Raw genomic sequence first — 286,488 nt, forward strand, 5'->3', positions numbered from 1 at the left:
AGGGGGGGATCACTCTGTCGAATTGAAATGAAAGTAAGAATCAGCCTGAGGACACTGCTGTCACTCTCTGTGTGTGTATGTGTCGATGCTGCTGTCACTTTACATTGGGAGTGTGTGTGTGTGTGTGTTTACTGTCAGCAGTGATGTATTGACAGCTGTGAGAATTTGATTACACTAAAGAGCTGGAAGGAAGAAAACACAATAACATGAGCTCAATTAACTCCTCCTCTAGTTTCACTGGTCTTTCTTTCTTTCTTTCTTTCTTTCTTTCTTTCTTTCTTTCTTTCTTTCTTTCTTTCTTTCTTTCTTTCTGTCGGTCTGTCTGTCTGTCTTTCTTTAGCTGGTTTATCTGAGATGCTTATATTTCTTCTCAACGCTTTGCAAAGAAATAGAGATGTTCCGAAGCGACTCATTTGTCGTCCAAAGGTAAAAAAACACTCAGAAACCAGAAATCTGAACACAGTTTAATGAAGCAAAACCAAGAAGCAACCTCTGGTCTAAAAATATAGCTCTTTTCTCTGTCGGCTCACACTGGGGGGGGCGATTTTTTTCTAACGTGGCAATGTCAAAGATATTGAGATTATGAGTCTTCTAATGAGAGGCACAGCTGATTTGATTGACAGGCGGGAACACTGTAGCTGTTGGCTAGGAGTCTCAAAGCCCGCCTGTTTATGTCACACTCGCTCAACAGAAGCAATATGGCTGCCGCCGCCGATTGGCCTCAAAACAGCACTTCAGAAACAGTGCTTCAGAAACAAATGGGTGACATCACAGATACTTTGTCCGTATTTTATACAGTCTATGGTGTATGATCCACTTGTGATTTTTGTCAGCACTTCCGTTTACTGCTGACACACATGGACACCTTTATGAGCTGGAGTTTACTGAGGAAAAGATGGTTTAATGCATCAGAGGAAAAAAGGAGAAACTTCAGAGCTAAACTGGAGAGCAGGAGAGATTCCCACGTTACCTGGTGTTGCAGGTGTGTAAACTGTGAGCAAATGTTTACAGTTTACACACAATGAACCGAGAAAACTTCTTGCTGTCACAAGTAAGACTTAACAACAGTCCCTCTAGTTTAGACCTTCCCGCTCCCGTTAATTTTTCTATCCTGTACTGTCCCAATCACGCTATTAATAGCAAATTTGACTCCCATCCCGTGGGATTCCCAAAAAAATGTCAGCCTCTACTTTGTACGTACTATCAGCTCGTATTCAGAGATGTTCGCAAAGAAAAGAAGTCACTGTTTGACTTTTTGCTGACGTGTGTCTCTGATGATTTTAGTTAAACAGAGCATGCTAAAAAGATTTGTGTCCCTCCTAATAGCGGTGTGAACTGTGTATTTCTGTGCGTGCGCTCTCTTTCTCTCTCTGTCACACACATATATACTCCTGTCCTCCTCCTCCTTCACTTCTTCTTCTCCTCCTGTATTTATTACTGAGTGTTCAGTCGTTTCTGCTCCTGAATGGCAGCTGGCTGACAGGGGCATTTGGACACCTGGCTCCACACACATGAACACACATTGCTGCAGGCTGGTTCCTACTAATGGAGAGCAAAAACTGCATGATCTGTAGATTTTCCTCACTGAGAGAAGAGGCAGCTCCCACTTAATCTGACCGCTGCATGGCACACAACTCTGACTCCTCATTATTAATTATCAACAGAATAATTTCATCCAAATAACAACATGGAGTGAAATCCTGCTCTCTAAAACTACCTGTAGGAACATTTCCAGAATCAGCGCTCCCACTGATGTCCTCACTGCCGGACAAACACCAAGACAACAAGGTGTACTTGTGAAATAGTAGCAGTTCAGTGTAGTCGTTCCTGCTGAATGAGGGGGGATAGTGGGTGGGTTGGTGTGGAGTCTCAGGATGCGGGATATGAAGGCGGGTGAAGCAGCCATGATGACAGAGTTTACATTTAATTTGATGCGATGTGTGGACAGATGGATGTGCAGACATCCTCTTTGTTCTCGTCTTGAAAATGATTTGCCTCCTTCAATCTCGGATGGAGGATTCACTACGGTGTGTAACGGATATAAGTGTCATCACCTTTCCGACTCACTTGCTGTTAGGGGTGTAACGATTCATCTACTACATCGATGTATCGATTTATATTCCTATGATCCGACTACATCAATCTGTGCTCGGCAAGTTGGCCTTCCGGACGACATATATCGATCTAACATCGTTTTAAAAGGTAATAAATCGATTGTATCGATACTAGGAAATAACGCATTGGATTTAAGCACGGCAGACTTTATATGGATGTGTTTTTTGGACTTTTAATTATAAAGACGTTAATCGTTGCTCCATTCAGGCTGCCTGTCTGTGATCGTCATTGCCACGCGCCAGCAGACAACAAAACATAGTATGGCGGATGGCAGAGGAAAAGCCGGCCAGCGAGAAATTATAAAGCAACCCTTGCGGTCCAGCATGTGGAATCACTTTGGCTTTTGCAAAGACGGAGATGTTCTGTTGTAGAATGTTTATCTGTTTGTAGGATATGTCAAGGTCAAGCAAAGTACCACGGCAACACAACAAATCAATCCAACCACCCACCAAGGCACCATGGGATTTCACACAACGCTGGCCGTTCAGGCACCTCTTGCAGCATTCCGCTGCAGCAGCAGCGCAAGGTACATCAGCTTTGCAGAAGCCTCAGGCCTCGCAGCATGTTTAGTCACAGACTAGGCCAAAACTCGACTTGGGCCAAAAACATCACGGCAACAACAGGAATCTAGGACTGTCCAGTATCAAGGTATTTATTTCACAGTCACACTGGCCTGAATTTTTGGCAAAGAAGTTATTGAATCCATTTGAAGTCACTGAATCGTTTCGGATTGTATCGTTCTAAATGAACCAATATCGTCTTTAATCGTATCGGCAACCACAAATTGTCATACGAATCAAATCGTTGTTAAAAAGAATCGTTACACCCCTACATGCCGTACATTTTCCTGAACAGTTACTGCTGTTTGCGTTCACACATGCAGCCAAAACTGAAAATTTTAAGAAGGTTTTAGCAGTTAAGTGCGTACATGAATAATGCTTAAATCACCTCAGGTAAAAATGTTCTGTAAACTTTTTCTGTTTACGTTTTTCATCGGCTTATGTTGGGAAATATCAGCTAAAAGCAATCATTTTAGCTAATATATTAGCTCTGCTCATAATGCAGTGTCTAACCTCAGAGACAGGTGGTTAAGCAAATTATAACAGCATCAGGTGAGCGATACCTTGATGGGATTCTAATTTGCATAACCACCTGCTGCTATTGCGCTGATTGCAGGACAGGATGTTGTTCCACCTTTCCCTATCAGAGATGGTTGGGGTCCAGTAGCTCCTCAGGCTGCTCTCACATCTGTGCCCACTAACTGTCATTATTTCCCCACTCTCAAGACCAGCCTGAAACCACACTAACGTTTTTACCACAGTGTCAACAGGCAGAGGGGGAATGAGATGGACTACTTTATGAGGAGTGATTTGACATGACATGTGATCAGGTTGTTTCTGGTGTTGCTTTTGCAGTTTAGAATTAATCACTGTTCTATTTGCCTTTAATCAGTCCCAAAATTCTATTCTGCATTGGTGTGTTCCATTCTATTCCATTCCATTCCATTCTATTCTCATTCATGCTGATTGATTTGATGTGATCAGGTCGTCTCAAGCATCGAATAATTCTAATGTTTTTAGGGGGAACTTGACAGACTACTTCCTGTGGATTACATTTATGTGAAGTGTGTGTCCCTGGTGTCACTTGTATTGTTGAGAATTCTATTCTGTTTTTATTTGGCTTTGCTCAGTCAGAAGCATTCCATTCTATTCTCCTTCTGATATGTTCCATTCCGTTCTAACAGTTTTACCATAGACTGTATTATAAATGGATGTAGTATCCATGACATCACCTACCTGTTCCTGAGAGTTGTTTTGAAGCTAATCGTCAATGGGTGCCATATTGGAAATGCTGAACACCACCAAACGTCTATGCTAGTGTGAGGTAAAGAGGCAAGCCTTTAGCCTTTTCGCTAACAGCTACAGTGTTCCCGCCTGTCAATCAAGTCAGCCATGTCATTATTTGGGCAAAACTAGAACGTTTAATACCTTCTAAATACTGCGTTTTAAAAAAATGTCACCCCCATACAGTGTGTGCCAATAGAGAAATTAGCTACTCAGATCTAAACCACTTTTTGAACCAGGCTCTAAACATGTGTATTTCTGCTGTAAAGATCGTCTTCTTTGAATCAGTTTGTTTGTGGATTCTGGTGTTTCTGCCGCCAGCCTCAAGTGGACGCTCGATGAATTGCAGTTTATAGCACTTCTGCATGGGCTTCATATTTTAAGACCGGACTGTGCCGCTTCCGTTTTACCAATCAACAGGCAGAGGGGGAATGTGATGGACTTATTTCTGTGGATTGATTTGATTTGACGTGTGATCAAGTTGCCTCTGGTGTCTCTTTGTTGTTGAGAGCTAATCAATGTTGTTATGAGGTTTTGCTGCCAAGCTTTCCTGTCACAGGTGAGGCATGTAGAGTATACGTGGCGGTGTTTAGTACCCATGACCATTAATCTTCTTACTCTCTGTTGCCGTCTTGAGGCGGTCGTCTCCTCATATGAAGCAGTCAGCAAACCCCTAAAGGTCCTCAGGTCTGATCTTGCACATCCTCAAAGAACTCTTAATCTGCTCCTTATAGCACTTTTCAGCCCTCCAGCTGAGCACTGACCAGGATGCAGCCTTACAGCACTCTGCAGGAAAGCTGACTCGGAGCATCCTAATCACATCCTCGGCTCCTGCAGCATCACAGCCTCCATACCTCCAACACGTACACATTTTTATATCAGTCACTGAGAAGATAACTGGTTTCACTCTCTGAGCATACCTACACACACACCCTTTCCGAGGGCCAGATTACGAACATGCACATTTTATTACTTTGTAAGACCTCATTTTGCTTTACGTAATAAACAGAAAGATTCCACCTCAGTGATATTTAAGAGGGAAGTGATACAGGGATGATGATGTCAGATATTTAAAGTGTACAGTAAGAAAGACGATCCTTAACTCTGCAGTTTTACTGTATATGTAAGAGTGTGTGTTCACGATATCCTGCACAACCACTTTGTCATCTTTGATTCCTGTTGCCATGGTTACTGCTCTGGTTGGTGTAGAGAAATCCCCCAAATTATATATCCCCTTTTTTGCAGCTCAACACTTTTTATGACCTGCGGAAAGAGTTAGAAAGAGGATTTTTATAACCCCTCTCTGTCCTCTCTCTCTCTCTTATTTATTGCATTACAAATTTGGTTCAAACTGATTCCAAACAAATATTTTAATTATTAAAGGTCACTTATGTGTTTTAATAAAGGGGTAAGCAGTTTGTCAGTGATAATTTCATTAACGAAATTATGACGATAAATGTTTGTCAACAACTCACTTTTTCACGACGAAAACAAGACTATGACGAGCTAAAGTGCATCACCAATAATAAAAACTCTGACGAACATGTTTTGATTTTGTTGACGAGATGAAAACTTTAGTGGCAGACTGTCGGACATTAAAGGTGACATATCATGCAGAATCGCCTTTTAATGGTTCTCTACCTGAAATATGTTTCCCTGGCATGTCTACAAACCCCCAGAGAATGAAAAAAATCCATTCTGCCCCTGTTCTGATTTCTACACCTTTCTGTTAATGTGTGTGAAACGAGCCGTTTCAGACTTCCGTGTTTTTGTTACGTCACAACAATATCCGGTCTATCACGGAGTCAGAGCTCGGAGCTTGTTCAGCCCATAGACTGTATAAAATACAACTCAACTCCTCCTCTGTTTTTCATTCCCTGCTCACATGTGTGCTAACAAGGAGCTTAGGAGGGAGGCATGCTAGTTGTAGGCTGTCTTAATAAACACAAAGGTCGGTTTTACTCCCCACGTCTGCAGATTTGAAGATCTAGTGGATGATTTTTATTTATCATGGATAAGTGCTAGCGCTAGTTAGCATAGCCACATAGCTACATGCTCGTAGCTGTGTACCAAGACACACGTCTACATATTGACAAATAAAACAACAAGAAACACTAAATCTGTGACCAATCGTTCAGAAAGGTCCTGCTGCAGGCGCCTCTCCGTCAGGATCAGATTCTGGATCGAATTCAGAGGGTTGAAGTAACGCGGGTCTGTTAGCAGCCGTGAATATTCAGCCAACATGTAAACATTAGATCAATGTGCTGGTGAGCCGAGGCACATCCACTTCCTGAGGGGGCGTGGTCAGAGAGAAAACCGACTGTTCTGAGGAGGACTGAAGAAGAAGGCATTTCAGGCATGCCAAAATCTGATGTCAAAGTGTTTTTTTGAGCATACATTTTAAAGACATGTTTTGGGGACCTCTTAGACCAATATATATTGATGAAAAAAGCGTGATATGTCACCTTTAAGAATCCATGTCTTCCCCCGCTGTGTGTCTAATCTTTAGAAATAATAGTGATGCATTCTAGTGACAGACTGAGTTATTATCTGAGGGGCGCAGTGTTAGCTTGGACACTATCTACAGCAGGTGTGCTTTATGAACCAGCTCTCTCCGCCTCCATGCATCTGTCTCATCTAAATTGAGGATTTTTACCCCTGGTGTGCGTTAGTGACGAAGACACAACTGGGGGACGTCTGTTTAATATTTGAGGTTTGCTGTTTTTGCCGCTATTACCGTAATAAGCTCTGCATCTAGAGCTTGATTCGTTCCAGTTTGGTGATACATCAGACACATTCAGTAAGTATTGATCAACTCCTTGTTGAAAGATGCAAAAGCATTTCAGAGTGCAGTGAACTGACTGTCTGTCCAGTGCGCCTGTCACTGCAGGTACATTCAAGGAATGTCGTAAGGGGCTGAAAAGACTAAAATGTGATTAAAACTAACAGATGAGACAACGGCTGCAGAGAGGCAGAGATCACAAGATGCATCATATCTGAGAAAGTCTTGAGGACCAAAAACACTAATTAAAAATAATTGAGATGCAATAATAATATTTGCTACAAGCTAGAGTTCGAGTAAGGGCTCATTTATTTGTGTTCAGATCATATGCAGAGTGAAAATATGCCATCCAGGTATGATGGCAGAAAAGAAAAAAAGCAAAGGTGAAGGGTACGCACATCAGAACAACGACAAACTAAACTATTTTTTTAATTCCTGGGTCCATAAAACAAAAACAAAACCCCCCAGAAAAACTGCATCCCCCAGAGTAGCACCCATTCATTTGTTTCAGGAGAGTCTCAGTTTCAATGCAGATACTAAGTTACACAGGGCCTTGCTCGGGCTTACTTCAGCGGCATGAACCTGAATAATCCAATGATAATGATTTGAAAAGAAATGTTTGAAATTTTGCAGAAATAACATCATGATTGCAGATTTGAATTTAAGGCATCAACGACTTCCAGCCAAGACTTCTTTTTGCATGCACTTCATTGTTTAAAGTCTGATTAGCAATGTGTAAAGCCACTGTGTGTTCAGATCGAAAGAAAAGTGAAATTTTCCCCTCCAGATGTCTGCAAAAAAGGCATCATTTCTTTATTCATGACATCCCAGAGAAGTGTGGTGAGTCTCTGGTTCACTGTATATAGAATTACATAGAGGCTTTACTCTGGCTTACTGAAGCGATATGAACCTGAAAGAAGATCAGATTTTCTGGTGATTTGACGTAATTAATGGTTTGAAAGTTTGCTGAAATAACAACATCTTGTTGCCAATTTGTAGTTTAACTATCAATGACTCTCAGCCATGACTTCCTTCCCTATGCGCTTCATTGCTTACAGTCCAATTAACAACGTGTAAAGCCACCTTGTGTTAGATCAAAAGACAAGTGAAATTCTACCCTCAAGATATGTCTGCCAAAGTAGGCATTAATTCTTGGTTCACTACATCCCCCTTGAAGTGCCAATTCATCTGTTTGTGATGAGTCTCAGTTTCACTGTGAACAGTGTGTTCCGCAAAGGCTTCACTCTGGCTTCCTTCAGAGGTATGAACCTGAAACAGAAACTAATGTTCTTGTGATTTTCTTGTAATTAACGGGTCTTAAGTTTTCTGAAACAACAACAATATCATGATGGAGGTTGGTCAAAGTCAAAAGTCAGGTCTAACACGAACATCTAACTTCAGAAGTGTGATCAAGTAACTAAAATATAATGAGTTAACGTTAAGTTAAAGGTTCCAATATTCGCTTTTCAAATTAATGTTTAGAATCAGAATCAGCTTTATTGGCCTGGTATGCTTGAACACACAATGATTTTGACTTAGGTAAACTGTGCTCTCTTTGTACAAGGCATAAGAATAAGGCATACAAATAAAAATAATAACAATAACCTTAGCTATAAATACAAAAGAACAACAAATAGGCATGACTAATATGTACAGGCTAAAATAATATGATAAAAGTGCAGTGGTGAGTTGCAGAGGTAATTTTTACATTTAAAAAAATAGTAGTTAAATAATACAAAAAATAGAAATATGGAATTCTGCTTGGACAATTGTTGCATTGTGTATTTACATGTATATTTACAGAGAGTATTAATCTGACAGGTATGACACTGTTATGGTTTAGTGTTCATCAGAGTGACAGCCTGGGGGAAGAAACTGTTCTTATGGCGGGTTGTTTTGGCGCACAGTGATCTGTAGCGCCTGCCGGAGGGGAGGAGTTTGAAGAAGTTATATAAAGTTCATATAAAAGTGAGGCAGATAATAAATGTTTAATGTATTAACTCTGAAATGCACATAGTGTCTGTGTGACCTGTCATTTATGCCACATGTTTCAAATTTCCATCTCGCGGCTGGCTTCTATTTATTTTTTGTGATTGGAAAATTTAAAACAACAGGGCGATTATTTAGTTTGTTCATCAATTTGAAAAGGGTTTTTAGTAGCTACATTCAGTCTTTCCTATAAGGTTGGTCAAATTTGGTATATTTGTCAACCCCATGGCAAAAAGTTCTGCCTGTTTATTAGACTCTCAGTCAGATTTAAAGCTCTCCTATAAAAACACTCTCTCAGCACAGTGTTGTCCCTGGTGAAGCTGAAGCCGCTACGCTGTATGCCAGTGGGAAGGTCCGACACCCAGGACTTTAAATAGAAACCTGCCATTGGGAAACCAACGGCTGTGAGTCTGATATAACTCAGCTCCTGTTCTTTGTCTGTCCGTCCGTCTGAGTGAGAATTCAACTGTACTAAGCAAACACAGACTTCACGTTTGGTTTCGACACAAAACAGTTTGTTGTGAGCAGATAAACAACCGCAGAAGGAGGACAAATGCCGGCTGCGTCTACTGGTGCTACCTATTTCTTCAAAAAATCTTGGTTGTGATGATAACTTTTCTGGTGATTTGATTTGTTGCATTAAAGCTGAATCTGAAATTAAAACTAAAATAGCAATCCAGTTATACTCTGAAGCAGGGAAAAACATCCACACCAGTGACACCATTTTTACTGTATTGTCAGCTTGTTGTGGCTGCACTTGTTCTTCTTCTCTGTATAAAATGGTGCATCGCAAGCCCCCACCTATCCTGATATGTAGACTTGTTAATAAGTAAATGAAAACAACTTTTAGTGTTGTTTTTATGGGATAAAATTGTGTTATTGGAACTAATAAGAGTAATAAGATACTCTCCTTATCAGCCGGTAATTCACTGGCCTGATTTATGTCATACATCCCCCGTATTCATCATGTTTTCCTCCAAATATATCACAAGAATCCTAAAACTTAAGACACACAGTGTTGGAGAAAATGTATGGCCCTCTTCTGGAGACCAAAGTGAAACTAAAAACAAAACCGTGACGATTGCGGCTTTAATGAGCCACAGAAAGCTGCTGAGGAATGAAAATTAAAACTGAGCCGCTGGAGACTTTATGTGGGCCACGTGGAGTATGTGCAGCCTAATCTAATTACACACAAAGAGGTGTGTAGGAGAGCAGTGTATTGTGCGAGCTGCCTGAGGAAGAGGAGGGGGGTTTCTCTTTCTGTCGGTGAGTCTGGGTGATAAATATAGGTTCTCCAGGACACTATTATTCCCTGATGAACAAAAGATGCCTGCTTACTAGAATGGATACACATCTATAGGATCTATGAAACACTGATTGGTTTCCGTTCTGACAAACAACAGTTTGTTTTCCCGCAGTTAATCAGAGGCGGAGATGGATGAATGGACTGATGGCTGAAAGGGGCGTATAGAAATCCAATCCAGTTAATAGGCCATTGTTGAGTGTTGTGCTGCTGTGTGCAGAACGTTTTTTAGAAGGGGGGAGGTTTGTATACCTGTGTGCTTGTGTGTGTGTGTGTGTGTGTGTGGGGGAACATTACTGTTTGTTGCTGACTTCAGGATTTAGACTCCTCCCCTCCTTTTATCTGCGTCTGTTTGGTTCTCTCTCTTTTTACAGTATTGAATTCCTCTGCTCATGCTTTTCTTTTCTAAGTCTCTTCTTCTTTCAAGCTCTAAATTTAAAATATGACCATAAAAGGCTCCTATGTGAGATAACAGAGGCCCAGGTTGGCCTCGATGTTAAGTCATGGGCCCCATGTACAGAGGCTGTAGCTCCGCCACAATCAGTCGCTGGCTCAACTCCTATCCATGCCCTTTTGCTGCATGTCTTCCCTGCTCTCTCCTCCACACATTGCCCATCTCTCTTCAACTTTCCTATCCTATAAATAAAGTTAAAATGCCTGAATATGCTTATATACACACACATATATATATATATATACAAAAGTGAGATAAGTGCATGTCACGACAACAAGTACGTTGGCCCTGATAGCCAACTGCACAAAAATGTCATGACTGTAAAAATATGTTACATTAACAATAAAAAATGTAATCTAATGCAAAAATGAAAATAAAATTTGTCTTATGAAACACAAAAACATTTCAACTCTAAATATTGTCATTGCAGACACTTGATGATGAACAAGTAGTACTTGTTGAAAAATGCTTGTAATGTTGTCATGCCTGAATGCAAAAAAGTGTACACTAGAGGCTGACTCCAAAAGCTGAAGAATCCTGGTTGAGCCCATATTAAAACATTTATTTTCTTTTAATTATTATTGGTATTTTTTTTTTACTTTTTTTAAGACTCAGCCAACACAAAATAACAATGCAGCCATTAGACTCAAAATATTTCATAAAAAAAGGCCATAGTTTCAAAGAGAAAAGTAAAAAAAAGAAATTGAAATGAATAAGTAAATATATACAAAAATAACTTATTATATCGAAATAAAATTTAAATAAATATAGTTATAATAATGAGTAAAAATCATTTAATAAATAAATACTATAATAATAAAACACATAATAGAAATAGAAATAGATGCAATAAACTTTAAAGAAAAATAAATAAATACAACAAAATAATAATAGTGTATTGTTTATCATAAATCAGTCCATCAGAAAGTCAACTAAAAAAGAAACAAAACAACAGGTGCCCACCTCATCTAGAAAACATTAGTTTGTAACAGTAATCTCCATATGGAAAATGTCCTTCATTTTAAAATGTCCATTTTTACGGCAGACACAGTTTACAGACTGGTACTAAAAACTGTTTTGTTTCTACACCTCATTTTTGTATTCTAAACAACTTTCAGTTTAAAATATATATATAATATTGTTTACAATAATGTTTCAATGGCATAATTCAGGCATGGCTGTTTGGAAAAACAGGTTGGCTCGTGGTTGCGTTTGCCAAGCAGCTAAAGGCCGAACCTCAAGATTGATATCACTGACACTTAGTCCATGTTTCATGCAGCCAGGTCCCGATCAAGGTATCGGAAAATTCAATTTCCCTACCTCACTGAACGTCGCTGTTTGACCTGCTTTCTTCAATTTTCAGAAGTTACATCAGAGAAGCAGAATGGAAGAGCGTCTTCAGAGTATCAGCTCTTACAGTTTTTCTATTGCATAATGACACAACCTGTGGTATTTAAGGTATTTCATTCTGCATCAAAGTTGGGAATGTACCGACAATCTCTGCTGTCCATCGGATAATTTTATCTTGCAAATGTACGCCTCAATTAACACTTTTCCTCTCAGATTTTTTGCAGTTTCTTTAAAGAGAAATGTTTACAGTGTGATGTTAGATTGCTCTGTTAGCAGAGCTTGTATCTACAGACAGAAGCAGAGTTTACTCACAGCTCATTCCCCATATTCCCAAGGAACAAAGTGAGGATGCAAAATATTGACTTTTGTTTTGAACTTCTGTAACATTGATAAAACTTTCTGCTGTTCTGACCACAGAGTTGAGTTTGCTGCTCCCTCATCTCTCTAAACAGTTTATTGGAAACGTCCACCCCCTCCCAGAGAAACCGCACACTGTGTATCATGTCAGAATGATGAAGCAAGCCTGGAAATAATAATGTCTTAACCTGATTATTAGACTAAATTTAATTTGCAAGTTATAAAGAAGATAAATTAAAATATGAGAGCCATCCTTCAGAGCCTGGAGTAGGTGGTCAGATCAGGTATCATTCATCTCAGTGAAACATTCTGGAGGAATGATCCAATAAATCAAGTGACTCTGAAACCTTTAGAAACACTTCAACAACTGCTGTTCAATTTTATGGTTTTTCTATCTTTGGAAACAAAGTCAAGAATGGAGCTGTTTGAGTGTTTTGGGATTAATTTATTTTCGGGTCATTGACTTAAAAATAATCAAGTCAAGTCCGACAATGGTTGAGGCAAGTCCAAAGCCAATCAAGCCTGGGTCAGGTCTCAGGACACCTGAGCCAATCTCTTTCTAAAACCAATTTTAAAAATGATGACGTTCTGGTTACTCAGCTGTGTTAGATACTTGATCCTGATTGGTTGAAACCCCATAACAACTATAATTAAGGGACAGCCTGATCACATATGCCATATCAAATAAATCCAAAGAAAGTAGTCCCTCACATTCCCACTCTGCCTGTTGACACTGTGGTAAAAAACATTGGAATGGAATGGAACAGATCAAAGCAGAATATAATGTTCTGGTTGATCAAAGCCAAATAAGAGCTGTGATTAATTATAGACAGCAGCAGTGACACCAGTGAAACCTGATCACATGTTATATGAAATCAATCCACACAAAGTAGTCTCTCACATTCCCCCTCTGCCTGTTGACACTGTGGTAAAACATGTTATTGTTCTCAGGCTGGTCTTGAGAAGTCAAAGAGAAGAAGGAGAGCTGAATGAGGAAAGAAATATCAACATCAATATTCCTGCAGAAGTCCCGTTCACCTCGTCTAACTTTACCCTCAATGGAAGTGTTCACTTTAATGTGTGGTCCATAAGCTAACCTTTCTCACAGCTGCACGAACGTGTTCAGCTTTCATCCTGATGTAGGTGGCTGTAAGGTCGACTAATGACATATTTGCAATCCTCACATTCACCTGCAATCATCAACCCTCTTCCTCTGGCCACTCAGCAGTTAACCACTTTTCATCATCTCTATTGGACCTAAGTTAAAGATCAGCTATGTTTACTCCTGTTGTCTCAAAACCCAATAGTATAGGGTCCTGCGGCTGCTCCTGGTTGCACAAACTTGATCGTCTGACGGCGTTCAAGTCACGCTGATTTTGTTATTTTTTAGCTGTATAAGCTAAAAAACCAAGACACAAAGCATCAGGTTCCTGCTCACCCTGTCAGGTTTCTTATTTGCATAATCACCCACTCACTTTACGTTATCCCTTACTTAGATGTATTTAAAGCGAAATTGACAAAAATGTCCTTGGCCTTGATGATTCTTGGTCATGTGTCACACAACTTTTGCAAGCGTTCTAGCCTCACGTGAAGGTGGTCTGAGATGCATCTCTGGCGGTTTTCAACAGATGAGTCCAAGTTCGATCATGCCGACTTCACAAATCACATTTCAAAGTGCTTGAAAAGCAACGCAAAATAACATCTGATCCAGAAGAAAGGAAGTGGATCAGAACCATTGGAGCAGAAATGTGAAATGCAGATCAACAGTGTGACTGTTTGAGGTTTGGATGACTGATCTCCATTTCTGATGTCTGGAGAAAGAAAGCGTTGAGTCGTCGGTCAGAGTCCGATGAACTTTGTCTGAATCTTGGGGTCAGGTTTCTGTTAATCCCTCCAAAGATATGATCCGAGATGTTTTCCTGATTTGAATCAGAAAAGCCAGCAGACTGGATTATGACTTCTCACCCTTCAGGAAACAGAGTTTAAAAAATGGTTTTGATTGCATAAATTGAAACTGCATTTATTCAAACATTAAAGTACTGATACCCTTGGGCGTGTTGAAACCTTAACACCAGTCTAATCTGGGATCTGTTAGAGGAATGAAATTAAAAGGAGCTTTTAGGTACTGACTGCATTCAAAAGAGACGCACACCAGCCGATGAAACTACTACATATGCATGAAATTGCCCCATGGAGGAAATACTTTAACATTTACATTTAAAGCTACTCAAGGGGGAGTGTGAGGGGTGAGTTGAGCTCTGTTTGGGTGTGCAGGAGGGTGGAACTCCCTGGAGGTGGATTTGGCAGCAATTAAGCCGATCCACTCAGAGAAAGAGCGTGTCTGAGCGTTAATTCCTCCTTGTAGTCTCTGAATTTAAAAGTTTACCTCAAAGGGGCTCCATGGTCAAGAAGAGTCAAAACTTTCTACCACTTCATTAGAGGAGGGAAGACAGATCCTGTTAGTGCTGATGGAGCTGCCAGTGACGGGAGAAGATGAGGGAGAGGAAGAGGAGGAGGATGAAGCTTTTGCAATAATGAGGCCAAGTAAGCAAACATAACTTCAGCCAAAATATGTCTGCATCATCACTGCCTTATTAAAGATCGCTTCTGGGAGACAGAAGATTCTGAAGGTCTGCAAACTACAAACAAAGGCTATCCATGAGAAGTAGAAGAAAAGTTTGAGGACTGGAGGAAGAAGAGGAGAGGTAGGCAGACAGGAGAGCCACCAAATGTCCTCTGGCGGACAAATTTCATCCTCGCCTCCTCTCATTTGCAGGAGGACAGGCGTGGAGAATACAGTTGAGAATCCCAGGAAGGTGGGCGTTAAATTGTCAAGTGTAGCCGCATTTGGAGACGTGTCAGAAACTGAGCTCAACTTAACTTTGTGTAAAAGTTTTGACAAATGGAGCGCCAGGTGTTTGGTCCTCTGACTCCTCTGCAATAAAAAAACCTGCTCGTCTGATTCCAGTGGTACATCGAGGTGACATCTACCTGCCTCCTCCTGCGACCTCCGTGGTGGCAAAGCTCCTCTCTCTAAATGTATCCCTAAAATATTAATCACTAGGAAGCTCTGAAAGCTGCAAGCAGAGCTAAACCAAACTAGTTTACACTGCATAAAAGTATCTGTACTCATGTTCTCACACTCGAAGGGGAGTCTGTTTATATGACGGTGATTTACTGCATGTGGTTCTGGTATATTTATGGGCCAAACTGAGACAATCCTTCTCTGAGAGTTTAATGAACCCTGGATGTTGCACTTTCTATTTGTCTCCCTGACTGGAAACGCTCCAGAAGTGAACCCTGGAAGAAATAAATCAGAACTATGAAGCTCAGGATGAATCAAAGGGGAACAAAACCAGTTTGATTTCTCTTATACACCAATTTATCTTTTCTTTCCTACAACTAAATATCAGCTCTTTTCTGCTCTTTATTCAGTTTTCCTCTGCATTCTAACCTAAAATGATCATGTGAGATTTAGTGGTTTGCAAACTTTCACCTATGATATTATGATAGTAACAAAAGCTCTTTTTACTTAGGAACATGATGCTACGTTACAAGCTCTAAATCACTTTCAGACACGCACATTCTTCAGTGGTTGCTGGATCCAAAACGAAACATGCAGCAAAAAGAAAAACAAGAAGACGTGCACACCAGGACGCTCCTGTTGAAGGGTTTATAACAAAGTGATATTTATTCAGCTATGTTGAGTCATGCGAACGTCCGTAGATTTTTAAGATAGCGTCTCGCAACTGTTTTGGCGAATCTAAGGAAGAGCATGTTGGCTTGAAATGTCACTTTTCATGATGGTATGTTAACCACGTCTTAACTACAGATTGTATAAACCCTGATCAGCTTTTTTGAATAGGTGTGTGATACAAGCGGCAACCTCTGGTCTTAAAATATGAAGCTGATGCAGAAGTGTTCAAAACTACAGTTCCTTGAGTGACTACTAGAGGCTGGCTCCAAAACCCCTGAAAGCCAAATACACACCCATTCTAAACAAGCAAATCTTTACAGCAGAAATAAACATGTTTACAGCCTAGTTACAAAGACAGTTCAGGTCTGAATATCTAATTTCTCTACACTGTACAGGGGGAGATTTTTTTTTATAACTGCTGGAGGTGAGTTTTCCTGAATTTTTCCTGCTGTGTTCTCACATCAGCTCCCCAATTGTTTTATGATCAGGGTCATGTTACACTCAGACCAGCACTTTACACACTTAACAACATTTTCTTTTCTTTCATCAGGTCTGCTTTTGGACAAACTGAGTTACCAAGGCCTTTTCTATGGTGGCTAACAAGGACAGAGGATCTGCAACAGTCCAGCTTCATTTAGAGAAACATGCTACAAATGCTGAAATGATTCAGAATGTCAAAACAACATCACAATGCTGAAAATAAAAGCATAGGAATTGTGAAAGATACAAATGAAAACTTGAGATAACACAAAGTGTGATAAAAAACAAAGTCTGAGCCCTGTAGGATGATTACATGGAGACCATTTAATATCCACAAACATCAGAAGTAGCAGGTATTTGTCATGATACAATCTAATCGCAGGTAAGTGGAGTCACATCAGTCTGCAGGTCAGGTTGGTCTCAGACGTCGATGAAGCATTCAGATACTCAGTGTTCGTCCTGTTTTGCTTCCTCATCCCCTTCTCATCCTGTGATTCATTTGCAAATGAAAACTTGTAAGAAACCCATTTAAGGGTTTAGGTAATGAGGTTTCTTCATCAGTAATCTAGCTTTGTGGATGTGGTTATTTTTAGTCGCTAATCCAAAAGATGAAAGCTGATTTCCTGCTTATACGAACGTTTCTAAAATCAGGTTAGCGCCCAAACAGGAGAGGATTCAGCTTTAACACCGGACCTTTACTGCGACGTGCTCAATGGACTTTGGAGCGTCTGTAAAGATCTCAGAACAGTTAATCCCTCGTCTTCTTCTGTCCCCACCTTTCCATTTCACATCTTTGCCTTTTTTCACTTTTCATTTCATCCTCACCACTGTAGGTAAAGAGTGAAGCTGACAGGCGTGCAGGGATTTTTAACGTTTCCCTCTTCTGTGTCCTCACAGATGACAGCTGTTATTACGCGGTGAACAATAATGCAATAGTCAGCGCTCCTGAACGGAGCTTAATATAGCTGCTGTTTTCACTGTCACCTCAATGGGGGGAGGAGGAAGAGAAGGAAGGAGACAAGGGGAGGAGGATGTGATGTGACAGGAGCCAGCAGGATGAATTATAGTGAAAGAAAAGAGAAGGGATGAAGAAGGAGATGAATGATGTGGTGAGTTTACACCCTGTTGGTGTAATTGAATTAAGATTAAATCAGTAATTTTAACAGGAGGATAATCTCCAGGAAGTGTCAAAATACAGCGCTGCCTGCTTCAATAAAACAATGAATCTAATCCAGACAGATCTCACTGACACATGGTGGAAAATCTTTTTGTGTCACTCCACACCACACTGTTGCAAAAAGTCTCGGCCATTTAATACATTTCTTTTAGACCAAGTTGGGTCAGATGTTTGTTCCTCGCAAGAACAGCTACCGGTCAATCAAAGCTTGGAGAATTAGGTTGTCGTCTTTGAGCAAAGTGAGCCAGAAACCTTACAACTCCCAAACAGCGTGACCTTTCTTTGATTAAAGAAAACGCCATCTCAGCTTTCATGCCAGCAGAATTAGTACATCACTCACTGCTGACTGGTTAGACACAACAAAACAGACGAATGAGCCCCCCTCTCTGCAAGAAATTGGCTAACATAAGCTTTAAGTGTCTAAGTGTGAGTGTTCCACTTCTTACACTACTATTGTGGTGCTTCATTTTGCAGAGTCAAGATGTCTAAGGTTAGAGGCAAACTTGCTAACTGCTGTTGGTTCCAGAAACAAAACACGTCTTTATTCCATCCCAGTAATGGATGAGCAGAGACAACAGCAGTTGCTTTTTATTCCAACAATTTTATAACAACAATATACCAGCTAGAGTTGCTTCTACAATGAGGGCTAACACTCAAGTTTTAACCAAGTGGCAACCTCCGGTCTCAAACGATGAAGCCAATGCGGAAGTGTTATAAACTGCAATACATCGAGAATCTGCTTGAGGCTGGCTGCAGAAACACCGGGAACCACATAGACATGACTGGGAAAAAGACGATCTTTGCAGCATTAATAAACATGTTTACAGCCTGGTTCAAAAAACGGCTTGGCTCGACGGAGCTAATCTCTCTATCAGCACACACTGTGCGGGGGTGAATTTTTTTTTACGTGAAGGTTCAGAAGATATTAAGATTACCAGTTTGCCCAAATAAGGACATGACTAACGTGACTCCCGGTCGGGAACACATAGCTGTTGGCTAGGAGGCTCACACTACGTGGCACTCTGCCTGGTTGAGTTCCGCATTTCCAATATGGCTGCCGCGGAACAGATGGGTGATGTCACGGATACTACGTCCATATTTTTACAGTCTATGGTTTTAACATTCGACTCAGAGACATGCTGTTGCAACAGTTGCCTCCTGTTTGGGGTCAGAGACTGGATCGCTCGCCATGTTTGCTTTGGTGTTTTTCCACCTCTGCATTCGTATACAACGGTCTGCATGAGCCATCTTACGTGAACTTGGGGACCTGGATTTTAGGACCAAACATAAAAACAAGATGGCTGTAATGATCCCTGTAGCCTCCAGGGGGCGTTACCACATTATAAAGAAGTTAGCAGTTTGTGCTCGTTACTCAGTGTGTGTGTGTGTGTGTGTGTTTGTGTGTGTGTGTGTGTTTTATAGTGTGTTAGAGGTCTGTAAAGGAACTCCTGACAGGTGCGTGTTTGTGTTCCTGCAGGTGAATTGCTTAGAGGGATGCTGACACTTCTGTTCCAGCAAAAAGCTCTGAGGCATCTGTATTCTCTCTCTCTCTCTCTCTCTCTCTCTCTCTCTATCTCTCTCTCTCTCTCACACACACACACACACACACACATACACACACACACAGACAGAGGCAAAAATACACACATCTGTCAGGAAAGCTGTTTCGTGTGAATCTATCATCTGAGCAAAAACACACACCTCTTACTACACACACTTAAAAAACGTGCGTGTGTGTGAAACATTGTTAATGGAGAACAGTGTTGAATGTGAAAGTGCCTCTGGACAGGTGTGACTGTGCACAGAGGCATCATGGGAGCTTGAGGAGCAGTATGAGAGAGGAAGGGAACGGACAGAGCGGTAAATAAAATGACTGGAACAGAGAGAGAGGGAGAGAAAGAAAGAAAAGGAGGGGAGGAAGTGTGTACTACAGTCAAGGTAGCAAAGACTGCTTCAAGTTCAGTTTGACATTCAAATTGTATTTTAATAAAAGTTCATCTGCAAGTCAGTCCACTTAAAGAGCGGTAAATAGAAGTAATGTAAATAATATATATGGTATTACTCATGGTTATTGAGAGTTCAGTGACTCTTGTGTAAGTGTTTGTAGCATTTCCTCCCATCGTTCCTCCTCTACTCTAATGTATTTGGGGTCAGAGTCTGGATCAGATGTTCTTCTGGAGTGCTCTACACCAGTCTCCTTGAGCCGTCTTTAACAGATATGGCAGGTCTCTGTTACCATTACATTGGGATTCGCAGGCTGAAAACTTTGGGAACACCTGCTGTATTTTACATTTCAATACTACTTCTGTTTCCACCACGATATACAGTATACACCTTTCTAAAATTCACTCTTTGGAATAACTGGATGGTCTTTTCATTTGCTACCAGTGACCACTACCACTTCACTCCTGTTAATGTTCTAATGTCAGTCCAGCCATAGATCTTAACTTCTCTCTCCCATATGGTCCCCTTGATTATGACCTGGAACAATTCTCAAAGACTTTTGTGATAGAACCAGCAGCTGCCTCTTTTCCCCCTTAATACTGAAGTCAAGAGCAGAGCTCGAGTGATTGTACATAGTTACACAGCGGAATCCAGGGCAGTGAAGGGAAATAAAACAAAGGCAAAAAAGGCAGTGAGAGAGGATTAAAGCAAAAGCAAGAATAAAAGAGAGAAAGAAGAAAGGCTGAGAAGTGAGGGGGTGGAACAGAAGAGAGAGAGAGAGCAGGATAGTAAATGGGCAGAGAAACAGAGAAAACATATGAGAACAAAGCTGTGTGTGAGTGTGTGATGATCAGATTTTGAGGCTCAGCTGAGCAGAAGGTCTGCAGCCTTCTTTGTTCCTTTCACAGTCATGATGCTTTAAAGGCACAGCGGGGATCTCAGAGAACAGTGATTTGGCATCCGGATTAAATCTTAAAAACAGGGAAGTTAACAAACATTTCATCTAAGATTCAACCTTTAAAGAAAATATTTATGATTTCAACAGCATGGCTCTATGACATGTAAACTTCAAGAAGAGCATGGCAGACCAATCAGTTAGGCGAAATTTAAAATTCTGTTTAAACTGTGAGGAAATAAGTTGCTTTGGAACATCCCTGATCGACAAAAAAAAATTTGCGTTTAAATTTCCTAGCTTTCTAAAATGTGTCAGAAATAATCAATCTAACCTCTATTCAACATTGTAAAAGCAGTTTTCTTCTTCTCTTGAAGACAGACCAAAAAACTGTATAAAATATGAACGAAGGGATCTGTGATGTCACCCATCTGTGTCTGAAGCGCTGTTTTGAGGCAAATCGTCGGTGGGAGCCATACTGCTGCTGTCGAGCGATTGTGACGTAAAGAGGCGGGCTTTGAGCCTCCTAGCCAACAGCTACAGTGTTCCCGCCTGTCAATCAAGTCAGCTGTGCCTCTAATTGGAAGACTCATAATCACAATATCTTCAAAATTGGCACGTTAAAAAAAAATTCATCCCCCGTACAGTGTGTGTCGATCGAGAAATTAGCTATCCAGACTACACTCGTCTTTTGTACCAGACTGTAAACATGTTTATTTCTGCTGTAAAGATCGACTTTTTGGATTGGTGTGTATGTGGTTTCCGGTGTTGGGCAAGTTACTTCTAAAATGTAATAGTTGCCCTCGTGTATGAAATGCGCTATACAAATAAAGCTGCCTTGCCTTGCCTAATACATTGTATATTACGATTTACTGTCATTTGAAAGTAATTAGTTACATTACAATATTAACGGGGGGGGGGGGGGGGGGGGGGGACCAAGAAATACAGGGTTTATTTAACAACATATCTAAGGGGGTGAAATTCAGGAGTTCATAACACCTAAGTAAGCCAGTGTGAAGCCTCTATGGAACTTACTGTTTACAGTGAAACTGAGACCTAACAGAAACAGACAAAACTGTGCTTCTGCAGGGGATGTGATGAACTGAGAATTAGCAGTGTTTATATTCAGACATACCTGACAGGGGAATCTTACGTTCATCACGTTTCAGTATGCCAGAGCTAAGCCTCTGTGGAACTGACTATTACAGTGAAACTGAGACTCACCTCTAACAGATGAACAGATGCTCCTCTGGACGAAGTATCAATCCAGTAAATGGCATTGTTTTTTTCAGACACCTGAGGAGGATTGAATTTCTTGAGTACACTATGTGTAAGTAAGCTTGAGTGACCCCTCTGTGGAACTTACTATGAACAGTGAAACTGAGACTCATGTGAAACAGATGAAAAGGCGCTTCTGCAGGGGATATGATGAACCAATAAATAGCAATGTTTATCTTCAGACTTATCTGGAGGGGTGATTTTCACTAAAATTGACAAACACTAGTTACTAATTAGACTGTCTCTTATCTGTAATTCTCTAATCTGATGCCTTTCTGAAGAACTTTGATCCCTTTATACTCAATCCAAAATCTGATTAGATAACTTATTGTTACTGACTAATCTAAAGAAATCTCATCTTACTTAATCCAACCCTGTTTCTTCCACTAAACATAATCATTTTAAATTTTTCCCTTCGTCTGATACCGTTCTTACCAGGGAGTTGCAACATCACTAACAGGCTTTGTAATTGCCTCCAGAGTTACCATGGCAATTAATGAGCAGCACCTGACAGTGAACTGTGACATACACACACAAACACACACACACACACACACACACACACACACACACACACACACACACACACACACACACACACGTCTAATGATCAGTTATCTCAAGTTATCTGCTTTGTAATCACTGCCATTAACTCTAATTTCATTTTATTAATATTTTCACTCCTCCTCCTCATTTCCTTCATCCCCACTTTCTTCAAAGTGATGAGTCTAAGAGAAGATAAGACCAAGAGCACACACACATGAACACACATGTGTACACACACGCCTGTCAGTCCTGCTGGGTGTTATTAACCCTCATTAGCCGTTTCTCTCAGATATTAATGACACCATCTAGCGACTAACACTCCCTGCCGAGCATGCTCAGCGTGAGAGAGCGAGTGTGTGTATGTGAGTGAAAAAGTGTCAGAGGAAGACGAGAGGTTAGGGAGGAAGACGAGAGGTTAGGGATGAAGAGGGGGCAGCAAACAGAAGGAGAAACATAGATAAACCAGAGAAAGAGAGACTGAATGTGAATTAAAAAACTTAATTATAATCCTGATTATTCGTCAGTTTAGTGTTGGATGTTTTCATCTTAAAGAGTAATTAAGTGTATGAATTATTTAGTTTTTACGCATTAGCAGTCTAGCAAAGAACATTCAGTTGGAAAGCTTTGTAAATGCAAAACAATTTATTGACAAATGGTTCAAAGAAAACATATCAAATGTTTGTGTTTTGAGTTGTGAGCTGGTAACAAGTCGGGTGGTCCCTCTCCTCTTTAAACGGAGCACACAGCGTTCATGATTTCCAAAAAGAATGTCAGATTTTGATCCATCAGACCACAGGACAGATTTCAACTTCCCCTCAGTCCTCTTAAACGGGCTCAGTTTCCAAAGAAGTCTATGGTGTTTCTGGATCATGTTTGTATATGTTGTCCTCTTTGCGTGATTCAGTTTTAACCTGCATGTGTGGATGCAGTGATGAACTGTGTTCACAGACTATTGTTCTTGAAGTGATGTTGAGCCCATGCGGTGATTTCCACTACAGAGTCACGTCTGTTTTAATGTGGTGACTTCCACTATGGAGTCATGTCTGTTTTAATGCAGTGATATCCACTGAAGAGTCATAGGATTTTTAGCCCTTGGAGTGTTGGAACAGAGCTAAAGCTGCAATTTTTTTTTGCTGGAATTTTCTTGCAAACCAGTACTGGATGGTATAAAGAATACAATACATTTTTTTATTTACATATTCTCTTTAAAAGGTAAATATTTTGAAGAGCCTGGGCTGCTAATGAATGCACACAGACTGGGTCAGTTCAGGAGCTCCAGGATTGGCCAGGAGCCCTGCAGAAGTGTCCCCCAGCTGTGAGGCCCCCAGGCTGGCAGCTGACACTGAGAGCAGCCCCCGCCTGACACCCTGGCTCTCTGCATCTTAAAGTGAAATGAGGCAACAGAGGAAACAGAGAGGCAGAGATGGAGAAGGAGGATGATAATCTGGTGGAGAATAATACAATAATCATTTAAACTAAATGTTTCCTTCCAAAACCTTCCTTTGACAAAAACACAAAATATAACAGTTATAACACAGACACTTATTGTCTTCTCATTTTGCAGATTAATTTCTGTTAATTCTGTTAAGAGCAAGAGTTTCATGAGCTAGAGACACTGTTGAAGAATGCTTTGAGTGGAAGAAATGCTCTGATGCTTAAAATGCCTTTTAGCTACTGATAACAGATTAAAGTGTCTCCAAATGTCTGCAGTCTGGAACAACATCTATGACAGATTCATGTCTCCAAGTCATATTTTTGTACATTTAGGGCACCAGAGACATGCAACCGAATGCAATGTTAGTTTAATGGCTGTATATGAATAAATTAAATATGAATAAGTTGTGAGTTTAGTTTCATAAAATGCTTAATCGTGAGTACAAGAAGTGTAAGATGACAGATGAAAGAGGTACTCTACCTGCACCCCAAAAAAAGTTTAGCTGAAAAAAAAAAAGTCTGAACACGTTAATTTGGCGTTCACACCAAATGTGAGTAAAGTCAGCGCGAGGAATTACATGTAAAGTCAATGCAAAGACACGAGAAATGGAATGGAGTGAATGGTGTTTCATTCTCAATTTGTATAACGCTCTACTCACTACAGGGAATCATTCACGCCGCGATAGCCAATCAGCATGCAGTTCCTTCGCTGACGTATGATGTGACGTACGGATCCGCAGAGGTTATTCATCATTCTCCAGCTTCCCTGAACTCTGACTACCTTGTTATGGGATCAGGAATAAACAGGAGCTCACTGTGAGGAAAGAGAGTGAGGAGGTCAGATTATTGGTAAGTTGTGAAAAACTTCTGTCACTTGATTCACTGCCATCGGTTGTGCTCTGAAGTTAGCACTGCCCCCTTATGCATAATCAGCTTCCCCATGTAATGTAGTCGAGCTCAACCTTGTTTAGTGACAAAAGACTGCAGTGGCGTTGTAGGTGGAAACCACGCCTCCTCGTGCAAAATTTGGGTCTTTGGGTACACGTGAATGGAGCAAGTTAATCCTATGAATAAAGTGATTGACATGAAACATTGAGGCATGTGTATGCACAAATTATGTGCATTTGGTGTGAACCATAGACTGTTTAAATAATGGACGTAGTATCCGTGATGTCACCCATCTGTTCCTGAACGCTGTTTTGAAGCCAATCGTCAGCAAGAGCCATATTAGTTATGCGGAACTCAACCAGTCATAGTGTGATGTAAAGAGGCGGGGTTATGAGCCTCCTAGCCAACAGCTATGTGTTCCCGCCTGTCAGTCAAGTCAGTCATGTCAGTCATGTCATTATTTGGGCAAAAACTTGCAATGTTAATATCTTCTGACCAGTTGTGTTACAAAAAAATTCACCCCGTAAAGTGTGTGCCGATAGAGAAATTAGCTGCGTAGAGCCAAGCGATTTTTGAACCAGGCTGTAAACATGTTTATTTCTGCTGTTAAGATCGTCTTCTATGAAAGGGTGTGTGTATGTGGTCTCCGGTGTTTCTGCAGCCAGCCTCAAGCGGATTCTCGATGAATTGCAGTTTATAACACTTCTGCATGGGCTTCATATTTGGAGGTTGTCGCTTGGTGTGAACGCGACATTAGCCTTAGAAGGGCTGATTTTTCTCTTTCAAAACACTTCCCAGTTCACCCCTCTGCTCTCTCTTTTCGTAATTCTGTAGCATTGAAGCTGAATGCTGACACTGTTACTCAGTTACTCTTTCCTTTGCCTCTTCCAGTCTCTCTTTGGAACACGTATTTTCACCTCTAACTGCATTTCAGGTTCCATATCTTTTCCTAAAAGTAATTTTTCAACCACATCTTACAGCAGTACGCTTTCAAATGTAGTTAGGGGGTAAAAATGTGGCAATGACAGTACCACAGGTCCACCAAACTGTCTTGTCTGCCAGTTCGAGGAGTTGGATTTTAAGAGTGTGACAGCAGGAAGCTAAAAGCTGTCAGTTAGCATTTCAACATACTGACCCAAGCAAACAAACAGTGCTAATAATAAAATAAGCTCCTCAAAAGGTCTCCTTAATTGTGCATATTAAGAGGGTATTGAGATAAGAAACATCTGACCATGAGATGACGCGAATAATGACAGTGATGTAACGTAGTTATTCACAGCTGGATAACAGCGATGGTTTAGACAATTGCAGACATGCTGGAAGCTCGGTGATAGACTGGATGGATGGCGGCCAGCATTTCGTCTCAGTGCCTTTGATTCGCCTTCCTCCTGCAGGCGTAGTCACTTGTGGCGCCCCCCTGACCTTTGACACCACAGGATTGGCAACGTGGAAGTGTGAAACTGGTCACGATAAAGGAAGGGAGACACTGTAGGTGTGTGTGTGCGTGTGTGTGTGTGTGGACGTGCGGCCATGCCAAAGTCTTTCATGTGCTCCTGAACATGCTGCAGATCAGTGAAGCATTAACGGAGAAACATGCTTACATGGTACATCACACACATACACTCTCTCACCATACGAATACACACGCAGTCATGGATTAGTAACTACACACGCACACACACACACACACACACACACACACAAAATGTATACAGTTGCATGTGCAAGGGTGTACAACACTCCTGCTGTAAATCTGTGCAGTAGTAAATGATGCTTAAGGAGAGGACACTCGGTCTAGAGGATGATTACGAAGCATGAATCAGTCATATATATATACAGTATGTTTGTGTGTCTAATGTGTGTGTGTGTGTGTGTGTGTGTGTGTGTGTGTGTGTAGGTGTGTGTGTGTGTGTGTGTGTGTGGGTGTTTGAGGTTTTCAGGACTTGTGACTCCACTGGACTCATGTGGAGCATTAACTGCTTTTGGATTCAGAGCAAGGACTCAGACTTGTGTAGTGATTATTTTGGTGAGACCCTTATGATTTATTCGAACACGCGAGTTCACACGCATGTGCTTCCACCAAAGACTTTATAGAAAGCGCCTAAATGATGTCACCCACTGGTTTCTGAATTGAAGTTTGAAGCCAAGTGATGTTGGTCGCCATATTTGTAGAGCTAATGCATCCTTACATCAACTTCAGACTGGATGCATGTTGGCTACACGCCGGCTACCGTGCGTGATAGCTTCGGCTCGAGCTGTCAGGGCATTCACAGTGAATTTACCCAAAATAAGGCCATATACTATCTGTTATTGAAGGAAAATACCCTGTCAGAGGGAGAGAGAGAGAGAGAGAGAGAGAGAGAGGAGAGAGAGAGAGAGAGAGAGAGAGAGAGATGGTATAGGTCATATCTTCCATAATCTGTTGATAATTGATCAGTTAAATGATGTACTTTAAGTAATCATGGCTCTGTTTTATGTACCTTGTTTTTGAGGTAATATAACAGTTTTGTGGGTTGGACTTTTCAGGAGACGCACCTGTTACATTGAACAACATGTGCTTATTTCACAGACAGACACCAGCTGAGCAGAGAGAGGGGCAGAAGGGTACAGCCACAGAGGGGAGATTGCACATGATGAAATATTTCTGTAAACCAGAGACTTGGGATCATGACGGACAGGCTGATGATAATATTATGATAATCTTTATTTATAAAGCACTTTTCATAATCTGCATTACTAAGTTCTTTAAAATCCATCAAAAGAACAATTGTAAAATCATCAACATTTTAAAGGGCTCATCCAGCTAGTGCAGAACCATTACTATTAAAAAGAAATCAATACATGTAAATAAATGCATAAATTTAAATAAATTTAAATAATACATTAATTTAAATATAATCATTTCAAAAAAGATAAAAACAGGACCCTGTGCAAGATACTTCTGATCTAATAATTCAGGAAAGGCTCTCCAATAATAGTTATTCTTAAGAAATGACTTAAACTATTGCAAAGAATCATCCAACATATTTCCCCATGCAGATAATTCCACTGCTCTTGGGCCCGGACCGAAAACGCCTTGTCCCCCCTTATTTTTTTTAGAAAGAAGATAAAAATGACCGGAGGCTCACCAGTTAAGAAGCTGAAAATGTATTCATTATATTCTTTAGCGCTCATTCTCTGGAGAGCAGGAATATACACAGTACCTCGGACACTTAATTCATGAGGCCTCATTTAGACTGAGGATGAAGCCATGATGTAGATCCACTCTGAGCTCTGTGTCAGTGCTGGTCTGAGGTCAGCGTGTGAAGAGGAGATTAACAATCAGGGCATATTTATTGAACATTATGGTCAGCTCCTATTAACCTCAGTGTTAAGACAACTCCTGGAGGACAGAGCTTGGTGCTGCTACGTCAGGAAACGCTGCTGAACTGCCGACCCCTCACCTCCATGCATGAGAGATATAATCCCATATGTACTTAGAAGGCTGGGTTCTATTTCCTTTTTTAAAGTGTGGCTAAATGAGGTACTTATCAATAGTGACAATGTATTTTGATAGGGTAAACAACAAACAAAGCTTGTTTTTGCGATTTAACACACTGCCATAAAATGTACATTGAAAGCCTCATGTGTCAAATCCTCTCGAATGTGTGTGTGCCTGTGTCCCAGTAGTATAAAAGGTGCTGCTGTCAGCTGCCGTTTCTGCTCCTCTGATAATGTATTTGACCCTGTGGAACGTGTGTACGTGTGCGTGTGGATAAGAAAAGGCTAAAAGCAAATTCACACCTCTGCAATGTGAATCCGAGGTGTGAAGGTGGAAACATTTGTACATGATGATGACCTGGTGAGAAAATGGGCACACTGTAATTGTGACAACAGCTGCTATGAGACCTACTGTATCCTGATAATAAATAAAAACAACCACATCAGTTTTAAAGTGAGCATCATGACGGAAATCACAACCTGTATTTTTCACTGTAAGCACACATTTCTTTTTTTAGTAAGTGTTGAGTGTTTATTATCTAGTTTCTTGAATGTAGTTTGATGCACACTCACAAAATCAAAGTAAACCGAGTTGTTTGTCTGCAGTTCAGCAGAATCAGCAGGGAGCAGTCTGACTCACACAAAGTGGAAGCAATATCATTAATGATCGTCTATAAAACAACAGGAATTGCACAGAGTATTGTTAAAATATTATGCAGGAGATATTTCCGCGAGACGGTCCTCGGAATGTTTCATGAAATATTTAGAGCACCAAAACGGTCAAACTTCATGTTACAATGTCAGTACAATAAAAAGCGCGAGAAGTGAGGAGACCCTCATTTATACATAGGGTGTGAAATGTTTCATTCCTAGGTGGGGGTTGCAGGTTTAAAAAGCCGTCTATATATTCACTGAATCTACTCTGACTCCGTTAAAAGATTTTTCTCTAAGGCTCAGCAGTGATTTTTTTCATTATTTAGGTTGGGTGTTTCTTACTATTTATTCGTACCACTTCATGGACCTAGTCTTGAGGACGTCACCCATTGGTTGTCGCTATACTGGAGTACTGTCTCCAAATAACTTCTGGCTATTCTAGAAACCAGCAGAGAGGTTGAGTTGAGATCATAGCCTAGCCGCCTCCTGGCAAACGCCTACGCCCCCAAACTGTCTCATTTTGCCTAACTCTGTGATGTTAAATAACAACATTTGATGAGTCATACGTTTTTATTCCAATGGTGTCTTAGCTTTTGGTGTCAGCCTCAAGTGAACAATTCAGGTACTGCAGTTTTTGCACTTCCACATTGGCTTCATTTCAACACCAGAGGTTGCTGTTTGGTTTTTGGTCACAAATCTAGATGTTGACTTGGAGATGGTATCTGGTAAACTCAGCAGCCTTTTTCCTTGGGGACTATGAATGTCCACACAAAGTTTTGAACCATAGCTGTAGATATTTCACTAACTTATTAGAGTTAATTACAGGGTAACACCAGTTTTGGGCTTCATTGTCTTTTGTCAACCATTAAATGAACAATATCTGAGAGTCAATGCCAATTTTTGGAGACTGGTGTAAGACCGTATCATGCTCTGTTCATCATTTACACTCTGACTTTCTACTCGGCTGAGGACCCCGGGGTACGACCAGGCACATATTGGGGAGGAGATCAGATATGTACTGGGGTTGCAAGTCCAGAGCTTGCTTTAAAAGTTAACAGTAAAATATTAAATAAATTCAACAATGTATCCGGAGCCAGTGGAGGGAAGCTAAAACAGGAGTGATTTAGTCTCTCTTTAGTTCTGGCGAGGGGTTGGTCTTATGCGTTTTGGACGAGCTGTAACTTGTGCATACTATGATTTTTAACATGTATACAGTAGGTTACAGTAGTCCAAACGGGAGGAGACAAAGCATGTATGACTGTCTCAAGGTATTTTCTAGATTAAAAATACTTAATAGTTAATTTTGGAGTCTCTTATGCTGCATTAAACAAGTCTGCACAACTAGGTTGACATGCTGGTTCAGACTGAGGTTCTTGTCAAAGATAACACCCTAAATGTATCTATATGCAGACGACTGTGTGAGGAATTCACAAAATGCCAAAATGATAAGTGATTGAAAGTGGGACCAAAATTCAAAGTAGGGAAATACCTTCACAGGTAATTATTCTATCTTAAAGCATTTATGTTTGACTAATCCTTCATGGTGTGATTCAAGTTTTAGGGGCCGTGAACTTTAGCCTCCTGATTCTGCTGTTAAGAAACCCAGTCCATCTATTTCACTGACTCTGTCCGTCCTTCTGTCAGAGCAGGTTTCAGGTTTAAGTCTCATTTGTTCAGTGTCGCAGGTTTCTGCCCGCAGTCTGTCAGTAACCAGCAGGCTCTCTGCAGCGGCACAGTCTGACTGACAGCTAAAAACTACCCTAACTCAAATGAAGAGGTTTGACAGAACTCAGAGAGACAGAGAGGCTCATATCAACATTTCACTGCTGCTGTTTGAATGTTTGTTTATGACGTTCAAGTTCAGCCCAGACACCAGAAGTGGAGTTTTTTTTAAGCCTTAATTAAGCAGGACGGCCTTTGACCGTGACGTCTCTTTTTGAAGGGACCAACTAGAGTCGCTGCACTTGATTGATGTGTGATGCAAACTAAGAAGTACAGAGCTTTCAAGTGCAGATAGAAGAAGTGAAAAAGAGAGGAAGACACTGAATAAATAATATAGTTATTGCCCCCAAGAGACTTAAGATGTCAGCTGTAGTTTAATGTAATAACAGGTACATTTTGCTTTCCCCACAGATGTATTCTTTTCCTCTTTACGAGCATTCAGGCCAAATTTTTTGCTTGATCTTTAATTCATTATCAAATAAAAAATCAGGTGTCACCATGGTCAGTTTAGTCTGCCCGGGACTAGCACCAGGTCCACACCCTTGAATGCTGCCTGGTTCTCTACGCACCCCTGTGCATGGGTACTCACCCTTGTCTCTTGTTTCAGGCCCCTCATGTTACCCCCTCCCCTGATTACCCCAATGTTCATTACCTGTGTCTCATTGTTTCATTTTAACAGTTTGCACAGTTGAGATAGTTCCAACGTAACCCTAAGTTGACAACCAAATTCTTACACTTATCTCTTAGTAGGTGTGAAGTCCCTCGTAGAATACTGGTTTGCTATGGTATGGAGGAGGGGGAGCCTACAGAGGGTTTTTTCCAGCTGTTCAACGTTGGTGAAGCGTTACCCATTAGAGAGCCCTTTGGAAAAGTATGATGACGTAATTTGACACACTCGTTTTCCTGGCCTTCAACCAATATGTCAAGTTGCCATCCCGGCCTGAGCAACTGAACCTAAACCAACAGAAGGTTGACCAGCCTGCCGACCTCCCTGACATACTGTTGCTGTGTGGATGGCACCAACATCAGAATTAAAAGACCTGAGGACAACCGAAGGACTTGTCAACAGGATGATTACCATTCCATCAACATGCAGATCGTGTGTGATGCTGATCTTCTTGGCTATGGGCAAAGCATGTCCCCTTAAAAAAGTAGACATCACGGTCATACTAGTTAAGATGGATCTTAATCTTGTGGTGGCAACCAACAATGACAGAACTACAAACTAAGTTTGAACGTATGGTTCAGTGAAGACTTAAAACCCTTACTTAAACAATTTATGCAGAGGTGGTGCAACAGGTCACAGTTCAGTATGTTGGACCTTGCCTTTTGCCTGGTGATTGTCTTGGGTTGACTTGCTTGGATGCTGCCTCCATGACCTGACCCTGGATAAGTGGATGAATGGATGAATCAATCAGGTCTCTACTGAACCACTGTGGGATAATAACATACAATAACCAAAACAGACTTTATATAAACATGGATGTAGTCTCAGTGACATCTCTAATTAGTTTCTGAAGAGGTGTTATGAAGCCCAAAAATGGTGGCTTCCATATTGGAAATGCTGACTGCAACTTACCTTTGTTAAACCACAACACAGACAAAGAGGTGGAGCTAAGGTGGCTTTAGCCTCCTGGGACAGCTGCACTTGACCACCTTTTTGTAACCCCAGCTGCGCCCCAAATGCATGTATAAATCTTACGCTTTGAATATCTTTACAGATGCATTATGCAAAATGAATCCCTGTAAAGTGTGTACCAACAGATAAAATGAGCTACTTACCTGAAACTGTTTTCAAACCAGGCTGGAAACATGTTTATTTTGCTTTGGAAAGAGGCTATTTAACGGGGACACCTTGTCTTTTGCTGCCAAGTGACCACTTGAGGAACTGCACTCATTTGCACCTCAATATTTTGCCGTTAACACCAGAGGTCGCAGCTTGACTGAACACTAAACTTGCCAAGGGAACCAAAATTAACAGACCTCGCTAATTTCATTTTCAGGAAAAGCAGAAAATGTTAACCAACAATCATGACTTTCATACAAACTTGAGAAATGATTCACAGTTAACTTTAGAACAAAATGCAAGAGGCTTAAGCAGAAACTTAAATAACACTAACTCAGGCTGTTGTTTCTCAGCATATTTAATTACCCCATAATGGAGTGCGATCAGCAGATGATTCGCGAGGAACAGACGTCCACTTTAATTATCAGTTTCAGCACAAACAGCACAGGAGGTCTGCTCACCGACTCGACTGCCCCTGCTGTTTGTGTTCCTGGACATCAGGCTGATATCTACAGACAGCGAGAGGAGAAACTAAAGAGAGCAGAGTCTGCACACTATTTCATTCACCTCAGGAGGTTAGTTTAGAAAACCATACCCCTTCATTCTTAAACTGTGAACAGGCTGCAGTGTTATTCTGTGTACGGTAAAACATTTATACCACAGTTTATAGAACTGATGTGACTTAAGACAGCAGATGAAGATGCCAGTCATCCAAAAGAACATGCACAACTAATTTGTCAAAGGCTGAAACCGATGCAACATATGACATCTGTGTTTGAAGAATGAAAGAAGAACCAGGAGCCAAGAGAAAGTCATCAAAGTGAATCTCACAGTAGTAACCCCCGTTTGTTCCCTCATACTAATTTGGTGCGCCAGTTTCTTCTTGTGTCGTGTAGGACAGTTTTAGACGTAATATTTCAGCTGCAAAGTGGACAGCATGGAGATGATACAAATGATTACATGATTTAAAGTGACATCATTTTATATCTCACTTCTCTGATGTTAGTTTCTCTTGAAGTATGATGTCTGATAGGCACAACCATTACTATTTGTCATACGTAAAATCATACATGTAGACGTTTACTCTCCTTTCTTGATCAGCTCAGTGGTCAGTAGGTGGAGTTATTTTACTTAGTGTTAACATCAGATGCGAATAAATCATTTGCTCACTTTAATTGTATGTATGTGAACGCCAGAGTGTTCTGTGTGTCTGTCACAAATTACCAGATAATCCAACCTCACCTGTCACTTTCCTCAAAGTGAGTTCCTGATTATTCCTGATCCCATAAAAAATAAAATCAGGTGAGGTCATAGGGTTCAGGGTAGCCGCATAGAAATATTATCAATTTGTCCTTATTATCACGCCTGTCTGTTCTTAACATCACACGTCAGCGGAGGATCTCCATACCAATTGGCCATCACAGCACGAATGATTGCTATACTTTTTTAACACTTGTGAAAAAAGCAAATGATACGAGTAGAGTGTTGAATATGTCTTGAAATTGCACCATTTGTTTAATTCATGCTGCCCAATTCGTGGTCATTCGTGCCATCCGACAAGAACTTTCGTCTTTACATTAATTCACATCACGGGAATGATTTTATTCACTTTTGGTGTGAACACAACATTATCCTGAACTTGACCTACCCCAGAGCAGCTTTGGAGTTCAGCCTGAAGTTACCTTGAATATCACAAACCCTGCTTCGTAGTGTGCAGGGGGTACACTATGAAGCAGGCACATTTAGTCAGCTTGAAATGACTGTTGGCCCTAATTTTCAACATGAATATGCTAATAAAAAATGACATATGGTCACTTGAGGGGGCATGTCCACTAAGGTGTTTTTTTTTTTTGTGATGGCAGAGCCCACGCCTGCTTTTAACCAGTGTTTACTAAGTTACCAAAGTTGTCAACAGCATTTCATCGAGAAACTGTAAAAATATTTGTTAGAAATCGTGTCATAGCATTAGCAGCAGCTCAAGATATAGAAATTGTATCCCAAGAAAAACGCGTGGTGACTTTCTCCTTCGTTCGGACCTCCACTATTGCTGTTAAAAAGATGATAGGAGAAGCCTCGCTGATTCTGATTGGTCGGTGATCAAGAAGTGACATTATGAGTGTGGTGGTGTTCCAAAAGTTGAACTTCATTCGACAGAGATGCTGCTGCGTTAAAAATCAGCTGAGGATGCTGAGCACCTGAAAACGCAAAATTATTTTTACAGGGCTGCCAGCACAAAAAACCAAAACAATACCTGCATTAGCATGTTTTAATATTTGTTTTTGTTTATTTTTCTATACTGCTCCATTAGCTGCAGCTGACATACTACGCTTAGGACTGTGAAACAGCTAATTGGACCCAAATGCAGGACACAGGAGGACGGTAAAATTCAAACTATGTTTAATCAAAGCCACAGTACACGGAAGTCAAACAATCAGGCAGAGGTGTCCGAAAACCATACGGCAACAGGCTTTGACACTGGTCAAAACACTCACAAGGAAAAGGCTGACTCAAGACTCCAAGTCAACCTGTATTTATGTATTTAGGTTCCTCATATTCTTCCCTACTCTCCCAAACTTTGCCCTGACATCTTCCTAAGTCACTTGTTCACACGTGGTCTCACACGCGTGAAGTCTTCCCTATTGACTGAGGGAGGGGTGAGTCTCCGGAGGCAGGACATGACATCAAAATCATATGTGGAGGCTGCCAGAGTAATGTTTACAACAGGATGGAGGACAAACCAGCAGAGAACTACACTTGATGACAGGTCAGTCAAGACTACTCTCGTCAAAATCATTATTTATATGTAATAAGTTACGTTTGGCGGTATGGCTCTGTTCTGGGAGCTCCATGCCCTTCCACGTGTCTAAGTGGAATGCCAAGCCTGAGGTGGGAGAGCACACTTCTCCTTCATGTGCATTAGTGATGGAATTCCGGCTCTTTTTAGAGAGCTGGTTCTTTTGGCTCGGCTCACTACAAAGAGCCGGCTCTTTCGGCTCCCAAGTGGCTCCTCAGATTTTTTCTTGTTGAATGACTGTATACCTAAAATAATGTTAAATTATATGTCAAATGAATTACTAATTGTAAAAAAACATACATTATATCAAATGTTTATCATTTTAAAAGGCTTTATTTATATACTCAACATGGAGCAGAGTTCAACAGAAATTAAATTATAAAGTACAAAAATGAAGACTCATCTCAATTAGACAAAAAGGTCCAATCTCTGATTGTATGTTTATTATTTATAAGCTTTAAACACGGTCATTAACCGCAGGTTCCCTTTACTGTCTTTATTCTTCACTATTGCACTGATGGATAAACAGTTCTAATGTCCTGACCTGGATGACTGAGATCCTTCACAGACAGTCTATGTGCCTTTGCAGGTTTTTGTGGACCCCTGATTGATGACACTTTCACCTTGCACAGTCTACACTCTGCCTTCAACAGTCTATGCCATTGAACAGTGTAGTTTACTGTTTCCTGCAGTCACTCGTTTTCTCACCTTTCAGTGCGTTCTCTCTATCGCGCACGTTCTCCCTCTCGTCTCCCTCCTGTTGGTGTGCGGTGTTGTGTGTGTCTGTAACCCCTCCGCTCCCCGTTCTGCTCAATGTAGACACATGATTGGTCAAGACGCCACTATGTCTTGACCAATTACGTGAGGCTTCAACAGAAAAGACGAGAAAAAAAAAAAAAACGGCTCCCAATCAAGAGCTGGCTCCCATCGTTCACTTCAAAGAGCCGGCTCTTAGAGCCGGATTGTTCGCGACCGACAAATCACTAATGTGCAACATGAAACACCATGGCAGGGAGAGCAGCAGCAAAGACCCCCCGGGGTACCATTTTGCTTTTTGCCAATTGGATGCATAGATGTAATCAGCTGATGGTCTAGCGTTGTTCAGGAGTGTAATGCATGTTTTTGATTGGTCCCATAAGGCTGACTCAGCCCCTTTAATGTGTACAAGTAGATTAAACTGATCTCTGTCTTCTCATCTATCTCCAGGGATGACTGAGAACAAAACGACTAAAACATTTACAGTATAGTGACAGCTGCCTTTATAAACTACACCACTCAGTGACTGTGTGTAGGTGTGTGTGTCTCTGTGAGTGTGTGTTTTGGCAGAAGCTTGGTCCTGTCTCCAGAGTGTGTGTAAATGGGGCAATTACCCTGGCCTGCTCCTGAAACACTGGATACACATAACACAAGTATTCAGCACATCATAGAGTGTGTGTGTTATTGTGTGTACATGCATGTGTAATAGTATGAGCAGCTGCCAAATTGTTTGTGTGTCCTACTCATTTATTGTATTTCTTGGCAGTGTGTGTATGTTTTGGCAAAAAGATGCATGGCTGTGTTTGTGTGTGAGTCAGAGAACAGAAGGGGGTTTGTCCATCAGCTGTTTATTCTGCTGATGTCTTCAGTTTTTCATAATGAATAAACCTGGAGGATAGACACATTGTGAAGGTAGCTACTTAATCTGTCTATCAAGTTAAAGTCCCAGCGGTAAAATGATTTGTAACATCAAAATAAACACTCTGCCACTGCTGTTGAAATACTGTTTTAAAAAACCAACAAAACTCTAAAAGCTGTTTACTGCTGCTAAAAAAAAAAAAAGCTTGTGGAACATTTCCCAAATTAATGAGGTTAATAATCAACTAGTTAGTCACATGACTGGATATAAAAAGGACACTCCAGAGAGGTGAGTCTCTCAGAAGGAAAGAAGGTTCACCACTCTGTGAGAGACTGTGAGAGCAAATTGTTCAACAGTTTCAGAATAATGTTCCTCAGAATAACATGACAAAGAGTTAGTGGATTTCATTGTCTACAGTACATAAGATTCAGAGGATCTGGAGACACCTCGTACAAAAGGGACAAGGACCAAAACCAGGACTGGATGGACCTGATCTTCAGGCGCTCAGGCAACACTGCATTAAAAACAGACATGACTCTGTAGTGGAAGTCCCTGCATTAAAAACAGACATGTCTCTGTAGTGGAAATCCCTGCATTAATAACAGACATGAGTCTGTGGTGGAAATCACTGCACGGACTCAATTTCACGTAAAAAACATTGTCAGTAAATACAGTTTATCACTGCATCCACACATGCTGGTTAAATCTGAACCATTGCAAAGAGGAATCCATATGAACAAGATCCAGAAACTGAAAACCTCTGCTCTAAAAGAGAAAGGGACCACTCGGTTTGTTATCAGCTCACAGTACAAAGCCTGCAACCCTGATGATATTAGGATCATAAGTGTCCATGACATGGATAGCTTACACAGCTATGAAGTCTCCATTAATGCCTGAAAAATATGTACTGGTTTAGGAGCAACCTATGCTGCCATATGTTCTTATTAGACTGGACCAGATGTTTGAGTGAAAGTTAAAAGTTCCTTCTAAGACAGAAGGTTAAAGGTGTCACAAAATTTGAATACTCAGGTCCCTACAAACAATACAGCTGTTCCTCTGCTCAGTTTACATATACGGTCACATAAACTTGTGTTCCCTCATAACCTTGACTGTCACCTCCCAAAATAAAACATTTGGATCTATTTTAACGAAGCACGGCCTCTTTAATCAGGAACAAAACCTTTAAACAACCAAACAAATCTGCTGTCCGTCTTTCAAACAGCGGCCTCGTTTCCAGACGTCTCTTCTCCCGCAGAGCGTTTGACGATCACTCACACACTCGCACATAGACACCACACTCGCACATAGACACACAGGCGCCAAACACAGGGAGCTGAAGGTTTTCAGATGTCTAAATCAAGCTCTATTTCAAAGGGTCTTTTTTCTAAAATAAGAGAAGCTGAGCAGCTCTCAGGTGCTGCGGCTCCGTGGACTGAAAACTCTTCAGGGGAAGATACAGAAGTGCCTCCAGAGAGTCCACCATCTGTGATTGCGGGTGTGCCTGTGAATGGGACAAGTGTTTTTCATGATCTGAAGATTAAAGAGTGTATACATTTGCTGTTGAACAACATCTGGTTGTTTTGTTCAGTGCCATACTAGCCATTACTGTACGATGAATCACTGGTTTATCTTATAGGCTGTGTAGATAATACACTTAGCTTCTGTGACGCCAACCTTTTGGTTTCTTGAATGCACAAATGAAACCTGTTTGACATTTGGCTGACAATATTTAGCGAGGAGGATTGAGCTGGAAGGAGTGAGGGGTTGGCAACAAATGATCAACCTGAACTTTAAACACTCTTGGCTACTTCGTTAGCCGGTGAAGAGGAGCTAGTTTGCCCCAGTGTTTCTTCTCGCCCTTTTTTCCCACCGACTGTTTTGAGCAGCGCTTGCAGCGTGATAGCTGCAGTACAGGTTAATTTTTATGTTGTAGTTCATGCAAACAAATTCAAGATTCATGAAATCTTGAAAACAGAAGGCTTGCCTATTTTGACCATGAGTCTTGCAGGGTCTTTTCTACATCTGCATAACATTTATTAAGGTGCAGTGCGAATATTTGCAGCGTTTATCCCTCAAAGATCTCACTATCTTGCGTGCTCTCTCGTTTTTGTTGTGCCCTGATGAACAAAGACAAGATTAATTGATTGGACAACCATTGGAGGATTTTCGCATGGTGCATGTTGGTAACCAGTCTGTTTTATACAGTCTACGGTAAGAAGCCTGCACATGGGCATGGAAGAAGGAGACAACTGAGGACACATATTTTATATTAACACTAAACACAAGACTAAGTCCATGGTTCCCTGTGAAAACAGAGCGCCTGTGGATGCAAGGTGATAGGAAAAAAAAACTACTACTTGACAAGACACCTTGACAATGACATATGATTGATGACATGAATAGATTTATGTTCACACGACTCAGCTTTTTTCGACAAGACAGCACAACTCGACAGAACACTTACTCCTTAGGTCCCTGAAGTACGTTGCCCCAGAAGGGCAAAACACAACAACATGTCAGAAAAACACAATGATATTACAGAAAACACGACTACAATAAAGAAAACACAACAACATTTCACAACATGTTGCCTATCCTCAACACCACAGGGCTTCTTCGGTGGGCTCTCTTCTGGAAGTCTTTTTCCTCCCGCCATTTGGATTTTGTACTTCAAAAGCACTGTTCAAACTACACTGTGAGGAATGTGTTTTATTTCCATCTTCCATTGACTGGTCATGTCAGGGATTTGAAAGGACCCTTGCATTGAAAGGGCCTATCCATCACACCACAGAGCTACTTAGCAGTGCATGCTTTTTTTATATTTCATTCCACCATTTTGTTGACGTAGTTCAAAAGCTCAACAACATTGTGTGGAAACTGTTTCTTTTCCATCTTACATTTGAAGCTCTAAGTGAGATTTTAACCCAGAATCACCAGACTGTAAGGCAGCAGCCCTAACCACCACACCACAGAACTGCTTGCCAGTGCCTGCTATTTTTGGGTCTTTTCATTTTACCACTTTGTTGTACGAGTTCAAAAACACAACTGGACCATATTGTGAGGAAACTGATCTTTTCCATCTTACATTTGAAGCCCTTAGTGGGATTTGAACCCACAACCATCAGACTGAAAGGCAGAGGCCCTTTCCATAACACCATGGGGCTGCTCAGATGTAGGTCCTTATGTAGGTCTGTGCATTCCACAATTTGGATATTATACTTCTAAAGCACAGTTCAAACTATAGTACGAGGAAAGTTGTTCTCTGCTGGAATTTGAACCCAGGACCCTTGTGTTGAAAGGCAGCAGGCCTGTCCATATTTCCTCTGTTTGTCTCTCTAGGTTTTTGCATTTATATCTGAATGGTACATAAAAAACACAGGATTTGAACCCTTAACTATATCATGCCTTACACAACCTTGCACCACGCAGTACCAACCACCTCACCACAGCCCTGCCTGGCAGTGCTTATCTAACTGAGATTTAGGGGTTTTCATTTAAACATTTTATTGGGATACTTTAAAAGCACGAGTGTGACAGTGTGAAAAAAATGTTCCTCACATGGAAAGACTCAGTCCAGGATGTGAACCAAGAATTATTTTGTAGAAGATTGTCCATGCTAATCACCACACAATTGACATGCCTGTAATGATCAGAGTTCTTTCCCTAAACTAATCAGAAAGAATACCATCCTGTTACTGTTCCTAAAGTCATCAGAGTACATGTTATTGGAGTACTCTCCAAAAAGCATTCAGAGTACTTGCACAAAATAATTTGTGCTCACGAAAAATCTGATTTATGGCTATTTAAGACTTTTACAAACCGTGACTCATTTAGTAAAGATGAACATAACTGGGTTAACTGTGGCTCAATGTAGTGACTGAGGAGTTTGTGTTGTTGAAATATGATTTAGTGGTATATGGCCTAGCGGTCTAAGTGCCCCACATACAGAGGCTAGTCCTCGTCGCAGAGGCTGCAACCATTACTGCATGTCTTCCCCCACTCTCTGCTCCCCACATGTCCTGTCTCTCTACAGATGTCCTATCAATAAAAGGCAACTTAAAAAATATAGCTTAAAAAAAGAAACATGATTTATTAAGGCAGTCATATTTTAAACTTACAAGGAAGGAGTTTTTTTTTTCTAATTTTGCAGTCAAGGTTCTTTTCTTTTAAACCACATCCCTGAAAATGGGGAGAGATAATCACGAGAATGAAGGAGTGATGTTTCCTCTGCAGCAGCTGAAGGTAAAGGAGAGAAGTTTTCGTGTGTAGATATAGAAGCGTTTGTTAAATATTCTAAATCGAGTGTTTAAACAAAGCGTGGTTCTTCAAGGCTGTGTAGCTTCTTCAGACAAACGTGTGACGTGTGATATTCGCCTTGATAAAACAGACCTGACTTAAAAAGCAAAGGCTAATGTCATTAAAGTTATTGTCCCCAAAGACTGTGTCACTACTAATTTCACTAATTTTCCCAGAAAAAAAAATGTCTCCCAGACTTTCAGAGCCCGCCTTCATCTGTTAGAGGGGCGACTGTCGACCATGATTAATCCACACATCTCTGCTTTCAGGGCGAATGAGATCTGCCGCAGAATTTTGGCTTTTAACAAAATTACAGAGGGTTGTGTAACCATGGCGGTGGTTTCTCTAGTGGAAGATTTGTGTTGATGAATAATTTATTTTTACGGTTGTTTCTCGAACATGCAGCATGTCTGCAAAGCTCTGAGGGAACACAGGCAACAATGTCACACACTAATTTTAATATTTCTCTCCTTTTCTACCAAAATCCAAACAGAGGAATTGTGGTTGAAGAGTGTTTTGTGGAGCATAAAAGGCGACTAATGGCTTGGTAGAGCCTCTCAGAGCAGCTCTTAGTCACTACAGTCGCTTCATGCGTCACAAAAATCAACAAGAAGAAGAGGAAAAGCAAAGCTGCACTGATTAAAAAGAGAAAAAAAAGTCATAAAAGGACCAAGACGTAGAAAGAAGCAGATATTGAAGTTATAAGTGAGACAGAAAGTGTGAAAGAAATATAAAGACAACTCTGTGGGTTGTTTTTCCATTTCAGAGTGATGAAGACAGTCCAAACAAAAGAGAAGGAGAGCAGAGAGGAGGGAGACAGATGGGAGGATGAAAGACAAACAGATAAAAAAAAACAAAAGAGGAACAAAGGAAGAGCTGAAGCAGTGGAGTGGAAGACGTGTGCAGCAGAAGGTTCAGATAAACAGACAGTTCGAAGCAGGTTAATGAGGCGACATTAAACAGAATGACAGAGTGAGGAGGATAATTAACACGTTTAAAGGCTGACCTGAGATCTGCAGGTAGAGCTCAGACACATTACACAACAAACACACTCATGGAGTCAGATTACATTAAATTTTAATAAGGCTCCATATATCGTAAACATCTTTGAGCTGTTGTTGTTTTCCCAAGAAGAGGTGAGAATGTGTTTTGTGTTTGTGGTCCAAGCGACCGTGTTTTACTGAACAGCAAGTTTTATAATAAGTTTCCGTATTCATGAGGTCTGCTTCATTTTTTTCCTTTCTTTCGGAGTGAGAAGACGAGCTCGAGCTACAGACACAACATCAGTACTTTCAAATATCATAACAATAATAAACTTATTTGAAAAGAAAGTTTTGTTCAATGATGCAGTCCATAGTTTGAATAGTTGAAGACAAAGTGAGGAGTCTTCATGTTGTGTGATTCTGGTGACTCCTTTGGATGATGACTGCAGCACATCGTCCGCTGTCTTAAAGATGTGGCTCTTTCCAAAGCGTGCAGATCTTCTTTTTAACACTACTTTTCTATATTCAAGACCACTTTTAAAAGGATGCAGAGTGATGGTAATGCATTGATTTGTAGATGCTAGGAATGTTAAACGACAAGGTTTTTAAACGCGACATTGTAACAGTAATTGTAATTGTTGTAATACTGTTGCAATACCAGATAGCACCACAAGGTGGTGCCACATTTCTGTGTTGGTCTGATTATGCAGAGAAGTTGCTACCCTCCGAGATCACAGATATTACCTTCAGACAGAGTGAGGACTCTCATTTCATTCAGTGACAAGTTGGTGTAACCTCTGCCTATTTTCAATCTATCATGTATGATAAATTAATTTAGCGCCGTGGAGTCCTGGCGCTATAAGGTTGACTGTTAAATTCAGCTGCAGTGTGGAGATCCACACTCTATCGCCTGATGCTACTTACTATCTTGGGTCGATTGCTACCTGCTAAGACCGCTAGCTCTCTCCACCTACACCAGCTGTGGTACAACATGATTGTCCATAGTTAACTTGTGATTAATCACACATTTTCTATCTCTTCTAAATATATTTCAAAGCGATATTTTTCAAGTTTTTAATACTCTCATCTTTATGGAGTGGAAAAATATGCACTCTTTATACCAATGTATGTTTATTATTTCTGCAACAATTCAAAACGATGACAAACTGTCCAGAAAACTCTCCAGAATAACCTCAAAGGTGCTGCATGATCCAAAAACATGCTGAAAGCTTTACATGGCAAACCTAACAACCAACAAGCTACAACAAGAGGGCACACTGACCTGAATGCAACTCTACTAAGTAATACTAACACAATGTAGATTCCAACTGTATACCAGTAAAGGTTAACTAAACATTAAAGATCATCCCCGGGATCCTAAACACGTAAAGCAAATAATCTCAAATGGGGGAAAATAAAGCCACGCTGGATAGTTTGCAACGGAGACACCTGGAGGATGAGGGCTCTGCATCAACTGTGTGCTTCACTTCAAGTGGTGTTTGAGACTCAACGTAGTCTGGTGGACACTCAGTTCACATTGACAGAAAATGCAAGTGTTTTTGGTTTGTAGATAGAACCATGTAGCTGGTTTTTGAAGCTGATGTTGCCATTCAAAAGAACCAGTTTCTTTATCCATTTCTGCTTGGAGAGGTTTGTTTTAGCTTGCCCACCTGCAGCAGGTATGGGGTGGGCTGAGGGTCATAATCCCAGAGCGTTGATGCATTAATTGCAGAGCAAAAAAATGTAGTGGCGTCAAAAGAAATTTGTTAACACGCTGTTATCACAACATTTACAGGCGTTTTCAAAATCTGTATTTGAATTTCCTGAAAATAATAGTTTAAGTTTGAAAACTGTTGTTCAATCAAAACAAATATGATTGCAGTAACATGAATGTTTGAATTTCTTGATTAAAAATGTATTTTGCAGTTCTTTGTCCTGATCACTGCTGAGGCTCCTTTGTGCCACATCAATCATTGTCAGTGTGCCATGACCTCTGACACTTAACCTCATTGTTCCTGCTCTTTGCCACTACCGTGAACCGAGATAATTGTGAATAACAGCTGACAATGCAAGATATAATATTTGATTTATTGAGTCACTCAACAACACTAACAAAGACAAAAAAAGACAGATGATATAACTACATTTTTATTTTAAACGTACAAGATGCCCTGCAAATTGTATTACTGTTCTCTGGTGTTGTTTGCCTGCAATGCAATTAGCCATTGTGCATCTATTTGGAGCTGAATCAGCCTCTTTCTTTGCAAACAAGCAAGAAGCGTCTAATTCAAAAACACTGCTGCTAAAAACTACTTACAGTTAGAGTGAAATTCACTCTGATGATGAGTGTGTTTATCTGCACAAGCTGCTTTTGCTGGCTCGCTTTAAGTGGAAGTTTTGTTACAAACTGTGAAACTTGTATTTGTCTGTCATTAACATAAAACACTATAAACGGGTAAGAACTATATGTAGACAGACTTTAGCTCTGTCATAATGAGAGGGCGCAGCATAGAGAGGAGATGCTAACTCCACAATCAGATGCAAAACAGCTGCAAACTGCACCAAGCTGCTTTAAAGGCGTTTTTTGTGATTTAATAACATTTGTGCATTTTTCTTTGTAGATTGGACTTTAAGACTGAGCTCAAGACTGCAATCTTTTCTTTGCCAAAGGTATAGCGTCAAATCACAATAAACGTTATCTCAAGAGGCTTTTATAAACATAGCAGGTCTAGACCGCTTTATGTCAAATTATGAACAGAGACCCAACACCAAGACAGGGTAAGACTCAGTCTTACCCCACTTTAATCCACCATCAACTTCTTGATTTGTAAAGTAACTTAGTTGTAAGTCGAATGAGAAGAAGACACTCAAGTACAGTAGATGCAAATGATATATATACTTGAGTACAGTTAAGCAAATTTTCTGCAACAATACATATTTCCGTCATGAGTTGGTGGAGAGTCAAACCAGTCTCTCACTACTTGATCACAATATTTCTCAACATTTAGCGTCCCTGAATGCAGCGTACAGTTGTCACTGTCCCTCCCTCTTTCTTATATGTCGGAATCTTCCCTATATATTTGTGTTGTGAGTGTTTGTGTTTGTGTTCTGCGCTTTGATCATTTTCTCATTTTAAAAATTGTGGAGGCAACTGTGACGGATGTTCATGAAAGAACTTTACTGATTCTGACAATGACTTGATTTTGAAAGGTTCCTGACTTCAAGATTCTTGATTGTTGTTGAGTAGAGTAGGGAAAGTGGAAGATGCACAGTTAATCTCCCAGTGAATGTTGAATAGTATCTGTGCTATAGAAGAAGCTAAAGGATAAAGTTGCCTTTATTAAGTACAGGGATCTGTTAATGTTGTGATTGATTAACTTTCTCCTGCTTCTTCAAACAAACTGAACTCTAATGTTTTAAAACCTCAGACCATGCTCATCTCTGATTCTCTTCATTCTTCCTCCTCCTCCAGATGAAAGCAGCGCTCACTGGCTAAAAGATACACCAGCATATAAAATAAAGATGTGGAAAGTTCAAGTTGAGAGAACTTAGTGGTGTAGTATTAGCCGACTTGTTGCAAATTATTCATCACATTATGGGATGATTTATTGATGTGCCGGCCGGGAGAGGAGGAGGAGGGAGGACGAGTTTTAAAAATAGGGAGGGCTGTCCTTGCATGTTCCTGTTTTTATTATTCATACAAAAGGCCAAAATGGACGAGTACTGTGTGCACTTTCCCTAAAGATCACGGCAGGCTGGAGAATGATCATGACATTATGTTCTTATTTAATTTGAGTTTGTGTCATGGGGATGATGTATAGTGAATGGGTGGTTATGCAAATAGAACTGACAAGGTGAGCAGGACTTTGTGAGCCACCTGCTAATTACCCCCCTACCATCTGAAGACAAAGCAACATATTCCCTCGTCATCCAAACAGAAAATTACGTTCTGACCAACCAACTAGTCTAAGGGTCAGAGAACAGTCAGAGAACAGTCAAAACTCAGCGCAATGCATTTAGCACAGCTAAACAATGTTAAATCGCAGAGTGTGTCTAACACTTGCAGATCTAGCACCTCGAGCCTTCAGTCCTCCTTGCAGGTTAACGTCCACATGCCTGTGCTGGCTCCTCATTGTTCTGGTGGAGTGCTTATATGTCAGTTTAACAAGACACAACCTACATACAACTTTATTTCCATTTACTAGATCAATATACTGACAAACCACGCAGCGCTACAAGATGACATCTGTCACCTGTGCTTGTTTACATCCAGGTGGTAGACCTTTATAACAGTACGGCAATAATGTAGCACTACCAAGCTACAGCTCCGGCTAGTGGCAGGTAGCAATGCTTATACATAATATAATGAGAATTTCAGGCCTACAGTAAAAAAAAAAACTTTTCATAACTTGATTCACCAACTAGCAATTCTAGTGTCAACTAGTGATGGGGATAGAATTAAATGCCTCAGCTAACTAAGGCATTCCTACTACTAACTGTCATTATTTTCCAACTCTCAAGACCAGCCTGAGACAGACATTAACGCTTTTCCACTGTGTCAACAGGCAGAGGGGGAATGTGATGGACTACTTTCAGTGGACTGATTTGATTTAATTTATGTGATCAGATTGTCTAAAGCATCACCTCTGATGTTGAGAATTAATCACAGCTGTTATGGGCCTTTGATCAATCAGAAGCATTCTATTCTTTAATGTTTTAATCTGTTCCATATTCTGTTCAGTTTTGATCAATAGTTTGTTTGCATATGACGTTGTTTCTGTTGCGTGGCAGTGGTGCAAAATGCGGATGGGGTTCAGGAAGTGATTTGCAGCAGTCGGCACAGAAACATGACACACAAGAAAAATGCCTAAGGTTTGCGTTTTTTACAGTTTCCCTAACTGATGAAACAGAGTTTTTATCGTTTCCCAAAGGTAGTGGTTCACAAGGGGGAAAATGCAAAAAACTCTCAGAAAAACAGTTGAAACAGTGGATAGCAAACCTTCGTTTATGGTCCGGAGGAGCAGAATCAGATTATGCCAGTGTGTGTGGTGAACACTTTGTCCAGGGTAAGTTAAAGTAATATAAGAGCGCTGTATATATGTCTATGTTTAAGTAGCTAACTCTTTCCATACTTTGTAATGTTATGTTTTTCCCATCTTTGTTCTGCTGGAGTATTTAACCATTAACGACAAACAATAGGTTGTAATTGGTAATGCTAGTCAGAAAGTTATTATTTTACTTGCTGCAAACTACCGTTGACTGGAGCGTTTAGAGCGGTTAACCTGCGGTAAGTCAACAAACGTTAGTGTTGATAGCATTGTGGCTAGGAGGACAATTCATATGGAAATTAATTGAAAAATACTCACCCTGGCGATAACGACAGTCGTTGCTGAGCACCTTGATACCTAGGTCGTGAACCCAACCGCTCGAAGAAATTGTGAGCCTCGAGGCTTTTGAAGGCCTTCATTTGCTCAGTGATATAAAATGAAGTCTGGAGGACGAGGTAGTTAGTGATGTCTACAGCAGACACATTCAGAAATAAGCTCAGTTAAAAAATCAGAAGGCCTCATGAGAGAAGGATCTCTTCCAACATAATCCAGAATTTTCTGTGGGTATAGCTGTCTTATTACGGTGTCTAGAGCAGCACAGTACGGGCTTTCCTTGTTTGCGTCCATTCGGAAATTTACTTCCTGACCCCCATTTCAATTCCACATGTCACTGGCATCACGTGATTGCAAACAACCTATTCTGTTCCATTCCAGTCTCACTCACTTTATGTTTCTTTGTGGTATCTTTGCCGCTCTTTGTATACATGTTGCCTTATTCAGTCTCTTTGTATTTCATGTTGGACACTTTCTCTTCTTTATTATATGACTGTGTTTTTGTAGTTTATTTGTTCTTCTTGTAGTCTCTTTGAAGTCATTCAGTGTCTTTTAAACGCACATCATTGTGGGGTGTTACCTTGTTTCTGTCCATGATGTTTAAGTTTCAATTTGTAGTTTCATTGTGTATCTTAGTTTCTTAAGACACCTATTTTGTCCCTGTGTAGTAATTTACATTTTCTTTGTGACTTTATATCTCTTCTTGGTTTTGTGTCTTATTTTGGACACTTGTGAATAGTTTTGTTTGTTTTGCATTCATTGGTTCTGTTTTATCTCTTTGTGATCCCCCGTTGTCTGCTTTGTAATGACTTTGTACGCTCATCAAGTTGTTCTTTATGCTGATACTGTTAGTGTCCTAATGTGGTAGCTTTTTGTATTTTTGTTGATTTTTCCGGGAGACTTTGCAGCAATTTTTTTACCACTATAATTTTTGTTTCTTTTATCTCTCGACAGTTCTTTGTTATTTTGTTGTTCCTCCTTCTTCATTTCTTTTATGTCATTTGTGTCTCTTTGTGGTATTGTTGATTGTGTTTGAGTCCCTTTCTCTAACTTTCCAACAAGAAATGTTAACAGGCACAAACAGATGTGGCATCCTGAGTGATCCCTGATCTATGGAGTCTCTTTTAAGTAGTCCATATCCACGCTCACAGCAGATTAAATCACCGTTCCCTGTTTGTCCGCCGTTGGGTACAAGGTGAGCTGTGCCGCTGTAGAAATGTTCCTTTAACATGTGGAGGACTTTGCGTGGGCTGAAGCACGCAGGCACTCACGGCTGATTAGGCTTTCAAAGTGCGCGGAGCTGCACTCTCGGGGCCCCTTCGTCCATTAGGCCCTGAGGAGTTAAATCAGGCGTGCGCCCGGCTGCTCTGCTTACCTCATGTTAAAACAACAGACAATTGTAACAGACCTCATGAATATGCAACGCTGTACAAAACTTCATTAAGGTTTGTCTTATTCTAAAGATGGAGGAAAATCACTCTAAGGACCTGTAATGACTCATGTGTTAGTCTGCTCACACCTGCATGAGTTTTTGTTTGTGAAACTACAAACTCCTCATCTAATTGGTTCTGCGCATTAATTAAACACAATTAGTTTCCTTGAAAGCACTTAATGACGGCCGGGCAAATGTTGTGGTTTTAAAATCAAGAATGATTCAGAACAGGAAAAACAATGGGATGATTAATATTTAAATGTGCTCTTAGTTTGTGAGCATTTGTTTCAACATAATTTTAACCCAAAATACAGCATCATTTACCTCACAAATAAATAATGGAACTCATTGTTTTGATTGTTTAAAAGTCGCAAACCCAAAGGGGGCTGGTCAACATGGACTCACAAGAGACTATGTTACAACGGAAGTGTTTTGATGGTTCCATTAATGATATTTTTTGGCTGTTTACAACAAGTCCTCATCGTCTTTTAAGTAACGCTTTGAATAAATGCAAAAAACATCACAAATTCAGCCTTGGACCGGTGCAGCCGTATGCAGAGGTGGAAAAACACCAAAACAAACATGGCGAGTGCCCGAGAAGAACCTGCACCAGTACGCTACACATAAGACCCAGAACCTGACCCTAAACTAGAGAAGGCAACTAAGTGTTGCAGCCAAGCTGCAACCTCCAGCCGCAAGACTTGAAGCCAATGCGGAATTGTTAAAAAATGCAGTTTCTCGAGTGTCCACTTGAGGCTGGCTCCGGAAGTACTGGAAGCCACATACACACCAATTAAAAAAAGCCGATCTTTACAGCAGATTAAACACATTAACAGCCTGGTTAAAAAACGAGTGTAGTCTGGATAACTACTTTCTCGATCGGCACACAGTGTACGGGGGTGAACTTTTTCATAACACTGCAATTTCAAAGATATCAAGATTACAAGTTTTCCATTAAGAGAGGAACAGCTGACTTGACTGACAGGCGGGAACACTGTAGCTGTTGGCTCGGAGGCTTAAAGCTCACCTCTTTACCTCACACTAGCTATACAGAAGTTAGGTTGAGTTCAGCATTTCCAATATGGTTCCCGCCGACGATTGGCTTCAAAACAGTGCTTCAGAAAAAGATGGATGACGTCACTGATACCACGTCCATTATTTATACAGTCTATGATCAGTACACTACACATAAGACCCAGAACTGGATCTTAACAAAAGAAGTCAACCATCAAAGTGTTGCAGCAGGGGTTACAACAGCATGTTCGTGATAGTCCTACTTTCTTGCCTTTCGTGTGGTTGGCTTTTGTTGTCGAAGCGAAGTGGTTAACATGCAGGTGATACTTAACCTGGTGGTAGTTCCCCTGTAAGATCACAGACTCAACTGACATACGCCACTTCTCCCTTTCCTGTATGCAACTGATCCTTATGACATTGATACAAACAAGGCATTTTAATTACAGATATTTAATGTTTTTGTTATTGATACTTGAGAAGAAAGTCTGAGAAAGTGGTAGTACTTCAAAACAAGCACCTCTAAACTTTGCTGAAGTTTTTACATTCTTTCTGTGGTACTGAGAGCCCACAGAGAGACTCTTAAATCTGTGTAATGCGTTTGTACCAACCATAGACTGTATGAAATATGGACGTAGTATCCGTGACGTCACCCATCTGTTTCTGAAGAGCTGTTTTGAGACCAATCGGCAGCGGCAGCCATATTGCTTCTGTTGAGCCAGTGTGACGTAAAGAGGCGGAGTTTGAGCCTCCTAGCCAACAGCTGCAGTGTCCCCACAGGCAGCTGTGCCTCTCATTGGAAGACTAGTAATCTCAATATCTTCGAAATTGCCGCGTTAGAAAAAATTCACCACCCTCACAGTGAGAGGACATCAAGGAAATTAGCTATTCAGACTACACTCATCTTTTGTACCAGGCTGTAAACATGTTTATTTCTGCTGTAAAGATCGTCTTTTTCCCATTCATGTGTATGTGACTTCCGGTACTTCCGGAGCCAGCCTCAGGCGTATCCTCAATGAACTGCAGGTTTTAACACTTCCACATTGGACAATATTTTTAGACTGGAGGTTGCTGCTTGGTACCAACTCAACATAATGCAGATGAGAGACACCAGAGAAGAAACAGCTTGACAAACTCTCTACAAAAGACAAAATGCTGAATTTGTTCAGGGCTAAGTTTAGTGTGACGAGTGCTTTTTTTTGAGAGAGTACAAAGTTCCCTCTCCCTCAGTACTCAGATTGAGTTGAACTTTTTGAAGCAAACTTACTCACTTACAGTCGAGCAGCAGGTTAGCAGCAGGTGATCGATGCACGGAGCTGAAAACTGATGAGATATGAAGAAATGTAGAGTTGTTAAAAACTGTGGCGCTTTATTAAAAGGATCACCTGCTGTTCTCAAACACTCTTTCTTTCTTTATCATGCTCCTCTCATCCCTCAGCCTCTCTGAGTCATTTCACACTTCACTCAGGATGCTTAAAGAAACATAGAGATCAGCCTTTCAGCGTCCTCTGCATAAAGTCCCTGTAGGATTAGGGCATGGGTTACAGGACTCATGGCTTCTCACCATGACTCCAGACTAATGATGCATTTACGTTTTGAATTATTTGAAGCAATGTTAATGCTTTAGCTGCAGCACACGTCAGTGACCTGCAGCAGAGGAACGTTTCATCATTTTCTGCACAAACGTGAAGGCTTATGGTGACTGAACATGGCTCTTACTCTAAATATTGAGAATGGCGTCAGTTCAGGCAGGCCATGAAGCAAGCTACAGAACACCAGTTCATTAAATCTATGCATCCAATCAGCAAACAGCATAATTTTTGTTCTATTTAAACTGCTTCAGCCTGACTTCTCTTCACCTCCACCCCAGGCCTTCCTTTCTGCTGTGTCTGATTTTACTAGTGTCATATGTATTGTCACTGATGCTCGCTCTGTTCTGTACCCTGGAGGTCTTTGGTGCTGCTCTCCCTACCTTGGCTTTTCATGTAGACAGATGAAAGACAGGGGAGGTGTGCTCTCCCTGCATCAGTCTTTGGCATTCCACGTAGGCACCTGGAATGGCAGGGAGCTCCCAGAACAGAGCCATACCACTAAATAAAACTTACTGCATGAAAATAACAAACTCTTTTGACAAGAGGGGTCCTGACTGAACTAGTTGTTGCCAGGGATGGTGGTTCAGTCCACCACTTTCAACCTGACTTAAATCTAAACTGATCTCTTGACGGATGTATGGGTTCTCAAGAGGATGCTGCCTGAGATTATCAACTAACCAGCTCAGGATCTGTTGTTTGGAAGAGCTGTTCCAAAATGGGGGTCGTTTTCCTCCATGGCTCGGATCGAATGGAAACACCAAGAAGAGGTGCCGGGCGGGTGTGTCCTTTAAAATTGTCCTGATAGGATGGCTGAGCATGTCGTTAACGGAACCCAGAAAACATAGTACCAAATGAATGTACAGTATGTCACTATTATGAAACATTGAAGAGGTTTATCCAACATTGTACCATTATATGTATGTAAGTATGTAAGTATGTATGTATGTATGTATGTATGTATGTATGTATGTATGTATGTATGTATGTATGTATGTATGTATGTATGTATGTATGTATTAATTATAAAACAGATCAGCATTAAAACAGATGCAAGTTTAAATGATCATTTGAGATGAAAATAGATCTCCAGCCCTCTGGCTCTCTGTGTCCTACACACCATGATGCTCTGTCTCTACCCGGGTTTGTTCTCTGATTTTTCAGTTTACACATGCGATCATTACTCAGGCTCTCTGTATGACTCTGTAGATTTGTGTGTTTGTCAGCGGAGAATCTTCGTCTGACGGCTCCCCTTTCGTTACAGCAGAGCTTCGAGATTTGCATGACTTTAATCCTCCCCCATTGTCGGGCTGGAATTCAATCTGTCGAGCAGCTTTTTGTACGAAGTGAAGTCAAAGCCACAGCGGTGAATCCCTCCAAGCTTTTCCTCTTCTGCAATTCAATTTGATGTCCTAATGATCGCCCTCCCTTCTCTATACTGAGAACTGGAGGGGAGCGCGGCTCCCCCACATTGAACCTAATTTCCAGGTGCTGCCACGCTGAGATGGATTTCCATGTTGTGAGTCAGATGTATCTCTGAGAAGAGCTCTCGCTGAGTTTCTAAACTCATTTTGTTTGTAGTGTTTGTGTGGTGTTGAACCAGAAGAGGAGAATTAACATCTTCTGTTGTTCTGTTGTCACAATCGTACACTCCTGAAACCCCAGGAAGAACAATTCATCCCAATCCCCACTGAAAGGTTCATGAACTACAACCCCAATTCCAAAAAAATCAAATGTTTATAAAACAGATTAACAGATTATTTTCCCAAGTCATTAAAACCCAACATTTCATTGAAAATAGTACAAAGAGATCTTCTCAAATGTTGAAACTGAAACATTTAAAGAAAAATATCTGCTAATTTTAAATTTGAAGCAGCCACACAGGATGAGAGAGAGGGAGTAAGACCACCCCTGGAGTCAGTGTTTTCATTTTAACTTAACCTTGTCTTTCAGCTGCGTTTCCCAGCTGTACATCCGAATTGCTGCACGCCCACTCCAACTTCTGCTGCAGATTAAAACAAGGCCAGCCGCTGTTGTTTATCAGCCAGCCTGATACATAACACGATACTGTTTCTATTTTTGTTGTAAGTCTGCACATTCTTTTGTGTAGTGGTTGAATGAGTTGCTGTGTTTCCTGGGCTCCTTTCAGCAGCAGCTGAGCGGAGCTGAAAGGACGAATAGACTTGAACCTGTCGGTCTGTTCAGGGGCTGAAAAGAGTTTTCCCGAAGGAGGGAAATGATTACTTTAAACACATGTTCCTGATGGATTATAATCTTGTATTAGATGAACACTTTTAGAAACAGCTGTTGATGTGATGACAAGACGTTCAGGACACAAAAAGTGATCGATTGTCGTTGTTTGTGGATCCTCCTGAAGCTGAATGTTGTCTAACGAACAACAACAACAACATGATCTGATGTCTTTGTTTCTGTCTGAGCTGAAGAGCCACAGCTGTCAGCTCAGATAAACACACACACACACACACACACACACACACACACACACACACACACACACACACACACACACACTCAGTCCTGTATGATGGATTGTGTTTATGTGTGTACTGACTGTGTTATTGCTGATTTTAGTTAGTCCTGAGATCCTTGATGAACACACATGTTTATATATTTATATGACCATCTCATTCTTTAGCATCTAACAACAGCTCAACAAGGAAGCAGAATTACGAGAGACCATGTATCTAATTTTACGAATTTATGGCAGGCATATCCTTCTTCTGACGGGCTGATCCTGTATTTGTTTATCTGTGGGAACAGCCATCTTTCTGAGCCTAAAAGTGACGTGTTTGCCAATAATGGTGCTGTCCATGGTGCTGAAATAGCACACATTTTTGTAAAAGCACCCTTTCTTGAAGCTGTAACAACTAAAAAGTTAGCCGACAAGGCTAATCATTCTGCAACAGGCTAAACGATCTTTATTAGTACTACTTATTCAGAGATAATGCAAAAGTCAAAATAAGTGCAATAAGGGAAAGTGCTGCAAATAAAAAGTAAGTAAATAAATACAGCAGATACCAAAATATCAAACAAATTCATTAATTATGAGTCTGCTAGTACTCACAAACGTCATGCTAGCATTATGCAGTTGTACCTAGCCTTCTCTTCCTCGCCCTGCAATACCGAACGTGTCTGATTGGTAGATTACCTGCAGTGTTTTTATTCTGCCCGCCGACCACAATAACATCACACACATCTGTGAATCACTTAATTTCTCTTTCTTTCATTAGTTTTTATTTGTTCTATCTTTTTTGTAAGTGTGTGTTCTTTTCAAAAGAAGAAGCTTTGACTCACTTGATTTAGCAGCTTGTAACAGTAGTCCTCTCAGTCCACCACAAATGCGTATATCCTTGTGTTACGGTTTTAAAAATGACCCTGTAAATTGGAGACCTTCAGCTGAACGTGTCAGTGTTTGTGGAGTTTACACAGCTGTTGAAACACAGAGGGAGTTCCTGGGAATTAATATTTAATGATCCTTTAAAGATGTTTATGAGGGATGCATCCGGCTGAAAGTCTCCAGTTAACAGGGTCACGGTTTAAACCAAAAGACCGGCCGATCTGTGCCACGGCTTTTTGAGTTAAAAAGGATTTTAAAGCCGTGTTAAAACATCTTTGCTACTCCCACTTATCTCCTCTCACGTGTTGATTCAGTGAATCCATCTGTGATGAAATATAGCACTATCTAAAACAGCGCAAGCTGAGTCTCTTCATGCTAACAGGCTAACTGTTATGTTGCTCATAGTGATACCTGCCTGTTTGTCTGCTTCTATGGTGTCATCTGTGATGAATGGCATTTGTATTTGTTTTACTGCCCCCTACTGGTCTGGTGGTGTAGTGCCCCGAGACTCTTGGTCGAAATGCACCTTTAGTCTCTGTGTTTCCTGCATCCATGCCTGTTCATTGTGCTTATGACATGTGATGTGAATTCCTGTCTTCCAGTGTCCCAGTGTTTTTTGTTCCCTGGATTTAGTTTGGAGTAAGTTTGTTTTATATCTTTTATAGTTTATTAAATTATCTTATTTTTGAACCTGCACCTGGGTCCTCCCCCTCCTTTCTACATCTGTGAACATGAGGACCTCATGGCAGTGATTGGTTGTTGTTTTACTAAGTTTACTCCGGCTATAGATAACAGAGTTTTTTCACTCTTTCACCAGTATAACAAAAAGCGTATCTCAACAAGGCTACCAATCCAACCTTTATGTGACGACTCTCAGTTAGCTGCGCAGCTAACGGTGCTATTAACAGACTGTGCTAGCTGAATACAAAGTGTCTGTTAGCTACAGAGCTCAGTTAGCCCAGCTAATATAATTCTGATGTTACTCCCTGTAGTTATGCTACACCATATTCTTATCTTAACATTGAAAGCTGTTGAGTTTAAGTAAAGTTTGACCTTGCTTTTTAGGAATGCAAGACATATTAGCCTCACAATAACGATATTAAAGGATTAGTTATTATTCTGAAGATGCACTGTTATCTGATAAAAACAACTAAAAAAAATTGAGTTCATTAACTTTTTAACAAGCCTACATGTTCTGACAGTTCCTAGATGTGTGCAATCTGCCTGTGCATACAGAGAAGAAGAAAAAGCACAGCAGCAACAAACTGATAAGAGAGTAAAATGGCTTAACCGGTGTGGATGTTTTTCCCTGATTTAGAGATAACATGATTGCTCTTTTGCAAAATGTGCAGCATTATTCAGAGAGGAGGAAAAAAGTCCTCTCGTTTAAAGTCTTTAGGTTACTGAAAAAGTCGTCATCGCAACAAAGATGTATGAAGAAATAAGTAGAAGAGTGGATTCAAAGGGCTTCTTAGAACTACAGAGAGTTTATCACAAATGACCCAGAGCTAAAGTCATTAATGTTAAACTCAGTGAATGTACAGCCACGTGTTACCTTCTTAGCAACCATGATTTTTTTGGTAGTCCATCAGAAGCAAAACTGACTTTATGCCAACATAAACAACATCAAAGACTTTTTAAATACTTCTTTTTTTTCTTACAAAACTCATTAATGTAGTTAGTTATTCTTAGCTAATTAAAGGAACTCAAAAAGTTTTATTCTGCAGTGTTTATTTTTGTCTGTTTTTCTTCTGTTATGTGAGCTTCTACGTGCTCCCCTCTTCATATGACATAATTGAGTCTTATCTTGGTTTTAAAGTCTATGTATTCGAGTTACACCACAGAGAGAGATTAGAGGAAAAGCTCGGTCCACTGAGTCTGATGTCTGTTTTTTCAGCGTCACAAAGGTGTCTCTCTTTTAATCTGGCTTAGACTTAACTTTCTCTGTGCTGACCGTGGTCTCCAGGCTTTTTCAAGGCAGCTTTTACTTTAAGACGGACTGTGTTTGTTGACCTGTCTTCATGATATGCTCCCCTGCTGTCCAGGTACAGGTTAACCTTTGTGACAGGCCGGTGCCTCAGGTAACACTACCTGGTTCCTCTTAAGTCTAAATTCTTTACCGCTGCAGAATCCGCTTCTCTAAACAGACTTAGTGAGTTTCCTCATTTCTTTCAAAATTCATAGTCATCTTTTATCCTATAACTGGGTTATATATTTTGCGTCCAGGGGGCAGCTGCAGGCTCCGCCTCCCAAGCGTTTGAGCTGGTAGTGATGATGGGGATTGTACCGGTGACCTTTTGGTTGCCGGTTTCTCTCTGCACCCCACAGGCCTCTGTCTCACTCAGAGTTCTCCTGCAGATCTGAGGATTAAAACACTCCTCCCTGCAGCTGCCTGACTCCCTGCCAGCTCTGTACAACCACCAACCCAGCGTGAGCACCAGTGTGTGTGTGTGTGTGTGTGTGTGATAGAGAGAGAGAGAGAGAGAGTGTGTGAGTGTGTGTGTTCTTGGCTAAGTCGCAGCACCCCTCTCTGTATTTATTTGTGGCCCAGTAAATGTGCAAATCATCAGCGTACTACTTCCACCCTGTACAACACAACACAACACACACACACACACACACACACACACACACACACACACAGAGCTCCAAATGAGTTTAAAAACCATCAAATGGCTTCAAAGTGCTGCACTGTTTCCATGACAACTGTCATAAAAAGGCAATTAGAAAGTGATTTAAAGGCTGATTGGACGCTAATGGTTTGACAAGAGAGAACAGATAACTGCCGCTTCAGAGAGACGGAGGAGATAATCTGTGTGTGTGTGTGTGTGTGTGTGTGTGTGTGTGTGTGTGTGTTTCAGCACCATAAAGACTCTTTAACGCCTCTAACATGAACAGTTTGTCAGTTCATCTGCGGCTCACATTAGGCGTTAAACGTGCACATCAAAGTGATGAGAGACGTGTTTAGATCCTTTAGTGAAGGATTGGCGCTAATACCAAACTTTGAAATAACTCCATGATTAGTGAAGTGCTGCATTTAAACCCTTAAGTTACAGAAAGCCGATATGAAACAGAACTTTATCAACCCAAAATAACTTCAATGTGTCTTTATTTATTCTAAATAAAGCAGGAAATATGAGCCTCAAACAAGTAGCATATAAAACCTGCGGTGGATAATAAAATATAAAGTGCATGATGGTTAAATGCATAGGCACTGGGACAAAAATGTAATAGCAATTGAGTACCAATATGCTAAGTGATCACAGACAGCCCAGCCCTAAATCCTCCATGCTTTCTGGTCTCTGTGACTCTGAATGAAGCAGCCGTGAATGCCAAATTCCACCAAATCCATGTCCAGTCCGTCTCCGATCCGTCACAGCACCTTATCTGATTTCTATTCTCCTCTCTGTTGTGTTCCGGCTGCGTATCTGATCCGGTACGCTGTAGCCCTCCAGATAAGATATGCAAGACTTCAATTTTTGCCGGATGCCCGAGCACGACTCATAAATCTACACAGAGCAGATTGAGTGGGACAAGAAGTCGGGCACCAAAACAAAATGAAAACATCTGGTTAATTTTCAGAATAAAACACTCTGTGTTATCATCGGATCGTAATTCACTGAACTTCAACAACAAACAGTCATGATGAGCGGAGCCAGGCCTGGAGTCAACAGGTCAGAGGACCATGAAGACAACATAAATGAGGAGAGGAGGAGGAGAATCCTTGATTCAGTAATTACGGTGGGAAAACCGTCACATGACTCCAGCTGTCCGGCGGTCCTGAACACGGATCTGGTGGAAGTCCCAGGTGAGAAGTTAGGCCAATGTAGAAGTGCCAAAAACTGCAGTTCCTCGAGTGTCTACTTAAGGCTGGCTCCTGAAGTACTGGAAACCACATACACACTCATTAAAAAAACACCTTTACAGCAGAAATAAACATGTTTACAGCCTGGTTCAAAAAACAGCTTTGGTCTGAATAGTTCATTCCTCGATTGGCTCACACTGTACAGGGGGTCACGTTGACACACGATTCATAAGGATTGATTGAGGCGCAGCATAAGGCTGGATGTTAAAGTTCCCACTCATCGAGGAAGAAGTGGTTCACCGTCTCTTTGATATTAACTGACTGGCTAATCGTTGATCCAGACCTTCAGTGCAGAGAGGCCGACTTGCTGCTGAGGTCTGCCCAGGTAGAGTGCCTGTATGGCAGACACCCTTCCCAGGAGGTGCCCCTGTCTGCCCATGATCATACACGGTCTCAGAAAATGGAAATAGCCTGGCCATTTTTTATTTCTGTCTCCCAGTAATTGTATTTTTTTTCTTTACTAATTAAAACTTGAGCATTTTGAAAATGTTGCTCATATTTTATTGGCCATGAATATGAGAAAGGCCTTGTATTTCAGTTTGAACTTTTGTATCTTCAAATTAAAAGACAGATATTCACTCGTTTCAATCTTTATAGCCTGTTTCTGAGAGAAAAACCAAGAACCATAATATACAAGGACCGAAATTGCACACGGGGTCTGAGCAGCTGCCAGATGAGATGATTCTGACCTGAGTTTTGAAATTATTCATGTTTATTACAGCAATACTGGTGCATGCTGATATGGTCTTACTGTTTTAGACCAGGAGACTTGAACAGCAATAACCAAAGCATGACATGGTATTGAGTAATTTGTTATAAAATGACAGTATTCTTGTTAACAGCTCCATCTGTATGCCTCCTGATGGTTAGGGGAGTTTGCTTTGGGTGTAACGCTTGAGTTGAATTTTTTATTCAGATACGATACATGAAGAGGAAAAATTCTGGACATCACTCGTTTGTATATGGCTCTGGTCCATCCTGTCATGATGTATATTCAGGCAGTTACTCAGACATGAGATCGATTGATATAATGTGCACATCACTTAAGTATTTACTTCTATACAGTCTAACAGAGCAGCAGCTAACGTAGAACACAGGCAAAGGAATCACAAAGCATGTTGACCCAGATATCTGCATAATAACGCAGAAATACCATCAAAGAAGACGTTTTTTTTTCCAAGAGTGCCCTGAAGAGTTAATTTAAAACCTTTCAGTTACAGCTTCAGATCCTCCCGGAGCAAAAACAGTGAGTTTCCTGAGGTGTAGAAAAATCTAACTCCACCCTTTTCTCATGTGAATGATGAGGACTGTCTCAGTAACATGCCTTTGAGCCAGGCAGGCATCATCTCCAGCCAATTATCATCTTGCTGTCTGCAGAAACACCAGGCTGTTTGATCCTGAATGACAGCTGCAGCTCTGTTTCATCCGTACTGCATCTTTTATTTCTGCTGCTCTTAACAATCAAACTCTCAGTGCATGGACACCCAGCAGATTTCAGAGGCCTCTTTTCTTCAGAGGAGAGGTGATTGATAATTGTTTCTGCTTTTATGTTTGCAGGCAAAACCCTCTGGAGCTTTTAGCGGGAATAACATGACAACAAGGAGAACCGACGGAACAAAAATAACATTTACTCTGAAGCAGTTATCAGATGGACACAGGACTTTAACCTTTAGACTGGCCCACCCTGAAAGATTTCTAAAAATGTAATGGACGTTCGAAACGTGAGTCCACGCTCTCTGAACTGGACATCCAAACATGGCGGACCACAGGATGGTTGACAAGTTAGTGTTGCTAGCTGTTTAGCTACCTGGTTCATCCGTTATCAAAGTGATTTCTGTTGTGTTAGCTTGATTGTTGTGCAGTAACAAGCGGTAAACTCCATCTTACAATATGAAGCCCATGCGGAAGTGCTAATAACTGCAGTTCATCGAGTGTCCACTAGAGGTTGGCTACTGAAGTACCGGAAACCACATAGGCTACACACCCATTCCAAAAAGGTGATCTATACAGCTATCAACAATAATTAACATGTTTACAGCCTGGTTTTTAAAAAAGGTTTAGGTCTGGAAAGCTGTACGGGGAGTTTTTATAAAACTCTGTATTTCTGGAGATATTAAACTTACAAGTTTTGCCAATATAAGGACATGGCTGACTTGATTGACAGGTGGGCACCCTTTAGCTGTTAGCAAGGAGGCTTAAAGCCTGCCTCTTTGCCTCATAATAGTTTGGACAAAGTTAGGTTGTGTTCAGCGTTTCCAATATGGCACCCGCTGACGATTGGCTTCAAAACAGTGCTTCAAGAACAGATGGATGACGTCACAGATACTGCATCCATTTGTTATACAGTCTATGTGCAGGACAGGTTATGTAATGTGGCGCTCACACCAAATGCTAGTACTGGCTTAATATGCGTGTATATGAATGCCAGAATGTTTCCTGCTCACTTGCTTAATTCCCACGAATAACTCTCTACATAACTCCATTCCAGTCTGTTGTCATCTAACAAGGTTGAGCTCGACTGCATTGAATGGTGAAGCCGGTTATGCTAAAGGGGGCAGTGCTAACTTGCTAGTACTTAAGGAGGAATAAACCTCCGCCGGTTCATACGTCACATTATACGTCACCAGAGCATCTGAATGCTGATTGGCTATCGTGGCGCAAATAATTAGCTGGAGTTCTGATTTTGATCTGAATGCAACACTCGACTTGTGCTGTTGCCACAAATCAACAAGTTGGTCCTCATACACCCAACTTTATGCTTCATGTTTACTATTCTCACCATGGCTACATTTGTTGTGCTTCCTTCTTAATATTTACGATTTCAAAACAGGCATCCACAACCTTCCTAGTTTTGATGACTTGTGTTGGAAGTGGGCCCAAAATCATCTTGATAATCTTGCAGCACATGCTCTTTACATGAGTATTTTTAGTTCTTGCAGATTCATCTTCAACTTCTCTCTGTTATTTTCTTATGGAAACCAAAAGGAGAGAAAGGGAGGAACAAAACAATGGAAGGAAAGTGGACTAAAAAGGAAGGATTAGGTCACACCATGTCGAGGTCACAAGGCTGAAGTTCATTTAAAGGAGACAAGACAAGATTTAAAAAAGGAGGTACACAGAAGGGTCCTCACTCAACCTCCTTCCTTCGCTCCTTCAGCTTCAGATCCTCTCCTGCAGTGAAATCAGATTAACTCATTTTGCAGTAATGTGTTCAGAGTAAATGTGACGTGTTATTTCTGGACTTGCAGCACTCCACAAAGTGCCTTTTGTCTTAAGTGCTTTCGTTAAAACTGCTTTGGTAAACAACTCGGGCTGACGAGAAGGAGGATGAGGAGGAAGGAGCTGGGGCTGAATCTGCGACCTGCAGGAACACGAAGCACGGTGGCCCACTGATGCTTTCTGACAGCTTTAATGCAAAGACTTCATAAATAAAGCAGTGCAGGGTGCTGGAAACGTCCTGCTTTTCTCAGGATTTTGACTTCATAGCTTAAAGGACCAGTCCACACAGATGTGAAAACTTTGTTGTTTAATTAAAGGAGGTTAACAAAGTTTAAATGAGAATTTCTTTCCACTTATTTCTCATTGAAAGACTTTGAGAGAGATATTGTTGCCTGGTTGAGACTGCCCACTCTGACCCGAGGAGAAGTAGAGAGAGTTGAGAATTTGATTGAATAAAGATAATTTGATGAAGGTTCACGACTCCAGAGAATCAAGTATGTTGCCAAATTGATTGAGGAATTGATAATCCGACATTTTTGAAACACTGTCAGGAAAGAAAAACACATCTTGCATCCTGTTGGAGTAAAAGTTTAATAATCAGAGGGCGTCGCTTCCTAATCTGCGTCCGCTTTCTGCTTCGACAGCTCTTATTCCTTAGCGTATACCATAAAGTGTTTGTGGTTGTATGTTTCTTTGCTTACATTTTAATTGTTTCTATTGACTCATAAGACTTTGTGCGCAGCCTTTGGGTCCAAGTTTGAATTCTCAACATGGACAAGCAGTTTCGAACGTGGCTGTGATAAATGCTTGATTCTGATTGGTCAATGCCATTGGTGATGCCAGACACAACCTGATCACAAGTCATATCAAATCAATCTGCAGAGAGGAGAATAATGGAACGGAATGGAACAGATCAAAGCAGACCAGAATCGAATAGATCAAAGCAGACCAAAATGGAACAGATCAAAGCAGACCAAAATGGAAAGGATCAAAACAGAACAGAATGGAAAAGATCAAAGCAGAGCAGAATGGATCAAATCAAAGCAGAACAGAATGGAATACATGAAGCAGAATAGAATAGAACAGATCAAAGCAGACCAAAATGGAAAGGATCAAAACAGAATAGAATAGAACAGATCAAAGCAGCGCAGAATGGATCACATCAAAGCATAACAGAATAGAAAAGATCAAAGCGGAATAGAATAGAACAGATCAAAGCAGAACAGAATGGTACTTATCAAAGCAGAATAGAATAGAACAGATGAAAGCAGAATAGAATAGAATAGAACAGATCAAAGCAGAATAGAATAGAACAGAATGGAACAGATGTAGAACAGAGTAGAACTGATCAAAGTAGAATAGAACAGATCAAAGCAGACCAAAGTGGAAAAGATCAAAGCAGAACAGAATGGAACAAATGAAAGCGGAATACAATAGAACTGATCAAAGCAGAACAGAATGGAACAGATCAAAATAGAATAGAATTGAACAGATCAAAGCAGTAGAAAATGGAACAGATCAAAGAAGAACAGAATGGAACAGGTCAAAGCAGAATAGAATTGAATGCTTCTGATTGATCAAAGCCCCATAACAGATTTGATTAATTCTCAATATCAGAAGTGAAACTTGAGACAACCTGATCAGTCCACAAAAAATTGTCCATCACATTCCCCCTCTGCCTGTTGACACTGTGGTAAAGATGTTACTGTGGTCTCAGGCTGGTCTTGAGAGTGGGGAAATAATGTCAGTTTGCGAGCACAGATGTGAGAGCAGCCTGAAAAGCTACCCGACCCCAACCATCTCTGATAGAGAAAAGTGTAGCAACATCCTGTCCCTCAATCCAGGCAATGTCAGCAGAGCTGGTGAGAGCATCTCCAATAAACTGATCTCTACAAAGTCACTTAAACACAGAAGAGGTAGAGATAACAGTAGCAATGTCCAAAGCTGAGGTATTTGCCTTACGTTTAAAGGTGAGTCAACGTTAAAGAGAAGAAGGAGAGCTGAATGAGGACAGAAGTATCAACATCAATACTCCTGCAGAAGTCCTGTTCAACTCATTTAATGTTACCTTGAATGGAAATGTTCATTTTAATGTGGATTACAACTAATAAAATTATCAGGTTAGACCTGGACCCTGAATTAAAATATTAAGTTTAATGTTGGTTGTTCAACAAAGCTGTTTGAATAAATAAGTGTACTGTGTCTTTCACTGTTGCTGGGCAAGGAGCAGGATAATGTAAAGTAAAGGGGTGGTTAAACATATAAGAATCCCAACAGGGTGAGCGATGACCTCTTACCGTAAAAAAAACACCTCTATTTCTCTTTGTAAAAATACCAAATATGAAAAGTGATCTTATTCACCTCATGTGCCATAAATTTAAAACAAGTGCCAAATCAACACAAACCAAAAGTTCCTCTCAGAAGCTTTCATGATGTCTTATTTCACAAAGTGACTATGAAAAGCTTCTTGACACATTCAGAATGTGATGAACTTGATAAAATAATAATCACAGCCCAACAATCTGTGTTCATTTCACTGATAAATTAAAGTTACAGCTCCGACATCAGACTGTGAACACACTGAGAGCTTATTATAATACATGATCCATGTTTTAAGTCGTGTGTTTGTTCTTTTACTATGTTTTCAAGCTTTTGCTGATCTGTTGGTCATTTTCTGTCCGTAAAGAAATAAAGAACCAGGATATTTTATGAACTGATTTTCCCTAGTACGTAAATAGAAGGTATTTTATTGAACCGATAATTCATGTTTCCAATTCTTCTTTGATTAACATTTCAATTTTTAACAGACATTTACATTTTAGATACAGTTCATTTATAGAATACACAAAACATAACATATAACTGTAACATCAGATAACATAAAGAGCACACACACACACACACACACACACACACACACACACACACATACACACACACACACACACACACACACACACACACACACACACACACACACACACACACACACACACAGACCCAGCAGGCTGTGTGTATGTTTTATTCATACATGACCGATCATGGACTCACATGCTGCGGTCGTCTGAACTCTCAGCAGCAGCTTCGAGCAAACAGGAAGCTGCAGAGCTGAACGGAAACTCACCTTTATTTAATCATGAAAGGAGAGTTAAAACAGGACAAGCAGGTGGTCTCTCACAGAGTTTAGCTTCTGACCAAGCATCCTACAAACACACTCTTTCAACCAGGTTCATGAGGAAGCCACCTGGCATGGCTTTCCAGCAGTCTTGAAGGAGTTTGAGGCGTTTGATCAAAGTCCTGTTGAAAAACAAATGATGGTCCCACTAGAAGCAAATTAGGTCGAGATGGTGTTTTATTGTGACATTGAGCATATATGCCATTTTCATACATGACTTCCTGCCCAGGATGATATCAATCTGATATTCTATTAACAGCTCTGCCTGACACATGCTGGTGTAACCGGTGGGAATCTGCGTTGTGTTTTTTTCAAGTTGACTGACAGATGACCAACACCATGATCTCGCTACTCTGCATTTATTCTGTTAATCTGTTAATCAGCTAGACAAGAACCTCTGAGTTTATAAAGTATGCAGCCCGCCTCCGCTCCTCTCCCCCAGGGATAACATACAAAAGGGCCGTAACAAGCATAAACATTACATTCACATAAAAGATATAAAACACAATAATCAAACATGTTCATCAAACAGACAAGAACCTCTGAGTTTATAAAGTATGCAGCCCACCTCCGCTCCTGCACAGATAAAAGCACATTTTATCAGCACGTTTCTGAAGCGCTGTTTTGGTTTTCGGTACTTCCGGAGCCAACCTCAAGTGGATACTCAATGAACTGCAGTTTTTAACACTTCCGCATTGGCTTCAATTTTCGCAGCCAGATGTTGCCGCTTAGTACTACCTCACAAACACCAGTGTTTCCCAACTTGTGAATGAGGACAGTTCAATAGCAAGGACCACGCCACACAGGGAGATAAGTTTGAAAATATAATGATTTATTGTGTGTCGTGTAGCCCAACAGAAGGAGACTCAGGATGGGGGGTTAAGTCTGGGCGTCATCCTGCCGGAGCGGATCTTGACCCAAGGCTGTACCTGGAATTAGACAAGGGCATAGAAGAAGCCAACACAAGTTGAGAAGTAAGGGATAAGGGTAATTGAAGCAGAGTAAGGTGAGGGAGTGTGGGTTGAAGAGTAACAGACGAACAGTTTGAGTAGGCTGGCTATGTTTAAGTAGGCTTGTCAGGTGATTGAGGGTGTGGTTTAGGCGTGGTCCCACTCCCGAATTTAAGTTAACACCTTAACTTCATCCAGTGGTGAAGATGCTGTGACTGGGGGCTGAGCAGAAAATTGCTTCTTATTTATCAGTTTCGTCACATTTTCTTCACTGGAGCTCTCACTTTTCACTTCATCTCTCTCTATTATTCACTATCAGCAGCTTCTGGTTGTAAATAAGAGTGTATACCTGTTTGTTTTGGTGCTTTTTTCCAAAAAAAACCCAATATTGCATCATTATAAAGCGTGTGGTATTTAAAATTGTGAAAGTGAATAAGAATCTGACAACCTTAAAGGAATATTTAAGTGTTTTTGAAGTGGGGTTGTATGAGTAACATGCCCCTATAAGTGTACTAGCAACAATGGATGCTAGTTAGCTCGGCCCCATTAATGAGAAACAGCACGCAAGCTAGGCTACAAACCTGCCACGTAATTTATCTAAATTAGAGAAATTCCAACCCAAGCACTCATTTCGGTCTACGCTCCACTGAGAAATTATCAGCACTTTACTCATGTTTGTGACAGGTGAGACTGGGGAGAGTAGAGGGTTTGCGTGTGTGTATGCGTGCATGTGCGGCGAAAGGTGGAGGGGGAGACAGAACAACAAAGCTACAACATCAGCAGGGAACACACACTTCCTGTTCACATGTATGATTTAAGCTGAGAGGAGGGTCTGAGCGCAGAGCTTTGTGAACCTGCTTTAACGCATTACATACACTCTGCATGTAAAATAGTGCTGTGTGGGCACAATGCACTCATCTTTTATTCATCCCTCCATCATCATGTATGGAAAACTGCAGGTCAAAAGAATCATTCTTTCATGAGCCCACTAGCTGCTTTATGTAGTTTAATGTGCAGAAATAGTGTATAGGTAACAACAGCGGCTTCGAACAGCAGCCGAGGGGTTAAAGTCACGTCGGACTGAACAGCTGGCAGCGCAGGAACACGGTCCTAACAATGTGTGATGAAAGGAGCATGAAATGAGAACATGTGCAGAGTTGATGTCTTCAGAGTACATGACAGGGACATGGTATAAAATACAGACATGATGATGAAGAAGTTGACAAAACTGCTGCTGGGGTTGTTTCTATTCTTATTTCAATTTGTCACTCCTCATTTCTTCTTGTATCTGAAGCTTGACTTTTCCCATTGTATTCATCTAGTGTGAGTGTAGTTCAGACTGGAGACAGAGAAGGAACGTACACTCACATCCCGGGAGGATCCGATAGTTACATTTATCCACTTTTGGTACAGTGATAGCCAAAAAGCTTTCATATCATCAAGAACTCTGGCTAAGTCCTGAAGAGATGTAGAGTCACAGAGAGTGAGTCTGTGAGTGTCGACGTCACCTGTTGGTTTCTGAAGAGGTGTTATGATGTCCACAGATGTTGGCAGAAAGAGATAAGGTTGAGTCGTGTCATACACCAAACACACCTGTAAGTGGCAGCTGTGCCACTCATTTTCAAACATATTGATAGCTCCTAGCCTAATATTATCTTAATGGATGTATTATAAACCAATTCACAAAGAAATGAGCCACCTAGATCAAAAATGCCAAAAAGGGCATTTTAACACAGGACATAATGGGGAGTCTTTGGCCCCTATGCATGTCCAGCCAGTACACAAACGGGACCATTAGTCGTAACATACCCCTATGGAACGGCCCATTTGGCGGTAGCGTTAGTCGCTAGCACTACTGCAAATAATTGGCCAATGAACTAATTGTGCCATGAAGGCGAGGCTGCTGAAAGACGTCATATGTTGATGGAACCTCCTGGAAAACCCCTTTCCAACAAATTCCAATTGCGCTTGCCTACTACGCATACACAACAATAAACATGGTGAGCAGTAGCCGTGTGACAGAGAGAAGATCAAGTAAAAACTTAATTTCAGAGGAAGAAGAAATGGACATTTTATTACAAGAATATAGAATGAACAAACGGCTATTATTAGCAAGTTAATCGTTAAAGATATCAAACAAGGAGAAAGGGAAAGTTTGGCTTCAGTTCAGATCTTGTACCAGGTAAATGCGTGTGGTGTTTCTGAGTGCACAGTAGAAGACCTTTAAAACAAGATAAGCAACATGAAAGCGGCTTTGTGCAACAAGCACCGCCACCAACGTGGTTCAGGTGGAAGACCACCTGTCCCCCATTGAAGGATGAGGACTTGTTAACGGAGTTGTTTGGGAAGGATTCAATTCACGGTATTGAAGGTGGGTTACCTAAGAATTATGTTGTCTCCTAAATCTAAATTTGCTGTTTATTTTGACATTGTCATATTTTTCCAAAGGATTCATTCGATCCCTAAATATCCGTTGTCTATGCATATTTCGTCTTAAATGGTAACGCATAAGCACGATGTCCACCATCCTTTAAACAGCCTAACAGGTGCCGTTAGCACCTGTAATGGTGGGGTCTACCGCCGTTAAATGTAATGCTTTGTTGGGGCATTAACCTGATTCATGCATACCGCTAATAGATTTTTTTTTCACCGTTAGTACAAACAGCCCGTTTTCATTGCTAATGTCTGGACGTGCATACAGGCCCTGGGCTTTTGGAGACGACATCAAGTGGACACTTGGGGTACTTCAGTTTTATGCACATGTTCAGCAGGCTCCTGTCTGGTATCACTTGTACCACATTACCTGTTTTTCCTGGTATTAAGTCCTCATCTTCTTCTGTCTCATTACCAGATTGTCTTTATTTTAAGAGTTCTTATTACCCGGCTGTCTTACTGATCTTCTGGTTGTGTAAGATGACTGATTCTAATTGGTCCAAACCCCTTGACAACCCCATAGCAATTGTTAATAGCATTCACTAGCATGAGCAACACAAGAGACAAACTGATCACCCGTCATGTCAAATCTTAACACGGAGAAGAGTTTCGGCCCATTTAGCTTCTGCTTGTTGACACCATAGACTGTAAGGTGAGGCAAAACCGTTAGCTTCCGTTAGCATCATATTGGTTAACAATGTGGCTAAAACGCGTCGTAGGTTGTTTTCCCATAACAACCTGCTAACCGTATGTTATCCCTTACTTATGGTGCTTCACTGGTCAACATTTTTCTGTATTTTTGCGTAGTTTACAGTGAGCTTTCTCCTGCTCGATACAATGCAATTTAGTTTAAGGACAAGACCAAGTAATCTCTGCCCATAGCCAACTTAATGGCTCAACAAATGTTCCAAGCTAGTAAGTCCCCCATCCTGTTACAGTCGGCCTTTGGGTCTGTCCCCTAGTATTTCTGACCCAAACCAGGAGGGTTTCCTTTTACTTTTGTGTGTTTAGTCTGCTCATATTTGTTCTTGCCTCGTTGACAGCCATGTGAATCACCGGTAAGCATAAAGAAAGGTCCAAATCATTGAGTTTGAGGGCAGGATGCAGCAGCTGTGTTTGCCAATTTAAACACTAAGAGGGTGAAATGGAAAACATATTGCCTGCAATCACGAGAGAGAGCACATCTCTCCTGTGTCAGCTTCTCTACACTGGCTCCACATAAAATCTAGAATGTAGTTTAAAATCCTTCTTCTGAAATACAATGCTATTAATGGTCAAGCACCTTCGTATCTTTAAGAGTTCATAGGGCCATATTACCCCTCTAGAACACTACACTTCCAACATGCAGGCCTGCTCATTGTACCTAAAGTCTCTAAAAGTAGTATGGGAGGTAGACCCCTCAGTTACTCAGGCCCCTCTCCTTTAGAATCATCTACCAGTCAGGGTCTGGAAGGCAGAAACCGTCTCTACTTTAAAGAGTAAGCTTCAAACTTTCCTTTTTGATAAAGCTTATAGTTGGAGCTGGATCATGTTTGGACCAGCTCTTAGTTATGCTGCTATAAGATAAAATAAGATAAGATACTCCTTTATTCGTCCCACAACGGGGAAATTCATGGAGTTACAGCAGCAAACAAAAAAGTGTACAATACAAGAATTTCAACAAGAATATGTATAGGAAAAAAATGTTCATCAAAGACGACAGATTGGCCATAATTCTCCTGTCAGCCACCACCTCCACAGGGTCCAGGACTGAGCTGGCCTTCTTCCCCAGTTAGTTCAGTCTTGCTCTCCTGTATCCTGTACGCCCACAGCAGGTGAAATCCTTCCAATGTGGCGTTCATGTCCGGTGATAGCTCTGTTAGCATGATGCTACTCTGGTGCTGGGTTAGCTCGTCCACCTTATTGTAGATAGATCTTTCATTCCCCATAACGGTGGGTGGAAGGACAGGTCAATGTCGTCTTTTCTTAGCTTGCACCTCAGTACCAGCACGTCATCCATGTCTCTTTCTCCTCAGCTCGCAGGGAACATCAGGCCTAGCGTCCTTTAGCATCGACATGCTACGGGATGCTAACAGCTGATCTCATATGTAAACAATGGGACCATGGTTATGCAGGATCTCCGGACACATACAGGAACAAAAAGAGTAAAAACACCACTGCAAACGTAGCCAGTTCTGGTGTCCTGACATAGACTGGGGAATTGACACACTGGGATCCTGTCTTTCCCTCTCTCTCCTCTGTCTGCCTGTCACTTTCTTTAACTCTCCCTGTCCCATTAAAGTCACCAATCATAGACCTTTCTGGAGTCCCTGAGCTCCCATGTCTCGTAGGTTCCTCTGCTGTGGACGTGCCAGACTCCAGCTGCTACAACTACTACTATCTGTATCACCACTGTCATCTCTCTCTGTCTTCATCTCCCTCTCTCCAACATGGTCTCAACAGATGTGTCTAACATGAGTCTGGTCCTGCTGGAGGTTTCTGCCTGTTAAAGGAAGTTTGTCCTTGCCACTGTAACTTACTAAATGCTGCAAAGTGCTCTGCTCATGGTGGATTAAGATGAGATCAGACTGAGCCCTGTCTGTAAGATGGGACTGGATCTTATCCTGTCTTGATGTTGGGACTTTGTTAATAATACAACATAGAGTACAGTCTAGACCTGCTCTGTTTGTAAAGAGTCTTAAGATAAAATTTGTTGTGATTTGGTGCTATATAAATAAAGATTTATCTTCGAAACAAATAAAATCCTGCCTTATAACACTAAAAAACTCTTATTTTATTTTCTGTTTCATGACATTGGAGTTTTTACAAATCACAATAATTTCATCCACAGAATTAAATCCAAAAACAAAACAAAATGCTTCTACAGAATAATCAAATGAACAACAGAGTAGACAATGCAAATCCAAAGATAAAGTGGCTGTGTGATAACAACAGGAAAACAATGATCTGCTCTGAATGCAGCTCTCTGACGTCTAACTGTCATCAGCACTTCTTTTAAATGACAGAAATAATAACAAAACCTTCAAATACCTTATTCCTTTCCATAATTAAACCCTGCTTGTTCTCCCACTGAGACCGACTCCTATCAGAGACCAATCAGCTTCATATCTTATCTCTGAACCGCCCGTCAACTAATCACCTCCGCCCAGCTCAAATGGTTCTGTTTGAAGGAGCTCATGTGCCGCCTCAGATAAAACAGGCGTCCACTGTGTGAGCTGCTTTGTGTGGCTTCAGTTAATTAAACACAACACTAATTAGAGTCTAAATGAGCCGAGGAGGAAGAGAGAGTGGACGCCTTGACTCACCAATTACTGCTGCTGCGCTCAGTTTTTATTTAGAAGGCAGAAAATCAATTAAAAGTTACCTTAGGATGCTTTACAGGAAGAGCGGGTCCAGACTGCGCTCCTTTTTAGAAACATACTTTACAAAGACACACAAATAATCCACCACGAGCAGGAAAAACTTCCTCTGACAGGCAGAAACCTCGAGCAGAAACACACTCACACCTCTTCTGTGTTTGTTACTTTTGAGTTTGAAAAGGTGATGTGTGTCTTCACATTTTTGTGTCTTTTTCCCCTTACTTAAAAGCTAACTTATATAAATACCTCTACTAACTGCTACCTCCCTACAACGCTTGATTCTGATTGGTCAAAACCCCATAGCATCAGTGTTATTTCTCGACAGTAAAGTGTTGAAAGAGGGAATCTGATTCCACGTGTCAAATTGAATCAATCAGCAAAATGTTGTCTGGCACATTTCACCGCTGCCTGTTGACTCAGTGGAAAAAAATGCTAGTTTCCGTTAGCGCTCTAAGGGCCTGATCTACTGAGATCCCAAATAACGAGCGCTAAATTGCGTGTGCAAACAAAACAATTGCACATGCTATATCTTAAGGCTGATCTACTATGATTGCGTTTGCAATTGATAACAGGTGCAAAAGTGGTGCAGACCGCCCTTAAATGATGATTTTGCGTGTGGTACTGGCTGTCAATATGGATAGTTTGGGAGAGCAGAGTGGCCGTAAACAAAAAATAAAGTTTGAAGCCATGGAGTTGGCGGCCTTGGTAGAAGCAAATAAACACATCAGTGAACTCCAGCAGAGATATCTCAGCATTGCCAGAAGAAACGCGATGTGGGAGAATGGAAACTAAAGTGATTTAATTATTTGAAAAATCAGATCAGTAAACACCTCAGCAGAGCCCCGAAGGCGTCCAGATGTTGTGATGACATTGATCAGGAGTTGCTGCAACAACAAAGAAATCAGACGGATGGGTTACAGGCCATTGATCAGTAGGTGAGAGCTGTGTCCAATGTGGTGCGCACCCTCCGCCGGGACACTCAGACCATTGTTGCGAACACGAGGCAGCTGGTCAGTGCTGTGACTGGGCTGACAATGGCCGTCAATGCCCTGGCAATAGTCAGGAGGTCATTCAGTGGCAGTCCTTCAACTGAGCTGCTGGCGAACAAAGAGGGAGGGGAGAGCACAGGAGAGTAACGTTCATTACACACGGACGGACACTAGGAGATGCCGGCACTAACTGCAATGGTGCACTGGAATGATCCAGACGCAAGAAAATGCAGTGTTGCATGGAGTTTCTCCATAGGAGATATGGCTCCAAATCAGCCCTTAATTAGGTCATCCAACAGCTCAAAAATGGCATTGCTGGATAGACGATATACCTATATTATTTATATTACTGACAGTCCAAATATGTTGACACGCGCACGGAGGATTCTCTCTCTCCGTTGTCTGTCATTGCCCCTATGCCTCCTTCTCGCGACAATGACCGCAGCCATTTGTGCGTAACGCTGTGCCAGTTTGCACCTCCCTTTGAACGTGCTAATTATAGACGCAAAAACACTGACTTAGTAACGGTTGAAGGTTTGATAAATCACATTGCGGGTGCTAAATGATTACATTTGCATCTCCTCCCAGTATTTTATTTTAAATACTGCAATGTGCAATGCTCATGATGATTAAGGTTGGGTCAGACTGAGTCTTACCGTGTCTTGAAGTTGGGTCTCTGGTCATAATTTGACATAGAGTGGTCTAGAGTGGTCTAGACCTGCTCTGTTTGTAAAAGCATCTTGAGATAACGTTTGTTGGGATTTAGCGCTATACAAATAAAGATTGATTGATTGATTGATAGTTTGAGCGTTCTGATAATCTGCATGTATTCTGCATATTCATGAAAGCAAACACGTAAAATGGATTGTGTGTGCTATTTTGCTCATTTGACAGACGCAATCCTCGGTGCGTACCGGTAAGTACATCAGCTTTGCATGCGCTATGAAGTTTGCAAGTGTTTTTACACACGCAAACCTTTAGTAGACCGGGCTCTAAGTCGGTAATCAACATTGGTATTTGAAATGCTGCTCTCAATTTGTTAGGGAGCACAAAACTTCGGATTGGTGGTTAATGGCCGACCAGTGACGGAGGTTGGAAGAATCAAGAAGCTGAATGAAAGAGACGTTGAAATGTCAACAGCCTTTAAAGTAACTGAAAAGAAGACCTTAATCTAGTGATGCTGTTATTTCAGCATCAGTTTGGAGCACCCACGACATAAATTCCAGAGCACTTCTTACCGACATTTCCTGTTGGTAGGTTAGAAAATGTTCTATACGCTTCATATTTTTCTCACTAAATGTTCCTCCACCATTGTTGTCCCTGACAAAGTTGATACCAGAAGTCCCGCCCCTTTTTGACTTTGATTGGTTGAGAAGTGACGCTGGCGAGTACAGTGATGTTCTAAAAGCTGGGCTACTTTCAACTGAGAGTGCTGCAAGTGCAGAGACAATAAAACAGATGACGCTCAGAGTAGTTTTGCGCTGAAACACCAGAAACACTGAACTGCATTGGGTTGGTACAATAAATAGTGCGCTGCCTGTGCAAAGAAAGTGGACACAGGCCCTTATTCTTTACTGTAGAAGAAAATGTTCATCTTGATGTTGTGTGTTATTGCAATGAATGTCCCATCAAGTTCAGAATCTTATGGACATTTTTTTTTTAATCTTTGAATCAATATTTTACATCAACTTGTTTTCTTTCTGTAGTTGGTAGCTGTGTACTACCAGTGTTGGGGTCCTGCTCACCTGGTTGTGATTCCAATCTGCTGTAACCACCCACTCACTCTACTTTGTCTCTGATTTTTTATGGTGGGGCTCAAACCAAATTTTAATGACACTGAAAAAAGCCAACAACTGCTTATTTTTTGCAGTGACATCACCCTTGTGTCCAGAGTTAATAATCAGGCCTCACAATGAGCTTTGTGCCGCTGTAACTAGCTAAATACTGTGAGGTGCAATGCTCATGTGTCTATGACAATGTTATTATGTCATTTAGCAGACGCTTTTATCCAAAGTGACGTACATACGAGATCAAGAACAACACAAGCAAAGATCTAGACAAGAGGAAACAAGATCAGTACGAGTAACAAAGTGCTTCAAGTCCATTTGGGTGCAGGTACTACCAAGCAGTGTAAAGGCAATGCACAAAAGGAAATAAGGATTTTTTTTTTTTTTTTGTAAAATAAGAAACATCTACAATGAAGCAACCAAACAATTTAAGACCTTCCTTTATCATCAACAATGAACTTGTCATCACCACAATAAATTACCAAAGTACCAAGTGCTGGGTCACTCCAGAGCTGAACACAGATTCCCAGAGTAGAGCAGAACAGTGCGAGTCAGCTGTAGCTGGAAGACACGATCTGCCACTGGGGACAACAGTGGAGAATAGTCTAGCTTAGTGCATAGTGCTTCCTAAAGAGCTGGGTCTTTAGCTGTCTTTTGAAAGTACAGAGGGAGTCTGCAGATCGAATGGAGTCGGACAATTCATTCCACCATTTGGGGACAACAGAAGAGAAGAGTCGAGCTAGTGATTTTGATTTTGAGGCCTTATGTGCTGGAAGCACTGGGTGCTTTTCTGAGAAGATAAGATAAGACAGGGTCTTATTTTGTTTTGATTTTGGGTCTTTGTTAATGATTGAACATAGTGTATGGTCTAGAGCTGCTGTTTGTAAAAGCATCTTGAGATAAGGTTTGTTGTGATTTGGCGCTACACAAATAAAGATTGATTGATTGATTGATCATCTTCTAACCATGAAACCAAGACTTTTTTTAAAAGATTGGCAATTAATTTATTTGAAAAACTGCAACAAAACCCATTAAACCTGAAGCTTCTCAGTGAAAGAAGGGATGCAGCATTTAGAAAAATATGTTTTCACTAAAAGAAGAAGCTGACCATTCGTCTTGTTTTTGGCAGAACCTCCTGCGCCACCGTTAGCCTGTTTGTCAAAAGCAGATAAATTAATTAGGCAGGGATGTGTTTGAAAGAGAGCGATCATTTTTCTCTCTCTCTTTGTTTTGTCTCAGTAAATTGACTTGCTAGAAGGTGAATGGAAGAGGATTATCAGCCTCACCATTATTCATTGTGTGGGCAAACTGTGTAGGAGGGCGGCCATTTTGTAATTAGAGGCTGTACAATGTTTAGCCTGCTTCCCTTTGGTGATGATAAAGAAATCACCCTGATCTCTGACATGAATAGATGTGTCAGTGAATGTAGGAAATAAAATGAACACAACATAAAATGCAACATTGTCAGCAGTGTAAAACTATAGTCTTGTGTTTTATTTTCAATATACAATATTTACAGTTCTTCACATTATTTACATATCTGTAACATGGTGTATGATGATACAACTTTAAACTTTTCATACAGGCATGTTCTGTAAGAGTGAAAGAGAATATATGGTGATGGTTAGTAGAGGAACAAAAGGAAGCTTAGAGTGACTAAATGTGTCACATTTTACTCTAAAAGTAAACTGTGCTGTGTGTGATGAATAACAGCGATTCTTGCATGATCAGCCATGCTGGTTTATCAATATTCAGACTATGCTGCAGATATGAGATATATAATATTTATTCTTGTTTGTCATGTAAGTGATGCAAGAAGAATGCCTACATGTGCACAAACTTCTCTGCGTTGGATGCGTGCTTGTGCTAGTTATGTTGAAGGTGGTGGAGGAATCCCAGGAAGGAAGCTGATGACGAGTCCCCCGATCAGTCAACACATCAGTCCGTCAGTGTACAGTGTTCTCCAAATAAGAGTGATGTCACAACTTAGACGGAAAACACACATCTGATGCAGCGGTAAGGTGGCCAGCTGATGCGCACCAACTTATTACTCAAGACCATGTTTATGCTGCTCATTGTGAAAATGAGCTGAAAAACAGTGTCAGGAGGACAGTCAGTCTCTGGATCTTTTCCTCTCAGATGATGACTTTTTCAGCAAGGGCAGTCAGCCACTGTACAGACAGTCTGATCCGGAATATAACGTAAGTTCATCAGAGCCTTCACAGAGCACCCAGGAATCACATGCTTCAGCTGACAAGCATGAAGAAAACAGACTGTAGTGTTTGAGGAACAACTAAAACAGCTGCTTCAGCATTGTTTAAAGTGTGGCTCCTTGATAGATAAAGAAGATGTGAAGGAACTGCAAAATGAAGGGTCCCAGCTGACATTACTGCTCACATGTACTAATGGCTGTTGTTACACATGGCAGTCCCAACCTACCCTGAGTGGGACTAAAGGGGCAGGAAACCTGCTTTTAGCAGCATCGGTTTTCTTCAGTGGCATCCATTTTGCTAAATTTCAACGGTTCTGCAATAACATGAATCTGAAAAAAATCTGTGAAGACACATACACAAGATTAAGGCAAAGGTTTGTGTTTCCTGTTATTGATAAAACCTGGGCCAAAGAGCAGAATGCACTGTTAACAAACATGAAATCACAAGGAGCTGAGGTTGTGTTGTGTGGAGATGGCCAGTGTGAGTCTCCAGGTCACTCGGCTAAATATTGCACTTACACCTTTTTGGATGTGGAAATTAAGGGCTTTAAGGAAGCCCTTAAAACCATTGAAAACTCTGGAGTGAATGTCTCCACTATTTCCACTGACAGACATCCACAAATCATCAAAGAAATGAGAGTATCTCATCAACAAAAACACCATGAATTTGATCCCTGGCATGTAGCGAAAGGAGTTTCAAAAAAACTGGCAGCTGCAGCTAAGTGGAGGGAATGCGAAGCTCTGGGTGAGTGGAAGAGAAGTGGGTGTCTGTAATACACCATGTTACCAACCGACACGACTGGCCAGGGAACCGTCACTATCACCGATGTGCTCATGAGCCCTTGATGAGACAAGCTAGAGAAGTAAGCTGTGGTTAAGGCCAGGATCTGAAGCCCACAACACACTGGTGAAGACAGTGAAAGACAAGCACCTTCTGAAAGACCTGGGTCATCTGACAAAGTGCATCCACACAACATCACTAGAGGTATGTTTACATGTAGGATCCTTACAGAAAGTTCAACAATGATATCATTAGGCAGTATTTTAATGGCACAATGTGACTCAGAATTATTCATTTGATTTATTTCATAATTTTAAATTCTAATTTCTTTCAGGTGTACCATTTCTTGTACCTCAAATACCTTCCTAAGATAACACATTTTGGATACGATGTGATGATCCATGCCTCCATGCTTGCTGCTCTGGATCACAATAACAATGTAAAAAGGGAACAGGTAGGTAAATGTTATTAACTCTTCTCGGTTAAGGCATAGTGTGTACTTACATTATTTGACATCTTTAACCCATTTTGATGTTTCTGTTTTTGAACAGGCTGTTTTTCAAGATGGAGAGAGTGTTGGTGAACCCAAGTTCAAAATCGCCTGGAGCAAAGTCCATTAGAGGTTCAGAGCAAGACCAGTGGCTGTTGAGAAGGACTATGGCTACATGATGTCTATGGTGGCAGACATTCTTTCCTCTGTGTAAGAGTCACACCAGGACATAGACATGAGAGAGAATCAAACACATGTCATGGCTCCACTAGAGAGGCCATCCCGATCACATATAATTGCTCAAACCTAGCAGTTTTCGTATTTCAAGTTGACACACCAGAACTGTTTGGATCCACATTAAAGGTGACATATCATGCAAAATCGACTTTTTAATGGTTTTCTATCTGAAATATGTTTCCCTGGCATGTCTACAGACCCCCCGAGAATGAAAAAAATCTATTAGGCCCCTGTTTTGATTTCTCCACCTTTCTGTAAATGTGTGTGAAACGAGCCGTTTCAGACTTCCGTGTTTTTGTTACGTCACAACAATATCCGGTCTATCACGGAGTCAGAGCTCGGAGCTTGTTCAGCCCATAGACTGTATAAAATACAACTCAACCCCTCCTCTGTTTTTCATTCCCTGCACACATGTGTGCTAACAAGGAGCTTAGGAGGGAGGCATGCTAGTTGCAGGCTGTCTTAATAAACACAAAGGTCGGTTTTACTCCCCACGTCTGCAGATTTGAAGATCTAGTGAATGATTTTTATGTGTCATGGAAAAGTGCTAGCGCTAGTTAGTATAGCTATATAGCTACATGTCGTAGCTGTGTACCAAGACACACGTCTACATACTGACAAATAAAACAACAAGAAACACAGAATCTGTGACCAATCCTTCAGAAAGGTCCTGCTGCCTTTCTGGCAAAGGTCGGTTTTACTCCCCACGTCTGCAGATTTGAAGATCTAGTGGTTGATTTTTATTTATCATGGATAAGTGCTAGCGCAAGTTAGCATAGCCACATAGCTACATGCTCGTAGCTGTGTACCAAGACACACGTCGACATTCTGACAAATAAAACAACAAGAAACACTAAATCTGTGACCAATAGTTCAGAAAGGTTCAGCTGCAGGCGCCTCTCCGTGAGGATCAGATTCTGGATCAGATTCAGAGGGTTGAAGTAAAGCGGTCTATGAGCAGCCGTGTATATTCAGCCAACATGTAAACATTAGATCAATGTGCTGGAGAGCCGAGGCCACATCCACTTCCTGAGGGGGCGTGGTCAGAGAGAAAACAGACTGTTCTGAGGAGGGCTGAAGAAGAGGGCGTTTCAGGAATGCCAAAATCTGATTTCAAAGTGTTATTTGAGCATAAACTTTAAAGACATGTTTTGGGGACCTCTTAGACCAATATATATTGATGAAAAAGTGTGATATGTCACCTTTAACTTTTATTTTGAATTCTAGTCAAATAGGTCTATGTGACACACAGAAACATGAAACAGACCTGTTACTTATACATTTTTTTTCATATTGGCATTCATCTTGTTGAAACATTTTCTTTTCAACTATTAATATTTGAAGGGTCAGAGTTCTGTACGTACCATAAAGGGTAAACATTGCCATTTAAGTGCTAGATTTCAAATTCTGTTATTTCCAATGAGTAGGGGGAAATTATTTATTTGTTAGAATGATTGAATAACCTCAAAACATGCAGTGCTGTGCAAAAGTTTAAGGCAGGTTTTGAGAAAAAAGTGTTTTGGATTGTTCATTCTTATTTCATTTTGTAAATAGCTCAAAGTAATTAATATTTTTGAAAGTATTATTTCTTTATAGCATGTCTTTTTTTAAAACCAGACTACAACCTTTGCACAGTGCTGTAGACTGCAACAAGCCTAATTAAACTGTTGTAGTTGTTATTCATCAGATAATGACACAAAATGACTATGGCCTTTTTAAGGATAACATTTATGTTGGATAGCCCTCTTTGTGGAGCCCATTATAACCAAAATTGAACAGCTGTTTTATCATTGCAAGAAGTTCTTGATTAAGAATGTGAAGTTAATTGTTTAAATATAGTTAAAGTCTCTCCATGATTCATCTACTCCTGTATGCTCAATGTCTACATCTTGAAACCCTGTTTAGATTCCATCTGGTTCAGGGTAGACATTTCTTATGTTGCTTACTGCACATGATGGAATTACCCTGCAAATTCTTCTCCCCAGCCTGCCATGCATCCACCATGTAAACTGACGGTATGAAGCATATCTGCAAGACCTAGAACCACAATTTTTGTAACAACCGTTAAGCTTTGCAAGAATCATATGTTTTTATGAATTAAATTATGCATTTACACAAAGGGCACAGTTCAAGTAAAATTTATTTCATCACTTACAATGCTCATTACATGCACAGGTAACCTGGTAACCTGAAACGCAACTGTGTCCTGTATTGTGCTTAATTACAAACATATACTGTAGTAGAAGAGTAACTGTTACACTGTTACACTTCATCTGCCTACTGCAGTTTTTCACCTGAGGACTTAAGCCACTAATAAATTAAACACTTAATATAGTACATTTTATGTATTTTTAAAAACATGTTACTGGATGCCAATTTTTAAGAAAAATGAAAAAGGTAATAACTTAGTTTGATCACAGGCTGATGTTTTGACTTGCCTGTTGGTGACCTGATTCCTATTTGATAGGAAAGCACTCTCTCGGTCATGAAGGCTGATGAGGGCAGCCCACAAAACATCCCGATTAAGGCAAACTCCATCAAAGTTCTCATGTGCTGTGCTGCAAGGGACAGGTGTAATTAGAAACAAACTCATCAGCATCTAATAAAGTTGTTTGTTATCCTCATATTGTATAAACGCACAACAGCGGAGGATTCTAATAACTGAAATTATTTGTGATGGCATTCATTTAATCAAAGGACAGTTAGATATGCTTACCTTAAACAGCTGATGACAGAACGTGGAGCTCCTTACAACCATTGGCATAGCGACGCAGTTGCCGCACGCACACCAGCGACTTTGGCCGACTCTTGCCTCTTCGCGTCTTTGTTCGTCTTCATTTTGAAGCTCATTTTGATTTGTGTCTTCAGTGTGATCCCCCTCACTTACGTCTCTCTCAGGTTCAAATTGGAAAGGTTGCACAGATGACATGGTTTTGCACCATAGGGTAAAATCATGAATGGGATTGAGCCCAGTGCAACCAAATGACATCACTACCCAAACATCATTGCGACGCAAAGAACAATGGCGATCTCAGATATTTTGAGAGATTTTATTATCGTTTTTATATAGCTGATACAAACATTGATCATATAGGAAAATACGTTTTGGTAGCCGGGGTTCCTTTTAAGAGATTCCCAAATGACAGACTTTGCAACATCTGGAGTGTTATTAATTTCTAAGAAAAGATCTATCTGAGAGGAGAGAAACTTACAGAAATCTTCGTCTGACAACAAAGAGGGGTCAAATCTCCACACGTGTTGTGGTGTATGACAGTTTGGAAAAGAAATATTAATCTGAACAGGGGCATGGTCTGATATTACAATAGCATGGTATTTACAGGAAGTAACATTTGGAATAAGCATGTTGTCAAGCAAAAAGTAATCAATCCTGGAATACGTGTGGTGTACTGGTGAAAAAAAGGAATAGTGTTTAGAGGCTGGGTCCATCACACGCAGAGGATCTGACATATTACATGTCTGCGTGATTGATTTAATAACTGTGGCCGATTTGGAAGTTGAGCTAGATTGTCTGATTTTTTATCTATCCTACAATTCATTCCACCATTTAGGGACAACAGAAGAGAAGAGTCGAGCTAGTGATTTTGAGGCCTTATGTGGGAAAATAAACTAAATTGTAGTTATTTAAAGCGGACTTACTAAACACTAATATGTCTTCAATTTCCACACAATGTAGTTAAGTAAATTCAAATCACACTACTTTGGTACAGTGAAAAACATAATTTATTACCATTAAAACACAGTATAAAGGTCAGCTGCCCGAGTTTAAAATAAAAGAGACCTATAAAGACTTATTTGTTTCACCTTATTAACATTTTCCATATTCTTCATTGTTCTTCACAATGTTTTACAATGTTTTACAATGTTCACAAAATTGGGCCCATTTCACTCAGTTGGCTACATCTGACCTATATGGCTGGTGATTTTACATGTTCTTAATATTGTTAACAAATCCTCTTAAAAGACCAAACCAACAATGGGGCTTTATTGCACAAAGGAATAAGATATAAGGCTTTGACAACCGTGTCCCCCGAGGTATCCTGTTGGGGGTGCTCCGGGACTATGGGGCGGATGTCCTGTTGCTACGGGCCATTCAGTCTCTGTATCGTCGGAGCCAGAGTTTGGTTCGCATTGCCGGCAGTAAGTCAAATTTGTTCCCAGTTGGGGTTGGACTCCACCAGGGCTGCCCTTTGTCACCGGTTCTGTTCATAACTTTTATGGACAGAATTTCTAGGCACAGCCAAGTGCCGGAGGATGTCCAGTTCGGTGACCTTAGGATTCCATCTCTGCTCTTTGCAGATGATGTGGTCCTATTGGCTTCATCGAACAGTGACCTCCAGCTCGCACTGGGACAGTTTGCAGCTGAGTGTGAAGCAGCGGGGATGAGGATCAGCACCTACAAGTCTGAGGCCATGGTGCTCAGTCGTAAAAGGGTGGCTTGCCCTCTCCGGGTTGGAGGAGAGTCTTTGCCCCAGGCGGAAGAGTTCAAGTATCTTGGGGTCTTGTTCACGAGTGAGGGGAAAAGGGAGCGCAAGATTGACAGACGGATCGGTGCGGCGTCTGCAGTGATGCGGACACTGTACCGGTCTGTTGTGGTGAAGAGAGAGCTGAGCCAGAAGGCAAAGCTCTCAATTTACCGGTCAATCTACGTTCCGACCCTCACCTATGGTCATGAGCTGTGGGTAGTGACCGAAAGAACAAGATCGCGAATACAAGTGGCCAAAATGATCTTTCTCCGCAGGGTTGCTGGGCTCAGCCTTGAGGCTGATTTATACTTCTGCGTCGCACCTACGCAGCAGGGGCTGACGCGGACAGAGCCCCACATACTTCTGCGTCGATGTGTCCGTGTCGCGCAGCAATTCTCCTCCGAAACGCTTGAGGGCAGTGTGGTCTCTCTGATAGCCGGTCGCCTGCTTCCGGTCCTGCTACGATCTCTGTTTACTTTTCCACAGAGATTCAGAGCGTGTTAAGTTAATCTACAGCTGATACATGTTGCTGTTTATCATACAGACATGATTACATGAAGAATAGAGAGGAGGAGATGAAATACACGGCCAATGTGTGGCCGATGTCCGGGATCCCGGAAGTGCTGTGAATGCGGGAAAGACCAAGCCGTCGAGCGGACCAATCACAGAGCTTGCGGTCCGCGTCGGCTCTACGCGTAGTTACATTTTGGAGGAGGTGCACGTCAGCTACGTGCGTAGGCCTCTGCGTAGGTACGGGAGCTACGCGGACCTACGGCGTAGGCTACGCCGTCGATTCGACGCAGAAGTATAAATCAGCCTTTAGAGATAGGGTTAGGAGCTCAGACATCCGGGAGAGGCTCAAAGTAGAGCCGCTGCTCCCCTGGATCGAGAGGAGCCAGATGAGGTGTTTTGGGCATGTCCATCTGGGAGGAGGCTACAGGGGAGACCCAGAACACGCTGGTGAGATTATATATCTCAGAGCGGCCTGGGAACCCCTCGGTATCCTCCCCGAAAAGCTGGTGGAAGTGGCCGGGGAGAGGAGTGTCTGGGCTTCCCTGCTGAAACTGCTGAGACTGCTGCCTCCGCGACCCGGACCCAGATAAGTGGAAGAAGTTGGCATGGCATGGCTTTGGAGACACAGGCAATTCTTGTTGACCACCACAACACAGAGAAGCTAAATATGAACTCTTTTTTTAAAACAGAAAACTGTAAAATTAAATATTTGACTGAAAATTTAAGTTTGTAAAACATAATCCAATTGGAACTTTTAAATGAATAAAAAAATCAAGAATTTTCAAAATATGGATAATTTCAAACAATCTACATATAAAGGTGCACCCATGTTATATGCCACGTCCAAAATACTCAAAAATATAAGATAAATTAATTTAATTAATTAAACAAATTGCCTTTTTTTCTCCCTGCCACTTCAGCAGTGTAAACAAAATCCTAGTGTGCAATTTTGTTAATTTGACAATACAAAACAAATAGAAAAATTCCGGGACTGCAACACATTTAGCAAGGAATGGACATTTTCAACACAGGGCTACGTGTTTATATCAACTTGTTATGCTAAAAAGATCACAAACAGTAACTGAAAATCTGGACGTTAATTTGGTGCCTGTGTCTGTTGCTCTATGCACACTTTTATCGTCATATGTCACTCATAAAGTTTCTCTCACCTTCATATTGTTGCCACAACCCTCAATGCATCTCTTACTGCCCTCCAGTTCACTCCAATCCCAGTGAAATGGAGAGAAAGACCAACTGTTATTTACCCCTGATCTAACGAAATACAACCTCTCTCATAGTTTACAATCATTCTCTCCCCTTTTGAGAACATTTTGAAATTCTGGTAAAACCTATTCAGACATTAATCATTTGAAACTAAGACCACTCCATTTCTAAGTATATCAATTCAACCTGCACATCACATAAAGGTCTTTGATGCTCCACACTCCACTTGTCATGTCTTGTCTAAATTGTTCATTCAAACAGTTTGTTTTTTAGCACTTGAGCCTTTGTTGAGAGGTGGGTGCCATCCAGTTCCATCACACGTTTTTGTAGAATCTCAAATGTGTACCTCAGGTTTGTTGGGTAGCTCAAGTCCAATGAGTACATGAGGCCAAATAAAATGGGGAGTGCACTTGCAATGTTACCAAGATCATGAAGCACCTCCACTCCTTCGATGATTATTCCGACATCTTCCAGGTGATCTGTGGGTTCTGCACCTTCCTTCTTTATGAAGAAGATTCCCAGGGTCGTCTGCTCCCTGGTTGTCTCTTTGGCCTCAACATCAGCCCTCGTGTATGAAATGCGCTATATGAATAAAGCTGCCTTGCCTTGCATCTTCCTGTGTTACTGTGTTACCCCTGTGTTTCATGTCTTGTGTTCTTGTTTTCCTTGTGTGTTTATTTTGACTTGTACTTTTTAGTTCAGTCTCAGTGTTTCCTGTTTTATTTTGAATTAGCCTACTTGTTCCTTCTGTGTCTGGTTTAGTTTTACTTCCTGCCGTCGTGTTTCCCTCCACTCTGATTGCACTCATTAGTTGCACCTGTGTCTTGTGATCCACACCTGTGTTGATTACCCTGTGTATTTAGTTTCTCTGCTTCACCTGTCATGTCAGTTCATTGTGAGTCTTCTCCTGAGTCTTATTTTGGATTTTGATTGAGGTTTGTGGTTTATTAAATCGTGTTTTGGGTCCTCCTTCTTTTCTTTTCTTCATATCCTTACAGCGATAGAGGAAAAAGGTTACGCATGTTAGGAATAAGGAAGTAAACAAGCACATAAAGGCTATTGAGTTCATACTCAATTATTTGTATTTTGACCACCTGAAGAAGACATAAGTCCTTAAACCATCCAAACTGTTTTAGTTACTTCATATCCATCAGGCTCTATGTATATTCATGCTGGTAGGAGATGCTAGGAGCGGGAGAGACGGAAGAAAGAGAGAGAGAGAGAGAGAGAGAGAGAGAGAGAGAGAGGGGGGGGGGGGGGGGGGGCGAGAGAGGTAGTTGGTTACAGAATCAGAGAACAAACACTCTGACAGTCAGAGTCGACGCGGCAGCAGAGCTCTGCGCTCCAACTATGGATGTTTGAAAAGAAGGAAAAACTCAGACAAGGAGAGAGAGAGAGAGCGAGCAGAAAGACGAGAGAGAAAAAGACGATCGGTGGATGAGTGAGTCTGTGTCTGGGCTGCGGTGGATCTATTCCGGCCCCGGTGTGAATGGGATTACGCCGGTCGCTCCGTGTCTCCAGGAGGAAACATGCGGCTGCAGAGATTCCCCCTGCCCTCGGTCCTCGTACCACTGCCGCTGTTGCTGCTGCTCGGGCTCTGCAGCGGCACAAGTTTCCCAAGTAACATCAACATAGGTAAGTGCGCGCGGGCGCCGGGGTGCATGCACCCAGGGGCGCTCCAAGACCAGCGGGAAGACCCAGCTTGATCTTAATTTAAACAGAAAACCTCAAATATCTTGATTTTTATTGCATCAAAGATTATAAAACATAGTGTCTGTGGATCTATATGTTTCTTTATTTCAAATTGACCCGCTGTTCGTTTAAGTCAGGCTCATTAGCAAAGGATTGCATTCTTAAAATGACGCACCTATGATCTCAAGCCTTCTTATAACTTATTAATTCATTTCCTCTGTCACATAGCATTTCGAATAAAATAATCAATGGACGCCCAATAGTCCAACTCCAGCTCAAACAAAAGTCGTGACTGGTTCCTGTAATTATCCTCTGATACTGACAGAATGATTGTAACTTATAGGCTATTATGTTAAATGTGTAGCTCCGCTCAGCTCTCCTGTAACAGTGCCAGTGGCCGGGCTTCCCTCTGTGATTTACAGTATGTTATTATTCATATATTTATGTTGAGACTTACAGTATTTTGAGGGTCTTGCTCGTCGACATTTCTGCAACATACAGTTGAATACTCACACGATGATGGGCTTGTGTGGACGCTTTAAACTATGGCTGTTCCTTCATCCCTACAATGAGATTTACTTTAAAATAATTTGAAACATGAATGAAATGAGCAAGAGTTCAAGTGCACAAAATCAGCACGTCAGAGTATGCAACACTACTAAAAATCAGCACCATGGACAATTACGGAACAGTATCATGCAGTAAGCTTTATGGACTGTCACAAAAGTAGATCAGGAATCGTCACCATGGACAGAGTCACAAAACCTGATAAGAGTTTGCACCTTGTACTGTCAGGTATAATTATTACAGGAATCAAAACATGGTAAACATTTAGGAGTCAGCACTACAGACTCAGGTAAAGCATTGTATCAGAATTAGCGCATGGACAGAGTCCTATACAACAGAGCACCATGATCGGCAGCGTGTAGGTGTCAAACCAAAGATGAACCTACAGAGCAATCACTGGGAGAGTAATTCAATATTATGAGAATCAGCAACATAGGCAGACTCATATGGCAGTTTTATTTGTATCAGCACCATGGACATAGTCAAATAGCAACATTTATGGCAACAGAGTCACAACATAAAATGACCAGAATCAGCACACAAAGCTTCATTTAGCAACAATCAGGTAATTAGCAGCAGGGAAAGCATCATATGACAACATTCTTACAATGAAATCAGCACCATGGACAGCATCATATGACAACATTCTTACAAATCAGCACTATTGAGAGTCACATGCAATTCTAAGGAAATCAGCACCATGAACAGAGCTACATAGAAATATCATATTATTATGTAACGGGAGTCTTGGCTCTTCTCTGTGAGCCAGGTTAGTGGTCTTACTTTAGCAGCAGGTGCAGTGGGCTCTCTTTGAGATTGTTTGACCTATGATTGTTAATATTCATGTACACGACTATACTTAACCTTTTATGACTTAAAACATCACATTTTTAGATGATGTTTGATATGAAAACACAAAGAGGAAAATGTTAAATCCTTCATGCGTGCGAATAGATCCCCTTACCTTAACTTAACCTATTTTTACAGGTTGGCAATCGGTGCAGCATAATCATATCTCACCATGTGGTTCCCTAATGGATCACTTTAAACACCTACATGATAGGATCCCCTTTTAATCCTTAGATCACCAAAGTGGTCTTATATGTGTTAGATTGTATGATGAATAAGTGTTGGTTTAAAGATCTTGTTAATATAGGACATTGACTTCTTAGATATTTTACTTGAACCATCTTTGAAATTTCACAACACAAGAGCTCCATATTTTGGCCGCATGCTTTCTACAGAGTACATTATTGAATAATCCCAATAAACAACTTATTCAAGCGTTTTATGGCTTTCCCATTGTTGAGGTAAAACTTAGTTTTTTATGCACAACCTGAAAAAGGTAAGCCCCGTCTTTGAGAAAAGTATTGTCAATTAGACGTTTTCATTGTAGTAGTTCACTGGTTTGAACTTACCAAAACAGACATTTCTGTCTCCGTCACTCATTTTTCCAGATTTTGTATAAACTCGTGTCATAGTTTTGTATCTATATCTCTGGTTGGTTGTTAATTAACAAATTCAATTTTACATTGAACAATTTAAAAACTTAAATTTGTTGACCTGATGTTTATTATAATGTTATGGAAATGTTATTTTCATAGTTATCATAACTGTGGCTTTGGCTTTACATATCCTAATGTCGGAAACCCTTTTTTCCCCATAATTGTTGAATAATTGTTGTTGGGTTAGTTACTTCAATTGGAAGTTTGGAGGTTCAATCCCAGCTTGGGTACAAGTCCTTAACCATATACCAAAGTGTCTACGCTGTGAGAATGATCATCCTTACAGGTAAAGTGATATCCATCTAATATTAATTTAAGAATAAAGTTAAACAAAACAATTACTGAAAACTCTCTTAGACAAATGCTGGCTCTTCTTATTCACTGAAAAGAGATTTTATTACAAACAAATTATTAACCATTGTAATCCGATTACATGAAATTCAGCACCATGGAGAGCGTCATGAGGAAACATTACACACTACAGCAGTCAGCACCATTGGCAGAGACTGTGACTGCTATTTAAAAGTGCTGCTTGTGAAATCTTAATCTGTAAAGAACCTATATCGTGTCAGAGAAAAAATATCAAGTCCTACAAATTGGAGATGATTAAAGTACTAGTACCTTGAAAGGTGCTGAGTACAGATGTAGTATAACATTTTCACTCCTGGCTAGTTTTTTGTTGTTTTTAATAAGTTATTGTCTGTTTTAAGATAGTTTTTGTGAAACAAGTAGATGGTATATTAACTAACGTTGCTGAGCTGTAAAGGTGTATTATGATTGTATTTTACTTAAACTGAAGTCAGAGTGGTTTAAGTTTAATACTCTCCTGTAATTAAGGTGAGGTTCAGTAAGCTTTGCACATAAACATTCAGGAGAATAGACCTTCTGGGACAGGGACACATTTTTACGTGTGTTTAATATTTCAGAACCTTTACTTCAAACTTTTAATACAGTAAACATGTTAGTACTTCTACTCTTACAAGTCTTTAAACTTACCTATCTGTATTTCGTATTCAGTCAGGCACCTTCACAACCCTCTGTTGTTTTGCACTGCACAGGCTTTGCAACATGTACAACATGGGACCTATTCAAATGATCTTATCAGCTGTGTTCAGGATGAATAATCTCAAAGCTCCTCTCTCCATGATCTCAGTCACTGTATTCATCAAATAAATCCTCCCTCTGCTCTTTTCTTCCGACCCTGACTGGTTAGCTCACATTCAGTCTGGGTCAGGTATCTGGGAGCTGCAGAGCGTGTCACTCTGCAAAAAATGAAGTTATAATTTAATACATCAGAGCACTGGTCCAGTTTCCTCCCCCGGTTTGGAGCTGATGTGGCATCAAGTTGAACTAACCCGCATTAAAAAAAGAACCCTGCATTTTTCTGGAATAAAATCACTTCTGCAGTCTGACTCCAGTGAGTTTCAGCATAAAAATCAGTTACATTGGTTTTCTCTGCATGTGTTTATTGAGTCAGTGAACCCTTCTGTCAGAGCAGATGGACTGCTTCCAGCCTTTATAACTCCAATGAATAAATCATGCACCATTCCAATAGTTGTCCTGTAAAAATTCACATATTTGTGTGAGCAATTTTGATATTCAACTTAAAGACACAGCAAATAAACTGTGACCAACCTTTAAAATAACCACCACAGTGATACGGTTAATGACTATTTCTGAGATACTTCAACTCATATGGGTCACTTTAGCATCTGTGACATTCGCATTCACATTTAATATTCAATTTAAAGTTATTTCCCTTTCATGCTGCTATACAGGCCTGCACACTTTTTTTAAAGCGTACTCTCATTTACATTCATTTAACAGCTTCGGCTAGTGGTTAGTTCTCACGGATACAATCCACCCTACTGTCTAAAGGTTAAATAGTAGTTCAATTTCCTCTTAATGGCAATAATATGAAGATCACCACCATGGATAGCGTCCTAGAAGGACATAGGAGTCAGCACAGTGACTAAAGTATTAAGGGGATCAGACCACAAACAGAGTTACTCTGTATTATCTTAACATTAACACCATGCACCGCTGTAGGAATCAGCACCATGGACAGAGTCAAAAAGCATCATTCATAGCCAACACACAAATACACAGAGTCACATCCTTACAGCTGAATCAGATCTGAGAACTGCTACTTGATAGAAATCTATGAATCAGCACCACGGACAGCTACATATATCTAAATTCTTATTAATCTGCAACAATTAAAGCATAGTAATCAGAGTTGATATATTATAATGTGACGAGAGTCCAGCTTTTCTGTTGAGACTACTTCTACCTTTATTCTCGTGTTTTAACATATTATTAGTATGGTTGCAAATTTTTATGTTATAATACCTTATTTTATATAATTCAGATTCTAAACTTTATTAGTTATTAGTTGACATTAAAACCGTACAAAATCGCAAATCAATTATTAACTATTGCACGTACTTATTACATTTTATTTGTATTCCACAACAATATGGCTGATAGATAGTACTTTACATTTACAATTTACAACAATATCCTTCTTAGTGTCTTGAAAAAATATGTTGTAATTCAAATACATATTTCAGCTTGTGTTTTTATCCATTGAATGTAATATAATTTAATTTTTAAAAATGTTGGGGCTCCTATTTTGAAAGTGTATTATCGTTTATGGTGCAGCTTTAGCTCAGTCAAAGTGTCTCTTTCAAACAAATGCATGTCAATGCATGTGATGACACTTGTTTAAGATTGACTCTTTTGCCACTTTGTCATGGAAGTTAACCTGTTGGTCAATCGAAGACAGCACAATATCTTATAACCCACAAGGTTAAAGAAGCATCTTGGAGGAGCTGCCTTCAGTCTGTGATCATCTTATTGGCTAGGGGACTGGTACTGCTGCTCCTGAAGGTTCAGAGTAAAGGTTTGTGCAAAGTGAAGTTACATTATTTTAGTTCTTTGGCTGTTTTCTAAACCACACAAGACAAAACTGGGGACGGAATGATGTTACATTCAGTATTGGGAACAGATTGTCACCACAGCCTCTGTAAAGAAAGACAGTCAATTTAATTTCACATTTGAATGAAGCGGTTGTAAACAGCCAGGCGACTGGCTGTACAGTCAGTACACAAGTATAAAAAAAACTCTTCCTCAGACGTAAGAAGAGGGTTGATGGATCGGAGCTGAAGTGCTCAGATAATTTGACCCTGAGCCATAATGTGAATAGTGCGAGGGCCTGAACAATAAGCAGAACAAGAGCTGAGAAAAGAAGCTTTTAGCAGCAATTACTGAGAAGCAGACAGCCATTATTTTCAGTGACAATGGTAAACTCAGTCTGTGCTGCAATCAACCAGCTATTGTGCCTAAAGATGCAACTCAGAGCAAAAGTTTTATTCTAATGAAGATAACAACTTCAAGAATCAATCATGACAACAATGAAAGATTTAAATTATTAAAGCAGGAATCCAACGTAATTAAAATTGTGCTTATGTGTTCATGACATTAAGATTGTACATTGTAGAGTAAATATAATGCAATATGAACAGCTTCTGAGCTGAGCTCAGGATACAAGATTGAATAAGGGGAAAACAGTGAGCCTCTATATGTTCAAGTCAAGAAGTTGTGTCGCTTGTGATCTCTTCCTTAAAGGTGAGAGGTTAGCAAGCTTTCCCCATGTTTACTGTCTCATAGGGAGCCAGTGTTTCCCACAGAATGATGCTTACCTTCATTATTTTTTAATCGCGATAATCACATGATGGTTTATACTTAACTCATAATTAATCACGATTATTTAACTTGTGTTTAATCCCATTATTGTTTATAGCTAATTTACGATTAATTGCAAATGCATCACACATTTTATCTCTTCTAAATTAACCTTAAAGGGATATTTTTCAAGTTTTTATACTTTTATCAACATGGGAGTGGACCAAGCGAGCTGGATGCTCCCCTGGTGGTGAAGCTTTCAGCAGTGTGTCTGCCCCCTGGTGGCTGGCTGCAGTATAGGTCAAAAAATCTGTCTCCCCCATTCATTTGAATGGGGGAGCAGTCAAACTTTAAAAAATAAATACACGTCGTACGAATGTTTCTCAGGCTTCACAGGCTCTGGCTGCACAATGGCGGCGCCCGGGAGCGGGATTTTTTGGCTTCAGAACTGTACAACGGGAAGAGGTGGAGCAACGGTGTCCAATTTTATTTACAGTCTATGGAGTGGACACATAAGCATGTATCATGCAAATGGGTGTTAATTATTGCAACAGACCAAAACAATGACAAACACTGGATAAACATTTTTTGCTCCAAAAAATATGCTGAAAGCTTAACATGGCAAACTCAAAAAGTAACAACATATGGGATTTTGGCCTGAATGTAGTAATACTTAGAATACGAACAGTGGTTCTTACTTTAAACCTGTACAGTTTAACTAAACATTAAAGATCACTCCCTGGATCCTCCACACTTAAAGCAAATCATCTCTCACAGTGTAAACTAACCTCACATGGGGGAAAACAAGGCCACCCTGGATAGTTTGATGCCTGGAGGATGAGGGTCTCTGCATCAGCTGTGAGCTGGTCTGCAAGTGTTTTCTGAGATTCCATGTTCTCTGGTGGTATCTCTCTCATATTGAACAAATGGTCGCTCACACTGCTGAATCAAACCATTATGTTTTCATCAAACTTAAGTTTATCAACTCAGTGATACAGTAACAATGTGGTCTCAAAAGTGATGGATGTTATGTCTGCACATTTCCATCACAGCAAGATTTAAAATCCTTGCAGAAAACCATCCACCATGTAATTCTGAAACAGTTGACATTGAATTATGGTGTTTGTTTCACTAGCAGGGCTGATTTACTCCATTTTTAAAGCAGACATGATCTCATGACCGATCTGAATAGTAATGTCTCTTCTCTCTTCCTCTGAGCTTTGGGACAGTTAACGATATTCACTGTCTCTTTGGCAAACAGGAGGCCTTTTCCCCACCGCCTCCCATGAGTACGAGGTGTTTCGCTTTGCTCTGGCTCAACACCAGGACATCCCCAAGCTGGTGCCGCAGGTGGACATGGTGGACACGGGGAGCAGCTTTGCCATGACCTACGCCTGTAAGTACAGATTTATTTATTTTTCATGTAGAGGGCATGATGATGGATTTTTATCATGGATCCCCAGACCACCTTGTTCGAAGGTTGAATACCAAGCACCATCTCAGGGATGTCTCTGTTTGCTTTGTGCAGGAGCTGAAGGAATAATTCAGCCAAATATTTCCTCTGTTGCATTCAGATTAAGTGACCTTTCAGGATTCACCTCCATGAAGGGAGGGTTTGGATATCAATTCTGACTTGAATGTCTTTCTGAGAAAGTGTTGCTCATAGTTCTGACCTCCAATTGAAATAAACACCAGTCTGCAGCTCTGCTGGGGTCCTCGATTTGACAAATACATAACGAGTATTTGGGTTTTTGAGGCAAATTTCCTCTCTGTTTGATCTCTGTGTTTCCAGCAGCAGCAGTTTTGAAAAAAGCCATAGTACATAATCAGACAGACTCAGTTAGAAACTGAATAAAGGGGAGAATTTAGCAGTTAAAGAGACAGATATCTCTCTCAGGAGACAAAGACAGACAGAAAAGAGAAAGAATGTAGCGCTCCAGTTCATCAGGTGCTCACAAACATGACAACTCACTAAGTACTTTGACTACCAGAGGTAGATATTGGCAAGTTTACAAAATCCATCAGCTTTCGTTTGTCTGGGACATAGTCTCTGGGAGTGAGGGTGAAATTTGCAGAAGCCAGCTATCATCTGTTTCTATTAGGTCTCAGTTTCACTGTGTAGCCAGCAGTTAGCTATAAACATCTTCCTTTCTCTGCGCTTCATTGTTTACAGTCCAATTAGTAACTGCAGAAGCGATTGCGCTTTTAGATAAAACTAAAGTAAAAGCTGTAATTTCTTTCTTCATTATATCCCCAGAGGAGCATTTATGGTGAGTCTCAGTTTCACTGTAAACAGTAAGTTCTACAGAGGCTTCACTCTGGCTTCCTTCAGTGGTATGAACCAGAAAAATTGATGTTCTTGTGAACATCAGTTCACAAGGTCTGTCTTCAAGAGGAGAAGAAAACTACTTTTACAATGTTTGTTTGTTGAATGGAGGTGGGATCTATCATTTCTGATGCATTTCAGGAAGTCAGGACATCTAAACACTGCTTGTCTGATTGCATGTTTTCTGTACTACATGACATAACATACATAAACCATTAAATAACGTGTAATTTTCCCTCAGTGGGTAGTGCATGTTTTATTCATATCAGCTGTGATGTTTGTGCAATATTAGGCCGAGTGCTGTCAGTCTGACGGTCCTGCAGGTTTTTGGTCACCATCATGGGTCAGTGCTTCATTCCTCCATCATCTAGACTTCATTCAGCGGAGCAGGGATTTAGGGAAAACACAACTAAGTGTAGGCTGCTTTAAAAGAGCAGACAGCAGCAGTAAATGCACGTAGAGCGGGGGGAGTTCAGCACTAAATGGACTGTGGCTCCGGGGAACGTTCAGCTCAGTGCAGTAGGTTTGGAGAACAATGTGCTGACCTTGTTTTGTTCCGCCCTAAATACTGATTTCACCAGCCCGCTTTGTGCACCTGAATTTAAAAATCTGCAGAAATACATCACCCCCAGTTCTTTATAGAAATGAAGAGCTTTTTTATTATGATGCTAGCCTTTAAAGGTGCTACTCAAGGTATATTGTTTTGAGCAGCTTACACATAAAACACAGTTGCATGCAGGGAACCAATGAAGCATATTCAGCAGTAATACTAACATACATAAATCAAGCTCGAGAATCTTTGCAGGGTTGAAATAAAGAATACTTCAACCCATGAATTTTTCTAGGAAAATTAAGAAACTGCAAAATAAATCTTTAATTTTACGAAAAGCATTTACAGTTTTTTTTCAAAGCCCTCTTCAAAATGTCAGGACTTCATATCATTTGGTTTAATACTTAATCCTCCCACTGAAGAGTTGAGAAATGTAAGACAAACTGAGTCTCAGTCAGCACAGAAAGGACCTCACCTCACAGACTACATATGTAACGGTGCAATGTATCACTACATTTTTACTGCATATTAAAAGACTTCAGTGTCATTTTAAGCTCTTTTTAGCTCTCCTTCAGATTTAGTTTCCTGCCTTTAGTTTTGCCGCCAGCCACCAGCTCTTAGTTTTTGATTTGGAGCTCGAGAAAATTTCCGGTTCATTTCTATTCATAAAGTGCGGTAACAAGTGTTCATGTTTCTGCTGAGTCATGCTTTATACATGTGCAGAGTTCCATAGAGCAGCTTCATCTGATAGAATCTCAGCCTTTGATTGTTTAGAGCAGAGTCTTCATCCTGCAGGGAGTCAAAGAGAGCAAGGTGGAACATCCTAATCAGACCGGACATCAAAGTTTGATTCTCACAGTCATTTAGAACTCATTTAACCCCAAATTACCTCTCTATTAAAGGGATTAACAGGGTAATGAAGTCCTGAAGTGGTTTGTGGAGGTTTTTACTCTTAAAGAAGAAAACAAAACTGTGCTTGCTGGTGAACAAATCTTTTTAAATGTTTACATTTGTAATGATATACAACTGATTAAACAAGCCATTGTATTAAATTGTAATCGCATAATTGTGCATCCTTCCCCCTGCTGACTGCTCAAGGTTAAATTCACAAGGCATGTTGTACCGATCATATTTGATGCAAACCCGCTCATAAAGCTCTGCAGCTCTGTGTAGCTTACTCTTGTTTTGCAGCTGATGAGCTGTCGGCATCTCTTCTCTCGGCTGTGCAGAGCTGTGCGCTCTCATCCTGGCAGCTCAAATCTGTCCACCTAGATGTGATGTGTTGGGAGGGGAGGGAACCTTGTAGTGTATTGTGACGTTGAATCTTGGCAGGTGTGTTAATGATGTCTCTGATTTTAACAGCTCTTCTGAGCAAGCAAGAAGAGCTGCTCATTCATTTTTTACACACGGAGAAAAACATACTAAATATTATCAGAGCTTCAGAGAGCCTCAACTGACAGATTTAACTACTGACCTAAACAATAATAGTATGTCAATGAGTAATATTTACTGACTTAAAGTACTTTTAGGTTGTCCTGAGGTTAACTGTTCCTTCATTAATATTGTTGACTGAGTTGCCACCAACTCTTAGAAGACGGTTTCTTAATTATATTTATTGCAAATAAGGTTCATTTACATAGAAAGTGGGACAATTTTTCCACAAATAAATGCATGCAAGATTTGTCAAACACCCCCATCAACACCAGAGTACAGGGATGCTTTGTTGTCATTTCAGAAGCACAGTTTCAAATACACGAACCTTTTGTGTGCACTTTGTGGATTTGATGTTTGTTGTTTTATAGGATGGTGATTTTCTCAGATTTGTTTTATTATGCCACCATGATAACAAAGTAAAGGGCAAGTACCTTGAGTTTGAACTGAAGCCACACAGCTTGAATGAATGTACTGATCGGAGGTAAAATCACCGAAATAAAAGCCAGCTGAAGTGAAGCAGAATGATCCTTTAAACAGTCCAGACTCAGCTCTGTGCTTCAGGTTATTTTTCTAAAGCAGCGTGAACTGGGTCTGAATGTTCTGCTGCACCTGAGCTGATCCCACCTGCCCTCTGGATACTACCCACAAACCATCTCTCTCTCTCTCTCTTCTCTGTTTGTGTTTTCCGTCTGTGTGCCTCTTCTTTGCCCTTTTCATTCTGTCTGTGTCTGAGAAGAAAAACCTGTCTTCATTCTCTCTCTCTTTCTCACTTCCTGTTTCTCCTCCTTTCCATCTTATTCAGCCTTTCTCTTTCTTTGCTGTTGCCGTTCTTCCACACATACAGTACCTGAACACTTTAAGGGATTACGTACCTGGTGCCTGGCTGATGTTCTGTCAGCACGATTTTGACGAAGCTGGCCTTTCACACATACATCGGTATCTGTATTTATGTGTCAAAGGTTCTCCATATCAACACTTTTCAAAGAACATATAAAGCTGTCTCACAATAAAGGAAAACCTGTCGGCAGCAGATGTAGCAGAGCATCCTAGCTGAGTCTGAATCTTCTGAGTACGTTGCAGAGACTATTGTTGCACAATGATGAATAGGTGCGTGTCTATATAAGCTAATAATAATAATAATAATAATGCCTGCCTTATAAATACTGAAAGGTTCCCTCCTTAAACGTGTACTGGTCATAAAAATCAATATTAGTCAGCCTTTATCGATACATATACAGTAATGCATCTTGCTGCTGTTTCTGATGTAACTACAATTCTGAAGTTGATCTCTCTAAGCGGCTTCTGTTAATGGTTTATTAGGTTAAGGTTCTTTATCATGCTTTTATTTTGAAGGGGACTTGTTTGTGCCTGTATTGAGGGAATATAACAGTGCATAGACTCAGAAACAGAGAAGAGAGAGAGGGGAATGACGTGTAGAAGTTGAAGCAAGGGCCGCACCATCCACGACTGTAGCCTCTGTACGTGCAATTTAACATCTGAGCTCACCTGGCGCCCCTTTCTGGGATACTTTTGTTACTTCACATTGCCTCCTTCATGATCCAGCTCGTCAAGAATTCAACTGGAAGCATATCTACAACAACTGTGCACAGTCATTAAACGTCTTTCTCTCATGTAATCAAATCAAATTACCGAATAATCTGCGATAGCTAGTAGTGACTATGAGTAGTGATTTTGCTTGAAATTCCCATCCCCAGTAGACTCAGGAGCTTTGTTGTAAGGAACTAGAATCTCAAGTCAGGGGTTTCAGGATCAAGACGTGACTAGTTTGGGCTCATTGTGAGTCCCTTTCGGGCTGTAGCATCAGAAACATGGTGTCCTCCTGACTTAACAGCTGTCATTGGAGTGTGGTCATATTTGTCTAATTCTTGCTGCACTGTGCTTTCAAAGAAACAGAGCTTTAATCGCTGCTGGTTTGTTCATTTGTACGCTGTAAGCAGACTTGTTTTTCATCTTTTTCTGTTGCTGTATGTTTGCAAAGATGGCATATTGCCTCATTCAGGCGCTCCGGCTCGCTTTGTGTTTTTGGTTTGGAAGGCAACATAATCAACAAGTAGGAGACTCGAATTTCTCTTTGCAACCATTTCTCCCATGATTACATTTTCTGAAATGTAAACGCTTCATTTATTAAAGCTGAAGACAGTTTTTTTCTCATGCACCGAGCGTTCACTGGGGAGATTGACTCACTGTCCTCTCCTTGCTGTCTGCAGTGTGTACCAATTTCTCACTCCTTCTTCCTCTCTTTTTTATCTTTACTACGACTCTCCTCCTCTCTCTCCTCCCTCTATCTCTCTCTTTGGTCTGTTGTTGTGTGAAATGTAAAACAGACTGAGCTCTGCCTCCTGTGAGACAGACTCTACAGTCAGAGCAGAGCTGCATGGCTGCATCTTAGGTGGAAAAACAAATATTTCACTGCGAGCAGAGACTCAGCACTCAGAGCTGCTGCGTCTGACACTTGACAGTTTTCATCGCAGCAGCTCAGACTTAGCTCACAGACACTTTTATCAGGAATTAGTGATGCCTAGGTGCAGGACTGACAGCTAGTCCAACGTTACAACACAGCTGCAGTGAACCTCAGTATCACGACACAGAGAGCATCAAATCTGTGACTGTGTGGAAGCTGAGAAGGTGTTCACATTAAAGGAATAATTCAACACTTCTTGAACACTTTTACATTCTGGCAGATAATAATGGGAAAAAACAGGAGGCCGAAACCACGCCGATTAGCTGGTTAAATGAGCTGAAATGGTTAGATGCAGATTTATTTCTACACCTCTGCAATGAATGACTCTGTCACCAGTGTCTTCACTGGAAATGAGTAATAAACTCACACCTCAAGACAGGATAAGATCCCTTCCCATCTTACAGACAGGACTCAGTCTGATCACAATGTTAGACACACATCTGCTGAGACCGTGTTGGAGAGAGGGATAGAAGAAGATGAAGAGAGAGATAGATGGTAGCAGGGAGACGGATAGTAGTAGTTGTAGCAGCTGGAGTGGAGATTGCGAAGAACCTACGAGACAAGGGAGCTTAGGGACTCCAGAAAGGTCTATGTTTACTAACTTTAATGGGACAGGGAGAATTAAAGTAAGAGATAGACAGAGGAGAGAAGGACAGACAGGATCCCAGTGTGTCAGTTCCCCAGGCAGTCTAAGCCTATAGCTGTCTAAGCCTATAGCAGCATAACTAAGAGCTGGTCCAAGCCTGAGCCAGCTCTAACATTAAGCTTTATCAAATAGGAAAGTTTGAAGCCTACTCTTAAGTAGAGAGGGTGTCTGCCTCCCGGTGCCTGATAGCTGAAGGCTCTACCTCCCATACTACTTTTAGAGACCTTGTCATAACATCTGTTATGTGTGTTTTCATTCCTTGCATCACATTCCTGTAGGTACTGAATATGTACTGAAGCTTTAAAATCTGAAACTTAAGTTTCTCTGTTTCTTATAAGGACTGAAGTCTCAACCAAGACTACAAGGAGTACTACGTACTATCAGCACAGCTCAGACATGTTCTTCTTAGCCAACTCTCAAGAGTGGAACAAACAACATAATCCCAAATATTTCACCCCTGCCCTCAAGCCTTTGTGCTGGGGTCTTTGTTTTAATATCTGGATGTAAGTCAGATTCTCTTCAAGCTTGAACATCAGCAGTCAGAGTGGTGACGGTTCAGTGTGTCACAGAAATCATCTCAGACTTTTTGTAGCCAGAGGAAACACTCCTTTTCTCTGAATTGTCTTTTCTTAATCTCTCTTGAAACAAATAGTATTCTTACTCTGAGATGACTCAATCCTCTGTCTCTCCTAAAACCCCCCTCAGGAGAAATGAGGAGCATCAGTAAGGATCAGCAGCAGACAAATGATCCAAAGGTAAAAATAGAAAGAGAAATTCGGTTTTGTCAGCGTCTAGGAGGTTCAGGATTTTTTTTTAAGCGCTCAACCTGGGCTGATGAAGACTGTCAGTCAATGATAGAGAGTGGTTCTTCTTCATCTCTAAATTGAACTATTTGCGAAGTGATCATATTGGTGTGTCTCTTTCAGGTGTTGTTTTGTGATTAAAGACCAATCAGTATATTTCAAAACAGATCAGGTGGTTTTTTTTAAAGTTTTGACAACAAAATGTTGCTCCTTGGATATCTACAAGCACTCAAACATCTCAGTCACAGATCTGCTCCAATAGATGTGAGAGATGGTGAATATGCTAACTCATCGACTAGTAGAAGATCTTTGTTTCCAAACCAAACCCTGTAGAAAAGTTGTGGATGTTGCTCGGTGACAACAACAACTGGTTTACATTATTCATGGAAACCACTGGCTTAAAGCGAAGGTGATATATCCTTTGAGACTGATGGGCAACTTTTCAGTGCTTCTAAAGGCTGATTTATACTTCTGCGTCTCCCCTACGCAGCAGGGGCTGACGCGGACATGAGCCCCACATACTTGTGCGTCGGTGTGTCCGTGTCGCGCAGCAATTCTCCGCCGAAACGCTTGAGGGCAGTGCGGTCTCTCTGATAGCCGGCCGCCTGCTTCCGGTCCCGCTACAATCTCTGTTTACTTTTCCACAGAGTTTCAGAGCATGTTATGTTAATCTACAGCTGATACATGTTGTTGTTTATCATACAGACATGATTACATGAAGAATAGAGAGGAGGAGATGAAATACATGGCCGATGTGCGGCCGATGTGCGGCCGATGTCCGGGATCCCGGAAGTGTTGTAAATGCGGGAAAGAGAAAGCCGCCGAGCGGACCAATCACAGAGCTTGCGGTCCGCGTCGATTCTACGGGGAGTTACATTTTGGAGGAGGTGCACGTCAGCTACGTGCGTAGGCCACGGCGTAGGTACGGGAGCTACGCGGACCCCTGGCGTAGGGTACGCCGTTGATTCAACGCAGAAGTATAAATCAGCCTTAACTAAGACTTGTGCCTTTTCCTACCTTCTCCCTATCACTGTTAATCTTGGCGTGGGCGTTCAGTAATGCTCCTTTGTCTGTCCCCGGACAGTTAGATCTAATCAACACAAACCAGCAGGTCTCTACAGTGTTGGAATAACAGGGGTAAGGACTGGGTAGGAGCATTGTGATGCAGAGGTTCTTTGTTTGAGTTGGTTCAAAGGAACCCTGTAAATCACTTAATTGGGGGTCGATTTTGACATTCAACGCAAGGTGTCACACTTCCTGTTGGTTTTAGAATATTGGTGCAAGAGGTTTTTTGTAGCTCTTGATGTCAGAAATATTCACAGCCGTTTCTGTACAGGAAGGTGAAAAAAACCCTCTAAGGGGAGGGTTATTTGAAAACTTTAGGCGGCACTAAGAAGCAAGGTTTTCAAGGTTTTTCCATGAGACCCTCAAAATATAAACATTTCATGCATTCCTCATGCTTGTGCTTAATTCAATGAGATTTTTTTGGGCATGTTAGAGCCCCCATAAACAATTAATTTTGCACAAACTGTAATAATAAGAATTCCTTGCATTCCAAAGAGGTCATTGCACCCTCAATGCTCTGGCCCTAAATAAGAGGGGGCAACAGATTTACAGCTATGAGATGAATCTTGTTGCAGCGCCATATAACATACCTAACTATTCTGCGTTTATGTACTGTATATACTTATTATTAATCCAATTTATATTATTTTATTCATATTTATAACTTATTTTATTCTTTAATATTTGACTTTTTTTCATACTGTAACAACTGAATTTCCCCCTGGGGATAAATAAAGTAGTTCTGAATCTGATTCTGTATTGACCCTCATATAAGTCATTTTTTCTCCTTGAAATAAATCTGAAAAAGTGGGGTCAGCATATATTTGGGGTCAAAACTTTTGACTGCCAATGTTCGTTCAGAACAGTCGGCAATACCACTTAGCTGTATAGCCTGTGTACCTCTGATGACTGAGGCCAGCAGTCACTCACAACCACCACAGCAGAAGGGGGATGAAAGATGGAGAGACATGGTGATCGTCCAGAACAAAGAGACCCAACAGAGGCAGTGTTATGATGCTGCTTTTAAGATGATGGTCAAGACATTAAACATCTGTCACTGAGCTTAAATATGGAGTCACAGAGTTTAATGTCTGATAATGGTGAGCCAGTCAGGGAAAATCTCACATGGTCATCAGAGCAGCTGCCTCAAGAGACTGACAGGAGAGTGTGTTTGTGTTACTGAAAACAGATGGAAGTCCTGCCCATTATTCGAGTTGACATCCAGATGAAGCCTCGGAGATCAAGGGAGCTAACCTTTTAATTGGGTCGTCCTATGTTTGGACCAGTATGGTAATCAGCATTAGAAAACATTACAGATGGAGGTAAACATAAGTGCGGGGTTGAGTAGGGGTGGGGGTGGAGGTTAGTGGGACAGCAGCAAAGCACCACAGGGGGTTCTGATCACATGAATGAAACCAGCTGTGAATCTCATAGAAGAACCTACAGCTGCATTAACATGACAACATCTGCAGAGGGGAAGCGTGTGCATGAAGCATTCAGTCATCAGCCAATATCATCACAGGATTCATTATGCACCAACATGATCGGATGTGATCACGGTCATGGATGAACAATGTTTCCGTATCATTTCACGGTGAACTCCACAGAGTTGGAAAAAGGATGAACGGGGCTCGTCTAAGCTTTGAAAAGGCTTTTACATGATAAACATCATTTATCATAAACGATGAAAACTCTTGATATGAAGCAATATTATAAAGTTTCCTTTGCAGGAGTTTGTATCAGTGTTGTTTTGAAGCTGAATTGTGGCATAGAGAAATAATCCGTTTGCACATATACAACACAAGTTTGTGTACAGATTTCCCCTTATGACCACTGTCATCACTGATTATTCTGCTAATTCATTGATGAATTGTTCAGAATTTTGACATGCATTTTAAATTTTATAAGTGTTAATGAAGTAGAAAGATTAAGTCATATTTGTAGTTCTGGATAGATTTTAAAAGTGACAATCTAGATTTTCCTCTTGGCCTCCCAAAGTTCACACCTTTCCTCCTCTCTTACTGCCTACAGAGACAACACAACAACACAGCCACTCACTCGAGTCTTGCGAGTGGGTTGGATTCAAGCAGCAAGCAGTTTATTGGGCGTCCGTCTGAGGCTGGCTGCAGAAAACACCGGAAACAACATACATACCTATTCAAAAAAGCTGATCTTTGCAGCAATAGTAAACATGCCTACAGCCTAGTTAAAAAAAATGGCTTCAGACTGAAGAGCTAATTTCTCTTTATCAGCACACATTGTACAGGGTGAATTTTTTCACAGCGCAACACTTCAGAAGATATTAAGATTACAAGATTTGCCCAAATAAGGACCTGACTGACTTGGCTGACAGGCGGGAACACTGTAGCTGTTGTGAGGAGGCTCAAAGCCTGCCTCTTACCTCACACTAGCTTGACAGCAGTTTAGTTGAGTTCAACATTTCCAATATGGTTCCTGCTGATGATTGGCTTCAAACAGCGCTTCAGAAACAGAGTGGTGATGTCAAAGATACTACGTACATTATTTATACAGTCTATGGTTATAACTCATTGCTTTCGGGGATTCAGATCTTGGACAAATCACTGCAAAGTTTTTTTTTAAGACACACAACAGCTACAGCCCACAAACATAACATTGTTATGGGATGGTAAGATGTTGCAGTCGTGCTGCATGTGGCTACAAATATTGTAGCAAGAGTTCACGTTAGCTGGAATTTGCCGACTTATGGCTGATTGCACGTGCAGTTGTCGGGAAGATAAAGATATCAGTCCAAATGTATGCCGGGATGCAAAAACAAGCCAAATACACACACTATCTTTGAAATGCATGTGAAAAAGTGGGATAGTCCGCGCTTGCATGCCAACATACGCTCATGAAATGCTTGCTGCTGCTCACAGGACTTTAATGAAGCCACATAGTGCTGCAAATCCAGCAACTTTCGTGTCAACTCATTTATCAAACTTCTTGAAAGTCTTACAAATTAAAGTCATAAGTTGCACAACACTCTGGTCAGTCTTAATTTAAAATGTGGTAACAATCCCTCCAGGAGTTGTGAAATGTTTCAAAGCTGAGGAATGACAACAACAAACAACCTTGTCCGTCAACGTGTTTGTGTAGTCTCTGTCGTGGCTGTTTAGTTCCAGAGTTGCACTGAAGTCTGCAGCGGAGCAGCTCACAACATTTGATGTCAAAACAAAATATGAGAGTACACACATTTCTGAAACACTGAGTGCAAAATAATGCACCGTCAACACGAGCGCTCGAAACAAGAAGTACTCGAGAGGCTCTGCTCCAGCTATTTGTGTCACACAGTCAACCTCATTACCTGGAGTGACACACCAATCAGCAGTGACTCACCTGTGATGTGTCAGACTCAAATGTTTGGACTGTCCACTTCTCTTTGTTTCCTCCTTGTCTCTGATTGTCTCCTCCTTCACTCTGTTCATTTCTTCTCAAGTTTTTCATTTGCATTTCGTTCATGCTCTCTAATTGTTCACCCGCTTCTCACTCAGTGTTTGCTCCTGCTAACATTCTGCAGACCCGGCTCTTGTGCTGTTTATTTCTCTCTTCTTTATTTATGCTTATTACAAGACGGTGTCGTGTTTTATCTGGCACCTTCAGTTTGTTTTTTCCTCTGCTTCTGTGAGACCTGAGGTTTGTGAGCGGAGACTTCAGGCTGAGACACATCACTAATGGAGAGTCTGTCCTCAGCAGATAAACATTGATGGTTTGTTTGAACAGCCGACGTTTGTTTTCATGACACGCACCTTCTCGTGGTCAAACAAATAATTACTGTCGCCTCTGAGCGGAAAATTGAAGATGACCTGAGGAGGTCTCGCTGCTTTGTACATCTTAGGGAGCTGCTGTGTGCGGAAAAGGGCTTATTTTTAAGTAAAACACTCTGAGTTTTCATAATGAGTCCCAACAGGAAGTTCTGCTGCTGTGATTCAGACATTTCCACCTTGCAAGTTTGACAGATCTTTGCATCTTTTCTGCAGATTGGATTTATCTCCATTTTCCACCCAGTGGCTTTGACACGTACATCAACAAACTCACCTCTTTGGTATTTTAAATACTGATCCCTTCGTGTCTGCAATGTTGTTTTCACATTTAGGTGATGGTGTGCTGTGTCTTAAATATCGTTGAAAGTCACTGCTTGCCCAATAATCTCTTTAATGTTGTGAACTTGTAATTTGTGCGAACACCTGAATGTTTTGTGTTCACTCACTCAATTCGCATGAATAACTTGCTCCATCGCATGTACTGAAAGACGTGAATCTTGCTTGAGGTGTGGGGTTCGCTTCAAACGCCACTCCAGTCTGTTGTCATCAAACAAGATTGAGCTCGACTACATTGAATGGTGAAGCCGGTTATGCTAGAGGGTACAATGCTAACTTGCTAGCACAATTTACCATATAATCTGACCTCGTCACTCACTTTCCTCACAGTGAGCTTCTGTTTATTCCTGATCCAATAAAGACAGGTAGAGTCACAGAGTTCAGGGAAGCTGAACAGAGATTTAATCAATGTGTCCCATATATTCCAGGTGACTGAACCTCCGTTGGTCCGTACGTCACATCATATACCACCGGAGGATCTAAACGCTGATTGACTATCACGGTGGCAATTATTTGCCTGAGATTTTTCAACTCTCGTCAATTAAGCAAATTTCATGCCATTCGTGAGTTTAATTTGCTTATTCGCACCGCCCGACAAAAAATTGTATAGCCTTTTTACATTGACTCTTCATGTAATGAACTCAGGAATGGTTTTATAGTGTTTGGTGTTAAACATAGGGTTGCCAACTGTCCAGTATTAGCCGGGACATCCCGTATATTGGGCTAAATTGGTTTGTTTCATACAGGACCCCAATTGTCTCGTATATTGACTATTAACTTTTTAAATACAGCAGACTGCACTCTACAGATCCCAGATCACATAAAACGGTAGTGGCAGATCACGTGCCAATCACACCGCCTGTCATCCAATCACAGGCCCCCTCACACGCATCAGTTGTATACAGTGCAAATGTGCCACGTCCTGCAAAAACTCTGGCTGTGCAAAAGGGCAAAAGATTGCTTGAGTCAGTCAAGAGCAGCAAAAAGTAGCCATGGAAAAAGTACATGTGGTGAGTCATACTCCTCTTTTGCATTACATTTTTCTTTCGCCTGTTTTTTGATGTAAAGAGCCAAATTGTGGTTTCTTTGAGTTTTATTCATATGAGGTTACATAATGATACAGTACAGATTAAAGGGAATATACACACTTTCTGCATTTCTAGTTGAATCAGAATCAGAATATACGCTGAATTCACACAACATGCTCACACCACCATGGCACCGTGCACCTGTCCCTCATTTAGTAGTGAGAAAGTTGGCAACGCTAGTTAAACACCACATAAGTGTTAATCTGACAGCTGCTCTATTAAAACGAGGCTTGGTATCATTGTTCTTCCTTCATATCTGGCCTCAAACTGCAGTGTTGTGTTACTCCATATAGTGAATCTATAAAGATAAATCCTGTACTTGATGTCTTCTTGTGATTATTTAACCAGTTTTAGGCGTTGAAAGTGTTGGTCCATTAAGTGACGTCCTGATGTCTTGGGTCTAGTCTATTGACCAATCAGAGGCTCTCTTACCAACATGAGAGTCAGTGCTGATCTCAAAGAGTTTTTGTGCATTCATAGTTTTCAGTCACGTGACCATCGCAGAAGACTGGAGGGCAAAAAGAGCATAGTAAAATGACGGCTTCCATTCCTGCAGATGTGTAAAACCGTCTCTCCCTCCCAAAAGTTCACTGTCAAGCTGCAACACTAATTATTAACTTTTTTTTCAACTCACTTTCACCCAAGACCACTTCATCAACAGACTGTCAGGATAAAAGTGTCCGGTTGTGAAAACAGCGACGTTATTACCAAGCGGCCAGGAGCTGGTTTGCTAGCGGTGTTAACAAGTTACCGCTGGAGTTGTTTACAGTGGTCCACGGACACCCGCCGACCACATTGACTCATTTCTCAGATGGGATTCTTAAGAAGCAGAACCAAGGCATGTCTACTCGTAAGCTTGCGCAAAAATCTTCCAAACACTGCAGCAGCATCTAGAATAGATAGTAGAATAGCACTGCTCTAAGAAACAATATGTAGATTGTTTATTGCACAGTCAGGAAATAGTATTTAATTGCAGTTTACTAAATTTCTAAATGATCAATTTTGTGCTTTCTCATTGAAATCAGTGTGTGGAAATGTCAGTAATCAAACCGCCAGTAGATGGCGTTTAGTGGAGCATTTGTCCTGGTGGTTGTGCAACATGTTTCACAAAAAAATTGCATTTCAGTTTCTAGAAAGCTGCTCCTAAATCAGACATTTCAGGCGGTATGACATCCTGAGTGAATGCATGATGAATCCATTTTTGCTCTCCCTGTTTTAGACCCACTTAATTTTATCCAGGATGTTCTGATCAGACGTTAAGGATCAGTGTGAAGGCCAATCAAGCCAGTTTGAAACAGATCAGTATCATCTCTTTGAGAGATTTTCTGCCCAATCAGATAATTTCTTCCCTGTTCTTTCAGCCTCTAATCCGCTGAGCTCCATCTGTGTAAAAGCGAGGCTTAGTCCTTTCGAACATGCAATAATAGCACCATAAAAACAGGACAACATGTTATTAACCTTCTACGTAGCGTACAGTTTACGAGCAACTATGTTCAGCTGCAGTGAGGAGAATTGTATGTTTACAGTGAGCGGTGCTGCAGAAGGGATGAGACTGTTTCCTCTGCAAATACAGTACAAGAGGCCAAGCTAGGGTCAGCCAAACACATGAGTTATTGGGATAGTTTAAAACAGACTGTTTAATCATGTCACTGTCACTTTTCTTTTAACTTCATCCTGATCAGTTTGTGTGTGACTGTAATGCCGATCAGTGCAGAATGCTGTGGATTCCCTCACAAATATTACGCTCCAGCTGACCGTTAATCCTCCTCCCGCCCGCACTTTTCTACCATCTCTCTGGGACAGATGTTGAAGTATGGCTATGTTTCCTCTCAGTCTTTAAAAACAACAGAGGGATGTTTTCATGGAGCTTAAGTTGAGCAAACTTGACAGCTTGTTAGCATTCAGTCCACTGTTTTCTGTGTGCCGCTGTGCAGGGGCGTGTCCAGACTTTTAGAATGGGGTGGCACCAGGGGTGCATCTCGCTCAGCTGGAAGTGAAGCTTCCAGCAAAGCGTCTGCCCCCTGGTGGCTGGCTGCAGTATAGGTAAAAAACTCTGTCTCCTCCATTCATTTGAATGGGTCTGCAGTCAAACTTTAAAAATAAATACACATGGTACGAATGTTTCTCACAAATGTATGCTGTGGTGATATGTAGTTATTATTTGAGTGTTTTGTGTTCAAGGCCTCTTTTTTCTGAAAAGTTTCTTTTTCGTTAGTTATTAGAGGATAACGGGGTTTTACTTCCAGGTTTACTTTGATTGACAGCTGCCGTTGAGGGAAACTCCATAGGATCTTGTGTAGGGCGGAGCTCGTTACCATGCCGACACATAAATTACCGTGGCAACCACAGAAATTCTGTGGCTTCGTAGACTCTGACTGCACAATGGCTGCGCCCTGGAGCGGGGTTTTTTGGCTTCAGAACCGTACAAGGGGAGAAGGCGGAGCAACGCTGTCCATTTTTATTTACAGTGTATGGGTGGCACTGACATAGGGGTGGCCAGGGTGTGTGAGCACACAGATCATTAGCATTTACCCTCTTTTTCGTCACTCTACTTTAACAACCATCAGTAAATTGTTGTACAGTAGTAATATTAAAATGTATTGTATGCAAATGTGCAACAGCCGGTTTAATAACCTGTAAGTTTAATTATTAAGTCCTTATAATAAAATAAGATAACCCTTTATTATTACAACAACAGGGAGGTTTGCATTGTTACAGCAGTAATGGCAGAAATACATTGAATGAAAAAAAACCATGCAACTTTTCATATTCGATTACAGCAGCCCTGATTTACTGTGTCGTGTCAAGCTGCTCACCATGGGCCTGATTTAGAGTTAAAAGTTGTGGTTGCGCTATTTTTGGAGTTCACCTGTCTCTTACAATATTTGAAATCTGTTTTGGCTGCAGAAACAATGGAAACCACATACACACCCATTCAGAAAAGACAATCTTTACAGCACTGATAAACATGTTTAAGGACTGGTTCAAAAAATGGTTTAGGTTCAAATTGCTAATTTCTCTATTTTTGCCTAAATAAGGACATGGCTTGCTTGATTGACAGACAGGCACCCTGTAGCTGCTGACAAAGAGGCTAAAGGCCAGCCTCTTTACCTCAAACTATCTCAGACGAATTTCAGCGTTTCCAATATGGCACCCGCCATATTTGCTTCAGATGGGTGACGTCATGGATACTACGTCTTTTTTTATACAGTCTAGGGTCCTCATTCAACTTCTGACGGCAGTGATGTCAGAACGCCAAGCAATCCTACTTCATTTTTCATCTCTCAGATTTCAAACGTTCAAGATATTTCAGTTACAATACCTCTGCACTCCAGCTTCATTGGGGCGTTCTCCTCACGTGGTGCACAGCAAAAAACATCTGAGCCAACATGTCAAGCTGTTTCTTTACTAATCTGACCCCATACGTTATGAACATATAGGCAGAGGTCACGACCTTTGGAGATCACTTAAAGCAGAGGGATTAAAAGAGAGATGGAGAGATGGAAGCTAATGAATGCTTTTCTTTCACAATGAGCTTGTTCTGTCATGAAGGAACCCAAATGGAGCGGTGCACTTTGGCAATACAACACGATGTCGCATTCATGGCAGCAAATCAGCCCCGAAGAGAAAGGAGGTTCACTGAATAGAAGAGAATGAATTGAATCAGGAGAAGCAGAAAGAGACAGAGAGGTAGAGGGAGCATCTCGCTCTAATAGAGCATGTAACAGGGGTTTGAATGGAGCTCTAACCTGACTGTGACCTCATGTTAACACAGACTCAGGCTCTGCTGATGGCTTCATGGACCAGACCCCTGCTGCTGCACATTAAAAATCCAGGATGGGACCATTTCATGAAAAAATATCGCCTCTTTTTTTTCCTCCAGTTTGCGTTAATGGGTTCAGGCCGAGCGGCTGAAAACTCATCCGTCAGCAGAGATGAAGAAAGTCCTCAGAGCAGTGAAAATGGAAGTTTCTTTTCTTTTTTGTTCAGGTAATTTCTCAGGTTGTTAAATCGCAGTGTTACAGTGTTCACCTGCAGGAGAGTGGAATTAAACACGGCCATGCAGACACTGAGCTTACTGGACTTTTTATCAGGTCAGAAAGTGAGGTAGAAAACTGGAGAAACTGAAGAAAATGACCTTCATTTAAAATTAAATGGTGTAAATCCACTTTCCCTAAAACATGGAGGTGTCTCAGTATGACGGAGAAATAAAACAACAGTGTTCTGCTTTTGTGCCTTTATTGAGAGAGGACGGTGGATTGAGTAGGAAACTGGATGAGAGTAACGGATGACAAAGTGGTAACCTCTTATTTTGAAGAGTGAAGCCAAAAATATGCAGTTCCTTGAGTGTCCCAGAAAGGGCCATTAACACTACATCAAAACGCCTGGTTTAAAGCAGAATTCAACAGTTTACAGACAAAAAACAAAGGACTTTTTTTATACCTTTTTATGATGATATGGACATTTGAGTCTGAAATAAAGTTTATACAGTGCTGTGAAAAAGTATTTGCCCCCTTCCTGATTTCTCATATTTTTTGCACATTTTTCTCACTTAAATGTTTCAGATCATCAAACAAATTTTAATATTAGACAAAGATAACCAGAGTAAACACTAGATGCAGTTTTTAAATGATGATATTATTTTTTAAGGGAAAAAAGTTATCCAAACCCTCCTGACCCTGTGTGAAAAAGTAATTGCCCCCTAAACCTAATAACCGGTTGTGCCACCCTTGGAGGCAATGACTGCAATCAAGCGTATGAGATAACTTGCAATGAGTCTTTTACATCAGTCTTGATCAATTTTGGCCCACTCTTCTTTACAGAATTGTTTTAATTCAGCCACATTGAAAGGTTTTCGAGCATGAACGGCCTGTTTAAGGTCATACCACAGCATTTTAATCGGATTCAAGTCCGGACTTTGCCGAGGCCACTCCAAAACTTTCATTTTGTGTTTTTTAAGCCATTCAGAGGTGGACCTGATGGTGTGTTTTAGATCATTGTCCTGCTGTACAACCTAAGTTAAGCTTTAGGTCTCGATCTGATGGCCGGACATTCTGCTTCAGGATTTTCTGTTAGAGAGCAGAATTCACGGTTCCATCAATCACAGCAAGTCGTCCAGGTCCAGATGCAGCAAAGCAGCCCCAGAACATCACTCTACCACCACCATGTTTGACTGTTGGTATGATGTTCTTTTTATCAAATGCTGTGTTGGTTTTATGACAGATGTAACAAGACGCACAAGAAGTTCAACTTTTGTCTCGTCAGTCCACAGAATATTTTCCCAGAAGTCTTAGGGATCATCAAGATGTCTTTTGGCAAATGTTAGACGGGCCTTTGTGTTCTTTTTGGTCAGCAGTGGTTTTTGCCTTGGAACTCTCCCATGGATGCCGTTTTTGCCCGATCTCTTTCTTATTGTTGAATCTGGACACTGACCTGAACTGAGGCAAGTGAGGCCTGCAGTTCTTCAGAAGTGGTTCTGGGTCTTTTGTGACCTGGATGAGTCTGCACTGTGCTCTTGGAGTAATGTTGGTAGGCCGGTCACTCCTGGGAAGGTTCACCACTGTTCCAAGCCTTCTCCATTTGTGGATCATGGCTCTCACTGTGGTTCTCTGGAGTTCCAAAGCCTTAGAAATTGCTTTATAACTCTTCCAGACTGATAGATGTCAATGACTTTGTTTCTCATCTGTTCTGGAATTTCTGAAAAATACTTTTTCACACAGGCCAGGTGGGATTGGATAACTTTTTCCCCATAATAATAAAACATCATTTGAAAACTGCATTTAATGTTTACTCTGGTTATGTTTGTCTAATATTATTTTTTTTTTGATGATCTGAAACCATTTAAGTGAGAAAAATGTACAATAATATGAGAATCAGGAAGGGGGCAATACTTTTTCACAGCACTGTATATGTAGAGGTGACTGAAAGGTGTTAGCCATTGGACCAAAAGCCTGCCACAACTCCTCTCAGTCTCTTTCTAGATTGACAGAAAGAAAGATTAAGTCAGCAATTCTTTTATAGCGACCATTGTCTTTGGTGGAAACCAATGGGGATGTTACAACCATGTTTCAGGCAGCAACCAAGGCTTAACGGCAGCAAATGGCAGCAACCAGGCCGCCTATTTTGAGGACATGATTTGATTGCTGAGCTAAACTGTCAACCTGTTTGCAGCCATTTTTACTTGTTACAATCACCCAGGCCTTCATTTTTGCTCTTAATATCTTGACTTAAGATTTATGTCTGGACTGGAGATATTTTATCTAGTGATGAAACAAATACACAAGTGCGTTGTTGCATGGGTTTTCCTCCCATATTCTTCTTTCTGCTGGTCTAGCCCAGCTTCAACAGGTCTGAATTTCTACAATCATCTGCATAAGCATCTTGTTTTATGCACATCCTGTGTAACCAAGCTAGGGCTGGAAAGGGATTTCTGGTTTTAGAAGATAAAATACCAACAACGCCACCTTGGGACTTTCACCCAAAGAGTTTTAACAATATACTTATTTTAGTTACGGACCCTTTAACAGAGGTTTTCCCCTTTACAATACACAGTTAGTTCACAAATGAATACAAAGGCATGGTTTAGAAAAATGTATACACATCTTTATTTAAGTGGTAGACAAATAATTTTAAAAACACAATAACAGTTATTACTTAACCATGAACAGACATACTAGAGATCCGTGTTAGGACACCGCTAACTGCAGCCAGGTTGTCTGAATCAGGCCTATAAACACGGCACACTAACGACATAACACACATCTAGTTAATAAATTAGAAGAATGCAAAGAAACATGAAAAAAAGCCTGACACAATAACTGTAGCTACAGCCACGGCTACCTACACAGCCTGGACGGGATACTTCAATACTGTTACTGAGCAGAGCCTTTAAATCACACTGTTACTGAGCAGAGTCTTTAACTCAAGACAAAAAAGAACAAAACAAAGACAAGCTAAATAGAAAGGCAAAAAGACAAGCAAAAAGACATGGTAAAAGTGACAATATGTAACAAATACATGAACGTTAACCACTTACATACAACAACAAACACACAGCACTTTAAGATAAACAAAACCAGTTGAGTTTACTCGGCTGTCCGCGACCCTATCACGTCACTACCCCTCGCTCGTACCGCGTACTATATGCGTTGCCGGCACACCAAGATCCGCCAACCCGAAAGGAACACCGTCCTGTATAAAAGTTACTCACATGTACCGACATTGAAAACACTTAAAACACGCAACTCGTACCTGCTCTCAACCCGGAGCTCTGCAGAGACTGAAGGGAGCTCCGTCACTCAATTTTATCCCCGCAAACAACCAGGTAACCGCAGGTGATTGGTTCCCACCCAGCTGTGGGGCATGAGCGCTAATCAGCCGGTTACGTCGGCAAATTAAAAGTAGCATACATCAGCAACCTGTGCTAATGTCTTCTTGATGTTAACTTGACCTTCTGTTGCACAAGTAATTAGAGATATGATGGTGTGATTAACATAAGGGTTTAATAAAGGGACTATTAGATAGATAACTTGGGATTGCTGCTGATATTATTTAGTCAAATATTTTTTATGGTTTATGACGATACCTGCAAAACTAAAGACATTAGCATACGTCTCATCTGTACTTTATGTTTGCAGATGATTAGCTGATATTATGCATCACCAAGGGAAATGCATGGTCCATCATGAAAAGATGATTGCAGACTGTTATCATCACATACTTTTGCATTTGATATACACTCTATATGCTCAGTAGCATTAGAGCCAGCTAACATTTAAACTCCCTGCCCTCTCAGATGCTCAGATGAAGATGACATGAGGAGGAGGAGGAGGAAGAGGAGGGAGGAGGCAGACAGACCGAGGGGAAATTAAATGGTGTTTCTCCTCTGTTTTGCTGCCAGTTCTGGTCTTATCAGGAGCCTACAGATGGAGAAGACAGACGGATATGACATGCCTGCACTGCTCCCATACTTTGTGTTATTTATTGTTCATTGCTGTTGAGTATGAAAAATAAAGAATGCATAATGTTGGAAACATTCAGGCGGGAGGCTTGTTGGAAAGAGCAGACAGAGGGAGAAACACAGACCGCCTGATTTGGTTGGCTGGTGACATTTCTGCCCTTGAGGATTCACTTGTAGTTACACGCTCAGTTGAATGCCTCAAATGTGAAACGAGGATAAAGTGCACCGCCGCGTGTATCGCCTGGAAAGACGTTTATCTCCAACAACACAATTTGGCAAATACAGACAAAAAAGAAGAGCCGCTGTTCAGACATGAGAGCGAGCAGCAGATAGAAAAGGATAATCTTTAATTAATCATCCAAAGCTTTGTGTTTGACATAACAGAAGCAGATCAGGTGCCAGAGTCTCAGCCGCCGGAGAGACGAACCTGAAGGTAAAAAAGACGAGAGAGGAAATAAAAGCAGGCTTTGTTTTAACACAGAGGAACAATCTGAGAAAAGAATATATTCGATTTGAAAAGCACATAAAAGAGATGCTGATTGTTAAATTGCTGCAGCTACTTCATCATGTTTTTATCTTGAGTCGTGCCTCCTGTAGGGAAACTCGTGTGTGATGTCAAAGGTCAGCCCTGGAACTGGCTGGGATGGTTGTAAGATTGCTCCTCCATTCTGAAGCGTGCAGGATGATTACATATCTTGCACAATAAATCACAATGTTGTCGTCACCTTGTGTTGGGCATGTGCTAAAAACACATCATAAGACGTTGCCTTTATCCCAATGTATAAAAAATTATGACATGCTCTGATTGTTCACAGCTGCAGGTGAACATTTGACCTCCCTGATGAAGCCATGGGCCACGTATTCACACTGTTGTATCACCAGCCAGGAGTCAGCTGCTCTCAGATTAATTGGTGATAATTTGGCGGTGACTGCAAGGTTGACTAGCACGTTGGCTTAGGAGGGACTGAAGTGCAAAGGAAATGTGGTTCATAATAACTTTAAAATGAAGGGAACTGTCATTGTTTCTGGGAATATTCTGGATTAAAGAAAGACAAAGTGTGCAATAATAAAAATGTCTTCTTCGTGTTAATGTCTTCATCCAGCCACTGGGGCGTCACACTCAGCATCCTCTCTGGACTAACGTCAGAAGTACATTTGTCCGTGCTCAAACTTTTATCTCTGACGTTGTTGTCGATTAGACTGTGAGTGTGTGTAGAGATCACATCATACAGGGCAGGTAGGGACATGTTTGCAGAGTAGACTCAGTATGCTGTTCCAAATATTAGCTGCTGAAATCCTTGGTCTCTACCTGGAGTAAGATGAACATCAGGGGCTGTACATTCACTTATTTTGTTTGTCATTGTTTAAGCTTCAGGTCGTCTCTGATGAACTTTCTGCTGTTGTTGCAATGGCTGATGTCATAGCTCAGCTCATAGGACAGGAGGAGCACAAGTTATCAATGTCAATAAGTAGTTTATTGAAAACTGAAATAAAATAAACTGACAATAACTGGTGTTGAGAGTGAGCCACACACCAGTCTGACTTAAACAACGTGCAAAGGCTGGTCAATCAATCAATCTTTATTTGTATAGCGCCAAATTACAACTAACATTATCTCAAGACACTTTACAAACAGAGCAGGTCTAGACCTTACTCTATGTTCTATTATTAACAAAGAGCCAACATCAAGACAGAATAAGATCCAGTCCCATCTTACAGACAGGACTCAGTCTGATCTCATCTTAATACACCATGAGCAGAGCACCTCGCAGTATTTAGCTAGTTACAGCGGTGAGGACAAACTTCCTTTAAAAGACAGAAACCTCCATGCAGGCCAGACTCATGTAGACAGACACCTGCCGTGATAGCGATGAGACGCAAAGTTGTAGAAGTAGATGCGGCATGGAGAGCGAGAGATCAAGACTGCAGAAAGCTGGCTTTTCTCAGATTGGGAGCAACAGGCCCAGATGCTCCCTTTCTGAGAAGATGTAGCCAATCAGCGCTCCTGGCATCTCCAAAAACAGATGCAAATTAGTGTGGTGACTTCGAAAATTTGCTGAGTTAAAATGTAAAGACTTTATAACCCCTCTTAGAAGACTTGGGGCACATTTTTGTGAAATACAATCATCTTATCCGCCTCTGAAACAGGGAAAAAACATCCACACCGATGACACCATTTTCACTCTCAACAGGTCTGCTTATTCATCCTCTCTAGTTAAGATATACTTTATTTGTCCCCCGTTGGGGGAAATTCTTTTGTTACAGCAGCTTACAACATGGGACAGGGGAATACAACAATGTACTAACATAGTTTTTTTTTGTTATTTAAGTTTTTATTGACTTCATCACAAGCAATTCATTCACTATAAATCATACATACATATTGAAGGGCATATACTATCAACAGACAGCACAGCCAATTTTTGGTCGAAAGACCCTTTCGACAGAAAACAAAAGACAAAAACCAAAACCAAAAAAAACAAACCCTAAACAGACGTCTCCCCTCCAACAAAAGAGACAGAAATAAAAAAAAAATAAAACAAAACAAAACAAAACAAAAAGACAACACTAAAAGGCAGCCCCACATTAAGTGTCAATAAGTAACACTGTTCAATAACTTATATATATATTTTTTTAAATATAAATGTACTAACATAGTTAAAAAAATATAATAAAAATCATAATAGCAATGACAAAGGTAAAATAGAATAGAATAAAATAGAATAGAATAAAATAAAATAAAATTGATCCCGTTCCACCACCTCCTGTGTCAGGCTTGTTCATAAATAAAAGAGAGAAACTTTTATTTGGCAAAATTGTATTGTCTGAGTCAGACATAATTGTTAAATATTATCTTTATTGTCCCGATATATATAATGTGTATCCCTGGATTTTGGGGCCTTATTGCTTTTATTTTGAAAGGAGAGCTAGAGAGAGACAGGAAGTGTGGGGAGACAGAGGGGTGTGACATGCACCAAATCATGCCAGGACCAGGTGTTCATCCTACGGCCAGCGCGACAAGGACTCTACTGTAGTATCTGTACATGGGCGCCTGCTTGATCAGCTTAACCAGCGCCCCAAGGAATAATGACTTAACCATATTGTTTCCCCTCTTCACAGAGTTTCCCCAACACCTTTTAAACCTACTGTCAGGTTAGAAAATATTATTTTTCATGACCTATAATTGAAGGTATTAGATTTGTGAGTACACCAAGATACTTACCAGTACCAATCCCATGTTGACTCTTATCTTGTACAGTCGGCTAGCCTGTTATTTTCATACATTTTTTAGCAACACCCCATCTCTTGTCTGCTAGTTTGAGTTTTATTTTGAAAGGTAAGCCAGGTGAGCTTTTATTTTGTCTGGTGTGGCTGATTTGATTTGTAGAAAGTCATTTGGGGATTGGTGGGTTTAGAGAGTGTGCTCTGCTTTGCTTTGTTTGTTTTGATATTTGGCTCCTTCTGCAGTCTTTCCCCCTTTGTTCCTCTCCTCACCTGTGTCCTCCGCTGCTCTCATTGTGTGTTGAACTGTGCAGCAGAAAGCTTGTCGTTTTTGTGTTTCTATTATTGCCGGCACACTGAGCATTAAATGGCAGTGCTTGTCTGACGACTACAGCAGCATCCTCAGACACCTGCAGGGTTTAAACAGAGTGAGACATGAAATCTGAACTGTGAAGTCCAGTTTGAGTGACCAAATAATGAGTCTAAAGGTTTGTCACACACACAAAGACAACACACAGCACTTTAAAATACAACCAGACATGACTTTACAAATATTCGAGACACCTTTAAGAACATTTAGGGATATTTGCGTTTAGTTGGCTAGACGAATAAACATTGGCACTTTTGCTCGTCCGCACCAGAATTACTAGCCGTGAATATTTTTGTTATGGTAGGCCCGGAAACGCTGTAATATGTTGTGTCTAAGCTGTAGTGCAGCCTCTCTCCACTAGTTGGAGCTGTAGCTCTGGTGAATGTCTACTGTCATTATGTTCTTAAGCTCTACAACCTGGATGTAAACAAGCTCAGGTCACAGATGTTATCTGGTAGTGCGGCGTGGTTTGTCAGTATGCTAATCTAGTAAATGGAGATAAAGTTGTATGTAGGCTGTGTCTGGTTAACTGACATATTACCACTCCACCAGAGCAATGAGGAACCAGCACAGGCATGTGGACGTTAACCTGCAAGGAGGACTGAAGGCTGGTGGTGCTAGCTCTGCTAACCTTAGACAATGCAGACTCTGATATCCCGTGTTTTGCCATGTTAGATAAATTCTTCACAATTTTTGCCTTTTCTCTAAACGTTTTCTCACCCTTAGAAAACTAGTCAGAATTTAAACCTCTATTTAAACAACAAGTAAATAATTTGCTCCAGGACATCCTTAGGTGCCGTGTCCACTGCCGCTGGAAGTGCCTTTTTTCCATTCAAACCCAATGTGATTCAGAATTTCCAGCGCTCAGTGTCAGCAGATTTTTGTTGCAGCGCTCAGTTGAAAAAAGTTCAACTTTTGCGTCATCAATGTCACATCTTGATCACAGACCAGGCAGATTCGTGAAGCGGCGGAACTTCTGATATCAACTTTGTCACCAATAATGGCGGACGTCCTTACATAGGAGAAAAGTTATCATACATATTTTTTTTGAAGTACAATTTCCAAGTTTAGAGCTGCTGCTAATGCTATGACACGATTCCTAGCGATAGTTTCTAAAGTTTCCTGTTAAAATGCCTTTGAATAAAGGCAAGTATGAAGCACACAGAGCATTTTAAAACAGACCCAACAGTCACTACTTAGGGGAGCAGAAGTGCCACAGGACTACTTTTCGTATTCTTGCAACAGTAAACCCCTGTGAGAAGCGCTCTGAAATTGTGGTCATGGGGGTCCTCAGTTCAAAAAACATTGGCAGTGGACACGGAACTTTATAACACCAATGTAAGAAACTCAAAGAAAATGTGAAGTAACTTAAAGCCTTACACACGGGCGTCATTTGCAGTATGTTTTGTTTCACTTTAAACAGTTTTCATTCTCTATTTACTTGTTGATTTGACAGGGAAAAATCATGGTCTGTATAAATAATGGACGTAGTATCCATGACGTCACCCATCTGTTTCTAAAGCGCTATTTTGAAGCCAATCGTCAGCGGGAGCCATATTGGAAATAATGAACTCAACTTAACTGCTGTCGAGCTAGTGTGACGTGATCATCAATTAGCATAAATCCCCGCCCATGAATAGCAAATAACCACCATACAAGGACACAGACCTGTGCATCTGGTCGGCCTGCCCTGCAATCATGGCGCAAGGAAAGAAGGATCGAGAGCAAAAAAAGAACTTCTCCGAGGCGGAGATTGAAATTATTTTGGGCAAAGTGGAATGGAGAAAGCACATTTTATTTTCTATGGATAAAAAGTCTCTACATATAAAAGACATGCATTTGTATAGGAGACTACATTCTCACCGACAAGCCAGCCGTCTCTCACAGCTCCATTCTCCAAACGAGTGCCAACTTATGAAGCTGTCATGCGTCCCACCGGGCCACCGAGCAACAACGTTGAGCAACACACAGTTTGCATCACATATCGACTGCACATTCACGGAATGAAAGTTTTTCCGGTTTATGTGTGCATATGCATCATCAGATGGAGCCTTGATGCGTATGTGTGTGCAGTCTATGGCACCGATGACATTTGGCATGTTGGCCAGAGCGCTACACCCCCGCTTTACCTCTATTTGCCGTTGTGCGCCATAGGGGAATTGAATGTACTACGGCCTTAATTCAATAATGCCGGCAAGTACTGCCGGTAAAATGCGGCTCATTGATGGCTGGAAGATTCCAGATCTATCTGCCATCTCCTGCTGGAAGGTCCCTGTGGCTAAGAATCCCAGCATTGAGACCACCTGCAAATGTGAGGGTATGGCGTGGCTTCTTTTAGTTGGCCTCGTCAGATTAGGCTCCAGTTAGTCTGTGTGGTTTTTAACAAGTAGTTCACCTTCTAAATAAACCTAATCTAGATCTCAAAGCTTTAATTGCCAACTTATTTGTTGTAAAAATATGTTATATATATATTTTTTTTTTATATTGTGTCATGCTTAAATTACGTGTCTCAAAGGCATCTGCGTATTGTGCACATAACAGAGAGCAGTACGTATTAAAATTGTAATTCCCGACAGTGACAAGCAGTATTTATGTGTATTCTTACATTTACACTAGTGCTACACACAGCCGGGAGCAAGTGTAAATTTTGTGATTAGTTACTCACAGATCAGCGCTACTAAAAGATTGATGAATGCGGAAATCTGCGTTAATTTCCGCTGCACACGGTTTACACACAAATTCGTGCTGCTCATGTTTCATGAATGAGACCCAGTGTGTGCTGATCGAGAAATTAGCTATCCAGACTATACTCCTTTTTTTAAATACAACTTTGCATCATTTTGTAGTTATTTCAGCTTCCTTTTAGCCAATTTATCTTGTGTTCACAGCACTGTAGCCGAGATGTGATTTCCTAGATACAGTGACACTAAGACTCAGTGGAGATAGATGTACAAGTGCTTCACAGCTGAGACAGAATGTCGGTAGTTGCTTTCCATCAACCTGCATTCTCCGAAGTTGAAAAATGAAGCTGATGCAAATGTGTTACAAACTGCAGTTCCTTGAACTTCCACTAAAGGTGTGCTGCAGAAGCACCCGAAACAACATACACACCCATTCAACAAAGACTAACTTTACAGCAGAAATCAACATATTTACAGCCTGGTATTAAAAAACATGAAACATTTAGAGATCAGTGAGGTTAACTAGAGTACACGAGGGCCTTTTACCTAAGTTCCCCTCTCTTTGTTTTATCTCTGACGTTTAGTCAAACTGTCAGCACGACAGCTCTGAACACAGAGACGGTTTTGTGGCATTTACAGTGAAAGTTTGTCCTTTCAGCTCCGTTCTGGTTATGAGTTTCTGCTTCTACTATTGAATAACAGCAGGAAGGTGTGTGAGGGGTGTGTGTAGGTGCTTTGAATTGTGGGTCAACCTCTGCAAATGTAAATGTAGACATGGAGGCACCAGAGACGAGGAACCTCTGACTTTTTTGGGGAAAACCCTTGTCGAGAGCCTTCATTTCCCCCTGTGTGGGTCTGAGAGAGAGAGAGGAAGAGAGAGAGTGTCTCAGAGCTGCTTTCTCAGCAGGAGATTATTGCGTTGATGCCTGGAAGGCAAAAGGAGCCTAAATGACTTTAGACTCATTGTGTGTGTGTGTGTGTGTGTGTGTGTGTGTGTGTGTGTGTGTGTGTGTGTGTGTGAGAGAGAGAGTACTGTATTAGATTTAATGTGGATGTGGATGTGTGTGTGAGCAGTGTATCACCCGGAGGAAGGCGGCCATTTAATCTATTATTCAGCGTTGTTACTAAACACATTAATTAGAGCCTGAGGTTCAGACGGTGCGCACTGCTGTTCAGCTCAGTGCGGGGTTAAAAAGAAAAACTCGTATTTCTTCTTTCTTAAATCAAGTTTCCAGAACTCGGTCCTGTACGTCTGGGAATACGGAATTTGATTTCTGTTTGCAGGTCCATGAGTGTCGCTGCAAGCTCTGACTGTTGTATAAAAGATAGATGAGATGACATCTCCCTCAAAGTGAAGCCAAAACTCGCACAGCTTTACAATGTTTACTTCAAGTTAGTTATTTGATGCTTTAACCGAACAGATAAACTCACATAACTCATTATGAACATAGGTGCAGCAGGGCATTAAGCATTTATACTATTCAATAGTCACCGGGAACTAGGGATGTTAAAAATTAATTGATTATTGACTAATTGTTTGTGAAGAACATACTCGAACACCTGTTTTTGTTTTCGACCGTCTATCATGTGGAACAACACGTGGTCTTATATTACGTTCAGCTATCAGGGAGGTACTTTTTGTTTGAAGCGCTTTTTTTCTCTGCCTTCTGACTGATTATGACCCGGTTGCGCTCTTGACTGACACCTGTTCACGTTCACGTTCACAGGCTTACTTTTCTCAATGAGAATGAGTCGACAGAAAACTGGACACCTTGAGTCTGAGATGTGTTTCTGTTCAGTTCTCTTGTTGAAGTCTGAGCCTTCACTTTATATGACTGTATGTCCGCTGAGATTATTTTTGAGCCTCTGATATTCAGCATGTTTAAAATGTTTTACGCCTCAACATAACCCGTAGCTATTCAATACTGTCATGGTGGTTAAGTGGTAATTGATCGTTAACATTTCCAAAGATCAATCACAGAGAATACTTAAAATTGCCATCCCTACCAGGAACTATTCAAATAATTTGATAAATCAAATAGTCGCTGCCCCTTCTGCAGTTCAGTCAGAAAACTCACGTTTACTTAAGATAAGTTTATTGCAGCATAAAGTATTGTGTTTGGCGTATGGGCTCCGAACCTCATTACTCCTCGTAGATTATTTAAATGAAGACATTTAGGAGTAATGAGATAGGACTAACCCACCTTGGAGCCCGCAGGAGGATGCCAGGGAGGAGGTGGGTACGAAGTTTGCACACTGCACTGAGCAGGACAGCAAGAGCATTTGCAAAGCAGAGGCAGAGACAGGGAGACTTGCAGCTTAAATAGACCGCCAATGAGAGCTTGTTGAGATCAGCTGATAGGGAGGATGATGACATGTCAGTGTGAATGAGCGCAGCTCAAGTTGTCTGCCTTATCTAGCTTGCAGGCGGCGTTCCATTTGTTGTAGTCCTATGTTCATTACTTCAAATAAGTTCTTCACAGAACATTTCGAAAGCTAGCAGTCACAGCAATTTGTCTCTGGTCCTCAATCTCACAGAACCAGACCAGTTTCACCAGTGATAAGGTGGTCGCAAAATGTGTTCCAAAAGTAATTATTTGACCAAAATTGTAGAATCTAAAATAAAATGTTTCATCTGTTTTTCAATTTGATGAACCCAAAGTAAGTATCAGTGGCTAAAGGTAAACAGCAGCACGGGACACAGCAACACGTCCACATAGGAAGTCGACTAGCTAATTGAACAACCTTATGCTGTTTATTTATTCAGAATTACTGTTTTTGTCGATTGTTGGATGTTTCTGATTGGCCTAATAGTGTATTCCAACAGCAGTGAGGACAGTAGGGGTCAACAGTCTCCTGCATAGCTGAAAAGTTCGTGTTCTCCTGTTTTCTTGAATGCAACTTGTGTTTATTTTTTGTCTCAACCAGAAATTTAGCACTAAGCTAAAAAATAATCTAACCTCACTTTGTTGAAATATTTACTGAATGTTACTTTGTTTACAAACTTAAGTCTGCAATAAGCATCAAATTAAGAGCAGGTCATTTTTGTGAAGAGTAAAGAGCTGACAGAAACAAGGAAGTCTGCTGCTGCTCAGAAAGGGAAGTCTCTACATGTTGATCAACAGTGAGGAGGATACTCGAGTGCCTCTGTCCTCTTTATGACTGTTTTGTCTGTGATATGTGACCTCTGACCCCACTGCTTGTAATATTGGCGCTTTGTTCTGTGTCAGTCACTTTGGATCAAACAAACGAAGAATATAAATGTCACTATGGAGTGTCGGAGCAGGGATCAGAGCGTGTTCTGTTTCTGAGCGGACTGGACGTCATTCTGGGAAAGCGGCGGTTAAGAGTGTCGGCTGAGTGACGTGAACGCAGAACGACGGAGTGAAACAGTGACCTGATCGTGGGGTGTGTGTCTGCGGGCTGTTCTGTCTCGTCTTTTCAGTAGATGAGCGTAAACACTTCAGCCGTGGGTTGTTGTGAATGGAGGCAGTGGAGGATGATGGTGGTGGGAGCCTCTGGTTAATACTCTATAACCTGTCAACACCCCTCAGCTGAGCAATGCTCCTCTTTCTGATTATCACTTGTTACAGACAGAGAGATCTGCAGGATAGATGGATGGACAGATGTCAGGAGGACAAACAGCTCCATGTGCAGAAGCGGTCTCAGCTGTGAGCCCGGCGGCACTCTTCATCGTCTCTGGGCTGTGTTTAAATAAAGCTCTGTCTAAAAGCTTTGAGTGGTGAGGAGCGAGATGTCTGACTCGAGGACCCTCCGTGAGGTCGTTCAGCCTCTGTGATGTCACCGAGTGTGTCCTTGATGATAATTTGTCTTCATTGAGATTTATTTTTAAAAGAGGAGGATGTGTTGTTGCCGTCAGTCAGCAGATTTAAACACAAGATGGAAAAACATCAGGCTTCCAACTGGTTTTAATCTCTAATATTTTATCTGTCCCAGAAAAAGAAACGATAAGTGTACCTCTCCTCTTTATCTCTGTTTCTCCTGTCGAAAGAAAAATCTACACTCGCACTCTACTGAGACACACACAGACATTCTATAACCTCAGTATAAATCTACTCGCACACTGTTTTAAAAGCGACTAGGGCTGGGCAACATTGCAAAAAGATTTCATCACTATACAATTTTTTGCATCTGTTGATATCGATAAATATCACAATAAATATTAAATCTTATTTCATGTTTTTTCAAAGTCAGATTTTTGTGAAAGTGGAAGAAATCAGGCAGTTCATGAGATTCCATCTGGGATTTAGTTCTCTATTAAACTTATCGAGTCCCTCATTTTTTAAGGTGCTAACAGGAAGCAGGTCTGTTATATCCAGGTTATAAGATAAGATATATCAAATAGTGTACTGTCTGTCAGTTAAGTAGTGTTCTATTTTAAATAGCACACTCAGTGTTGCCAACTTAGCAACTTTGTCTCTATATTTAGTGAGTTTTCAGACCCCTCTAGCGACTCTTTTTCAAAAATGCGACAAGTGACTTTTTCTGGTGTTAATGGAGACTTTTGGAGACTGGCGTGAAAGCAAGTGTCGTTCTTACTCTACTCAATGAGCAGTGGATGCTGCTGTGAGTCCCTCCTAGCTGCATTCAGGGCAGGGGGCGTTCAACCCTCAGCATCCACTCTGCAAATGTATCACGCATGTCGGAGACACCACTGGCTGATCCCGCCTACCGTCTCTTTTTGGTCCATTTAGATAGTTAATGTTGATTGTATACGATAAACATCTTTGAAAATGTTCTGGTTAAAAATGTCACGTTTTACTATGATTTTTTTAGGCTCCTAAGTGTAGTTATAAACCTATTTAGGGTGTTTTTTAACCTCTTTTTGTTTCTCCCTCAACGTTAAACGTCTCTCCTACAGTGTCCATTATAATTTAAATTATGCAAATTAAATGATGACATCATTTAACGACTTCTAGCGACTTTTAGGACAGCCAATAGCTTCTTTCCTCATTGAGGAGTTGGCAACACTGAGAACTAGGGATGCACCGATCCGATCCTAGTATCGGATATCGGCTAGATCGGACTCAAAAAGCTAGATTGGATATCGGTGACAAGGAGCCGATATATAGTGCCGATCCATATGGCAGATCTAGTTATCTCAGTTCTATGCTTTTCTGTGTTTACAATATCTATTGGTTATGAAGATTAATTCACCTGCTGGCACACATTTATAATCTCTTGAATAATGATACTGGCAATTTAAAAATGTTTACTTTATTTTGGTTTACAAAGTCAGAAAAGCCTGAAGTTGCCAAAAAATAATTCTATCCTCACATTAAGGAATAGAGATTGTTAAATCAAAACCGGGATCGGATTGGCTAGTATCGGTATCGGCAGATACCAAAGCCCAGGTATCGATATTGGTATCGGGACCTAAAAAGTAGGATTGGTGCATCCCTACTGAGAACACTCCTCTTTGAGGTCACTTAGTGATACGGGCGGAGTGTTCAGTCGTACTACGCTTGTGGTGGACATTAAAATGTGTTCCAGAAGCTCAGCAGAAGTTGTCTCTGTGCTCTTCCTGTACCCACGTCCCGAAGGTATATTTCTTAAAGTGTATTAAGTTAACAGTTAACGCTGAGGCAACACAGCCAGAGAGAGACCCCTCAAACACTATGCTGTTACATTTTGGACTTGACTATTCCTGAAAGAGAGGGGAGGTGTGTTCCCCGCCTCAGGCTTTGGCTTTCCACATAGGCAGGTGGAAAAGCAGGGAGCTCCAAGAACAGAGCCATACCACCAAATATAATCTATTGATAACTTATTGACTACCTCACCGATCTTCCGCAGTATGTGAGGGCCCAGAGGTGTCAGTCCGACACCATCGTCTGTAGCACGGGGGCCCCAAGGGGACGGTTCTGGCTCCGTTCCTGTTCACCCTCTACACTGCAGACTTCACCCACAACACAATGAGCTGCTACCTGCAAAAGTTCTCTGACGACTCCGCTATTGTTGGCCTCATCACCAATGGGGATGACAGGGAGTCCAGAGAACTGACACAGGATTTTGCAGTCTGGTGCCAGAGAAACCACCTCCATCTCTGCTGCTGACAAGAAGAAGCTGAACAGACTGGTGAAGAAGGCCAGCTCTGTCCTGGGCTGCCTGCTGGACCCTGTGGAGGTGGTGGCTGACAGGAGGATGATAGCAAAGCTATCTTCTCTGATGGACAACACATCACACCCCCTCCAGGAGACCATAAGAACACTTGGTAGCTCGTTTAGTGACAGACTTCTTCACCGCAGTGTCTCACGGAGAGATATCGCAGGACTTTTCTTCCTGCAGTGGTCAGACTATATAACCAATAACACACATATATGTATATATATATATATATATATATATATATATATATATATATATATATATATATATATATATATATATATATATGTTGTAAGATTATTTTTACCTCTTTAATTTAATTACTAATAACTTTTTAATAATTGATATTTTAGAGGCTCTTGTTTTCCCCTTGCTTTATACTCTTTTGCACTGTCTACTTTGCTGCTGTGACACTTAAATTTCCCCTTTGGGGGACGAATAAAGGACTATCTTATCTTATCTTATTGCATGGAAAATATAAATTATTTTGACGAGAGTTGTCCTGACTGGAGTCTGTAAGCTAGCCTACCTCTTATCCTGAGACATGATTTGCTATTTGTTGCCATCTTCTTCTTCTTCGCTGTAATGTTAAGTAGCAACTAGCGTTTAGGGTACATTGGTGCTCCCTTCTTTCCCTTGAATAAATCAAATTTTATCCCAAAAAAAATAAAAAGTATTTTGAGAAAAGTTACATCAAGTGAATTATCATATTATCGCCCAGCCCTATCTGCAAATATGAAGCTGTTTTACTTGTACTAATACAAGCCTTTAATTGAGATTAATTCATTAGAGGGCCGGCAACGTTTGAGTTTTATGTCCTGAGTTGTTTGACATCACTTCTTACTATCATAAAACAATCATCCTCTGCTGCTTAACAGTTCGACATTACAAGGACGTTGTTGACCCAAACATGAAAAACTAAAAGAATCCCCCGGGTGTCTGTTGTCTCCCACTCCCCTACCCTCTGATGAAGGAGCACTCTGTTGTCTCTGTGGGACAGCAGTGCTAATGCCAAGAGACAGTTAACTCGTTAGCATGATAGCATTCACCCCAGGGCAAATGCCTATTGTTAGCATGATAGCATTGCCCCAGAAGGGGTGGTTATTTCCAGTGAAAGTTGTTAGCATGTTGGTGCTGGCCACGGGGATCTGAGGCTGCAACAAGGACAGACAGACAGACAGACACACACATACACACACACACACACACACACACACACACACACACACACACACACACACACACACACACACACACACACACACACACACACACACACACACGGCTGAAATCTAAGGATGCAGATACATTTTACACATATATTTCCAGTAGGATGTTAAAAATGGTGAAGAATGAGAAGCCATGATTATTTTTGCTGCAAACACCTCTCTATAGTTGCATGACATGTACAGTGTACTGTAGTAAATTCGGTTACACACTTTACTCCTAACTGCTTCAGATTGGTGCGAGGATGAGTGGACAGTTAGTGGAGGTCAAATGGCGACATGTTTCAAGATTTTGTGCACTATATTGGATAAAACTGATACTGCAACATGTTTCTTTTCCAAATGAGACGTACCGGATAAATGCAGTGAGTTTTAATTAACTTCACAATTAAACCTAATTTTATTTAAACTGTCTTTATCCTGCTTTTATCTCACCTGAATGTTTTGTGTTCTCTCGCTCAATTCGTACCAATAACTTGCTTCATTCACATGTACCCAAAGACGTGACTCTTGCGAGACTGTCCCTTCAAACGCCACTCCAGTCTGTCGTCATCAAACAAGGTTGAGCTCCACCCCATCGAAAGGTGAAGCCGGTTATGCTCAGGGGGGCAGTGCAAAATTCTAGGCCAACCAATAGCTGGAATCAAGAGACAGACAAAGGTTTTCACAATTTGCCAGATAATCCGACCTCCTCACTCACTTTTCTCACAGTGAGCTCCTGTTTATTCCTGATCACATTAAAACAGGTAGAGTCATTACAGCTGCACAGAGATGAGAATGTAGCCCAGCTGGTCCATATGTCACATCATACGTCACCAAAGGATCTGCATGCTGATGTCTATTTATTTGCGTTTCATGTGAATGCAACATTAGAGTTGGCCTCTGTGGTCCCTTCAGCGGTATGTGTGACTACAACATCAACAAGTAAGAATACACTGTCTTTAAATCTGTATAACTTACTTCCACCAGATCCGTGTTTGGTCCGTCTCCGATCCACTGCGGCCTGGCTCTGTGCTAACAAGTCCGTCAACACCCAATGGTTGCGTTTTCAGAACACAGCATGGAGCAGGACCGCTGGAAAGCTGGAGTCATGTTACTATTGTTTTCCCGCTGTAATTACTGCATAAATGATGATCCTCCTCCTCTCTTCATCCATATTGTCTTTTTGTTGACTCCAGGCCTGGCTCCGCTCACCGTGACGGTTTGTTGTTGTAGTTAAGTGAAATACAATCTGGTGAGAACACAAAGTGTTTTATTCTGAAAATTAACCAGAAGTTTTCATTTGTTTTGGTGCCTGACTTCCTGTCCCGCTCCTTCTGCTGTGTTGAGATTGATGCACGTGCTCTGGCATCCGGCAAAAATAGAAGTCTTGCTTCTCTGATCCGGAGGGCTCTGGCATGCCGGATCAGAGATGCAGCCGGAACGCTGCCGGATCCAGTGGAAGTTAACACATTGACTAAAATAGAAACCTATCAGATCGGGTGCTGTGACGGATCAGAGACGGATCAGAAACTAATTCGGGGGAATTTGGCTGTAACTGACCCAGAAGGGAGGGAACACAGAGTTCAAAGAGTGGGAATAAGAAACTCAGGTGCAACACATTAGGTGTCCACTTGGGGCTGGCTTTAAAAGCCTGAACATGCCGCTCAAGCTGCATACGGTAAATGTTTTTAATAGTCTTGTGTTGACTGTGGTGATTGGGAAAGGCTGCAGTAGTGTTTTTACTTGCCCCCCTCTCTCTCTCTCCATAATTCTTTTGTTCTGCTTAATTAAAAGAACATAGAGCCTTAAAAACATGTTTATTTGCTTGTTTATTTGATGGACAGGTGTCTCAGCTTCACTTGATGGATTTTCAGAGTGATTACTCAGAAAAGACAGTCATGAATTTATTCTGAATTAGTCTGAATGGGATTAAGCTCCAGAAAAGCATAAAAATAATCAGTTATTTTCTGAATGATTTTAGGGTGCCTCAGACTTTGTCTTAAGACTTAATCCCAGAGTGTGAAGGAGCGCTGCATGGAGAGTAATTTGATTATAGTCATTGTTTGTACGAGGATATACCATGTGGAGGCCTTTTGTGAGAAACAGGAAACTTTATCAGCTTCACAGTGGCAGATGAGTCAGCCGCCGAAATTATGTCCGTCTACCATGAAGATAAGAGCGCCTTATCATCTGTTAGCTTGATCAGGCTGTTTGGAGTTACATATAGATAAAAGAACAGATGAATGTGTTAAAACAAAGGAGAGAATGTGTTAGGAGAGAATACTGAAGCTTAAACGTCGCCCTCTGGCTAGAAAAAGTGTTAAAATGTTGAACAAACATGATTAATACTTCTCATACTTTAAGGTCTTTATGACTAAAGGTAGAACAGTAGCTCCAGTAGAGTCCTCTGTAATAATCTTATTCTTTCTTTTCCTTCTTCACACAGTCTGCTCCCAGTTCTCCAAAGGCGTGTACGCCATAATGGGTCTGTACGACAGACGGACGGTCAACATGCTTATGTCTTTCTGCGGCTCTCTGCACGTCTGCTTCGTCACGCCGTCCTTCCCTGTCCAGACCAACAACCAGTTTGTCCTGCAGCTTCGGCCCCAGCTACAGGAGCCCCTCATGGCCCTGCTGGAGCACTTCTACTGGACCAGGTTTGTCTACATGTACAGCTCCGACTCAGGTGAGCACACGGGATGAAGAAGCACAGATTTCTATTTATGTTTGTTTCGTCGAGCAGGTGATGGAGGAAAGTTTGAATGAAGCAGTGTGAGGGGGTGTGTTGATGTTTCTGTGTTTGTCTTTGTCACTGTCCGGTTCAAGTGAGCTCCCTAGCTTGTCTCCTATTGCTGCTCACGTATTAAATCCGGCCTGGTTTAGGGCTTGACTTGCCACCCCCAATTAATTGGGTGGCGTGGCCTGATAAAAGGCTTGCCGCAACCAAATCTCTGTCCAAATGATCAAGTGTCTGGCTAAAGTACTATTGTACTGCCTACCACTGAGTCAGAATCTCCCTGACCTTGGATAGTAAATATCAAACGTGTTTAATATTTACGAATCCATGTTGGGCTGCTCCGACTCTGAGATTCACCGATAGGATGTTGCACTCTTTTAAAGCTCATGAACATGGCAGCGAACGTAAACACACATTCAACAAACGCCATGACAGCCAACCCACGACGTTGATCCTCCTCCATGTTTGTTTGTCTTGTGAAGTCACGTTTGGTCACACAAATTTCCGCAAGGTCTCATGTTCGTGGAATTGTTCGTTGCCACATATGTTGAGTGTGAGGTTAAGTGGTCTACAGGAGTTGTTTTGGGTGTGTTCATACTTGTGATGTTAAAATTTGGAGTACTACTTTCTCATTTTCCATGCGGTATTCTCACAATCACCTCCTCCCAGTTAGACGGTCCATTTAAGCTGCAAGTTTTTCAATCTCTTCTGTTGCTTTGTCAATGCCAGAGCTGCACTCCACAGCATCCATCTACCTGCAGGCTTTGACTACTGGGGGTTTAAGATATTATGTCATCACTCCTTTATTTCTACATATAAAGTCTGCAGGAGTGATGAGGTTTGCAGCCAAGACACCAAACACAATGCTGCAGAGATAAAGTTGAGGCCCACTGTTTTGAAATCAGTTAAGATCTCAAAGTCGTCTAGTGTGAGGCAAGCCTGAGGTAGTTTAAGAAATGGAGTCCATGGTTCATTGATAGGACAAAGTGTCACATGGTGTCCACAAGGGCAAAAACTCTACACCAGGCCAAAAGATCTTGATTTAGAAAAAAGGGCTGCAACCAAGCGACAACCTCTGGCCGCGAGAATTGAAGCCAGTGTTAAAAACTGCAGTTTCTCGAGTTTGAGGCTGGCTCCGGAAGTACCTGAAACCACATTCACACCAATTTAAAAAGCAGAGCTTTACAGCAGAAACAAACATGTTTACAGCCTGGTTCAAAAAATGTGTTTAGTCTGGATAGCTCATTTCTGGATCAGCACACACTGTACTGGGGGGAATTTTTTCATACCGCGGCACTTCCGAAGATATTAAGATTACGAGTTTTCCATTATTTGAGGCACAGCTGACTTGATTGACAGGTGGGAACACTGTAGCTGTTGGCTAGGAGGCTTAAAGCCCGCCTCTTTACCTCACACTAGCTCGAAAGCAGTTAGGTTGCGTTCAGCATTTCCAATATGGCTCCCGCCGACGATTGGCTTCAAAACAACGCGAAACAGATGGTTGACGTCATGGATGCTATACCATTTATATCATACAGTCTTTGGCTGCGACTTCAAAAACAGGTGGGGCACCTTGGGTCTAAAATAAAATATGGTCAGGTGCAAAGGGAGCAGGTTACTCTTTTGAGGACACAGAAGCGAATGCACCACAAAACCTGGTGGAAAATCAGTGGCACAGTGTGTTTCTAACATTTAGAGGGCGCATTGGAAAGACGTTGGTGCACAGGCGAGTTCGTATCGCGCTTCCATCTGACTTTTTACAGACAACAGTGATACCTGAAGTTGTGGCCACTCTCACTGCCACCATCACGCTTAAGGACATTAATACAGACTCTCTGGTGTCTGTTATGCGTTCAGTACAGAATATGTGCATGGATTCCAGCAGCAATAATCAAATAGAATATAAGACTTGTCAGAGCTGGAGGGTTTAGCAAGTGATGTGGGCCGTCTGTTTTTGTACATGCCAACTTTTACGTCTTACACACCAAAGAAAAGTTTTGACAAATTTCAGGGTTTTTTTCAGTGCACGAATGGAAGACTCGGCAACAGAAAACAAAAAAACCCAGTGACTTTTGCAGAACACCTACGGTAGTTTTCGCCTCCACCTCTTCAACCTGGTCTGTGCAGGAAGTCACAGAACATAATGATGGTGTTTGACAGGAGCTGCTGCTGCCTGTCAGCCAGGAGCTTCACTAACTGCTGAATAATTCACGTTCAGAGACACAAACTTTGAATTCTTCCTCTGAGTCAGTCTTCTCCTCCAGCTCTACGATTCAACAAATAAACTTAGAATTAGCAAAAAAAGAAACAGTGCTCTCCCTCTCAGCCTGTTGAAGAGTCTCCCCTCGGCCTGTGTGGTGGCAGACTCTGTCTAATCTTATTGCCTTTTCCATCTGCCCAGGAACCATTGCAGAAAGTCTATCCAGTGTAACAGTGCGTAACCGTCATCCCCGGCGGTGCTGTCTGTCTAATGTTATTGCTCCTCAACATCTGCAGAGGAGACGTTAGCTTTTATTTGGAGGCAGAGGGGCTTTCCCCGGGCAGAGGGACTCTAACAGCTTTGGTTTATGTCCACTATCAATGTCTGCACATCAACACACAGCGCACCCTGTGGGGTTTAAAAAGGGACAATCAATAAACACTCAAGTGCTGTTTTCACTCTGACCTGAACCATCTCTGCTGACTTGAGCGGGTAGCTTCTCTCTCTTTTTACACCAGTCTTTAAAACAGGAAGAAAAAAGACACTCGGAGGAGAATCAGCAACAGAGAAACTCTTGTTATTGAACGTGCAACACAGTCTTGAGCTGCACAACAGGATCCTGTAGTCATGCACTAATGGAGGGAGATCACAGTGAGGCGGCTACACACAGACGAGCACCCTGAGCAGTTGAGGGAGTTCTGTGTCTCGCTGAACCAGCACCTCCAGCCATTCGCTGAATTTCCCCACTGGTGACCCTCCGATTCCCGAGTCAAGTCCCTTAATGCTGAGCTTCTGCCTCCCCAGCCCTGGCTCTAATGTGTTCACGTTTATACAACTTTAAAATCATCCTTATGCATTTATGTGACTTTCTCCTTAAAATGCAAGCCATAAAAAGAGATCCTAGGATATATCATGTTTCTACTTATTAAATCTAACATGGCGTTCACACCAGCCACAAATTAAATCATTTTTACGAGTGAATTACACCTAAAGTCCATATAAAGTGGCAAGGGGATGCACGTTCTTGTCAGGCGCCACAAATAGCACATATTGGCAAACCGTTCTAAGCTCCAAGTGGAGCTTAGAACAGGCTGTAAAGATGTTTATTTCTACTGTAAAGATCGGACACTCGAGAAACTGCAGTTTTTAACACTTGCGCACCGGCTTCAATCCTCACAGCCAGAGGTTGTCGCTTGGTATCAGCTGATTTTTTCTTTTGCCATTCAGTGATGTCAACATCTGCACCCCATCATGCCTCTGTTACTTCCTCTGGAGATGGATCAAAGCTGGGACGACTTTGCCTCACTGCAGATGAGGCGTTTCTTTTGAGGTGTCCTCTCGTAGATTCAGCAGGAGAATCACGTGACAAATGTAAAGAACGTTTCATGAACAAAAACAGGACGTTCTGGTTTCTCTTCAGTTCTTATTTTTCTTCGAAGCTGACGGATCAGGTCCTCACAGTGAGGTGAAGACAGGATGTGATTCTGATCCTGACTTACTGCAGCTACATTTTCATCAGTTTCCCCTCCCCAGTTTATTTTTCTCTCTTTTCTTGTTTGTTTGTCTTTTACTCCATCATCGTACTTTCCTTCATTTCTTCTGCCTTTTCTCTTCTTTTGATTTATTTCATGTCCTTGTCCTCTTTATCTTCCTCTTTTTCAGCCGCATCCTATTGTCTTTCCCTTCTTTTTCTTACCCTCTTCCACTCCTTTTTTGTATCCTTCCTTCCTTCCTTCCTTCCTTCCTTCCTTCCTTCCTTCCTTCCTTTCCCTTTGCTTCTTCCTCTTGGTTTTTGTCACTTGTTTAAGTTGTTATCCTTTCTTTTCTGATATGTCCTCTTCTAAACTTCTTCCGCTCACTCTTTCCTCATCATCTTTTCCTTTTCTCTTTTTTTGTCTCTTTCTTTGTTCCCTGCCTCCTTTGTCTGTCCTTGTCTCCTTTTCCTCATCCTCTTTCACTCCTCATCGTCCATTTCTCCCTCCCTGAGTGTTGAGTGTCTTATTTTCTGCTCCGCTCGCTGCAACACACTCTCTCTATTGTGTGTGTGTGTGTGTGTGTGTGTGTGTGTGTGTGTGTGTGTGTAGACATTCCAAACATGTCTAAAGTTCAACAACCTCACAATTTAAGACATCATGAACTTTCAAACACACACACACACACACACACACACACACACACACACACACACACACACACAAAGAGATGAAGAAATTATGGACCCTGACTCATCCCATAATTATTGTTCTGTCTAGTTGCCATGGATACAGCCTTGTAGGAAAGTCTGTTCTCTGCACACTGACTGATGCTGCATTAAGTGTGTTGTTGGTTTTCACTCCCTCACTTCCTTCACATTTTCCTCTTCTTCACTCCTCCACTCCTCTTCCTCCTCCTCTTCCTTCTTCTCCCCTCATCTCGTATTTCCTCATCTTGTTTGTTCTCCTTTCTTACTCTTTACTTCCCTCCTCTCCTCTTCCTCAGTTAATAAGTGCCACTATTTTTATAGTCCCTGTTCCTCCTCATGTGTTTTTTATCCACGCTGTTGGTTTCTCTCTGGGTGTTGAAGTCCAGCACATCTTCAGTTCAGAATATCAACCAGACACTTCAGGGATGAGGATGAGAGGATACATCTCTCAGACAGTTTCTGTCTTTCTGTATCTATGATTGATCTTATGAAAGTTGTTTATTTCTCTCTCCCTCTAAAGGATGTGATGTTTCCTCTGCTTCACAGACATGTTGTTTCCAGTAATGTCGGGTCATATTAAGGCCACAGGCTGCATTTAAGAAATGGACGTAGACTCTGTGTCACACAAATGAAGCAATGCTTTAAACCTGCAGATCCAGATGTTTCCAAATGAACTCTGGTGATATGGGTAAATGGTCCTCCTTCTCTGCTTACTTGTTCCCTTTGTAAACATTTTCCTAAATCTTGACAGTAGTTACAGATACAACAAAATATGATATGTTAAAATATGATAGTATATGACACAATGCAATAAAATGTTTTTTCATACAAAACAACACAATAGAATAAGATACTATTAGGTACAAAACATTACAACTTGACATGTTACAACATGATACTTTACAACTTGATGTGTTACAACATACTTTACAACTTGACATGTTACAACATGATACTTTACAACTTGATATGTTACAACATGATACTTTACAACTTGATATGTTACAACATGATACTTTACAACTTGACATGTTACAACATGATACTTTACAACTTGACATGTTACAACATGATACTTTACAACTTGATATGTTACAACATGATACTTTACATCTTGATACGTTACAACATGATACTTTACAACTTGACATGTTACAACATGATACTTTACAACTTGACATGTTACAACATGATACTTTACAACTTGACATGTTACAACATGATACTTTACAACTTGACATGTTACAACATGATACTTTACAACTTGATGTGTTACAACATACTTTACAACTTGACATGTTACAACATGATACTTTACAACTTGACATGTTACAACATGATACTTTACATCTTGATATGTTACAACTAGGGCTATCGAAATTGACGCAATAATAACGATTTAATTTAAATTCTCCTTAACGCCACTAATTTATTTGACACTCAATTAATACGCGCACATTCTGTGCATGACCCTCGGCCCGCCCACGTAGTTTGGGAAATCAGGAATTGAAACAGCAATAACTTAACATTGTGGATGACAGGCAGAAATGAATAAAGAGGGTGTTTTGAATGGCAAGTTCAGCTTTAAAGCACTGCCAGATGGTTCTCTGGACAAGACAAAAGTTATCTGCATTTAATGTCGATGTGACGGAGATGCATGGACAATGTGTCTGTTGTTGTGATGCGTGAGCTCAATCACTTTGTGTTGAGCTGCTTAAAAAAACAGGATGTTTAGTTAATTGGATATTACATGGTAGTAATAAGTACATGCACTTTAGGGTCACAATAGTGTTCATGTTTCTGACTAGTTTACTTTGTAGTAGTTATTAACCCTCCTGTTACCCTCACATTTACTAACATAATTTATCCTTGGGGTCAAATTTGACCCCAGCAATTTAAACCTCCAGAAACTGATTGTTACCCAGGTTTATGTGTCAGGTACTTTATGTTTCTTTGTTGACTACCTAGATAGTCAACAAAATATATTTCAAGCATGAAAATAATTTAAAGCATTTAGAAGGACTTCATTTGTAAAACAGAACATTAAACTGCTGCGAGTTTGTCATTCTCTTGTTGGCCCTGCCTTGTTTCTACGTTATAAAAATGTCAAGTGTCCTTGGTTATAGTGACCTCAATATCATCCAAAACAACCAAGACAAATGTGTGTAAAATGTTAATATTTCTTGTTATATACAGCTAACACAGCCTGGGGTCACATTGACCCCAAGGGACACCGATGCGTAATTTTTTTTTACAGGATTGGAACAAATCAACATTTTAATTTTACGTTTTCCCAGTTGTCCCCATTCAATTAGGAAAAGTCACAAAATATGAAGCCAACGAAAAATTATGTTAGTCATTAATTTAGATACGTTAAACATTGAATGGGGTCCAATTGACCCCAGGGATAATAGGGGGGTTAAGTTTTAAAAGAGCGGATGTGACATCATGTCTGCTCTGTATATCAATGAGGCTCCTCAAGAGTTCTGTACCGGATTAGGAGAATAGAGGAGGAACGGCTAGAGAGAATTCTATCAAGAGTAATTGGACTGATATGAAGTGTAAAAACAAGTGAGCATGTTGTGGACTGGAAATGAAAGAGTGCAGCTCACCCTGTTACACTTTAGCTTACCATCAAAGGAATTTGAAGGTGTTATTTTCAGCTTAAGTAGTTGTTTAAAGTTCCTTTAATTGTCCTTAAACCCTTCAGGACCTGTCTTCAAGTCATCTTAAGGGCTGTTGATGTTAATGCGACAAAACGGCGATTGAAATATGTTAAACTCACCCTATGTAATCATCAGTACAGAACAACTGTTCTAGAAAACATCTGATTATTTGATCCAAATTAAAACCTACAAAAAAAAAAACGTGCGTAAAAATCTGCGACCCTTCCAAACGTGCATTTTAGCGAGTAGCATCCACAGCGAGTGTCGTGTGATAGTTACAGCTGAAGATTAAACAAAAACAGATCTGACCTCACAAACTGAATACCTTCCTCCTCCTGATTGTCCTCCTCTCAACTCTCTCTTCTCTGAGCCGTCCAGAGGACTGAGAAAGCTTTTACGTGTTTCTCTCTTTCCTCTGCTGCAGTCGTTTATCTTTGACTCTTTTCCTCGTCTTCTTGCGGCCCTTTAAGCTCATCTAAGCAAGGCGTTTAATCTCTAGTGGTCTGTGTGGCTGAACTGAAGAGCTCGCTGTTCAGTCAACCTTTTCAACGAGGGAGACAAAATAAAGACGGACCGACACGAGGACGGACGGACGACAGACAGCTTCTAGGAAAATAAAGCATGGAGCATGGAAACATCTTGCATGAACAGAGGCCATGTGTAATTTGACATGAAACTGATTCTGTGTGCATGTGAGGTTGACACAACTGCAGCTGCATCCCTAGCCTAATGTCTCTCTAACACACAACACACACATCTGAACACACACACACACACACACACACACTGTTATGCACTTTACCAGGCAGCAGTACACATTAGAGAGAGATAGAACTCTACTTATTTTCAACACTCCTGATATTTTTGCTTTTGCGGTTGCTCTTCTCACAGTGGCACATCATGACGTCATGCTTCCTCGTAAAAACACAGATGTCTGAGCCACAATTTCGTCATCAGAGTCGTACCTGCAGGGCTGCTGAATTCAAAGGGGTAAACTTGTGTTAATCTGAGCATCTGTGTTGGTCCACCTGATAATTTTTTGCTGAATCTCCAATCGTTAAACTAAAATAGAAACATCTGGGATGCACAATGAGTATTTATCATTATTTATAGTTGTGATTATACAATTTAATCCAATGAAAACAACTGTTAAAACGTTCTTATGAACAAACTGTCACATTCAGACACAGTTGGTGTCTCTATGTGATTACAAACAGAGAAGATAAACAAGCTCAGCTGAAGCAAGCTGATCCAGAGGAACCTAGGACACAAGGGAGCTCAGGGACTCCTGAAAGATCTATGGTTAGTCACTTTAATGGGACAGCGAGAGTTAAAGTAAGTGACATGCAGACAGAGGAGAGAGAGAAATATCTGATCCCAGTGTGTCAGTTCCCCCACTGGCAGTCTAAGCCTATAGCAGCATAACAAAGAGCTGGTCCAAGCCTGATCCAGCTCTAACTATAAGCTTTATCAAAAAGGAAAGGTTGAAGCCTACTCTTAGGTTCAAGCCTTCCCCAGATTTTGCCTCTAATTTGACACCACGTTAGCCCAGCTTAATTTGTGTTGCCTTGAACACGAATGGCAATAATGTCTCAATGGCCCTGTTTTGGCCTGATTTGGCCTTGTGCTGGTACTGAGTCAAACTTGGGTTGTCCCTGATTAGGCCCTCTGTTGGCCCTGAGTTGTCTTTGATATTAGCCTTGAGTGGGCCCTGATTTGGTCTCATGTTGGCCATGAATCTTTACTCCTCCCTTTATCGCACTTACTTGGCCCTTCCATTCGAGACTGAAAGCTGTTCACCATAAGTCTGGTTCTGCTCGTGGTTTCTGCTTTTTGAAAGGACATGTTTCTTCACCACCTGTGCTCTAAATCAGACTGGATTATTTGGCCCTGTGTCCTCCCCTGAGTTTAACCTGACGTGTCCCTCGTTTGGCCCCATGTTGGCCCTGACTTTTCCCTGTGATGTCCATATGTTTTATCAGACAATCTTTAGTGATTAATGAGAGTCTGAGGACAGATGGAGTCTGATGCTGTAATCCCGTGTAAGAGCTCTACTGGGAAAAAATACACTGGAAGAGATGGAAACATACTGGTTCACTGCCAAAGGTCTCCTTTGTCTTTTTCTTCTCTTTTCTCTCGTGTCTGCTCTTCTCTCTTATTCCTCTTCCTCTGTTATCCTCTTCTTTTATTTTCCTCTCTTGAATCTCCGCTCTGCATTAAAAGTAAACAACATGCACGCAGGATTTTTATGGAGATGAGATGCAGAGCATAGAGCAGAGTTGTGTCTTTATTTATAAAACTCTTCTTCTCGGTCTCCCTCTCTCCTGTACCTGCTCTATTTCTATCTCTATAATCTCTCAGTATCAGTGAGGGACACACTCTCTGTCAGCGTGGGCGTGCTGCTGTATAATCAAGGGTTATGCCACATCATTAACACATCCTTGACTTGTTTAGCTCAGTGTTACCTGTTTGAGGTATTATGTATTCAAATGATGTTAATTATCCCATTATTTCTCACCTTCCTCTATCTCAGCCCTGCACCAGGTTTAAAACACAGCTAGATGTGTCATTCAGCATCCTTTCTCTCTTTACTGTAACCATGTCATTAACCTAAGGGTGTGAACTCACTCTACATGCCTCCCATGGACGGACTCCTCAGGACTTACTGCAGCCGGCTACTTATAGTTGGTTTTAATGAATTCATTGGGATTTGCTGTTCTTTTACATTTCATAAGCATGAGAAAGATGCCAGTCTGTCTGTGTTAGCCCTGCTGCTGCATGCCCTGAGTGTGTGAGCAAAGGGACTACAGTGTTTCAGATAGAGCAAATTATTCAAAGACAACAAGAAAAAATGCGGACCAAACGATCTCCATAGGAGAAACATGTTTAAAATGCTCCAACAATGCAAATTCAAAAGAAAGAAACAAACTGCACGTGGAAAAAAAAGTGCTGCAAAACATAAATGATGCAAAATCAAAAGCAATGCAAAAGAGGAATGCTGCAAATCATGACTTTGGGTTAGCAAACTTAAATATGTCGTAACATACAGTATATCCATTTACTGTATATGATAGAACAGTCACATTGAAAATTTGTGCTTTTTGGACCAAGTTTTCTCTCAGGAAGACACGCCCCCTACGGCCAAATTCCACTAGATCAGTGCATCAGATCTGATAGGTTTCTATTCTAGTGAATGTGCTAACTTCCACTGGATCCACTCCGTTGGGTTCCAGTTGTTCCTCTAACCCGGCATGTCGGAATCTGATTCGCAAGACTTCTATTTTTGATGGATGCCGGAGCACGATGCATCCATCTCAACATCCTTTATAGTGAGACCAACAAGCAATTCTAAGTTTTACAAACCTAAATCTTAGTAGAAACAACATGAAAAAAACAAATGAGATCAACAAGTTTCTACAGGTATTGAGTTTTAAAAACATGAAAATATAACTTGCGTGAACTAAGCATCTTGTTGGATCAATTTATAATTAATACTTCTGCAAATATGTCTGAAATGTTAGCTCAACAAAGTGTTTTGTTGAATCAACTTGTCTTTTTTATGGCAGCCAGGTAACGTTTTTCCTGACTTGTTCATCTTACTTGTAACATTACATTCATTAAAAAAATAAGTACTAGTCATTTCTTAAAACAACCTAAGCCTAAATTTCCAAAAAATACTAGTAATGGATTAATATGGCAACAGCCATATGTTTAATATTAACTTACATCTTGTTGTATCAACAAGGATATCTATGTTACCTGAACTACTCTGGTTGGACTGATTAGTTGGACACTATTTTACTTGATATTTCAAGTAAAACTGACATTTGAGTTGAACTGACTTGAAAAAGTGAGCTGAGGTAACCAAAACCTAAAATCCCTTTTTACAGTGCAGGGTTGGGGACTGAAACCTGGTTCTATGAAGGACCCAGAAACCCCGAAAAGGAATAACATTTGAGCTTATTCATGCTGCCATCCAGTCCTGTGGGTCTTGTGATGTAATATAATTTGAGTCGAGTCATGCCATTTAAATGAAATCACTTTTACATAAACATGTGGAGATGTTTTTGATAAAAGGATAATTCTGGTGGTTATTTTCTTGCAAGGACGGCTAAATGTGTGAAGTTTGGTGAAATTTTACGAAAGCAGAAAATGAGGAGGAGAAAACTGTAAATTTATATCACAAAATAATGTCTTGTAAGGGAGGAACTTGACCTTCATCGCAAAGCACGTGAGCACTGTGCACCAAATGAAATCAGACATCTTTATTACTCAGTTGTTTTTCCAGACGTTTCAAAGCTGATGGCCTGAGGAAACTGCTGGAGTTGCTTTTAAAATCTGTAACTTTCCAAATTGATCCCTTAACAAATAAATCCTGAAGCTGATCCGCTGCTCAGACTGTGGTTTTCTAGGTCCAGTTGACTCTGCTCTGACTCAAAGCAGAGCCGCAGTAAGTGTAGCATGTCCCGGTCCCCCTGAGAGAAAGTGTTTAACATTGATGAAGTCTTTTCTGTTCTTATTTGAGACGTGCTGAGGTAATAAGCCAGGAGGAAGTGTGTGTCTGTAAGAGTGTGTGTGTGTGTGTGTGTGTGTGTGTGTGTGTGTGTGTGTGTGTGTGTGTGTGTGTGTGTGTGTGTGTGTGTGTGTGTGTCTGTGTGTGTTTGACAGGATCTTTGAAGCACCTTCTCCACTGTCTCTCTCTAGTGGTCTTTCTCTCCACTTTGAAGTCTACCTGAATTTTGCTGACTTGTCTTTTCATTGTGTGTGTGTGTGTGTGTGTGTGTGTGTGTGTGTGTGTGTGTGTGTACATCTGTATGTGTGCATCATAAAATGCTGATGTGATTTTTCCACATGTTAGATAATACGATTATGAATCACAGCAAAAACTGCTCACAGATCTAAATACAGTAGCAGAAACACTGAGATGTAGGGAATGTGTAGGGGTGGGTAGTATGGCCAAAACATTCAATCATTATTTTGTCATGACAGACTCACACTCTTATTCACACTTTTTATTGTTGACTGTTTGGAAAGTTTTGGACCGGTAAATTCTAACTTACTCGTCAATAAGCAACTTAATATATGGAACCATAAGAATTGCTTAGCTACATGCACGTTTTTAAAAACATTAGCTCCTCCCCTGCTTCAGCTCTCTGTATCTCTAAAGGGTACCATCATTCACTAAATGCACATCATGCTGTTATGAAGAAGACTTGAAACTACAGATTGAGACCATAAAGGTTTACTGAGGGAATAAATCAGCTCAGGAGGAGGACAATTTTCTCAAAGACTGATATACAATCAGAGGAGTTGCCCCCTGCTGGACATTACAGCAATGTGACCAAAGTAATAGAAGGTAATCAAAGCAATAGAATGAGATCAAAGCAATATAATAAGATCAAACAAATAGAACAAGATTAAAGCAATAGATTGAGATCACAGCAACACAATGAGATCAAAGAAATCGAATGTGATCAGAAAAATATAATTAGATCAAAACAATAGATAGATAGACAGATAGACAGATAGACAGACAGACAGACAGACAGACAGACAGACAGACAGACAGACAGACAGACAGACAGACAGACAGACAGACGGACAGAGAGACAGAGAGATAGAGAGATAGAGAGATAGAGAGATAGATAGATAAAGCTTTATTGTCTGCCCCAGATGGTGGCAGAAATTCTTTGACAGGGCTCAAACAGGCGCATACACTTCACAATGAAGACAAAAACAGAAACAAAAACATAAAGGTCAAACACATACTAAAGACAAGCATCCATATACATAAACAGCATTAGGCTGCAGTGCTTATTTTAAACTGTTCAGGGTGGTTATGGCAGAGGGAATGAAATATTTCTTGTAAATGTTCTTGCGGGCCAGCGGTACTCAATACTGTCTGCCTGATGGCAGCAGCATAAAGGAGTGGTGGAGTGGGTGTGAGGGGTCCTCAGTGATCAGAGTGGCTTTCCTCATCACTGACCGGCTATACAGTTCAGATAGAGGGGTTTGGAGTGAACCGGTTATTTTGCTGGCCTGATTGACAATGCGGGAGAGCTTTGTTTTATGTTTGATGGTAAGAAAGTTAAAGAGGTAGAGACAATAGAAGAAAGATACAAGTAGTAAATTAAATAAAAGCGTTGTCTGTGTGACTCTAAATTGGACCATCATTTACACTACCATGGTGTGTTGAAGAAGACTTGAAACTAGAGATTGAGACCATTGAGCTATTAGTGTTTACTGACGGAATAAATCAGCCTCTCATATCCAGTCTATGGTATCCTCAGATATCGTTGGGAAGTCTTTTTTACCTGTGTGTGGTCTTCCAGGTTTGATGATGAGGTCGTGCTGTTGTATCATGTTTCTGCTGACAGTCTGACAGTGTAAGGTCAGGCGGTGCTGCTTAAATAATGGATTACAGCCCAGGAGAGGAGAGAGATCAAAGAGTCTCCCATCATATCATCATTATCACCCTCAGCACTGATATTTGTTTTCTCTGATTTCAATCATTCCACTTAAACAAAAATAAACTATCACTGTGCTGCGTCTCAGTGTGAAGAAGCTTTTTGAAGTTACACCCAGGCCAAGTCCTGCCCCAGGCAGACAGCACACATCACAAGAGTTTGATTCCTCTATAAAATATAGAGAAGGAGCTTGATACTCAGTGTGAGGAACTGCTGTGACTTCCATCTGCTTCCTAGAATATCACATTATGAAAAGAGCTCAAGTGAGACATTGTGCAGGTTCTGTCCTCCATATGTAAGATGTCCTTTTGAATATATATCCTGAGGTATTTGATGTAAATGCTGATTTACTGTCCTCTCCGTCTCTCAGGTCTGTCGGTGCTGCAGAGGATCTTGGACACGGCGGCAGAGCGGACTTGGCAGGTCACCTCGGTTAACTTGGACACTCTGACAGAAATGGGCTTCATCAAACTGCTGGCCGACCTCGACTTCAAGAAAGACTTTCAGATCATCATCGACTGCGAGCTGGAGCGACTCAACTCCATCCTCAACGTGGTAAAACATCCACATATACCGACGCCAGAGAAATCATCACAAGTTTCAGTCATGTTCATCAGTTAATCTTAACTTTAAAGTCAGCTGGTGCTTCTGTTTCTAGTGGTTTTGACTGTGATGAAGCTGTTTGTCATCATAACAATTCTCTGTCCAAAGGGATCTAACTGTTACTTTGTTACTTACTATGTTGCACAGGTATAAAAGATGCAGTCCATTGTTAAGCAAAATCTTCAATGTGCAGCTGTGTAGCTCTTTCCGTTTGTAACCCTGCAAGGTACGCAGTGAGCACAGCCTTGTGTAACTTTGACAGATGTGAGGCACATTTGTTGTCTTAAATTCAGGAGTGTTTCCAATCGTACCAGCTATACACAAGTCCTATTTACAATTCATGATTACCAACTTATGAGGGATACAAATGTCGCTGCCAGTCCGAGTCGTTATGTGTCCCAGCGTGCTTTGTGCATTGAAGCAGTCGCTTTCATCTTGGAGAAAATACAGTAACACAATAAAACGCCTCTCTCTGCATTTCATACTGCTGCATTGGTGCACAGGTGTACTGGATGCACCCCATGTTCTCGATGACAGTGGCAAGTGGTGCACTGAAAAAGTTTGAGCCAACAGTTCTTGGTGCAAAAGCACTGTTAACTCTAACTGTTAGCTTAACAGACAAGGCCATAACGCACATTGCAAACACGATTATACAGGACTCCGCTCACCTGTCACGTGAGATGGAGGACCGACAGGAATACGATTGACAGTCCATGTAAAACACAAAGCTCACTGGGTAAACCACAAAAATGCAGCACAGGTTAAAGACAAGCTGACCCAGAAACACAGAGACTAAATGCACACCAAGGAAAGGGCAATGAGACACAGGTGACAACAATGAGGGCAGGGCACACAATCACAGAGGAGGGAAAACACCAGAATTAAGTCGTAAGTCTTAAGTCTTGTTTCAGTTGTTTGTTTTGTTACGCCCAGCAGTGACCTCCATGATGAGACACTCCTCCTGTTTCTTATGAATCATGGTTCAACAGTTTAAAAACACAAACTTTGAGTCGTTCTGTCTGTTTTGGTGTTTACTCTCTGCTCCGATGTTCAGAGTAGCAGGATGTGCAGCTGAACATCTCTGCTCTTCCTCTGCAGCTGCTGTGACTGTATTTCCATTTAAATACTCCACTCTTTGATTCCAGCTTCATTGATAATTGACTGTCGGGCAGGAGAACAGAGAGTGTGATTGGAAACGGTTCAGAAAGATAATTTTGCGTTTGAAATTATGTTTTGGAAGAGTTGAACCGGAGGGAGAGAGAGCAGAAGCTGCTCAGTGTGAACTCTGTCCAGAAACCAGACGTCATTCGGGAAACTCCTCTTCCTGCCGAGCTCCAGCTGGCTCACCCTCTCAAGTGTCAGGTGTTGCTTTGAATCTGTAGGTGTTTGGTTTCAGCTGACTTGACTTTATGTTGAAACTATCAGGCGGTGTCAAGCTCGACTGTAGTTTTACTGTGTGGTTCCAAAAGTATCAGGTGGTGCTTTAGATCTGCTGTGGGATGATGCTGAGTAAAACTAAAGGGTTGATTCTCATTACTTTTGGCATATTTACATGTTTATTCCAATGACTACCTGGACCTTTCATAACTCAACATAAATCTTGGTAACCAACCCTTTGCATCACTCAGAGTCTCTTAATGAGACTGTTGCTCAATATGTTTAATTAATTTTTAGTATATTGTTTATTCCTGGCTTCGCAGATAATAATTCTAACTTAAAGATCCATTCAGGGCCTGACTCACAGGAGGATTGCTTCTGCTTATCCTGTGCAACTGTCATGAATTGACTTCATGATAAACTGGCAAGAAGTGCCAAATTCCACTGGATCCGTGTCTAGTCTGTCTCTGATCCATCACAGCAACGGGTTTCTATTCCAGTCAGTGTCTGTGTTAACTTCCACTGGATCTGCTCCGTTGCGTTCTGACTGCATTTCTGATCCGGCGCACCAGAGCCCTCCGGATCAGATACGCAAGACTTCTATTTTTGCCAGATCCCGGAGCATGACTCATAAATCTCAACAGAGCAGATTGAGCGGGACAGGAAGTTAGTCACCAAAACAAAATGAAAACATCCGGTTAATTTTCAGAATAAAACACTCTGTTTTATCACCAGATTGTATTTCACTTAAGTACAAAAACAAACCGTCATGATGAGCGGAGCCAGGCCTGGAGTCAACAGGTCAGGAGTTTTCAGTCGATGATAAAGGCAACATGGATGAGGAGAGGAGGAGGAGAATCCTTGATTCAGTAATTACCACAGGAAATACTCGAACTCGTTTCTCCAGCTGTCCAGCAGCCCTGCTCCAAGAGAGCACGGAGCCAGACTGCAATGGATCAGAAACGGACCGGACATGGATCTGGTGGAAGGCCAACATCAGCTCATTGTCTGTATGTGGGCAGATTTGAGTGCTGTCAGGATGAGAGCGCCCAGCACAGCTCCACTCAGTTCAGCTCAGTCCAGCAGAGAGTGGAGATGCCGACAGTTCATCTCCTCCATTAGACACAAAACAAGAGCAGGCTGCACAGAGCTGCAGAACGTCATGGACAGTTTAATAACCAGGAGCCCAATATGCTTTGTGAGTTGGACTGGTCCATTATTTTATTCATACGTAAAAGTACAAAGAAGGAAACTCGATGGGCATGTGAAGGAGAGTTGCCAAACAACTCACCAGGGACTATAAATCAAATCATTCAAGGTCGGGTCAGTAACATCAAGAAAAAAAAGAAAAAGGTTTTGGCAACAAACTAGATAAATAAAGTTGACAGTTGAAAATACTGTAATTTATTTTCTAAGCAATAAAAACAGGGCTGGATAATTTACAATCCCCATCCTTAGTGATGAATATCACTTTTCTTTCTGGTGTAATGTGAGTGTTTGGAAGGAGAGGAGGAGGTGAACGAGGGGAGGAGAGCTGCACAGAGTTTCCTCCCTCCATCATCTAGAAGTGAGTAGCGTTCAGAGCAGCTGTGTTCATGAACGTTTGCTGACTGGTGCTCATTAGGAGCTGGACCTAAGACGGACAGTGCAGCCAACACCTGCTTCCTCCCTGTCCTCCTCTCTACAGCTGCCTCTCCTCCTCTTCTTCATGACTGTCCTCTTCCCTCTATCTCCATCTCCTTCCCCCCCTCTTTCTTTCCCTCCTCTTCTGCCATCCTTCTCTCTTTCTCTGCATCTCTTCCTGAAGCTGAAGATGGGCAATTAATTCCTCAAAGACGAATCAAGTCTTCCAATTAGCAGCTGTTTTAGAGGACACACACTCACACACACACACACACACACACTCACACACACACACACACACACACACACACACACACACACACACACACACACACACACTGAGAGGAGTGAGATGAATGTGTAATAGATGCTTTTTATCATCATTAGAAACATCAGAAAAATGTAATTAGAATCTCATTTATTCTCTTCTGGCTCAGATTGCAGGTCAGAAAAGAAATTTGAAGAACTACCACTACATCCTGAATAATCTGGTGAGTCCGACTATTTCCTAGAAAGAAACCTGATTGCAGTTTGTCCAGTTAAAACTTTACACACTGATGCATGTGTGTGTGTTTTGTGTGTGTGTGTGTGTGTGTGTTTTAGGGCTTCATGGATATGAACATGACAGAGTTTGAGAAGCTCGGTCCAAATGTGACGGGATTTCAGCTGGTGAACTGGTCTGATCCTGGCGTGGAGAAGATCAACCAGGACTGGCTCGACTTTGACAACAAAGACCTCAAACTGGCCCGCAGGAGACTCAGGGTACACGCACGACGCACGCACGCAAGCACGCACGCATGCACGCATGCACACACACACACACACACACACACACACACACACACACACACACACACACACACACACACAAAGACATCTACACACAAACTTGGGCTCTTGAATGAAAAAGAGATGCTGAACTTGAGTATGAACAGGATTAAGAACTTCTGTGATGCATTTTTAGTTTGTGTTTAATCTGGCGCCCCCTGTGGACAAACAGTACCTCTCATCACTGTGCTAATTTTGTCCTGTAAATGTGTTAATGCATTTTCCAACGGAGTAATCTCCTCCTGCTGTCTTTAAATGTCAGATACCTCCCTCGTTAAGAGCGGAAAATGTGAAAAGGGCTGTTTCCACTGCATACTGTGAATCACTTTGTCCGACATCTGCCTCGAGGTAGAAGTTTCAGACTTTAAATATAACTAGTAAAATGAAATATCTCCATGCCGGTGGTCTTTTTTTTGTGTGAACATTAATACTAATCCAAATGTGTTTCGTAAGAAGCTATGAACTCCTCACAGGAGATTTAAAGTGTAAGTATGTAATTATGATCACCTAATTAGGGCCACTGATAATGTTTTTTGTGCCCATTTTTGGTACAAAACCAATAAAGATATGTTTTAGTGCTCAATGCCTTCAGTGCCAGCTGTTTTTTTTTTTTGGGGGGGGATATCAACTTTGTCCCAAACAATGGCAGGTGGTTGGCTACCGTGTCTAACCTGCACGCAATTTTTTAAAGGGGCGAGAACTGCAGGTCGAGAGTTTCCTTCAGTTAAAGCTAATTTAATGTAACAATGATTTATTGATTTTATCGAATTGTTAGTCTGAAGTTAACGCTTAACTTTTGTCTGTTGGTTTGGGGAAGCTTATAAGGGGACCTGCTGTTGCTCCAAGGCAGGACAACTTCCCCTTTAGGCCTCTATGGATAAGAGGAGGGACAGAAACAGAAAGATAAAAGGGTGGGGAGGAAGGAGGGATGGGGACTGTGAAGAGAAAAGGGGAGGACAGGTTTTGATGCATAAGAGTATCTGAAGAAGCCAGGTAAGGTGTGGTCCTGACTGCATCACTTAAAGCAAACAGATCTAAGGCAAGGTGAAGGGCGCTGAAAGCACTAAAAACAAGCCCTTAAACAAAGCATGCAAAGTAAAGAAAGAAGTATTTCTGCAATTAAACAGTACATGTCCGTTTTTTCTGATTACATCTGAGGTTTTCATAAATATAAGCTATAAGCATTTTTTATTCAAGGAGCGTTTATGAAGGAGAAGATATAAAGTGAGCGGGAGGTCAAAGTGGATTGGAATCCTGATGGGGTGAGCAGGGTTCAATTTTGCTTTCACAACCCACTCACTTTATATGAACCTGCTTATTACCTGGCTTCCAGCTAAAGATATCAATGAGTTAACTCTAAGTATTGGGGAATTGGTTGTTGGTTGCTTTGTGTCCATCTTCCTCAGTTTGGTTGATGTATTTTTCGCTCAGCTCCTTGTGCTTCCTCCTCTATACTTTTCTTTGCCGGTAAGCGCTCAGCTATTAGTTTAAGTCATGTGTTCTCCAAATAATTTAAAAGTAATACTGAAACCTTTTCTCCATGTTGTTTATTGGATTAGAATGCTAACAGAGAATAAGGTTTTTGCCACAGTGTCAACAGGTAGAGGTTAAATATGCTGGACTGTTTTGGTTGTATTGATTTATTTAATTGAGTGATGGTCGTCCCTGGAAGCACTTTACTGTAGAGAAATAAATCACCATTGTTTAGGGGCCTCTATTTGAAACAGACTAAGCTGAAGGTCATAAGATAATACCTTTAACGGCTCTCTGCTTATCCTCACTCTCGTCCTCAGTACACAGGAGCTCTGACCTACGACGGCGTCACTGTCATGGCAACAGCATTCCAGAACCTACGGAAGCAGAGGATCGACATTTCTCGGCGCGGCAATGCAGGGGAGTGTCTGGCCAACCCTCCTGCTCCGTGGGGTCAGGGCATCGACATACAGAGAGCCCTACAGCAGGTGAATAATACACACATAACAGCAGCCATGCATTTGTGAATTATGGTTCTAACAGAGCATGTGCAGTCATCGTAATGTGTGTGTGTGTGTGTGTGTGTGTGTGTGTGTGTGTGTGTGTGTGTGTGTGTGTGTGTGTGTGTGTGTGTGTGTGTGTGTGTATAGGTGCGTCTGGATGGGCTGACGGGCTGGGTTCAGTTTGACGAGCGAGGACATCGGACCAACTACACCCTGAATGTGATGGAGCTCAGCCACACGGGGTCTAGGAAGGTACTGCTGCTTGTTGTTTAGTTAGTTTGACTCCAGCAGAAGTTTGCTGCAGAGTCGCAGGAATCTACAGCTTTTCACCACATCAGCTCGTTTCAATAATTAGCTCCCTCTCCTCTGATGAACACTGTGATTATCAGTGAAATCAGCTGCTGCAGCGCTTGTTTGGTTAAAAACCTGCAGACTCACGGCTTTCTTTAAAGCGCCATCAGACAACAGAGCGACACTCAATGAGTTATCCTGTAATCAAGAGGAACTTCATTATGTTTACTTTGTAGCTTTGAGATGAAACAAAGTTTACCAGCCACAGAGTCTGGTGTCTCATCTCTGTTGAACACTGGAACCAGAAAACCTTCTGTTCCCGCTTACCTGGTGGAGTTAAGGTGAGATGAACGAGCAGTACCCAGAAGTTAAAAGAGGACAGAGAAGTAAAGGTGATATCAGACCAAACAGTTCTGGGGACCTTTGAATTACTTGTATTGCTCCTCCATATGTCACCAGCCTGATTTGCATAATCTCCACAGGACTTCAGGCCTCGATGGAAATGCAGACAACAATGGGCCAAGGGAAGCATTTAGTTTGTGAAGAGTAGTTCCTGGAACTAAAAGTTCTGGTTGCAAAGCACCTTTAGAAAACAGTAGAGTATAGGTCCTTTGCATTTGTGTGCATCACTCTTAGAGTTAGCCTTATCCACGTTAAAGATAGAGCAGCAAACTTAGCGGACAATGTTTTTTGTGTAACTCCGCTGTGTGTCTTCAGATCGGCTACTGGAACGAGAGGAGAGGCTACGTGAGCACTGCTATCTACAAACCGGTGGTTGAGGAGTTCTACGGTCTGCAGAACAGAACGTACATTGTCACCACCATCCTGGTTAGACTTTCATCAACATATCTGCCTGTTTCTTTTTATTTCCCAGACAAACTAAAGCAGATGATTGACAGCTCTGTCCTTTAAATCCTGACGTCTGCCTGTAAACACCATCTGTGTCCGTGCAGGAGGCTCCCTACATGATGCTGAAGAAGAACCACGAGCAGTATGTGGGGAATGAGAGATACGAAGGTTACTGTGCTGAACTGGCCTCCGAGATCGCCAAGCATGTCGGCTTCACCTACCGACTCGAGCTGGTGGGAGACGGGAAGTACGGAGCCAGAGACGCTGAATCAAAGATGTGGAACGGGATGGTTGGAGAGCTGGTGTATGGGGTGAGCGAGAGACTTTAAACACATAGAGGGATGATCAGAGCTTGTTCCCCTACTGTTTGTGAGAAGTCTGCCTGCTTTAAAAATTCATTTTCCCTTCCTTCTTTTGGTAAGAACATAAAAGTTAGTTTATTTTGACAGGAATGCATCACTTGCTTTCTTTGAGGGTGTGCATGGATGTTATGTGCTCTCACCACTGACAAACATGGCAGTGAACATATCTCCAACAGTTTTAAAATCCGTCTCTCACTACAGAAAGCTGACGTAGCGGTTGCCCCACTGACCATCACTCTGGTTCGAGAGCAGGTGATCGACTTTACCAAACCCTTCATGTCTCTGGGAATCTCCATCATGATTAAAAAGCCCACCAAGTCCAAACCTGGCGTATTCTCCTTCCTCGACCCACTGGCCTATGAGATCTGGATGTGCATTGTGTTCGCCTACATTGGCGTCAGCGTGGTGCTCTTCCTGGTGAGTGTGTTCATAAAGTGTGTGAAGAGCTAATGAGTGCATCTTGTAATGTCAAAGCCTGTGTCTCTGTGTCTCTCAGGTGAGTCGGTTTAGTCCTTATGAATGGAAAGGTGATGAGTCTGATGATGAAGATGAAACTCTGCCCTCTTCTTCTTCTCGGCGAGCTCTGCCCACTTCCTCCTCTGAGCTCACTCACTCTCCGGGTATCTCTCATCATTTATTTTGCTATTATATATGTTTTTTGTAACCAAACAGGGCGGCTGTTACGTTTTATTTTTCTACTTCTCTCAGGATACTCCCAGGCTCAGGTCCAGAACCAGAACCAGAACCAGCAGAAAGAGAAGGAGAGTCCAGAGTACACCAATGATTTTGGGATCTTTAACTCTCTCTGGTTTTCACTTGGGGCCTTCATGCAGCAGGGCTGTGACATTTCACCAAGGTCAGACTCCTGCTTTAACATACCTCGTACACAACTCCAATACTTTAATGAAGTACAGTTAATAAATCTTCCTGAAGTATTTCAAAGTTCCGTTTTTTTTGTTTTTATACTCACAGTGAAAATCGTGATTTTTGATTACTCCCCTCGCTTAGAATATATCGACAAAGACACTTTTGATAAAAGCTTAACCTTTCAGCTTAACCCAGTCTCTGGATTCAAATATTTTGGTATTGCATTGATCACATTCTATTGCTCTGATCTCATTGTATTGCTTTGATCTCATTCTACCTCATTTTCCTAATGAGCTTATTGTCGCAATCCCTAGTATCAAGTTGTCTTCACCACAGCATGATGTTTACTTAGATGATCACTGTGTTTACATTCACTCATACTTTAAATTCTACACACCTGCAGAATAAGTTATTCAATTCTAACCTCTAACTGGGAAAAAAAACGTCGGACAAAGGGTTCCTCAGAAACAGAAGTTCAATCGCAGACCGAGATACAATCATACATACAGTACGTACTGTACATACAAAGCCATAGCATCATATAGTACTTATTAATGCAGACGTACCATCATAAACACACACACACACACACACACACACACACACACACACACACACACACACACACACACACAAACACACACACACACACACACACACACACACACACACACACGCATGCATGTTTAAATGAAACGCGTACAATCCTGTGTGACATGCTGCCGGGTTAGCTGTATGTTACTGCTGTGTGAACGCCTGAGGCACTTTCTATTCTGGATCTGCAGAGCTGAGTGTGTGTGTGTGTGTGTGTGTGTGTGTGTGTGTGTGTGTGTGTGTGTGTGTGTGTGTGTGTGTGTGTGTGCGCACATGTGTGTGTGTGTTAGTATATTATTTGATCTGTGTGTGTATAGTTTTGTTCATATATTCAGACTGGTTAATGTATGCAGGAGTGTGTCACTGAATGTGGCCTTTTCAGTACTAGTACTCCTCATAACCTCATTAAAGCGCTGTTTCAGTCAGAGGTCCTCTTATACATTACACACTGTCACTGAGCACAAAGGTGATTCACTGCTTCACCTTTTAACTGTTGGAATAATCTGAATGTATTAGTGATAGTTCAGAGTTCAGTGGTTGGTTAGTTGGTCGTTTGATGTTTGGTTGTTTGGTTTAAAGGTTAGTTGGTTTGTTGGTTGTTCAGTTAGTTTGGTGATTTATTTGGTGGTTGGTTAGTTGGTTGTTTTGGTGGTTAGTTAATTGCATGATTTGGTTGGTTGGTTGGTTGGTTGGTTGGTTGGTTGGTTGGTTGATATGGTGGTTGGTTTGTTAATTGGTTGGTTAGTTAGTTGATTTGGTGGTTGGTTGGTTGGTTAATTGGTTGGTTAGTTGGTTTTTTGGTTAGTTTAATTATTAGTTGGTTTGTTGGCAATTGTATTGGTCAATTTGATGGTTGGTTGTTCAGTTTAACGGTTAGTTGGTTTATTGGTTTGTTGGTTGGTCAGTCGGGTGGGTCAGATGGTTGGTTGGTTGGTCAGATGGAAAACAAAAAAGTGAAAGACCAAACATATTGATACCACTTCATATACCACACCAACAATAAGGGTTATTTTTCCTCATTTTTAACAACACACTTTTCTGCTCCAGAGAAGCCATATTTCATGTTCACTGCTTGTTTTCATAAATGATGCTCCTTCTCTTCACTTCCTCTTTATGTCACTCAACCTCTGCTGCTCTCTCCTTTACTAATAGTAGTTCAGTCAGACAACTCACGTTTACTTAAGATAAAGTTTATTGCAGCATACAGTATTGTGTTTGGCGTATGGGCTACGAACCTCATTACTCATGATAGATTATTTAAATGCAGACATTTAGGAGCAATGAGATAGGATTAACCCCCCTCGGAGCCTGCAGGTGGATGCCAGGGAGGAGGTGGGTACAAAGTTTACACACATCACTGAGCAGGACAGCAGGAGCACTTGCAAAGCAGAGGCAGAGACAGGGAGACCTGCAGCTTAAATAGACTGCCAAATGAGAGGATGTTGAGATCAGCTGATAGGGAGGATGATGTAGCATCAGTGTGAATGAGCGCAGCTCAAGTTGTCTGCCTGAACTATCTTGCAGGCGGTGCTCCATTTATGGGTGGAAAATTTTACTTGACTTGATTGATTTTATTTTTTTATCAACCTTTTCTAACTTTTTTAATTACCACATAAACTTAACAGAAACTACATTTCAAAATATGTGTATTGATGAGAATCAAATGGTTTGGGCTTTTGACAAACCATGTTGTGAGATACAGGTTTGTCTATCTCTGCCCTGTTCATGCTAACACAATCCAAATGTGTGTGTGTGTGTGTGTGTGTGTGTGTGTGTGTGTGTGTGTGTGTGTGTGTGTGTGTGTGTGTGTGTGTGTGTGTGTCTGCGTGTCTGCGTGTCTGTGTGTGTTTTAGTGTTATATGTACTACACAGGGTCACCTTTAGACTGCTTGTGCCTTGGGGACTGTACAGTATCTGTGTTTGAATGTGTCGATGTATGTATGTGTATTTGATGCTGATAGGATGTATGGACGCTTGTTAGTGTTTGCTGCTTCCCTGCAGGCAGAGCCACCCCTGCTTCTTTATTCAGCCTCAGCTGTCAGCCTACACCTACTATAGGAAATACGAATTAACAGTAACTCCTATTATTGTCATCAGATCAGACAACCTCACATATGTGTTGCAACCAATCAGGTCTGTTGACTAAACTGACTTCAGGCTCCTGGGTAAAGTAGCATGACTTTTAATGGCTGGATGTTATTTTTACTGACACAGCTTGTTCTCAAATAACTGGTTGGAAATGTAAAACTTTTTAGTAATATTTACTCTTTTTTTATACTTTGGGTTTTCGGTTAGTTTTCTTTAGTCAAGTCAGGTTAGTTTCATTTATACAACAAAATATTGCAATTTTCCCTCCAAGGTTTCACAGTTTTGTCTTAAAGAAAAGATGAAATGCATAACAGTAAAACACCTAAACTAACAGAGTCAGAGAGATGACTTTGTCTTCAGAAAGGTTTCTGTTCTTAAATTTGCAGGACCAAAAGATCTATCGTGAAATGTTTCACCAATCATTTTATGATGAGAGAGCATTTTTATTTGACACTATCCTGGGTAGATAACAATAAAAAACAAGCTGGTTCTCTGCTTTGAATCTGTTCATTTCAAGGCTTTGAATTGTGCATTAGAGTTTAATGTAAAGGTGTATTTCATCTGCATAGACTGATACTTGGTCGGTTATGTTTGATGATAGAATCATGCAGACACATACTTTTATTTAAACTTCTTTCTTTAACTATTCACACCATGTGTAACATTTGTATACCTTTAGATTTGTATTATATTTTATTATTCATTTACTTATTATTATTTTTTTCCTATTTATTATTATTATTATTATTATTATTATTATTATTATTATTATTATTGTTCTTGTTGTTCTTGTTGTTCTTGTTGTTCTTGTTGTTGTTGTTGTCAGCTGATGGTTTGATCCCCTGTGACTCTTTACTAGTTGTAATGAACCCTCCAGCAGTCCGTGTCTGTGATAACTTTTTCAATAAACATCTTCATTTTCCTGCTCTCCAATCTCTACAGGTCTCTCTCAGGTCGAATCGTGGGAGGAGTTTGGTGGTTTTTCACCCTCATCATCATCTCCTCCTATACAGCCAACCTGGCAGCCTTCCTCACTGTGGAGAGGATGGTGTCCCCCATAGAGGGTTCAGAGGACCTGGCCAAGCAGACGGAGATCGCCTACGGGACCCTGGACGGAGGCTCCACCAAAGAGTTCTTCAGGGTGAGGACAACTTGATACTTCCTGGTTTCAGTCTACCATATGTTTGTCCAGTTAACGGTCCGGTCAGTAGGTTAGTAGGTAGGTAGGTAGCTTGTCACAACATTTTTTAGATTCAAAAAGAGCTCAAGGAAACATGCCCAATCTTTTAGTCCTGATACAGTTTGTGAACAACATTTTTGTAAACATACTTCCATTTTCTTATTGTGATTTTCTGAGACGTTTGTTCAAATTAAAGGTGGAAACTTATTTCTATAATTGTACAACTTTGAACAACATCCTCTTTACATAAGCTTTTGTTGTCTTTACTGTCCGCTTCCATCATAGAGGTCAAAGATAGCAGTGTTTGAGAAGATGTGGTCGTACATGCGGAGTGCCGACCCCACTGTGTTTGTGAAAAACACCAATGAGGGAGTGATTAGAGTCAGGAAGTCAAAGGGGAAGTACGCCTACCTGCTGGAGTCCTCCATGAACGAGTACATTGAGCAGAGGAAGCCCTGCGACACCATGAAAGTGGGAGGCAACCTGGACTCCAAAGGCTACGGAGTAGCCACGCCCAAAGGATCACCTCTCAGGTACACTCTGAACAGGGAACTGTCAGTGTGGGGTTAATGTTGGTGTCCTGTTCGTCTGTTTCTGCTGAAAGTTAGACCAATCAGGGATAGGCTTATGCAAACCTAATTATAACCAAAATATCATCCACACACTCATTTATTTCACTGGGCTGTCTTTTAAGAAGACAGTTTCTTTCATAGATTTTGTTTTCTTAGCTTTAACTTTAAATGTACTGAACCAGGTGCTGAGGTACGGACTCAACACTTTGAACTGAACAGTTATGGCATATTAGGACTCCAGACTTATGACTTTTAAGGCCTAGAGGTCTGGTTTAAATTCCATTTTAAAATCAGTTATTGAAGTTAACGTTCTATAGTTTTATCCATGAAAGTGTTGAATGTAGATGTATTCATTGAAATAAAATGTTTTCTGTGACTGATATTTTATTCAGTCTAACAGTATTAGCTTGCTAACACCAATGCTTCCCCAGGAACAGCATTTGAACCACTTTAAAGCTTGAATTAGATCAAGTAATGATGCCAACGACCGTAACCGCTGCTCATAAAAAAATTAATTTACTTACAAAAGTTGTTTTGACAGCAAAGAAAACTTGTCATTGTGAATCGACCGATAGTCATCTCATTAATTGTATCTGTGTTTTATTTAACAGAACACTGATAAACTTAATTGAATAAAAATGGGTTACTTTGCCTTCCGCTGCTAGTGTAACTTTCCCCTATGTGTCTATCTCAACTAATGTCCCGCCGACAACACGATCTGATTGACCAGATGTCACTGGACTGTGTGACACAACTGTACTATTACTGATTAATTTTGGTCTCATGAAATATTAGTAACTGGTATCAGTATTGGCCCTGGAGAACCAATATCAGTCAAACCCTATTCAGGACAGTTCCAGCCCGAAAAATCTATCGTCATATCCCGTGTAGTGTGTCATAGTGAACGACAATCTCTCGACAGAAACTCTAGTGCGTTTGATTTTTCTCACCTCTTATGATGTGCTCCATCACGTCAATGTTGTTAACCAGTGAAGCACAAGGGTCAAGTCACGGCACAAATCTGTGGCTCTGTGGTCGCCTAATCTGACACGGTGACCATCGTGACAGACAGATAGACAGACCGTGTAGTCTGGCCTTGTTGTTTGACTGACGATGACCTGGTTTACCCTCCTGAAGAATATAGAGCAAACAACACATAACAAATGCAGCCACAACACATCTTCTTAAAACTTTATATTCAAACTGTTTGGTCGAGTTCAAAGAGCTCATAGTGGACAACTAACATCACGGGTTAATTTTAAAACCTGCTTACTGTCTGTGTGTTTGTCTGTCACCTGTCTGTCTGTCCGACTGTAAGTGTCTTAATCTGTCTCCCTGTCTGTCTTGTCTCTCTCTCTCTTTTGTCTGTTGTACGTCTTTGTCCATATGTGTGTTTATCTGTCTGTCCGTCTCAGTGTTTCCGTCTGTCCGCCTGTTTCTGATCTGTCTGCCTGTTTACCTGTCTGATGTCATGTAATCTGTTATGTTACGTCTGCCTGACTGCCAAGCTGCCTGTCTGTCTGCCAGAATACTGACAATACTGCTAACATCCAAACATCCATCCATCCATCCATCCATCTATCCATCTATCCACCTATCTATCTATCTATCTATCTATCTATCTATCTATCTATCTATCTATCTATCTATCTATCTATCTATCTATCTATCTATCTATCTATCTATCTATCTATCTATCTATCTATCTATCTATCTATCTATCTATCTATCTATCTATCTGCATTGCTGGTGTCAGATAAACAAAAACTCAAAAATGACTCCCAAATTCTGCTCTTACTTTTGGACTGCTGATCAAACCAAAACTTCATACCCCTAAAGATCAAGAAATTGACACTACCACCTCATATTTACAGCACAAAAGCAAACAGAGCACTTCCTAAAAAGCTTAGACTCAGTGACCGCCTCTGTCAGGAAAAACAGTCTATGTGGAGAGCAAAAGCAGGAGGAACACAATCCAGCGTAATGACACCACAGCTACCATGGTTGGTAATCTGAGGAGGATTTATTTCTCTCTATAAACAGATTTCTGCATGAAGAGCAGCTAACAATCTGTTCTAGATCAAACATTTACACTGAGACACAACTCTGCTTGATGCTGTGTCACTAAAGACAATCAGCGTTTAGATTTCCTGAATTCCTGGAACGTACCATCAGAAATGATGGAACTACACCTCCATTCAACAAACAAACATTGTAAAAGTAGTTTTCTTCTTCTCTTGGGGACAGACCAGACAAAGCTTTTTACTTTCAGCTAAAACTAACCTGTGATTACAGATTCTGCATAAACATGTTCTGTATCTCAGGGTCTTGATTTTAGTCTGAAAAGTGTTGCGGTCTCTGTCTGTAGTCTGAGTAGAATCGACCAATCAGGTATCAGCAGGCTTTGGTGCCTGCAGGAAAAACAGTCAGTATGGAGAGCAACAGCAGGTGTTCTAGAATTCTGAGGAAAAAAAAGTAACATTCCGAGAAGAAGGCCTTAACTTGAAGTTGTTCATTGCTAAGTTTTGGCCATATCAGAATGTCAAAAAATATCTATGTCACTGCCAGAGACACACAGTATATCATGTTAGACAATGGCTGATGGTTCCAATATTGAGAAATGTTATGAAAAACTTCACCATCTATTTTCCATGTTGCCGAGCGAGACAAAAATATATATATATATATTGAAGCAACGACAACCTACGGAGCCCCTAAAGTGACATGTGCAGAATTTTTTTTTTGGATGAGATACTTTCACGTGAGCGCCAGATACTTTCTCGTGCGCTACCAGATACTTTCTCGTGAGCACCAGATACTTTCTCGTGCGCACCAGATACTTTCTCGTGAGCGCCAGATACTTTCTTGTGAGCGCCAGATACTTTCTCGTGCGCTACCAGATACTTTCTCGTGAGCACCAGATACTTTCTCGTGCGCTACCAGATACTTTCTCGTGAGCACCAGATACTTTCACGTGAGCGCCAGATACTTTCTCGTGCGCTACCAGATACTTTCTCGTGAGCACCAGATACTTTCTCGTGAGCACCAGATACTTTCTCGTGCGCACCAGATACTTTCTCGTGCGCTACCAGATACTTTCTCGTGAGCACCAGATACTTTCTCGTGCGCACCAGATACTTTCTCGTGAGCGCCAGATACTTTCTCGTGCGCTACCAGATACTTTCTCGTGAGCACCAGATACTTTCTCGTGCGCACCAGATACTTTCTCGTGAGCACCAGATACTTTCTCGTGCGCACCAGATACTTTCTCGTGCGCTACCAGATACTTTCTCGTGAGCACCAGATACTTTCTCGTGCGCACCAGATACTTTCTCGTGAGCGCCAGATACTTTCTTGTGAGCGCCAGATACTTTCTCGTGCGCTACCAGATACTTTCTCGTGAGCACCAGATACTTTCTCGTGCGCTACCAGATACTTTCTCGTGAGCACCAGATACTTTCACGTGAGCGCCAGATACTTTCTCGTGCGCTACCAGATACTTTCTCGTGAGCACCAGATACTTTCTCGTGAGCACCAGATACTTTCTCGTGCGCACCAGATACTTTCTCGTGCGCTACCAGATACTTTCTCGTGAGCACCAGATACTTTCTCGTGCGCACCAGATACTTTCTCGTGAGCGCCAGATACTTTCTCGTGCGCTACCAGATACTTTCTCGTGAGCACCAGATACTTTCTCGTGCGCACCAGATACTTTCACGTGAGCACCAGATACTTTCTCGTGCGCACCAGATACTTTCTCGTGCGCTACCAGATACTTTCTCGTGAGCACCAGATACTTTCTCGTGCGCACCAGATACTTTCTCGTGAGCGCCAGATACTTTCTTGTGAGCGCCAGATACTTTCTCGTGCGCTACCAGATACTTTCTCGTGAGCACCAGATACTTTCTCGTGCGCACCAGATACTTTCTCGTGAGCGCCAGATACTTTCTCGTGCGCTACCAGATACTTTCTCGTGAGCACCAGATACTTTCTCGTGCGCACCAGATACTTTCACGTGAGCACCAGATACTTTCTCGTGCGCACCAGATACTTTCTCGTGCGCTACCAGATACTTTCTCGTGAGCACCAGATACTTTCTCGTGCGCACCAGATACTTTCTCGTGAGCGCCAGATACTTTCTTGTGAGCGCCAGATACTTTCTCGTGCGCTACCAGATACTTTCTCGTGAGCACCAGATACTTTCTCGTGCGCACCAGATACTTTCTCATGCGCACCAGATACTTTCTCGTGAGCACCAGATACTTTCTTGTGCGTACGAGAAAGTTTCACATGCGAACCAGATACTAAGTTAGCACTGGAGATCAACCAGTTTCGATCTAAAAATGACAGTACAGCAGTTAGTTGAGCTGTATTTCAACCTTGGGCTGCCTTATAAATATATCACGGCTTTGCTTGCACGATCGTCACCACTTGATTGTCTCAGAACGGCACCTAAAACGGATTTTGAAGTCTTACGGTCTGTTCAGGCGTAAGGGATACACATATGGAGTCAGAACTGTCTCATAAATCACAAATGCAAACAGAAGGATTCACAAATGTATTTCAACTCACACACAAATGTATATCATTCTATAAAAATGTAAAAACAAATCCACAAATTAAAAAACAAGATTCACAAACGTATTGCTGATTCACACACAATTATTTATTATTTTATATATATATATGTAATAAAAATCCACAAATATACGATACGTTTGTATCTTATTACATTTAGACAAAGACTAGTCGATATCATTCCGCATTTAGGCAGTTATTTAATGAGGACTATGTTTGATCCTTTGTTACAATGGCTAGCCTATCTGTTGACTTCTCACCCAATTTACAATCGTTTTATCCTCACCCCGTTACTTTACAACCTCTCAATTTCTTTTTTATCTGCTGAAGACAATGAACAAGAGGTTAGGTTATTAACTCTGAATTATTCATTGGTAGTTTAACTGTATACAAATTGAGTCATTCTGAAATTGCTTGGTGTTGAAGTGGTTTTGTGTTAGCTGTAACTAACATGGTTCATCTGGACGGAGAGAAACTATTCCTTATTGAGTTAAAATATGAATATTACTGAAAGCAGAGTTTGGGAGATTATTTTCTTACCTGACAGCAGCATTGAAAAGTTATGTTTTCACTTCTTTGTTTCAGACATCAGTGAACATTGTCCATGTTTTTTATCAGGTGTTCTGTGAGAGAACATCTCGTTCTCATTCTTACTGCTTTACATCAGCATTTAAAGCCAACCCAGAGTCCAGGATGGAGAAATTACTCCAAAAATGAGATTAGAACACGCTGAATGTCATCACTGTATGTTCCCCTGTGGTATGAAATTAATCGCTTGTCAAAACGTTGTGTGTAGCTTCAGAAGACGCCAGTCAGTGTTACACATACCACAAAACACGCCAAAATATTGACCTTACATTCTGTTCTCACCTTTTGGCTGCTGTTTTCTTTGTGTCTGTGCATAGAGTTGCAAATATGGAGAGCAAAATCAGTCACCATTATTGAACAAAGAACAAGAAGGTTTCAGCTTTTGGTATCAGTTGCCAGGCAACACAGTCATGTCAAGCTACTTAAATACTTAACAGCAACTGAGCATATTTAGGTCTAACTGTACAGACTCTGTACTCTGGGTTGACCGGCTCTCTGTACCAACAGTTAACAATGTCATGTACCACCAACCACCACCAGATGTACCTAAAGAGTCACTGTTACCCAGACAAACAATGAATGCGGTACTGCTCTTGGTGGATCATTTGGAGAGTATTGTTCCCAGAAGACAATGTTAAAACTCAGGTTACTGAAGTTTGACGATCAGCTGTATAGAAAGATGGAAGATGCGACTCCACCTCCTCCTGTTTTACAAAAGTAAAGTCAAATGACCCCCAAAGTGAGTAATGACAGTATTTGGAGCCAGGGTCTATGCTATAGGGATTATTTGAGCTGTGATATTGACCTCCTAATCCCTGTGCAAGCCAAAAACACACATTGAACCCACAAATAATCTCTGAGGTCCAGTCAACAGCGTCTTGTGTGGGTTTGAAGCAGACGCTTACGGTTAATGACTCTTGCGTTGGTGTTTGTTAATTTTCCTCTCACCATTCCTCCGCTACTGTGATAATCCGGTGCGCACAGCACCTCAGAAGCCTCATTGGTCAAAAGAGCTGTCAATCATGGCTTGGTTTTATAGCATCAAATAAAAAAATCCAATTGAATTAAAAAGAAATAACACTTTGACTAACAAAGACCATGTTGAATTTTAATTCTAAAGTCAGCAGAGGGAGCTCCAAGTGTTTTGGCTTCACCCTTTGGCGGCTGTCATGTCATCCATCTTTATTACACAGTCTATGGCCATTCCAGTCCAGATGAGATCATCAAATTCTAACTAATTTTTTGTCCTTTGATATGATTATTTAATTTAAATCATTGATGCTTAATTCACCTTGAATGATGGAGATAGTAACTGATCAAAGTGAGAAAGACTTCACCAAAGTTCAACGACAACTTTGAGAAATGTTGTTTATTTTTTAACGACAGGACAGTGTCAGTGACCTCATCCTAACTTCTACAAAGAGGGTACCTAGATGCATATCATTTTGGAATTTGTGCACATTTCATCTGGACTGTGTGATTTCACACAATGTACTGAGGAACAAGAACTCCTTTTAACTGTGGCTGTCATTGCATTAACCAAATTAATCCATCAGATGTAACTACTCGTTGGCTCATCGTAAACCATTTTATTGATACATGTTTCTTCAGCCAACAACATCACTGCTACCTTTTACGATTCTTCAGCTTTGATCTTTACTGGTATGTAAAGCAGAACAACAGGATATGTTTTTTTTTGTCTTTTAACGTAATGTAAGTGTAAATGACAAATTTCCCTTGTGATTGCATTTGGCGTTACATGCCACTAAGTATTTATACACAAACATTTGACTGTTGTTCCCGCTTTATGTTTCAGTGTATGAATGGAAATCCATGCAAGGGTTGGATCAAGGTTTGCTGTGCAGTAGTCAGTTATCAGACACATGTTTTTCAACTCAGACCATATTAAAATGTTGTTTTCCATCTTTGGATTCAGCTACAAACCCTCCGGCTGATCACTTGGTCATACACCAGCTAAAGAAGAAATACAAAATCGAAGTCATGAGGAGAAGCCATCGATGTACTCCTCAATCCTCTTTAGTCCCTCTAGAATCCCCATTCAGTCTGAAAGCAGGGGACTCCAGGGGTTCCCAAACTTGTCTTCAGTGCCCCCCTTTGGGAGCTGAAGATATCTACACCATTATACACCATCAGACACATCCTTCGCCAACACATTCCTGTGTATGTGGAATTATTTGAAACATTGTCTGCACAAAAATGCAAAATTAAGACATTAAGCAACAAAAACAACAAGCCAGAAGGTAAAGAAACACTGGAACGTGCACCCTCCAGAGATGAAAGGAAATGAAACGAGAGGAGAGAGGACAGAGGAGATTTGTATTTACAGAAATGAGACTTCCTCTCCTCCGGAGCGTCACGTGAAGCAACGTCGGTTTTTGATGACGGCATTAACAGCTGTTTGTGTCTACACACATGTTCACTGTAATAACTCTGGTAAATATAAACAGTAACAGAGCTCTGTCTCTGTGTTTACCTGTTTAACAAACACCTGCACATGAAGAGAATCTGGTCTCTGTTCATTCTGTCCTGAAGCATCACGGATCTATTCATCAGTAAAATGCCTCATTATTAAATTATTTATTACTTCAAGGGAGAATAGAAACAATGCAACTCGTTTCAAACCCCTAGTTCATTAATGATCAGCCTTATATTAACCTGACAGGAAATATAACAAGTGTTTTTACTAACAGACAAACTTTACCATCAGACCTTTTATTCTCCTCATGAAGAAAACGAGAAGAAATGGGGAAACTAACAGGAGGAATAACTGATCATTCATATATATTCTATCTATGATATTAGACTCTATAAATCTATTTCATTAGACAGTAAATCTGACAAAAACAATCAGATATAACATAATCCTTCCTCTGTTATATTGAATTTATGATTTTGCGTTCAGTATTTTGTGTTTAAAACTCACATCAAACACTTTTCAATCTCAGCTCATCACATACAGACTGTTTAGAAACCGATATATGTTTATGATCTGTTTCAGGGCACCCTTAGTGACTGTTTTAAGGTCTGTCTTTTCTCTGTCATTAAACTCAGCTGATGTTAAGTTTCGGTTAAATCCGAGCTGCTGCAGTGTCCAATCGGTGAATGATATTGGATATGGGGGCGTGTCTGTCAGAGAAAGGACTTCCGCAAAGTCTGCTCTTGTGTTTCCTCGATTATCCCTCCTCCAGCAGTGTTTAGAGCTTTGGGACGCAAGTTAAAATGGCAGTTTAGAGCTTTGAGATGCACCCATAGAGTTCCTAGAATCAACCATCTACAGTTAGGGTCAGAACCAAGATTATATTGTTTTAAAGCTTTACCACCACAGTCAAACTCAATCCCTTCTTAAATTGGAAACCACTGAGGTAGTCAAAGTCACAGAAGCAGTGCACTCTGACTCAAACATCATGTTTTAGACCAACCCTGATATAGTTTAAGAGACAAATGCCTCATTATGGCATGAACAGACCTGGCCTATCCTTGGGGTAATGATCTCACTGGGACAGGAAAAGTCACATTTCTTGCCAGATCTCTCGAGACAACTGACTACTTCCTGTTAAAGACGGTAATCCCTTGAATGAATAAGTTTTACTGACCAAGTGCAAGACGTACTTGCTGCAGCATCTTCCAGCTTTAGGTAATGGGGTTCCCACCCAAAGAAATATGGCAATCCAAGAGTCAGTGATGATTCATTAATTTGCCTCAAACCAACTCCTCTGTCAACTTGCTCAGCCTCGACCTTTCACATCTTCGAAGGTGCAACCAAACTACCACGGTCGTGTTCTGGAAGTTAGCACTGGTACCAATGATTCAAGTCATGTGTTCTGGGATATTTCTGAGTCAGAGACCGAAGAGAAGGATGAATCTGTCTTCACAAATGGTTGGACAGTTGGATTCAGTTGATCAGACCTAATAATCACAGGAATCTTATCTGGAACAATGAGAGGGACCATCAAGATTAGCCCAAATTAATGGGACGTCTAACAGTTGAAGTATGATCCAGTGATGGTTAAGCTTGAATAAAGCAGCTGGTGCCAGCCAAATACAGTTGCAACTTACGTGCCTAGGCCTTAGGCAAGTGCTATGCTGAATAATACATCAAGTGCATTGGCATTGACCTGGAGCAAATGCTTACATGATCGATTCTGATGAAAGTACGCTTCCATATTGTATTTTGAACGGCTGAATTATAAAGTAATAGGAAAGTCACGTGATAGTATCTGCAGAACTTTAATCAATGGGAAACAACATTTTATGAAGGTCCGGGTTGAAGAGCAGTGAACTTTTCCTTTATAGAATCTAATTTCTTGAATACACTACCAATAACACGCCTGTCATGAGTCCACACATGTACTGATGTTACTGTCTTCACAATGGCAGTCTTTTACTCATTAACGCGTAGTATCCCTTCTATCCCTCATTGCTATCATCCCCGTAGAAACCCTGTTAACTTGGCAGTTTTAAAACTGAACGAGCAGGGCCTGTTGGACAAATTGAAAAACAGATGGTGGTATGACAAGGGAGAGTGCGGCATCGGGGGAGGGGACTCGAAGGTCAGATCACCGTAACCCCAACGGGTAACGACAGGCAATGGTACAACAGGGTAACCGGCAACAACCCCCAAGCGTTATGTCAGTCAAAACACTCCGGATGGAAATAAGCAACTGATTATTTTTTTTATTTTACCTTTTAACAATTGTTTCTTCTTTGATATAATCTATAAATATTATCCTGTTATTATCACTCCAAGGACTTGCAGTACAAGAATTCTGACCTGTGATCTTTTGATCGAGGGGGTATTTTACCAAAATAATTTGAAGCAGGGATAAGGTATATCTTTGGAACATTGGTTATCCAATTAAAAATAAACAACAGGCTCATTTTATCTTTAACTAAATACATCAACAAGCAGCAGATTCTGGAAGAATACCCAATGAAACAGAGTCACTGTTGTCATCAGGGTGATCTATGATGTCTTCTGTAGACTTATACTGACTTTATTTTTATCATGGCATTTTTCTGATGCTAATTTTCATACATAAAGCTTGGTGTAGGAAGATGTTGCAATCGTCTTCATCAGACCCTGAAAGCTCTTGTTGGTCTACAGTGTCTCCAATCTAGTTGAACGGCCACTGGTGGGTAAGACCAGAGCTTTTTGATCTGGTCAACAAAAGTTTCAAGTCCTTTAGGACGTTTATCTGCAGTCTGCATAAGAAACTCTTATCAAACCAATAAAAACATTTGAACTGATTAATGCTTGGAAAAAGCAGCTCCAAGCTCCAAGTTTTGACATTATCAGAAAGACTATGATGTGAATTTTCTCACATTCAGGGTCGGGCCTGAATTAACCCCTTTCAGTACTTTTATTTGCTCTTTTGTAAAGAAAGAGAGCCACTATCATAGTTATATTGGTTTTATTTAAGTATGCAGTGGAGGTTATGTAGCTGGTCTAGGGCCGAAACGGTTCCTCGTTTAACTTGAGTAACCTGATTACTAAAAACCCTTGGGCAAGTAACGTCTTCTCATTCTTTTAAAATCAACAGTGAGGCGTTTTCCTGCAGCTTTTATTAAGTAAACTTGACTCTGGCCCCTCTGTTTTCTCTGTGCAGCTGTGTTTTATTAGTTAACGTGACGTGTGGTGTTTAGGTGAACAAAGAAAAGTTCCGTTCTTCGATTTGGCATTTTTAAATCTGCTGGAAAACTACACAGGAAAATGGAGAAAAAGTGCCTAAAATGCACCAACTCAACACAGCAAGCATAGGGCAATGTAGTAAATAAATGTGTATTAGCCAGTCTAATAAACTTCTAATGTCAAGATTACATAATCTTTTATTAGATAATTGCAGAGACAATGGCAAGATAATGGCAACAATTCTTATTTGATTACTTGATTCAATACTCGATTACTAAAATAATCGATTACTGCCGCCTTGAAATAGTCATACATACACCAAGTACAAGTATTAATCCAAGCCTGTTCATACATATAAAATAAAGTCAAACTAACTGAGTTTAAATAATCTGGTCCTTTCATTTAAAATACCCCCTCTGGTCATGTTACGTATACCGGGTCAGCTCCTTGTTAATGCAGTGTTGACTCTATCACCCCTAAAAGTTAAGACCTTTAATGGTGTTTGAAACCCAAAGACCCCGGAGTGTTATCAGCCCTTGCCGGTTACCCAAAGTGATATAGTAATACACATCTTGCGCGTAGGGAGTCAGTCTAAACCAAGCTAGATGGAGTATTAAAGCATATCACTTTGACATTGACATTTTCTGAAACTGTTTTATGTGTGATTGTGCTTGTTTTCTGTTTGTTAATGTTTTTCTTTCTGTTGTTATTGAGCTGTTCTCTGTAGCATATCAAAGCATCTGTACTGCAAATACCAGCTTTGCTAGAATCATTGCCGCCGCTGCTGCTACTTCTGGTAGCGACTGCAGCCCTGTCGCTGTGCAGCTGAGCAATAACATAAGATAACATGGAGGTGCATAATGTTATTTATGTTATTTCCTACCCCCCTCTCCCCTTCCTCCCATGGTTCTTTGAAGAATTCCTGTAAACCTAGCAGTACTGAAGCTCAATGAACAAGCCGTCTTAGACAAGTTGAAAAACAAGTGGTGGTATGACAAGGGGGAGTGTGGACACAAGGACTCCGGCAGAAAGGTCAGTTTCAAGGGTTGCTCGTCCTGGTCCCGAGGTCGTGTGTTGGTTCACCCCTGCCCACTTTTCCCACGCACCACACTGAACACCAAATGTCAGCAGGTACACTCTGAAAAGAAAAGTTTAAATGGATTTTATCTTTTTTTTTTATTTGACACTTAGAGTTTTGTTTAGCATTTTATTTCATGTTAATTGGAAATGTTTCTTGTCCAATCCAGTTTATTTATTAGCCTTCTTTCTGGTAAAAATAGTCACCTCAATGTCACTCTTGACTATTTTTTAGAAGCATTGACGCCTGTGTGTTGGTAATCAATGCATTATTTTGGACTCTAATAGAGGATGCCCTACATTTTCAGTGTAAATAAAATGTCATCAAATGCATCCTGCGGGTTCTTCTATGTGGGGAGCTGGTTTTGCCAGCAGGTACTGAACTTTACCTTGATACCTAAATTTATTGTGCCTTAAGTTTAGTTTGTAAAGTATAATTTGCCCACATTGATTTCCATTTTAAAGCTAAAGTAGATGCAAACTATGAAAATTGAATATGTGGTAAATTCAGATACAATTTTAAAGAGTGGGTTTGACATTTTAGGAAATATACATATTTGCTTGATTGCCAAGGATCAAATGAGAAGATTGGCAGCCAGTAGGCTTAGCTTAGCATTACAAATGGAATGGAGACAGCTAGCATGGCTCCATTCAGAGGTAACAAAATCTGCCTACCAGCACCTGAATCGAAGTGATGATGTTTTTGTTTTTACATGGTGAAACCTTTCTTAGTCTCATGGAGATGGGATGTCTTTGGACTGTAAGTGGTAGATGTTCCAGAGCAACTAGTTTCTTTAAACAAGATTTAAACTCCTGACTAACCAATAATTCTAAAGACAAGAAAACACTCAGAAAACATTCAAAACCTAACACAATTATTCAATGCGGCTAAGTCTGCAGATAAATTATGTTGAATTGGTTTGCTTAGTATGGCTAAGGTTAGCAGAGCTGGCACCACCAGGCTCCAGTCCTTGCAGGTTAACGTCCAATACCTTTATCTTAGCTGGTTCCTCATTGCTCTGGTCCAGTGGTTATATGTCAATTTAGACAGACACAGTCTACATACAAATTTATCTCCAGCTGAGGTGCACACTCAGTTCCCAGATATCAATATGTGACTTAAAGTCCCACCAACAGTGATTCTAATTTAATTGATTGTTGTTGGTGAAAAGCTGTATTTTTTTGTACAACCTTAAACTGAAAATTATTTAACAGGTCCCTGTGGTAACAACTGTTAGTACCAGGTAGCCACACCATAAAGCACATCTCAGTCCATGGATATTTGACTATAGATTATAATCTGAATGGGACCAAAATTTAGAAAATGAACTCTGTGCTGTATTTAAGAAGGCTTTTATCTAACAGATGAGAACCAAGGAGACCAAGAACCTCAGTAGAATAATGTTTTCTGGCACAATAGATCAAGTTAGAAATAGGCTTCTTTCCTCATAGACTTCTACACATTCTGCTTTCTTGTTGCTACACGTGGAGCATCCCCTGCTGGTCGTTAGAAATATCCCAGGGTTCAGGCACTGCTGCATCTTGCATTAGTTAAAAAGGTTGGATATGAAATGTTTGCTAAAGAGGTGCTGGTTGGAGGAAGGCTAGTTTTGTTAGCTTTTGTTGCCCCGTAGCAAGTTTCAAGGCTAACAAACCCAATAACCGTACAATTATTAGATTGGTATTGATCTTTTTGGCCACGTCGATAGCTTAACTTTGGACCATGTTAGAAAAATGTCTAGGTTTGAAATACAAATGATGATCAGCTAATCTCAGTTCAGTCCCTGCTGGTAAAATAAAACAAAATCAGCCTTTGTACTGACAGTCTTTTGATTTGTTGACAAACTTTTGGTTTTCAGAGCGTAACGCTGCAGCTTGGCTGACCGTTCTGGAGACCTGAAGGAGAAAGAAACGAGACATGAACAAATTTCAGTTCTTTCTGTTGGCATGGAAAACCTCATTACTCCAATTTGTACTTAAACTGTGAAGCTGTCCGTGATTGCATCGTACATTTTCTGAAGTTTAAATCCCATAAAACTTCTTCCAACCCTCTGCGTGTAGCCAGATGAATTTATGCAAATTGATGAGGAAATGAGCCGGGCTTTAGCCGATTGTGACAAAGCTGACTTTTTGGAGATAAGAGGTTTTCATGTCTCCAGATCAGTAGATTTCTTCAGAGGCTTTTCTCTGCTCAGCCTTCCTTCTGTTCTCCAGAAAGTTATGTGGTCAGCACAGTTAGCTGGAAGCAGCCACAGACAGACAGACAGAAAAAAGGATTCTGAAAATGTGACTTTTTACATCACTTATAATCACAAATCCTGACTGCCTTTAGGTTCCACATTTACATGAGTATTTTTAGTTCTGCTTCTGGTCACTCAGTCAGAAGAAGTTTGAAAATAATTTTTTAGAAGAACTTCTGAATCCAGAAGAATCCTTTTCACATGAACATGAAAAGTTTGACTTGAAGAGGAGCCAGATTGTATTTACACACATTCAGATATAAAAAGTCAGATCTTCAGACTATAAATATTTTCCCTCTATCTCTCTCTCTCTCTCTTCCTCGTTTACTGTTCTCCTGTGCCTCTCTCTCTGTTCATGGCTGCTAACCAGCACTGAATGACATTACTGACCAAAGCTTTACCACCCATCCTCTTCCTCCACTCACACACACACTCTCACACACGAAACACTGATGCTTTTGTCTCCAATCTGTCATGTGCCTCCTGTTTCCTCTGAACTCTGTGCGGCAGACTGTGACTAACAAATGGGAAGAAATGTTAATCAGTCTCATCAGTGTGGCAGCAGACAGAAAAGACTTAAAGTCAGACTGAAGTGGCAGAAAGATGAGAAACATCTTAAAAGTTAAAATACATTTTTAAACAAATCATGCAGGTGGCAGTAGTGATGTGTGTAGAGTTTATCTCAGCTCAGTCTTCCCCTTCAGCAGCTAATACAGTGTATTTTGATAAGGTAAACATATGGTGTGGACCATGGGTAGTGTCATTATGCAATAAAAAAACAGTGAGCTAAATTACTCTGAAGATGCTCTTCCATTCAGTTTTTCTGCTTTTCTGATGTAACTTCTAAAAAATGTAAGAAAAGGGGTAAAACAGTGGCATTCAGTGAGGCGGAAGAACACATATCCACAAAATAGTGCCAATAAAGTGGCTTTTTGACGGCAAGTTAAAGCACTGAAAAGCTCCTATTAGAGTGTACACTTACACCAACATCAGTGTTTGGTTGGAGTTTGTTAAATGAGCTTAATGATGTCTGTTGAGCTGATCCTGTCTGCAGAGGTTTAGCTTCTGTTACGGTTCTCCTCCTGGTTTCTCAGTAAAGGGGTCGAATAGGCCGTGATCCCCTGTGGATTTTACACTAACCATTTACAAGCAACTCATACGACCACACTTCAAAAACAAAAACTAAAAAAACAACTACTATCCCAGTACAGGACTGATTGGTACAAGTCCAAAAGGATCTACATGTTCTATCCAATTTGGTGTTCATTCTGATGTTTATTTCTGCCCAATCATAACCATTTATTTATTTAATTTTTAATTTAAGTATTTATTTATTAAGGGGAGTTAACTCTGGTATCAGTCTGGGTTTAATGTGTATTTGATTTTAATTTCCACAAAGCTAATTGGCTGAGGTGAACATGACAGTTTGGAGAGGAAAGCCCTCTGATAGGCTCTCCCCACCTTCACACCGCACCCTGTCGAAGAGAAGCCCTGCCACTCCGAGTGCTGTTTCCTGCTGTTGGTGTTTTTGAACCGGCTGCATGCTATGGATGAAAAAGCTAGGCCACGCCCACCAAAACCAGTGCAGTGCATGTGACAGAGGAACATTGCTGTCACTTATTTCACCTGAAACTCAACAAAGAATCAAATCCCCCTTCTTCTCCAGAAGAAATGTTTTCAAAGGATGTAACAAGAAAGACTTTGTTCCTTTGAGCATAAGAAGTGATATTTTACTGTGAAGAACAGCACAAATATCACTCTCTTCTATTTATGCAAAAAACTGCTAAACAAGAAAACAACAACTGAATAATGGGGAGGTAACCTCTTACACAAAAGAAAAGCATCTCTTGAGATGACCTTTGTTTAAAATAACTTTACGTTTTGCTTTTATGTGCATGATGCTGCATGTGATGATTTATCAATGTGAATTTTCAAAGACTGTGATAAGAGGAAAGGGATGGTTTTATCTTCACTGCAAAAAGAAAGGGGAACATCAATTTAGTCCTGCTCTTTACAATTAGACAGACTTTCATATAAATTCTAAACTGTATAAACTGTAAATAATAATTTGTAATAATTAAGAATTATGAACTGTATAAATGATACATAATTGTATAATAATATGTAATGACAGACAATATAATTCAAAATAGAATACTTACAATAAATAAATCTGTAAAAGTATAATATACATAATATTTAATAATAATAATCTAAATTATTGAAAACGAAATAAATTATTAACTGTATACATTGTCAATAAAAATAGATACAGTTATTATAAAATAAATAAATAAATATAATATTTAGTAAAATAATCTATAATATAGATAAAAAAACATTAATTTAATAAATCAAATACTTGAATTATTATAAACATCATAAATACGGAGTGTGGGTCAAACTCTGAAAATACTGGATGCTGCATGCATAGAGTAAAAGTAGCTTTTCCCTTCGTTCCCATCTCCACCAATTTACCAAATATGGAGAAAGAAGTGTCCTGTTTAGAAAAGTGGTGTCTGATTTAGCATTTTGGCATGGCAGACTTCTTAAAATACTACAACACTCATAAGTCCGGGCCCACATTTGTAGTAGAGTTAAAGGGCATGTAACAGGTCCAACAAAAGTCAGAGCTGTCTTTCTACCTTGTAAGACCATCGAAAAGTAAATAGATTACTGTGATTCAGAGGAATAGTCACCATTTTTTTTTAACAAGATTCAGGTTCCCCTTGACTTTCTAAAGAGTAACCAGATTACCATATGTCTAAATTGGAATACATCCGTTGAGTTCCCCTTTGACTATCATTTAAATTGTAGAGAACAAAAGTCACATAACCTCTTGATCACAACCTTTGAGAGTTGAAACATGTGGTTAGTTAGAAAGATGAGATTAAACCGTATTTCAGGTGATCAGTTTTAGTTTACAAACAGTAGTGAGGACATGACTGTATGCATCACGATGGTTGTCACTGACCCCGCCCCTCTGCACTGATAGGACAAAACGAGCGCGCTCAGTCTGAGCAACGTAGCCGGAGTGTTTTACATCCTGATCGGAGGGCTGGGGCTGGCCATGCTCGTGGCGCTGGTCGAGTTCTGCTACAAGTCCCGGATCGAGTCGAGGAGGATGAAGGTGAGTCCAGTTTACGTGGTGCACTTTGCGCCTTATTTATACCCGTCTTGCAAACAATAAAAAACCTTTATTTATTCTCAAAAAGACATTGAGGTTTCCCTGATTTCCAATGTCGTCGAGATCACAGGCACATTAGAAACAAAGAACAAACAAACAAACACAATCATACACAAAACAATAGATGAGTTAAAACAGATACAGTTTGAAACACAGTGGTCGAAGATCAAAGTCTTAAACTCTGCAAAAGATGGAATGGATGTCAGCTATAAAGTCTGTTGGAGGGTATTCCATGATTTAGGGGCATCAATGGAAAATGCTGATCGACCAAGTTTAGTATTTACTCGGGGTACTTTCGGAATGAGCCAATCGGAAGAGCGAGTCCCGTAGGATCCGCAATTCCATTTCTGTAAGGTAGGTGGGAAGCTTCCAACAAGCACATTACAAATAAACAAAAGCCAGTGTTTGTTTCTCCTCTGCTCAAGAGAGGCCAAACCAACCTTCTCATACAGGACATAGTGATGGGTGTCATATCTGTCACCAGTTATAAACCTGAGAGCAGAGTGGTAACAGAGTCCAAGGGTTTTAAGAGTTGAAGCTGCAGCATATTTATGAATCACATCATCATAATCTAAAACAGATAAAAACACTGCTTCAAAACTCTCTTTCTACAAGACAGTGGGAAGCTGGATTTATTTCTGTATAAGAAACCAACTTTCTGTCTTAACTGGTGGAAAGAGTGTTTATATGGCTTTTGAATGTGAGATTCTCATCAAGCCATATTCCAAGGTATCTAAATTCAGTGACTCTTTCAACTTTAACAGCATTTAAAGTGAATATGTGCACATTTCATAATCAACGTTTCTGGCCCCTGGAGAACAACATTAATTTTGTTTTACTTTCATTCAGTACAAGTTTAAGATTAATTAGTGACTGTTGGAGATTATCAAAAGCAAGTTGCAAGTTGTCCATGGCAAATTTTACAGAATCTGCAATGCAATAAACAACAGCATCATCTGCATAGAGATGGGCCTGGCAACCATTCAAAGTGGAAACAATGTCATTAATATAAACAGTGAACAAATCTGGGCCCAAAACAGAACCCTGTGGCACTCCTCTATCAATCGACAGAAAGTCTGATTTGGTCTGACCAAATTTCACACATTGACATCTGTCAGACAAATAATCCTGAAACCAGGCACACGCATTTTCATCAAACCTAAATGAGCTAACTTTGTTAAAAGCAGATGGTGATCAACCATATCAAAGGCTTTTGACATATCTACAAATAAAGCAGCATAATGCTGCCTCTTATCTAAAGCAGATATTATGTAATTTGTGAACAATGTAGTGGCTGAAGTTGTGCTATGGTTTGGCCTGAAACCAGATTGGTGTGGGCTGAGAATTGAGTGGTTTGAGAGAAAGGATTTGAGTTGGTTATTTATTAAGGATTCTGTTTTCGAGACATGGCAATTTGGAAATGGGACGATAATTGTTAAAATCCTCCCTAGCCCCACCTTTATGTAAAGGGACCACATGTGCAGATTTCCATATTTTAGGAAATCTGCCTGTAGACACAGATATATTAAAAATATACAATAATGGTTCAGCGATTAGTGGAGCTGCTAGTTTTATGAATGCAGGATCTAAGTTATCCTCACCAGTAGAACTTTTGGGGTCTAAGGATAGAAGTGTATCTAACACTTGATAGTGTGAGAACGGTTTAAAAAAGAAACGAGAGACATGGCCCTCAGCTTTCGCACTGTCAATATGAGTGCTCATGTTTACATTGGAATCAATGTCAGCCTGAATGAGCCAAAGGTGCTCTTGATAGATAGATAGATAGATAGATAGATAGATAGATAGATAGATAGATAGATAGATAGATAGATAGATAGATAGATAGATAGATAGATAGATAGATAGATAGACAGACAGACAGATAGATAGATAGATAGATAGAAAGATAGATAGATAGATAGATAGATCTTTATTTGTCCTTAATAAGGAGATTTGTTGTCACCGTCTGTACAAGAATACATGTATAAACACAATAAACAATAAACATCCACCCAGCCTCACAACAGTGGTGCACCTCATCCCACATATGTTCACACCGGACACATCTGAACACACAGGACACATTACAATGGCATTCTATTTAGCAGTGCTATGGCCGACGGGACGAAGCTTCTGCCAAACCGGGCTCACCTACAGTAGGGGGATCTGTATCTGCGACCAGATGGGAGTAGTGTGACGACTGAGTAGAGGGGGTGTCGGGGATCCAGTGTTATAGTCCGTGCTCCGTGGCTCTGTTGCTGAGGTCAGACAGGTTGGGTGTGGGGAGGCGTATGATTTTGGTGACAGTGTTTGCGGTGCGTATGAGTTTGTTTTTGTTGGAGACAGTAGAAGAGAATGGGTTGAATGATGCTTTGGTACAGTAACAGTAGAAGGTGGGGGCAACAGAAAGTGCTTTTAGTTTGCGGATGGCAGAGAGTCTTTGTTGGCAGCGTTTGTGAATGTCAGATAAATACCCAGCATCTATGAAGTGCTTGTTAAAAGCAAGGCATATTTCTGTTTGAGTGGAAAGCATATTATCGTTGACTGTAATATTTGTTGGGAGTGAATTGGAGTTTTTTCTTGTATCCAAGTTCACTGCTTTCCAGAACTTTGCTGGGTTTTAGGTGGAGCTGACAATGAGTTCTAAGTAGTAATTTGATTTTGCTTTCCTAACAGCTGCTGTACATTTATTCCTGAGTCGCTTGAAGGAAAGCCAATCTTGGGGTCCCCTGAACGCCTTGCACAGGACCAAGCTCTGTTTCTGTCATTAAACATGGCTGACAGTTCCTGTGAAAACCAGGGGGCAATTCTATTTTTTATTCTAAGTCTCTTCAGAGGAGCATGTTTATCATTGAGTGAAATAAAAGTGGTTTGTGAATTGGTCCAAGGCCAACTGGACATCTGTAGTCTCTATTATGAAATTTGAAAATGTATTCTCTAAATCCTCTGGAAGCGACCTTCATTAAATATCTTCCAATTTCTCTTTAGAACTGTGTGATCTATTTTTTTTCAATGTATTACTTCTCACACATGCTGTTGGACAGTGGTCACTATAGCTCCAAGTTCAAAAACCCCACTTGCAACAATTGTATAAAACTATTGTTGTAAACAACAATAGTTTTATTAGTATTCCTAATTTCTAGTAACAAAATCATTTAAAGTGGATTTCTGTCCAAACATTTGCAAGGTTGATTCTTTTATTATTTTGTACTGTTCAGTTTCCATCTACGTAGAGATGTCAGTATATCAGATGTTTTACCTCACGATTATCGTGGGCCAATAAAAGTCACGATGATGACATTATTGGGATATTTATGGAAAATGTTAGTCATTTTAAGGAAAGGCAAGTACAGGGTGGAGTGGCATGTCACTTCATACATGTCATCATTAATGTCTAATAATGTTCAGCATAATGTTGTATCCAAATCACCAGTCCCAGGATAGAAACTTCTGATTAAACGAAAACTCGACGTTCTCGTCTGCAACACACGTTGTCCTCGAACATCCCCATCTTTCTTTTTACAAAATCTAAAAAGCTCCCAAACTAGTGACAACACTTTTTGGAGTGTGTTTAGTGTACTTCGCTTTGGTCTGTCACCACTTTCGATATGATCCGTGCTGCAGAAGAAGTCACACACTGCAGTAAAGGTCAAGCTAGCTGGTTACTGAGTCTTCCTCTTCTACTGCTGCTTTGTAGGCAGGACAAGGGTGGCGTGGCAATTCTTCTGCGTTTTCCCTACCGCTATATTACAACAGCCCTGATTCCACACACAAAAGCTTGTGTGAAGTCATCTTCCCTGATTTTGTTGATGCCTCTTTGCACTTTACTGCCACCTGCTGTCACTCAGTGGAATGTCTTTAGCGAAACAGTAGGACGTTATTTTTGCGTGTTGAATGAACAGTATAGACTTGGATCACTGACAGATCTCTCCACAATGGAAACTGGCATCTTGCACAGATGATGTTTTTTAAGGAGTTCCAATTATCTGGTAAGTTGTTAGCCTAACCTGCTTCACCATTCAATGTAGTTGAGCTCAACCTTATTTGATGGCGACAAACTGGAGTGGCGTTTGAAGGCGAAACCCTCCACTCTCAGAAGATTTGAGTCTTGGGATGGAGTTAGTGAAACAAAACATTCTGGTATTCGCACACACGATAATTTATTGAGTGTTCGCGTCTGGTGTGAATGCAACATCAGAGTTTCTATTGCAAGGTGAAGCTTGATAAATAAAGAGTCAGGGTTACCTGACAACTTTGAATAATTCAGAGTCATTGAAAAGCACAAATGTATTTCTGAAAGATCAGGACCTTTTTCTGTCTCCAGCTTTATTCTCACTCTCTGTAGCTCAGTACTTCAGTAGCCACAGGGCAGGAGCAGCATCACTACCATTTAAAAGAGCATGAAGTGAACTCTGCTTATCTGACACTCTGCTCTGGAGCCGCTCTTTATCGCCTGCGTGTGATGAAACTGCAGTTGGCTCATTACAGATTGCGATGGTTTACACCAAGACTTTGATGGCCTTCTCAGAAGGAACAAACAAGTCATTAGAGTCATTTTCTCCTCAGCGGAGGCTCCAGTGTGTGCGCTCTCTCTCTGCTGGACTTTTGTTATTCTCCTCACATGTGAGTCTGAGCGCGTAGTCTTAAAGCACTCGCTGAAGCGGGACTGACACAACATGCGAGGAGGATTTCATCAGTCTGAGCAGATGGAGGAGCGGAGCAGAGCGGGGTTACACTGTGGTTACCTGCTGCAGGAGAACATGTACTCACTCACAGAAGAGCTGCAGCTCAACCATGGGAATAATAGTCGATACAGTTATATACCATGATACATTCTCTTCTGATTCATTATTAATGCTGATATAAATACTGCAGTGTTCTCTCTCTCTCGCTCTCTCGCTCTTGCTCTCTCTCTCTCTCTCTCTCTCTCTCTCCTCTCTCTCTCTCTCTCCTCTCTCTCTCTCTCTCTCTCTCTCTCTCTCTCTCTCTCTCTCTCTCTCTCTGCTTTACTGCTGACATTTAACTATGGTCCTAACATCGACACCTTGACACTCGGTCAGTTTCCTGCTGTCTGACATTTTCATCATTGTAAGACAAGTCTGTGTGTTTTAACCAATAACGTCTAATAAAAGGCTGCAGCATTCATCACCAGCACAAAGGGAAACAACTGAACACAGGACATAACAAAAAGAGCTTCAGCTTTTTCTGATTTCCAGTAAAAAAGGTGATGGGAGGGTTTTGGTATTTTCCCCCGTAAACAAATATATTCATATAAATCAGAATTTGCTGGTGAGGGATGTTTTGTCCTGTGCATCCCTTCACTTGGTCTGAGGCAAATAAAAGTCCACTACTGCCCTCAGAGGAGAGAGGCATTATGTCGTGTTCACACCAGACGTGAATAGAACCATTTGTGCTAGTGAATTAGAAGTAGAATCAAAGTAAAATGTGATTAGAGATGAAAATGACGTGAGTTTTGGTCTGCACAAGGGAGCAAACTGTATACGAGAGTAACAGGAATTCCTACAGCAATGCGCTATTTGCCTCATTCGCTTATTCCTGAGAGTTGAAACTTCCTTTTAACAGGCAGAAACCTTGAGCAGAACCAGACTCATATTGAACAGCCATCTGCCTCAACTGTACGACTCCACCCGTTTTTTATAGAAACAGGAATAAAAAGGAGCTGACTGTGAGGAAAGTGAGTGAGGAGGTTGGAGTTGTGTTGTAAAAACTTTGTCACTTTCCAGATTCCAGATATCAGTTGTACTAAGTGTGCACTGCCCCAATTAGCAGCACTGGTCTGGTATGTTTGGGTACATGAAGATGGAGCAAATTATTTGTGCAAATCAAGCAAATAAACAAATAATGTGTTGGTGTTCACATAAGCACAAACAAAATGAGGAAATTATTTAATGCACATCTGGTGTGAACACAACATCAATGATTGGGGAGTGCTGCCCTGCTGCCTCTCAGTCAATAACTTTGTGATTATTTTGTCATGTTTTTGTTAATGTATTGATCTTTGCTCAATGATTTACTTATTTAAGTGTTGATGTTGATTATTAATACCAGGGCTAAGCTCATGAATAGCTGTTGGGCATGGCATACTAGGCTGTTAGAGGGTTCTGGTTGCCTCCTGTAGTTTGGGAGGTATGAACTATTTACCATCAGGTATCTTATAGTGACAGTTCAGGTTCCTATTGAGCTCAAACCAGAAATCTGCATTCTGAACAGTTGAAAAATGTTTTATTTTTTTCAATGTGGGCCTGAAACGTCGGCCATGTTTTGTTTCTAAGCTGCCACTATCCTGCGCTGTAGCTCTGGTTAATGTCTGCTGTCATAATGCTCTAAAGCTCTACTACCTGATGTAAACAAGCACTGGTGACAGATGGCGTCTCGTAACACACCGTCAGTATGTCAATCAAGTAAATGGAGATAAAGTTGTGTGTATGCTGTGTCTGGTTAAACTGACATATAACCACTCCACCAGAGCAATGAGTAACCAGCACAGGCATGTGGACGTTATCCTGCGAGGAGGACTGAAGGCTGGTGGTGCTAGCTCTGCTAACCTTAGTCTCAAAGCTGCAGAACTCAGTGCAAGTTGAGTGATTCAGTGATTCAAAGTTTAGATTGAGCAGAATGACATCTGCAGCTACCAGCTACACGTACCTTTTGAAACAGTGGCACAAGATGGTTTGTATGTAACGTGAGACGCCATGTCTCAATCTCTGTATTAATAGAAGGGGCAGAGAGCGACTAGAGATTGTCTAAGACATTTATTTGTTGATGCTGATCTTGTACAGATAAAGAAAATGTAGAAATGGTCAGCATTTTACTTGGGTGGCCTGCCCAGGTATCATCTGTGTGTGGGAAACATGCATGATTCACGTCACATTGCCTGGGGTGGTTTCCCTGTCACAGATTTGTAGGTCACTGTGCTGCCTCTCCTTTCAGGCTTGGTTTTTAAGACTGTGAGTGAGATTCTGTTAATGAGTTACTTTCTTTCTCTTAGATTCCTTGTTAAGCTGATGAACACACAGTATAATGAGCCTTGTTTTCAAGTATAACAGACTCTTTTTGAAAATGAAAAATTCATAGTTTGCATGCTTTAAGGCACACCTGCCATGGATTTATTTTGTGGGATAATATTATTTTAATTCATGTTGTTTGAGTGTTAACAGGTGGCTCTTCTGCCTGCAGGCAACAACACTCACAGACACTGCAGAGGCAGATGCTGCTCTGTTGTATTTTGACTGCACATGTAGACTTACACGACAATAAAACCCTCCATTAAAGAGAGAGACGTGGGCGAGAGACAAAGACAGAGAGAGCCAAACACTTCCTCCCAGTGTTGACAGTGTTTGCAGGTTGACTGATGTGGATTGTAAGCTGTTACCTTCCTGCCGTGGAGGTGAAGGCAGGAGGGATATAAGTGTTTGACTCTACTGTTGAGACGTGGGCGAGCTGGCTGCGAGGTGTAGCGAGTGTTAGAGCTACCCCAGTAAATGAATAAACCTGGGATTTATTTGTACCAATCTGCCAGACGACTCCTGATGGCAGGCTGAGAAAAGCAAGAGAGTGTGGGCGCCTCCGAGGCCTGATACAGGATATTAACTCTGGATCCACATCATTAGTTTCCCTGAGAGGAGACAGAGAGAGAGAGAGAGAGAGAGAGAGAGAGAGGGCTTTACGTTGCTACTGCTAGACAACTTTAACTGTTATTACCGTCTGTGATGACTGTATACACTCAGATATAAAATTAATGTCCTCACAGCATTAGTGATTAGCTTAAAACTTCCTAATTACACACAGGTTGTTTTTTGGTGCAAGGGACAGGTACATGCAGGTGCTCTTAAAAGCAGGTGGTGCCGCTGCTGGTTTTGCAGCTGTGACAAGATGTTCTCCTTCTCTGAGATATAACTCTGAATGTCCTTGTGAATCACCACAATACACGTTCCCCAAATATTTGAAATAGAAGTACGTAGTCGTTTCAGAAATTCACACAGTCAAAGGATTTTATTCTTGCTCAGTGTAAACTCAACAGAATGTTGTATGTTGAGGTTTGCTTTGACCAGACCTGACTCACTGTGTCCTGTTCTTCACTGGTTTTCCGAGTTGAGGGCAGTTCCTAAAGCTAGGGATGTTCTGAAGCGACTAATTTCCTAGATGATTGAACAGAAAATATAAACTAACTGACGGGTGTAAAGATAAGAAAACAGTCAAACTTGATCACTATTGATTTAACACAGCTAAACACTGGCTCACAGTCTGCAGCCAGTGTTGATTTTGGCGGCTATTCTAGATTTAGTCTTAGTCTTTAGACAAATATGCCTGTTAGTTTTAGTCACATTTTAGTCTTTTCAGCCCTTTTTAGTTTTAGTCTAGTTTTAGTCGACGAAAACTCAAAACATTTAGTCTTTGATTTTTGCCAAACATCTTCACTCTTTAAATAATTAATGTAGTTGATCAGATATTGTTTCAGGGATGTACCAAGTGTTAAAATCGTCAACATTTCACTGCTTCAACACCTTTGCTTGTGTAATATCTTAAGTAAAAAAATTCAGCTTTGCCCTGCTAAAAAGTAAAAAGAAAACATTCTTGATGTGACCACTGTGACTGTATTTAGATTCTCTTGACTTGAGAAACAGTCAGTTCACGGCACTCTGAAATGCATCTGCGTCTTTCAACGAGGAGTTGATCCAAACTTACTAAATGTGTCTTTTAATTAAATTAAACTGTAGACGCAGAGCTTTTTACGGTAATCACGGCAACAACATCAAATATTAAACAGACGTCCCCTGGTTGTGTCTTTGTCACTAACGCACACCAAGGGGTAAAAATCATCAATGAAGATGAGACAGATGCATGGGGGTGAGGAGAGCTGGTTCATAAAGCACACCTGCTGCAGGTAGAGACTAAGCTGGGTCCCTGAAATAATAACTAAGCCTGTCACAGGATTGCATCACTTTTATCTTTAAAGACACACAGCGGGGGAAGCATGGATTCTTAATGTCCGATGATCCGCCACTAATGTTTTTGTCTCGTCATCGTCTTGTCAACGAAATCAAAACATATTTTCGTCAGAGTTTTTATTATCAGGGAAGCACTTTAGCACGTCTTAGTCTCATTTTCGTCATGAAAAATTAGTCATTGACGAGCATTAATCGTCATAATTTTGTTGACGAAATTAACACTGTCTGCAGCTAAGCAATTTCAAACTGGTTTGAAGAGTGTGGCTAACACTAGCAGAGCTAGCACCACCAGCCTTCACTCCTCCTTGCAGGTTAACGCCCTCATACCTGTGCTGGTTCCTCGTTGCTCTGGTGGAGTGGTTATATGTCAGTTTAACAAGACACAACCTACATACAACTTTATCTCCATTTACTAGATCAACATAATGATAAACCCTTCTGCGCTACCAGATGACATCTGTCACCTGTGCTTGTTTACACCAGGTAGTAGAGCTTTAGAGCATTATGGCAGCAGACATTAACCAGAGCTACAGCTTAGACACAACATCTTACCGGCATTTCAGGCCTACAATTCTGAAAATATTATTAGTTGCCAACTTTGCTGTGTGGATAAGCAGCAACAACCTTCAGACCTGTCCTCCATCACCACCTTAAACACTGACTGTAATAAACATTTCACTTTGCAGAGACATTAAGTCCCCAGGTCTCACAGATTTGTAATTATGAAACTCTAATTCTGTCGGTCTAACTTCATTGAGGATTAAACCTGAAGTCAATCAAGCGAGATTCTCTTAGAAGAAGATTTTGATTTGGGCTGAAAACGATGGTAATGATGTGAAACTTGTCGAGAGTGGATGTGAGCGCACAGAAGCTCAGTTTGGAGTGAAGGAAGATGAGAGGATTAATTTTTGACAGTTGGGAACTGATTCACCTGCTAAATAAAGATAAAAACAAACCTTAATTAAACTTTTATTTTGACAAGTTCTTCCTCTGAATCTGAAGAGCTTAACAGAGTCTTCTGCTCGCTCCTAGGATTAGTTTTACTTCACAATATGTTGATGACAGTGATCTCCCCTTTTTGTTATCCTACAGGAGCTCATTGATGCTGCCATGGTGAGCGGAGGAACAGGAGGAGGCATGGCAGCAGGAGGTTTTGGAGGAGGAGGAGCATCAGGGGAAAACGGCAGAGTGGTGGCACACGACTTCCCGAAAGCAGGAGCCCACGGTTTACCGTGCATGAGCAAATCCACGGGCTTGGGACTGTCCTCAACGGGCATGTGATCAAAAACGAGACTCCTGATTGGACAGAATGCTCTGTTCTGTCTTCCTGTCAGATGATGCAAAGACTAAAGTGGGCTGTTAAAGAAGGACCAATGAGTATTAAAGAAGAGATGAGGAAAGTGGTGTTAAAAGAGGGAAAGAAAGAGTGGAATTGCAAAACAGATGGGGTAAGACATGTTGGTTGGCAGGAAGTAGAAATAGCGTTCATGTTCACCTCAGCTGGACTGAATATAACAGAACTCTAATGAACAGACAGCACCTGAATACAACATCAGAGTCAACAAGCTCCTGCACGACGAGAAACTGGGCTTACCGAACTTCAAAACCTGAAACTCTACTTTTTTTACGAGCGATGTCTTAAATTTAACTCCTCCCCTTCTGCGATAACAGAACCTGGGAGGGATTTTTTTAAACTTCTTAATTAATGCACCCATTTTTCTCCCTCTCCTCCCCCTCCTCCTCCTCATCCTGCCCTTCACTTCCTCTCCTCTTCCTCAAGTTCAGCAGAAACACTGGAAGCTTTGTCAAGGTCACGCTAAACGGAACTTTGATATCGAAGAGGGCTGAAACAGAGTCATAGTTTGAGCATGTGAACATTTAAACCTTTTTAAACACAAAAGAACACTCGAGGAGATCGTTGATGATATTCAGGAGAACCCCATGATGGATGTGCTGCCTCCGTAATGCCAACCAAACAAGTCTTCACTGCATATAATTTATTTTTAAATAAAAAATGTTTGCTGAAGACTTTCAGCCGTCCAAAATACTGCACCAAACTAACCCTCTAAAACCTCCTGAACAGACCTGAAACCACACATTGGTGGACCTTAAACACTTAACACCTGCAGCAGCATGATGAGCTATCATTTAACAAGCAGTCATATGATAAACATGTCTTCTGTCTGAAATCTTCATGTATTTATATTCATAAAAAAATAATTAGATAATAGATTTTGATTACTAGTTTATAGAAATAACTGGCAGTTCTGTTTTGACCTCCTGCGCCAATAATAAAACAATCTGTGCTCCACTGAACTTCAGAAACACGACTATAATTAAATAAATGTGAATCAAAGAAGCCTTAAAGGCATGAAATCACACTAATCTCTTACATAAGATGATTTCTGAAAACATCTCCTACCACATTGACCTCTGTTTTTGAGCTGCCTGACAAACCTAATCTATGAGTCATTAAAGTGAAGAGCTTTACAGATTACTGAACACTAAGGGTTACCATTACATAACATTGTCTTTTAGCTGAGCTGCAATGACGGTTCCTTTAGAGAACCAAAAGCATCAACACAGCAAATTTTACACGTTACAAACAATGCATAACTGCTCGACAAACCCAATAAAATACCAGCTAGCTTAGCTTAGCACAAAGCTAAAAACAGGAAAACAATAAGTAAATGTTGTGGCTACACTATGGCTCCCCTAATAACAAGGAATCTAAAAAAAAAACACACTTTATCACAAGTCAGAAAACAGTTTATTTAATGATGCTAAACATGGGATCAGTCTTTTGGTAGACAGGGTCAAGTTAGTTGGCAGAATTTGGCTAAAGTTAGCAGCCTTCAGTCCTCCTTGCAGGTTAACGCCCACATCCCTATGCTGGTTCCTCCTTGCTCTGTTGGAGTGGTTATATGTCAGTTTAACCAGACACAGCCTACATTCAACTGTATCTCCATTTACTAGATCAACATACTGACAAGCCACGCCACTCTACCAGATGACATCAGTCACCTGTATTTGTTTACATCCAGGTAGTAGAACTTTAGAGCACTATGGCAGTCGACGTTAACGATAGCTGCAGTGTCGGCTAGTTAGGGGTTAGCTTAGACTCAATATGAGACGGACAATATTATTTTATTTAATCGACTAGTGAGAGTGACAACGTTTATTGGTTTGGTCAACTTTAACTGTGAACACAGCTAGGAATTTTTTTCAGTTAACATTCTTTATGTTAAGCTAGACTGTTAGCTATGCTATCCTACTTATTTTACAGAATAACACAGATATCAATTCTCCCATGTTTGGCTGTATCACATTGAGGTCTCCTTCTACGCAGATGATCCATCGATAATCTGATGACCTGATGCAAAGGCAAATGTTCCACAGTGACAAATCTCTTCATTACCTAACAATGCTTTTAATTTAAAACATTTGCAGGACCTTGTTGGCTGGCACAATTCTCGTGGTGCTGCTGCCATGTGGTGGCACCTGCAAGTAACTACAATTGAAAAAAAATGGCCATACAAATGTGTGCATATTTAGTATATATATAAGGAATCATAGGCAGGCATAAAATGATATGTCAGGATATCTGATAGACTGAAGAATACTAAAGGTTGATTGCAGGATTGATGTCATTGGGGCCACCTTGAGGAGTCATAAAGTATAGATGCAGTGAGTCAAATTGGAAGTGAAATCTTATCAGAGTGCTGTAATGTCTTTATACTTAAATTCTAATATTAGGTTCCAGTGATATGATACTTATATCGCATAAGTCAGAACGAGGCTGGTTGCTGTATTGATATTTTGTCCAATCCCCTTTATGAAGTGTTTTTATCCTAATGAATACAAATACACTGAATGAGTCACCTAACTAATTAACATCATACGGATGCTAAATTTCTTGAGTAAAGCGCTCATATTTACATTTAGCTCCATTTGCATGCAGGTTATGCTGACTTGTTTTAAACCATGGCCTGTATGTGTTAATGGGGACCACAGTGTATCATTTCAAAGGCCTCAAATGTTTTTTGGCTCCTAGACTTCAAAGGATAGGAACATCTCACTGTTGCCAGTGCTCAGTATGTTTGCAGCCTCACTGATCAATGTCAGAGTTTACACTCCGACTGCTCTGGTCGTGAGATGTTCGAGGCCGGTAACCTGGTCCTTCTGTATTTTCTCCTCAGTGTTTCCTGGACTGATCACATGACGAGGCAGCACCGCAGTAAAACTTTTGATACTCAAACTGAACAAATATCAGGAATACTACTGTCACATTTGTATGATATGAATGATACATGTGTCGAGCTACACTGGTTTGTCTGAATAATGTTCTTTTGTATTGATTTATCTGTTTATAAAGTTTTGATTTTGTTGATTACATTCAGATCAGTAAGTCTATTTAATAAAAACTCTCTGAAATCATTCAGACTTTTGTAGTTTTTTTATTGCTGTTTTTGTAGACGGTCACAGTGCCTTAAACATGAACCATACACATACAGAAGATGTTTTATTTTATTATGGATTGAGTTGTAAAACTGCATAAATGTATGTTTTTGTATTTTTTAGTATTGATTTTATTGTCAGCTTATTTGTTATTATGTTAAAACTTTATACAAGAACTAATTGGCTGTATCCAAAAAAAGGCTCTCCCTCTACACAGATCATGTACCGGCACACTGTTGAATTCACACACAACAAAGGGAGCCTTCAAAATGTAAACATTTCTTTTACTTCATTGTTTTGCTCAAAGAAAGACACAAGAAAAGTGCCTTGCAACCATAGACAGTATTAAATATGGACGTAGTATCCGTGACGTCACCCATCTGTTCCTGAGAGCTGTTTTGAAGCCAATCGGCGGCAGCAGCCATAATGGAAATGCTGAGCTCAACCAGGCAGAATGTGACAGAGTTTGAGCCTCTTATAAAACAGCTGTGTTCCCGACCGGGAGTCACGTCAGTCATGTCCTTATTTGGGCAAAAACTCGAAATCTTAATATCTTCTTAACCGTCACGTTAGAAAAAAATTCACCCCCAGTACAGTGTGTGCCGATCATAGACTGTATAAAATATGGACGTAGTATCCGCGACATCACCCATCTGTTTCTGAACGCTGCTTTGAAGCCAATCGGCAGCGGCAGCCATATTGCTTCTGTCAAGCCAGTGTGACGTAAAGAGGCGGGCTTTGAGCCTCCTAGCCAACAGCTGCAGTGTCCCCACAGGCAGCTGTGCCTCTCATTGGAAGACTAGTAATCTCAATATCTTCGAAATTGCCACGTTAGAAAAAAATTCACCCCCTTCACAGTGAGAAGACATCGAGAAATGAGCTATCCAGACTACACTCATATTTTGTACCAGGCTGTAAATATGTTTATTTCTGCTGTAAAGATCGTCTTTTTCCCATTCATGTGTATGTGACTTCCAGTATTTCCGGAGCCAGCCTCAAGCGGATCCTCAATGAACTGCAGCTTTTAACACTTCCGCATGGGCTTCATCATTTGAGACCGGAGGTTGCTGCTTGCTTGCAACACAGCAATCATCCAACCACCATGACCACCTGCATAACAATGTGTGGGCCCCCCTCTCCTCAACTCAGGGCTAAAAGTGATCAACAAGATCTGGATTCCTCTAGACCTGTGAACATGTGCTATGGTATCTGAGACGTTAGCAGCAGATCCTTTAATTTCAGAAGTTGTGAGGTGGAGCCTCCATGGATCAGACTTGAGATTGAGATCTGGGGGATTTGAAGACCAAATCAACACCTTGAAATCCTCTTGTTCCTCCATTCTGCCTTCTTATATTGCTCTGTGGTCCACTTCTGATGCTTGTGTGCCCAGTGGACACTTTTGGTGATTTTGTGACTTCTTTCTATGAGAGCCAGCATTCACCTTTTGAGCAGTTTGAGCTCCAGCGGCTCTTCTGTTGGACCCTGTTGCTGGCCTACCAGTTTTCATTCTTTGGTCCTTTTGTGCCCAAAACCTGTATGTCTAAAGCAGGATATCAAACAGTAAGGCTGGATTTAAAGTCATACTCATCCCTCCGCACACCCAGCTGTGTTTGGTTTGACAGTCTTAAATTACTGTTGTAAGTGTGGTGAGCCTGTGCTTTAAACATCCTTCATCTGTCATGTTATAAAACCTCATGAAATCACTGCTGATGCTCTGAAGCCACAGGGCGACACCAAATGGGAGGTTAAATCAGATTTTATCTCCCATTTCCAGCTCGGCATGAGACGCATTAGAACTTTTTCATTTCAAGTCTATTGATGGTGAAAATCCCTCCAAAGGCCGGCGCGACTCCGTCAGATGATGGAGTTTGATATCGAGTCTCTTTCCAGTTTAATTATCTGCTGTTATCTGGCATGACCATCGGCAGAAATGACACTTCTGAGTACAGAAGTTCAGTCTGCAGAGAGATGTGAGACGCTGATTGAGCCTCTGAAGAAGTTTATTCCTCTGTAGAGACGCTAGAAAGAGAAAGATGTGACTGCTGCTGAAAGGACAGAACAAATCAAACTCTTTTTGATGAAGCTGGACAGCAGGGATCTTTACTGAGGAGAAAAAAACTGAGGAGTGAGAGGAGCATGTGTGTCAGGTACAACATCACTTTGGTGTTGAAATGATGAATTGAAGCAAGGTTTGAGAAGCTCATCAGGAAACTAGTTATCTGACCCCAGCAGGAGGTGTTTTTGTCTCATTCATCGCTGATTTATGTTGGCTGAAAACTTTTCTGCTCATGTATGGAATTAGATCAGAACAAAAATAAAAAAAAACCTGGTTCTATGATTTATGTGGCTCCAAATTCAGTCCAAATATGGTGACAGATAATTCAGAGCTTGATCCAAAGAGGCGACTGGATTAAGTTAAAGTTTCTGAAGACTTCTCAAAGACTTCTTTCAGCTGTAATCTGACTGTTTAGCAGAGTTAGAAATAGTTTTACGACTCCAGGAGAAACCAGGTTACCAGCCTAGATAACAACAACCCCAACGACTCCCTCACCACAGAGGATATCGACGACTCCAAGGAAAGACTAGATCAGCCTTGTTCTCTGAATATTCTCATTACTGTATACTTTTGCTCTGAAGTCTGCTTATGAATTGTCTTTTATTCAATAAAATAAATAAATAAATAAAAGATAATTAACTGTGTTAATTTAGTTCCATGTGTTGTTTGTCTAAGTGGTGTTGCTGTACCTGTGCGTGGAGTGTCTCCAATGTGGAACACAGAGAAGATGTCACTCAGATCAGGCTCTTCATTCAGTGGAGGTAAGTCTACAATTCTCCACTTGAGCACCTGTGGTCATATCTTCAGCTCATGTTGGAACTTTTGAAATGAAGAATGATTCATTTCATTTTAAACGTTCGTTTACCAAACTTCACCATTCACCCTGACGACATGTTGAGGTCTGAACATCAGTTTGATTCCAGATGAACATTTGAAACCAAGCTGTCTGAGCTTGGTCTAACTCTGCTGCTCTTTTAATTCTCTGGTTGGTTGTTCCTGTTGTTTTTTTGATTATTTTTGAGCAACAAATCTGTAGCAGGTGAGTTCAAAAACGTAAGTCTCCAATGTTAGGGTTTGTAACATTCTTGTGCTCTTCCCATGGTCCTCATTTCCATGTTGGGATGTCATTCTCCTGACTTTGGTGTGTTTCAACTCGGAAAGTCTGAATGTTGTTATAACAAAAGCAAACAACATGGAGGCTATGAAGAAGGTGTGTGGAATGGTAAGTTGATGTGCAGTACTTTGGGCAGCAAATTTTTTCACGAGTATTCAGATCATAGACTGTATAGCATGGACATAGTAACAACTATAGTGTTCCCGTCTGTCAATCAAGTCAGCTGTGCCTCTCATGATGGAAAACTCGTAATCTTAATATCTTCAAAATTGGTGCGTTATAAATACAAAAGATGATACGATTAAAAACAAGCAGTAGAGTTTACGACAACAGGACAACAAGTTTCAATGCGATCGAATACAATGTCTCGTGTTGGCTTCATTGAACATCGAGACATGAGCTACGACTACAGGCTGATTTCATAAAGCAATCCAGAAGAAAAGACAGCTCGGACTGAACTTTATGATCAACTTACTTCACTTTAACTCTTGAAAAACTGAACTGCTTCAACTCTAACTAAAAGTTTAGTAACTGTGTAAAATATTAGAGAGTTGTCGGGTCTGAGGAGGGCATGAGCTGTAGAAATAACTGATATCATCTTGCTGTGAAATCTTGACACTAATGCTGGCATGACTGTATGTACAGGAGTTAGAAACTGTACAGTCCATTGTGTTGGGACCATTAGGGGACAGGAAGGTAAGTGGGTCCTCAGAGGGAGGTTGTTGCAGCTGCATAACTAAGCTTTCAGACACTGTTATGGATGTCGAGTATTAAACCCATCAGCCACTAAATCGTTGAAACATTGCTTCAGTTTGTGGAAAGTGTTGCAGATAAAGATTTTGTGTGAAGTTTCCAAAGTTATGAACAAACTTGTGACTGTGTTGAGTTCATGAGGCTTCTTTAAATGATTTCTGTGAGTGAACATCTCTGCCTCTGGTTCTCTGATTCCCCTCCAGAGTCCGTCTTCTGCTCAGTCCCCTCTGGCTCTTTCACCTTTTCTTTCTTCTTTGTTTTATTTATTTGCTTTATTGATCCCTCTCTTGGCGCAGTGTTTCCCTCTTCTCATTCTTCCCCCTCTCTCTCTCCTGCACATGGCTTTGTCTTTATCACACTTAAACCCCCGTCTTTCTGCCCCATTCTCTCTGTTATGACTGTTTCTCTCCATTAGCTTCCGCTCTTTTCTGAGCTCCAAGGACCTTCCACTGAATGGTTTGGTGTCCTGAGGGGGACATCATACCCTGTAACACCTCATTACTCCCCCGGCTGTGAGTCAGGACTGAGACAGATGAGGCCCAAACAAAGCCAACAATTAGCCCCAGAAAGGCCCTGATTAGGAGTTTGTGGCCCATTACCTTCCCCTGCTTGCCCTCGTTGAAACTTTGAGATGATCGCAGAGGAAGAGGAGGAGGAGGAAGACCAGATCCCTGAGGAGCAGCCCAGAAAAAATATTAGAACAATCTTATCTGGGAGGAAACATCCAGAAGTTTGAAATAAATCTGAACAACAGAGACTGAGCAAAAGTACATTTGGCACTCTGAGAAACTAACGGGCTGGATTCACATACAACAAGACACCGTCTGATCACAAAGAACACACAAAGGGTTAAATATAACACAAATTGCACGGCAGAGCAAAAAGATTCTGTGCGCTAGTGCAGTTTGTCCATGTCGACATGAGCTATAATGCATTAATTTGGGCAAAAATCGTCCCCTTCCTTTGCAAACAAGCCTCACTGCAAAAATAATTTGGGGGCTCCCAAACTCACGGCAGCCTGTGAGGAGGAGATGAGTAATATTCTGATATAAAAGTCACACATTTGTGAGAAAAAAAAAAAGTTGAATATTAAAGACATTATTAAGTCAGATATTTGCGGGAAATAACTAAAAAAAGTTTTTTAAAGATCCTCATTAAAATTTAGCAGATTTAGCATTTGATTTGATCATGTCTTAAATCAACCATAAAGGGCCCAGATTTAGCTTAGTGGTTAAGTCTAGTGTTGCAAACTTGGCGACTTTGTCGCTATTTTTAGTGAGTTGTCAGCCCCTCTAGCGACTCTTTTTCAAAAAAGCGTCTAGCAACAAATCTAGAGACTTTTTCTGGTGTTAACGGAGACTTGGAGACTGACGTGAAAGCATGTATCGTTCTTACTCCTCTCAACGAGCAGTGGATGCTGCTGTGAGTCCCTCCTAGCTGCATTCAGAGCAGGAGGCGTTCATCCCTCAGCATCCAGACTGCAAATGTATCATGCATGTACGAAGACACCGCTGACTGATCCCGCCTACTGTCTCTTTTTGGTCCATTTGGATAGTTAATGTAGATTGTATACGATAAACATCTTGAAAATGTTATGGTTGAAAAATGTAATGTTTTGCTTAGATTTGCTGTAGGCTGTTAGGAATAAGTGTAGTTATAAACATATTTAGAGTGTTTTTTAACCTCTTTTTGTCTCTCACTCAACGTTACACGTCTCTCCTGCAGCGTCTATTACAATTCAGATTATGCAAATTGAGTGATGACGTCATTTAACAACTTATAGCGACTTTTAGGACAGCCAATAGCTACTTTCCTAACCGAGGAGTTGGCAACACTGGTTAGGTTGTCTGTAGTGTAACCAGGATGTTCCAATGTGAAGAAACATTTCTTTATAAATATTATTTTCCAGGTATGTTTCTCAAAAATTTGCGACTTTAATCCTGGACTCTTACTCTATTCATCTGGCTCCAATTAAAGAAAAATGTAAACATTGAATCAAAATATGCCATCGTACAAAATGTTCTGCCAACAACGCCAAAATAACAGTGCCAGAGACTCACGACCCCCACACTGCCCCTCGAGGTGGTTAAACATTGCTTACAGCCGGATGCAAGCACCACAAGGTCAATCCAAGAACAACACCACAGGACACAGCAACCACAATATCATTTGATAGCAGTTTAAGTAATCTTTGTGTTTGGACTTGTAGCAGTGATTGGAAAATTTACCAAGCTGTTGTCTTTAATGTTGTGTTCACGTGCTGGTCCCAGTTTTAGAGTTCAGAAGTCAGACTTTGGTGTGTTCACATGCTTTCAATCGGAAAAGTCTGGTCTCACGTTATTTGACTGTTTAAATGTGACATATTATGCTCTTTTTCATCAAAATATATCGGTCTAAGAGCTCCCCAAAACATGTCTTTAAAGTTTATTGCTCAAAAAAAACACTTTGAAATCAGATTTTGGTATGCCTGTACACCCCTCTTTTTCAGCCCTGCTCAGAACAGGTGGTTTTCTGTGTGTCTTTAAATGAGAATGAGCTCTCTGACCACGCCCCCTCAGGAAGTGAATATGGCCTCGGCTCTCCAGCACGTTGATCTAATGTTTACATGTTGCATGCATAGACATGGCTGCTCAAAGAACCGCGTTACTTCGATCCAGGATCTGAATTTGATCCAGATTCTGTTCCTGACGGAGAGGCACCTGCAGCAGGACCTTTCTGAACGATTGGTCACAGATTTAGTGTTTCTTGTTGTTTTATTTGTCAGTATGTCAACGTGTCTTGGTACACAGCTACGGACATTTAGCTATGTGGCTATGCTAACTAGTGCTAGGACTTTCCCATGAAAAATAAAATCATCCACTAGATTTTCTAATCTGCAGACGTGGGGAGTAAAACCGACCTTTGTGTTTATTAAGACAGCCTACAACTAGCATGCCTCCCTCCTAAGCTCCTTGTTAGCACACGTGTGCAGGTAATGAAAAACGGAGAAGGAGTTGAGTGCTGAACAAGCTCTGAGCCCTGACTTTCGTTACACACCAGAACACGTTCTGATGTAAAAAAACATGGAAAACTGAAACGGCTCGTTTCACACACATTTACAGAAAGGAGGAGAAATCAAAACAGGGGCAGAATGGCTTTTTTTCATTTTCGGGGGGTTTGTAGACATGCCAGGGAAACATATTTCAGGTAGAGAAACATTAAAAAGTTGATTTTGCATAATATGTGAACTTTAATACTTTGACTGGTAAATACTTAAATATAGCTTTAGCTAACGACAGCTGGCTTACTATTAATGTTTAATACCGTACCAACTTTTCTAACAAGTCTCGTTCACTCTATGTGGACAAAAACCAACGGGGACACCATATTACAAAAAATATTTAGCAAACAGGTGCAATACATGAATTGATAAAAAGGTTTCTAAACATTCCAAAACATTGTTTGCCTCCATGTTGATGATGATGATCACTATGTTAAGTCTCTAGATCGGGCCCCGAATTCTTGCCCGAGATGTTGTTCCAACTTGAGCAGGCATTCACGAGAACTTTTCCAACTCGGAAACATGTTTTTTCCGATTTGTCAGACAGCACATAAATGCAGCATAAGCCTATACTAAGCTGGTCAGCGGAAAAGTAGCCTACCTCTGATGAAGTGTTTCTTGTGCTGCTGTGAATAATGCTTTTGATAGTCGATATAACCTCAGGGGTCATGTGGCAACAATGAAAAGTAGAAAACTGATGACACATTTGTTAATTCTCATGATTTTGTTTAAAATTCAAATACTATTTTTGTTTATGTTGCTACAATAACAGATACAGAATGCAATTTAACACAATAAAAAGCGTTTTTAGAAGGCATCTCGCAACCCCCCATCAGTGTCTTGCGACTCCCAGGGTGTCCCAGGGAAACCACTGGTCTGACAGGTGTTAGAGTGAAGTTTTTACAGTTTGCTGAGAGTTAGTGGTGTCTGCACCAAGCGGCAACCTCCGGTCTAAAAATATGAGTCAATGCGGAAGTGTTAAAAGCTGCAGTTCATCGAGGATCCGCTTGCAGCATTAATAAACATGTTTACAGCCTGGTACAAAAGACGAGTGTAGTCTGAATAGCTCATTTCTTGATGTCCTCTCACTGTGAGGAGGGTGATTTTTTTCTAACGCGGCAATTTCGAAGATATTGAGATTACTAGTCTTCCAATGAGAGGCACAGCTGCCTGCAGGAACACTGCAGCTGTTGGCTAGGAGGCTTAAAGCCCGCCTCTTTACGTCACATTGGCTCGACAGAAGCAATATGGCTGCCGCTGCCGATTGGCTTCAAAATAGCGTTCAGAAACATGGGTGACGTCACGGATACTACGTCCATATTTTATACAGTCTATGGTCTGCACACATGTGGGAGATGGATATTACCCATGACAGTCACGAGTTATTTGGTGATGCTGACAGCTCATCCCCACAATCAGCTGCAAAACAAGAGCAAACTGCCCAGAGCTGCTAAGTGTTAAAGGTTTGATTGTGCTTGATTATCATTAATGCAATATGCTTTGTGAGCCAGGCCTTGAGATGGAGCAGGAAGTGGGGGCAAATGATGTGTAATTCTTGGTGAATTCGGCCCTCAGTGTGATAACAAGAGTTAGCAGAAATTATTCTCCGGTCATTTTGCTGATCATCTAAAGGTTGGGTTGACATTTACAAGCTCTGTATATGTTGTATGAGTGACATGTTTTGGACAGTGTGCATGCATCCTGTATGTTCCACAGTCTGATTAATTCTCTGTGTATAAATGTTTGTGGCGTCACAGCCGTGATGTTGGAACAGTATAATAAAGAGAGACCCACTGAGTTAATCTTTGAGCTGTTCAAAATATATTTGAAAACTTAAGCACTCCGTCATTGCCTTGAGGCTCTGTGTTAATGCAGTGATAGCAGACAGAAAGATGTTTTGCAGCTTAGCCTCTCAGAAGTGTCTTAAATAGTCTGCAGAGTTTAACCTTCCTGACCTGCTGCCTGAAACGCCGGCTCCACTCTCCAACAGAGGGTTTTATGTTCCTTATCCAAGATGGAAAAATAAAACAAAACCTTTAAAAGCAAGTTTGTTTCCATCTGAGTGTTAGAATTCAGTGTGATGTGATTATAAAGCCAGGAAGCCAACAGGGAGAAGAGGCTTTGGAGGATGGGTCAAGAAAACATATGAAGCTCTGTCGCTTTTTGTTTCCTGTTCTTTCTTTTAGGTCAAACTCTTTCAGCTTAAATGAAAAACATCCTGCCACCATCGGCCAAATAATTTTTATATATCTCTCCAACTTTAACCAAACAGCTCTGTTTTTAAAATATTTTATCAGTCTAGAGGATTCGTAGACTCATTTTTGGAGACAGACCCTAGTGGACACTTGAAGAACTGCATGTACTTGGCTTAATTTTTTTTAACACTGGACTACAGTGCTGCTTGCTTCCTAGTCAGTCTCTCTATACCATGCCATACAACCTCCCCTTTGGCCTCTGTCATAATTCCTACAGCCACTAGGGGTAGCCATCACAACTCTAACCTCAAACATGTGACGTGATAAGCTGCTGTAGAATAATTTAAAAGGATTTAAATTGTCTTATCATCACAGCTCGCACATCACCAATCTAACACTTATTTTCAAAGATATGAAAACACAAAAGCTCACACACGCAGCAGGATAAAGCTCTGGTTAACGAGGGATTATAAAAAACACACAACCTGGCAGTGAGTGACGGAAGCAGACGGGGGATTTATGAAGAATTATGAAGAACATCTGTTACAAACTGTCAGATAAAGAGGAAACGACACAGAATCTGTCTGACAGGAAGGAGGAGAGAGAAGCTTTCTGTGGGAGCTGTTAACCCCTCAGAGAGGATTATGGGGGTTTAAAGTGACCATCAGACGCAGACAGTTGATTGGCTTTCAGGGAATTAATGAAAGCCAATCAAAGAGTACAAAATGTAATTATGGATTTGGTTTACAGGGGTAGAAGATGAGATAGAAGTAGAAAAATGATTCTTAAAACCTGCAACAGACTTTTTTTGCAATAACTGTGGCCTGCAATGCTGAACCTTCCTGATTGGTAGAGTACCAGTAGGGGTTTTATTTCCCCCTCCGTCCACAATAACAACACAAACACCTCTGATGGACTTAGTCAGAGTTAATAACTCCTGACCTGAACATTCGTCTCCTCTGAGCCTGATAGTGTGAATGCGTCTCTGTCAGCTCCCGGTGTTACAGTCTGAAGAGTGACCCTGTAAACTGGAGACCTTCAGCTGAACGTGACAGTGTTTGTAGAGTTTACAACTGCTTTTTAAACACAGGAGTCCTTGTGAGTGCATCCTAGTTTAATTTTTATTCAAATGTCAAAATATCCTCTTAAGATAAGTATTTAAAGATAATCTGAAGAAATTTGTGAGAGGTGCATCTGGCTGACAGTCTCCAGTTAACAGGGTCACTCTTTAAACTGAAACACTGGTCAATATCTGCCATGGCTTTTAAAATCTGTCTTCTTGCTTTAAGTGGAGTGTTTCGGACATTTGGAATCCTCTTTGTCTCCAGAGCTGGTCTCCTTCCAATTGTTGATTCAGTGAATCATAAAGCACGATCAAAAACAGCACAAGAGGAATCTCCGTAATGCTAACAGGCTAATTGTGGTGTAACACGACGATGTCTGCCTGTCTATCGCCTTCTATGGGGTCATCTTTGTTGAAGAGCCTCCATCACTTTCTTACTGCCCTCTACCGGTCTTGTTGTGTGGTAAAATTCTGGGACTTCAGGCCTCATTGGAAACTCAGAAAAACAATGGGCCACAGTCCCTGGTATTTCTGGTTGAAAAGGACCTAAATTAAAGATCTGTGTACTTTTTGTACTCCTGATACTGATAGATTGAAGTTTGCTTCCGGGCAACAGCTAATTACTGTAATATTTTGTTAAAAAAAAAACAAACGTGCAATAAAGTTATAAAAACAATGTTGTGTTGCTATAAAATTTGTTCTGGTAACCTTCTTTTGAAAGGATGGACCTTTATTGGATGATTATTGGGTGATTTTCCTCTTTTAATGAAATAAAAAATGGCACTTTTGGAAATTTCAAGTACACAAGTTAGTGTGTTGGACTGTGTGTGTGTGTGTGTGTGTGTGGATTGAGTGAAAATAACCTGTGTGTGTGTGTTGATAATGAAGCAACATGTCAGCAGAGTCAGTTTCTCACTGATGTGTTTATGAGCTCTGTGTCAGAGAGTGGAGATCATTAAAGGTGATCTTCAACTCAGAGTCATGACACAAACTCAGAACATTTCAAACAGTCGCTGACAGCATGAAAACCTCCCTGAGGATGACGGGCGTCCTCGTGAACGTCCTGTAAAAATATGCAGCTCACAGTTAACACTGACGTATCCTCTGATGAGGTGGATCCAGGTAAGAAGAAGAGGTATTACATATCTGAGCATCAACTATAACAGCAGAAGAGGAAGAGATGCAGACCTGGGAGAGGAGGATTCAAGATTCAGCATATTTCAATTGGCCTGACATGTTTCTCTCTCTCTCTCTCTCTCTCTCTATATATATATATATATATATATATATATGCAGAGTGATCTACAGGAGCATAAGGAGTGAAACCTCCTCAAACAGTCCTACCTCAGCTTGTTTTCTTTTGTAACAGTGACATCAAGTGGACAAATAGAGAACAGCAGGTATTCCAGTAATCCAGTATTGTTTCCACAGTTTCAGGGTTTTTGGATTATTTACAGCTGTTTTTTGTAATAATTTCACAATGCAAAAGTAAAATGTTAAATTAAAAATGACAAAGTAAAATTGATTTAAATATGCTTCTGATGCCCTGATTGCAGGACAGAATGTTGCTCTACTTTTCCCTATCAGAGATGGTTGGGGTCCAGGAGCTCCTCAGGCTGTTTCCCAACTCTCATGAGTAGCAAGAGACCACACTAACATTGCCAACAGGCTGAGGGGGAGTGATTTGATATGGCATGTGCGATCAGGTTGTTCCTGGTGTTGCTTTTGCTCCTAAAAATTACTCAGTTGTTACAGGGTTGGACCAATCAGAATCAAGCATTTAACACGGATGGGTAATAAGATAAGAAAGATCAACCATGAGCTACACGAATGTAAAACCAATACAACATAAATTATGTCTAGGTGTAATAGGAGTTGGAAATAAAGGCTAATTCAGTAGTGCAGAAATGTGCAGTTCCTTAAGTGTCCACAAGAGGATGTCTCCAGAGCAGAGGCAACCCTGTTAGAGTATACAGTATATTGAAAGGTAGAATTTTACATCCATAGAGACAATATAAATATAAGAGCTATAAATAAATCTGCAATGTTGGGGGCGTGGTTAATTTTATCAATAAGTGAGTGCATTGTAGCAGTTGGCCTGGAGTTTTACTTTGCAACTTCTGTTGAAATAAACTTGGTTTGAATTTGATTTTCCTCCGCACAATAACTTTAACTAAACACAACATCAAATACTTTAAGCTCATTGAACGTGAGGACAAGGTGGGGTGAGGAGGACGGTGACTTATTTATTTTATGCAACAAATAGAAATAAATATGGGAAAAAAAAGTGCCTAGTATGTTTTAAATTAATTTGTTTAATGTTGTGTTTTTTTTTATTGTTAGCTCTTGTAAATCTGTCACGTCTCTGTCTCTGGATTAATCAGGCCTTAGATTTGGTTATTTCAAGTGATTTAGTGCATGAGCTCTGGATGAGGCGTTCAATGGCCATCAGTGTGTCTTGATTTCTCTCTAATTTGCAATTCAAATGTGTCTGCAGCGTCAGACTGAGGCTGATCTCTCTCTCTCTCTCTCTCTCTCTCTCTCTCTCTCTCTCTCTCTCTCTCTGACTGCAGGTTGTTGAGCTTCTGCCAGAGTCTCCTGATGATTCTGCTGCAGGATAATGAGTCCTCTGAGGTTTCAGACAAACACTCAGCGAGAGCAGACTCTGAGCGATTTACCCACAGGGACAGCAGCAGAGCCAGAACAATGAGCGATAATCAGGGATGGACGAAGACGTAAAAATACGTCCAGAATAAAGTAGCTGCTACTAATCTGTTCCTACCAAATCCTCCTTTTGTTATTATTGTAAATATTTCTGATTTTATGTCATTGTACTGTAACAGCAGAAACACGCTGATCAAACAAAAAGTCGGAACAACTACATATACAGCAAACACTCCGCAAATCCAAAAACCCAGGAAACACATACAAAAGAAAATCTCTGCAAATCAAGAAACAACAGAAGCGCTCTAGGCCTGTAGGGGGCACTCAGTGGAACACGTTTATGTTTATTATGGATAGGAGAGAGCAATAGCACCGCTAGCTGCGGACACCAAAACTGAAAAATTATACCACAGACTCCATCTGAGGATAATTTAACATACTTTTAAAACAGGAAGTGAATAAAGCCAACAGTTTGATATTCTGTCATTGTGTTGCTTAAAGCTCCTTTCTGTTGGTGATGATTATGGCGCCCCCCTGTGGCCAAACTGATACCTCTAATCTCACGCTGTACATGTCGTTCAAATGTATTCCGTACTATTAGACTTATATTTTCTGAAAAAAGTAACAAAAGGCTGTTTCTTCAGAGCACTGTTGAGGATCTAGTCTAGCCCTGACCCCCTTACAGTGGTAACAGATTTTAACGATAACTTTATAGGATGATCCAGTGTTGTTGCAGATGGTTTTGCTTGCTTTTTCAGTTCATAAAGACACTTTATGGCTCATTTCAGTCTGTTTGAAAAAAAATCCTCACAGGAGCTTTAAAGATAAAATAAGTAAACCCTCTTAGTGACCTCTGAATTCCACTCAGTCTTGATGTTCAAGACGTTCGAGAATACATTTGCATTTGCTGAATCGTATCATTATTTGCAAATTAACTCCACTGATCTCAGGACCAACACTGTGAGATGATTCAGATAAAGAGAGATCTGCTCACTCATTCTTTCATTCAGTCGGCTGCTGGCTAAAATTAGTGAGCCGGCTAACAGCACACACAATGAACAAAGAGAAATGTGTTCTCTGTTCTGCGTTAGAGAGATGAAAACTCGTCCTCATACACAAACAGGCCTCAGATCAGTTCTTTCTTCCCTCTCATAAATGGGACCGTTCACGACAAGACGGACACCTGAGTCACAAAAGATCCTGTGAACTGGTCCATCATTAACAACAAGGTTATAGGAGCTGTAACTGAACTAGGGTCGTCACAATACTGGTAGTTTACACTTCCATATCGTAAAAAATTAAACCATACAATACTTGGTATGAAATCACTGCTAACAGTGCTTGTTCAGAAAAAGACAACTCTGAGTAACTCTGAATCAAGCGGTAACCTCCGGTGTTAAAATATGAAGCCGGTGCAAAAGTGTTAAAAAAAAACTGCAGTTCCTCGTGTGTCCACTTGAAGCTGGCTGCAAAAACACTGGAAGCCACATACACACTTATTCAAAACAGCAGAAATAAACATGTTTACAGCTCATTAGCTTAGATGAAACTGAAGTTATGAGTTTTGCATAATTTCTGGCATGGCTGTTTTGACTGACAGGTGTGCACACTGTAGCTGTTAGCAAGGGGGCTAAAAGCACGCCCTAAACTCCATGTCTTTGCGTCATATTAGGTCAACCAAGACTTCAAAACTCTGCTTCAGAAACAGATGGGTGACGTCACTGAGACTACGTCCATGTTTTATACAGACCATGGTGTGGTATGGTCAGCTTCCAATTTATCCTCTAATCCCGCTTTGTGGTCTGATGCAGGGGCCATCATGTTACTTCTTTTTTTACAAATTATATTTTTTTTATGTGACATAAACCTGCACACATACACAAATACAGTCTGTTTATTTAGAATTAGCAAGACAAACAAGGTAAGAACCGTCATGTTTTAAAGGTGTTTAATGTTTGGTCCCACATTTCACTCTAAACAAGAAAGCAAAAATGTACCTCCTCCTTTAAATGTGCTTCACCTCGTGTAAAGAACAAAGAACACAAAACACTGCGGTCTTAGAAAAATTAGGGTTTTAATACACAGAACATTTAGTGAACCCCAGAACATATTAGCTGTCAATAAAAGATAGGCTAGAGTTCTAAGAGGGATGGTGCACAAGCACAGAAGAAAAATGTTTTCTTTCTTTTCTTTTGCTGCAAGAATAAATTGCATTAATATTTGACAGTTTGTGACATGACACAAACCAGAACTATATATGCAGACAAGAGGAGGAAAAAAAAAAAGAACATTTACTGAACCTGTTAAAGAAACATCTGTTTGTTTCTTAAAACATAAAGGTGAATCGACTGTTCCTCTGAGCTTCATAAACATAAAGTCTTCAGTACACGAACAAACACTACACATCCACACAGATGATCACCATTCAGTACACAACTCATTAGCTTCACATGATTTAAATCCTTCCCATTTTCCATTTTTACATGTTTGAATTATTCACTTTATCTTCTCTGTTTCCTTTGTGAAGGTAACACTGAATGATGATCAGTGTGTTAGTGTTGCCCTCCTGCTTCATAAACTCCAGCCGTCAGCAGAGAGGAGTTCAGTCACTTTCACTAAAACAGGAAATCATAGACAAAAACATTGACTGACAGAAAGTTGGGATGTCTCACTATGCTCGCTTTTCCTGGCACCAAAGATTTGAGCAAGTCTCTTCCCCATAAAGTTTGTACCTTTTACATATTTATTTTTCTTCAATCAAAACAAACTCACTATTTATGAATTTCAACACAGGAACTGTTTGCTGCATATTCACCCCCCCGAAATTGAAAAAGACTATGTAACACAAATAACCCCTGAAACATGTCACGACATGAGTTGAACAACACAAAAATAAAACTAATCAAATAAATTAAATTAGTGTGCTTTAAAATGTAATGGTAGATTTGAATAATTTATTGTTGATTTCTTCAAATATGAGCAAAGTCTGTGTGGGTCTCGAAATGACATTTGGAAATAAAGTGTCATAGTGCTGGAGTAACCTGGCAGGACTAATGTCACACACATGGCTATAAATGTACAAAAAGCCCTCAGCTGGGTCTAGACCACATTAGAGCAGATTATTGTGTGGATTTGAAGCAGACACTCACGGTTATGGAAAGTACAATGACTCTTGTGTTAGTGTTTGTTACATTTGCTCTCACTGTTTCTTCGCTATTCTCACACAGCATTGCAGGAGCCTCATTGGTCAACAGAGCAGTCAAAAAACATTAGATTGTAAAGAACTTTCAGAGTAGTGGAGGATATTTTATGTTCATTATTTTGTACAGAAGAGAGAAGGTGGAGGTGTATCAACCAGCTCTACTTACAGTCAAAGCTCTGACCCTTATTTTTTTATAAGTAACAGTGAAAGAGAAAATAATAAACGGAAACATACTGTATGCTCGCTCACGACCTCTCCTGAGATCTGATCCTTCAGAGTGAAATCTGACACTGAGAGGATCATGACCTACAACATATCTTCAACACAACTTGACTGACGCAACTCAAACCTCAGGCTGACTTTTTATTTTTTCACCTGCAAGACATTAAAGTCATTCTTTAATTCCAGATTCTGTTTCAACTTTGGCATCGAGCAACGCCTCCTCACTGCCTCAGGTTTAAATACCAAACACTGCAGACATCTCTGCTCTCAGGCTACAACTGTCACATACTCGTAGTGAGAAAATACAGCTTATTATTTATTAATAGCTGATCTCCGTCCAGGAGGAGATATCAGGTAACTTCTGTACTGTGTTGTTTTCAATCTTTACATGATGTAGACACTAGGAACAGCTGAACGAACCTGACCTCAACGTTTAAACCCTACAAAATAATATCTAATGTCAGTAGTTCTCAGTGTACTTTTGATTTACTGTATTTGTGTGTGGCTTTTAAACACGTTTATGACATTGTTGTTTGTGTTCACTGTTTGCTGTTTAAAGGCAAATGTCTACACAACCTGTTTGAATAAACTGAGCAGCATTTTGGTGTCAACTTACTGGTCTTAACATGCAAATACCTGCAGAACAACAACTTTTAAACTTATTTTAATACAAATAAATTACGGTAGGTATCTTATTTTTATAATAAAAGAGATAGTTCTTTATTCTTGGTCATATTTTGAGCGAGTACGGTTTAAAAGTGAAATAAAATCATTTTAATTGATGTTAACATTTGGACCTGAAATGTCATGGAAATGTGTGATTTTTTAAAAGTGCTTCTTGCTTTTGTTGGAGTTTGTTTTTCATCCAGATGAAATGTAAAGAGGTGTGTGCCTTTTTTTCCTGCCTCTGACCTGTTCCTTACATGTTCAGGTAAATGTGTTTTAATGTAAAAGCTGAAGGACCTCCATGTTGAGCCATGAAACCAGAGGCCAGGGCTTTTAAAAAAGTGCAGAAGACTCACAGTATCAGACACCAAAATGTGTCTCTGTTTCTTCTCCTGTCTCCTTCAGCTGATGATGAAGACTCTGGGTCCTTCCTCTCTCATAGGAGGCAGACTCTCTATCATCATGTTGTCTATCAGGCCGTATTTATCCTCTCTTTTATTCTCTCTTCCTCCTCCTGCTGCTGCGCGTCCATTGGCTGAAACCTCCTCTGCAAGCTCGCCCCTCTCCACTGGCTGAGACAGCTGACTGGTTAGCTCCGTCATCGTCACCTGCCAGACATTAGAGTATAGATGGTAAGTGAAAGGATTGTTTAACATGCAGTATAGATGCTACAGTGTCTAGAGTCAACCAAACTGCTCCTTTCTACAAGTTTAAGGCCAAAAGATTAAAAAGATTGACACAGAAAAACAGAAATTAAACGTTTAACTTGAAGAAAAGCTGAGTAGGGGCGGATCCAGAGGTGTAGTCGGGGAGGAATGTGCTCTCCTTGAAATCTGATGGGCACCTGAAGTACAATTTAGAAATCCTAAACCCCTATTGGCAATTTTCCTTTTCAGATGTGGGACTTTGATTAATATCAACAATTTGGGTAATTTAGAGTCACCTTATAGAGAAAAAAAAACAATATTTCCAAATACAGGTTGTAAGTTTACAAAATAAAAGTAATACATTTACAAGAAAAAAGTTTTAAAATGCTGACAGAAAAATGTATAGTTTTTGGCTCTGGTTAAACTGTGTTATTTGAACTTACATGTAGATTAGTTACAGCTAGTTCTCGCCAAGTAACATCCAAATTCTTGTAAATGAATGACAAAATTCTTAGAAACTAACAACTTAACACTTGTTCAGATGTTAAAACTTATTTCTTGTAAAATAACAACTTACAATTTGTATAATAACAACTTCATTCTTCTGAAGTAACTGTTTAATTATTGTAAAATAATGCCTTGATTCTTATTTAGTAAAGGCTTAATTCTTGTAAAAAATGACTTTATTCTTATAAAATAACAACTTGTTTTTGTAGAATAACAACTTTATTCTTGTACAATACCAACTTAATTCTTGCCGTAAAGTAAAGGTTTAATTCTTGTAAAGGAAAGGCTTAATTCTTATAAAATAATGACTTAATTCTTATAAAATAATGACTTAAATCTTGTAAAGGAAAGGCTTAATTCTTGTAAAATAATGACTTAAATCTTGTAAAGTAAAGGCTTAATTTTTGTAAAAATAATTACCTAATTTCTGCAAGATTACAACTTAGTTCCTGGAAATGTATCACTTTATTTTTGTGAACTTTATGACTTTGTTGTTGTCAGAAAACATCCTTTTTCTCATACATTTGCAACTGTTCTCCTATTACTTTACTCTTGTAAATTTGCGACTGCATTATGAAAACTCCATTTTTTGTTTATTCTTTGATGTGGTTATAATCCATCGTCATACACATGTACAGGACCTACAATGTTTGATCTTCTCATCATCTTCTGTTCATATGTGTTGGTCATATTAAACATTAAGTACAGCTGAGGCTGATGGGAGTAGACTTTACCAAAGTATTGAACACTTTGAAAAGTTTACTCTGTGATGAAGCCACGTTGAAGTCACAGGGTCACTAAAGTCATCCTGCTGGGAACACATCTGCATGCCTGAACCTCAGAGTGGAACTATAAACTGATGGTGAGAGAGAGGGCACCGACCTGCACCTCTTTGAACAGGTGCAGCATGGCCACGCCCACCACGATGACCAGGAAGGCTCCCAGCGTGGTGACCACGTCCACAGCTTCCATGCTCCTCCACTCCTGGAACAGGATGATGGAGGAGCACAGAACCACAGAGGTAAAGAGGACATAGTAGATGGGGTAGACGAGCAGGGTGTTAAAGGTGTCCAGAGACTTGTTCAGGTAGTTCACCTGCAGGACGACACATTCCAACAAATATTTACTGTTCTTGTCCTTCTCCTCTGAAAACACTCTGATTTTTAACAGAGGATGAACAACAAAATGGCTCACCTGTGTTATGATGGAGCCAACAAGAGTGATCAACAGGATCCAGGTGAGAGGACTGGCAAGCACTGAAATATCATCAAACACTACACAGAGAGAAGACAGCGAGTATTAATGAGTTCACCTGTGTTACTGCACAGGACAGAGTCCGCTGTCTCTTACCTGTGTTGATGACGATGGCGAGGCCCTTCACAGAGGAGACGGTGAAGGCTCCGAGCAGTGAGCAGATGCTGATGTAGACGAGGATGTTTGAGGGGCCGACTCGAGGAGCAAAATACAGCACGAGCACGGCACACGTCACCAACACCATCGACATGTACACCAGGAAACCTGAAATATCAGAGACATCACAGGAAAACGTACTGTTATTAATATAATATCCCTTTATTTATACAGGATCACAGCTGATGATCCGTCTCGCACCAGGTTCCAACAACTTGTTGGCCATGTCCTGAAGTGATGTCACTTCCTTTTCCTGAGGGGCGTGGAGAACCAGCAAGATGCTTCCCAGGATGCAGAGCAGACACCCGAGCTTCCCCACCACATTCAACACCTCCCCCAACAGGTGGGAGGACAGCACTGCACTGAAACACACAAACAGTGAAGATTTATTTGTCTATGTGAGTTTTGGCTCTGTCTGACCTTTACCTTTGTTTCTTTATTGAAACACTTTCTGCTGTCGTAAAGTCCGGCTGAACCAACACGCCAAGTGAACTTTGAAAACTACCTGATTAGGACACTCAGAGCACCCAGTGGGGTCACCAGCGTGGCCGGGGCAAACATGTAGGCAGCAAAGTTACACACCTCTCCTGCTCCCACTGCAGAGAGAGAGAGGGAGAGAGAGAGGGAGAGAGAGAGAGAGAGAGAGAGAGAGAGAGAAAGAGAGAGAGAGAGAGAGAGAGAGAGAGAGAGAGAATTTTACAATATAATAATATATATAATTTGTAGTTGTATTTACTGTTACATTATATATTTTTGTAACTAATGATGTGTAGATTTTTTTTCCTGTTAAAAAACAAACTAATTTCTCCATATATTTAATTTGTTAATTGTGATTGTATATATTGTTGTAAACTCTTGCTGATTTAATTGTGATTGTATATGTTGTTTGATGTGATTTTGTTTATGCTTTGTCAATATTGTTTTAACTTTAATGCCATTACAGCTATTTGAATTGAGAGAGAGAGAGAATCAACATGAAACTTTATTTGATTATTGTCAGAAGAAAGCCTAAAGGCTGTGACAGGTAATTTTGTTGCCTAATATTCTTTGATGCTGATCTGAACCCTGAAGTGGTGCAGACTCCTTGTCTGATCTAAGACCTGAATTTACCTAATTATTGGGTATAATAAGTCATATTTTGGCATTAAAATGTCTAAAACAACAACTTTGTAGAGTTATTTTGGTACATAATCCCAGTTTCTAAAGAATGTAAACTTGTTGATGAATCTATTTTGTTTTGACCCATGTTAAGTAGTATTAGCTTGTCTTATTTTTCTTTTTACGGCTCTTTTTCCGGCCTCACGTCTAAACTTTATCAATTCCTGTGCAAAAAAGAGGTTTCTGTAAAAGCAAAATTATGGCTTTAATAATGAAGTACAAATACTAGATTAGTTAGCACATCCAAATAGATATACGGTCAGTTTTTTACAGGAATATCACACTGTAAAAAAAAAAAATGACTTGTGTTTAAAAAAGTTTGAACTCATAAATCAAACTAATTTGATTTGGACAGAGTTAGATAGTTTTGCTCTGATTAACACTTTTGGTGTTTTGCAATCAGCCTTGGTGCTGGTTTTGGGAACTACAACCAATCTTGAAATAATCAATTTAAGTATCTGCAAAGCTTTTTTTAAAATTTTTTGATCAAAAGCGCCTAACGTTGAAAAATGAAACCAAAAGCCTGCAGTTCCACGGCTGTCCACTAGAGGATGTGTCCAAAGGTGAGTCAATCCCCATTCGGCCCCAGGATAAAATGTCCATTTAAAAAATAAACATGTTTACAGCCTGGAACCAAAAAAAAGGTTTATAAGTTTAGATATACTGTAAATAGAATTCTTACTGGTCAACAGGCCTCCCCACCACAGCCAGTCCTTCAGGTAGCCGTGCCCTCCATCACCTACACACACATTGAAACACACACTGTATCATCTGTTAACTACAAAAAGTTAACACAATATTTTTAAATAACTAAATTTTTGTTTTCAGGTTTAAATATAAAAACATCATGACCATAAGACAAATAGTTTGGATATCTCAGAATTTGACAGCTAAAACTTATCCTTGCTTAGTATTCAAGTTGAACAGGGTGATCATGCATGTGTAAATTAAAACAATACAAACAACAACATATAAAACACTGTAGTGTGATGTTTGAGTGTAGATAGTGTAATGACCATAAAACCCATAGTTTAACTTTATAGGTGTACCAACACATAAACATAAACATATTAAATCAACACATTAGTTGCACACAACACAAACTCCAATTTAACCAATGAACAGACCCATCCATAAACATATATTCTTACACATTTCAACTGAGTCTTTGCTATTTTAATGTTGTGTTAAACCCAAGTCAGCATCTGACTTCAAGCATCTAACTGTTTAACAGTTCAAATGTTTAATTTAATTAAATTGAATTGGAGTAAATTAAATTAAATAAAGTTATTTGTGTATGCATGTATCGAGGTGAACTTATTCATTTAGTGATTCTATTTATATATTGATGATAATTAACTTAAGTATTTATTTAAATTAATTTATCTAATATATATTTATGTATTCAGGGATTTATTTTGAAAAGTTTAGTTATTTAGTTTTCATTTTTATTTATTTACTGATTTTTGTTTATTAATGTATTAATTTATTCAGACTTATTGAATAATTCAGTTTTGTTTAATTCATTTATGTATGTATTTTTGTATTTATTCATTTATTAAGGACAATCTCATTATTTAGTTTTTATATCTATTCCTCTGTTTATTAATCTATTTATTAATTTAAGATGAATTAATTACTTTTTCATTCACTCAATTATGTATCTATGAACATATTAATTTATTTATTTAAGATAATTTAATTATTTAGTTTTTATTTGTAACTATTCATTCATCTATATTTGTATTTATTTATGTCTATATTTAATTAGAAATGTTGACTTTATAGTTTTTATTTCTATTCATTTATGTATTCAGTCATTTATTGAGGGCAAAATAATAAGTTAGTTTTTTTTGTATTTATTTGTTTATTTACTCATATATTAATTAATTTAATATAATTCAATTACTTTTTCATTTATTAATTCATGTTTTTATGCAGTAGTTTATTTAGAATAGTTTAATCATTTAGTGTTTATTTTATCTATTTATTTTTTGGGATAAAATGAATCATTACATTTAGTGTTATTTTTACTAATTTATTATTTTGTGTCTTCTAGTGTTGCTCAGCTATCATGATAGTTATGTACAGTTTACAGCCTTGGAAAAGTACTGTGAACACTTTGCCAAGAGCAGTTCAAAACTGGGTAAATAGTAACAAGTATTTTTCAGCGTCTTCGGTTTCAGTTTTTTTGTCGTTACATCACTCCAACATTTCGGTTTAGTTTTCTGTAAAGCAGCAGATCCCTGCGAAGGGATAAAAACCAACCAATGAAAAACTGGTTGCCCTTAGTTGAGTAACTTTCTGTTTGACTGTTTCATATGTAACAAAAAAAAACTGTTTTTAACTCCAGCTGTTCCTACAGTTGTAAGTCACATGACCATTTCTCATTCATCTTTTTTTAGGATCATCTTTCCATCAAAGTCATCTGATTTAATACATCTCCTGATAACCAAACGACATCACTGTTATCATAATAATCATTGAGACAGAATGAGCGCTCCAGCTCTTAAAGATGAAACAGAATAACAAGGTCACTCATCCCTTGGGCCTCACCTGCTCTGGTTTGTCCATTGTTGGCCAATCTGAGGAGAGCTTTCTTCTTTAGTATGACGCTCCCACCAATCAGGAAAGCAGACAGCAGAGCCAGAGTCAGTCCGAGCCACAGGTTGTAAGAGCTGTGTGTCTGTAGATCTGCAGACAAACATTCCGTCAGCTGAGTGTGTGTTTATGAGGGAGTGGACAAGCAGTGTGTGTGTGTTTAATGACTCCATCAGACCTGAAAAATAATACAAAGAATTCACTGAATGAATCTGCGTCAACAGAAACTCCTGAGAGCCTGTTTGATACACTCTTAATGCTTTTTATAATGCTTAAATCTTTGAGTCTTTGTGTATATTTGCTTTCATACTTTATGACAAACATAAATATTAGCATTTTTTTGCAGGCGTCAAAGTTTAAGGTGTTCCTAAGGAGAAGTTTTTCAACCTATAACAGGTTTTTCAAACTGTGAGGCATCACAGGGAGTTAGTTCAGCTGAGGTCATGGACCTGATTTAATTACTCTCAGCCCTCCATTGTTGCAGTGCTCATCAAAAGTCCAAATTCTTTCTGATCCCTGTTACACATACTCACTGTTCATATTAATAAACACATTAAACCCCTGAAAATGTCTAATTCTTTAGTTGAGCTACGTGTGAATGCAAACCAAGCAGCAACCTCTGCTCTTAAATATGAAGCTAATGCGGAAGAAATGAAAACTGCAATTCCTTGAGTGTTCACTTGATACTGACTCCAAAAGATTGGAAGCCACATACACACCCATTCGAAAGATGTTTACAGCATGGTACAAAAATTGTTTAGGTGTCTATAGCCTAATAAGGGCGTGGCTAACTTGACTGACAAGTGGGCACACTGCAGCTGTTAGCCTCAACTCCACTTCTTAGCCTCAAAAGAGATCCACCAAATTTGTGTTGAGTCTAGGATATACATTTTAAGTATTTACCATTATCAATTTTTGGAAATGTTAACAATCAATTATCGATTAATCAATGAAAAAAACATTATTATTCTTACGTCAAAAACAGGGCCAAATAAGTTTTTTCCCCCTAAAATATATTTTACAGCAACAAAATGCATTTAACTGACGGTACTGAACACAGTACATGTTAAACACTGATTATTAACTATCAGGCTCATAAAAATATTCTCTGCAGATATAGTCTTATAATGTGAAGGCTCATAATACTAACAGGAAATTACTTTAGACTCACAGTGTCCAATTTTGTGTCTACTTGTTTTTATTGATATAAATAAACATGTGTATTTGTCAGGTGTCAGCCTGGAGCGCAACCGGGTCATAATCAGTCCAGCTGCAGGAAAGCCCAGACAGCTCTGATGTTAATGGTCTGCAAACATAGAGTACTAGCAATTCCCACCAGTCTGTTGGCTTTGTATCCTAATATGGGGAAATGTCCTGTTTAAAGTTTTCAACCTCCGTGTCCGTGTCGTTGTTGGTAGCAGTTGCGTATTGATCCTCTTTAAAAAGCAGCTCGTGGAGACCTGACTCACAGCCGCAGCTAAGCAAGTTTTTTCTATGAGAGTTTTCAATCATTTAGAACCTTTATATAATTAGGACTTTCATAAATACACGATTTAATCAACTTTTATTCAAATGATAAAATGTTAAATTTAAAGTACAACATGTTAAATTATGAATATGTAATAAACCATCAGGTAAGAAGTTTAAAAATTATATCAGAATCAGATCAGAATTAGCTTCACTGTCCTATTTAGACCTACAAACACGACACATGAAATATTAGCCTGATGTCCAAGATGACATGTAAGGGATAATGTATGGTTAGCAGGTTGTTATGGGAAAAATAATCCTGACAGGGTGAGACAAGACCCCGATTGGAGGGGTCTTGAAGGGATTTCCATGGATTGATTTGACGTGACGTGTGATCAGTTTTCTCTGGTGTGTTCTTGTTAGTGAATGTTAATCACCGTCGTCAAGGGGTATGGACCAATCAGAATCAAGCATCTTATACAACCAGAAGATCAGTAAGACAGCCCGGTAATAATTAGGAACATCAAGCACATAGCTGACGGACACCTTCTCCAAAATGTAACTACGTGTTGAACAGATGCAGACCGCAGGCCCTGTGATTGGTCCGCTCAACTGCATTGTATTTCCCACATTTAAAACACTTCTGGGATCCCTGACATCGACCGTGTATTCAATTTCCTCCGATGCCTCCTCTCGATTCTTCCCTGGAATCATTGCTGTATGACAAACTGCAACACAGTGTAAATTAACATAGTACGTTCAGAGTCGCTGTGAAAAAGTAAACAGAAAACGTAGCAGAGCTGGAAACAGACGACCAGACTATCAGAGAGACCACACTGCCCTCAAGCGTTTAGGGGAATATTGCTGTGCGTCAAAGACACATTGACGTACAAGTATGTAGTGTTCATGTCCGCGTCAGCCCCTGCTGTGTATGGTCAAAGCAGAAGTATAAACCAGCCTTTATGGCATTCATCAATTTAAGAACACAGGTGAGAACACTTCTGCTGTTAAAGAAACGTTCATCAATCCGACGTAGACTTTTCTTAGAAACCTTCTTCAGAGCAAATTAATGAAAAATTTTCAGAATTTCCAGAAGATGTTGGCGAATGAGGCCTAAGGAGGTTCTTACTGTCCAACCATGTCATATTTAATACAAATATTTCATTTAAATGCAGTCGGTTTGAAAATGTGGGACAACTTACGAAAATGTTTAAGTAACTAAATTTTCTTTCTATTTAAAACCTGCTGAACACCAAACAGTTAACTTTATTCCTCCTCTTCCTCACTGTGTTGTCTCAATGAGGAAGGATCTACTTTCCACCACTCTCTTTGTACATGCATCTTGTGTACCAGTGAGCAGGGTTCCATCTTTTCTCCTGTAGTATGGTTATAATAACTCAAAGTATTACATCCAGTCTGTAAAAAACAAACACTGTGAAGTCACACAGATTGGTAGTTTTAAACAATACTAGGGATATCAACAATTAATCGAGTATCGATTAATTGATTGTTAACATTTCCAAAGAGCGATCACAGAAAATAATTGAAATTTACATCCCTAAACAATACAAAAAAAAGAATCATAAAACAGGAGGTTTACTGAAAAGAAAGCCCCTTATTAAAGAGAAACATGAAGCTTAAAGCTTAAATAAAGACCCCTCCGACTCATCAACACATATTTAAAAAGTTTGTGTCCATGTGAAAGTGTACCTGTTGTGTGATTGCTGTCCAGGTGTGTATTAAACAGCGGTTGATCTCCAGAGACCACACACAGCGCAGACTGAGAGCCACACCACAGCCGAACTACCGACCCTGCAGACAGAGAGAGAGTTAGCCCTTGAAACTGGTTATTTAACACAAACATTGATAGTGTGGACATTTCTGTTGAGTTGCTGAATCTCTTCAGTGATATAAAAGATCAGGTAGACTTTTGCAAGGTAGAAAAATAAGGATTTCATCGAGATTTCGAATGTCAACACTACCCCTCCCCACGAGATATCCTCTCACCACCCGTAACCCCGCCCACAAAAAATCATTGTGCGTGTTCTATGAGGAAGTAGTGGCTTCCCAGCCAATCAGGACAGAGGGTTGGGGAGTAGCTCTGATTGGTCCGTGATAACGGGAAAGAGGGGAATAATAACATTGCTTGATACAAAGGCATTGGAAAACAGAGATTTCGCCATAATCTCAAATTACTTCACTCACAGATGAGTACCAATTGGTATTATGACCTTTTCTCCAATGCCAGCAGAAGAAAAAAAAAGTTTTTTACACCATTTCTACCAACAGCAGCTTCCAGTGAACTCAGAACACTCAATTACACTCTCACGTTAGCCTTCAGCTGCAAATTATGTTCAGTGAGTTCAGTAAACATAAAGTTGTGAGGGATTTTCAGTTAATGTGTTAACTTGTTGATTCCTTATCCAGACAATCTTCCTCTAAACTACAACAATGACACTCTGATTGTTTCCTGTTAAAGACCGGTGTTTCTAGAGCTTTAGTGTTTGCAGAGTGGGTCCCTGCTCTCTTTGAACCTGTTACTCTGATGGATGTAAAATACTGGTTTGACCACTGTGCTGGTTAGAGTAACATGAGCAGGTCAATATTTACACAGCCAACACTGAGGCCTCAGTATACACAACACTGTCTGAGCAGGATGACTCCACATACAAAGATTTCTATGTCAGATGTCGGAAGTGTTTAAATACCCCTGGAAGAACACTAGACATACACAAACACAAGATTATACAAGTGATCAAATTGTCCCCATTAAATATTGGAAAGAACATGTTATCTTAAAGTTTGACAAAACAAAACAACTATCAAAATTCCAGTACTGTCAAATCTTAAAGAGCTCGTAATGCCCTATAACCCCTCTAGAACATTATGATACAAGAGCAGGCTTATAATTAGAGCTGGTTCAGACTTAGAACAGGCCCTAGTTAAGCTGCTATAGGTCCGCACTGCAAGGCGACATAGGACTCTCCTCTTCAACTGTATCCATTGATTCTTTTGAATCTATATCTCCAAAAAACTTTACTTCACACACTTCTCACAATCATCAGTGACTTTAAATACAGTTTGATCCGAGCAGTTGGACGGATTGTTTATTTGAAGTCTGAAGAAGATCTTCTGAGTTGTTTTCTAAGAATTCTGAGATTACTGCACACTTTATAGTTATTAATTTCAAAATAAGTTTTTGACATTTTTAGTCAACGTATCAGTCAAAAATGCTGATTTTTCTTCTTCTTTTTTTTTTTTTTTTCCCAGATACGTCGTTAAATGAAGCTTTTAGAGAATGACAAGCCTGCTAAATAAAGAAGTATCATAATTTTTAAAACTTTCTGCATTAGATACATGGTGTCACAAAACTTCAATAAGTTTTATATTTCTGAATCTGGATTCACAGTTTTTGGTCGAAGTATCTGGACTACTTTATTTCAGTAAAATGAATGCCCCTTATATCATGTTTTACCTCATTTATATCTGACATTTTAAAATAGTAGATCTTTAAAGTACAAAACAAGAACTGAGACACAAAATGTCCCAGAGAACCAGAGTCAGAAATCTGAATAAAGAAGTAAACTGTCAGATGAGCCAAAATGTAAAATTGTAGGCTTTGATACTTAATATAAATTAAATTGAGCTCAGCCTTCTGGGTGAAATACTGTAACAAAATAGATTATACCTCTCTGCATTTTATACTGGTGTGATGGTCACACTGGAGGACAACAAATTGCTACAAGTGCATATTTACACTAAATTTAACGGTTCTTCTTTTTTGTGTTTTTCTTTTGATTCATTGATTCAAAAATCTGCCGTTGTATATTCATCCTCTACTGACAGCACCAAAAATTGGTGAATTATTGTGTTCATTTTTCTGAAGATGAGCAGACAGATAAAACTTCTATAGGAAATAACCAAACTATCAACTCCTACTTATTCATTCTTTTAAACAGCTGACGATAGGCGAACTGGTCTCAAAAATCTTTAGCCAGTTATATTTATTCGTGGAAAATGATACATTTTCACAGCCAGCAAGATCATCAGCGCTCCTCTGCCCCCCCCTCACAGACATTTTCCACACCCGCCTCACCAGCAGAGCCATCAGCATCGCTGGTGACACCTCCCACCCCTACCACTCCCTTTTCAGTCTCCTGCCTTCGGGGAAAAGGTACCAGAGCCTCTGGGCCCGCTCCCCCAGACTGTTGAACTGCTTCTTCCACCAGACTGTCAGGATGCTGAACTCCACTCACTACCTCTACCCTCTGCCCCCTGGACTACAAGGACTCTACCTCAGCTTCTTTTGCACATTAAACCATTTACTTTATCTCCAATAATCTTTGCACCTTAATATCATTTGTACCATTATCCATTTACATTTGTCGATTTTTAAGTTGTCACAACACTGCATTAACTGCACTGTGTACATAGGCTGTTTTTAACTGTATTTTCTTATTATTTTATTGTATTTTATATTTAAATTTTTGCTATTTAAGAGTTGGAAGAGAGAAACAGCATCTCAATTTTCCTGTATGTCTTCGTATATATGGTGAAATTGACAATAAAAACCTTTTGAATTGAATTAGAATTTTGGTTCAAATATGAGGATAGACCAGTATAGAATGTTTAAAAATATGTGAATTGAGTGGCTAAAGAGAGACTCATTTTGGAAAAAGATAGAAATGACCGTGAAGTATCTTTCATTAGAGCAGGGGTTCCCAAACTTTTCAGACCACGACCCCCAAAATATAAGTGCCAAAGACTTGTGACCCCCACTGTTCCTCAAAGAGATTTAATGTGGCTTCATTTAGCTGGTCTGCAGAAAGTTAGACTACCTGTATGAGCATGAGGCTGTGTTTCCTGTGCCGTTATGAATTAACCTGCTACTGATGCTTTTATTGACTATTCACTAACCCTAAACTTACGAGTCATCTGGCAAAAAGAAAGGCAGAAAACTCATTACATTTTTTTATTTCCAAGGTTTTATGTAAAGTTTAGCTTCTATTTCTGTGGATATTTCTTACTATGATGGGTCAAATGTACTATTTTAAGATAACTTAAAAAAAAAACATTTTGGAAGACACCTCATGACTCCCCATTTGTGTCCATTTGAGCAAAACTTTATGCATCTAGTAACTTCTTCTTTTTGACCACTTCAAGGCTGTATTAATCATACAGATGTTATTCATATTGTATACTGACATGTGTAGCAAATCTTTTTAAACTGCTTTAATAATTCTAGTTTTAAATACCATCTCATACATGTGCATCGAAAAGCCCTCAATATGTAGCCTACAGCAATGTTATTAGAAGTCAAAATATATTTTTTAAAACGACCATTAAGTACAAAATACTACTACTACTACTACTAATAATAATAATAATACTAATAATAAAATAAGTACATTTGAGAAATACATTTTATTTCATATTTCGGAGATAATGTGAACAAATGCAATCCCCTTTATTTATGAAGCACATCTTAAAACCAATAAAGTGTACCAAAGCGCTGCAGAGTGCAGTAAAATAAGTTGTAAAAAATAAAATAAAAATTCAGAACATATAACACTGTTGAAAAATTAAAAAATAATAAAAATATAGAAAAATTCAAATTAGAATTTAAAAGATAATGAGAAAATACTAAAACACATGAGCCACTATAAGAATTAAAAACACAAAAACCCAGAAAAAATCAGAGAACAAACAAAACTTTAAAAAGAAAAAATAGAAAATAAATAAAAATACAAATAATAATACAAAATAACGATAACATACTAAAACACACGAGACCCTAACAAACTAATACAACTACTAATGCAACTACTTATAATAAAATAAGTACATCTGTGAAAAAAATGTTGGATTATATAAACCAGTATTTGCCTGTGGGGTTCAGTTGTGTTAAAGCCTATTGAATGTAAATATGTGTAAAAGCACGTCATCTACGGTGCATTCAGGTACATGTAGTCCTCGTTTGTGTGTCCTGTTGCACAAGGAAACACGTCCGAGATACCAGAAATACAAAGAGAAGGTCGAAAAGTGATCCGGTGTGCTAAAGTGTCTCTTTTATTGCGTTAAAGTTGCGATTATTTCAGGAAAAGTTTACTCACCGTTGCTGCACGTCTCATTGTTCAGGTGAACATCTCGCATTGTGTTGATACGATGGAGGAAACACAGTAACGGAAAATAATAAAATCAATTATAAAGCACCAAAATACTTTACGACACTACCAGAACTTTCTCTGGTTACATTGGACCGGCGACACGCCAAACGAAGCACTTTGCAGCGGTAATTCAGCTTCGGACATACGGAGTAAATCCTCTGATTTCACAGGTTACCTCACGGACTGAACAGACTCAACTCACCGGGAGGAGGACGTAAACAAAGCGACACCTGACCCCGCCCCACCCAGCCTCACTCCGCCGGGACGAGTCGGTGACACACAGCAGGTGTATCAGATTTCCAGCCCAGCGGCAGGTGATTCATTTCGATTTATTCAGTATTTTAGGGTTCTTTTAATAAAAAGAATCCTTCTGAAACACTGAATAAATCGATATCACGCACACATAATATTTCGGAGATAATGTGAACAAATGCAATCCCCTTCATTTATAAAGCACATCTTAAAACAAATAAACTGTCCCAAAGCGCTACACAGTGAAGTAAAATCCGTTTGAAAAAAATAAATAATTGAGAACATAAAACACTGCTAAAAAAATAAAAGCATTTCAAAAATGTCAAATAATAATTTATGAAGATAATGATGAAATACTAAAACACCTGTGACCACAATGGTGTTGTTCCTTCACTTAAACTTGTGAAGATTTTCTAAGGTTTTTTATTGGCAAGATCGCTGATATTAGGTCCTCTCTTTTGCCGTCTGCATTAAATCCTGTCGTCTCTCCCAGTTGCCCTGCTGCTTTTGATACATTTGAGCAAGTGTCTATCTCAGCTTTAACAGATATTGTCCAGCACCTCAAGCCCTCTTACTGTCCTCTTGACAGCTTCCCTTCCTGTCTTCTTAAGGACGTTTTCCATATTATTGGGCCCTGTGTCCTGGATCTCATAAATTCATCTTTGATATCTGGATATGTCCCAGTTGCCTTCAAACATGCTGTGGTCCAGCCCCTCACCAAAAAACATAATCTTGACTCCACAGTTTTATCCAACTTTAGACCTATCTCCAAACTTCCTTTTCTTTCTAAGGTCTTGGAGAAGGTGGTTAACGAACAGCTGCAGTCTTTTATTGATTTAAATGGTATTTCTGAGAAGTTCCAGTCTGGGTTCAAGTCACGCCATGGTACCGTCCTATTTATTAGACCTTGTACAGCCTCACAGTACTTGCAGAGCACTTAGGTCGTCAAACCAGCTGCTCCTGACAGTACCTCGGTCCAGACTCTCTACTCGTGGGGACAGAGCCTTCTCAGTGGCGGCCCCAAAGCTGTGGAACAGCCTACCTTTCCAGGTTAGAGCTGCACAGTCTATTGAGCACTTTAAAACACTCCTAAAAACCTATCTTTTCTCCTTGGCGTTCAGTCCCAGCTAAGCAAGAATCCTTGGCTTTTTTTTACTTTTTTACTCTTTTATTTCCTAAATTGAGCTCTTACTATTTTTTTATTGTTTTTATTTATTGTTATATTGTGTATGATTACATTGTATTTTAATATCTGTACAGCACTTTGGTCAACTGAGGTTGTTTTAAATGTGCTCTATAAATAAAGTTTGACTTGACTTGACTTTGCATAAATGCATTTATTTGCTTGTCTGTTTGTTTTACTGCAGTTATTAAATATTGAATACAATTTTGTTATAAAAAAAGTAATAGAGATTTATCCATCAAAAGTTGTTGTAAGCCTTTATTCCACAAGAGGTGTACGCCAGAATATTTAAATTGAATCCCACTTAGCTATATTTAACTACTAGGATAATTGGCTTGGGTGTTTTTTTTCCTTGCAAATAATGATCTATTGAAGAGGTGGGTCCATGAAATACTGCATTGTTAAAAATGTGGTCAAAACAATTAAAAAAAAATCTGATTAGGGCAACTGTTAGATAATAATTAAAAAAAAAAACTTTTCAGCCTCTGAATCTCCTTTAATTTTTTAACTATTTGCAGCTATTTTAAAGTTTATAGATATTATGAATGTGTTACTTTGGGCTCATATTTGAATTCCTTTCTGAACATTTTCTAATAGAAATCAACAGATTATCAGAGAAAATGATCAGCAAAATAATCACTTCTGAAAGACAAGTTACTCTGCTCATTTTAGGCTTTATATTGTCCCCCTGATAACTTTGTGGTACAGCTAAAATATTCTTTACTTGTCTCAGATTGGTGTCTTTGAAAGCTCTAGTTTCAGCCTCTGCTTGAAACGCTTCATTTCCGCAACTGCCTTCTCCCGGCACCACAGAAGCCTCTTCCACTGTTGCAATGATACAATGTCATGTTTCTTTATTTAAGATGACAAATTATAAACTATGGCAATATGTTTAATCAGACCTGGAAATTTTAAAAAGGAATAAACAACAATACAAAAATATTCCCCAAGACTAAAGTCCATAAAAAGAACATTTCTGTTTGGTATGGTTTACATTTAAGATGCTCTTTTATTGTTTCACCAATTAAGGAATATTTTATATAATTTTAAGTAATATATCATCTGCAATGGATATTATATTACATATTAACATTTAAAAGATATTCAACTTCTTATAATAACATTCCTTTTCATATTATTTTTTTATTTTAAGTTATGTCACAGAATGACACAGGCCTTTTTTAAATGTATCTTTTCATTGAGGCTTCTTCTAATACTTCAACTACTTTTCTCATATAATACTGCTGCGGCTAATAAGAAAAGGCTTGTCTTGTCTAAAAGAAACACAAACTTTATACAAACCCTTCTCAAGTGAAGCACCAAGGTTGTCTTTGCTTCATACAGTATCATTGATTTAGAATGACTCTACCGCCCTCTTGTGGTAGGGAACCACAACAGATTTTTGTTTTCTTTTAAAATTTGTGAAATGTGAAATGGATGTAAAACCAAAAACAATAGTCAGAATTTAACATAAAAATACATCAGAAGGTTTGGATTTCTGACACCTTTAGATAAATCATAAATAACTAATAAATTTTTCTTATGTTAAGTAAAAGTTTGGAGTTATCCAGAGTGCAGTAGACTAAGTGACAAACTGAACTTTGTCATGCTGTTTTGTTCCCCAAGAACTAGAACAAAAGTATTTGGGAGTGTTTGGTTTGTGGATGTTGTTGTTTTAAGGTCCTGAGAGGAGGTGTTCGCTGGCTATTAAATAGACTAAAGTTAAAGTGAATGCCTCTTTATAACAGACAAAAGCAAACGAGACAACCAGCACAGGTCAAAAGAGATGGGACGTACCGCTTTGTCCACAGGGGGCGCCAAAGTCAGCACTGACTGATACCTATTTTCGACCAATGTGAACCTGGTTGTATTTCCGGACTGGTGCTTGCACTGGTTGGGAGCTGGTTGAACTCGCGAACCAACACGGCACCCATTTGTTTTTCTGCCCGCTTGAGCCCGTGGAAGAGGCACGTTATGACGTCAGATTTACGTGACCGCTTTTCCCAGCAGCGCTAGCGCGAACCTTTCCTCACAACAACAACGGTGGTGGACAACAGCAGCTTGTCTCCTCGGCCGACCACTGCTTTGCCTTGGCATCCATTAGTCTCTTTTATATTTTCGCTACAGGACAATGGCGGAAACACGTTTGGTTTGTGTTTTTGATCACAACAACCCCACCCCCCGCCCCTGACATAAGCGGTTCACTGTTCTAGACCAGCAAAGAGTTGGAGCCGGTTCACTAGCAGTCACGAGAAACGGGTTCTCAATTGAGCGCTGGCTCCGAACCAGCCCTGAAACTGCTTCGGTCGAAAAGGGGTATGAAACGTCCTTACAGGAGCTTTGTTAATGGAAATTGTTTGACTGCACCCTTAACCAATTTTTGAAAAAGCAAATTTTATTGAAAATGATTAATAAAAAGAAAAACTTCTCCTCATTTTGACTTTTGGCGCTTCATTGGGATTAGCAAAATATAAAAAGGATGCATGTAAGTTTACACAGATTTCTTAACTATGGATTCACAAAACTAATTTTTTTTGGAATCAAATAATTCCATCCACTTCCCAGCACTATCTTGTCTGAAGCACAGGTGCGGAGGTTGGTTAGCCAAGAAGCGGGCTGCAGTAGTTCTGTAGTTCAAACAAATTGCAGGGTTGATAGCAGCACTGCTCCACTAAACCGCTCATCTCCACCGGGCTCACCTTCTTTGCTCCACCTGCCGGGACAAACAGACTGAGGGTCAGAGTGTTGGCTTACATGTCATAAAAAATCATGGGTCAAAATTAACACAGTTTAATTTCCAAGCATAATTCAAGGACATGATGAACTTCTTTGCATATGTGGAGTGCTTCATGTTTTGAGGCTCTATGTAGTCTTTCGTCCCACCCTCAGCAGCATCCACGTCTCTCCTAAGGTGGAAGCCAAAGCCTCGGTCCCCACAGACTAGATAAAGGGCGTCAACCAGGTGGGAGCCGCATAGTAGTTTAGAGGCGGGGGCAGCCTGAGTGCTCGGCCAAGACACGACCACTAAAACCAGCAGAGACACAGACTGGAGCCACAGAGTCGTCATGATGGAGGAGAGCTGAACACACACACACACACACACACACACACACACACACACACACACACACACACACACACACACACACACACACAACGTGTATATTTAGACTTTAAAACCTATAAGCCAGGGCAGATATCTTAACGTACAGGTGAGACCTCAGAGAATCAATGTACAGGACAGTGACATATATGAGTTAATACAGTGCAGTAACTTCTGTGTTAGGCAATATGACGCTGAGAATGGATGCCAACTTCTCATAATTCTCTTTAGCTGGCCCCTAGCGATTAACAGCAAATCTCTGGTTGTGTGCCCCTAGTGCAGGGGTCGGCAACCTTTAACCATAGACTGTAAATAAAAATGGACAGCGTTGCTCTGCCTCTTCCCGTTGTGCGGTTCTGAAGCCAAAAAATACAGCTCCTGGACGCCGCCATTGTGCAGCCAGAGCCTGTGAAGCCACTGTAACAAGCTCAGCCCTACAGCGTAGCGTCACAAGACGCTGTGTGTCCTTTGAAGTTTCACTCCACGGCGGCTGTGAATCAAAGGAAACCCGGAAGTAAAACCCCGTTTTTTAAACTCTTTTTTAACGAAAAAGAACTTTTTAGGAAAAAGAGGCCTTGGACACAAAACAGTCAAATACTAACTACATATCACCACAGCATGCGGATGTGAGAAACATTCGTACAACGTGCATTTATTTTTTGAAGTTTGACTTTTTTTACCTATACTGCAGCCAGCCACCAGGGGGCAGACACACTGCTGAAAGCTTCACCACCAGGGCCGTATCCGGCACTCTTGCCTTTAACACTCAAAGAGCCATTTGGACTGGGTTTTCCACTAAAAAGAAAACACCAGGAGCCGCAAATCCTTTCTGACATCTAAAATGAAGATAACACTGCATATATCTTTTTTTTTTTTTACCTTTCTGCTTGCACACGCTGAAAAAAAGGTTGCAGTCTTGAGCCCTGGCCTCCCCTGAAGATTTGTGTAGGTTTGCTGTCTTGTCTACCAAGTGCAGCTTTTCCAGCCACTCTGGCTGTTCCAGCTTAAAAAAGATGAGCCCTTTGCTGCTAAGGAAAGTTTGCATCTGTTCCAGACATGCGGCAAAGCTTTTCAGCAGCTCCCCTCTGGAAAGCCAGGAGATCAGAGTATGTACTCTCCACCTCCTCCGGTAACAAACAGAACTGACGGGGATTTAAACCTTTTGCCATTAATTTATTGATGATCTGAATAAAAATATTCATTACCTCTGTGCATTACAATTAAAAAAAAAACTACTTCAATTGATTACTCATAATTTATTTTCCAAAGCCACTGGGAGCCGCAGCATAAGGATGAAAGAGCCGCGGGTTGCTGACCCCTGGTCTTGTGAGTCTCAATTTCACTGTAAACAGTAAGTTCCACAGAGGCTTCACTCTGGCTTCCTTCAGCGGTATGAACCTGAAACAGAAACTGATGTTCTTGTGATTTTCTTGTAATTAACGGGTCTTGCTGAAATAACAACATCATGATGCAGATTAGTATAAAGGCAAGCTTTGTCCGGTCTGTCCTCAAGAGGAGAAGAAAACTACTGTACAATGTTTGTTTGTTGAATGAAGGTCTATGAAAGAGGATTAGAGACACTGATGTTTGTTTAGGTTCATCAAGGAATGTTTAATTTGTTCTCGGAATTCTGAGATCAAAGACATAATTCTAGAGCACCTGCTTTTGCTCTCCATACAGACTTTTTTTCCTCCCCCAGACACCTAGTCAGTACTACTCCGACTATAGACTGAGACCAGAACACTTCTCAGACTAAAACCCAGACCCTGAGACACAGATTCAACATGTTTATGCAGAATTACAGGTTAGTTGTAGCTGAAAGTAAAAAGCTTTTTATCAGGTATGTCCTCAAGATGATTTTAGGACCAGGTTAAGTTTTAGTGTCTTAAAAAAACAAACCTGCAAGTTGGTCTTTAAGAGGACAAAGAGGAGGACAGCAGAGGGAGGAGAGGGAGAAGCAGAAAGAAGAGATGAGGGGAGAACTCACCTGGAGAGTCGCAGGACTAGGAGGAGAAGGAGGTGAAAGCTGGTTAGTTTGAGGCTGAAAATACATAAGTTATCCTCCTCTTTTATACTGAACACACACCGCTCTGAGTGTGTGTTTGTGTGTGTGTGTGTGTGTGTGTGTGTGTGTGTGTGTGTGTGTGTGTGTGTGTGTGTGTGTGTGTGTGTGTGTACCAAAGCTACCTGATGAGGACACTCAGAGCGTCCAGTAGAGTTATCGATGATATCACGTAAGCCGCATAGTTACAGTTTTTCAATGCTAAATATCTGAAAGACCTTTGTACTTGTGCATTTTCTGTGTTTGAGTTAAATGATGGTGTCTTATTTCACTTTTGTAAGATGTATAGACATCTTTGTCAAAAACTGCTGCAGTGTGCTGAAATTAGAAGTGGTTAGAAACACTAAAAATGTTGTTATCATAGTCCACAGGTGATATCAGCTTGTGTTGTTACGTAATCTTAACATATCAGTGTGGTTTCCCGTAAAGCAGCTGATCTCTGTGAAGTGATGGAAGTCAGACAAGTTGAGTAAACTTCTGTTTGACTGCTCTTACATAACACATTTCATTTAATCTTTAACTGTTCTCATGGTTGAATTTTAATCGACTTTATTTAAGTACACATTATAAACCAAACTCATGTCTGTGTTATGTTCCTCTGACTTATTAAAAGGTCACCTCTTTCCACCAAAGAAGTCACCTAATTTAATTTAATTTAACATAACCACCTGGCAGGGGCTTGAGCGTCTTGCAGGTATAATTTGATCTTGGCAAATATTTTTCCTCCTTTTTTGTGTCAGATAACATCATAGTGTATACACAAACTAAGAAAAGGACATCACAAAATCAAGAAATCTGTGTGACTTTTTTTATTGCCCATGTTTGTCTTTTCTAGAGTGAGGCAGTTTCTCTCTCTGTGTGCAATGCTTTTATAACCAGCAGGCTAGACTACTGCAATGCTCTCCTTACTGGTCTTCCAAAGAACACAATTAACAAACTGCAATTAATACACAATGCACCAGCAAGAGTATTAACAAAGAACTGAAGTAGAGCACACATTACGCCTATTTTAAAATATTTACATTGGCTGATTTTTTGCCTCATTGAAAGAATTAATGGTCTTTGTGTTTGCGTCACTTTGCAATACAGAATGCGTGTAGGCAGTGTGGTCTCTCTGATCGTTAGGTCGACTGTTTCACATCCCCACTAGGTTTGCTGTTTCTTTTCAGAGCAATTCCAGGTGTATCATGTTTGATAAGAGCTGATACGTGATGCAGTGGATCATACAGCAGTTATTACACAGAAGAAAAGAGAGGAGACGTCAGAGTAGATTAAATGTACAGTTGATGTAAGGAGATTGTATAAATAATGGACGTAGTATCCGTGACTTCACCCATCTTTTTCTGAAGTGTAGTTTTAAAGCCTATCGTCGGCGGCAGCCATATTGGAAATGCTGAACTTAACCTAACTTCTGTCAAGCTAGTGTGAGGTAAAGAGGCGGGCTTTGAGCCTCCTGGTCAACAGCTACAGTGTTCCCGCCTGTCAATCAAGTCAGCTGTGCCGCTCATTATGGAAAACTTGTAATCTTAATATCTTCCAATTGCATCATTATGAAAAAAATTAACCCCCCAGTACAATGTGTGCCGATCGAGAAATGAGCTATCCAGACGACACTCTTTTTTGTACCAGGCTGTAAACATGTTTATTTCTGCTGTAAAGATTGGCTTTTTTGAATTGGTGTGGTTTCCGGTAGTGATGTTAGAGATGTGCCGAAGCTTCGAAGCGTGTGTCGAGTATTTGAGGGGGCGTTTCCGCAAAGCGCATATCGAGGCTTGCTTCATTGAGGGGAGGGGCCAAAAAATGATGACGTTCGAAGCCTCGCGAGCCGCCTGTACCATGTGACTGATTCAGGAACCAGTTTGCGGGTTTGGTGCGCGATTCGAAATATAAGGGGCAGCGCACAGTCACAACCTTATCCCCAATTTGTTTCCACTTTCCCTTTTGACTCGGCCATTGTATCATAAAGACAGACACCATATTAAGAAGTTCATTATTTATGTGTTGGCATCACAAACATCATTCACTTATTCAATTCAAAGCTTCACACACCAAAGGGATGGTGTCATTATAATCACTGCACTTATTTTAAATTTATTGTCCACTTGATGGCGCAGTAGAGCAAATGGAGCACCATGAGGCTTCGGCCCATGAGTGAACCAATTGGATGGAAAGCCTGAATACTTCAAGAACCGCTACAGTTCAACACAGAAGTATGAACCAGGCTTCCCCTCTCTTCATGTAAATATATCTTCACACTGCAGTTTATTATTTTTAGTCTTTTATATTACTCTGTGCTGATGTGGACCTATGGATCTAAAATGAAGTCTATCTATCTATCTATCTATCTATCTATCTATCTATCTATCTATCTATCTATCTATCTATCTATCTATCTATCTATCTATCTATCTATCTATCTATCTATCTATCTATCTATCTATCTATCTATCTAAAAGGCAAGGCAGCTTTATTTGTCTCGCACATTTCATACATGAGGGCAACTCAATGTGCTTTACATTAAAACATTAAAAGCATTGAAAACCTTCAGACAAGCATAAAAGAACACAATTGAAATGACAAATATAATAAAACAGAAAAGAAAGGAAAATTAGAAATATATTAAGAATAAATCAAAATTTGCACTTAAAGTGAGATAAGATAAGCTAAGATAGGAAGGCAGTGGCAAATACAGTTTTTCTCAGTCTCTTTGGTACATTTCTCGAATCATCCTTGACATTTGCAAAACAGTAAGTGCATTTCTCAAAACAATTCACACAAAAAGCAAAACACCATGGATTATCTGCAAAAGCCAGTATCTTGCTCAAAATCCTTAGTTCATCTCTCAAAAGTAAATATTTGTGTCAGTGAACATGTCAGTGACATCAGAATGAAAAGTCCTTGTTTCATTGTGTACAGATAAGACAGTCAAATTGCTTAGTCATGTTGTCAATATAACAGTGTACTCTGGAGGGATGTTCTGATGTAAACTATGGCTAAAGTTTTGATGACAGTTATTGTTAATTGTAAGCTACATCTTAGTGTATGTGGGAGATTGATTGCAAGAGACTGGACAAGATTCACATTTACGCTTTTACTGTTTGTACTTGAATTTGTTGACAGACCAGGTCATTGCAATATAGAAAGAAAGACAGCACCCAGTCTCAATGATGGAGGACACAGTTGTTCGCCCAACATTAGAGCTATTTCAGAAAACTGGTTGATCATTGGTTAATTTAATGCTTCACACATTTCTCTTCATTAGAGAATGTCAAGATTCACCTTGGAGCAATTTACCAATTCAGGACAGCTTTAGAAAAAATGTGTAATGGAGATGTTCAGAATATGACTGACATATTCTGACAACATGTTCAACCATTTTTCATGTGAAGACTTATGTGATTAACTAATGCCTAAAAGTTGTGGAGGGTGAGACTATTCAACAGAGGCCCTTATAATACATTTTGATCAACATGACATAAGCACTTGATAATGTAGGAAACAGCAGAGAATTGTATATAATCATTTGCATGGATGTACCAAAGCATTTCCAACTTGTTAAAATAAATGAGAAACTGCTTTTTTGATGTGCACAAGTGACGCAATGATGTGAAGATTGAAGAAATAGTTTTGAGAATTTTAATTCTGATGGCGTCTGCTGGACCTTTTAGGGAGTCCTTTAAAGACACCGTGACAGTGGTCTAGTCTGCTAAAGATAAATGCATGGACGAGTTTTTCTGCATCCGGCTGAGACATGAGTCCTTTAATCCTTGATGTATTCTTAATGTGATAGTGGGCTGACTTTGTAATTGTCTTAATGTGGCTGCTGAAATTAAGGTCCAAGTCTAATACTACACCAAGGTTTCTGGCTTGGTTTGTACATTTCATCGTTGCAGAAGCAGAGCAGTAACCTTTAACCTTTCTTCCTTGGCTCCAAAAGCAATCATTTCAGTTTTTTCTTTGTTTAACTGAAGAAAATTCTGGAAGAATCACACTACCCAGGGAGTAGTTTGTTATTTTCTCAGAGCTCTGAATTGTTATTTTATTGTGGTTGTCATTCTATTTTACCTGAGGGGGTCCAAGGAGCAAAAGAGTGAATTTTCCAGGTTTAAAAACATTTTAAAAAAGGGAAAAAGAACCACAAAATAAACAGACTGAGGGAGGTTGAAAGTTTAAAGCTGTTTTTGTTGAATAAAGCCGACTATACATTTTGTTTAAACTAAGCCGGTGCTCTGATTTTCTTGCCCCTTTCTCCTCCTTGAAAAGTACTGAGACATCAGTAGCTACTCATTCACATTTCTTTACATAGAGCTTCCAAAACGACCACATTTAGACAAATGTTGAGATGGGCTTCTCTAAATAGAACCAGTTTTAGAGGCAGAAACGTTGCAGGTCTAACAGGTTGCAGGGTCTGTGACAACACTGCATCGGGTTGTCGTACTTCATGAAGAAGCCTTCTAGGATCGGTCCGCGCATCTCTGGAGGGTTATCTGATGGGAAAAACAACGGAGCTTCATTACAGTGCAGATGTTTCATAAGAAGGAAATATATGGGATAAAATCAATGATTTACTTTTTCAGCAGCTATCTTCAGATAACGTTTGTGTGTCCAAAGTGAACTTTGAATGCCTTTGTAGGTCTTTTCATTCCACTATTTGGATAGTGTACTTCAAAAGCAGAGTATGAGTATGAGTATTTTAAGTATCTACTTGTTTACGTTTGTAATGAATCAATATTGTACTTTTTTAAGTATTTACTAATATGGGCCTGCCACCCTCCAATCTATATGTACTTGTTCAAGTATATACTTTAAGTAAGTACTTAAACATATATGTACTTGTTAAAACACCACCTTACACTACCTTACAAAGCTTTACTTCTGCAGTTTTCTCATCTGCCTTTTCACTTTTTTGGGGGGATTTTCCTGGACTTCATGGCTTTTTTTCCTGCTCCGTTCTGCCTCATCCTTATTCTGTCCCTTCCATACTCCCTGTCTGAACCATGTATGATCCCTGCCTCAACCTTGTGCTGACCCTACCTTAACCTTCTACGTTCCCTACACTGGTCTTCAACCCCGAACCATCACACTGCAAGGCAACATTTATATCCAACACACCACAGAACTGCTTGTCAGCGATTGCTTTTCTCTGTCTTTTCATTTCACCAATTTGTTGTAGTTGTATAAAAGCAAAGCTCAATTACATTGTGAGGGAACATTTTCATTTTCATCTCACATTTGAAGCACTTAGTGGGATTTGAACCTTGAACCATCAGCCTTCAAGGCAGCGTCCTTATACATCACACCACAGATTTGTAGGCATGACAGGCATTCAAAGTTGAAACTCTTTTTGGCATGGTGCCAAATCCTTTAAACCTTATTATCTCTCACATACAATATTGGATCAGGACCAGAACTCTAATGAATGTTAAGTGCCCCAGCCTGAACGCATCTATTTGCAAATATTCACCTAGATCTTATAGTGCCCCCTTCTGGCAATGGGATGTCACATGTTAACTTTGTGTTGTGTAGCTTCTCCTTTTTTGAGTTTGTGGCTTTAATTTAAGTATGTACTTGTTCAAGTATGGACTTAGAGTATGTACTTAATCAAATTCCATGTATTCAGGTAGACTCCCCACAGAGTATTAAAATTACGTGTAATCAGATTACTATTCCCATGGAAACACTTTCCCCTGAGAAAGGCGAGAGCACCACCTTATACCACCTTTGAATCTGTACGTACTTAAACAAGTATGTACTTAATCAAATTACATGTATTCAGTTAAACTTACCCAAGTCTTAAAATAACATGCAATCAGATTACTTTTCCCATGTGAACACGTTCCCCTGAGAAAGGTTATTTGAACCCAAAACCATCAGATTGAAAGGTAGCAGGCCTATCCTCAACACCACAGGGCTGCCTCAATGAGCTCTCTTTTTTTAGGTCTTTTCATTCCACGGTTTGGATATTATACTTCTAAAGCACAGTTCAAACTATAGTTCTGCGGAAAGTTTTTCCCCGCTTGAATATGAACCCAGGACCCTTGCGTTGAAAGGCAGCAGGCCTGTCCACATTTCCTCTGTTTGTCTCTCTAGGTTTTTTCATTCATATAGTAATGGCACTTCAAAAGCACAGCTCTTCTCCTTTGTAATGAAAACGTTTCATGTTTACCACCAAATAGGTCTCTGTCCAGGATTTGAACCCTTAACTATATCACGCCTTACACCACCTTACACCACGCAGTACAAACCACCTCACCACAGACTTGCCTGGCAGTGCTTATTCTAACTGAGATTTAGGGGTTTTCATTTAAACATTTTATTTGGATACTTTAAGATCACGTTAGACAGTGTGAAAAAAAATTTCCTCACATGGAAAGCCTCAGTCCAAGATGTGAACCAAGAATTATTTTGTTGAAGATTGTCCGTGCTAACCACCACACAATTGGCATGCCTGTATTGATCAGTTCTCTCCCTAAACTAATCAGAAAGAATACCATCCTGTTACTGTTCCTAAAGTCATCAGAGTACTTTCCAAATAGTAGTCAAATTACATGCAATCAGAACATGAAAAAAGGAGAAAATGTTGCCTCCGAAGTGAAAAAGACCTGATGCTTTTTCATCTGAGGTCTGACACCTGACTTCGAGACCTGAGGATGTCCTAATATGTCGGCCACACCATAGATACATTACATGTGTATCCTTTGTTTGAATATTCATCACACGCACCGCCTCCATCCACCACATCACACCCATCCTACAACAGCTCCACTGGCTCCCCATCACACACCGGATCAACTACAAAATACTTCTCCTCACCTTCAAATTGTTACCATGGGGAGCAGAGCCTTCAGCCGCTCTGCTCCCCAGCTCTGGAACTCTCTCCCACCTGACCTCCGTAACACTGACTCACTCCCACATTTTAAATCCAAACTCAAAACCCATCTGTTTAAACTGGCTTATTCCATCTGACCACAACTCCTCTGTCCATTCACTTAAAACTTTTTAAATTGTGATTTATTAACTGTTTGCTATCTAAACTCTGTTTGTTTTTTATGTTGTAAGGTGACCTTGAGTGCCAAGAAAGGCGCCTATAAATAAAATGCATTATTATTATTATTATTATTATTATTATTATTATTATTATTATTATTATTATTATTATTATTATTATTATTATCATTATTATTATTATTATTATTATTATTATTATTATTATCATTATTATTATTATTATTATTATTATTATTATTATTATTATTATTATATTCCTTTATCATTTACATTTCCTCTTCCATTCCTTAGAACTCAGTATAAAATTAATGCAGGGACCCAGCAGAGTAGTATTTATAGAAACAGAAAATTATATTGAGCTGTCGGGTTCTGTCCAATGAAAAACAAGACGTGCTGTCCCTCCCCTTTCCGTTTTGTGAAATGTTGTTGTTTTGTGAAATGTTGTGTTTTGTGAAATGTTGTTGTGTTTTGTGAAATGTTGTTGTTCAGGGCCACTGTAGCAGAGGCTCGTAGTCTAGCTTCTGTTCTGGTTTCTCAATAAAGAGGCTGGGCTGAGCTGGATCCTCTGTGGGTAAAACCCTCACTATTTAAAGAACCTCATATAAGAGTACTGTAAAAACAAAAAACTGTAGAGTTGTCAAAGTAAGATGTTGCGCTATGAACTTGAACAGCTTTGTGTCTGTGTCTTGCTATACCTCAGGCTACACATTACACAAATTTAAGCCAGATTTAGGGCTCAATTTGGCTGCCTCGAAGATTCGGGTGGCGTGACCTGATTCGGGGCTCGTCGTTACTAATTCTTTGTCCAAATAATCCTCCAGTCTGTGTTGATATTACGAATATTTTACTGCTTGTTGGGGCCTCCCCAACCTGGAACTGTAAATACCAAACATGTTTATTTTAAGATACCAGATCAGACTGTCTCCGACGGATACACGCAATAACCAATGAGAGGAGTGCAACTGGAAGTGTCACCATCACCATCTCTTACAGCTCAAGAGCTTGGCAGTGAACGTAAACACAAATGTACCCCAAGTGGAATATTGAAAGAGAAAAGCAGCTTGAGGCGTTATTTATGCAGATTATTTTTCTTGTTTTTGTTGCTGCATGACAGAACACACGCCAGGATCATCGGCTGATGACGCCCTCCATGTTTGTTCATCTTCTGAAATCATGATTGATCACGCAAGCTTCTGTGAGATCTCATGTCTGTGCAATTGTTACCACAAACGTTAAGTGTGTGGTCTAGCGGTCGGACTCCATGTGCAAAGTGAAGTCAGAGTTTGTTATCCTTAAAAACTTTATCGGCATAATGTCCATTCATTTAGCGATGAGCTGACTAAGGCATCTTTTCACAATTATAAATACAGACGCTCCTTTAATCATCAACACACATTTCTTGATTTTCTTTCAATTCACAAAACTTTATTTTTTAGGAAAAAATAATTTCATCCATTTCTTCATTTGACAACAGATGGATTCCAGAGAGAGGACAGCACTGCCTCTACTGAAGTGAGGGCGGGAGGTGGGTTAGGCTATGCTAGCCTAGAAGCTAAGCTAGCCTAGAAGCTAAGCTATCCTAGGCTAAGCGTAGCCATGAGCTTTTAGTTGCAGTAGTTTTGCAGGTCAAACAGGTTGCAGGGTGTGTGGCAGCACTGCTCCACGATGCCGCGCTTCACCATCATCTCCATCTGGTCCTTGAAGGCAAACTCTGCCACCTCGTTCTCGCTGCCCACTGTGGTTGCTGCGCCCGCTTTGGGAGGAAGGAAACCTGATGGGAAAAACACAGTCAAACTCAGAGGGGAAGCTGTTGAATAAACAAAATAAAACTCAGAGTCACTCAGGGAGAGTCCGGAGTCTTACCCATTAGAGAATCAACGTCTCTCTTAGGGGTGTAGAAGAAGCCTCGGTCCCCACAGACCAGGTAAAGGGCGTCCACCAGGTGAGAGCCGCACAGGTGTTGAGGGGGGGCGGCGGCCTCAGTGTTTGGCCATGACACGATCAGTAAAACCAGCAGAGACACGGACTGAAGCCACAGAGCTGCCATGATGGAGGAGAGCTGAAGGCAGGAACATGTCTTTTTTAGGTTAATGGTCGAAATGGTTTGATTTCAATCATGATTAGAAACAAGATAAATACAGATCAAAACCAGAGGAGTTGAAGTGAAAGGACGTGGAGGAGACAGAGGAGAAGAACTTACTTGGGCTGTCGCAGGAGATGGAGATGGAGATGGATGAGGAGGAGGTGGAGGTGACTGCGATGAAGAGGGAGCTGGATGGTTTGAGGCAGAATAGAAGTCCTCCTCTTTATTTATACTCCATCCGCACCACCTGGACAAGCCCACCTCTGCGTGTACCTTACTTCTGACTGACCGCCTCCATCACTTAGTAAAACCAACAGAGCTAATGAGCTGAAATGATCTGATCACCTCAATAGACAAATATTGATCATCAGTCAGCCTCCTGCTGTGCTCAGCAGCCCAACAACACTCATCGAGGGAAGCTGGATGTTTCTGAAGGTGAAATGTTCTTAAAATCTGGAGCTTTGGGGGATTTTAGCTCATTTTGGTATCACTCTATTTTTTATTTTTTTTTATTGTGCAAGAAACGTGCTTTACAAGGAAAGGTTGACCAAGTGATAGGAGACAGAATAACTAGTAAACAAGGCACGAATATAGAAAACATAGAAGAACAGACCAACAAATTAGTAATAATAATGATAATAAGAGGAAAACAGAGGCAAAAACAAAACAAGAACAACAGCAACAACAAAACAAAAAATCCTAACAAACGAACAAACAAAGAAAAACAATTGATGTTTATAAAAAATAGAGCAGAAATAACCTATAAAATGTAAAAATGAAAGAGGGAGAAAATAAATAATAGTAGTGATAATAAGAAAATAAATAAATATATTATATCAATAATGATTATGAAGCAGAAATGACTGAATGACTTAATTATTAATTTCAAGGGCTTAATATTAAATACAAAAAAGTAGATAATAATATATATGTATATATACACATATATAACAATAAATAAATAAACATAAAGTGTGTCTTGTGAGGGTTATGTTTGTATGGGAAGGCTGAGGGTATGAGGGTTAGTGATATAATATATATATAAATTCCAGTTGAGTAGGATTGTTTTCTTGGTGATTATTTTTGTATCGCTCTAGTCCAAGAGCAGCATAGAGCCAACAGGTGCTGTTTAATTAGCAGCAAATATAAACTAAATATATAAGAAACCGGCTGCTGAAGCAATTAAAGAGAGTGGTGGAGAGACCAAAAACAGTTCAGATCAAACACATCAAATTTAATGTGCGACAAAATTGCAAGTGTCAAAAACAAGACATGAATTTGCAATTTTACAACGTTTTAAGTTGAGAAATTTGGAAGGAGTTTGGAAATGTGAAACTCAAGCGACAAATCAGCTCAATGCTGCAGGGTGAAAACCGATCAGTGGCTAGACCCTCTGGAGCGCATCAGAAATAATGCAGCCAACCTCATTTCAGCAAACAAGCATTTAATTTAAAAGTAGTTTTCTTTGCACGAGACAACTTACCTGGCTGATTTACTTCCTTAAAAATTAGGGTTTAACACTCAAAAAAATCTAAATTTGGTGACAAAATAAACGTTACTTTACAGTTGTCAAAGTGGAATTTGTCCTCTTGATAGTCCGTTATCTGTTTGACCAACCCTTTACCTCTGACATCCAAAAAAAATGACTTTATGTTGTGATTACACTCCCAACTTACCAATATGTAAATACCACCACCGCTAGAGTTTGCCAACTACCTATACAACATGAATATAAGTCGTAATAAGCTGTTGTATAGACTTTTAAAGTTGTATTCCAGGAGTGCAAAAAACACTAAATAAACCGCAAAACCTGGAAATGTTTTCTTAATTTTGGACCCACAAAAATTAAGTTTAGCTTTCTCTATATGAAAACACGTCACTGAGAAAGGCATGACAAAGCAAACACAAAGCCTTAACTGACAACTGCAACACATACGACACACACGTACACGTGTACACACACTTGTAGCGCTTAATGAGCCTCATATCAGTACTAACGAGCTTTTCTTTCTGCCTGTTTGTCACTAAAAGGGAAACTCACCTGACTGTGAAACAGAGCGTCACTATGATGACGGAGATCTCCTCAGAATTAGAGTGAAAAAGTATCCTCTCCACAAATCTCCCAGAAACCACCTCTGCTAACGCCACCAGAAAACCCCTTCATGGTTCCTTATAGAGGTTTAAACCTGATTTTCTGACACTTCTGCCTGGCTCTGTGTTCTCTAGGATACATTCAATGACTTGTTTTTCTGTTAAGACCCTGTGCACTGAACTTTTATTCTCTTGTGTTTGGTATGAACTGAAGCTGTAGAATATATACGTTCACTCACAACATATTTAAATAATATTTTAATTTTTTTATTTTAATTAATTGTCAGCTGCTTCCAACAACCGAAATATTTACAAAAATACATTTAATACCAACAAAACTCGACCAGAATAGTCACTTTATCTCAAGAAACATTCAGATAGGAGTCACACGGCACCCAACTTTCAATTAATCCTTTAAGACTGAGGGCTGAATATCAAATGTCTAAGTCATTCTCAAAACTGAGGACATTCAGTCTTACTTTAAAATAATAATAATGATAATGATAATAAAATGTATTTTAATGGTTGTATGGAAAGGTGGATTGGGATTTTTTGTTTAATCTCTAATTTTTATTCATTTATTTTTATTCTGACTTTAATCTTCAAATTCTGACTTTGATCTCATAATTCTGGCTTTGATATTATAATTCTGACTTTGACATCAGAATGCTGACTTTGATCTTGGAATTCTGACCTTGATCTCAGAATGCTGACCTTGATCTCAGAATGCTGACTTTGATCTCTTAATTCTGACTTCGATCTTTGAATTCTTACTTTGATGTTTGAATTCTGACTTTGATATTTGAATTCTGACTTTGATCTTACAATTCTGACATTGATCTCAGAATTCTTACTTTGATCTTAAAATTTTGACTTTGATTTTTCTACCAGAGTTGTGAGATCAAAGTCAGAAAAAAAAACCAAAACTATTATTTTTAGAGATAAAATATGTGGCCCGAGACCTACATGAAATAATGGCTCCACTTTCACAAATGTATGGTTTACCTTTTTGTGTAATTGTCAATAAAATCTTTCAGTCTGAACAAAGAGTAAACAAGTTAAATATTCAAAGCATGGCAGCACATTTATTAGAAAGTACTGGGTAAAAAGTGGAACAACAGTTCAAGTAAACAACAAAATGTTCACATTCATCATCTGAAAACACTGTGGCAGTCTGTAACATTCTTCATTCATTAACTCACCTGGAGGACACTTTTTGGATTTGTAGGACATTGATTTAAATCAGAGGTCTTCTTTTAAACTCTTACTTTGATAAATAAGATAAACATGTAAGGCATAAATATAATTATGTAATATGAAAAAAAGAGCTAAAATAAGCTACCTAATAACATTCATCTAAATTTAATTTCCACAGATTATTTTATTTAAATTACGACTATTACTGTGTTTGTTTTGTGCTTTGGCAAATCGTTGGATTCAAGTTATCTGACGTTAAATTAAGATCGCTGAGAAAACAACTGAGAATTTACTTGTCACAGGAAAACAAAGTAAATGAGATATAACATGTATGACCACTTAGAGCTTCTGTACACATGCACTAATCCAGTGTTTATATATCAGCTGCCACATAGTGACAAAACAGTCATCCCAACTTCTGACATACCAAGAGCTTCCTTAGAGTTTTGGCAAACATACATAAACATAATTATTGATTCATGGTGAAACAGAAAAGTGCACAAATGCTGTTCAGTGAAATAGAAAAGTTTCCTGATTTTCTTTAGAAAACATTCAGACATGTAACAAACAAACAACCAGCAGTTGGCACTTTGAGATGCATTTATGTTTGAGTTCAACACTTAGACTTCGTCATGGATTAGAAAGCAGGAAAAGAAAATGAAGCTCAGGCAGGCTTGTTTCTGTCTTGATCTGCAGGTCAGAGGAAGACGTCCATGGTCTGTGTGATTGGCTGCCGGCAGAGCGGGCAGCAGCGTTGTTGCACAGCGCGCCGCTGTGTCAGGATGTCGGCGCAGAGTCGACAGAGACAAAGGTGACGACACGGCAGCAGCAGCACTGTCTTACTCCGGTCCTGGCAGATGACGCACTTCTTCCTCTCCTCCTGCTCCTTCAACAGGCTGAGCAGCTCCACATCCTTCAGAGGGACGCTGACCTCAGGGGATTTGTTTTTTGATGGCCTCGACCTGCATCTGCTCACTGGATCGCCGTCCCGCTGAGTGTGGAGCTGCAGAGGGTTGGGTGGGCTTGGTTCTGTCTCTGGCAGGTCATTTTCAGTGATTGAAGAACCTGTGTGTGTGCGTTGAGACCTCGCTCTGCTCTCCTCTCGTGCTATCCAGGTGTGAAGCTCGTGATTGATCAGAGTGTGTTCAAGTATTGTCCGTATGTGACCTGCTCCCGGGAGAGCATTCACTAATCGGAGGCTCAGGTGTGCAGCAAGGACAGAAAGTCTGGGGTTCAGAAAGAGCAGAGCGAGGAAGATGAGGACCGCAGTGATGAACATTAGGTGTGAGTCCATTGTCAGAACAGTGAGGAAGACTCGAACCAGAGCGGAAAGGAAGTCCAGCAGCAGCTGACAGGGCGTCCAGAGCAGCACAGAGACCCCGACCAGGCAGCTGTACAGGAACGTCAGGAGAGTCAGAGCCAGGTCCAACACCCTGTGCACAGGGACCGCCACCACCTCCCAGACCCCCGCCAGCACACTTGCACAGTTCTGCGTGCTGATGAGGACGATGTTGACCACCGTGTTGACAAAATACAGAACCAGGCTGAGCGCTATGCAGAGGCCCTCGCATGTCTGTCGTAGGATGCTGCTCCCTGAAAGAAACCCGCGATGCAGCAAGTCTTTTATCCTCCACGCCAAATGACAGATGAGGTGACCCACCATTTTAAAACTCTCCAACACCCCTCCCAGAGTCTGCAGTGCTCCGCACGCGGCACAGGAGACGGCCTCAGTCGCAGTGAGGAAGGAGAAGAGGGCGAAGTTCCAGTACTCGATCAAGCTGGAGCTGCTCAGAGCGACCAGCATGCTGTGGAGGGCAGTGACCAGGCCGGATAGGAGGTGGAAAAGCCAGCAGAACGCCCTGACAAGCAGGTCGAGCAGCAGGCAGCAGGAGTCCACGCATCTCACAACGGCAAGAGAGACGATGTTCACTTCGTCCATATTAAGCTGAGGAGGAGAAAAGAGGTGCATCAGTCAACCACAGCATCACAATGCATATCTAATAATACTAAAACATAATACTAACGGGTTTATCATGAAAGAGTTTATATCTGACCCTCGCTTGGTTTCTTGAGGATGCAGAAGCATGATTAAAAGGGATGATACAACTGCTTTTGGATTTTAATGTGATTATCTTTAACCAAATCACCTAGTTAAAACATTACATTTCGACTAAAAAAGTTTAACAAAGCTAGTTTTCTGATTTTGGGTGGCAGTTTCTGCTTTTATGTCACATTTGATTAGATTAAATAATCATTGAATGAGATGTTTCAGTGAAATACAAAGACAAACATTAGAATAGTAAGCCAACTAAACACACATTAACTCAGTGGTTCCCGAACTTTTCAGTCCACGACCCCCAAAATACAGGTGCCAAAGACTTGTGACCCCCACTGTCCCTCAAAGTGATTTAATGTAGCTTCATTTAGCTGGTCTGCAAAAAGTTAGCTTACCTAGTCACCTTATTTTTGAATGCGGAAGTAAAGCTATTCCGTACTTCTTCCCTTTCTTACAGCCTTTCTGTAAAAACAGAAAGGCTGTAAGCCTCAAGTGGATCCTCGATGAACTGCAGTTTTTAACACTTCCGCATTGGACTTATATTTTTAGACCAGAGGCTGCCGCTTAGTTAAATCCTATATGATCGAAATAAGTGCATGTGATTAAGTGCTAGTACATGCGATCACGACCATGTTAGAATCTCACATCAGCCAGACATTCAAAGTTGGCAGCCCTGTCTTATGGTGCTTCACATCCACAATCAGCTCTAACACGCGGTCAGTGATCGTAACACTCCTCTTCTAGGAACATTTTTCGTTTGTACTGGCAATTATAACAACCTCTGACGGCACACACACTTTACGTTTTCAGTGAAGATGTAACTGTTGAGAGATTTGCTGCTCTATGGACTTTGAATGGGTTAAGTCAATGATTTTCAACCACTGTGCCGTGGCACACTAGTGTGCCATGACAGATCGTCAGGTGTGCCGTGGGACATTATCAAATTTCACTTAATTAGTCAAAAAAAATATTACTCATAAAATGCAAATAATTTGCCATGTATTGTGTCTGTGCCTGCAGTGTAGTGACTGGCGGAGTAATGAAATACTTGTCCATGTACTGACCTGTGCTACCGGCCCACTGGGTGGCATAGCGCACCAATGACCTTGTTAATTTAAGTCAATAGAATGAATGATGCGCTTGAGAGGTGTATGTGACAAGACGTAGGCGTAGAACAGCGGTGGGTAAATATTCAAATAGGAAAAATGAAAACTCTAAACAGGGCACTGGACAAAATTCTAACCTGGATGAAGAGCGTAATATGGGTGGTTGAAAAGTAAACTTTTATGAGAAAAAATTACAACAGTGACTGCGAGAGCTCTCAAAGCTAGCTACTTAGTAGCTGAACTCATAGCCAAATAAAAAATGCCACACACTGTGGCAGAGACATTAATACTACCTGCAAAAGCCATTGTAAATGAGATGCTTCGCCCTGACACAGTTAAAGAAGTAGCCAAAGTCCCTCTCTCAGACAAATAGATTCATATATTGAGATACTAAATGTGTCATTTTGTAAAACTTTGGTTGGTGGTGTGACTCAGGATTTTTTTAATGTATGAAATGTGCCTTGGCTCAAAAAAGGTTGGCAAACACTGGGTTAAGTTACCGGTGTTTACCATTGACCGGAAGTAAGAAACCGGAAATGCTTCACACAACTCTGTGAATTGCCTGTGTCCGTTCAACCGCCGAAAATAAGGTAAATACTGGTTAAGATTTACTATTTTTAGATAACTTAGAAAAAAACATTCTGGAAGACATCTCACGACCCCCGTTTGCGTCTTGCGACCCCCCAGGGGGTCCCGACCCCCACTTTGCCCCCACTTTGGGTACCCCTGCCTTAACTGTTATGTATTTAAATTTGGTCATTAGAAGTAGATATAGCCTTTTTATGATTTACCTTATTTTGAAGTAAAGACATATCCAAATATGAAGACTGTTTTAGAAGTAGTGATAAACTGATGTCATGGCATGCTCACTGAATCTCTCTCAGTGTTTCAAGTTATTTAAGAGACCAGACGATGCGAGAGTAAACGAGAGGCAGCATATTAACTTGGTAAAAACTCATTTAGAACAATTATAAATGTTTATAATACTTGTTCCGAATTTTCATGACACTAAAAATGATGAAGTCTGCGTACTTAGGTGACACTGCATGTGTCTGTGTACTGAAATAAACCTGAATTTTAATATTTCTAGCCGGGGATTCATATTGGTACTGGACCGTTACATCTGAGCCACTTGCACGCGCTTGACGAAGCTGTAAGTTGATGAACGTGTTCTAATGACGTCAAAGTCTCGGTTTTAAAAAAACAACAGACGTTATTGTCCGTTATATTCAGTTATCTTCAGGCTAACGTCGCTGCCTTCATCAAACCACACCCATTAGCATTAGCCCGAAACTTAGAGGTAAACAAACCAAAACATGCTCTCAGAGAGGAAACTGTGCGGGGCAAATACAACACAAGACGACTTACCGTGACAACATGGCGCAGAGAGACTTAAAGAACACACACATGTACACAGTGCTCTAAGTACGAGGCTAATTTTCAACATGTTTTCACTTATTTCCTTTTTTTAACTTCTTCGTTGTGTCAAATTGTGGATTCCACAGTAATGCTGAAGCTGCCGTGCGCCCCTACCGTTATTCTGAAGGTACTACATCTCTGAAAAATATCAAGCATTTCTACTTATGAATTTATAACTCAGACACATTTACACCTGCTTTGTAGCGATTTTGAGGAGCACTTTATCAACTACACTCATTTTTATAGTTTCACAAATCATTCTTTGTTTTTTTGGAAAAGCTGCAGCTTGGCATACAAATAATAGCATTTCACCTATATTGTCATTCCACTGGCTAAATGTTACATTAAAAACAATGTACAGAAGAGGATAAGAGCCTCTGTGCAGGAGTGTAAGAAAATAGTTTAAGTTGTAATATTTTTCCAATTCTGAGATGAAAGTCACAAGAAAATACACTTTAAATTATTTTTATTCAGATATACTTTATTTATCCTGGAGAAAAAATGCAGTCATTAAAGTTGCTCCTATAAAAAATAAGTAAGAATATCAAATAATATTAATAGAAGAAGTAATGGATAAGATATAAATACAAATACAATGAAAATAATGATAAAAGTATGTACAGGAGACAAAATAAGCTATATAATATATGTTTTTTATTTACTTTTTGTTTAATTCAGAGATAAAATTCCAACTTCTGACTTTTTTTTCTCAGATTACTTTAAGAAATTACACCTCTAATATTTATATATATATTTTTTTCACTCTCGATTATTCTCTTCTGAACTACAAGTAATTAATTGTCGCCCTATTTATCTTTTCATGAATGAAACCGACCGATACATCAAAACTATGTATTGTTAAAGTCAGTAAATATTACAAATCTAAAAATAAAACATCAGTTTTTTTATGTATATTGTACTATTGTTTACTATTGTTTGTCTTTCAACCACTTAGAGTATGTATTTTTTGAATATATAATCAGAACTGTGTTTCTGTTAGAAGGACAAGTGATTACAAATTAGAATTAAGATTTTTGAAATATTATTATTTTTTAAATCTGTAAAAATGATCACAATTATAAAAATTAACTGAAAAAACTAACAACAATATACTATACCAAATGCTGAATTAAATAACAATATAAACTTATGTTATAACTTGATAAACTTTTTATTTTATTTTATTTTGATAACAAACCGAACAATTTGTTAGCACAACATGACATTCAAAGTTGAGTCTCATTTGCCAGTCATTGTCAGAAAGGCCTGGCATTTTCACTTAGCCCCCACCTGCTCTATGAGGGATCTTTCACATGTTACAGTTTTTCTCAGTCGCTTTGGTACATTTCTCAGATCAGAATTGAAATTCTCCAAACTACTTGTTCAATCTTCACATCATTGCGTCACTTGTGCACATCAAAATAAGCAGTTTCTCATTTCTTTGAACAAGTTGCAAATGCTTTGGTACATCCATGCAAATGATTATGTACAATTCTCTGCTGTTTCCTACATTATCAAGTGCTTATGTCATGCTGATCAAAATGTATTATAATGGGTCTCTGTTGAATAGTCTCACACTCCACAACATTTAGGCATTAGTTCATTGCATAAGTATTCACATGCAAAATGGTGGAACATGTTGTCAGAATATGCCAGTCATATTTCTGAACATTTCCATCAGACTTTTTTTCTAAAGCTGTCCTGAATTGGTAAATTGCTCCAAGGTGAATCTTTACTTTCTCTAATGAAGGCCCAACAGACAGGAACGTCAGGAGGTGTAGGAAGACTGCACTGCACTGTAATTCCTACAGCACTGCATGTACAGTTTCCCCTATGTTCACATTTCTAATTTTTTTCTTTTTTCTTTGTGCTATGCACATTATGTATTTTTCTTTCTGTATTGCAATGACCTGGTCTGTCAACAAATTAAAGTACAAACAGTAAAAGCGTAAATGTGAATCTTGTCCAGTCTCTTGCAATCAAACTCCCACATACACTAAGATGTAACTTACAATTAACAATAATCGTCATCAAGACTTTAGCCATAGTTAACATCAGAACATCCCTCCAGAGTACACTGTTATATTGACAACATGACTAAGCAATTTGACTGTCTTATCTGTACACAATGACACAAGGACTTTTCATTCTGATGTCACTGACATGTTCACTGACACAAATATTTACTTTTGAGAGATGAACTAAGGATTTTGAGCAAGATACTGGCTTTTGCAGGTAATCCATGGTGTTTTGCTATTTGTGCGAATTGTTTTGAGAAATACACTTACTGTTTTGCAAATGTCGAGGATGATTCGAGAAATGTACCACAGAGACTGAGAAAAACTGTAATAAAAGCAGGTTATGGTAGTATGAGGGGCTTCATCTTTGAAACAGTGAAGCATAAAAATAGACGCTGGATCTGAGAGGGATGAAAATATTTTGACATTCAAACTTAAAACGAAGCTTTATGTAGGGCTTAAATAAATAACTTTGTATGTATGTATGTATGTATGTATTTTTATGTGTATATTATTTCCATATTGTTTTATTTATATTTTCACTTCTTATCTTTGTTACTTAACTACTCTGCCTTATTGATATTTTAGTGCCTTTATTTATTTTAAACTTTTATCATTTACCATTTTTATCTATCTGTTTATTTGAAGTATTTACATGATGTGACAATATTGTATTTATTGATTTATTTTGTTTGATTTTATTTCGTTTGAATAGATTGCAATAAGTGGGATAATAGGTTGTTAGCTGTAGGCTCTATATAAAGCTGTTTGCAGTTAATTTCCCCATGACACTCAGTGTCTGATAGTCACACCACACTGTTTCCGGGTGATTTATAATTAATGCTCATTCATACAGTCTAGTACGCACCACACACGCGTCCACATTCAGTCTGTTCTGACCATAGACTGTAAATAAAGAGGCTCTGACCTATGGCTCTGACTAACAGAGGGGGGGGGGGGGGGGGGGGGGGGGGGGGGGGGGGGTCCTCGCTGACGCCGCCCTGAATCTCTCTGTAACGTCCGCAGCTGCCTTTTAAGTACAGACGCCTGGCTTGAGTAGTATTAGTCATCAATCTCATCAAACTAGGGAAAATGTCTGGCCGTGGAAAGGAGGTAAAGGACTCGGTAAAGGAGGCGCCAAGCGTCACCGTAAAGTTCTCCGTGATAACATCCAGGGCATCACCAAGCCGCCATTCGCCGTCTGGCTCGCCGTGGCGGAGTGAAGCGTATCTCCGGTCTGATCTATGAGGAGACCCGCGGTGTGCTCAAGGTGTTCCTGGAGAACGTGATCCGTGACGCCGTCACCTACACCGAGCACGCCAAGAGGAAGACCGTGACCGCCATGGACGTGGTGTACGCTCTGAAGAGACAGGGCCGCACTCTGTACGGCTTCGGAGGCTAGACCTGATCCGACCCACTGATACCGAACCAAAGGCTTTTTAAGAGCCACCCACTCAGAACCAAAGAGCATACTTTTCCCGACAGTGCAGATGAGTGATGTGCAGTTAATATGAATATTTGTAATATGATGGTTATTGTGTTATCGTACTTCTGCTGAAGTAAAATTTCATGGAAGCCCTCTCTGGTGTCCTTCCATTGAATGTATAAATACCGTGTCTTTGAATGTGTGTTGTATGTAAGATATGTAAGATGTGCCCTCTGAATGCCTTTGCAGTGAAGTAACCTACATCAGGGGCGTCAAACTCCCGTTTCAGTTAAGGGGCCATTTACATCCTAAGTTGATCTGAAGTGGGCTGGACCAGTAAAATCACAACCTAATAATAACCTATAAATAATGAACTCCAAAATTTTCCCTTGTGTTTTGGTGCAAAAAAGAAAAGTACATTCTGAAAATGTTCACATTTAATTACCTATTTATTTGCAAAAAGTTATTTTTTGCCATGAGGAGTTGAATAGTGGGCAGAATATTTTACTCTAAGCCCTGAGACCTGCTGCGAACACACCAAAACAGGTTACCCATTCACTTGACGCAAAGTGTAATGTTTAGTGCAAAAGAACAGAGACTATAATAATGAAGGTAAACTTGAGTATTGTGAACCCCTCATATCCAGCATGAACAGTTGCTTTCTGTACAGTGTTGTATGCAGGGGTGTAGTGCTAGTGTTAGTAGGGCAGGAGTGCACCCGTAATGCATGCACATGTATGGAAAGCACACGTACATTATGTGGCTCCCTTCAAAGAATGTGGATCCATCGTTCCTACTGTGACAAGTTTATATATATATGTAAACTTTACTGTTAATTGGATCATCTTTTAGTGCTCTTAAAAGTCTATATGAATCTTAACTGGATTATGCAAACAGCAAGTAATTTATTTTCTGACTTTGAGAAAAAAAACTCCCTGAAAAAAATGTTGTTCAGGTGCGCTTGGTCAGCAATATGATTTTATGCAGCCCCCAGAGGACAGGTTTGAAACAGTAGTTACTTTTTGAAACATTGCAGTTAATGTCTTCTCTATAATTTATTTACTTTACAAAGTCGTTCCGCGGGCCGGATTGAAACCTCTGGCGGGCCTCAAGTGCCCACTGGATGCTTCTGATAATTTATTATACAGGCGAGCCCTTTCGGATGCCTGTACAGTAGTGTTAATGTGAAAAAGTGATGTCTGGATTTTAGAGAATAACGTGATAAAAGTGCTCTAGAAAAAAAAAGTTGGTTGTCATCCACTGATTATGATGAAGTTGAACATCTTTAAAAGTAATTTAAGTATTTAATCAGTTAATATTACTATTTGATTCATGTTTAAGTATTCCGTTTTAAAACAAAGTTATCTTAACTTTGTGCCACATGCAGGGAGGTGTATTTTATTTTTTTTATTAATTATGTATCAGTATTGTGTGATTTCCTTTAACAATTCCTTGAGTTTTTACCAAAAGCAGGGAATTAAGAGTAAGATACTTATACAGACCCTCAAGACCTCTGTCTTATCTTTACCTCAATATGTCTAAACCAATCTTAAACTGTGGGTATGTGAGATTCGGAAGGAGGTGTCCTTAAACATTTTTTCACCCTGCCCCTTTGCCTTAGTACGCCCCTCTCACCCATCACATTTCTACATTTATATCAATCAATCTTTATTATATAGCACCAAATCACAACAAATGTTAGCTGAAGACTCTTTCCAAACAGAGCAGGTCTAGACCGTACTCTATGTTCTATTATTAACAAAGACCCAACATCAAGACAGGATAAGATCCAGTCTGGTTCGGTTCTGGTTGGGTTTTCTTTGGTTCTGTTCGGTTCTGGTACAGTTCGGTTCTGGTTCGGTTTCAAGTAATTGATCTTAAACGCTTTCAGAAAATTAACAGTAGCAAGACTCACATATCCCTTCGAGCCACCACATGGAATCATAACAATGGTGTATGCTGTTTTGTAATGACACAGCACAATTTTATAAGTTATTAGAAATGTATTCAAATTATTTCACGGACCCCCACGCTATGGTTCGCGGACCCCCAGGGGTCCCAGGACCCCACTTTGAGAACAACTGAGCTAGAGTATGGTAATTGAGCTCTCAGCCTGCAGAGAAAGTTGTGAGGCACAGACCCCCAAGCTCTCTGCCCGACTCCACTGGCCACACTATAACTTAAATATAAGACTCTTTGAATCAAAAGAGCACTCTACAGGGTTCATGTGCCATAAAATTAGACAATATACCCCCGTTTTCTGTGAATGCATGATTATGAAGTGAAGGAGAAAATATGTGAAAAAAAGTTGCGCAGTGTCGCTGTCTTTTCCAGCACAGCGTGCACTCAACTTTCAATGTATGAGGATGTGTTTTGTTAATAGGGTTAGGTCGCACGCAGCCATGTTTGAATCATTTTCCAGGACTATATGTGATTTTCCAGGACATTTGACTTTTTCTCCCATTTTCCAGGTGTTTTCCAGTACTGGAAAACTGGTCAACTGTTTTCCAGGTTTTCCAGGTTTTCCAGGACGCGTGGGAACCCTGCACATGTGCACAGAAGACGGATGGGGCGATATTTTGAGACAGATAGTAGTAGTTGTAGCAACTGGAGTCTGTCATGTCCGCACCTGCAGGACGTCTACAGCAGCTCAGAGGAACCTAAGAGACAAGGGAGCTCAGGGACTCCAGAAAGGTGTATGGTTAGTAACTTTAATGGAACAGGGAGAGTTAAAGTATGTGACAGGTAGACAGACGAGAGAGAGGGAAAGACAGGATACCAGTATGCTAGTTCGCACGGCAGTCTAAAGCCACGTCTACACTGGCCCCCGTACCTACGCAGAGGCCTACTTGCATAGCCGAAGCAAACTTCCTCCAAAATGTAACTTCACCTTGAATCAGTGTGGACCGCTAGCCCTGTGATTGGTCCGCTTGACAGCCTTGTATTTCCTGCAGCCTTACATTTCATCTACATCAGAGCCACCTCTCTATTCTTCCATTTAATCATTGCTGTATGATAAATAGCAACATGTATCAGCTGTAAATCCAGGTTTACGCCTATAGCACCACAACTATAAAGGCCAGTCCAAGCCTGAGCCAGCTCTACCTATAAGCTTCTTCAAAAAGGAAAGTTGGAAGCCTACTCTTGAAAGTAGAGGGGGTGTCTGCCTCCCAGAAACTATCCAACTGTAGTGTGCAGGTACACACCACAGGATAATCCGGCTGATTTTTGTCCTGATCTCCCCCTTACAATCAAAGCCAGCAAAGGCCTGATTGTCTGATGTTTGCAAACAACATTGTGTCTGATTTTCCTGTGGTGTGGGGTGTGTTAAGAGTGATTTTGTCCGGTTGGAGCTGCTCAGAAGGCCTCAGAAGGAGAGATCGTAAATAATGAACCTGTTTAATATTTGCGACTAGCAATCCTATAGTGTGTGGGATGCTCCGAGAGGAGCAGAACACGCACAGTGTGTAATGTCACGTGTACCAGAGCAAAAGCCAATCAAGACGCGAGCTGACTCAGCTGACTGACGGAAGAGGAAGTAAAGACAAACAAAAACATGGCGCCGGTGAAAAAAAAAGTATCTTGGACCTCCGAATTGGAAGACCAACTGGTTGATTTGTGGCAACGGCATGAATGTTTCTATAATTTGTGTTTTTCGGAAAGTAAGAGGCCGAAAACAATCATCATTGCTTCTTCCTGTTTGTCCGCCATGTTTGTTTAAACCAAAGTCACGTTTTACTACGCATAGTGGAATATTGAGCGTGAAGAACCTGATACTCTGCTGAAGAATTGGTTAGTGTGTGGTGTGCTCCATAGTGCACACCACACACTATGAGATCAGAAGAGAGAAATCTTGTGCGATCTGTCTTTTGTTATCATCAAGTGTGTGGTCTCTAAATGTGTGAAGGTTCAAAGAATCCTGTAAGGTGTACCAGCCTTTAGAGATATTACTTTGGATCTTTATGGACTCCTTTGATATCTCATCTCCATGCCTACTAAAGGCTTCCATAAATCAGATGTGTGTGCTGAGGATGTGCCCACACACACAGAGGATGTTAACATGAACAATGACATAATTTGATCAACAACATTAAATAGAGAAACATAAAACTCCATTCTGAGTAGAAAGAATCAGCTTCATTAACACGGTCCTGATCCACTCACAGAATCACAAGACATTCATCACTGCTAATTCTTTACAGAGCCAAGATGGCCCTCATTACCCTTCACCAACACAGAACCATTGTCTGGACGACGCATGCTCAGTTCGCTTTAAAAAACTGGACCAATCCTGAGCAAGCATCAGAACAGTTCTATTTGCATCGAGCACGTATAAGAATCCCAGTGTGACGTCATTGAGCCATTTCGGATACTGGAGCGAAGCCAAGATGCCCGACCCAGTGAAAGCACCGAAGAAGGGTTCCAAGAAAGCCGTGTCTAAGACCGTGAGCAAAACCGGTAAGAAGAGGCGAAAGACCAGGAAGGAAAGCTATGCCATCTACGTCTACAAGGTCCTGAAGCAGGTCCACCCCGACACCGGGATTTCTTCCAAGGCCATGGGCATCATGAACTCCTTCGTGAGTGATATCTTTGAGCGCATCGCCGGTGAAGCCTCCCGTCTGGCTCACTACAACAAGCGCTCTACCATCACTTCCAGGGAGATCCAGACCGCCGTCCGCCTGCTGCTGCCCGGAGAGCTGGCCAAGCACGCCGTGTCTGAGGGCACAAAGGCTGTGACCAAGTACACCAGCTCCAAGTAAACCAACTGTCTGACAGAAACAACACAACGGTCCTTCTCAGGGCCACCCACCACCTCTTTTAAGAGCTTGATTTCTACTCTGTGATTTTCAGTGTTTGATTTTTCTGTTCTCTGTTCTTTCTACTATGATGTGAAGTTCGACAATTCTGCATGTAAACAAGGTCTGTAACAAAATGGTATAGGGCAGGCGTTGTGCTATTACTGCGGGCCCGTGAAATAAAAGCCTCTATGCCCTTCAGCTGTCTTTGTATTCAGTTATCTGCACTGCATTATGAGAGAATAACATTTTCCCTTATTTGGCCCACAAGGGGGAAATTTAAAGTGTTACAGCAGCAAAGTAACTAGCACAAAATAGTATTATGTATACAATAGCATATATCAATAAGTTATTAGCAATTAAAATGTTAAACACTTTACAATAATGGAGCAGTTTTCTTAGTGACTCATGATGACTCTCTGTACGAAATAATAATTGATAATTCCAGTTGACCATGAATTAATGATCCTGTCACTATGAATTCATGTAATGACATTTGATACAATGTAAACAAGAGTATATAAAATAGTAATTCCTAAAAATAAGCATATCTTACGATGTATATAGACAACTAAATACGTAAATTTACAAATATTTTAAAAAACTGAAGCAGTGAAAATGTGCACAGACCAGTAGCATAGGTATAAACAATGTACAGAACAGAACTGAGAGGATGAGTAGAAAAAACATTTTGCACATGTAAGAAGAGAGGGATGAGTAATGAGTAAGAAGGCTTCATTGCCAAGTGGTCTCGCACACAAGGAATTTTACCCGGTGATTGGAACGCCAGTATTAACAAGACAGTTGGAACAACAAATATATAAACCTACATAAAAATATTCTAAATTAAAACACTTTCCGTACAAACAATTATGAAATTACTATTTAAAGACAAGTAAATACATTTGCTTAAGCCAGGGTGCACATTTAAGCAGATTATTTAATAATAATAATAAAAAATGGACTGGGTTCAATTACAATATTGCACATGATTATTGAGGTATTTTACAGAGCTTTGGTAGAATATAATCCAAATTTATCTGGGTTGTATGAAAATGGTCGAGACTTTGGATATGCCTGTTCTAGACAACAGCAGAGTTGTTTTTAAAATGTAAAAAGCTGATACATTTTGGTGCTAGGAGGTTGTCTGCAGTAACAATATACAAACAACTTTCGTGTTAGAAATTCCCTAAATTGGTGAATAGTTCTTTATCAATCCATGTGCTGGGTCTAATATATTTTATTTTGTATTATTTGTATTTAGATCTTTCAAAAGTACAAGTACACAAAGACATAATACATAAACATAAATGGAGATAGGGGAAAACTAAATAAATAAAATGAAACAAAGTAGGAGACACAACAACACTGCACATGACGGGGTCATCCATATGTTCCCACATTTCAAGGACATTTTCAAAATTAGGTCTTGTGCTCCTACATTTCCCTTCAGTTTAAGCCCTATCCTCCCACAAGATTGTTTTTGAAGCACTTTATAATCCATTAAATCAATGAATGAGTAATTTAATTTCAGTCAGCAGTGGAATGTTGGAACATAGGCATGCTCCTGACATTACACAGGTGAGGCGGTACATGATATCTCATAACCAATTAATGATAGGTGAATTCAGGTAAATAACATACAATTATATTCACAGCAGGTAGATAACAACAGAGAGCCTCATTGCAGATAACCATGAACACACACATAACTACAGTACAAAGCTCTTAACCCAGACCTAATTAAAAGTATTGTATTAATTTTTTTTCTGTTTTTTCTGTCCAAGGAGAAATGGTTGTGATGTAAAAATTGTATCTTAATTTCCTATTTATTTTTCATTAATTGAAATGATGAGCTGACAACAGAAGGTATCAGAGGTTACTTGGAAACCTGAGTTGTAAAATAATTGAAACACAAAAAAGAGTTGATTTTGAATGAAGCCATATGAAAATATATTAATAAACATATGGTTCATATATTTAATGATCTTATTATATACAAAAGATTACAGCTGTGTGTTGCAGTGCATTGGTAACTCAATTTAATGTTATTTTTAATACAAAAAAATAATAATATAATGAATATGGATGTATCACATTTTTCCTGAATTAAAATTAAGATCTTTTACTCATCAATGTAATCAAACATTTACTTCTTACTCTTTACATCACTAAGACTTGAATATTTTTTATGAAAATAAAAAAGTCATTTCTATTTTTATTACAATGTCAAAATAGTAATAATTGTATCTTTACCATTTCTTATATATTGACTACATTAATAATGTATTTTGTATTTTTTTTTAATCACAAATTTTAACATTTTAATTTAAGTTTATTTTTTATTCCATTTAATATAATTTAATCAACGATGTAAGTTTGTTTACTTCATGGTGTGGTTTTATTTAAGGAGTCCGTCAGGTTTAACTTTAGTTGTTTCTTGTGACTTTAAAAGAAGGGAATACAATCACAATCCGGCTCCCGAAGATTCAAAGTAGACTCAAGACCAGCCCTCTTCTGATTGGACGGTCAGAGTTCCGCTCACTGACCGAGGAGCCGGGACCCTATATAAAGACTGTGAGCCAGCTAGTTGGATTCATTCATTGGAACTTTCGAAGATCAACTGAGAATCATGTCTGGACGAGGAAAAGGAGCCGGTAAGGCCAGAGCGAAGGCAAAGACCCGATCCTCCCGGGCCGGGCTTCAGTTCCCCGTGGGTCGTGTCCACAGACTCCTGAGGAAAGGAAACTATGCTCAGCGTGTCGGTGCCGGAGCCCCCGTCTACCTAGCAGCCGTGCTCGAATACCTGACCGCTGAGATCCTGGAGTTGGCCGGCAACGCTGCCCGCGACAACAAGAAGACTCGTATCATCCCCCGTCACCTGCAGCTAGCTGTCCGCAACGACGAGGAGTTGAACAAGCTGCTGGGAGGAGTGACCATCGCCCAGGGAGGAGTGCTGCCCAACATCCAGGCTGTGCTGCTGCCCAAGAAGACGGAGAAGGCCGCCAAGAAGTAAACACTGACCTGATACAATAAACCAAAGGCTCTTTTAAGAGCCACCCACTGGCACTATACGAGGAATCCGCTACTATATTGGCATTGCTCTTAATTAAACTGATTTATTATTTTATACTCATTTATATTTTGTTGATATATAAGCTTGATAAAATTACTGTCCCCAATGAGGATGGTAAACACAAATTACAATCAATTACAGGGGAAATTAAATAAAAACGGGAGCAAAACAAAATACTGGTGATGTTGGAGAAATGATGACGTTCGAAGTCTCGCGAGCCGCCTGTGCCACGTGACTGACTCAGGAACCAGTTCGCGGGTTTGGTGCGCGATTCCAAATATAAAGGGCAGCGCACAGTCACAACCTTATCCCCAATTTGTTTCCACTTTCTTTGACCCGGCCATTGTATCATAAAGATAGACACCATATTAAGAAGTTCATTATTTATGTGTTGGCATCACAAACATCATTCACTTATTCAATTCAAAGCCTCACACACCAAAGGGATGGTGTCATTATAATCACTGCACTTATTTTAAATTTATTGTCCACTTGATGGCGCAGTAGAGCATATGGAGCACCATGAAGCTTCGGCCCATGAGTGAACCAATTGGATGGAAAGCCTCAATACTTCAAGAAGCTTCATCTCATCACTTCAAAATACTGTTAATAAATGTGTGTGAATAAATAAATAAATAAAAAAAATGTATATATATACATTTTTCAAATTAAAATAATAAATAATGAGCAATGTCTAAACATCTTGCTAACATTTTGTTTGTCCATAATATTTTCAGGGTCGAAAACATAATTTAATAATTTATAAAACCAGGAAAGGAGGGCTTATATTTCTCATCTTTACACAATGGAAATGGTATTTACCCAGTAATAAAATAGCATGAATATCTGAAACTGAAATAGCCAAATCATCCATGTAGTACACAATATGATGTGATTCAAAATATGGAACATCAGCTATTTTGAGTGGAACCCATTTTTTTTTTTTATATCTGACAAAAAAGACTGAGAGACAGGACATGGACAAAAAATAAATGTTCCAGAGTTTCATCTTCGTTATTGCAGAGGGAACATAGATCCACTTCAAATGTATATATTTTCTTTAGAAAATCTGATAAAGGATAAATCTTATTTAGGATTTTGAAATGCGTTTCTTTAACTTTGGGTAGAATAGGCCATTTAATAAATTTAGAGTATGCTTTTATAAATGTGACAGAATTCACCAGATTAGGGCTCTGACCTATCTCCCTGCAATAAACATGGAATATACTGGATTTAAAAACATAGCTAATAAACTTAGTGTTACATTTTATTTCCAAATTAAGCTGAATTGCAAGGGTTAAAATTGACTTAGTTGGGATGGTTATTTATTGATTTTTTATTATAGCACATTTAGGAAATTGTAACAGTGTATATAATGTCATACCTTCTCACTATGCAGAACATTCATTACATACCGAAAGTGTCCCAATCAAAGATGCGATGTTTTGAATAGCTGTCATCTGAAGTGTGTTAAAAGCACTCCAGCATACACACACACCACACAATTATTATCATTGTTTGTTGATGTTATGATTTTTAGATAAGATAATTGAGACTGGGGGGAACACATGGATGTTGCAGGAACACATAGTACTAGCAAGACGAGGTACAGGAAATAGTATGAAAAATGTGCAGATAAGGGGAAATAAAATGTTGAGGTACATATGGTTATAATGCAGGCAGTTACGTCCACAGAATGGATGACATAAGGATTACTCTTGTACTCTAAGAAGTTAGCACCAAACTTTTTGCATTTTCTGACTAAAAGATGCAAAAGTCAAAGAGAACCAACACAAATATGCAGCTTGATACATCAAACAGCAGGTTAACACAATATAAATCAATCAATCTTATTTATATTGTGCCAAATCACAATAAACATTATCTCGTCTATGCTTTTTTAGACATAGCAGATCAGACTGTACTGTTATATTATAAACACCAACACCAAGACAGGATAAGACTCAGTCTTGTCTCATCTTAATCTATCATGATCAGTGCACCTTGCAGTATTTAGCTAGTTACAGCAGCAAGGAAAAACTTCCTTTTAACAGGCAGATACCTCGAGCAGAACCAGTCTCATGTATGTTTTTTTTATAAGTTATCTTTTTGGGGGGCTTTTACAACTTTATTTTATAGAAGAGAGGACAGTGGATAGTGTAGGAAACTGAGAGAGTGGGGGAATGACATGCGGGACAGAGGCCACAGGCTGGATTAGAACCCAGGCCAACCACCTAATGGGCACGCAACTTCACCATTAGGCCAAGTCCGCTCATGTATGATAGCCACCTGCCTGAACCTATGATGACTTAAAAAAAAAAAATCACTATTTGTAAATGATAAAATGCAACTTTCGACTAGTAGTCATTGCATAAATGTTGGTGTGATGCATTTTTGTTTTGCTTTTTAGGATTCAAAATGTTCATGTATTGCAACATCTTTATTATAGTTGAGTTTATTTATGATAATTTTTATTTTACCTTGCACAAATGTACCTGAAATGTATGTCTTCTACCTCAAAGGGTTAGAAGACATTGTGAAAACTGTCCTTGCATTGTAGTGATTATTTTTTTAAATGTATTTAAACATTAAAATGAACCCCTATATGGAGCAGGATATCCTCAGCACAGTATCTTGGTTGGTTATGAGCCAACATTGTTATACCCCTCTGAGTCATGATAATAGCGCATGATACGTTAATGTCAACATTGAATATGACAATTACAAGAGTGGAAGAGGAATATCTCTTTGGTTCCAAGTGGGTGGCTCTTAAAAGAGCCTTTGGTTCAGTATCAGTGGGTCAGGATCAGTTCTAGCCTCCGAAGCCGTACAGAGTGCGGCCCTGTCTCTTCAGAGCGTACACCACGTCCATGGCGGTCACGGTCTTCCTCTTGGCGTGCTCGGTGTAGGTGACGGCGTCACGGATCACGTTCTCCAGGAACACCTTGAGCACACCGCGGGTCTCCTCATAGATCAGACCGGAGATACGCTTCACTCCACCACGGCGAGCCAGACGGCGAATGGCGGGCTTGGTGATGCCCTGGATGTTATCACGGAGAACTTTACGGTGACGCTTGGCGCCTCCTTTACCGAGTCCTTTACCTCCCTTTCCACGGCCAGACATTTTCGATTCTGTGACTTTGCTTCCTCAACAACGTATCACTTTACGTTCCGAAGTCACCACTATTTGAAGGAGAACTGCGGACCTGAAGGAAGACAGTGTGTCCACTGACATAAACCCCCTCCCCCTCCTTTTGTTCATACTCCTTTTTTGTATTAACAGTAAAATCTGCAGTTTATTTGGATTCTGTTATGTGGTTGTTTTAGGAGGTTTATCCCTGATCATCGCTTCTTTTGAACAGTCTTCATTTGCATGACTTAATATGTGTTCCTCTTCACCTCTCTCAGCCGTTCACACTTTTTTAACGCTTGTTAAAAGACATAAGGGCTAATTTTGATTTTCTTTATTTGATCAAACCCATCTCATGTTATTCATAGCTGGTTATTTGTTCAATTATAGTTGGAACCCTCATGTAATTAATAGTTCAAATATATTGTTTAACCTTTAAATATGACTTTAACCAAGTAGCTTTTTAACAAGGTGAGCAGCAAAAACAGGACTTCACCATACAAGACAGATCAACTCTTACTATTAAAACACTTTTAGTAAGATGGCATCTTGAGGCCAAAAGAGACACAAGGAAACATTAAGTGAAGATATGCTGAGAAACTACTCAGAGGTGTAGAGGTGTCCCCTTAAGGAACGATGTATATATAAGAATATCAAATGAAGGCATATCTGCAAACATGGAGTCTTTTAGTGAATTCAGAGATGTAGATGTGTGACGTGATAAAGTGCAGTCTGTTGTCAGGTAAAAACCCTCTCCGGTGTGTGCTTCTATAGACAATTAAGGATACTACGTCCATTATTAATGCAGTCTATGGTTCACACCAAACCTGAATCAAATCCCCCGTGTGACCAATTTACATGTAAAGACATGAGTGAATGCAAGTTCTGATCAGATGTTGCAAGTTGCACATTCAAAATTAATGGAACTAATTTGTGATGTGTTCAATGCCCACCTCACTTCATTTGATTAAAGCTGCTGTTGGTAGTAGTGATATTAACATTAGTTCGGAGAGAGATTTCGAATGTCAACACCAGATTTCCCCTACTTCTCGTGCACGTTCTATGAGGAAGCAGTGGCTTCACAGACCATCAGGACGACGTAGTAGGGGCCGCCCCTCGACCAAGCAGGACACAGGGTCGGAGAGTAGCTCTGATTGGTCCGTGATAACATGAACGAGGGGAATCTCAACATTGCTTGATACAAAGGCAGAAAACACAGAGATTTTGCCATGATCTCAAATTACTTCAATTACTGATGAGCACCAATGGGCATTATGACTTTTTTCCAAACCCTGCACAAAACCACCATTCACCATTCCTACCAACTGCATCTTAAATCGTGAGAGTTGGCTTTGATGCGCCGTATTAGTCTGAATCAAAATATTGTATATATATAATATAGTTGTTAACGTCAGATACATATTAATTACCTTGCTGTTGCACATTTTTTTTGTTACAGACGTCTTTTATTTTGAAAATCATTGGTACATTCCTTTTCTGTCTGAAGGACTTTCAATTTGTTCATAATCAGTAGTTGACACCACGCATCTGAAAATGTAAGATATCAGATTGGGGCTTTCTACCACTTTTGAGAAAGCAGCCACTGACTCATTCTGAAATCTTCTACAAGCAGAAAGATGCTCTCACTCCAACTCCATTTTTCTCTTTGGGGCATCAAATGAGAAAACATGGTAATTTTTTACAGCCAGTTTGGTAAATGTGAAAAAAATGTCATAGCAACCAGAGTCATGCATCAAAACTGGGCTTCATGACATCCTATTTGTATGTGTTCATATGGTCCAGGTTGTATCTAGCCTCTTTTACAGATACGGAACAGACGCTCATAGGATGTTCAAACTGTGAAAAATCCCCATCATATATATTTCAGAAATGACAGAATCCTTCAAGAGAGGTCTGTGAAATCGCTCCTGGTGTCAAGGTTTTATGGGGGGACAAGAAGGCACAATACATAAATACAGAATTTAAGTTATTTTAAACTGCGACATAGAATATCTGGTCATATAATGATGTTTGATAAGTGAGAGATCAGGAGGGTTTCACACCAAACGAAAGAAACGGAGGCAAATATTTTTCTCCCCATTCAGGAGACCCCCCCTCTCTTTATCGCGCATGCTCAGCAGTGATCTCCATGTAGCCAATCGTGTACGTGGGATGGTACAGTACTATTAGCATCGGCGGCTTACAAATATAGCCCCCACGTACACGTAATGCTACCCTGTATCATCACATACAAAACCATGCCTGATCCAGTGAAAGCACCCAAGAAGGGCTCCAAGAAAGCCGTCTCCAAGTCCACCAAGACCGGCAAGAAGAGGAGGAGGACAAGGAAGGAGAGCTATGCCATCTACGTCTACAAGGTCCTGAAGCAGGTCCACCCTGACACCGGGATCTCCTCTAAGGCCATGGGCATCATGAACTCGTTTGTGAGTGATATCTTTGAGCGCATCGCTGGTGAAGCCTCTCGTCTGGCTCATTACAACAAGCGCTCTACCATCACCTCCAGGGAGATCCAGACCGCCGTCCGCCTGCTGCTGCCCGGAGAGCTGGCCAAGCACGCCGTGTCTGAGGGCACAAAGGCTGTGACCAAGTACACCAGCTCCAAGTAAACCAACTGTCTGACAGAAACAACACAACGGTCCTTTTAAGGACCACCCATTTCTATTTGAAGAGATCATTCCCTGATCCTAAATTGTTAATGAAGATACAGCGAAACAGTCAGTGGTGTTTTAACACCATATTGTCTTGCATTGTGACATTAATTTCACCTGGTAGTGCTGTTCCATTTAATTGTGGTGGATATCCCTGTGCTTCACAGTGAGCTCCCTCCCACCCCCCCTAATGTACAAGCAGATACTTGTAGAGCTGTATTCAACCTCTTAAAGATGTGTCAACAAACAAAAAGATTTATCCAGACTGATTATTTTCAATGCCATTTCAGAACTTGAAGCTCAAGCAGGCATCATGGCTCACTGCGGTATCCAAAACTATCACAGCATTTACTTTTCCCCCTTTAAAGCAGCCTGGTATCCCAAAATGTAGCCCTCTTTGCAGCTTCAACCCATGTTCTTCAAAACAGACGGTGTTATTACGGCATTATCAATGTCCTCATAAGAAGAAAACTGGCCATTATTGTTTATGCTGAGACATCTCTTCATGACAATAGTGATCAAAAGTTCGGGAGCTGTGAAGTGCAATGGAAATTTACAAAAGATAAAACACTTACAAAGTTGGAGACAAATTTACATTTTGGAGAACATTTTTACATTTTATAAAACAAAATTACATTAAAACACTTTTACCAAAGCCAAGACAAATTTACATTTAAGACAACAAATCAGAAAGACTTACAAATAATGAGACAATTGTAGGCCTCCATTGCTGCCTGAGCTCATACCACACCTCATGGACCTACACATACACAGTACACTTAATACATGAAACACACTTACACTAACACACATACTGTCTTACTCTACTTCTTTATTTCTTTATGCATTTATTTTGGTGCCTTGGTCCACAGTATCCTGTAACCTCTTGAGTCGTCTGCCTCCCTCCTCCTCCTTCTACCACAGATCAACAATGCACAGAAAAGAGTAAAAACACCCTGAACCTTTATTTTTCTTTAGTTCATTTTTCTCTTCTTTTTCTTTAGAATATTTTAATTCATTTTTCTTAGTTCCTCTTTCTTTCTTTTCTTTATTTCCGTAAACTTTCTTTTGGTGCCATTGTCCACTGTGTCCTCCTGCCTTTTGAGTCCTTTGCCCCCCTCCAGCTCCTTCCGCGAAAGCTGAGATCCATCTATGGAGAGAAAAGGGTGAACAAACCCTGAACTATCCAACCAGGTCCAATAATCTCCTTGCCTTTAAAACTTCACACTTCAACTGAACCACTTTGATTGATAAATATGTCTGGGCGCGGAAAGGGAGGACAGGGACTCTGTAAAGGAGGCACTAAGCGTCCGCGAAATTCCTCTGTGATAACATCCAGGGGATCACCTCTGAGTCTTTCCCTATCACTCTAGGATAGTTGGCTAAACCACAGTGCCCACGTTTGAGCCTCTAAGTAAGAATCACTTCATCTCTTCACCCAGTTTTTAACCACATCATCTTCTTTTTAACTGATTGCTGTACAAATAAATAATGACAGCTTTTTTCTTCTGTCCATTCTTTTTGCCACTGTAGCTCTAGTTTTTCTTTACAATTATTAAACTATTCACATTTCCCATCAAAACATCAAACTCCACAGAATCTTTTCACAGAGAGTCTTCTGCCAATCTATCAGCTATTTTGTCGATGTCCCATGAGATCCAATAGAGCAGCTGCTGAATCCAAACATATTATGCTTGTAAACAGTTTGACCTCCTCTACCCACCGCATAGCCCAGATAATGTTCAACATTTCGGCTGAAAAAATTAAGATTTCTCAGAAATGTGGATGCTCTCTTGGATCCCAAGATTACATCCCAAACCCAGATTTTCCAGAGACTGGATCCATAGATCCATCTGTATAAACTATTTCTGAAAACTATTTACACAGTTGTTAACCCCACTACTTAGATGACTACTTTCTTTCAACTGACCAAGCAGAGATACATGAACAACAGGTTCAGGAAGAAGCCACATATGAAAAGGAGACTATGAAAGTCTGATAGCCCTTTCTTTCTCAATCCCAATGCTTACTGCAAGTTGTTTTATTTGATGACTTATTTTTGTTACCTACCAATTCTCAATAATCCTCCAAAAGCCATTCTGCTGCAAGACTGTGTTTAGAGGTGCAAAATTTGAACCAATAACTGAGCCCCAGCTTATCTCTTCTGAGTCTTAAGGGAGACTCCTTCATTTCAACCAGTAAGGCTGGAATAGGTGTTGTTCTGAAAGCTCCACAACAAATTCTGAGAGCCTTAGCCTGGATTCGATCCAACTTGTCAAGAACAGTCTTTGAGGCTGCTCCAAATACTACACATCCATAGTCTAACACTGATCTTATCATGGCTTTATAAATAATTGCCAAATTGCCTCTCTCAGCTCCCCAGTCACTTCCTGCTAAGCTCCGAAGGACGTTATTTACTTCCTCATATTTAAATTTTTTTTTTCAATTTCAGTCCTCCTGTTAGCTTTTCATCTAACCACATCCCCAAAAATTTAAAAAATCTTTACCCTTTCTAAACGCCATCCATACATAGAAAGATTTAAAGCCGGAATCTTCCTCCTTAAACCAAAAAACATAAATTTACTCTTTGATGAAGAGATTTTAAATCCCCACTTATTTGCATACTGAATAACCTGATCCAAAGCCAGACTGATGTTCTTTCGTCTCCTCCAGAGGGCGCCATCATCTGTGAACAGGGACTTCCCAAATCCTTTCTGGATATTTTGAAAGATGTCTTTATCATGATGTTAAAAAGGACAGGACTAATCACTGAGCCTTGTGGCGTGCCATTTTCAATACCTACACTTTCTGATGTAACTCCATAGTCTTACCTGATTTGACCTAAGATTAAGAAAATCCTTAATCCAAAAGAACAATGTACCATAAATACCTGCATCATGGAGTTGAATTCACCCTCCCTCCACATGGAGTCATATGCTTTTTCTATGCCTAGGAAAACCCCTAATACAGCTTCCTTGTTAACGATGGCTTTCCTTATATCCTGATCTAAGACAACAATACCCGTTCTAGTTAATGTTACACATTCTCATAATCTTAATTTACAGATTTTTTTTTTGAAACTGAGTTTACTGTATCTCACCACAAACATACTTTTACATATTCAAATGTATTATGAATATTATTATAAGTATGATCATTTATCATAATATGAAGAGAAAGAGTAAGAATAAGAATAAGGATAATTTTGTAACACTAATAAAATAATAACAAAAACAATAACAAAAACAACAACAATAATAATAATAATAATAATAATAATATCATTATTATTATTAGTAGTAGTATTGCTGTCCAACAAGAATAAATAAACAAACATGACACAAACCAGAAATATATATGCAGACAAGAGAAAAAAAAAAAAAAAAAAGAATAAATAAACATAAACTCTTTGCTTGAAGGCCCATCTGCCAAAAGTCCTCAGCTGTGTTAATAGCTGCTATAGCAGCCTTCTTTTGGGACCACAGTGTGTGCCTGTGGTTCTACCGTTAAGCACCTATAGTGAGATACAGGCTGTTTTCAAAACTGCCTACTATACTAGCAGTACATACTGATTTGGCAAAAATTCTGTATGTAGTAAATTGTATGTGAACAAGAACAAAATCTGCAGTATGCCAAAACTACCCGGATGTCATACTGACAGGAAAATTTCACAGTATGCATCAGACCGATGCCTCGCGTAATGTTTCCCACATGTTTCCAACAATGCACAGCGCTTTTTCTTTTTTCCTCTTTTTTTTTAAGAGGGGAACTCAGATTTATATATATATTATATATAGACCACTTCCTAACTTTTTGAATCATAAGTGGATGCTAACGAAGCAGTTTCGCTATCAGCTTGGCCTTTATTGACTTCCGCTTTCCGAAACCAGAAATTCAGTGACGTCTGGCTCAGATCCAACAGAAGAGACATACTACATAATAAATTAAAACGCAGTATGTAGTAGGCAGTACCTACTGTATACAACATTTGTAGATAGTATGTAGCAGGCCGTTTCGAAAACAGCCACAGTTTCGTTTCCAGGTGAGTATAGGTAGATTATCCTGTGTGTAGCTGTCGCTGTCCAAGGTGCTGAACTGTCAGAAACAGGGCAGGTGCTGCTGCTGAGCTCTGTGGAGCAGACCTGAAGCTCTATCAGTCAACTTCCACAAACTGCCTGTCTCTCTCAAGACTGTAGAAGTAATAAGAATCAATTAATATTATACATTTAATAATGATTTTTTAAATGTATTTTATATATATGTATATGTCTTTTAATCCTTCATTATAATCATATATTTTACTCAATTTTAACGTGATTAGTTTTACTTCAGTACCTTCACCATACAGCAACATACAAACTGTGTGGTAATGCTTGTTTTAGGAAATCATCTGATTCATGCAAGGCTTTTTATCTGTATAAAGATACATACATCTGTTCAGTGATTCATTACTTCATATAAAATGAAAAACAATGTGCTTACTTTGGAAATTTTCACCAATCAATCAGACAGACTTTAAATGTCTGGATTCAGATTGTTTCACTAACTTCCTGTGAAGAAGAAGAAAGCTGAGAAGGGCGGGTACTTAAAAATAGAGCGACATTTGGTGGAATTTTAAGGAATAAGCACTTGAAAAGGCTGTTATGTTCTATAAGTAATTTCATGTGGACGTAACTCTTACAGTGGTTGAAAACAAGCTTATAAGGTTTGTGTATTTTTAAATATTGGATGTTTTCATTTTCATGAGCATTACTCAGTTGTACAGAGTACTGTCACTCATTTCTATCAGTATGATTGCCTTCACATGTTAGATCTCATTCAATATCAAGTCATGGATACAACATAGGACTTTCATGTTCAAGAATCAACAATTAAATAACCTTACATTTTATTTTATCAAGGATTGTCACATCAGACTCATTCATATTCTATCTCCTAGTATTCTGTAGGAGTATTTGCTCAGACAGTGTGCTTAGGTGGCTCTTAAAAGAGCCTTTGGGTTGGGTGTTCAGTACGAAAGGGTCAGACTAAGCTCTCTCTCCACGGATGCGGCGTGCCAGCTGGATGTCTTTGGGCATGATGGTGACCCTCTTGGCGTGGATGGCGCACAGGTTGGTGTCCTCGAACAGCCCCACCAGGTAAGCCTCGCTGGCCTCCTGCAAAGCCATGACGGCGGAGCTCTGGAAGCGCAGGTCGGTCTTGAAGTCCTGAGCAATCTCACGGACCAGGCGCTGGAAGGGCAGCTTGCGGATGAGCAGCTCGGTGGACTTCTGGTAGCGACGGATCTCTCTCAGAGCCACGGTCCCGGGCCTGTAACGATGGGGCTTCTTCACTCCGCCGGTGGCCGGGGCGCTCTTGCGGGCGGCCTTTGTGGCCAGTTGCTTCCTGGGGGCTTTGCCTCCGGTGGACTTACGGGCGGTCTGCTTGGTTCTGGCCATAACGACAGAGAGTCTTCTTCTGGGTTAGAAAGAAGTGATGCGGAGTGGTAGTCAGCGGCGGCTTTATAGGGGAAAGCCGGAGCGGGGTCGTTGCTGATTGGTCCAGACTGTCCCGCGCGCGCTTTCCCTCATCAGCTATTGGACAAAGAAATTCAAACTGTAACGGTCACATAAAGCAGCTGGAGAACAAAGAGAAAGAAAAGATAATACTAGAGGAAATATAAGAAAAGTGATTTCAAAAGCCTACTCTATAGTTATAAATCTTGTTATTTTATTAAATATCGTTTTATTTTTTATAGCCTAGTGTAAAGGCAATAATTTATAGATTAAACTTTTTTATTACTAACAGCTGAAGCAGCTGATTTTTTTATGCAGACTCAAATTTCCTTTTGTTAAAAATAGCGGGATTTATTTTTCCTAGTATTTCATTAATATAATAATAATATTATTATTAATATTTCCAGAATGCAATTATCAAAATGGAAAATTAAGTTGTGTTCCCCATTTAAATAAAACTGTGAGAGCCGAGTGGCGACCTTTGATTTAAATCAGATAATGTATTAATAAAAGTTCTATTATTTCAGTAGACATCACACAAAGGCCGTTTGCTCTTTTTTTTGTTCATGAGTAACATCTTTAAATCAACAATCAACATCTTGGGGCAGTAATCGACCTGTAAATACAAAAAAAAAAAGAACATTTAATAAATGGGTATTAGCGCCCACAGAAAAAACAGAAAAACGAATATAAAAATATAGTATTTATACAAATAAAAATGGATCAATATATGTATTAAATGATTTATTCACAATGTCATTGATCCATTTTTATTGAGTAAAATATTTAATTAGGCTGAGCATGAGTTTTACTTTTTAATTGTTATAGGATTTATTAAATTATTTATCTTCCCGTCAAATGTACATGTAACTTATTTATTTGTTACGATTCTTATATAAAACAATTTGTATGCATTTTATTGTGATGAATTAATCCAAAAAATGTGGGTATTGAAGTCTCTCCACCAAACCATTAAATAACTAGTTTAAAATCATTCAGTCGGTGTTTGGCTCTTAATACTGGATATAAATATATATTTTTTAGTGGCCCTGAATTGCAAAACACATCAAAAAAACACAACCCTACCATCCAGACAGTGCTCTTCAATCAGCACAGTCCTGTCACAGTTAATGTGGCTATTTTTTCTTTTTATTTCTGATGTGTTTTGCACATTAAGGCACAGACAGCGCAAAGTGACACATACATCACACACAAGCGTATTTATATAACTTAAATTTTGCTGATTGATGAATTAATATGTATTGTTATTATGAGATTGAAGAACATGTTGAGATTACCCTGAGGTATTATCTTAGCAGCATTTAGCTCTAGCCAAGGCATGTCCAAAGTATGGCCCGGGGGCCAATTGCGGCCCGAGGTCCATTTATTTATGGCCCCAAGCTTCCATCTTAAATTGTGTTATTTATAGCACATAACTTAATCACATTCTGAATCATCTGTACATTTGCAGTTTCTTTCAAGCGCACAAACAAAACTAAAGTCAATCCAGAAACGTCTCAAAAAGCTTCATGGACTACTTGTATAAAAGCCAAAGCACTGGGGATTCTGCAAGACGCCAATAAAGAAGAAACACAAGAACTCTTAAAGCTGACAGGTTTTCAAATTAATGTTTTCATCATGATGTGAAAATGTTCTTGATGAACACTAAAAGTTCAGAAGACACAAAAGAGGACACAAGACAAGATCAAAATTATGAAATTGTACAGAAAAGGCCAAATTAGGTGAATAAAAAATGTTCAGAACTCAGGAAGATAATTAATTTGTTATAAAATGTTGTCTGCTGGTCAGAACAGTCTTAAAAACAACATGAAAAAGAAGTGTGATGAAATTCTGCCATAGGAAAATAATGATACAATATTTTTTCCCACATTGCTCGACCCTAATGAAAAAAAATTTCCCCCAGAAGATAACGTTTGCTAATCTTTACATGGTACTTCCTAGTTACTGTTTCATTGAGAAAACATTTATAATAATTGTTATTAAATAGATATTTCATATATAACTTTTATGATTCCCAGGTCTCAGTAGGAGCCACTGGCCCTGAGGTATTCTGACAACATCATATGTGGCCCTCTTTGAAAAAATGTTGGACACCCCTGCTCTAGCCCATAGCTGTCATTGAATTCTTCAAAGCTTTCTTGCCTCATATTTCTTAAGTTCTACTGAACATATTTCCTACAGAGTAGAAGATTTTTACATCCATCAACAACTAAAACTGGAGTTGATTCATACATGATGCCCCAATACAGCGTTCATAAAATTTCTGAATTGTTTAAAATGATGCCCGGATTAATATATATATATATATATATATATATTTATCAATTTAGTTCACTTAAGTTAAGTTTAGTATGAAGGGGCTCCAAATAATGAATACCATACCATGTGGGAAATACAATGATATTGTACTTGGATTACATTTACCAGATTCAAAAATTGCTTTTTTGTATGTTGTTTGTATGCCAAGTTGTTCATTGATGTTATTATTTAGACGGCATGAAGCACAGAAGGCATCCTCAATAATTGTATAAGACATAGAAATAATGCTGGACTTCCTAGTAGTTACTGTATGACCTCATTCTGTCCATGAGCATACAATGAGTGTTGTAGCTCACCCATGGCTGAATTTAAGTTAGGATATATCTGACACCTACAAATGATACATGTAAACATACAGTCATGTAACAGTGTGGATGCAGCATGTAGGACAGGCTCTCTGGTTTGGAGGTGGTGGCTCTTAAAAGAGCCTTTGGTGCACTGAATGCCAGGCAGACAGGAGTAGAAGTGATTTACTTCTTGGTCTTCTTGGCTGCAGCCTTCTTTGCTGGAGCTTTCTTAGCTGCGGGCTTCTTGGCTGCTACTTTCTTGGGTGCTGCCTTCTTTGCTGGACTCTTCTTGGCTGCAGGCTTCTTAGCTGCTGCTTTCTTGACCGGAGCCTTCTTGGCTGCTGCCTTCTTGGGTGTTGCCTTCTTAGCGGCCACCTTCTTGACGGCTGCCTTCTTCTTGGGTGTAGCTTTCTTTGCGGCTGGCTTCTTAGCCTTGACGGGGGCTTTCTTCACCACCTTCTTGGGCTTGGGGGCTTTAGGCTCCTTCTTAGTAAGCTTGAATGATCCAGAGGCTCCTGTGCCCTTAGTCTGGGACAGAACACCCTTTGTCACCAGTTTGGTCACGGCTGTGTTGATACGCTTATTGGCCTTGCCCACATCGACACCTTTGACGGCGAGGACCTTCTTGATGGCGGACAGAGATGTCCCTTTGCGTTCCTTGGAGTCAGCCACGGCCGCAACAATGAGCTTCGGGATGGTGGGTCCATCCTTCTTGGGACGGGCTGCGGTTTTCTTCTTGGGAGACTTTGCTGGGGCCTTCGCCGGAGCTGCTGCTGGAGCTTCTTCTGCCATAGTTCTTTAGTTGTTCTCGTAGATACAGAATTCTACTGGTAGAGTCAGAGAGATTCACTGGGAGTGAGTGTAGACCGGCTGAGCGCGAGCATTATAGAGCGCATGAGAACCGTGGAGACTCAGCCCGGACTGACCCTCGTCTTCCCGCCTGGATTCTGGCGACACTTTGTGTTTTCTCTTCAACATTTTAGAGACAAAACTCAGCGAGGGAAAAATTTTAAACAAAAATACTTATTGAATTCGTTAGACAGGTGTCTCTGCTTTAGTTATAGCTCTTGTTAGGATATGAGGATTCATGTATTTGATAACTGAAGGCTCCAAACCTCTGTAATACACGATCACTTTATACAACACGCATTGATTTATCTTCACATTTCGTCTCCTCAAGTGCATACACATGTTTTTTATTTAATAATAAGTGGGTCCTGCAGTTAGATGAGACATCTAGGGACATAGTTATATAGAAATGTTTGTAGTGCTTTGTTTCATTTTGCTTATATTTGACATTATTTCGGAGGAGGATAACACAGTCACTGCTGTCGACTCAGGCGGTCAGACGGATCCTCTCACACACTGACCCGCTGAATTAGACTTCAAAGTCTGATCAAATAATAGGTTTAAATAGATGATACTTACATCAGACTGTGATGAGCTAATAATAATAAGATTATACATGTAAGGGCAGTAATTTAATGTCACAGTGCTCTACAACCGGTTCATTCATATTGTAGTGCTGCTCTTTGTCTTCGACATGATCAGAGCAGGTCGGGCTAATAACAGAGGTTTAAACATTCCAATATTCCAGTTTGTATTATCATCAGATGAGATTGTTTTATGTGGAAATGAAGACTGATTTTTATCTCTGGGATGTGTAATTTCAAATAATTGCAGGGCCTGATGTACTCAACCCATTCATTTAAAAATGCAAACATTCGATTTTTATGAAGGCTGGTATTTTTGTTCACATCCATTGTTAGGAAATGAGACAATATAAAGTAATCTGCTTCCTAAATATAATTATTAATAACTCATCTCTGAGTCCCATGTGCACCAGGTTTATTTTCATTTAAATATAGGCAGACTTTATAATGAGATGACTTCTGTGTTTGTTTTTGTTTTTATTTAGCATTAAATCAGTCATCATATAAACACATTATATTATGATATTATTATATTTGTTGTAGATGTGGAGAATAATACATATAAAAAGTCTACAATGTTACAATGTAATTTAGCAGACTCTTGTGTTCAAATGTGTTATATTACACTTAACTTTTTTTAACACAATTAGAAATAAATATGTGGAATATGCAATAACTGTGTCAGACAAATTTTGTAACGAGAAAGATCAAAGTAAGGTTGGATTGATTGATTTGAGGAGTATAGGACTAACTGAAAACATAAATATCAAATGATAATGTTTAGATTGATCGCTTCACTGTTTTAATTTTGGTCGTATATGAACTAATGTTTCTAATTGATGCTTTTCCTTGAACATATGTGCACTCTGTCATGTAATAGCCATAGACTCTATAAATAATGGACATAGTATCCGTGATGTCACCCTGTCGGCGGCCGCCATATGCTGAACACATCCTAACTTTTGTCCAGCTAGTGTGATGTAAAGAGACGGGCTTTGAGCCTCCTCACCAACTGCTACAGGGTTCCTGCCTGTCAATCAAGTCAGCTGTGCCTCTCATTATGGAAAACTTGTAATCTTAATCTTATTTGAAATTGCTGCATTATGAAAAGATTCACCCCATGTACAGCGGGTGAGCTATCCAGACCACACTTGTCTTTTGAACCAGGCTGTAAAAATGTTTATCTCTGCTGTAAAGATCTGCTCTTTGAGTTTGTGTGTATGTGGTTTCCGGTACTTCCGGAGCCAGCCTCAAGTTGACACTTGATGAACTGCTTTTTTTTTACACTTTCGCATGGGCTTCAATTATTGCGGCTCGAGGTTGCCGCTTGGTACTAACTTATGAGTGAGTGATCTATGAACTTCTGTTGTAGGACTTCGGTTATATGTTGCTTTTGAACATCATTGTACTGGTACCGATGAGCTTCACTCCTGAAAGACTGGAGAACGTACACCTCAGAGGTCTGATTTCAGACATATAGGCTGTTTCCGAAATCGCCTACTATACTAGCAGTACGTACTGATATGTCCAAAATTCAGTATGTAGTAAGTAGTATGTGAACAACAGCAAAATCTGCAGTATGCCAAAACTCCCCGGATATTTACTGATTCGGGAAAATATCTCAGTGTGCATCGGACCAGTCTTCCTCGCGTACTGTTTCCCATAATGCACAGCGCTCGTTCTGCTTTTTCTTTTTCCGAAATCCGTTTTTGGGTGCTGTGAAAGTTATCAAATTACATATAAACCACTTCCTAACTTTTTTAATCATAAATGGATGCTAAATAAGCTTTTTATTTATCGGCTTCGCCGTTGTTTACTTCCGCTTTCCGAAACCGGAAATCCAGCGAAGTCTGGCTCAGCATGCTGCATGACAGATCGAACAGAACAGTCATACTACATACTAAATTCAAATGCAGCATGTAGTAGGCAATACCTACTGCCTACTACATTAGTAAGTAGTATGTAGCAGGCCGTTTCGGAAACAGCCATAGTTTTTTTCTAAGAATGGAGCATATTGTCTTGATAATCTCTATCATGTCATGCAAATATGATTTGACTGGGACTTGTCATGAGGCCAGGTGGGGAACAAAAGATTATGCATGTTACAGGTGGGATCTTTGCATGTTCAAATACAATTATATATTTCATAATTATATATAATATATCTTTTGTTTTATGTTTGGGTTTTCTATGTATTCTTTGCCATTTTTTTTCTGGTTTGCCGTAGTGTTTTCTGTTTTGCCGTGGTGTTTTCTGATTTACTGTTGGGGTTTGCACTTCAGGGCAACTGTAGCTCTTCATTTATTTTTTTATGAGATTATAAAGCTGGTAAAACGGTTTTCAGGTCTTGTATGTGCTCTTCATTGATGCATGAATCTCAGCTGATGTGGAAGTAGGGGGAGGGAAAATGACTCAAGAGGTAAGAGGACACTGTGGACCAAGACACCAAAAAATAAGTTAATAACTGACAAAGGGAATTAGAGTAAGAGGAACTACGGAAAATATATGATAAATAAATTCGAGAAGCTACGTCTCAGACATTAGTGTGCATATGGATTGGCAGGAGGAAACTCTTCAGGGCTATGTGGGTGGCTCTTATAAGAGCCTTTGGTTCTATATCAGTGGATCAGGATACGGTCTAGCCTCCGAAGCCGTACAGAGTGCGTCCCTGTCTCTTCAAAGCGTAAACCACGTCCATGGCGGTCACGGTCTTTCTCTTTGCGTGCTCGGTGTAGGTGACGGCGTCACGGATCACGTTCTCCAGGAACACCTTGAGCACACCGCGGGTCTCCTCGTAGATCAGACCGGAGATACGCTTCACACCTCCACGGCGAGCCAGACGGCGGATAGCGGGCTTGGTGATGCCCTGGATGTTATCACGGAGGACTTTTCGGTGACGCTTGGCGCCTCCTTTACCGAGTCCTTTACCTCCCTTTCCACGGCCAGACATTTTTTCTTGACTCTACTGAAGCTCGTCAATGAGAAGTGAGCTCTGAATGCTCAGTCAGCAGTATTAGTAGCCTGTCTGCGGACGTTAAGGGAGCACAGAGCGCGCTGCTGGTTCTGAAGCCCCATCCCCCTTCTCCGACTGATTTTAAATTGTTTATGAGTTGTTATTTTGACTGATTTAACATGGGAAAATAATTTTTTGAATAGTTGATGGAGAGAGGAGACAAATATTTCGAGAAGGAACGGGAAAAATACAGAAAGGAAGAAAACAATCCTTAATCTCAGTAAAAGAGAAAAGCGCAGACGCCGCAAAAAGTGGAGGGAGACTTACCATAGAGTCAAAGAAAGGAAATAAACTCCAGAACAGGTCATCACCCATCCAGACAGCCCACAGCTATCACCTATGCAAGATAATGAACCACAGCCAAGCACTTCCAGGTCTAGATTTAATTTATGAAGAGAACAAGTCTCAAATGATATTTTTTAAGGAGGGCATATGTGTTTGTTTCAATATAATAACTGAGTGTTGTGTAATGGCTAAATATAAGTAGCTAATACATATATATAACATTAATGTATGAATTGAACCAAATGTTTAGTTGCAGAGAGCAACGTCCTAATTAAATGGTATATTACAAAAACTATTGCAATGTGTGACGTATTGTGCCTTTTTTTTATGCAAAAAAAATAAGGGCGGGAATGAAACCAAAGAAGGTTAAAGAACCTCAGAGAACAAAGTACAACACTGCAGGACATCCAGAAAAAAGAAGAGTGAAGAGTGAAAAACAAATCATTTAAGTTCAGATATCATCATATAAGTTTAATCATAAACGTTGGAATGGGGAGGTTAACTTCACCTACCAACGCAAGAGGAGCAGCAGGCTTAAGGATGGTTTGATAAGTAGAGTGAGAGCTTTCTACGTGAGACAAGTTGTGAGTCACATCACGACTGGGAAGAGGCAGACGCTCACTCAGAAGAAAAACAAAAAGCAAAAACATTTGGATAATTTGCACAGGGAATTTGTGGCTGAAGATGAAAGCACAATTTCTTAGTGGCTGTTCTGTCTGTTCCGACCCATTTTGGTTCTTCATCCAACCCTGAGCGATCGGAAACAGTATCCCATCTCATGCATGTGCATGAGATGGGATACTGTTTCACACAGGGTCAGGTGGGTTTGGATAACTTTTTCCCCTTAATATATAAAATCATCATTGAAGAACTGCATATTGACCTCTGGTTATCTTTGTCTAATATAACCTTTTATTTGATGATCTGAAACATTTAAGTGAGAAAAATGTGCAATAATATGAAAGATCAGGAAGGGGACAAATACTTTTTCACAGCACTGAATATTGTCGAAAGCTTGACTCAGTCTCTACTCTTTAGCCTTTGGCATATTTATTGAGGCCAGTACAGGAAGATTCATCGTTAACACCCTGGCATAAAACATGACCGCAGGTGCCGTGCCTACTCTGCTCTTCATGTACATGTAAGGACCAAGCGTGCCGGATACGGCCCTGGTGCTGAGGCTTTCAGCAGTGTGACTGCCCCCTGGTGGCTGGCTGCAGTATAGGTCAAAAAATCCATGGCAGTCAAACTTTAAAAAATAAATACACGTCGTACGAATGTTTCTCACATCCGTATGCTGTGGTTATATGTAGTTAGTATTTGACTGTTTTGGGTCCAAGGCATCTTCTTTCTGAAAAGTTTATTTTTCGTTAGTTATTAGAGTTTAAAAACGGGGTTTTACTTCCAGGTTTCCTTTGATTCACAGCCGCCGTAGAACGAAACTTCAAAGGGCACACAGCGTCTTGTGACGTTACGCTGTAGGGCGGAGCTTATTACAAAGGCTTCACAGGCTCTGGCTGCACAATGGCTTGAGAGGGATTTTTTGGCTTCAGAACTGTACAACGGGAAGAGGCGGAGCAACGCTGTCCATTTTTATTTACAGTCTATGGTAAGGACACGTACTGCACGCAGTAAACCTTTGACAGAACAGTATTTACAATGAGCAAGGGCGCTATCCAGTGGCAACATTTAACAGCGTCTTTACGTGAATGTTTGTTCAAAAAAAAAAAAAAACATTTCAAACCATTAAAAATATGAAAATGTGTTATATTGGAAAAGTATATATGTTGTTTGTAAATGTGTGTGTTATTGTTTGAGATAAAATCTATAAATAGTGGAAATACAAGTGAATTTGAAATAAAGAGTTACTACAAATGTGCACTATGTGAAGTTTTGTTAAAAAGTATTGTACAATGTTGAAACTTTGATTAATACATATATATTTTCTAATGTGTCAAACACCAGCCTAATTGAGTCTACAGGTTGATTATTGCATATTAGCACAAAAGCAGAAAAGTTGTATTTCATTAGTAGTATTGCTTTGACAGGGTTGTATTTGTATGTATCCGTGTGAACAGAACCTTGTATCACTTTGTAATAGTCTTATTGCTTGTTAAATTAAAGTACTTAATGATTAACTTCAAGTGAACACAGTGCTGAGTTTAACACATCCTTATGTATGTATATTTGTCAATGAGCCACCTAATTGACAAATTATGCTGTCCGACAGCACAAGGTAAGAACAAGAACTTGTTTATTGTCCACCAATGTACCTGAAAGTTTACAATTTATATATAAATGTTTAAATAAATACACGGAAGGTCGATCTATGTCTATGTCTATCATCCAAAATTGAAGTAAAACTTGAATGACAAAAAAGCCTAATATTGAATCACGTGAGCAGTAGGTGAAATCAAATAAAATTCACTTAAGTTTATATCCAGATATTTCTGCCAAAAATGCAGTCCAGCCTGAGTTAAGTGAAAATAAAAACGAGCAAATCATAGTAGCAAATGAATGGGGGAGACGGATTTTTTTGACCTATACTGCAGCCAGCCACCAGGGGGCAGTCACACTGCTGAAAAGCCTCACCACCAGGGCTGTATCCGGCAAGCTTGGTCCTTTACGTTATAGGTATTATTGATTACTTTTAATAGCAGATTTGCTGAGCTAATAATTTACCTGCTTTATCTCCAAACTCGTAGCTGTTGTGGTGGGCTTTCACAATCAAACATGTGGCTCTATCAGTAGAGAGGAGATCAAATTCTGTTTGCAACCTGAGTCTATCTTTACAGAGAGATGGAGAAGGAGAGAGAGTATTTATGATCTATGTCCGCAATTGAGCGGGATATGTCATTCAACTTAGAGGTTCTTGCTTTATTTACTCCTGAGGAGTAGCCAATTATTTGCCCGCAGAGGTAGACTTTAAGGGTTTCCCACAGGGTTGAATGACAGATTTCTGGGGACACATTAGTTCCAAAGAAAGAAGAAGTATTTCAGAGGAGATAAACTTAATGAACTGCTCATCTGCAAGAGGAAGGCGGTTGAGCCTCCAATTTCTGTTAGGCCGACGGATGTTAGGTAACTCTATATTAAAGAATTTTATACTGAGCTGTACAAATCTGAATGTGATTATGACAGCTCTGACTAGTGCTTCGCGATAATTCAATAATGATAATTATCGCAATATAAATATAAAACATTTTCGATAAAAAAATCAATATAAATAAACATGTAATTACACCCCCCGGCCACTTAAAATGGAGGGGGCACTAATGAGCCTTAAACGCTAGTTGCCAACCAACATTAGACAGAAGAAGGAGACAGCATTGAACAGCCAATCATGTCGTGGGGTGAGAGGGGTGCGGAGCGTAAAGACGTTCAGAGCTGAATGTAAACACAGCTGAGGCGAGGGACAGTGAGTGGTTAGTCTGACACTATGCTGACCCTGCTTTAACTATTAACGTAATACACTTCATTAAATTTACTTACAGGATGTGGGTAAAGGAAAAGCACAGAGACAACCTCTGCTGTTCATTTCAAACATGTTTAAAGGTCACATATTGTGCTCTTTTTCATCAAAATATATTGTTCTAAGAGCTCGCTAAAACATGTCTTTAAAGTTTATTGCTCAAAAAAACATTTTGAAATCAGATTTTGGGTATGCCTGTACACCCCTCTTTTTCAGCACTGCTCAGAACAGGCTGTTTTCTGTATGGTCTGATACAGGTCTGAAAAAGCCATTCTGCCCCTGTTTTAATTTCTCCTCCTTTCTGTAAATGTGTGCTGAAAAGAGCCATTTCAGTTATCTGTGTGTTTCTTACGTCATAATGCCATCCGGTCTGTAACGGAAGTCAGAGCTCGGAGCTTGTTCAGCCCATAGACTGTATAAAATATAACTCAACCCCTCCTCCATTTTCTTTACCTGCACACGTGTGCTAACAAGGAGCTTAGGAGGGAGACATGCTAGTTGTAGGCTGTCTTAATAAACACAAAGGTCGGTTTTACTCCCCACGTCTGCAGATTTGAAGATCTAGTGGATGGTTTTTATTTTTCATGGAAAAGTGCTAGCGCTAGTTAGCATAGCCACATAGCTATATGTTCGTCGCTGTTTACCAAGACACACGTCAACATACTGACAAATAAAACAACAAGAAACACAAAATCTGTGACCAATTGATCAGAAAGGTCCTGCTGCAGGCGCCTCTCCATCAGGATCGGATTCTGGATCAAATTCAGAAGGTTGAAGTAACGCGGGTCTGTGAACAACTGTGTATATTCAGCCAACATGTAAACATTAGATCAATGTACTGGAGAGCCGAGGGCACATCCACTTCCTGAGGTGGCGTGGTAAGAGATCTCATTCTCATTTAAAGGCACAGACACAGAAAACAGCCTGTTCTGAGCAGGGCTGAAAAAGAGGGGTTTACAGGCATGAGAAAATCTGATTTCAAAGTGTTTTTTTGAGCAATAAACCTTAAAGCCATGTTTGGGGACCTCTTAAACCAATATATTTTGATGAAAAAGAACATAATATGTCACCTTTAAAGGATGAGTATGAAAGTATGATACTAATATTGTTTGGAGTCTAATATAAATACATGTAAAAGAAAACATGTTTGAAAAATGTTCGCTAAGTAAAAAAGAGGAATAGTTTAGAGGTGTGCATGATTTTTTTATTTGTCTTTTATCTATAACCTTTATTTAACCAAGAAATGCTTGTTTAGATTAAAAATCTCTTTTCCCAGAGAGTGCTGGCCAAGATAGGCACCAGCACAGGTACAGATTTATAAATAGACAATATACAAATAGCAGACACATACAACAGCTAAACAACAAATACCTCCAGAAAAACAGCATGAGTTACATTTAAACAAAACATCTGCATACAGATGCATCAGCCTCCAATTAATTTAAGGACCGCTTAAAAGCGTTCAGAGTTATAAGACCACAAAGTTTCAGATCCTTCTGTAAGGCATTCCAGGAGGAGGGAGCAGCAAACCTGAAGGCCTTTTTTTCCAAGTTCAGTCCTGACCCACAGAACAGATAGCAATAAGAGATCCTGAGCTCTTTTGTGCAATGTAGGGGAGGAATTTCAAGTTTTTCTTAAGGTAAAATAACTTGACTAATTAGTTTTTATTTCCCTTTATAAGCTAGGATCATTTTTGTTTCTATTTTTTTTGACAAGTGATTGTAAGTATGTATACCAATAGGCTATGTTAAAATCCACAAACCACCAACATAGTAGTTTTCAAGCTTGCATTATTGACTGTGCAAACTAACTAGTATCAGGTAAAACAGAGATAGCTTCACAAAGAAAATAAAATTGTGCCCCCTTTAATGTTTTTTTTTTTTCATATGATACAAATGTTAAAGGAACCAAACCAAAAAGGATGGTGGACAAAGAATAATTGGCTTAACTTAAAAGCCTCCAACCTTTCCATTCACTATCAACAGCACTACATGCATACTCCTACAGCCAAAGGAAAAGTGTAAAAGAACATAATAGAGAGAAAATAAATGAATCATCATAAATAGATATAAAGTTATATCAAAATCCTGACATTGTATTTCCACAAAAAATATCCTCCTCTCATCGTCCTCTCCGCTGCTTCACACTGTTCAAACTACATTGTCAGGTGCACAGACTTCCTCTGCTAGTGAAAGTAGTCCTCTGTTGTTTATTATAAACTACCTCATTAAAGTTTGAAGGATAATACATGAAACATATTCTGTGTGTAACTGGTAGTTTTCAGCCATACTTAAACCTTGCAATGTATTAAAGAGGACAATTTTTAAAAGTTAAAATAATAGAAAACAGACCCTATTTCCACTTATTTTGTCCTTTTTTTTTAAACTTAGAACTTGAAAAAGCTAGTTCATTGAACATCCAAACAATTAATTACTGCAATTTTTACATTCAAAAACTCATATAGCCTAGTTCAAAGTCTGAAAATCGTTATCTTTGAGTTAAAGAAAAAAAGTTAATGGATATAACTAATTGGGGCTATAATGTTTTACAGTGTAAGAGGGAAGTAGACCTAAAATGCATTTAAATGCCCCTTGATAACTGGGCTGTCAATACAGTGACATCTAAGGAAACATGTATTTGCTTCTTCAAAAAATAACAATAAGTAAATAAATAAAAAAGACCAGTTAGATAAAGATTGGGGTAACAAGATTTTTATTTTTATTTTTCCAGCAAAAACAGTTGTCAGTACAAGAACAAAGCCAATCCAAATTTGAATAATAATAACAATAAAAATAATAATATATTAAAAAAAAAAAAAAAAAATGAATAATAATAATAATAATAATAATAATGGCCCACTAACCGTGGTGAAACCAGCCATCAACAGCTGGAGGACAAAGAGGATGTGAGGCAGAGGTCTGCCACTCTTGAACCTGGCAGAGTAAATGTGCCTCATGCCGCTCTCTAAAATAGGTGAGTGGCTTCTAATGGAGACTTTGATTTGCTTACTACCCATTATTTCACTCGACGGATTCAGTACCTCCTCCTGTGGCGCTTTTTCGGTGGTTCCTGTGGAGGATGGGCCAAGGAGCCGGCACCACGGAGATGTTTCTGGCCCCTTCAAGGCACCGGGTGCGCCGGCTGGTGACTCGGTGGAGGAGAAGCAGCTGCCGCGGAGCGTCTCTCCCTGTGTGCAGGGTCCAAGACAAGGTGAGAAGGTTGAGGGTGTCTCTGCGTCCTTTTCTTCTCTTCAGTTAACGCTCTCTGCTTCTGGTCCAACAGCGACAGGAGGTGCGGACCAAACAAGGCATCCGGGCTGATGGGACCCTCCAGGAGTTCCTTCCTCACAGACTCCGGGATGGAGGAGGACAGGTGCAGCCACATGTTCCGATGGATCAGATGTTGCCACGCTGCGACGCAGGTGGAGCAGACTGTGATGGCAGCACTCAGGTTCAGGATGGCAGCAGCAGCTGAACCGAGCTCATCTGCACGGTCTGGACGGAGAAGACCCGGTTCAGAGGCCAGCTCGGTGAGGGACTGAGCCAGAAGAGCGATGTTGTTGGCCGCCACTGAAGCCTGCATGGCGCACTTGTGAGACCTGTCAGCGTACCTGGTGGTCATCTGGTCCCTCACGGAGGGCGGGGTCGGGCGCCGGCCGGCGTACAAATTAGTCTTCACCCCGAACGTCGCTGCCAGGCCCGTGTCCAGAGCCGGGACAGGAGGAAAACCCGAGTCTGTCAAACCCTGAACCTTGGTGATGGGCACGAATGTCATCACGGGAGATTTCAGCTTCGCGGGCTCGGCTGCTGCACCGGATTGGTACCGGATGACAGGTGGGAAGCGAGGCCAGACCGGGTCCTGTCGGATCACTTGGGCCAAGCCAAAGATGCCGAACATGTCATCAGGTGGAGGTGGGGCCGGTACCGGAGGGATGGGGAGGTTTAGGTAGGCGGTTGCTCTTTCAATGATAGTGGGGAGTTTCTGAACCAGAGCTCCTATGGCAGGCAGAGAGGTTGTAGCCGAGACAGGTATCCGGTGAACACCTGGGTGAGCACCAGGCCGATCAACCCCAGGCTCAAGCCCCTCCAGATGAAGAGGGAGAGTGGGGGCCGACCTGCGGGGTAAGACGCGGAGGCGGGCGGAGACATTCGGCTCCTTCCCGCTGTCGGTAGAGGTGAGGAAACATCACGATCCCTTAACAATCAGCACTAGTCCAAAATTTGAACGGTGTTATTTATAGTCAGGATGAGAGCTGACTGGGCTCATCGCGCAGGTGGGCGTGCTCAACTTTTAGTTTTTTTAATTATTTTTGGCGCGAAAGCGGTAGACCCTTTGGAGACGGTCTCAGAGACCCGATGAGGACCTTTTAAGTTGCTTATTAAAAAGAGTGACATATTTAAGTGATGCTTTTCCATACCTACTCAAGATAAGAAAGATTTACCGATAATTCTGTGAAAAATAAAACTGAGAAGAAGAAGAAGAAGGGGGTGGGGCTTCAGGACCAGCAGTGTGTGCGCGTTTAGCTCTCCCTTAACGTCTGCAGACAGGCTCCTAATCCTGCTGACTGAGCTTTCAGAGCTACCTCCAGCCATGAAAGAAAAAACACTGCCACCTCCAAAACCATCCAAACACATCTCAACTGACAAACACACACCCACTGCTCATCATCCAGAACCATCCACCCCAGCTGAGCCCCTGGTCCCTCTGCGAATCCCCCCCACCACGGATAACATCGACAGCCTCATCATAAAGAAGATTTTTAACCAACTCATCAACCTGTTTTCCGAACTCAATAAATACACCGCTATACACCCCTCTCAACAATGCTTTCACACAGATGCAGACCACCCTCACCACCATGGAACAGATCCTCCTGAACGAACAAGACCCAAAGACCCCCCTTCCGCCGCTCCCCAACAGCTACTCGGACATAGTCAATACAAACCTGCACAAATACCCAACATTCAACTCCGGCAGCAGAAAAAGAGCAAGAAGGGAATCATCAGAAAACTACCACACCACACCTGTTGTCATACAGAACTTCCTAACCCCCATCAGCTCATTCTCCACCAATCAATCCATCATCCAAGAAATCCAGAAATTCAAACCCAAAGCCCAACTCCAGAAACTGATCCACACCCGAAATGGCAAAATACTCATCTTCCCAATTGACATCCCCTCACTAAACACTCTACACTAATACTCTCACCCTGGCCTGAAGAACCATTTAATGGAGCAAAATTCACCTGCAGACTAGCCAGCAAACCTGGATCCACAAGCCCACCTGACACCCTCACAAAACAACTGGTTATCAAAGGCATCCACACCGACATCACAGAAGACCAAATAAAACAGGAACTGGAAAAACAGGACATCAGCATCTCCAAAATCCACAGCATAACCAGCAGAGCCACCCAACAGCCAACCACCTTCATCAAAATCCTCCTAACAGACCCACACCAAGCTACCAGACTCCTGCATGAAGGATTTGTCATGGACCTATTTCAATACAGAGTAGAAAAAGCACACCCCCCACCCACCATCAAACAATGCTACAAATGCCAACAGTTCAACCACATATCCATCAACTGCAATAACCTGTTAACATGCCTCTGATGTGGAGGAAACCACCACCACAAAACCTGCACCAAAGAAAAAAGAGAAGCCACATGTGCCAACTGCTCAGGACCGCACTCTTCTGCATCCAAAACCTGCCCCGTCTACCTCTCACACATGACCCCCTCCACCAGAAAACCCCCACATCCCAGACTCCCAGGCAGAACACCCGCCCCCAACCTCTCCAGGCCACACCATACCAACGACAACAACAACGACACCCACCTCATCCACCTCCGTGACAACCTCAAGAAACTCTCCATGGACAACAATAAAATAGAAGTCATACTACAAAGCATCAGGAAACACACCAACCTCACCATATGAATCCCCCATCCACCATCATCCATCCAAGAAGACCACAGACCCGCGTCCCTCCCCCCTTCTCATCTCAAATGAAACCCTGTTATCCAACTCATCCCACATCCGCATCCCAAGTTACAACATCATCAGAAAAGAACGCCAAACAGGACACGGAGGAGGAGTCGCAATACGAATATGTAGCAATAAAAATCACAATCCACTCTCACCACCCAATCACAGCCACCAGCATCTACTGCCCCCCTGGTGTCAAACCCTCTGCCCCCCTGATCAAAGCCACCTCTGACCCGAGCCACTCCCTGATCATGGGAGACTTCAACTCAAAACACACAGATTTCCAAAGCAATAAAACCAACTCAAACGGAAAAATACTCAAAGGGATTTTACAGGACACAAACTTAACAATAATCAACACGAATGAACCCACCTACATATCCCCACAGACCGGCAACACAGACATCCTGGACCTCATCATATGCATCCCAGACCTGGCTACAAAACTCCACAGTTTTTCCACCACCGGCCATCTCTCCAGTGACCACCTCCCCGTTCTCACCACCTTCTCCTTCCATCTCCAGACAACAACAAAGACAACATACAACTACAGAGCAGCAAACTGGGACACCTACAGGTCACACATGGAAAATCAACTCAACCCGCCCCTCCACCCCCCATAACCTGGACCAACAAGCAACACTCCTCGGCCATCTACTCACCCAAACCAGAGAAGCAGCCACTACCTCTTTTTCGAGCCACCCACACAGACCTGAAGAGTTACCTCGTGCCAATCTAACATATGCACACTAGGAGGAGACGTAGCTAAACGGTACATTATGTCCCATCCGTGGTAGAGTCAGGACTGTACAGTAAATCTGCTGAGTAGGATTTTCCTTCCCTAGTCTCTGTAAGAGCATTATATTTATAGTCACAATGTGTTAACAAGCAAGATTACTTAGTTCCCAGAAACATTTTCTGTATCCCTCAGACTATATGATGCTTATTAGTACTGGACGACACCACACTTTTATGTATTCGATATGATACCAAGTACTTTTGTTTCAATTTATTCGATACCCCATACTGATGCCGATACTTTCACTGATTTAAAAAACAAATAATACAATGCAGAGCTTGAAAGACAACTCCCATGACAAATACTGTTAATTTAACAACTTTAATATGCAAATCCATCGGTGGCCTTTTTTTAAACAATGAAATAACTTTAGAAAAGCACATACATAATTAACATCCTTTACTTAGATTATCTGAGTAGAAAGCTTATAACAGCCTCTCCGGTACAAAACTTTGGAGTAAGTTACACTAAAAGAATCAGAAGTGCCACATGCACTTTTATTTCACATTTATTAATTAGTATCGATATTTTATTAGAGTAATCGATAGTCAAGAGAGTAGTGTGTGAGAATCGATATATCGATACCATAGAATTGATACGCCCACCACTAAAGCTTATCATTGAAGTATCAAAGTGTATGATAGTCTGTACTAGGAATACTCTCATATATATGAATGTGCATAAATGAATCTACAAGTCACACACATATATATATATATATATATATATATATATATATATATATAAATATATATATATATATATATATATATATATATATATATATATATATATATATATATATATATATATATATATAAACATATATATAAAATGTATTTTACTTTCACGTCTAATCCTGTAAACTGCTTTAGAAATTAGAAACTGCCAATAATCAAGCAGATATTTTGTTAACACCCTTTATTTTACAGTCAGCCAAGATTTTAAAGACACGTATTTGTGATTTGAGATGTTAATAAATGTAATGTAAGTGTAAATATTGAATCTGGTACACAGCTCTTCACCAAAACAATATATTTCCATACTCTTCATAGAGTACATTAAATATTATTTGAAAATTGGTTTAAATGTTCCACCGATAATCTATTCACTTTTAATTTATAACTTAACTCTTTCATTTTCAATCTTAATTTAATTTAATTCTGAATTTGGGATCTAATCCACAATACCATCTGTGACAGGAGTCCGTCTGATGGCTGAAGTCTCCCACAGCCTCCGTGTGTTTACAGCCACTGAGAAACTCTCATATTTAAAAGAAACAGGATATTTGTCCCCGTTAAATTTATTACATTTCTGTCGACAGATGCCTCTGCTTGCTGTAAAACCTATTTTCGGTTAGATACAAGACCGTTTTGAGTGTTTTATGTGATGAAATGTGAAGACAAATCGTAAGGAATAGTGCTGATAGACAGTGTTGTTGAGAGGTTCAAAGCTTCCTGAAATCAAATAAAAAGGTTCCAGTCTTTAAGAATTAGCCAAATATGAAGGGAGTGTTTTTTTCTAGCTGCTATTCTAACAATTCGTTGGTTTAAATGTTTCTTTGGATAAGGTTTATATCAGAGATGTTGAAGAGAAAACACAAAGTGCCGCCACATTTCAGGCGGGATTCAGAGCGAGCGTGTGGGTTGAGTCTCCACGGTTCTCACTCACTCTATAAAGTCCGCTCTCAGCCAGACTGTAAACACACTCAGTGAATCACTCCACGAGAATAACATGGGAGAAGAAGCCCCAGCAGCACAGGCTAAAGCCGCATCAAAGGTTTCCAAGAAGAAAGTCGCACCACGACCCAAGAGTGATGGACCCACCCTCCCTAAGCTCATCGTCAGCGCCCTGGCTGACTCCAAGGACCGCAAAGGGATTTCCGTGTCCGCCATCAAGAAGGTCCTGGCCAGTCAAGGGGTCGATATAGTTAGCGCAAACAAGCGTGTTAACAACGCTCTTATGAAATTGCTGGCCAATGGCACCCTGATCCAGACCAAAGGCATGGGGGCCTCTGGATCCTTCAAACTCGCAAAGAGGGAGCCTAAAGCCCCCAAGCCTAAGAAGGTGGTGAAGAAATCTCCTGCCAAGGCCAAGAAGCCAGCTGCAAAGAAAGCAACACCCAAGAAGAAGGCAACCGTCAAGAAGGTGGCCGCTAAGAAGGCGACACCCAAGAAGGCAGCAGCCAAGAAGGCACCGGTCAAGAAAGCAGCAGCTAAGAAACCTGCAGCCAAGAAGAGTCCAGCAAAGAAGGCAGCACCCAAGAAAGTAACAGCCAAGAAGCCCGCAGCTAAGAAAGCTCCAGCAAAGAAGGTTGCAGCCAAGAAGACCAAGAAGTAAATCACTTCTACTCCTGTCTGCCTGGCATTCAGTGCACCAAAGGCTCTTTTAAGAGCCACCACCTTCAAACCAGAGAGCCTGTCCTACATGCTGCATTCACACTGTTAAATCACTTTACATTCACATGCATCTTTTGCAGGTGTCTGGGTATATCATTACTTAAATTCAGCCATGGATGAGTGTGTACACATCACCACTCAGTATTCAATTATGAACAGATTGAAGTTACATCTATTAAGAACAAGAAGTCCAGTATCATTTGTATATTTTATACAATTTAAGTATTCAGGATTAGTATGCCTTTGTGTGTCATGCTGCCTAAATAATACTTCAATGAACAACTCAAAATATACAAACAACATACAAAGAAAGTTGAATCTGCTAAATGTAACCCAAGTACAATATTGTATGTTATGTAGTTGGAGCCCCTTCATACTCAACTTAACTGAACTACATTGATTGCACTTTTCATACATATTAACATGCAGCCCAAAGTGCTTCACAAAATAACTCAGAGAAAAAAACAGCAATGATACAATTTTAAAAGGAATGATTACAAATAAAATACTTAAAAATTAAATCAATACAGTAAAAATAATGAAATAAGTAAGAGTAGAAAGAAGTTAAAATAATGTAGAGTAAAAAAAAATAGATGAATACAATACATAAATAGATATATAAATAAAAAAATAAGACAAATAAAGGAATGATTATAATAATAATGCAGTACAGGGATAAAAATACATTACTCCATATTGAAAGCTAGATTAAAAAGGTAAGTCTTAATGCTGCCCAGTAGTTATATGTTCTTGAATCTAATCAATACAATACTTTGAATGTATTCTTATCAGCTAACGTAACTTAAGTGTGTCTATCTGATGTTATCATATTCGGAGGCCCCAATACATCCTAAATTGTAAGATTTTGAATTTATATTCAAGATTTAGGTGCAGAGACTTTGAACACATCGTTTTTTACGATGAAGAAAACAATGAAATGCATTAAAGTAAAAAGTGCTATCCTTTATAGTACCCCATAATTTTGTATGTTCTTATACTATATACACAGAATCTTAATACCAACAAGTGCAGAATCATGAAATCTGAATATGCTTCTCAATAAACATGATTTACCAAAAGGATTTGATATCATACTAATATAAATAACCTCAATGCAGGTAGAAGGACAATCTACATCACAGAGGTAATAAATCAGTGAATGTTAAGAAGCAGAGTGTGTTTACAACCTGTGGACTACATTAAAACAATGAAGCAACTGCTGTATGGATGCTACTATAACGCCATCTTTTTATCAAAGACTGGATAAATAATGGAC

The 286,488-nt window shown here is 40.2% G+C and overlaps 11 protein-coding genes, 1 long non-coding RNA gene and 1 pseudogene across 15 annotated transcripts; 6 read left to right on the top strand and 7 right to left on the bottom strand.

Moving 5' to 3' along the window:
* Window positions 1–85,588: 85,588 nt before the first annotated feature.
* On the top strand, window positions 85,589–186,384 carry LOC117813357 (glutamate receptor 1-like). 2 transcript variants are annotated; one of them, XM_034684525.1, is made up of 18 exons: window positions 85,589–85,984; window positions 93,062–93,196; window positions 130,326–130,565; window positions 144,502–144,686; window positions 148,172–148,225; window positions 148,338–148,496; window positions 150,356–150,523; window positions 150,686–150,790; window positions 151,547–151,657; window positions 151,783–151,989; window positions 152,242–152,457; window positions 152,537–152,660; window positions 152,749–152,896; window positions 156,532–156,730; window positions 157,055–157,302; window positions 166,964–167,078; window positions 174,470–174,604; window positions 184,723–186,384. In XM_034684525.1, exons 1-18 carry the CDS (start codon window positions 85,879–85,881, stop codon window positions 184,909–184,911), a joined length of 2,844 nt encoding a protein of 947 aa, XP_034540416.1. In that variant the 5' UTR covers window positions 85,589–85,878; the 3' UTR covers window positions 184,912–186,384. The 2 variants fall into 2 exon arrangements, with proteins under 2 accessions (XP_034540416.1, XP_034540415.1); XM_034684524.1 differs by lacking the exon at window positions 166,964–167,078 and adding an exon at window positions 169,075–169,189.
* LOC117813358 lies at window positions 157,063–162,891 on the bottom strand. Its single transcript, XR_004631401.1, has 3 exons — window positions 162,790–162,891; window positions 158,292–158,472; window positions 157,063–157,366 (listed from the first exon to the last, which is right to left on the bottom strand). It is a non-coding gene; the product is annotated as an uncharacterized LOC117813358 (long non-coding RNA).
* Window positions 186,385–203,693: 17,309 nt separating the features above from the next.
* nipal4 (NIPA like domain containing 4) lies at window positions 203,694–219,306 on the bottom strand. Of its 2 annotated transcripts, none has more exons than XM_034684636.1 (10): window positions 218,970–219,306; window positions 214,567–214,668; window positions 211,342–211,479; window positions 209,468–209,524; window positions 208,133–208,223; window positions 207,829–207,989; window positions 207,568–207,735; window positions 207,412–207,491; window positions 207,106–207,312; window positions 203,694–205,671 (listed from the first exon to the last, which is right to left on the bottom strand). In XM_034684636.1, exons 1-10 carry the CDS (start codon window positions 219,007–219,009, stop codon window positions 205,465–205,467), a joined length of 1,251 nt encoding a protein of 416 aa, XP_034540527.1. In that variant the 5' UTR covers window positions 219,010–219,306; the 3' UTR covers window positions 203,694–205,464. The 2 variants fall into 2 exon arrangements, with proteins under 2 accessions (XP_034540527.1, XP_034540525.1); XM_034684634.1 differs by having other exon boundaries at window positions 207,100–207,312; window positions 218,970–219,302.
* A 3,603-nt stretch (window positions 219,307–222,909) lies between these two features.
* On the bottom strand, window positions 222,910–224,504 carry LOC117812953 (insulin-like). Its single transcript, XM_034683956.1, has 3 exons — window positions 224,441–224,504; window positions 223,342–223,537; window positions 222,910–223,171 (listed from the first exon to the last, which is right to left on the bottom strand). Exons 2-3 carry the CDS (start codon window positions 223,523–223,525, stop codon window positions 223,059–223,061), a joined length of 297 nt encoding a protein of 98 aa, XP_034539847.1. The 5' UTR covers window positions 223,526–223,537; window positions 224,441–224,504; the 3' UTR covers window positions 222,910–223,058.
* A 9,530-nt stretch (window positions 224,505–234,034) lies between these two features.
* Window positions 234,035–236,930, bottom strand: LOC117812952 (insulin). 2 transcript variants are annotated; one of them, XM_034683954.1, is made up of 4 exons: window positions 236,756–236,930; window positions 234,832–235,014; window positions 234,495–234,690; window positions 234,035–234,402 (listed from the first exon to the last, which is right to left on the bottom strand). In XM_034683954.1, exons 3-4 carry the CDS (start codon window positions 234,676–234,678, stop codon window positions 234,236–234,238), a joined length of 351 nt encoding a protein of 116 aa, XP_034539845.1. In that variant the 5' UTR covers window positions 234,679–234,690; window positions 234,832–235,014; window positions 236,756–236,930; the 3' UTR covers window positions 234,035–234,235. The 2 variants fall into 2 exon arrangements, with proteins under 2 accessions (XP_034539845.1, XP_034539846.1); XM_034683955.1 differs by lacking the exon at window positions 236,756–236,930 and adding an exon at window positions 236,198–236,382.
* A 933-nt stretch (window positions 236,931–237,863) lies between these two features.
* On the bottom strand, window positions 237,864–242,682 carry LOC117812939 (E3 ubiquitin-protein ligase RNF26-like). The gene is made up of 2 exons (XM_034683933.1): window positions 242,533–242,682; window positions 237,864–239,947 (listed from the first exon to the last, which is right to left on the bottom strand). Exon 2 carries the CDS (start codon window positions 239,939–239,941, stop codon window positions 238,700–238,702), a length of 1,242 nt encoding a protein of 413 aa, XP_034539824.1. The 5' UTR covers window positions 239,942–239,947; window positions 242,533–242,682; the 3' UTR covers window positions 237,864–238,699.
* A 3,008-nt stretch (window positions 242,683–245,690) lies between these two features.
* On the top strand, window positions 245,691–246,180 carry LOC117812435 (annotated as a pseudogene).
* A 4,196-nt stretch (window positions 246,181–250,376) lies between these two features.
* Window positions 250,377–251,024, top strand: LOC117812431 (histone H2B 1/2-like). Its single transcript, XM_034683176.1, has one exon. The coding sequence runs from the start codon at window positions 250,416–250,418 to the stop codon at window positions 250,785–250,787; it is 372 nt and encodes a 123-aa protein (XP_034539067.1). The 5' UTR covers window positions 250,377–250,415; the 3' UTR covers window positions 250,788–251,024.
* A 2,394-nt stretch (window positions 251,025–253,418) lies between these two features.
* Window positions 253,419–253,960, top strand: LOC117812428 (histone H2A-like). Its single transcript, XM_034683173.1, has one exon. The coding sequence runs from the start codon at window positions 253,456–253,458 to the stop codon at window positions 253,837–253,839; it is 384 nt and encodes a 127-aa protein (XP_034539064.1). The 5' UTR covers window positions 253,419–253,455; the 3' UTR covers window positions 253,840–253,960.
* A 2,698-nt stretch (window positions 253,961–256,658) lies between these two features.
* LOC117812725 lies at window positions 256,659–272,222 on the bottom strand. The gene is made up of 4 exons (XM_034683635.1): window positions 271,897–272,222; window positions 268,008–268,605; window positions 264,808–265,155; window positions 256,659–257,042 (listed from the first exon to the last, which is right to left on the bottom strand). The coding sequence occupies exons 1-4, from the start codon at window positions 272,201–272,203 to the stop codon at window positions 256,712–256,714; spliced, it is 1,584 nt and encodes a 527-aa protein (XP_034539526.1). The 5' UTR covers window positions 272,204–272,222; the 3' UTR covers window positions 256,659–256,711.
* On the top strand, window positions 259,276–259,884 carry LOC117812433 (histone H2B 1/2-like). Its single transcript, XM_034683179.1, has one exon. It carries the CDS (start codon window positions 259,288–259,290, stop codon window positions 259,654–259,656), a length of 369 nt encoding a protein of 122 aa, XP_034539070.1. The 5' UTR covers window positions 259,276–259,287; the 3' UTR covers window positions 259,657–259,884.
* LOC117812420 (histone H1-like) lies at window positions 267,966–268,661 on the bottom strand. Its single transcript, XM_034683164.1, has one exon. It carries the CDS (start codon window positions 268,610–268,612, stop codon window positions 268,004–268,006), a length of 609 nt encoding a protein of 202 aa, XP_034539055.1. The 5' UTR covers window positions 268,613–268,661; the 3' UTR covers window positions 267,966–268,003.
* A 12,311-nt stretch (window positions 272,223–284,533) lies between the features above and the next one.
* LOC117812421 (histone H1-like) lies at window positions 284,534–285,191 on the top strand. Its single transcript, XM_034683165.1, has one exon. The coding sequence runs from the start codon at window positions 284,548–284,550 to the stop codon at window positions 285,151–285,153; it is 606 nt and encodes a 201-aa protein (XP_034539056.1). The 5' UTR covers window positions 284,534–284,547; the 3' UTR covers window positions 285,154–285,191.
* The last annotated feature ends 1,297 nt before the right edge of the window (window positions 285,192–286,488 follow it).

Source organism: Notolabrus celidotus, chromosome 5, assembly GCF_009762535.1.
Source record: "Notolabrus celidotus isolate fNotCel1 chromosome 5, fNotCel1.pri, whole genome shotgun sequence".
Classification (NCBI taxonomy): domain Eukaryota; kingdom Metazoa; phylum Chordata; class Actinopteri; order Labriformes; family Labridae; genus Notolabrus; species Notolabrus celidotus.

Excerpts from the sequence above, each read along its gene's own strand:
- LOC117813357 (XM_034684525.1), top strand. The coding sequence starts at position 85,879 with ATGCGGCTGCAGAGATTCCCCCTGCCCTCGGTCCTCGTACCACTGCCG. Across the intron at positions 144,687-148,171 it reads TCAACTCCATCCTCAACGTG|ATTGCAGGTCAGAAAAGAAA; the intron begins GTAAAACATCCA and ends CTTCTGGCTCAG. Across the intron at positions 152,661-152,748 it reads TGAGCTCACTCACTCTCCGG|GATACTCCCAGGCTCAGGTC; the intron begins GTATCTCTCATC and ends TACTTCTCTCAG.
- nipal4 (XM_034684634.1), bottom strand. The coding sequence starts at position 219,009 with ATGCGAGATGTTCACCTGAACAATGAGACGTGCAGCAACG. Across the intron at positions 208,224-209,467 it reads GTGGGGAGGCCTGTTGACCA|TGGGAGCAGGAGAGGTGTGT; the intron begins GTAAGAATTCTA and ends CTCTCTCTGCAG. Across the intron at positions 207,990-208,132 it reads GCTCTGAGTGTCCTAATCAG|TGCAGTGCTGTCCTCCCACC; the intron begins GTAGTTTTCAAA and ends TGTGTGTTTCAG.
- LOC117812953 (XM_034683956.1), bottom strand. The coding sequence starts at position 223,525 with ATGACGACTCTGTGGCTCCAGTCTGTGTCTCTGCTGGTTTTAGTGGTC. Across the intron at positions 223,172-223,341 it reads AGACGTGGATGCTGCTGAGG|GTGGAGCAAAGAAGGTGAGC; the intron begins GTGGGACGAAAG and ends TTGTCCCGGCAG.
- LOC117812952 (XM_034683954.1), bottom strand. The coding sequence starts at position 234,678 with ATGGCAGCTCTGTGGCTTCAGTCCGTGTCTCTGCTGGTTTTACTGATC. Across the intron at positions 234,403-234,494 it reads AGACGTTGATTCTCTAATGG|GTTTCCTTCCTCCCAAAGCG; the intron begins GTAAGACTCCGG and ends TTTTCCCATCAG.
- LOC117812939 (XM_034683933.1), bottom strand. The coding sequence starts at position 239,941 with ATGGACGAAGTGAACATCGTCTCTCTTGCCGTTGTGAGATGCGTGGAC.
- LOC117812431 (XM_034683176.1), top strand. The coding sequence starts at position 250,416 with ATGCCCGACCCAGTGAAAGCACCGAAGAAGGGTTCCAAGAAAGCCGTG.
- LOC117812428 (XM_034683173.1), top strand. The coding sequence starts at position 253,456 with ATGTCTGGACGAGGAAAAGGAGCCGGTAAGGCCAGAGCGAAGGCAAAG.
- LOC117812433 (XM_034683179.1), top strand. The coding sequence starts at position 259,288 with ATGCCTGATCCAGTGAAAGCACCCAAGAAGGGCTCCAAGAAAGCCGTC.
- LOC117812420 (XM_034683164.1), bottom strand. The coding sequence starts at position 268,612 with ATGGCAGAAGAAGCTCCAGCAGCAGCTCCGGCGAAGGCCCCAGCAAAG.
- LOC117812725 (XM_034683635.1), bottom strand. The coding sequence starts at position 272,203 with ATGTCTGGCCGTGGAAAGGGAGGTAAAGGACTCGGTAAAGGAGGCGCC. Across the intron at positions 265,156-268,007 it reads GCAGCCAAGAAGACCAAGAA|AAGAAGACTCTCTGTCGTTA; the intron begins GTAAATCACTTC and ends TTTCTAACCCAG. Across the intron at positions 257,043-264,807 it reads CTGTTCGAGGACACCAACCT|CAAAGTCACAGAATCGAAAA; the intron begins GTGCGCCATCCA and ends TTGTTGAGGAAG.
- LOC117812421 (XM_034683165.1), top strand. The coding sequence starts at position 284,548 with ATGGGAGAAGAAGCCCCAGCAGCACAGGCTAAAGCCGCATCAAAGGTT.